Consider the following 228860-nt stretch of genomic DNA (forward strand, 5'->3'; position numbering starts at 1 on the left):
ATCTGGCAGGAGCTCTCTTCCCCCGCCCCTCCCCTCCTGCGTACGTAGTACAGGACCTTACCGGCTTACTTTCACCACTGTTAAGACTAAAATTATTCATAACTCTGATCGCTCCTCCTGCTGCTCTGTTAACATTTGCCCAGGTCCCCCTTGAAAATGAGATCCAGATCTCAACGGGGTTTACCTGGTTAAATAAAGGAAATAAAAAAAAAAAAAAAAAAAAAAACATGAACTGCAGCAGGAATTACTGATGGCCACAAGCTGTGAAAGAAGCTGAAACATCTCAGCAGAAGGCGGAGTTTTTATCGTCCGCTGCCCAGATGGGCGTTGGGATTTTTATGCGTGAAAAATGCCATATTTGCGTGTGAGCGTGTGAAGTCAGTGACGGTCAATGCGTGATAGTTGAGAGCACTGATCTCCTATCTATCTATCTCTCTCCTAAACTCTCCAAACACCAAACTAACTGTCTCAAACTAAATAACAACTATCCAAACTCTGCTATCCAAACTATCAAAACTCTATCCACTCTCTCAACTGACCGCAACTCGCCTACAACAACCCACATTTTGAATGGAGCCTGTCGGGTTTCTAAAAGCTGTCGAAGCCGCGGCAAAATCTGAGCCACTTCCCGAAGCAGTCACGTGGTACAGCCGGCCAGCGAGGCTTCAGACGTCATCGTTTTCGGCTCCTCCCCTAAATGAAGCAAGCCTCGATACGCGCTTCACGGAAACGCCCCCTCCATTACTCGACACACGCCTCGAAGCCTCGGCACATAACGTAACATCACTACTAGCCGCCCTGGAGAAGCTCAGCTCTGTGCCCTGGTGTCTCCCAAGTACTGCTAACCTGACTAGCGCGCCCTGGAGAAGCTCAGCTCTGTGCCCTGGCGTCTCCCAAGTTCTGCTAACCTGACTAGCCGCCCTGGAGAAGCTCAGCTCTGTGCCCTGCTGCCTCCAACGAACTGCTAATCTGTTGTGGCTACGGGGCCTGCTAGCAGAGCAGTACTGAGCATTCCCGGCTGCCTGGCCGTCAGCTCCTGCCATCACCTTCACTCCGGTTCTGTGCTACCTGCTCCTCTGGCCTCATCAAACCTCCATCCATTAACCTTGCAATAAAGACTCTCAATTTTAGTTCCGTGTGTGTGGTTCTGAGTTCATCCGTAGACAAATCGTGACAGAAACTATGTTGAACTTCTTAATTTAATTGCTGATTGCAACACAAACCTACATTACCACCAGTCCTCTGATAAAAGTGTTTAGAGGAATGTGGGATTCAAAACAACCTAATCACTGCTTTTGCTGAAGTGATTGGAGAAGAGATCAGAAAGGCAGTTAATAAAACATAATTTGTCTGTCATAATGGATGAGACAAACACTATGTAAGTCAGTTGTGCCTATTGCAGTGGAGACACACACTGTCCCCTTTGCAACAAACAATCCATCTCTGATCATTGTCTGTACCTGGTACTGTTTCAGATTGAACTGACATAAGTTAAAGGCCTGTATAACATAAAATGATCCATTGATGTACACTCAAGTAAACACCAAGCAGAATTGTCATATTATATCATCTTTCTGCCCAATTGATTAGCAGGGCAACTCTGGATATAATGAACAGCTGCTTTCTTTAGCTTCAAATCGACCTTTGATGAACTCTACAAGTCTCTATGTTATCTTTAGAATTATAGCAGCACAAAACTTTCAGAAATACATAATAGTAGTGCAATTAAATGATGCAGATGTTTGTTTTTTATTTAATTTATGTCGGTGGCTAGTTGACCTTTGATGACCTCTTGGAACTTTTTGGAATCTTTAAAACAAAGCAGCATAAACAAAAGAAATTTCAGCACAATCCATCACAGAAGTAAGTGACACCAGTTTTGTTTGATTTCCTTAATGTTAGGCAGCTGGTTGACGTTTGGTGTCCATTGGAAACTGTTAATATTTTTTAAAATGATGGCAGGAAAAGCACATTTCTTTCAGCACAAACTAGTGCAAATATTTCACACCAAGTTTGTTAGAAATGAAGAAGGTCAGTGGGGCCTGGTCCCCCCTGGTCCCCGACGTTTTTCCCCACCCATCAATTTATAGATTGAGGTATTGAGGTCATGTTACACAAAACAGTCCAAACATCATTACTTACCCTTGTTAACCCCCCCAAGCACCCCCATAAGTTGTAGGCCAGCCTCTGGAACTGGTAACAATCAACTGGCAGGTTTAAAGCCCTGCAGGAACAATATTGAGCACATACGGGTTAGTGGTCACATCAGGGAGGGTTTGACTCATTTGTCAGTGGCACCGCTCAAGTTGGCAATTGAGCATACTCAGTGCAACAGGTTTTGTGTTCTGTGATCTCAGAAATAAAAATATATGACTTATGGCAGTTTTCAACCACCTCACATAAGAAATTAAATAATTTATTTAATTGTAGTACAGGCATTTCTTTTTTTTTTTTTTTTTTTTTTTCTTTCCCAGTGTCCTGTCTAGCAATGTGGCAATAAGAATTGATGTCTTAATGCCAAATAGAGCTCGACAGATTTTGCTTTCACAAGTGGAGCAAACAGCTTTCGCCATAATGCTCCGCTTGATTTGTGCATGTAAATAGCTTTACTGTGATTCCTGCAGGGAGAATTTCAAATTATATGGACACTACAATGGGAAAGTAGGAGAGTAAAGGAAGAACAAGAAGAGAAAGAAAAAAGAAAGAGAAGAGGTGAAAGAAAGAAGAGATAAAATGATAAACGTCCTCTGTCTGCTCCATCACCTGGAAAGAGACGCAAAAAGAACAGCACAACCAACAGACATAAAGCAACAGATACAATCGAGTAACACCTTGATACCATTGCTAAATCATATGTATTATTATTTAAGCTGACATGTGTAATGTGATACCTGAAAAAAGAAAGTGAAAGAAAATAAATAAATAAATTATAGGCTTTCTGTATATAAGTGAACATTTAATACCTGGGACCCAGCACCTGTGGGAGTTTGTGAGAGTGCACTAGTTTAGGTGAAAGTTATCCAGAAGGAAATAGCTCGATAGTGGTTGTGGAGAACCAAAGACCCGCCTTCCCCGAGCACAGAGGCAGTGGTCAGGGGACCCATAACCCCGGACTCCCAAAGGGCCCCCCAAAGCTGTGCGCCCGAGAGGGGCCATCACAGGAAATCTGCAACCCCCCCACCGAGGAAAGAGGAGAGACGACCCCAAGGAAATCCCCCAGCCACCGCAATGCCGACGCCCCCAAGAGCCGCGGGGACGAGCCCGTGGGCTCCGCCGGCAGCCAGCCGCGCTAAAGTGGTCCTGGCCATGGGCCCTGGGGGCCAGAGGCCCCAGGGGCGCCCTGCCCTAGCAGCAGTACAGGCATTTCTAGATCCTGCATGTTTTTATCCCTCAGATTTCTGTGATTGCATGACTTCGGGGTGGGTGTGGAGGTGATATATTGCAGCTTACTAGTGTAAAAAATTTATAATATAATAAAGACAGCTTTAGGGTTAAAACTGAGTAGTTTTAACAAGTGAAATCATAAACAAAGTGAAAACCTGAAAAGCAACCAAATTAATCTTGAGACAAAAACCTAAGTCTAAGGAAGAAAAAGGTAAAGAACCAAAAGGAGTAACAACCATTAAAAGCCACCAGCTCAGCTTGCTTCCAGCAGAAAAAGTACAACCCTACTAGTCAAAAGCAAGCAATGCTAAACAAAAACCTTACAACACAACAGCCAACAGACTGCTAAGTGGCCCACTGGCAGAGAAAGAAGGTCCTTTTCCAGTGTTATGCTCTGCTCCAGTCTGACTACAGAGTGGAATCAGCTGTGCCCAATTATCTGTATTTGGCCTGGCACATATACATCAGAGAGCAGGGCCAAACTAAAAAAAAACATGCAATATTGTATGTCACAAAGTGCACAGTCCCTCTATTTTCAGGCTTTGTGTTAATTGTGGCTTTAAATAGTCTGAACCTACTGTTCTATTGATTAACTCCACTTAACTTTATGAAAAAAAAACTTTTACCAATGTCAAATATCAAATCAAGTGGTATACAGTAATATGTCAATGCCAGTTTTAGCAAGGAGGTTCTAAGGAAGCAGGTTTATGACTGAATTATGAAAATGTTGTGCAATTACATGCTTTTAAGTTATTTGATATTTAATCAAACAGCACTATGTGAATAGCAGTTCAATATAGCATTAATATTAGGACAAAAAGGTGAAAGAGGGACTTAAGCACTTGCATTCTCTAAAAACAAACTCTGCACACATAAAAATAAATGAGTGAAGTATAATTCAATTACGATGATTTACATCTTTTAACAAAAATAATTAAACTTCAAGTTATTATTTTTTTTAATTTTTCCCCCAATGTCCTGTCTAGCAATGTGGCAATAAGAATCAATGTCTTAATGCCAAATAGAGCTCAACAGATTTTGCTTTCACAAGTGGAGCAAACAGCTTTCGCCATAGTGCTCCACTTGATTTGTGCATGTAAATAGCTTTATTGTGATTCCTGCAGGGAGAATTTCAAATTATATGGACACTACAATGGGAAAGTAGGAGAGTAAAGGAAGAACAAGAAGAGAAAGAAAAAAGAAAGAGAAGAGGTGAAAGAAAGAAGAGATAAAATGATAAACGTCCTCTGTCTGCTCCATCATCTGGAAAGAGACGCAAAAAGAACAGCACAAATAACAGACATAAAGCAACAGATACAATCGAGTAACACCTTGATGCCATTACTAAATCATATGTATTATTATTTAAGCTGACAAGTGTAATGTGATACCTGAAAAAAGAAAGTGAAAGAAAATAAATGAATAAATAAATTACAGGCTTTCTGTATATAAGTGAACACTTAATAGCTGGAACCCTGCACCTGTGGGAGTTTGTGAGAGTGCACTAGTTTAGGTGAAAGTTATCCAGAAGGAAATAGCTCGATAGTGGTTGTGGAGAACCAAAGACCTGCCTTCCCCGAGCACAGAGGCAGGGGTCAGGGGACCCATAACCCCGGACTCCCAAAGGGGCCCCCAAAGCAGGGCGCCCAAGAGGGGCCATCACAGGAAATCTGCAACCCCAACCCCCCCACCGAGGAAATCACCCAGCCACCGCAATGCCGACACCCCCAGGAGCCACGGGGACGAGCCCGTGGGCTCCGCCGGCAGCCAGTCGCGCTGAAATGGTCCCGGCCACGGGCCCTGAGGGCCAGAGGCCACGGGCCCTGAAGGCCAGAGGCCACGGGCCCTGAGGGCCAGAGGCCCCAGGGGCGCCCCGCCCCCGCGGCAGGGGGCCCCGGCCGACCCCCCGGGGGGCCTGGGCCCGCAAAGCCGCCACCAGGAATGGGCTGGCACCCACCCGGGAAACCCGCCCCAAACCCGAGGACCGTCAATGTGCCAGCGGGCCAAGGCGCCTGCCAGCACAGCGGAGGAGGGCAGGACATGGGGGGATGGGCTCTGTACCTAGGGGAGACTTGAGATGTTCTTGGGAGAGGGAGCGGACCGGACCCGAACCTGGAAAAAAAAAAAAAACTCATTCACATCATCCCTTCCTAATGCCCCATTCACCACACACAGACTTACAAAAAGAGGACGCTGTACACACAATCCAACACTCATATTTAAAAATCCCAAGTGGGGGGGGGGGGGGGTCACCACAATTCAACTATACGACTGCCTGTGCCCGACCCCCGGCCCCGCCCCCGGACCAGACGCCCACCGGACCAGGCCCCCCAAAGAGGGGGGGCCAACACGACCCGTACGGGCCACCCAACCAGTACCCCCCTCAACCACTAAATACCTAATAAACCCCCTCCCTCCCCGACCTTACCCTTGCCACCCCTGCCCCCCCACCCCTTTCTGGGGAGAGCAGAGGCGTCAGCCCCAGACCCGGCAAGCCGCTGGCTACCCACATCAGCCCCCCGGCAAGACCCCAGACTCCGTGCCCGCGATCGGAGAGTGTGCAAAAGACCCCGATCCTCCCTACGCCCGCTCAGATGTTGTGTTGTTGCATGTTGTTCTCAAGTGTGTTTAAAACTGGGAGCGCCGAAGAGAGTGCACGGCACAGCCCACCCCCCTTCCGGAAGGAAGCTGGTGCCAGCGCCCCCCTCCAAGCAACTACCCAGAACCCTCAATGTCTAAATGCGAGAGGGGGTGAAGGGAGCCGTCCGAGGTGAGGCTCACACAACATAAGCCCCCCCCAGACGTCTTCACCCCCATCCCCCCCATACCATGGCCTACATGAATGTGCGTTGTGAAAATGTATAGAATGAACGTGTCTAAAATGCATGATAATATTGGGGAGAGGGACGTCGTGAGAAAGTGGCAACCTCCAGTAACGCCCCCCTCCCCAAGGACCTACATGTGTGGCGGCGTGATGGAGCAGGCAGAGGGAGGAGTCAGGGGATGGGGAGCCAACCCAGGGAGCCACCTCCCCTACTGACTCCAATAGGCACCCCCGCTCCCTGAAAGCCCCATCCGGAGAAAGGAAGAGTTTGTGGAAGAATGAGGGTTCATCAACATTTGGACCATATACACTAACAATACAAAACTTCTGGTTATGAATAGATATTTTAATTACTATGAATCTACCTTCAGGATCAATAATTCTGTCTAATATTTTAAAACTAACGTTTTTTGTGGATTAAAATTGCTACTCATCTCTGTCTAGAGTTATAGCAGGCAGCAAACACATTGGGGAACTCAGGTGAGTTAAGATCACTTACAGTTGTAGCTGATTTATGGGTTTCTTGCAATAAGACAACATCTGCCTTTAATCTTGTAAGCTGGTTGGAGATCTTTAGCTTTTTTTCCCTGGTGCCTGCTCCGTGCTCATTCCATGTCACAAACTTTACATTCATCATAGGTGAAAGTGAGAAGCTGAAAAGTGCATGTCCTCGGAAGAATAGTTATACAAAGACCCAGGTAGCATCATCTGACGTGCTTGTGATTGTCTGGTCAGCAGGAAAGGAGCAGATGAATAACATAAAGAAAGACAGAGAATTAAGATGTGCAAAGAGTGAGAAAAGATGAAAGAGAAAAAACCACCGCCCATGCCTCGTGTACCCAACCGTGACTAACAACCATACCGTGCCAACGTGCTCTTGAGCTGTGCATTTATTCCTTTTATCACCGTGTTCCGAACTATACACATTTTTTTTCTTTTTTCCAAGCATGACAAGCTTTAAATCCACCCTTTGTGCATCTAATAAAGCTAAGGAGTGATCTTCTGATCCCTGAACAACTGACCATTGATATAAAGTTTGTCAACTGCAACGTTAGCTCTGACGCCATCATTAATGTATTTTTTTCTGATTGGAAGTAACACTCGCCTACGATCTAGGATTTCCTTGGGAAACTGGTCATTAACACTGAAATCCGTTCCTCTCAATTCCCGGCCATGGCTTTTAACAAACACTTTTTGTTTATAATGCTCAAATTTGGCTACAATCGGACGAAAGGGGATTTTATCGGGTTTCTTACCTCCGAGCTGGTGAACGCGATGGAAGGTGATGTTTTTTACCTAATCCGCCGGGATTTTCAGCTTCTGCTGGAGAAACTCATGTATTGCAAACTCGGGGTCCTCTTCCTGCCGCTCCGGGATGCCTGCAAAGACGAGATTGTCTCTCATACTTTGTGACTGTATGCCCAGAATGGATTCTTTCATTCTCTTATTTTCGCCAGACAATTGCATCAACCCCTCGGTGAGCTCTGTGACTTTCCCCCTCAGCGCGTCGTTCTCCGCAGCAACAGAAGCCAGCTGGGCTTGGCTAAATTCGACTGCTTCTCTGAGAGCCTGAAACTCTTTGTGGAGCACCTCTACCAAGGCGAGGCGAGCGTCCAGGCTGGTAAGCTTCTTGTCGATGGATTCCAGGACGTCGCTGTAGCTCCTGTCGGGAGACAAAGTGGAAGTTCACGCACCGATAGAGCTAGACCGAGTTCGTTTGAGTGAAGGTGTGTTTGTGGCTGCGGGATTTTTTTTCCCCCATCACGATGTTGTCAAAACACTCGTCCAGGTAGCTCTCCAGGCTCGTCAAGGTCTCTTCTTCCAGTTTGTTCCCTTGTGAAAATGAGACAATTGTTAATGTTTAAACTTTACTTTGTTTAATTTTCAGTTATTGGTTAGTACTTACCTGAGTGGATTTAATTTTGAACTACATGTATGCTGCCATTTTACTTACGCACAGCTCACAGCTCTCGCGAAATCTCAGCCGCTCATCTCCCTCCTCCTCTGTAAACTTCAAGTTAAACATATTTCAATCAACAAATATTCTTTATAAGGCTAGTAAAATTTAAAGGTATAGCGGCCAATCTGTTTCTGGCTTTGAGTTCTGGGGGGTCATCTTACTTATTGGATGTCCTACATGCAATCGTTGTGACGTGCTCATATAAAGCCAGTGTGCGTGCAGGATCCTTGCAAGTTTTGTCTTGCTGGCTACACATGCTCACTTCTAGTGTTAAAGTATCCTTCGGTGTTAGCCGTCCATTGTAGCTCAGCTGCTCTCACCGTATGCTTTGAAGATGGCTGATAGTCCAAGAAGCAAACCACATAAAAGTTTATGAGAAGAAAAGAAAGAACTCTGTAGATATAAATAAGACCAGAGTGGATTTCGGTTTTTACTTCTTTCCCTGAGGGGACAATGTAACTCCAAGTTAATCACGCTTCTGTGATATCAAACTGTCCACTTAAGGAGTAGCACTGATTGACAATCAATTTCACATACTGTTGTGCAAATGGAATAGACAACAGGTGGAAACTATAGGCAATTAGCAAGACACCCCAATAAAGGAGTGGATCTGCAGGTGGTGACCACAGACCACTTCTCAGTTGCTATGCTTTCTGGTTGATGTTTTGGTCACTTTTGTATGCTGGCGGTGCTTTCACTCTAGTGGCAGCATAAGATGGAGTCGAGCTGTCAGTCGTTGATTTGATTGGTTAAATTGTATGATTGACACATCAAAGATAGTACCTAAAGGACGGTGGCCACTCTGAGGTAATAAATAAATAAATAAATAAGTGCTGTCAGTTAAACGCGTTGTTAAACGCGTTATTAACGGCGTTAACGCAAACCCATTTTAACGCCGACAATTTTTTTGTCGCCGTTAACGCGCGTCGCGTCAAAACACACACGCCGTTCCCTAATGTTTTTTTCCCCCACCGCGCTCTCCGGACTGCCCCGAAGGGTTTCTTTTACCCTCGGACACATGCGACTTTGGGCTTCTTTTTTCTAAAAGCGCTTCTAAATTTCATCACGGGTTGCGGGTTTTTTTGGGCACGTTTCTGAAAGTGAAATTGCTTATTTGGGCTCTAAAATAAGTGACGAAACAGCGGTTATTATGAGACCTGCCTCACTGCCCACACTCTGTATCCAGTTGAACTATCCCTCCACCATAGGAGCCGACGGTAGTAAAGGCAGACAGAGCAACTCTGCACATATTTTCTGCAGTTTACGGTGCAATAACCGGTGATAACTGCTGAAAGTAGATTACATGGTGCAGATCACCATTTTAAGCAGACATTGGTTCTGAAGATGAGCTTTTAACATGCTGATAACGTTGCAGAAACCCCAACCCATAAACCGTACTTTAATGCTTATTAGTTTGTTTTCTCTGTATTTGACAAACTAAGGCTGAATCACGTTGCCAAACGATGGACCTGGAGTTACTAAACAGTTGCTAAACAGTCTCATTCAGGGTACTAAGCTCCTGCCCAGTTGCAAGCAAAGTGTAAGACTGGAATGACCTGTATTGTTGTTGGTGTGAAAGCTCAGAATTAGATGTGTGTGAGAGAGAGAGTGAAAAAATGAACAAAACTTATGACTTTATTGAAATGTACAATTTTTATTAATTTATATGTTTATGCATAATACCATGTCTAGCTTTGTTTAAGAGGCAAAAAAAAAATAGCGGCATGAAAACAGGTATTTATTTACACATTTGTTTACACATGGTGTAAACATCAGGGCGTCATGATTAGTCATTTAGCCATTATAGTCCAGAGTTTAACATTTGGCACCAGGATGTTTTCATTCCAATTCTGAAAAGTGCTTGAAAAATAACAAAATAAAAATATTTTTTGTACAAGCATGTATTTTATTAGTGTCATTTATTGCAAAATTGCTCATTAAAATGCCCAAACAGGCTATTACACTTTCAGAAATAAAAGGATAAAATATGTGATTAATTGCGATTAATCTCAAGTTAACTATCGACATTATGCGATTAATCGCGATTAAAATTTTTAATCGTTTGACAGCACTAAAATAAATAAAGACAGCTTTCAGTCCAGGGCGGGCACAGCTGGAGCCACTTGTGTAACCCACACAAGTGGCTCTGTTCGTGCAGCTCCTCCAGGATGGCACATCAATGTGCTGTGACAAGAAGGTTTGCTGAGATTGCGGTAAGGCATATTCTTCCTGTTTTCTGTTGCTGTGGTGTGGATTATGGTTTGGTGTTCAAGACTCTGGATTTTATCTTAAATCTCTTTGCTGTGACATCTCTCTGTTTTGTTGAGGAAAATAAATATCTTAGTTGTATTCATATGGGAGAGCTAAAGGAATGTAAGATTGTTGATTGTCTTTCTCTCCTTTGAGGGTAAGAGAAAACATGCAGTTGGGTTTTATGGCAGGGGGGTAGGTCATTTGGCATGACCCTTGGCAGAGTAGAACAGCCTCTTTGTTCGAACAGATAGACCCAAATTTGACACCACCGCCTCCTGAAGAGATGGGAGGGTGTCACCCTTTTAAAGATGTTCAGAGTTGTGAAAGTCAGACAGAGCTTTTTACATCACCAGGATGTCAGCTTGTAATGAATACAACGAAATAGTAATGTAAACTTCTGTCTCTGTTGGGAATTCCTAATGAATTAAATATGCATATTACAATGTTTACCTCTGATCAATGCCTTCAGAGCTAAGCAAGATTAGGCCAGTACATTAAAATTAACGATTTGGTGTTGTGACCCGGATTTGGCTGTAAGTAGAGAACATTTTGAATTTGGGCACGAAGGAGGAGTTGTGTTGAGCACCGCGGGTCCAAGATAAGGAGATTTTCAGTCTCCATTGGCGAAATGTTAGATGTTTAGGCTAAATTTAAGTGGTGCTGTTGATAAACACACTCTCTTCTCAAAATATCAGAGGTTGAACAGATCATCTAGGATGAAAATGGAATTTATGTTCAAACCGAGAAATGACTGAATGGGATTTATTATTAAGTCTACGTCAAAAAACGTAAAATAAAATAAAAATGATAAAATAGAAATAAAATTAAAAAAAAGGCCTAAGATTTGGCCACCTTAACTCCAGGCTGACGAGTTCTGGTGATTTTTAAGCCTGAGTTGGAGCGCTATCTCTGGAGAAGGGGACATCCAAAAGAAGCGTTCAAAATACGGTCAAAATACGTAAACATCTTTAAAGGTTGAGATTAGGACAGTTAAGACCCTGAATTGGTGAAGCTGTAGGAGAAGAATAGAGATAAAATAAAAGGGATCCCAGGGGAACAATTTGGGTTGTTTCTCAGCTCCAGAACGGGGGTAGACCAGACCCGGCGGCATGGGCAGGCATTGGGGGGCCGTGCCCGCCCTGTGAGCCAGCTGTGCCTGCCCTGGACTGAAAGCTGTCTTTATTTATTTATTTATTTATTTATTACCTCAGAGTGGCCATCGTCCTTTTAGTACTATCTTTGACGTGTCAATCATACAATTTAACCAATCAAATCAACGACTGACAGCAACATGCTAGCCAATCACAGCTGGAGTGGGGCGGGACACCGAGTCATATCCTTCAGTCGTCATCCCGGTTCGGCTGTGGTCACCGTTGGTGTCGGTAGAGTGGGATGGAAATTTGGTCTGATTACCAAACAATTACAAGAAGTGACAACGAAGCAGAGAACGAGCTGGAAGGAGCGCTATTAATTTCTGTTTGAAATGTTAGCACTGAAGTCTAAACTGGAGTAAACATTCACGCTAGGAGGGTTAGCTAGGAGGGTTAGTTAGGACAGCTAGGAGCACAAGGAGCAGAACCAAGCACTAAAACTGCCAAACTGAAGAGACTTGAGTTACTTGCAGGTAGAAGGGAACTGTTGCTTTGTTTTGCTCCTTGTTCTCCTAGCTGCTGTAATTACAGAACCTCTTCTAGTCAGAATTGTTACTTCAGTCAGTGTTCAACCTGACACCAGTGCTCATGTTTATTAGCGCAGGGCAGTCAAAAGTAGCCGGTCAACGGCGGCAAATCGCCGTCTATAGCAGCTCTTGCCGCCGCCTACTTCTCCCCGATTATACATCCCAAAAATCACCTTAGCATCTGTCTCCACTGAGAGCAACATTAACGAGTGATTGGGTTCCTTGTTCCAACCGAGATGCTACTTTTCCGATAAAAACACAGACCGGTGTTATGCTGAAAAGTGCAATAAAACCGTGAGAGCCGACGTGAGTTTTGAAACTGCAAAGCTTTGTCTTAAGCGGAAGATCAAACATGCACAGCAGCACACAGCACCGCGTTCATAGACCAGTGTGATGCATTCACGAGCGTCAGAAAGCTATGGTGCATTCAGGAGCATGGGACATTTCATACTTACAAGGAAAGAGGCATAAAACGGAATAGAACTTAACTCATACATTAATGTATTTATCCAGAAACAGTGTGGACTTTCTTACAATACTGAATGCTCTATAATTGTATTTCTGATATTTTTTGATTATGCACATCTGTTAGCTTTTTATTCTGAAAAATCTGTAATATTACATATAATATAATATTACAGCAGCAAATTATCAAAGTTTTTCAGGGGATGCATTTTGTGTTCGTCTCTAGAATCCTCGCCGATGATATGATATTGTGTGTGTGATGAGTGCAAGTGAAATTAAACTGAGATAAGAGATTTCGAAAGAGCAATTTGACTGAAATAAATTCAACATGTAAATTCAATTTCAATTTCGAACCCTGTATTTTTATCATAAAAATTCAACTTGGTTCGTGAAGAAATGGTACGATCGTTTTTAGATCAGAACTGGGAATAATAATAATAATAATAAGATGAATAGACCTCACCTAATCTGATCTGTTTTATGTGGTGCTAGTAATTCAAATTAAACTAATTTTATGCAAATGGAGATTACCTTACCTTGTTAAAACATGATAACATCATGTGAAAAAATAATGTTTTAAGAATAATAATAAAAAAAACAAAGGTTGTTTTTGAAGAATTGATCATTCACTTCTTTTTTGCCTTTTATTCAATTTAAAACATGCACTCTGACTCTATTCTTTAAATAATCACCTGTCTTGAAAGCTTCCAAAATACATCAGGGAGACTCTATTTTTTAAAATTCTCCCCTCTGGGGCTCGGGCACCGGCATGAGTGCACCCTCCTACCTGATAGCGTGTGGCCTGCTGCTGTAAAAATGTTTGACTGCCCTGTTAGCGTGTAGCTTATGCAGTACTTTTGAGTTAAGACACAGCGCTACAGGTTACCCTATGTCACCCTATGTATGTTAGTTTTCAGTAACCCAAACCAGCATAAAACCTGCTCAACTTAAAAGAAAAAAACAAGCCCATATCTCAAACTCTCTCATGTTAAAAGCACAGAACTATTAAACACATAAGAAAATGCCATTAGCACACAACTGCGCTGAAGCAAAGAGAAAAACTGCGCATATGGGCTCCAAACAAAATGTACAATCAGACAACCAAATAACACACAAGATCTCTTTAACAATCAGGATATATCACTCAGAAAAAATAAATTATAAACAGCCTCCCAACATGAGTTGTAAATCTTCCTTAATATAAACTTAATTTCTCTCAGTATAGCTCAATTAAACATTTCTCTTACACACAGTCACAAAATATTTTTAAGTTGATAAGTAGAACTCAACCCCTCTTGGGCGTTTACACAGACCAAACACTTGATTAACCATTATTCTTTTCTTATTTTATTATAACAATCAATATTATTCATTATAACTATTATTAATTGATGATGTCAGATCGACAGATTCAACTTATTTAAAAAATAAATAATGACTATTTTGATATATTTTGTTAGTAATTCTTTCTAAAAGCCCAACAAATGTTATGAAAAGCTTCCGAAAATTTTTATAATCTACCCATAAGCTATTTTATTCCAGCTCAATGTGTTCAAAAGCCTGATTGGTTGGAAACATGCCTAATTTGGCAACACTGACTACACTATTGCTATTTGTTTGTTCGTTACAGTAGAGCCACTGTTCAGCCTGAAGCATATGTGTGTGTGTGTGTGTGTGTGTGTGTGTGTGTGTGTGTGTGTGTGTGTGTGTGTGTGTGTGTGTGTGTGTGTGTGTGTGTGTGTTTTGTCAAAATACCTCTAAAATCCGGTGGTGTGGTGAGCTCAACCATATTCTCTATCATTCACAAATTAAGAATTAATTTGGACATTAAATGTATTAAGTTAGGAAAGCAACATAGAGAGCTCTGTAATTGTATGTTTTAACTAATTGTGGTTTCAGTATTGAATTATATGACTGACTGATTGTTTTTCTCTTTCTAATAAATAAAGCAATAAGTGTCTTAGTGCAGACAGGATGAGTAGAAAATAGAATTATCATATTCAGCAAGAACGATGTTGTCCATCTATAGCAGAAGAGGAACCAGACCATTGATTCAGCCCACGCTGGTGAGTGTGGTAAAAGGGTCGAAGGGCCCTTGCAATGGTCAGAAAAAGGGAACTAGACCTCGAGCTCAGCCGACAAAAGAGGAACTCGCTGCCTAGGGTCACGGTCAAACGGAGATGAGAGAGGTGATGCTGTTCAATGCAGAGGGAGGGTGTGAAGCACTGCAACCTCCCAGCGGTTCTTTCACCAGATAAAGGAAGGATAATTTGTGTACTCATTGCTCAGTTTTTCATCTCAGAAGACATGCAGCGCGGAGCAGAAAAGAAGACCCAAGATGGAAGGCTTGAGCCAAAGGAAGAACACGGTGCCCCTGTCTCTGAGAACCGCAGAGACTGAGTCCGATTATCTATTTTTCGTGTTTTTCCACAATTCGGGGCCAACAATCTGCAAATCCTGTCAAGAAGAACTGCTGTGGTTTTGACCTGGTTGATGAGAAGATCCTAGATGTCCAGAAGATGTGAGTTGCACCCATGAGATGTCAGTTCTGAAGCTGAACAACACGTCAACCAGAAGAGACGGACCTCAGACACAGACATCAAGGCAAAGGGCTCCAGGCATGAGTCTTTGTGAATGGGACATTAGTGGGACATCGGGGTTGCCATCAGGAGAAAGCACGTCCTTTGGCTGAACAACTCCGTATCCAGCAATCAAAGACACTTTGGGATTCCATATGGGGTTCGGGTCAGTTTGCTCCTCCAAAGTTAAAATCCTCTCCTGAACGTATTAGTAAGCAGCCTTAGATAAGAGATAAGATGTTGATTAAATATTAATTTGTAATCTGTTAAATTGCTTAATGCTGTTCCTAATCCCCTGCTAAAGCATACTAATTAAAGAAGCATACAAAATTTTATTAGAAGTTGTGGACATTCTCTTATTGAGTCAACATTTTTCTGAGTTCTTCTATGATTGTAAAACAGTCATGGTGCATGGTTCTAGTTGGAGGTCTTAAAAGGTTACCTGTAGCCCAAACTTTAAAACAACACCCTTAGGGACTTTTAAGTCTTTAAAAAAATACTGATCGTGTAACAAGTGCCAATTTATAGACGTAGGAGCCACCGTTAACTAGGGCGGTGGTCGGGGTACAGGTGGCTTCAGGCTACTAGGTTGCCTGACCTGTCCACTGAAGAAGGGTGTGGCCCTTAGTAGATCAGTCATTAGTAGATCAGTCGTGTCCTACTTATCTAGCTGAAAAGGTCTCACAGAAATTCTAAACAGGTTAATCCTCGTTAGATTCAGAGGTCTTTAGAACCCAGGCTAGTCTGAGCTTTAACCCAAAATAGGAAGGATGTGGGAAGTGGGGTTTTAGTTCAAAACCGTAATCGACAAGTAGCGCCCAACGTGGGGCCCTGAGATAGGGGGACCCCAAAAAGTAGTGGTAGGGAGTAGAAAGGCTGCTTCATAGACCACAACCTTTAACAATCTGAAGGCGAGTAGGATTGTTGGTGGCTGGCTCCGGCCGTCATTCACAACCCTCACAGTAACTACCGTCGGCTAGGTGAGGGATGAGCTTTATTGAGGGTAACTGACCCAACCCATACAGTAAAGCTAGTAGCCAGTAGTCTGCACCCATCCCTTCTCCTAGGATCCAGGAGAGGCTTTGGGCGGCAGATGACTCGAGATGACAAAAACAAAGGATGGCTGAAGCCATTGAAGACAATGAATCCCAGTTCTCGGTTGAACTCTCTGGACGGGAAGTATCCGGGAGAGATCCAGGAAAATCCCAGGGACTGACGGTTGCAACTCCCCAGAAATTCAAAGTAAGCTATAATACTGAGTTCTTATTTCATGGAAAAGGCTATGACACTTGGACCTGGTCAATAAAGAAGTTATTCCTCGGCCGCCACATCGGCGCTGAAGAGACTGCGAGAGTAATGATGGGATTTAGTTGTAAACAGAAAGGTTACTATGAAGTGCCTCAGTAGTACCACGGGCTCAGACTGACGGTGTTGGAGGATCCAGGACCGAGCTGCAACTGTGAAGAAACACAGCGTTGGCTGAAGTGGTTCGCCGATGTCCTGGAAAAGTGGGAGGAAGTGATATCCCTTTACAGCCCATCTGTCGAATATGATCCATTGATAAAGATGGGGTAAATGGTTATTTGATTGACGAGAGCACCAGAGCAGCACCCCAGAAAGCCCAGTATAAAACAGAATTGGATAGGATGAGCCTGTTCAAAGAGATGAATGAAAAGAGGAGAAATGAGGACACCGAGTCTGAAGTCGGCGAGGCACCCCTTTCACCACAGCAAGGCTCTCTTTCACCAGAAGCACTGCATGGAGAAGAGGACGTGACCGTGATTTCTGATGAGGAAAAAGAAGCAGGGCCGGTTAATGCAAAGGTGTCCAGGAAAGACTTGATGAGACGGGCAGAAGAACAGCATGATAGCATCGACAACAGGTTAGATAACATCAACGCTCAGCTGAAAGGTAACCCAGAACACACAGAAGTTTATCTAGGGGAGGATTTGCTGAAGATCATGAGCTCAGCAAGACTATCTGTGAGCCATGACCACGGGCTTCGCTGCCCGTGAGAGGGCATGTCTTGGGGACCCGAAGTTCCAAGAAGTGAATTCCCAACCAGACACAGAGGAATAGTCAGTCTTCGGAAGAAGAAATTAGCAAGCAAGAAAGAAAGAAAAAAGCTTCAAAGAAGTCCAAGACGAAGAGAATGAAGAGGGGTTTGGACCCCATCCCGGTTTCAGCTCAACACACCCCATACCCCCATGGTGTGACCTATTACAGGCTTGTTTCGGAGCTGTGGGACCTAGAGGCAGGTGCACTGGAAGCTGTTTCAAGCGAGGGGGGCTGATGGCTCGGTTGGATTGGAAAACACGTGACATCGTTATGTTGAGGGCTGTGGCTGACGGCTGACGTTAGGGTCACCCGCGCGTGAACAGGGGCGTATTGCAGCCACTGTCTGGTGAACATTATTGCACACTGATTGCACGAAGAAAACTAAAATGATGCGGCGTGCTGCTGCTGCAGCGCATCGACTCCGCTTCTCCGGCCCGACTAGCGATCGCCACCTCCCCTCCGCCGCTATTTAAGTAGTAGAACAATGACTCGAGCAGAATTAAGTTGTATTTACCGGAGATGAAGTGTAGACTGCAAATTCTGTCATGGTATGATGGCTCCCACAGTGCGCTCTTTTCATTGAAAATATCCATTTCTTTCTTTCTCTTACGGCCATTTCTGTCCTTCGGTAAACGACAGAAACGTACACCCGACGATTTGGAATGCCTCTCTGTGCAACCGGGAGCACAAGTCATAGGCATTGTTTAGATTCCAAAAATAAACTAACTAAACAGTGCAGTCAAACTTTTTTACAGTAACAGGCCACGCACCATCAGGTAGCAGGGTGCACTTATGCCCGTGCCCAAGCCCTGGAGGGGAGAATTTTGAAAAATAGAGTCTCCCTGATGTATTTTGGAAGCTTTCAAGACAGGTGATTATTTAAAGAATAGAGTCAGAGTGCATGTTTTAAATTGAATAAAAGGCAAAAAAGAAGTGAATGATCAATTCTTATTCTTAAAACATTATTTTTTCACATGATGTTATCATGTTTTAACAAGGTAAGGTAATCCCCATTTGCATAAAATTAGTTTAATTTGAATTACTAGCACCACATAAAACAGATCAGATTAGGTGAGGTCTATTCATCTTATTATTATTATTCACAGTTCTGTTCTAAAAACGATCGTAACATTTCTTCACGAACCAAGTCGAATTTTTATGATAAAAATACAGGGTTGGAATTTTAAATTGAATTTACATGTTGAATTTATTTCAGTAATATTGCTCTTTCGAAATCTCTTATCTCAGTTTAATTTCACTTGCACTCATCACACACATGATATATCATCTACGAGGATTCTAGAGACGAACACAAAATGCATCCCCTGAAAAACTTCGATAATTTGCTGCTGTGATATTATATTATATGTAATATTATATATTTTTTAGAATAAAAAGCTAACAGATGTGCATAATCAAAAAATATCAGAAATACAATTATAGAGAATTCAGTATTGTAAGAAAGCCCACACTGTTTCTGGATAAATACATAACTGTATGAGTTAAGTTCTATTCCATTTTATGCCTCTTTTCTTGTAAGTTTGAAATGTCCCATGCTCCTGAATGCACCATAGCTTTCTGACGCTCGTGAATGCATCACACTGGTCTATGAACGCGGTGCTGTGTGCTGTGCACGTTTTGTCTTCCGCTTAAGACAAAGCTTTGCAGTTTCAAAACTCACGTCGGCTCTCACGGTTTTATTACACTTTTCGGCATAACACCGGTCTGTGTTTTGATCGGAAAAGTAGCATCTCGGTTGGAACAAGGAACCCAATCAATCGTTAATGTTGCTCTCAGTGGAGACAGATACTAAAGTGATTTTTGGGATGTATAATCGGGGAAAAGTAGGCGGCGGCAGGAGCTGCTATAGACAGCGATTTGCCGCCGTTGACCGGCTACTTTTGACTGCCCTGCTAAAGGTACGCTCTATATCACCCATTTTGTAATGTAGTAGACGACAACAGTACTGTTTTTTGCCTACCCGCGGGACCCGGATGTAGCGCTGACGTGACGTCACGCGTGAACTGGTCCATTATGTTACTCCACAGCCCCCGTAAAGCCCTTTGATATTGTATCTGTTTGAAATTATTATTGTTTATATTGTTCTTGTATGTTCTTTTTTGCAATAAAAAAAACTCCACAGCCCCCCACCAATGGGGGGCTGATGCTATGACAAGGGAGGCTGCAGCCCCCGCAGCACCCTCCTTCCCGCGTCTATGCCTAGAGGGAGATGCACTGTTGGTGATTACCTCCTATGACTACAAGCTGTATGATCGCAACTTCAGGAAGCAGCTGAAGGAGCGAGCTGGCCAGGAGTATCAACTGGTGAAAGAGAAACGCAGAGGAAGTCGACAGCCAGGGGACATCATGATCACTTACAGTGCAGAACTCCCTTACTGGTTAGTAATTCACATTCCCTTTAGAGCCATTTCTGAAGGAGAAGACATGGAACGATATCAAGAACAGCTGATGGACCTTTTAGGGGCTGGTGCTACGGCAGCAAACAATGTACGCTGTCGGAGGATTGTGGTGAGCGTGAGTGGGGTCCGAACTAAGCATATGAATTGGACAGATGCTGAAAATGTTTCTGTGGTGGGGATGACCACCACGGCTAAAGCAATTAGCCCAGATTCGCCCTTAAGAGAGGTGGTTGTCACCATCCCGCCGGCCTTGCACAGGAGTAAGAAGAAAGATGGGCTGACAATGTTGTCAAAGATGAGCGGAAACAAGCCAGTAAATGCCTTCCACACGGGAGTGACGACTATCATACCAACTTGTCTTCCCCAGTGCCAGCGGCCACAGACGCATAGTGATGAGTCAAATGAGGATGATACTCCTCTGATTACGAAGGAGGACCTGAGAGCAGAAGCAGTAAAGACGGCAGGGAGAAAAGGTGCCCAAGCCATGGCCTACAGCACATCAGCTGACAGCAAGGGTAAAGTGACAAAAATCAACCTCCAGCCGATCAAGTTACCAGAAGCAGCGCAGTACCTAACGCCAAGATGACAGCACTGAACGAGGAGGAACCTGAGGACGTCGCCCAGGAGATCGACAGCGCGCCCAGTGAGGACGACGAACCCAAGCTTCTCAGAGAATCGGAGGACAACGACCAGGACAGCGACAGCGTCACCTCGGTTCCTGCACCTCCAACGTCGGGTCACAAGACGTTGAGGATCGGTCATCGCAAGGGGCAGAAGAAAGAAGTGGAGGTTTTGACATCTACCGAGCGTCCGAGAGGATTGCAAGGGACCTAACAAGGGGTCCCGTGCAGACGAAGGATGGGAGACGGGCGTTCGTACCTGATGTCGGCCAGAGGCAGTATTCCATCCCTGTGGTGTTGCGTGACCGGCAGGACGACAAGCTTGAACTTAAGGTAAAGGCTACTGTTTGTGAGTGGGAAAACATTTTAATGATGCCTTCTTATCCCACCTTAGTTGCTTATCAAAATTTAACCCACAAGTTTCAACCTGCCTATGTGGGGATAGCTCATGATGTGATGCTATGGAGAATGAAAAAAGCAGTTTATAACTATTCCAAAGAGATAATGTATAAAGTTGAAACTGTCTCAGAAGGGGAAGATGATGTGGTTCCTAGGTTGTTATTGTCACAGAACCCTGTTCTGACTCAAAGCGATTCAGCACCTGCTGCTCCGGTGTCTAACTTCGAGAATATGGGATATCAGGAGCTGAAAAAGATAAGGATGATGGCTCCACAAAAAGACCCGGGTGAGTCCATTGATGCTTATCTTAAAAGAGCGTGGCCAATGGTCGAGTATGCCACGACAAATGAAGAAGCAAGAAAAATGTGGCTGGGACGAAGTACCGGAAATCCAGTTGTGAGAGATGAGTCGCACAGAGTTATTATGAGAGGCTTGTTGTTGACAAGTTGGACGCAGAAGACTCATGCATCGAACGAGCGAAGGATCGGCTGGACCAGGGCCAGACTCTCTCTGCGGTCTGGGCTGACCTCCGGCGTGTGGTGGCACCGGCAAGGTATTTAAAAGCCCTGCGGGAAGTGACCCACAACAGACCTGGCCACATCAACTTTAAGAAGATGCCTGTGCGTGACTCCACACTGACCCAGATCGAGTACGAAGTGAGATCTTATGACCTGGAGCATAAGTTTTTTGATGACAAGCAGCGTAAAGAGTCTGGGCTGGGAACACGGGTCCCAACTAAAGCAAGCCTGAAAGCTCTAGCTGACCCCCAGCCTCGTCCCACGTTCCAAACAGCCCAGGGGCCAAGAAACATGAATTCAGGGCGGGCCTCCACGCTCCAACAACCAGGTTATAAAACCTATTTGCCTCATGAGGAGTACCAGAAGTTGACACCAGAACAAAGGAGAGCCTTTCATGCGTCCCGGCGTGCCGGGACTAAGGAGCCAACCGAATGATGATAGACAAGTCGCGGGTCACCCTGGACAATGGCTACTGGGTAGGGGACGAAATCTACACAAGGGTGGATGGGGATCCCTACCTAGTGGACACAGGGGCGGAGGTGTTGATGACCTGCAACAACCTAGTTACGATCGGACACCTACAGGTCAAGTTGGCTAACGGGACCATTGAGAAAATGCAGAATGGGACCTGGAAAGGGATAGTTTGAGTGAAGGGTCCATACAATTTGATCACAGTAGCCGATTTAAGCAGACTTGGACAACCCGAGAAAGAACCGACGCTCAGTGGGTCGCAGGCTGAAGGAATTAAAATCCAGGTTAGTAAAAGTTGGCCCCACATCAGAAGAACCAGCTGCTGGTGAATGGTATAAAGCTGTAAATGTGCCAGAGATGACAGAACAGAGGTTAAAAGAAAGCGACTTCTCCCCGGCTGGGAAAAAGAGGTTACGGCAGATCATCATCGCAGCTAATGTAGCCAGATTCAAGAATGATTGCGGGGATTTGGGAACTAAGTTTGTTCACCTCATAGAAGGGGGGGGGGTGCACCCCCCAGTTCAGCAGTACCCCTTAAACCCGGGTGCTGTGGAGGAGATGGACAAAATTGTGAAGGAGCTGAAAGCCTTAGAAATCATCAGAGACGAGCTCAACCCCATCACCAACAGCTCCATTCGAGCAGTAAAGAAACCTGATTCAGCTGGAGGTGGTTGGCGGCCAGTGATTATTTTCAAGGCCCTTAATCGCAGGACGGTGGCAAATAGAGCCAGCTTGATTAAGCCACAAGGAGCTCTGAAGACACTGAGGGTCAAAACGTTCAAATCCTGCATTGACCTGGCAAATGGATTTCTCTCTCTCCGGCTCGCAAAACAGTCACAGGGTAAAACAGCTTTCACCCATAAAGGCAAGTGCTACGTGTGGTAAAAGCTGCCACAGGGGTATTAAAACTCATCCGACGTGTTTCAGTCAGCAGTTATGGAAGTTTTGGGTGACCTAGGAGCAACAGTGTACATCGATGATATATTTATCACGGACGACACAGAAGAAGAACATCTGGAGAGGCTGCAGAAGGTCATCGAAAAAATCTCTGCAGCGGGCCTGAAGCTGAATTTGAAGAAGTGTTAGTTCGGGCAATTCCAGGTAAACTATCTGGGGTTTCAAGTATCGACTGATCTGGGGCTTTCTGAGGGTTATCGAGAAAAGCTGGAGCGGATCAGGGCCCCGAGATCTGAAAATGACCTGCAAAAAATCCTGGGACTGTGTAATTATGTCCGTGATCACATTCCTAATTATCAAAAGTATGCCAAGCCACTGTATGCCTTTCTGAAAAAAACTAGATGGAGAGAAAGAAGAAGAGACTGAAAAACAATGGACATGGACTGCATTAAATCAACACGACCTCAATCAGCTGAAGAAAGCAATTCAACAGGCCGTGCGGCTCGAGCCGAGAAGCCTAACATCACGGCTGGTCGCAGAAATCAGCTGTGAGGATGAAGACGCCATGATCAAAGTGAGTAATGAAATGGGGGGTTACACGGTGTCATCTGTAGAAAAGAAATACCCCCAAGAAGAAAAAGAGTTGGCAGTACTGGCCAAGTACTGGAGCGCATTAAAAGACCTGGCGCAAGGACAGCCTCTCAAAGTGACCACACAAAGCCGGGTACATAAATACCTGAGGAAAGGAACGATCGAAAGTATCAAAGCTACAAACACCAGATGGGGCATGTGGGAAGACATCCTGTTCGACCCTGACCTCGAGATCGGACCAGCACAGCCAGCATGCAGGAAAAAGCCATCAACACACGATCAAGAAGAGCCTCCGGAGTGGGTGCTGTACACTGATGGTTCAAGAAAAGGGCCCGACCAAGCTACTTACCGGGGGTTCATACTGAAGCAACACGACAAGGAAAAATGTTGTCAGAAAGGTAAGACCCCAGGGAGTGCACAGGCAGGTGAAGTGACTGCAGTATTAGAGGGCCTGCTGGAGCTGATAAAGAGGAAGGTGAAAAGGGCTAAAATTATAACAGACAGTTATTACTGTGCTCAGGCCCTAAAAGAAGATTTATCCATTTGGTAAGAAAATGGTTTTAAAACTGCCAAAGGGAAACAAGTTGCACATCATGACCTGTGGAAGAAGATAGCTGAGTTGACGCTGGACCTGGACCTCCAGGTGGAGCATCAGAGAGCTCACACCAGAGATGGAGCGCATTGGTGCGGAAATGATGAAGTGGGCTGTTACGTCCAACAGAGAAGAATCGTCTTTGTCGGGATCGAGAAGTGGGACAGGACACTCAAAGGACGGGTGGTCCCAGATAAGTACGTGGATGAGGTAGTGCGGAGCGTGCATGAGGCCTTGGGGCATGCAGGCGTGCTACCTACCCGTAAAGAACTGGAAGACCAGGAACTCTGGGTCCCGCTAAAACACAACCGTCGCGTGCTGAGGGACTGTGAGGTATGTGGTCAATACAACACAGGTCGCCGAGGGCAGCGCACGGATGGCTTAACCATCAAGAGCACTGTCCCATGGGGGTCAGTTTGCATGGATGTTGCAGGCCCCATGGGAATAACGGGAAAGAGAGGTGAGAAATATCTCTTAGTGCTGGTGGATTAAATGTCTGGATATGTGACTGTGAAAGCAGCAAAAAAGGCTAACGGAAGCAGTATAGTTAGCATGCTGGAGCAGGTTTGTGGTGGTCCCTAAAGAGCTGAGAACAGATAACGGGACGCATTTTCGGAACTCGCAGGTTGACCAGTGGTGCCAGCGGTTCGGAGTAGTTCGGGTCTACTCGCCACCTTACACCCCACAGGCCAACGGGGTGGTGGAGCACACCATAGGCCTGGTGTAAAACTGGATTGCAAAGAATGCTAATTCACAGGAATGGAGCACCAGAGCTGTGGAGATAGGCCAAGCCCTCAATAATAATAATAATAATAATACATTTAATTTATACTGCACTTTCTATTAAAAGATTTCCAAGTGCTACAGGAAAAAATAATATATATATATATATATATATATATATATATATATATATATATATATATATATATAAAACATAAATTAAAAAAATAAAAGCGTTAAAAAGTATTAAAAATAAAACATCTAAAGGGGACCAAAAGCTTTGCCAAAAAGAAATGTTTTAGGGGCTTTTTTAAAACACTCAGTGGACTGAGGTGCCCTCAAGGTGTCAATGATCGTCATCGCACCGCAAGACCTTCCCCTGCGACAGAGCTCAACCAACGACCATTCACTTCGACAGAGATGGGGAGGAGCACTAAGGATAAGAGGAAACAGCCAGCTGCCGCTGCACCATTTAGGGTTGGACAGAGAGTGTGGGTGAAGGCACGTGATCAACCTGTTAGTATAGCTGTTAAACCCAAGTATGACACCGTCGACATTGTGAAGCAAGTTTTAGATCGTAACACTGTGCTGCTGCACAAGAAGGGGATCCAAGGAGTGGAGCAGCTCAAGCCAGTTCTTAGCTAAGGAAAACCAGAGACCGGAGAATGGCCAGTGAATCATGCACCTTGCCACCCTATATCAGACTGGCCACTGTAACAGGGGTGGTTGTCATCAGAAGAACCACTTCAGAGCTCTGGGTGGGAAGAGCTTTGAAGAAATTGGAATGGGCTAAAAAAGGACTCCTGCCAGAAGATGAGGAGAAACTCTCGTGGCAGGAACTCAACCACTGCTGCACCGTCCGCCAATCTCCAGTTCAGCTTGAGGTCCGCTGGCGGGGACCAGGGAAAGACAAACCCCTGAGTCACCATGCCTCGGGCAGCGAGCTCAGTCGACTGCCAAGGCCTCCAGTTAAAGTAGTTGACGCCGTAGTGTGTGGAGACTGCCGAGTACGACGCCTTCCTAGGGTGATTTTAATCACCTGCTGGGTCCTGGGTAAATTTTCCCCTACTTCGTGTTTATGTTCATGGAATGAAGGAAATCTGACTTATTGTACTGCCTGTCGGGAAGATTTTAAGAGGGGGCGACTGTTGGAAGTCAGCCGGGCCCACGGCTGGCAGGTGCGGAGGTTCTACGGGCCCCTAAGAAGCTTCGAGCCGCATGTGGACAGGGCCCAGCCTGAACCTTATGCAGGTAAAACCCTACCAGTTGTGGTTGAACTGCCCACAGATGAAGGCCCATCAGCTCCCCCACGACTAAATGAATGTACGAGAGAAGTGCTACTGGGCTCTCCACAGAACCGGGTGGATCAACTAATCGCAGCCATCTCTGTATCATGGCCTTATGACCCCGCAGACGTGCTGTTGGGGGTTATACCACCAAATACTGTGCAGTGTGCCATGGTACTACGGGTGTAGCGTGACCCAGCAGAGGCCCAACATCGTGCTGTGATGGTGGGAGATGATGACCGAGCCCTAGCCAAGGTGAGGGTATGAGAAGGCCCATGGGAGCTGACCACCTGGGGAGCGTTAATCATGGAGGTGCTAAACGATCCTGACATCCCATCGGTGGACCTCCCAGACGTACCCAGGGAGGGGGACGCCCAATCAACAAGCCTGTATTATTACACCACAGCACTGGACGCCTGGGGCAGCTGTGCAGCAAGACCCAAAAGGGAAAAGTCGAGAGTTCCTGGTAACTAAAGAGGAGTGGTTTTGTGATGGACTGATGCAAGTTCCAGGAGGAGTTGCACATTATGCCGCCATGCCCAGCAGTCCAAGCTCCACCCGTAGGGTAAGAATCTCAGTACAATTTGTTCTAGTTCCATATAGGGTAATCTATTCGGTGGGAGCAACCATTACAGAAGCAGAAGACCCAGAAGCTGAAGTCAATCCAGCACCACCAGGAAGGGCGAGATTTGGGGCGCTTTCGTCATCATGGAGATGGAGACGGAAGAACAAGTGGAAAAGCAGAGACTAACAGACCCCACGGAAAAGGGAGCCCGTGTCGCCAAACGTCGCTATCGGAAAAAGGACAGAAAAAGAAGATTTATCCCAAGTGAAGGAATGCTTAAGCGGGCAGGAATAAAAGTGGGTCCTGACGTTTGGAATGGGGAATCAGAAGGTGAGCCCTTTTTGTATTTTCTCTCTGGGTTCATCTCTCTTCGTAGTCCACAAGCAGACTTTACTCCTAGTTGTACATACACCGAAGCTTATTTCCTTGCTCACCACATGTATCACCGAAATACTGATTGGTCTGTGGTCCCAGGACATTATCTCCCCACAGACATGCTGAGTTTTTTATAAGACCAAACATATTGGCACCCGAATCGACCCAGGTCCTGGGAGGGGAGGAGGGTGAAAAGTGTAGCCCTCGAAGACGTTGCAGACACTTATGCCAGTGAAAGAAAGTTACCATGGATATTCAACCACCTCAGAAGGGCCATCACCTGCAACTAAAATTGTATGGACAGCCGCTGGTATCGTATGTTTCCTTGCCGGTAGAAATGGGTGAAGGCATTGAGGAACAATCTGCAGAATCAAGATCCCTGGGCTGGCAGGGTTAGCGTGTTTACACATGGCAATGGGTGTGGAGGGGGCTGGAACCAGACCTGCCTTACCCCTCCCCGGTTATGCAGTCCTTGTTAAAAGAACAGGTGTGCTCCAATAGAGATGTAATCTTCTACTGCCCTTGGGACACACTAGAGAAAAACCTCCGAGCAGCAATAAGAGAAAGCAACCTCAGCAGACGGCCAACATGCCTTAAGATGAATCCGTACAGCTCTGAAGGTATGATGCTCGGGTGATTTTTGACGACACCAGCACCGAAGAAGATGATGACCGCAACGACACGGATTTCCCTGACGAACCCTTGCTATGGAAAACGATCACGGATAAGCCCTTATGTATGCAAGCTTTGATCATGCTTCTTCCCCTGCTTATTGCTGCTACAGTTATATTAGTTATTCTTTACATGATAGGTGTTGGGCCATGGCACCTGACCCATGTTAGAGTGACATATGGAGCCTCGAAGTATGCCAGTATCAGTTGTTGGAACACCAGCGAAAAAACCTTTTTCATGCCCTGGGATAATAACACGACATCTAAAAATAGGTCTGCGTATGTTAAAGAATGCAGAGGTCCGAAGTGTACTAATGTGCAGAAGTTTTTTGAGAAGCGTCTGGTAAGGCTGGACGATCCTTCAGTGTATGACCTTTTCAACGTTACCTGGTTCGTCTACAACCATGACATCACGGATGAAGGAGTAATCGTTTGGGTACGGATCCTACACCTTCGTGTTCAATGCACTATTCGATGCAACTGGATTCATCCTGACCGTGGCACTCCTGAATGGCACTGTCTCTGGCTTTGCAGGCCACTCGTGCGCTTCACCGATCAGAGGTACTGGGACTCAGAGGTAACGTACCCAGCACCACATAGACCTGCCGGTTGCCGGGCTTGGCTTCCTCTTGGAGAGTTTTGGGGAAATTATGATCTTAAGTGTGTGTCTAAATCCACCTCCCTGACGTTACCGGGCCATGAAAACACAGTAACCTCGGCTTCTAACCAGGTCGACCGCACAGATGAACCTGATCACACAACACAGAATTCGCTCAACCAGGCTACAACCACCAAGGCACCTAAGGAAAAGGTAAACCACTGGGAAGAACTGGAACTGCCTGAGCAACAGAACTGCATCCGAACCAAGTTCAAGAAGTTACATTCATGTGTATGGAACATTTTTGTTAAATGTATTAACAAAGAGTATATCCCTCTATCCCTCATGTCTCAGGAACTATTGACATCAACGGTTTTTACAACCCGCCAGATTGAATATGAGGAATGGCTCAATACTTCATTCCCATGGTTGTCCGCTGCCAGCCACTTAGTCCATTTTATTGGTGATTTTCCCGAGGGTGCCACGCGCTCTGAAGATGGATTAAAGGGGCCTTATTATTACAGTTTTTATGTTCAACCTGTTCCTACCCCAGATGAACTTTTAGCAGTCCCCAAGGAAGACTTCGCTAAAATAGATAAATGTGTGGCAGGTAGGATTTTTAACAGCCTAAATTACTCAGAGTGGACTGGGGGTCAGGTATCACCTATATGTGACCTCTGGCAGATGGGAAAATCCTTATTCTCTAGCTGGAAGTATGACTGCTCAGTTCTGCAACATCTCCTCACGGCAAAACTTGTCCTAAGGGCCTGGGTGGAAGGGTCCGGGACCCAATCTCATGATCACAGCTGGTGGGGTTTGCAGGAGCCAGAGCTGAGAGCCTGGGTTTTGCCCTGCCTCCAGTTATCTGATAATTATTGGATAAAGTATCAATATTTAGCCACAGTTTATTCCAAAGAACAATCTATTTGGCCTGACTATTTCTGGAGACCTGCTCTTTATGTTCACCCCAGACCCTGGCGTATGGTGTGCAACAACCAAACCACTCGCTGCACGATCCGCCTCTCTAGACAACCCTGCCAAGATGTCACTGGGTGGGAGAATCATTGTACGGAACATTATGAGGGTGAATACGACTCGCACGCCTCTGAGGTAATCTGGGTGAAATTCAATGTGTGGAGGCGTGCTTTGGGTAAATGTTCAACCTGCACTGAGGCCATCCTGGGACATAAATTAAGATCAAGAAAGAGTGTTATGGGGAAAATAGTGCCCTTTGTTCCTGACACGCTCATCGCCATTGCTGAAGGACACGCGTTCCGTAAAAGTTTGTGTAACGGGGAAGTCGATGAGGGATTTAACTGAGTAGGAAACACTCTAATGTATTCCAACCTCACCTGTGGTCTCCCCAAAGAAGTATGGAAAACCTGTGGCAAGAAAGGTCAAGAACATGCTTGCCGCTGGTACGAAAGGCTGGGGAACACTGTGTTTGAAACCGTTGCTGAGGTGGTTGAAGAAGTTGCCGAAGTTATCAGTGAAGGGGGTTCCATCATAGAACACTGGGTTTTAAATATTTTAGCTTCTATATGGCCTTATTTACTTATAGCATTGGGCGCTGTTATTGTTGCTGTTCTGTGTAAAGTTGTCCTTGTGGAAGGGATCAGGGTGATGTTGCAGCCCAAGGGGAGGAGCTACAGGTCCCTCCCAGAGGAGGCGCCTGACTTAGTATAATAGGTGACTTCGCAGCCCAGCCAAGCCAGTAGGGGTTCCGGGTCTGAAGACGATAACATTACCAAATCGGATTGCCACCATCTTTTCAGTATGAGCTCTAACAATTCCACATCTACCCTGGAGCCAGCCCCAGTGAGTATTCTGGAGTTTTACGCCCTATTAGCCGCCTGGCTTTGCTACTGCCACACTGACTACTGGTCGGCCAGCCAGCTCCTGCAATTCCTTGTTGCCATCCAGGGATATGCCATTCATGGTTTGGCTGATGACCTATGCTGCAGTATTCGCCCATGCCACCTCAACCCCGGATCCTACCCCACCATTCCAATCCCCTTGGCTGGTCGCCCGGGCTAGAACCTCAGGGTAGAGGGCATGTTTTTAATTTTTGCTTGCCGATCCGCTGCCAAGATTTTTGCTGCCAGGATTCTTTGCTACCAAGAATTCTTCTCTTTATCTTTTAAAAATATATTTTATCATGTAACATTAACTCTGAGCTACTCTATGTCCCTCTAGGACCAAATTAGCTGTTTTGCATGTGGGGTCCCAATCTCCAGAGTTGGATTCATATGGATAACTCAAACCAGCTGCCTTTGCTACAGATGTCTGCCCGATAATGCATTTGAAGACGTGGGAGCAGCAGCTCGCCCTCCCGACTCTGACTTTCTGCCCTACATTCACATTCCCACTCATCAAAGATTTTGATGACTCAGTATAGACCGGTCTGGTCCTCAGCCTGGGATGTCGGTGAGTGGCAAGATGGTGAAAGAAAAGTCATCCTGCATCTGTTGGACGGTAGAATTATTGGAATCGGCTTACCCTCAACCCTGATTCGGTCGACTTCACCTGATCATTACATCGACAAGGGGTGTCAGACAACCCTGGTGAGGAAGGAGAATGTGGCCTGCCAAGTAGGTAACCGACAGATGGCTGAGTGCAGCTGTCAGACAGACCCTGACCTGGAGATACAGCAGATTCTGCATAAGTTCTTGGATGACCTTGCACCGGCCCTGTCACCCGTGTCTTCGCCCCCTACTCCAACAAGGATTCCAACTTTATCGCCACTGAGTCTGGAGCCAATGGACGCTGATGAGGAGTGTCCTGAAGCATCGTCCAAGGACTCAGCCTGGATGACCGAGTTTAAGGTACTCAATACCTGGTCTCGCACAACCAACCACTCTCTCCACTATCGGAGGGTTGTGATGATGTCCTGGAAATCAGCTATTACGACACAGATGGACTGTTCTAGGGTCCTGCAGGGACCATGGCTGTGGAATCTGGTTGACCTCAAGAAGGGGGTGTCAAAATACCTCTAAAATCCGGTGGTGTGGTGAGCTCAACCATATTCTCTATCATTCACAAATTAAGAATTAATTTGGACGTTAAATGTATTAAGTTAAGAAAGCAACATAGAGAGCTCTGTAATTGTATGTTTTTACTGATTGTGGTTTCAGTACTGAATTATATGATTGACTGATTGTTTTTCTCTTTCTAAAAGGATCAAGTACTTATATATTAAATAAATGAAGCAATAAGTGTCTTAGTGCAGACAGGATGAGTAGAAAATAGAATTATCATATTCAGCTAGAAGGATGTTGTCCATCTATAGCAGAAGAGGAACCAGACCTTTGATTCAACCCACACTGGTGAGTGGGGTAAAAGAGTCGAAGGGCCCTTGCAATGGTCAGAAAAAGGGAACTAGACCTCAAGCTCAACCGACAAAAGAGGAACTCGTTGCCTAGGGTCACGTTCAAACGGAGATGAGAGAGGTGATGCTGTTCGATGCAGAGGGATGGTGTGAAGCGCTGCAACCTCCCAGCGGTTCTTTCACCAGATAAAGGAAAGGTAATTTGTGTACTCGTTGCACAGTTTTTCATCTCAGAAGACACGCAGCGCGGAGCAGAAAAGAAGACCCAAGACGGAAGGACGATCGTTGAGCCAAAGGAAGAACACGATGCCCCTGTCTCTGAGAACGGCAGATTATGTGTTTTTCGTGTTTTTCCACAATTTGGGGCCAACAATCTGCAAATCCTGTCAAGAAGAACTGCTGTGGTTTTGACCTGGTTGATGAGAAGATCCTAGATGTCCAGAAGATGTGAGTTGCACCCATGAGATGTCAGTTCTGAAGCTGAACAACGCGTCGAGCAGAAGAGACGGACCTCAGACACAGACATCAAGGCAAAGGGCTCCAGGCATGAGTCTTTGTTAATGGGACATTAGTGGGACATCGGGGTTGCCACCAAGAGAAGGCACATCGTTCGGCTGAACAACTCCTTATCCAGCAATCAAAGACACTTTGGGATTCCATCTGGGGTATATATATATATATATATATATATATATATATATATATATATATACAGAGAGACAGAGAGAGAGAGAGAGAGATGTAGATATATAGATATATGTAGATATATGTAGATATGTATGTATAAATATATATATATATATATATATATATATATATATATATATATATATATATATATATATATATATGTATATGTGTGTGTGTGTATATATGTATATATGAATATAATACACCAGACTTAAATCTAGCTGATTAACAGAGAGCAAGAAAAAGCACACTGACAGTTTCTGCTCATTGCAGGTCTGGGAAAACACAAGTGAGCAGAACTAAAAGTTAAAAGTTAAAGGTCAAACGGTAAAATGGAGCTTAATTATGGCAAAAGGACAATGGCGCTGATTTAATTGATTTTGTTAACCCTGCACCAGTTTTGGAGTTATCCTCAAATGAAGCAGCTAATGTTGAGGAATCTATGACAAATATTAATAGCTTGCATCATTTTATTATAGATACTGATATTGCAGAGCAGCAGAAATTAGCAGGAACGGAAAGTATTAAGGCAAAATCACAGGACGGACCCCAAAGTATTCATTATATGCGACTACATTCTTAAAGTCCCACCAAAATGCAGATGCCCTTGTTACAAAGTAATTTAGGAGCCATGGATTTTTTTAGTTGTTCATTTGGTGATATATAACTTCTGGTGAACAAACTTCCCAGCATTGGTGCTGGTGGTAGATTGTGGCTGGCTGAGTTAAAAACAAATTTAACCAAAGGCACAAAACAGAGTTAAGAGCCATTTTATGATGAAACTTTATTGTTTTTAATAATTTCTTCCTGGGCAGATGCAGTTATACAGCATTTTCCCTTATTCACTTCAGCAGAGCTTCCTAAGTTTGACTGAGATTCACAACAGCAACCGAAAACATACATAGATCAGGCCGGAGAAGAATGGATCAAACATACAGGTGTGGATCATAAAACAAATCAGTCCAATCTGGGTGAATTATTTAGAGAAGTAGAAAAAGTAGTAGTAAAAAGCATACCCTCTTCAGTATCTCAGCTGATGAACTTAAATCCTGATACGTTCGCTGGGAAAAACACTTGATACACTATTTGCATGTGGCTCAAAGGGAGGAGAGAAAGATAAAGCCTGAGTTTGATAATTACTAAAAGTACTAAAATTACAGTTATTGGAAGCAAAACAGACAGTGAGTATGAGAAACTAAATGACTGAACACAGGTCTGTCTCAGCAGTTACTTCTCATATTGATCCAACCCTGACAGTCCCACCTCAGTCTCATTTAATTCAAGGAGGGGGGCTGCCTCCTCCTGTTTCTATCCTTCATTTAATTACAGGTCTGTTGGTCGTGGACATGGAGTCAGATGGCAGTGTGGTGGTCAGTGCCAATTCGAGTTTGGAGCAATGCACTGAGCATTTAGAGCTGATATGGTGAATCTGTTAGAGCACCCATCATCTGCCACAACTGTGGTTATCCTGAACATTGGCCGTGTGATTGTGGGCTGTTTCACACCACCAGCAGGTCAGCCTGGCATGGAGTCACCAAATCCTAACATGACCTCACCTCCAAAAGGTCAGTACCCCAGCAAGGGGATAACACTCCCAATGAACAATGTTTACACACCCTAAGAAGGATAGCCAAGGCAGGATAAACAGTGCAGATCCCAAGCTGTAGAGGGAAATGGCTGCATGAACTTTCAGCACCCATTGGAGCCACATATTTCATCAGATACTAAGTGGTGGACTGAGACTTTGTCACTGAGGTGCTTCTCAGAGACATTACAGCATCAGCCGTTGCAACACGTGGGGGAAGGGATGCTGACATCTATCCAAGCATCTGGTGTTCTGTGCACAGACTAAATTAACATGGGGTAATGCTTTGATGTTTGTTTCTTGTTGGGGTGTCAAATCAGAGTGTTCAGTTAATTTCATTAAAGGATACATTCTCTATGACTGAAAGTTTTTCGGGGTGCGACGTCAACCTCCAGGATTCACAGGTAGCACACAAAAATTTGACATATAAAGATTGTCGTGTAGTTTCAGATTGTATTGGAGACATAAACCGGGAGATTCCGAGGAATGCGAAGGAGGGTGCACGAACCCCCAGACATCGACTAAGTGTGCGCTAAGGTCATCGAAAGACAGATGTGGGGGTCATGATTTAGGGTGCTTGACCAGATTGTGGAGCCGTGTGTGCCACCCAAACACAGCTGTGTGTTAATCTTTTTATTAAAAAATAAAAAATAAAATGAGAATTCTGCTGCGGGAGAGGCAGCAGGATTCTCATTTTGGTTTTTTTTTGTTTTTTTTAATAAAAAGATTAACATACAGCAGTGTGGAGATTGCGGTTGGGACAAATGACTCTATAACCCATTATTTTTAAGGGCAAGAAGAATACATCTCTGAGACACAAGACAACATCATGACAACAATTGAATACATTGTGTAAAAAAAGAGAGACTTTTGTAATCACTGAATTTGTCTTATAAGTTCCAGATTCCTAAGATGTTTACAGTTTGTTTCAATCGCTAAGAAGCGTTACCCATACTTCAAATACTTTTTCTAAACTCTTAACACAGACTCACACCTATAAAACACAATTGGCCAAATGGATCATTTTCTTCTCAAAAACACATTGTGTTAAATATATACTAACTCTTCATTTCAAAATAGAACACACTATTCGATAGTGTGTGCTATTTCTCTGCACACACTATCTTTACCAAAACACTGGAAATCTGACTCAAAATTAAATTATTCTGTCAAAGAATGACACTTGTTTTCACTTCACAAAGTATATGCAGTCAATCAAATTACACCAGGTTTCAAAATACTGGCTATTGTTGACTTTACAAAAACTACATAGACTTTTATGTTTCAGTTTTACAGGTATTTGCATGCAAAACGTGCGTTCCACCGTTTTTCCACTAAATTTCTTGCTTGATAACTGTATGTCCACATATACAGTAATGGTCACATTCAAAAGCATTTCAGTAAAAAGCAAATCCGTTTTTCTTTTCTTTTCTTTACTGTTTCATACAGGAGGTACAGTAGAAACACGGTTTGATAGAACAGAAAACGTTTTACAGTATTTCTCATAGTGAAAAAAATATCTGTGAAACATACAAGACGATTTTTAACAAAAAATAAATAAATACAACAGCAACAAGTCCAGATAAATATTGGGGGAGCTAAAAACATTATAAAAAGCACAACATTGCTGTATCTAATCTCTGCGATCTTCAGGGTTAGGCCACATGTTTTCGTCAACATCACATCTGATATTATCCAAGGTGATGCACCTGGGATAAAACCACTTGATATGTCGGATCTACCCTTGACAATCCTGAACTGTGATGTCCCTGCAGCCAGCATCCATGGCTTCAAGGAGGGACATCTCGTCATGTGGCTGATGATCATAAACCTTCCACCTCCATGCTGAAAAGAACTCCTCTATGGGGTTGAGGAAATGTGAATAGGGTGGAAGGAAGAGACTTGTTGTTATTGCTTGTGAATGATGGAAAGCCACATTGTCCCAGGTAATTACAAAGGTCCTCATGTTTTCACCCTCCCAATCCTGCTCTGGAAACAAGCATTGGTGGAGATCATTAAGAAAGGCAAGGATGCGCTCAGTATTATAGGTCCAACCTGACATCTGTGAAGGAGTAATCCTGCATTTGCAATTGCTGCACACATGGTAATGTTTGCCCCTCTCTGTCCTGGCTCATCAACTGTGGCCCTTTTTCCAATTACATTTCGCCTACGTCAACGCCTTTTGGCCAGATTGAATACTGCCTCATCTATGTTTATGAATTCATGAGGGGCCTGGTTGGCCTCCAATTCCAAAACTCTTTGAAACAAAGTTTATGTAAATCATGTCATTACTACAATCCATACTGTACTGTAACCTATTACTGTGTAGGCTAACTACTTGCAAAGTACAAAGGTTATGGAACTGGATATTGAATTGAATATACACTATACCTGGACATATTGTCGTCGTAGCTCCTTGACTCTCACTGTTCCCCTCAAAGGGAACAGTGTAGAGCAGCTTCATCCGCACTCCGTGTTTGGACAATGTCCGCGTAATGATTGGGAGGCTGATGCTATCAATGTTATCAAATAGCTCATGGTCCTCCACAATCCAAGTTTGAATTTCACAGTTTTATTGCATTGTTTGCAACAACTATTTCCACAATGGCCAGCTCTTGACCATTATTGAGGAGATTTCCTCTTCCCTCAGAAGGTGGAAGACGTTGCATTTTTTAGAGGGACAAAAAAAAACATATGCATTACTGTATGACCTTATTGACATGGCAAGTGAGAATAGAAATAATCCATGTAAAATGCAATACTTACCTTTTGGTTTGTTGAAAGATGCGTATAATGGAGGCCACCGTTGACCGCCTCAAATATGGCTGCACTCTTTCACCAGCCTCTCTTAGTGAAAGACCATGGTTGATTACATGGTCAATGATAGTGGCACGAATTTCATCACTGACTACTGTTCTTGGAGCCCTTGGAATGCCACCACCACGCATTCTAACACCACTACCTTGCCCTCTCCTTGGGCCTGCTATTCTCCCTGGGCCCCTTGCTCTTACTCTTCCTCGTCCAGACATTACAGTGTTTGTCTTTTTGTGTGTCTTTTTCCAAAATCATCGCTCCTCAAAGTCCTCCTTTTATATATAAGTGTCAATGTAATAGAAGAAAAAACCCTGCCACTACAAGTCTAAGCCAGACTGGAATTAGCTGTGGTTGGCCCAATTTACCGGACATAAATCATCTGTGTGTCAATTATTTAAATGTTTGTTTATTATCAGGCGAAATATATTGTTTTCGAACTGATACCATTGCAGAAACAGAGGCTATTATACTGTATCTAAGGTTTGAAATATTGTTTTTACTATTATGGGATGGTGTGTGTTATAATTTGTAAATACTCCAAAAACAATCCATAATTTTGTTGGGATTGTGGAAATGTGTTCACTGACTGCATATTGTGTAAAAACGACATGAAATGTGTGAATGGTATGGCCACGAAATACCGATGCTGTGCTAACTGTGTTTAGAGTTTTGAAAATGTAACAACCGATCACTTGTTAGTGACTGAAAAAAACTGTAATACTAGTACTGTTAATATCTTGGTTGTGCAATGCATGATAATTTGGTCTTTATTCTGTAGTTTGATCGGATTGTAGTACTTTCACAGGTTATATTAATTTCTAGAAACACATCTTTGTTAATCTATTTTAAGACTCCTAGAGTAATATTCAGTTAATATAACAGTAGAGCATGCATTTAACAGGAAATCTTTCAGTGTGGGAAATAAGACCTCCTCTTCAGGTATAAGATTAACAGTTTATTGGTAGTTGCAAATATATAATGGGATAACACCTAATGGATAAAGGTGCTTACTTTTATTGGTTTTAGTTTGTTTTAGGTTTTAGATATATTTTTAGTTTATAAGTTGGGATATTTTATTTTTAAGGGAAAATTTGAACTTTATTTGGTTTCAAATGGGTATAGTATTTCATTTGGGTTGTAGGTTTTTGTATGGTTTCACTAGTCGCCTACAGAGGGGACAGTGGATTAGGAAATTCCATCTTATCTTTTACACTTTGTTTGAGGGTTCCAAGACATTAAATTAGTACTAGCTCAGTTATTGGTTTGATCTGTTGGATCAAAACTGAGGGAATTGTTGAGGAAAATAAATATCTTACTTGTATTCATATGGGAGAGCTAAAGGAATGTAACATTGTTGACTGTCTCTCCCCTTTGAGAGTAAGAGAAAACATGCAGTTGGGTTTTATGGCAGGGGAGTAGGTAATTTGGCTTGACCCTTGGCAGAGTAGAACTAACCGGACTCTAGCCAGATTGATATCGCTCCGACTAGCTCCACTTACATCCATCAGGGACCTGTCCCATAGAAAGTGATTTCTCCAACCAATTTTATTGTCTAGCCAATCAGGACGCAGGGCTGGAGTTTCATAGATGTGACGTAATGGAGAAGCGACCGTGATGACAGACTGAAATGGCGGCTCGCATCGAGGAAGCAAGCATTAACATTGATGCTGCTATTTCTTCCAAGTTGTCCAATCTACCTAATATTGTTTCATTAAAAGAACATCAGAGAACGGCTCTGAAGGCTTTTGTTGGTGGAAACAATGTTGTCGCCCTTCTCCCGACCGGATTTGGCAAGTTTTGTTTTCCGGGGCGCGCCCGTGGCGGACGCGTCTGTTAGAAGAAATGTGAATGTAATCATTTTCTTTTTATCTTTTTATTAAGGACTGTTCTACTGTTTTAACTTCACATAGGAGAAACAGATGGTTCAAGACAGAGACAGAGTCTCTTGCTATATATGTTAATCTTATACCTCTTTGTGTACCAACCCCATGTTGTAAAACTCCCCCCTTATCTTTTACACCCATGTTGTGAATTCCTGACCCCTCCTGCCCTTTCTTTGATGTCTGATAATAAAGGCAAAGAGACAGAAGGTAGCCAGCGCAGATGGAGCCGAGACTGTGATGAAAACGTCCTCACGTTTCTGGCTCTTCTGCCCTCTGTCTCTTTGAGAAGAGTCTAAAAACTTGTTTGTGTTGGCTTTCTTTCCAGAATAAAGGGGTTATTAAACTTAACTCTATCAGCGTCCGCGGCGGAGCAGTTAGCGCAAACCATATTAGGAGGCCTTTAGTCCTCGACGCGGTCGGCCCGGGATCGACTCCGACCCGCGGCGCTTTGCCGCCTGTCTTCTCCCCTCTTCCTGTCAGCTCACTGTCAATAAAACACGTGCCACTAGGGCCGAAAACGCATTTAAAAAAAATTTTGTTTTTTTCTGCGTCGCTCTCACAGCGTCACGGGTTGGCTTCGGTGTGAGTGGTTGAAATAGCACGTCGATAAATATGACAGACAAGTGGCTTATCCAATCATATGCAAGGATTTTTGATAAGGCCCAGCCTTCAAAAAAGACAATTCCTATAGAGGGGTCCCAGATGGATGTAAGTGGAGCTAGGCGGAACGAAATCCATATGGCTAGAGTCAGGTTAGAGTAGAACAGCCTCTTTGTTCGAACAAATAGACCCAAATTTGACACCACCCCCTCCTGAAGAGATGGGAGGGTGTCACCCTTTTAAAGATGTGTTCAGAGTTGTGAAAGTCAGACAGAACTTTTTACATCGCCAGAATGTCAGCTTGTGATGAATACAACGAAATGGTAATGTAAACTTCTGTCTCCGTTGGGAATTCCTAATGAATTAAATATGCGTATTACAGTGTTTACCTCTGATCAAGGTTTTTCTCAGTTACTGTCAACTCTTAAACCGGGGTAAAAATGGGCCTTCAGAACGAAGCAGGATTAGGCTAGTACATTAAAATTGACAGTTCCTAGCATATAAATACATTTAAAACACATTCTTTGTTGCTGCACTTCATGTTTCGGAACTCCTTGTGTTTCACACAGTTTGCTTTTCTCTGCATGATGAGAGGTCGCTAGCCTAGCCTAGCCTAGCTTTATCCTTACAATGGCTTCCTAGCATATCGTTCCATCAGCTTCTGGGCCTCTGTCAAAGTCTCCACCTTTCTCCTGCTCTCTGTGCCTGATGTTTAGTTATTCCTCTTCTACTTTCAGTCATAAAGGTACGTGTAAAAAATGTTTGTGTTTTTGTAGCTTTGGAGATGAGGGTGTTAGAATTGAAGGCCTGGCTCAGTACTGTTAAAAAAACAGCAAGTAGCCGATCTTAGTTAGCGTAGAGACACCGAGTTTAGCTTCACATAGCGGCCCCCCAGCAGTACCCATACAGCAGGGTAACCAGGCCGGCTGGGTGACAATACATATTTTTTAACAGATTTTCCCCAGTCTGCGACACACCTGCTGAGAAACCGACTCTGGTAATTGGCAGCTCCATAGTCAGAAACGTGGCATTAGAAACACCAGGGACCATAGTCAAACCTTACCTGAAACTGCTAAGGATAAATGGAAAAACAGTAAGATTGTTATTCACGCTGGTGGTAATGACGCCCGGTTATGCCAATCAAAAGTCATTAAAGTTAGTGTTGCTTTGGTGTGTAAGTTTGCTAAAACAATGTCGGACTCCAGAATATTCTCTGGTCCCATGCCTGATTTAACCAGTGATGATATGTTTAGCTTCATGTCGTCATTCAACTGCTGGTTGTCTACATTGATAACTGGCAAACTTTCTAGGGAAAATCTGGTCTGATCCAGAGAGACAGCATCCATCCCACTTTGGCTGGATTTATTAGTTTTCCAAAATGCTGACAACCCAGGGTCCAGACCAGGAAGCAGAGTTTAACACACCTCTCTGCATCTTCTGTACTGTTACTCACCCATTACCTCATTGAAACTGTGTCTTTTCCATACTCAAACCTAAACAGATTAAAAACTGATCTGAATGTAGCAAATCATAAAAATCTCATAAAAAATAGTACGACTCAACTTGAACCAAAAATGTGGTTTATTAAATATAAGGTCTCTCCCTCCAAAGACTTTGTTAGTTAATGACTTGATTTCTGATAATCAGATTGATTGATTTTGTCTCACAGAAACCTGGCTGTAAGGGGATTATGTTAGTATAAACGAGTCAACTCCCTCTAATTATTTCAATTTCCCCATTCCTAGAATTACAGAACGAGAAGGAGGAGACGCAACCATTTTTCAGTCTAATTTATTAATTAGTCCCAGGCCAATTAATAAATATAATTCTTTTGAAAATTTAACCCTTAGTTTTCCTCATCCAAACTGCAAAGCAATAAAACCTCTTCTTGTTGTTTTGTATCATCCACTAGGCCCTTACTTCCAGTCTTTAGATCAGTTCTCAGACTTATTCTCTGATTTAGTGTTAAACACTGACAATGTTATTATAGTGGAGGATTTTAACATTTATATTGACACTATGTGATAATCTTAATGTAGCTTTTAATACTATCCTACATTCAATTGGATTTGCTCATAATGTGCATAAACCGACGCACTCTTGCCTTCATACTTTGGACCTTGTGCGGACAAATGGCCTTGATTGTGAAGAATTAACAGTATTTCCTCGCAACCCTATCCTATCTGACCATTTTTAATAACCTTTGAATTAAATTTAACAGAATTCTCCACCCCCAAATACGGTTTCATTATAGTAGATCTTTATCAGATAATGCTGTATCAAACTTTGAAGAGTCTTTACCCCTTTTAATTTCCTCAGTATCACAGACATACCCAGCAAATGGAAACAATGTTGTTTCTTCCTATTCACAAATTGACACTTCTGTTGATGGTGTCAGTTCCTCGTTGTGTTTTGCATCATAATATGTAACCCCCTTGAAAAAGAAGGTGATTATTCACAGGAAGCTGGCTCCCTGATTTAATTTAGAGCTGCATTATTTCAAGCACAACGTTACAGTTAGAGAGTTAGAGCAACTTATATTTTATCATTAACAGAGGACAATAAAAATAAACCTAGGTTTCTTTTTAGCTCATTTGGCAAACTTACACAGAGTCAGAGCTCTGTTGATCCATCCATTCCCTTAGCTCTCAGCAGTAATAACTTCATGAGATTCTTCAGAAATAAAATTGATTCTATTAAAAGTAAAATCATTGGTATCCTCCCAAACATGATTACCTCATCCTCAGTAAGTGAGGCAGCGTTGGAGAAATCTTTAAGACCTGATTGGTGTATGAACTGTTTAGACGCAGTAGAGCTTTCTGAGTTTTGTAAAAAATTAGCTTCATCTAAACCTCAGACGTGTATGTTAGACCCAATCCCAACCAAGTTATCTAAGGAAGTATTCTGTTTGATAAATACCTCTATTTTAGACATGATTAATCTATCCTTTGTAAATGGATAGGTACCACAGGCTTTTAAAGTAGCTGTTATTAAACCTTTACTTAAGAAATTACTTAATAAATTACAGATGTATATCTAATCTTTTCCTATCTAAATTTCTTGAGAAAGTAGTTGCTAATCAAGTATGTGAACATTTACAAAGTAATGACCTATTTGAAGAGTTTCAGTCGGGATTCAGAGCTCATCATAGCACTGAAACAGCTCTGGTGAAGGTCACTAATGATATTCCCATGGCCTCAGATAATGAACTTGTCCTGTTAGATCACAGTGCTGCTTTCAATACAGCTGATCACAATATTCTCCTAGAAAGACTTGAACATACTGTAGGGATTAAGGGAAAAGCTGGTTTAAATCTTATCTGTCTGTTAGATTCCAGTTTGTTCATGTTAATAATAAATATTCTTCAAACTCTACGGTCACTTTTGGAGTACCACAGGGTTCAGTCCTTGGGCCAATTCTCTTTACTATACATATGTTTCCGATTGGTAAAATTATCAGACAGCATGGGATTAATTTCCACTGTTATGCTGAGGACACCAGCTATATTTATCCATAAATCCTGATGAATCCAATCACTTACTTTGACTACAGGCATGTCATGATGACATCAAAACCTGGATGACATAAAATTTTCTGCTATTAATGTCAGGATGCAGCTTATTGGCTGCATGCTGAGCCTCTCTCCCTCTCTCTTGTTCCTGCGCAGCCTGATCGGTTTCACCTGGCAGGCTGCAATTAACCCGCAACTGCTTCCACCTGTTTCCACCGCTTTATAAGACTCACCTCTTTCTGTTCCCGTCGCCGGTCCATAGCGTTCACTCCCGCTCAGTTCTCTGCCAGTATTCTTGTCAGCTCCGTTTTGTTACCGTCAGCCTGAAGACTCCTTTCAACTTGGTTTTTGTTACAGTCAGCCCATAGACTTTCCGTCAGTTTGTTTTCTCCAGAACACGGCTCAGACGTTCAGCTCTCCGGTGCACGGCTCAGACGTTCAGCTTTCCAGTGCACGGCTCCGATGTTCAGCTCTCCACTGCACGGCTCAGACGTTCTGCTCTCCACTGCACGGCTCAGACGTTCTGCTCTCCTCTGCACGGCTCAGACGTTCTGCTCTCCTCTGCACGGCTCAGACGTTCTGCTCTCCACTGCACGGCTCAGACGTTCTGCTCTCCACTGCACGGCTCAGACGTTCTGCTCTCCACTGCACGGCTCAGACGTTCTGCTCTCCACTGCACGGCTCAGACGTTCTGCTCTCCAGTGCACGGCTCTGATGTTCAGCTTTCCAGTGCTCGGCTCTGATGCTCTGCTCTCCAGTGTTCGGCTCAGATGTTCTGCTCTCCAGTGCTCGGCTCTGATGCTCTGCTCTCCAGTGCTCGGCTCTGATGCTCTGCTCTCCAGTGCTCGGCTCAGATGCTCTGCTCTCCAATGCTCGGCTCAGATGTTCTGCTCTCCAGTGCTCGGCTCAGATGTTCTGCTCTCCAGTGTTTGGCTCCAGAGTTCCTCCCGGTCAGTCTCTCCACACGCCTCCTGCCGGCCAGCTTCTACACCCTACACCTCCGTCTGTTGAAAGACTCTGGTCTCATCATCCATCTTCCACACCATTCAATAAAACTCACTCATAAGAACTGACTCTGTGTGTGCGTGCTGTGTCCGGGTTCATCCCAGAAAAATATCCTAACATTATGGACCGGACAAGGGATGAACCCGAGCACGCACTCGGGTGCAATTAAATTCTGACAAGAGAGAAGTTGTAAATCTTTGGACCAGAGTCCTCAAAAAATAAATTTCTTAATCAATCACTTAATCTGGATGGGATTAAATTGGCCTCTGGTAATAAAGTAAAAAACCTTGGTGTTATTTTTGACCAAGATATGTCATTTAAATCCTGTACTAAACATGTTTCCAGTGTTTCCTTTCCTTGTTTTTACCTCCAGAATATTGCCAAAATTAGAAATATTTTGTTCAGGAGTGACGCTGAAAAACTAGTCCATGCATTTGTTACTTCAAGGCTGGACTATTGTAATTCTTTTCTATCAGGGAGTCCACAAAATGCAGTTCAAAGCCTTCAGCTGATCCAAAATGCTGCAGCGGGAATTCTGATGAAACTCAACAAGAGGGATCATATTTATCCTATTTTAGCTTCCCTTCATTGGCTTCCTGTTAAATCATGAATAGAATTTAAAATTCTCCTTCTCAAGTATCAAGCTCCTATCCTGGAGAACCAACTCCCAGTGTCCCAGCAGACACCCTGTCTACTTTCAAGACTAGGCTTAGAATGTTCCTTTTTGACAAAACCTATAGTTAAAGTGGCTTGGGTTACCCTGAGCTATCTCTTTAGTTATGCTGCTATAGGGTTAGGCTCCTGGAGAACAACAGGTTTTATTTTTCTCACTCTGCTGAGTCCTCCTACTGTTCTCCAATTTGTATTGTTCCCCAGACCTGGATACAATTGAGCATGTCCAGGACATCATGTGTCGCTCCATCCAGCAACGCCATATTGCACAATAAACTGACCAGTAGTTGGTGGATGTGTTAGTCCAGGTCTGGGAGGTGATCCATCAGGAGACCATCCACCACCTCATCAGGAGCATGCCCAGACATTGTAGAGAAGTCATACAGGCCAGTGGAGGCCAACACGCTGCTGAGCCTCATTTTGACTTGTTTTAATGACATTGCATTAAAGCTGGATCTGCCCGTAGTGTGGGTCCAAATCCAGACCTCCATGGGTTAATAAGTTGGATTTCCGTTGATAATTTGTGTGTGATTGTGTTGTCAGCACATTCAACTATGTAAAGAACAAAGTATTTAATAAGAATATTTCATTTATTCAAATCTAGGATGTGTTGTTTTAGTGATTCCTTCATTTTTTGAGCAGTGTAATATTTTAAAATTCCTCAAACACCAGTTTTAACAATAGTACATAAAGTATAACGTCCTAACAGCATCTTACAGCTTTTCCTGTATTTGTCTGACTCATAGGCAAAGCACTTTAGACCAAACCCTTGCCTTCTCTTTGTCAGCTAAGAGGCTTCTGGAGGCACTTCTTCAAATGCTCTTGCAATATTATTGGAATTCTAAATTATTTTTGATTCCGTCAAAGTCAGTCCATATTCTGAGAGCTCTGCTACATGAATCTGTGGACCAGCTTAAATGGCTTGGTTAGAATGGATTTTGATAGAAATTAGTATCTTCAAAGTATTTTTTTTTCATTTCAAATGTATTAAAATATTGACTATTTTAAATTTTGACAAGCCTACTATTATTTATTATTTGTAATAGCTATGATGATGACACTGCTGTTGCTGTCGGACTCAGTATTTATGGCTGAGTGTTTTATTTAAGCCTGGAATAAATTTGACAATCTCTAGTTTAAAATATGACATTAAAACTGTCAAAACTACACAAATTCTACACTGAACTGATGTATGAACCCGATTTTTTTCATTTTGCAAACATAAAAAAGTTAATGCTTTCTTGGTACTGATTGTGACAAATGTGAATAGATCAATTCAGACTAATCAAATCTGGAATTAAGTAGTCCACTCATGTTTTAAATGTTAAATGTTGTGTTTTGATTGTTCTGTATTTAACTTCGCTCGGTGTTTCACTAGGGGAATCGCCTCGCCGTGACCAACTACGGAAGCTCCAATGACATCACGTCTGTCGGTAATAGACAGGTTGAGCCCTGTCCGTGGCTCCAACCATCAACTATTATCCAGGCCAATCTACCCCCTCAACTCATTCTCGCTTCCCGTGTGAAGATAAGCTAAGCTCCCTCTGCGCGCTCAGGCTAGCTTGGACCTGTTTAATGGTTCTTAGGTGTTCCGTTGAGGAAAACGTTGCTGAATGCAGGACCAGGACAGGCCTGTACCGTGCTGGGTAAGCACTTCAAAAGAAGCATTTTCGAGGAACACAAACGTTGGGAGCGGTGACTTCGTAAAGGCTAGCTGTTCCTATATCTACTCTGTTTTAATTAACACAATAGAGTGTTTGTGACGCCCAAGTTAACACGTAAAGGTGGGCTTGGTTTTTGGTTAGCGGTGTATCACTAGCATAAGAGTCCTGCTAAAGTGTCGTGGCGGGCGGACTTCATCTTCTCATTTAAGAGCTAACGTGTTACGACGAGCTCCATGTTAGTCCACTGTCATGGCTGCGGCTCCTACCCTTGCCAAAGGTTTGGAACTGAAAGTTAAAGAGGCTGTAGCCCGCCCGTGTCCAGCGTCATGCGGGGTATCTATCTCGGGGCGGGACCCTCCTCCAATGTGTATTGCATGCATGTACGCTAAAAACACTTAGGCTTCGCTGTCTGACCCTCAAGGATGCCAGCACTACTCGGCTATGCTGGAAAAGATCCTGGAGAGGCGGCTGAGGGTGGCTGTCACTAACAGCCAGTACCCGCACCTCTCGTCACCTTCAGCCGTTACAGCAGTGGGTGAAAGCCATCAGCCGTGAGCTTCTAAGAGCTTGGTGGACATGATGGAGGAGGAGTACCCATCCATGCCTCCCCTATTTGAGGGTCTTATGGGCAGTGGGAAATTAGATGAAGGCATCGAGGAAACAGAGGGTGACGCTAACTCTGATCTCCTATAACTAGAGGACATGGAGGAGGAGGAGGATAACTCGACCTTCCCGGGTCAACGCTCCAGGCCACCAAGCGGGACAGAAGTCACCTCCCCAGGGGACAGTGACCCATACGATGTGTGCAGATGGCCGGTTTCAAAGCTGAACATCCCCTGGCCAGCAGCTCAGCATTCAGGAGGAAGAGAATTGGACTTGTATGATGGTAAAAGGATTCCACCTGTTTTACCATCAGCAAATCAGCTTCTACCAGCCGTTCTTGCTTGCATGAGAGAAATGAGCCGTTTCTGGTTCAGCCCATTTATAAACAAACCTCCCACCAAGGGCTTCTCTAAGCTGGAGATACAGGGCATGGGTGAGTTGGGGATGGCTGAACCCCCAGCAGTGACGCATTCAGTGGCTTACCACCTCTAACCTAACCACAGACTGGTTTCAGCATCTTTGATCATCTCGCTTACAGGTAAAATGGATCACCTCACCGCCTCCATTTACCAAAGTATGTACAAATATGCTGGTCAGTCAGTGTGCTCACTCAACGCTGTTACACTGTTGTCTGCATACCAAGGCGAAATCCTGGAGGAGATGGGACTCGGGGACACCTAACCCCGGTCTATGAGATGAGATTTGTATGCCGAATGATCTCATGTTACGCTCCTCTAAAGGTGCAGTTCAAGGCTGTGGTCGTGTCACGGGTCTGGCAGTCTCAGGGGAAAGACGCCTATGGTTAAACCTGTCAGGCCTGAGTAACTCCCAGAAGGCTGAAATTATGGATGCGACTTATTACCCAACAAAAGGTCTATTTGGCCCCTTCTTGGAGAAGATGAGGGAGACAAGTACCCTCAGAAAACAGGAGGGAGAGGCTTTTAACCTCTATTTGCCTCACAAGCCCAGCCAAACTCCCCCACAGGGACCCAGACCTTGTTTTGCTGCTGCAGCAGTGAGAGTGCGGCAAAGTGGAGCCAGGACTTCAAGGAGACCTGCCATACAACCTTCCCAGCAGAGCAAAGTGGAACCCAAGACCATGGGGGAAGCACTCTTTTGCAGCGGCCACTGCAAGAAATCGCCCATCCCACTCCAGGGAGGGCAAGAAGAAGCGGGCCACCTAACCCCTCTGTCGACAACGTCCCCTCTCTTAGCCATGGCCACGGCTAAGAGAGTAAGTGAGTTGCATGCACTTTCAGTCAGTCCGGCCTGTTTACACCTCTCCGAGGTGTGCTTTTGTCCCAACCTTGCTTTTCTACCAAACGTGTTGGAGTCATCATACAGGTATTCGATGGTGGAATTGCTGGCATTCCATCCACCTCCATTGTCTTTAGCAGAAGAGCAGAGGCTTCATTGCTTATGTTCAGTGAGAGCTTCAAGAGCTTATGTGGAGAGGACAGCCTGTTTTAGAAGAGCTGACCATCTGTTTGTGTTTTGGGCTACTCCTCATAAGGGCAAACCAGTCTCCCGCCAAAGGTTAGCACACTGGATTGTGGAGGCTATATCTCTGGTATATAGGTGTGCAGGCTCAGAGCCTCCTAAAGGGGTGAGGGCCCATTCCACCAGGGGCATGGCCACCTCTTGGGCTTTGTTCCACGGTGTGTCAGTTCAGGACATCTGTGCTGCAGCCAGTTAAGCTACACTGCACACATTTATGAGGTTTTACAGGCTGGAAGCGGCCCAGCCATCGCTAGCGCACACAGTGCTTGGAGCAGGGACGTCAGCATCCACCTGAGGCCTGGATTGGGATTCCTATCATGCATGGCTTCGGGGTCAGCATGCAATCCGGGAGTGGGCCACTGAGCAAAGTTAGAAAAAGAACGTTGGGTTATGCTATCTCAGCCATTACAAGGCCTTTGTTGGGTAGTACTATACAGCTTGCAACTCCACACTACTCCAGACATTTTGAATTGAGAAAGTTTTCTGGATAGGAAGCAAAACGTCTTCAAACTTCGGAAAAAAAGTCCAGTTGTTTTTTTTGTTTTTTGTTTTTTACTTTTTTGGAACATTGGGGTACTTAACGTAATCCCTGGTTCTATGATAAGAGAATGAGGTGTTTCACCAACACATCCCTTCTTGCATGGACACGCAAAGAAACCTGCCTAGAATGAGTTGAGTGGGGTAGGTTGGCTGTAATAATGGCTGGTGGGTGGAGCCACGAGACCGCTCAACCTGTCTGTCTAGACAGACGTGATGTCATTGAAGCTACCGTAATTGGTTACACCAAGGCGATTCCCATAGCGAAATTCCTCACTCAAAGAACCAGGGATTACGTTAAGTATGTAACCCAACGTTAGGTGGCCACAGCTCACATCTCTGACAAGACAAGTGGTTGTGTTTGAGAAACAAAAGCATTTCTTATCGTTTATTTATTAATTTATTAATTTATGTCAGTCTTTGACTTTTTCCCACCAATAACCCAACTTTTTCTTTCTATTTATTTTCGATTTTCTGTTCTTCACAGCACACTTTAGTCTATCTCTCTCCTACTTATTTCCTTTCTTCCTCTTTGCCTGTCCCCGTCTCCTGTTTCCTTTGCTCTACTGTCTCTCTTCTTTATTTGTACATCTATTGTTTTGGTGCTTTATTTCCCTCCATTAGCTATCAGCTTGGCTGTGCATTATGAGTGTGAGAAGCGCTGCTCGGGCTTGTTGTGTGAAAGAAATGGAGCCGGCGTGACCTCGAACTGTGGGCGGTGCGGCGCTTCAGTCTGGCGGCTGCTCTTCAGTTAGAGCGGAGGGAAGACACAGACACACACACTCACTCACACAAGCAGCCAAATCACAACAACGAGTAGCACCGCAGTTAGAGCAGCATGGAGCTGTAAGAACCTGGGGCTGCCCGGGACCAGTTCCCCATCAAACGATCCCACTTTGTTTTCAGTTACTTCTCCAAGCTACGTGCGTTCCTCCCTCAATATGGACCTTAAAGGCTGCTGGCTGTTTCTTGCTGCGCACTTTATCCTTATCTGTCAACAAGGTAAGACATGCTGCGGGATGTCCTCACTTGGAACATTTGCGTATTATCTTGTGTTTCTTGTGTATATATATATATATATATATATATATATATATATATATATATATATATATATATATATATATATATATATACGCTAGTCAACGTTAAGGTTATTGCGCAGCGGATCCAGGTGCGCAGTTGCACCAGAAACAAAGTAAAGCGACGACGTCGCTACCTCTGAGTTTGGATTTGATGTTTTTTGTCCAGAGTTAGTTCCATTAAAAAGAGGGCTGCGCGTCTTGGTAAATGCCTCTCTCTCCTTGATTTCATATGTATGTGTGTGTGTGTGTGTGTGTGTGTGTGTGTGTGTGTGTGTGTGTGGTATCTCCTGTGTTTTCTGTTGGGAATCACCCTGTGGTTCTGTGGGATGATGGATTAAAATGTTGGGAGGAGCAGAAGGTCTCCTATCAGCTCTAAAGCAGAGCTGTCAAGCATGAAAAAGTGGTTTGGACGCGGTCTCACTTGTTCATTAAGGCTGTCAGATGCTCCTAATCGGACTGAAACAACAGCCGTACTCCTCCAGTGCTTCACAGAGACTCTCACTGCGTATGAATGATATCAAGTGATCCAGAGTTAAATAACCAATAGAAGACTTTATACCAGTAAGAAATCAGTCTTTGTTACTCTTATTCCAACTGACATGCGAGAAAGACAGAACAGCCTGGCAATATAATTTATAGACTTTACTACATTTCTTATCACAAATTTCTTAATGAAGAAGAATACCCTGGGAAATTTTTGGAGGCCCCTGGCAGTGCAACATTTTAAAAACCCAAACACCACAGAGCTGCTTTTTCCTTTCATGTTATCTTTACCTGCCAGTTGCATTGTTAAAACAAGAAAGAACAATTCTGAAGAAATTTTGAAGTGGCCCGCTGCTTGGTGCATTACTTGAATCAGAGCCAACGATTCTGTGGCTAAATTAGTCCAAATGTGCACCAGGGTTGACCTTGAAAAGTTTGAAAAGCTTAAAATAACTTGGTTTGTGTATCTCTCTCTGTCAGTTCCATGAAAATGACCCAATATGTATTGTTGTGCCATACATGCTTTTCATGAACGTTCTTTTGTGTGTTCCTCCATCCTCTTGTTAAGGGCAAGAGTAGTCTGTACATAAATATCTGAGTCAATCTGATCAGCAGTTTAGAAATACAAGACATATATTAATGCAAAGCCATCATCAACATTTGTTCCTGACAATCGCTGTTCATCTTGTCTGAACATACACTTACTTTGTGTGGCAGTAAGAGGAATTTGTTTGGCAAAGGGAATCCCATTGTTGTATTTCCTGAATGTAAGAACTATGCAGAAATTGAAAATTGAAAATTTAAATGGTAAGTATGGAAAATTGAGGCTTTTACTTTAAAAATTTTAGTAGGCCTTACTTTAAAGGTATAGTGGACAGTTTTTCCAAAAATGTAGGTAAGAAACACCCAAACCACATTTTGAATAGCAACACTATCCTAACTGCTCTTCCGCTCCTCAAGGGTATCGTGTGAAAAAAATCTCCCAAAAACACAGCAAGAGGAAACTAGCAAGGAACAAACACACACATTGGCATTAGGTGAGTGGATTACAATGATTGGCATGTGGGACAACCAATAGTTAAGCTGATCCCCTCATAACTTGAAGCCGAAATAATATCGTCCACAATAGCTTTAAAAGGCCATAGCAGTCCCATTGTTTGAATTACAGCAGTTGTGTTAAGGCCAATGCCGCAATTATCTGCAGTGTGAAATATTGAGGGTTTTAATATTTATTAAAGAGTATTTTTGATCCTATTGATTCTATTTTGAAATTTTTTTTTAGAGTTGTCTAGTGTCATTTGGTAAATTAGAAGATACTAATGCACTGTGTATATTTTTAAGGATTTTATTACTGAGAATCTAATAACTTTATTTTAAAAGTGTTGATGACTTAAACTGTGTAGCTCTGTTTAGACCTACTTGGAACTTTACACCTTATATATTCATCAGAAAAATATAAGGCCATTGCTCTGATTTTAAACAGCATGTAGTAGATTTACATTAAAAACATTAATCATAAATCCTGGTTTGAGCTCCTTGAGAGTTAGGATGCATAGGATTTATCTTTTTGCTGTAATTCCGCCTAAAACTTTAGGTATATTATTTTATAGAATGTCTGTCAGTTTTATCTTAAAGAGCCGAGTTTCGAGAACGATCGCTTGGATCATCCGGCATTAGCTATTTGACACTTTGTCTCTCTCTGAAACATTCCACACCAACAATGCAACCATTTCCCAGCGCCCGCTTCACTGCGCCATCAGATAGTATGAGTGTCTATCCACTTGCGATCCCTCCTGCCTGTTCTACTCACAGAGCAGTGGAAATGGATTTTACTGAGCGAGTCACAGTGCTGTATGTAATGCGGAAAGCCAAACAACGGCGTCAGCGCCCCTAGGTCCACCATGCCCTCCAGGGACAAACCCGGTTTGGTGAGTACTACCCCGTAGCTTTTTTGTGGATGAGGATTGCATCCAGAGCAACTTGCGTCTTTCCAGGGCTGAGTATGAGGATCTGCTGCCCCTCGGCAGACAGATCTCAATCCAGGACATCAAATGTCAACTCACAGAACAATAGATATGGAATTTACCTGCCAAACGTCCATTCCCTGGTGAACAAAATTAACAAACTGCTCCTTCTCTGCACAAAGAACCCAGATTTTCACCGATCTGCCGCCCTCTGGTTCACCAAGACATGGCTGGTCAAGCATGTCCCAGACAACTCTCCACCACTACCATGGTTCCAGCGGTTTTGTGCGGATCGCAGTGCTGAGCTTCCAGGGAAAAACAAAAGACGTGGGATTTGCTTATATTTGTCATGTTAGCCTTAAGGTGTCGGGCCCACATGCAGAAACACACTCGGTTACACAGGTAGAAGTTAAAGGGTTTATTGACTCAGACGGGTAACAAGACGGCAGAACTAATCTGCGGAAGGAGGAGACGGCTCGGACGGGCTCGGGACCAGGGAACCGGATCGATCTAGGAGCAAGGTGAGTGATTAGTGCTAGTAATGGTTCAGAGAGGAGACTACTGAGCGTAAGCTTACCACGAGGTGCGAGAGAACACGGCCGGGGAGGATGGTGTGTGTGTGGACTCAGCTCTGTTGTTGATGGCAGATGTCCGGGTTACTGGTGAGCGGGGCGAGGAGGTCCGAGCAGCACCGTGGGTACCGAGATCCAGAACAGCGAGAGGAACCGGAGGATGTTGGAGAGAGTCTTGGATCCAGAGGTGAGGTTTCGACTCGGAAGGAGGACGGAGGAACTTGGAGAGTCACGAAGGGAACCTTGGAGCTCAAGAAGGTAACCTTAGGAAACACAAAGGCAAAGTTAGCGTCGAGGGGAAAAACTGGCGAGAGGTCGTGGCTGCTAGGCATACCGCAATGAAAACACTCTGGCGTCCTCTCGCTGTTCGAGCGCTGTTCTTGTAGGCCACTCGGGTGCTGCTGGATGAGTCGCAGGTGTGCGTCTCCGCCCACCAGTCAACCATGAACACCTGTGGGGGAAAGATGGCAGGACTGGCAGAGAGCTGCACAGCCCTGCTAACTGAGTCCTGACACCACCCACCCCCCCCCCTCAAGGATCGCCAGCTGGCGATCCTGAGGATGACGTGGAAGGTCGGGAGGAGAGGAGGGAGTCAATAAGAGACTGATCAGGGATGGAGGAGCCAGCGAGCCAGGTCCGATCCTCAGGACCGCGACCAACCCAGTCAACGAGGTACTGAAAACCCCTACCACGCCGACGGGAGGCCACGATCCACTGGATGCGGCGCCCATGATGATCCTGGGCAGGTGGAGGGGGTTCGGCTGGAGGGCACAGGGAGCTGGAGATGACGGGTTTGATCTGTGAGACATGGAACGTGGGATGAACTCGGGAGTGAGACGGGAGGCGGAGACGGACAGTTGTGGGGCTGACAATGGACACGATCTCGTAGGGGCCGGTGAAACGTGGAGACAGTTTTTTGGAGGCAGCTCGGGAGGGGAGGTCACGTGTGGAGAGCCAGACTCGCTGACCGGGATGGTAACTGGGGGCAGGGACGCGCCTCCGGTCAGCGAATCGGCGGTTAGATTCGGCTGTGTTCTTGAGGGCTTGGATTGTTTTATTCCAGTATTGTTTGCAACGGGTGATGCGATCCTTTACTGAGGGGACTGTGACATGTGGGTTGTCTTCTGGGAGCAGTGGAGGCTGGTAACCTAAGGAAACCTCAAAGGGGGATAAACCTGTGGCTGTGGAGACATGACTATTGTGCGCGTATTCAACCCAAGGGAGGAACTTACTCCAGTCAGTGGGGTTCTGTGAAGTGAGGCAACGGAGGGCGGTCTCCAGCTCCTGGTTCAAACGTTCTGTCTGACCGTTGGTCTGTGGGTGGTAACCGGAGGTTAGAGTATACCGGGCCCCAAGGGCCACGGCAAACTCCTTCCACACACGAGATATGAACTGTGGACCACGGTCAGACAGAACCTTTTGCGGAATTCCATGCAAGCGGAATACGTGTTTGACCAGGAGCTGGGCCGTTTGGAGTGCTGAGGGAAGCTTACGGAGAGGGATGAGGTGGCAGGCTTTAGAAAAACGATCGATGACTGTGAGGATGGCTGTCATTCCTTGGGACGAGGGGAGACCGGTGACAAAGTCCAGGGCGACGTGGGACCAGGGGCGTTCGGGAATTGGTAAGGGCTGTAGGAGACCCGCAGGTGGTCTGTTTGACGGCTTATTCTGGGTACATACGGGGCAAGAGAGGACAATAGCCTTGACGTCACGGGATATGGTGGGCCACCAGAAACGACGGGGGTGAACGTGTGGGTATGGTGGATGCCAGGGTGCGCGGAGAACTTCTCAGAATGGGCCCACTGGAGGACGCGGGGGCGGACGGAGGTGGGGACATAGATTCGGCCGGGGGGTCCAGTACCGGGGTCAGGTTCTGTCAGCAGAGCTTGAGTTATTAAACCCTGGATCTCCCACTGGAGGGCACCAAAAACACAGGATGGAGGAAGGATGGTGGCTGGTTCCTCCTCCGAGTCGGGGATGGAGTGAAGGCGGGACAGGGTGTCTGGCTTCTGGTTCTTGGAACCGGGACGGTAAGAGATGGACAAATTAAACCGGGAAAAGAAAAGGGACCAGCGGGCCTGCCTGGGGTTTAACCTCTTCGCTGTCTGGATGTAGGCCAAGTTCTTATGGTCGGTCCAGATGAGAACGGGCTGCTCGGACCCCTCAAGCCAGTGGCGCCACTCCTCCAGGGCGAGCTTGATGGCGAGCAACTCTCTGTCTCCAACGTCATAGTTCCATTCAGCCGAGGTTAGGCGCCGGGAGAAAAAGGCACAGGGGTGTAGTTTATGGTCCGAGTCTGAGTTCTGGGAAAGGACCGCTCCAACTCCTGTATCTGAAGCGTCGATTTCAACAACAAATTGTTTTTTAGGGTCTGGATGGACGAGGATGGGTGCTTGAGAAAATCTCTTCTTGAGGTTGGTGAATGCTTTGCTATATTAACAAAGACTGATGCTCAGATGTTACACTTACAGAAATCGTGTAATCCTCTCCTACAATAACTCTGTATTAACTGTAAACCATTTTATTCACCAAGGGAGTTCTTGTTTATTCTGGTCAGAGCTTATCTACCCCATCCTGCACATCTGAGGCGGAAAGAGAGCTTGCTGACCTGAGAACAGGCATGGAGAAAAAAAACACAGTGACTCTCCCATGATCATTCGCACACTGTGCTAAAGGAGACATACAGTGCTGTCTCTCGTGCAGGGCTTGGACTCTCTGACCATTGACAGCTCCACCTCATTCCAACCCGAATGCATAAATTGAAAACTAATTTTTAAAAAATGGATTGATGACCAGTCAAAGTTGAGGCAACAGAACTGCATGGACTGCACTAATTGGAATGTTTTTGAAGCTTCAACCTCTGACCTAAACCAACTAACTGAGGTAGTGACATCATACATCTACTTATGTGAGGACAAGTCAATGCAGACTAAGATTATCTACAGTTTCAACTTTCCTCACATTTCAGGAAACTGCGTCACACCAAAGATGAAGCTTTCCACTGTGGAGTCCTGGTCTTGTATAAGCAGATTAGAAATAAGACATCAAGGACATCAAGCTAGCAAAAAAAGACATTTCAGTGAGAAAATAAAAAGTTGTTTCTCCACAAATGATAACCAGCATCCTGATCGACTACCAGTAGCAGGTGATGCTGGGGAGCATCTTCTCCCGGCCAAGAACAATCAACACCAGCGTCCCCCAGGGATATGTTCTCTCCCCTCTGCTCTTCTCTCTGTACACTAATGACCACATCTGTTGACCCATCTGTGAAACGTCTGATGTTTGCGAACAACACCACTGTCATTGCTGTGATCTAGGATGGTGATGAGTCGACATACAGACAGAAATTGGATCAGCTGGTCCACTGGTGCACCTACAACCACCTGGAGCTAAACCTGCTAAAGACAGTGGACATTTTAATGAGTTAGAACTCTTCAGAAGTGCAAACACATAATTTTATAATGGTTTTTAAGTGTTATGTGCAAGGCAGTCATATTGGATCTTTAGGTTTGAGGTTAGTAAAAAAAAAAACTCACTGTGGCACCTGTCATTCTGACCTTTGTTGACCTTTTCGTTATTTTTTCGAGTGAAGATGCTGGGATTTCAACTTGTGAGTAAAAGTAGAAGACAAATAAATGACAAGAATTCTTATTTTGAGTTTGCAATAATGAAAGAACACCACATTCTGACAGTCAAACCACTACAGTGCTGCTGTTTTATTTGTCACTTTGGTGGTACTCAGACAACTTATAATTTTTTGTGATGGTACTCGTTTTAAACATTTCGACAACCACTTTCCTAATTGCTTTTATTTAAATTAAAATGCAAAATTCAATACTATATATATATATATATATATATATATATATATATATATATATATATATATATATATATATATATATATATATATAGTGTTTCATGACAGTGAAACACAAGTAAGTGTTGGCAGTTATTCTCTCGCTTTTAAGCTAGAAGCAGCAATGATACTTTGGATTCTTTGAAACGAAAGCCCTTCCTGTTTTGATTCATGTAGAATTTTGACTTTAAAAGGTGTTAAGTTACTTGTTTATTCTAGTTTTCTTCAAGCCTAAATTCATAATCGTATATTTAGTTAAATAATTGTATATCTTTTTGACTCAGAGTAATTCTGAGCCAATTACATAATTATTGATGTTCTGATAAACATAAGTATACAGATGGTAAATGTACATGTTTTGAATCAGGCTTTTGGATCATGATTATTTTCACTACCTATATTAATTCCCTATTGTAGGCAATGCTGGATGCCATTAATATTTTCTGGTGAGACAGTAGAGACTTTACATGTTTCACCTCACTGTATATTTTACTGACAAACATCCATAAGGAAACTGTCTAAACACTAAACCAATGAAGGTGTACGTCTGAAGAAAATGAACATTTGTTGGCTTGTGAAGCATTGTAAATGTCTATTATCAACAGTTCATCCCTTTAAAATTGAAAAAGAACAGTTATTAAGTGGTGCAAGCATCTCCATCAATGAAGTTGGTACTTTCTTTTAAAACTGCTAGATGGGATAAATCTATTGCTTTTTACACACACTATAAAATGAGAAAATGCATAATAAATGGTTATATAATTCTAAAAAAGATCTCTAAGTGGGAAATCTGTTTTCTGTATATAAAATATATGCTTTTGCTTGTGATAATTACATCACCATAAAAGCCTAAAGTACCAAATATAAGACAACAAATTGGTAAAAACCAAGCAATGTTAAAATAAATGTTTCTGCTTTAAGATCATTCACACTATGTTTTTAAAAATGTTAACGTTCTGACAATTGTTTCTTGTTACAGGCCTTAAAATGGTTAATAATGTTCAATTATAGCAACAGACTAAAGCATTTATTTTAAACTGTATTTTTTTAAACCTCGACATAATTTGAAACTGGAAATATGCAATGCCTAAGAATAATTATCAATAAACTTGATAAATTGTCTCATTTTAAAATCTAGAAATGTACACTATTTTAAATATTTTAAATATTCTGCCTAATCAAACTTTCTTTGTGTTACAAAGACTGACAAACAATAATTCTCAGAGGAAAAAGTACAATCTGGGGTAAAAAATATTTTTGAAAAATTCTTTATTAGATCTTAACCTTTATTTTCCAAATTTTAAAACTGACCTTTTATCAAGTCCATGAGATGAACACAGTACCCACAAAGTGGTGTAATTCAATAACCAGCTCCTATAAAGTTAAGCTGATGTCTGGCGTGACGTATGATAACATGGCAATTTGTCTCAGTGCCAGTCTTTGTAAAAAGGACGAGACGTTGCGACAGTGTGAAGCTGGGGCAGAAGGGTGAGAGCACAGTGAGGGTGAATGGGTGGGAGAGCGGGTTGCATGAATGGGTGGGAGAGAAGGGTGGAGAATTTGGGGGGTTCTTCAAGTCAGGAGGCCTCACAGTGAGATTGGAGTGCAGGTTAAGCAGCACTCCTTCTTTCATTAGTCTTCCTCAACACCCCCAGCCTATCCCCCCCTCCCATTTCTTTGCAACTCCCATCTCTGTTCTCAGGCCTCTTTGAGTACTGTACAGCTCTCTCAGACTTTATAGTTTAGGACACAATATGTCCACAGTCGGTTCAGTTCTACTTGTACAGTGTTGTTTAGGTCTGTAGTCTTATTATAAGGCTTTGTTTTTCCTTCAGCACTGTTTTAATTCAAGAATACAGTATACCCACGATATGAAAAAGGCACAGTTTCAATGTAAAGTTAATGCTGTCTTGAAATGTATGACCTACCTTTAGTATCAGGGATTAGTTAAACAAATACTATCACCGTGTTTCTGAGGCAGACAGCTTAGTGATTTTGGTGTTCTTGAAAGCGTTTTTGAGTTGTTGTTGGATTGTGTATTTTACTAGCTTTGAGTGAAAGATCTTTAGCTGAATGCACATTATGTAATCACTCGTTCATACTTGCGATTTCTCTTGTTTCTGTGTGCACAAAATGCATTATATATATTCTTCTGTACATCAAACACTGCTTCGGAATCTTAAACACAGTCAAATCTCCCAACGTGATATATCACTTCAATGAAAAGACGACTGTCTTGTAGCGCAGTAGACACTGATTTGTCTAGGCAATTAAAGTAGCAGAAACGCAGTGATTATATCAGTTGTAAACATTATTGTTTTAGATTTCTAACCATGTTTTTGTTATTTTATTGATATAGAAATCATAAGTACGAACATGAACTAAAGGGGAGTAAGACCCTACAGAAGAGTGAAATTTCGGAATGATGCCTGTATTCTCAGAACACCTTCTTTTGACAGTTAAGGTTGACTATGACAACACATTAATGATGTTTAGTTATCTAGAAAGAGTTCAGTTATTATCATTATTTATTTTAAATGAACTTGTATTATGTTCCATGTTTATATATTGATTAAAAACAAACCTAAAACTTTTTAAAATTGTTTTTAAGTCAGACGTTTTTAAAGTAACACACTCAGAGCTGTAATCATAATACCATGATACCGTAAAACCGTAATATTTTGGCCTAAATTTATCATACCATCAGAATCTAATACTAATCCATGGCTACTTGTGATTGGTATTTTACTATAATGAAATAGGGTAGATGTTTTACTGAGTTGCCCACCCTAAAGGTAGGTGTACGAGTCTTAGTAGTGCAGCCTGAAATACTCGGCAAATTGCTTAAACATCCGGTGTACCAGCTGGCTTCCCGTGTTCCTCTAGTGTCCATGTTAGAGAAGGGTGCACAGTTTGAAGTGGTGGGAACAAGGCTTTAATACCAAACATGCTGTCATGTTCTGTGCACATAAAGTGAAGATGAGACTTTATTTACGTTAATCCGAGTTTTTACATATCTTTGCCTTAAGTGCGTTTATGAAATTAAAACAGCATAAGAATAAAGACAATACAATGTTGTTACATGTGAATATTGTTTTTAGTGGACTTAGGGGGAGAGCAGCCTTGCTTGCAGACATAACCCAGTAAATTAGGAATTTCTTCTTCCTGTTAGATTGTGTATGCTTTTTATGAATAGACTGATATTTACACCCCGAGCAGTTGTACCAAAATGATCCATTGTAAATCATGATACAGACTTCCTAAGGAACAAATAAAAGATGGGGCAAAAAGTAAGATGGTACCCACTTTTTTGTGTTCTGCAGTGTCTGATTTACTTACGAGTCCTACAATGTCCTGGAGCATACCTTATTAGTGCAGCTACAGTGGGTACGGAAAGTATTCAGACCCCTTTAAATTTTTCACTCTTTGTGTCATTGCAGCCATTTTTCAAAAATCTAAAAAGTTAATTTTATTTCTCAGTAATGTACACGCAGCACCCCATCTTAACAGAAAAAAACAGACATTTTTGCAAATTTATTAAAAAAGAAAAACTTAAATATCACATAAGTATGCAGACCCTTTGCTCAGTATTTAGTAGAAGCACCCTTTTGATGTAATACAGCCATGAGTTGTTTTGGGAAAAATGCAATTTTTCACATCTGGATTTTGGGTATCCTCTGCCATTCCTCCTTGCAGATCCTCTCCAGTTTTGTCAGGTTGGGATGGTAAACCTTGGTGAACAGGCATTTTCAGGTCTCTCCAGAGATGCTCAATTGGGTTTAAGTCAGGGCTCTGACTTAAACCCATTCAAGAACAGCCACGGAGTTGTTGTGAAGCCACTCCTTCGTTTTTTTAACGGTGTGCTTAGGGCAGTGGTCCCCAATCCTGGTCCTCGAGGGCCGGTGTCCCTGCAGGTTTTACATGTGCCCCTGATCCAACACACTTGACTTACTTCCCCAGTGTGCTGTCAAGTTCTCCAGAGTCCTCCTAATGACCTCATTATTTAACTCAGGTGTGTTGAAGCAGAGTAACAAATAAAAGTTGCAGGACACCAGCCCTCGAGGACCAGGATTGGGGACCACTGGCTTAGGGTCATTGTCTTGTTAAAAGGTAAACCTTCGGCCCAGTCTGAAGTCCAGAGCACTCTGGAAAAGGTTTTCGTCCAGGATATCCCTGCTGCATTCATCTTTCCCTCTATTGCAACCAGTCGTCCTGTCCCTGCAGCTGAAAAACACCCCCACAGCATGATGCTGCCACCACCATGCTTCACTGTTGAGACTGTATTGGACAGGTGATGAGCAGTGCCTGGTTTTCTTCACACATACAGCTTAGAATTAAGGCCAAAACGTTCTATCTTGGTCTCATCAGACCCGAGGGTCTTATTTATCACCATCTTGGAGTCCTTGAGGTGTTTTTTAGCAAACTCCATGCTTTCATGTCGGGCCACTCTGCCATAAAGCCCCGACTGGTGGATTGCTGCAGTAATGGTTGACTTACTACAACTTTCTCTCATCTCCAGACTGCATCTCTGGAGCTCAGCCACAGTGATCTTTAGGTTCTTCTTTACCTCTCTCACCAAGGCTCTTCTCCCCCGATAGCTCAGTTTGGCTGGACGGCCAGCCCTAGGAAGGGTTCTGGTTGTCCCAAACATCTTCCATTTAAGGATTATGGAGGCCACTGTGCTCTTCGGAACCTTATGTGCAGCAGAAGTTTTTTTGTAACCTTGGCCAGATCTGTGCCTTGCCACAATTCTGTCTCTGAGCTCTTCGGGCAGTTCCTTTGACCTCATGATTCTCATTTGCTCTGACATGCACTGTGAGCTGTAAGGTCTTTTATAGACAGGTGTGTGGCTTTCCTAATCAAGTCCAATCAGTATAATCAAACACAGCTGGACTCAAATGAAGGTGTAGAACCATCTCAAGGATGATCAGAAGAAATAGACAGCACCTGAGTTAAATATGAGTGCCACAGCAAAGGGTCTGCATACTTATGGCCATGTGATATTTCAGTTTTTCTTTTTTAATAAATTTGCAAAAATGTCTAGGGGTCTGAATACTTTCCGTACCCACTGTATGTGCTTTAAAAGTGTATGAAGAGACACTTCTTGGAAGGTTCTGCAATGTTCCATATTTTGTTCATTTATGGATAATGGTTCCCACTGCAGTTCTCTGAAGTCACAAAGCCTTAGAAATGTCTGTCTTGGTGGGTCTGACTCAAGGGTCTGTTGCCCCCATCTGGGAGGAGCTTGGGAGGCCTACGGGTGGCCCACAGCACCGCTTGCGGCGCTCTTGGGGAGCTACGCGGGGACGGACGTGGGTTACTGACCTGGTAGCTGTGCTGTCGCTGGGTGGGTCCTGGGTGGGTCTGGGGGCCTGGGGTCCCTGGGGCGCGCCGCCCTCGGGCGGGGGCCCCGGCGGGGCCTCGGGGGTTCCGGTTCCGGGGGGTGTGCCGCTTGGGGTCTGGGCCGGCGTGCGCCCGGGTGTCCGCCCCTGCACGGGGCCTCTGGTGCGCTGGGGGTCCTCAGGGCCTGTTGAGCAGGTAGGGGGGCATGGTCATTAACATCTCAGGGCAGATGCTCTTCCCCTTCTTTGGGTTGGCATTCTGCTAGTGGGGGGAGGGGAGGGAGGGGGAGTAGTGACTTACCCAGCCTGGATGTCTAGTGTCGAATGTATGGTGAGATGTTTGAATGTTTGTGTTGGGGAGGGTTTAAATCTACGGGTGGTGTGGGGGGGGGGGGGGTTTGGTGGACGTTCTGGTGGGCTTGTGTCCGGCCCCCTGTCCCGGTCCTGGTCCGTGTAGTCTCCCGGTGCGGGTTTCACCTGGGGGGTGGGGTTTGGGATGGCTCGTGCGGGCTGGCTGGCCAGGGTCCCCCATCTTATTAATTTATTTATTTAATTATATATTATTATTATTACTATTATTATTATTATTATTAATAATTTTTTGGGGGGGGTTAAATACAGTAGGCATGGGGGGTGGGCTGGGGGAGGTAGAGGTGTTGGTCCTGGTGGGTGGTTGGCTGGCGGGCCCTGCGGCCTCTCCCCGGCCCCCGGGCTATGGTGGTGCCGCTGGAGGGGCCCCTTTCTCCGGGTGGAGCTTTCGGGGAGCGGGGGTGCCTATTGGAGTCAGTAGGGGAGCTGGCTCCCTGGGTTGGCTCCCCAGTCCTTTGCTCCCCATCCCCGGACTCCTCCCTCTGCCTGCTCCATCACGCCGCCACATATGTAGGTCCTTGGGGAGAAGGCGTTACTGGAGGTTGCCACCTTTTGGTGACGTCCCTCTCCCCAGTTTTATCATGCATTTTAGACACTTTCACTCCAAACATTTTCACAACGCACATTCATGTAGGCCACGATATGGGGGGGTGGGGGGAAGACGTCTGGGGGGGGGGCTTATGTTGTGTGAGCCTCGCCCCGGGCGGCTCCCTTCACCCCCTCTCACATTTAGACATTGAGGGTTCTGGGTAGTTGCTTGGAGGGGGGGGGCTGGCACCAGCTCCCTTCCGGAGGGGGGGTGGGCTGTGCCGTGCACCCTCTTCGTTGCTCCCAGTTTTAAACACACCTGAGTTCAACATGCAACAACACAACATCTGAGCGGGCGTAGGGAGGATCGGGGGTCTTTTGCACACCCCCGATCTCCGATCGCGGCACGGAGTCTGGGGCCTGGAGGAGGTGCGGGCCACTGGGTACGGGTTCTTGGCGGGGGGCTGTTGCGGCTAGCCAGCGGCTTACCGGATCTGGGGCTGACGCCTCTGCTCTCCCCAGGAAGGGATGGGGGGCAGGGGTGGCTAGGGTAAGGTCGGGGTGGGAGGGGGTTTATTAGGTATATAGTGGGTGAGGGGGGGCTCTGGTCGGATGGCCCGTACGGGTCGTGTCGGCCCCCCCTCTTTGGGGGGCCTGGTCCGGGGGGCGCCTAGTCCGGGGGCGGGGCCAGGGGTCGAGCACAGGCAGTCGTATTGTTGAATTGTGGTGACCCCCCCCCACTTGGGATTTTTGGATGTGAATGCTATGTGGGAATGTGTGCACAGCGTCCTTTTTTTGAATTTATTTTTTATTTTATTTTATTTATTTATTAATTTTATTTATTTATTTTATTTTTTTTGTGTTTGTGTGTGGCGAGTGGGGCACAAGGGAGGGATGGTGTGAATGAGTTTTTTTTTTTTTTTTTTTTTTTTTTTTTTTTTTCCAGGTTTGGGTTCGGTCCGCTCCCTCTCCCAAGATCATCTCAAGTCTCCGATATAGTCTCCGCTGCGTTGACGGTCCTCGGGTTTGGGGCGGGTTCCCGGGTGGGCGCCGGCCCATTCCCGGCGGTGGCTTCGCGGGGCCTGGCCCCCCGGGGGGCGGCCGGGGCCCCAGGGCTCGTCCCCGCGGCTCTTGGGGGCGTCAGCATTGCGGTGGCTGGGGGATTTCCTCGGGGTCGTCTCTCCTCTTTCCTCGGGGGGTTGCAGATTTCCTGTGAAGGCCCCTCTCGGGCGCACTGCTTTGGGGGCCCCTTTGGGAGTCCGGGGTTATGGGTCCCCTGACCCCTGCCTCTGTGCTCGGGGAAGGTGGGTCTTCGGTTCTCCACAATCACTATCAAGCCATTTCCTTCTGGATAATTTTCACCTAAACTAGTGCACTCTCACAATCTCCCACAGGTGCTGGGTCCAAGGTATTAAATGTTCACTTATATATAGAAAGGCTATAATTTATTTACTTTCTTTTACTTTTTTTTTTAGGTATCACATTACACATGTCAGCTTAAATAATAATACATATGATTTAGCAATGGTATCAAGGTGTTACACGATTGTATCTGTTGCTTTATGTCTGTTGGTTGTGCTGTTCTTTTTGCGTCTCTTTCCAGGTGATGGAGCAGACAGAGGACGTTTTATCATTCTCTTCCTTTTATCTCTTCTTTCTTTCATCTCTTCTTGTTTTTCTTTTACTCTCCTACTTTCCCATTGTAGTGTCCATATAATTTGAAATTCTCCCTGCAGGAATCACAATAAAGCTATTCACACGCACAAATCAAGTGGAGCATTATGGCGAAAGCTGTTTGCTCCACTTGTGAAAGTAAAATCTGTCGAGCTCTATTTGGCATTAAGATATCAATTTTTATTGCCACATTGCTAGACAGGACACTGGGGGAAAAAAAAATGTCTGTATAATCCTTTTCAGCTTGACAAATGTGTTTGTTTCTCATCTGTTCTTTAATGTCTTTAGATTGTGCCATGATGTGGTGGTTTATCTGATTTTTTTTTTTTAGCCACTACAGGTACAGGTACTACAGTCAGAAATGCTCTATTTAAGTGATTTGGTTATCCTGCTGGTCTGGCAGTAATCCAGTCTGTGTTTAGTGAAACTAAACTCAGCTGTTCTGGATGACCACAATTAATTCCTATTTTGACATGGTCCCAGTTACTATATAAGGGTGGGTGGTGTATCTTTTTCCTCAACAAATTAAATAATCTCTTGCAAACTGCCTTTTGTATTTACTAATTTTATCGTTGCCTGATGCTAAAATTCATAGGATGATCAGAAACATGTAATGTGACACAAAAATAAAAACAAAAAATCTGCATTGGGGCCCAAATACTTTATCACAGCTCTGTTTGTGAGCAGAAAGCATGAAGACCTACCTTGTCTGAGCATGTCTGTCGTGGTTTATTGCAGGCCCTGAGGTTAGTAAGGGTTGGCATGTTAAAAATGTTTCTTTCTTCCATGCACTTTCAAAACACGGGGATTGTTCTCTAATTATTGGGGGTGACCTCAACTTTGGTCTAAATGAGGAAATAGACAGGTTGAATACAACAGGGACTCAGCGTAGTTGGCAGTCATTAAATATAGTCAAACAATACATGACTGATTTTGGTCTTTGTGATGCATGGCGTTCTCTTCATCCTAATAGTAAGCAATATACTTTTTTTTCAAATGTTCACCACACCATTAGTCTCGTTTGGACTTTTTTCTTAATCAGCAGCTCGCTGCTGTCGGACGTTTCAGAGGCTGTAATTCATCCTATTGCTATTAGTGATCATGCTCCTGTTACTTTAACCCTAACAAATAAAAAAATAACCCCACAAAACAAGAGCTGGAGATTTAATACATCGCTGCTTAAAGATGAAGAATTTAATACATTTTTCAAAGAAGAGTGGGCTTAGAACATAATCATCTGCCAGACACTTCAGCATCTATACTATGGGAAGCAGGGAAAGCAGTGATGAGAGGTAAAATAATTTCATTCTCATCTCACAAAAAGAAGTTGGAAAACAAGAAGATTCAGGAATTAGAAGACAAACTCAAGTTACTAGAAACTTCCCTGGAAGAGAGAAAGTTGGGTAAAATCCGTAAAATAAAACTAGAATTAAACCAGTATATTGAAAAGCAAAATAAATTTCTAATACAAAAACTTCGATTAGAAAATTTTGAACATGCCAATAAGTCAGGAAGCTTCTTAGCTAATCAGTTAAAAATAAATAAAGAGAAAACGACTATATTTGCAGTTACAGATTCCAATGGGAATACATTACATGATCCAGACTGTATAAATAACACCTTCCGTGATTTCTACAAATCCTTATACACATCACAGATAAATCCACCAGACAAGCAGTTTCTGGATAAAATTACACTTCCTAAACTATCAGATAACCAAAGAACGACACTGGACTCACCGCTGACAACAGTTGAAGTTCAGGAAGCTTTAACAAGCATGCCCAATAAAAAGGCTCCAGGCCCAGATGGATTCCCTACTGAGTTTTATAAGGAGTTCTGGAGTATTCTGGCACCAACGTTTCACAGAATGTTGCAAGAAATTCAGGAAAACGGCAGATTTCCAGCTAATATGAACTCTGCAACCATGAGTCTTCTGCTTAAGCCAGGCAAAGATCCTATGTTGCCCACCAGTTATCGTCCCATATCCTTAATCAACGTGGATATTAAAATAATATGTAAAGCTTTTGCAAAACGATTAGATAAAGTCACTCCTTTCATAATCCACCCAGACCAAACTGGTTTTATCAGAGGAAGGCAGTCATCCACAAACACACGCAGATTACTTAATTTAATAGATTATTCCTGCAGTACAAATAATAAAACTATTATAATGTCTTTAGATGCAGAAAAAGCATTTGATAGAGTAAATTGGATTTTTTTATTCGTTACTCTGCATAAATTTGGTTTTGGCAATTTTTTTATAAATTGGTTAAAAATTTTATACAGCTCTCCTACAGCCTGTGTCAGGACGAATAATCAAACATCTTCCAGCTTTTGTCTCCAGAGGGGCACTAGGCAAGGATGCCCACTTTCCCCCTCACTTTTTGCCATTTTTATTGAACCTCTAGCAGCAACAATTAAACAAACAAAGGTTATTGAAGGTATAAAATGCATGAATATAGAGCATAAGATTAGTCTTTATGCTGATGATGTATGTAAACTCTTCCCTTTCTCAAGTAATTAGATTACTAGAATCCTTCTCAAAGGTTTCTGATTACTCTATAAACTGGTCTAAATCTACGGTACTGCCAATTAATTGCTCTTTCCAAAACCCCCTAGATTTACATTTGTGCTCAGGAAATATCACATATTTGGGTATCACTGTGTCGTCTAAACTTGCGGATTTAGTAAAATCTAATCACATCCTAGCCTCGTGAGACCATCCTGATCTCGCGAGCTTTCAAGGTTTCACTCGCAGATCAGTCTGGCTACTCTCCGTTAAAGAAAATTTGGAGCCGTTCACCAAACGAACGTCCAATCAGCGTTGGCTTTGAGGCGGGTTGAGGTGTGACGCAACAGGAAGCGCGACAGTTCAGTCTAAAGAACATGGCGGCTTCAGCCGATGAAACTAGCGTTAGCGTGGCTATCGAGCAAGTTTTATCGGAATTACAGAGTATTTCTTTGCTGAGCTAACGAGCCTTTACCTGCAGCAGCAAGAGTAGCTTGGCTTGTGGTTGTGTTTTCGTCGTCGCTCTGTTACGTGCGACGACGAATCTGATTGGTTCATTTGGACCGTCTATCACCAACATAGGCCAATCAGCTAACCAGTATTTTCGCCCCTTCCCAAAATTACTTCAACGGAAGGTTTCCAGATGGATATGCGAAGCAAATCTATCTGGCGGAGTCAGGTTAATCACATCCCACTTTTAAAAAAAAAATAAGATGACCTGGATAGATGGAAATCACTTCCAATTTCACTCATGGATAGGGTAGCTTCGATTAAAATGATGGTCTTACCTAGAATTAATAACTTATTTTCAATGATCCCCAATAAACCATCATCTGACTGGTTTAAATCTCTAGACTCTTCAATCTCTAAATTTCTGTGGAAAGATAAACCACCCCGTATCACCTTAAAGACGCTACAGAAAACTAAAGACAGAGGTGGACTAGATCTGCCTAACTTCCATAAGTACTACTTGGAAAATAGACTACAATATATCACTAAATGGATAAAGCATAATCCTTTTGACGAGCCCTGAATAGATATAGAACAGAAAATATGCAATAATATCACGATTTCAGATTTGCCGTTTATTAGCTCAAATATAAAACAGCATACATGCTTTAAAAATATCAATATCAGCTCTACTCTGACAGCATGGTGGGAGTTTCTTAAAATGACAAAGTCATCACTTATCCCATGCAGTCGTACACCCATCTGGAACAACCCTGACATCCTACAAAATAATAATATGATAAACTTTATATACTGGAAGAATAAAGGTATTGCATATCTGGAACATTTACTTGATGGAAACAAGTTCATCAATTTTTCCAAACTATATATGGCATTAGTAAAAATAAATTTTTGGAATATGAACAACTTAAATCTATAATTAGAAAAAAATTTAAGCATATTAAAGGTGGTTTACAAATTCCAAGTAATATATTAGGGTTCCTAGATTTAACCCCCCTCCCCCAAACTACTGTCTAAATCATACAGGACACTGACTAAAATAGATGATTCAGTATCTCTTCCTATTATGAAATGGTCTTGGAACCGGGGGTTCCGGTCCCGGGGGGTGTGCTGCTTGGGGTCTGGGCCAGCGTGCGCCCGGGCGTTCTGCCCCTGCACGGGGCCTCTGGTGCGCTGGGGGGCCTCGGGGCCTATTGAGCTGGTAGGGGGGCATGGTCATTAACATCTCAGGGCAGATGCTCTTCCCTTTCTTTGGGTTGGCACTCTGCTAGTGGGGGGAGGGGAGGGAGGGGGAGTAGTGACTTACCCAGCCTGGATGTCTACTGTCAAATGTATGGTGAGATGTTTGAATGTTAGTGTTGGGGAGGGGTTAAGTCTACGGGTGGGGGGGTGGTTGGTGGACGTTTTGGTGGGCTTGTGTCCGGCCCCCTGTCCCGGTCCGTGTGGTCTCCCGGTGCGGGTTTCGCCTGGGGGGTGGGGTTTGGGATGGCTCGTATGGGCTGGCTGGCCAGGGCCCCCCCATCTTATTAATTTATTTGTTTATTTATTTTTATTTATTTATATATATTATTATTATTATTACTATTATTATTGTTTTGTTTTTTTTTTGGGGGGGGGGGGTTAAAGCCAGTAGGCTTGGTGGGTGGGCTGGGGGAGGTGGAGGTGTTGGTCCTGGTGGGTGGTTGGCTGGCGGGCCCTGCGGCCTCTCCCCGGCCCCCGGGCTACAGTGGTGCCGCTGGAGGGGCCCCTTTCTCCGGGTGGGGCTTTCGGGGAGCGGGGGTGCCTATTGGAGTCAGTAGGGGAGCTTGCTCCCTGGGTTGGCTCCCCAGTCATTTGCTCCCCATCCCCAGACTCCTCCCTCTGCCTGCTCCATCACACCGCCACATATGTAGGTCCTTGGGGAGGGGGCGTTACTGGAGGTTGCCACTTTCTGGTGACGTCCCTCTCCCCAATTTTATCATGCACTTTAGACACTTTCACTTCAAACATTTTCACAACGCACATTCATGTAGGCCAAGATATGGGGGGGTGGGAGGAAGACGTCGGGGGGGGGGGGGGGGGGGGGGGGGGGCTTATGTTGTGTGAGCCTCTCTTCGGACGGCTCCCTTCACCCCCTCTCGCATTTAAACATTGAGGGTTCTGGGTAGTTGCTTGGAGGGGGGGCGCTGGCACCAGCTTCCTTCCGGAGGGGGGGTGGGCGGTGCGGTGCACCCCCTTTGGCGCTCCCAGTTTTTAAACACACCTGAGTTCAACATGCAACAACACAACATCTGAGCGGGCGTAGGGAGGATCGGGGTCTTCTGCACACCCCCGTTCTCCGATGGCAGGAAGGAGTCTGGGGCCTGGAGGAGGTGCGGGCCACTGTGTCCGGGGTCTTGGCGGGGGGCTGCAACGGGTAGTCAACGGCTTGCCAAGTCTGGGGCTGACGCCTCTGCTCCCCCCAGGAGGGGCGGGGGGCAGGGGTGGCTAGGGTAAGGTGGGGGAGGGAGGGGGTTTATTAGGTATTTAGGGGGTGAGGGGGGGTTCTGGCTGGGTGGCTCGTACGGGTCATGTTGGCCCACCCTCTTTGGGGGGCCCGGTCCGGGGGGCGTCTGGTCCGGGGGCGGTGCCGGGGGTCGGGCACAAGCAGTCGTATAGTCCATTTGGGGTGATCCCCCATCTGGTCAGTGTTGGATGCGAGTGTTATGTGGGAATGTGTGTACAGCGTCTTTTTTTTTGTAAATCTGTGTGTGGTGAGTGGGGCACAAGGGAGGGATGGTGTAAATGAGTTTTTTTTTCCCAGGTATGGGTGTGGTCCTCTCCCTCTCCCAAGAACATCTCTAGTCTCCGCTAGGTGCGGAGCCCATCCCCCCACGTCCTGCCTTCCTCCGCTGCGCTGGCGGGCGCCTTGGCCCTCTGGCGCATTGAGTGTCCTTGGGTTTGGGGCGGGTTCCCGAGTGGGCGCCGGCCCATTCCCAGGGGCGGCTTCGCGGGGCCTGGCCCCCCGGGGGGCGGCCGGGGCCCCTGCCGTAGGGGCGGGGCGCCCCTGGGGCCTCTGGCCCCCAGGGCCCATGGCCAGGACCACTTCAACGCGGCTGGCTGCCGGCGGAGCCCACGGGATCGTCCCCGTGGCTCTTGGGGGCGTCGGCATTGCGGTGGCTGGGGGATTTCCTCGGGGTCGTCTCTCCTCTTTCCTTGGGGGGGGGGGGGGTTGCAGATTTCCCGTGGTGGCCGCTCTCGGGCGCACTGGTTTGGGAGCCCCTTTGGGAGTCCGGGGTTTTGGGTCCCCTGACCCCTGCCTCTGTGCTCGGGGAAGGCGGGTCTTTGGTTCTCCACAACCACTATCGAGCTATTTCCTTCTGTATAATTTTCACTTAAACTAGTGCACTCTCACAAACTCCCACAGGTGCTGGGTCCCAGGTATTAAATGTTCACTTATATACAGAAAGCCCATAATTTATTTATTTATTTTCTTTCACTTTCTTTTTTAAGGTATCACATTACACATGTCAGCTTAAATAATAATACATTTAGCAATGGTATCAAGGTGTTACTCGATTGTATCTGTTGCTTTATGTCCGTTGGTTGTGCTGTTCTTTTTGCGTCTCTTTCCAGGTGATGGAGCAGACAGAGGACGTTTTATCATTCTCTTCCTTATATCTCTTCTTTCTTTCACCTCTTCTCTTTCTTTTTTTCTCTTCTTGTTCTTCCTTTACTCTTCCACTTTCCCATTGTAGTGTCCATATAATTTGAAATTCTCCCTGCAGGAATCACAATAAAGCTATTTACATGCACAAATCAAGCGGAGCATTATGGCGAAAGCTGTTTGCTCTACTTGTGAAAGCAAAATCTGTCGTGCTCTATTTGGCATTAAGACATCAATTTTTATTGCCACATTGCTAGACAGGACACTGGGGAGAAAAAAAAATGTTTCTTTCAGTGCATTCCGTCAAGCTAAGACCTTTATTTTTACTATTTAAGTGTTTTTACTCGTTTTGCTTTGCTCGTCAGCTCTTAATCTCTCGTCTTCGTTCCTTCTTTACATCTTATCTGCTTTTGCATGTTTTGTTAACCGTGGCAGTGGCACAGCTTTATTCATCTGCTGTCTTCCCTCTTTCTTTTTCACCCCTTAAGGGTTTTGTTTAATCCTCCTCTTCATTCGGCTCTCCTCTCATTTATGAGTGTGTGAGGGATGAAGGATGGCGCTATGGGGCAGCCATATTGTCCCTGTTGATGGCTGTCTGGCATTCTGCCACCTTGGTGACCCACCCTCCCCTCTCCCTAATCATGCAGCTCCTCAAAACTATGTGATGAATGATGGCAGCTGATCCAGGTGGCTCACAATACTTTTGACAGGACCTCTCATAGCATGTTGCAGAAAAAATGTGAAGCCCCTGTAGAGAAAGTTGTGGAGAGCCAGTGGATTTGACATCCACTTATCAACTGGCTGCAAGACTGTGGGGTCTGTGTTTGATCCTAGACCTTCGATGGCCCTCATCTAAAGGGCCATAGAAAAGCTACAAAGAAAAAGCTATGCAGTAAAAGGCCATCGATAAAAGGCATTCATCGTGGACATGGGCAGGAAAAAGTCCTCATCACTCAAAGAGCCGATACACTCCTTTCCTTTTTCATTCACCTACTTGTGGTTTGGATCTAAGCAGGTGAATGGAGAACTGCTTTAGACAGATGTTGGCACACACAAAAAAGACATTGGTGGGTTTCATCAGGGTCTTTCTAGTATTTACAGAACATTTACATTTCATGAATTAGTCTGATCTTATTATCCAGATCAGCTTCCGCTGAGTGCAGACAGAATGAGCTTAAATCCTCAATCACCAACATTATAAGCTTACAGTAGCAGGGGGTCAAGCTCTACCTCACCATGTCTCCATTTAATTTAGTGGAATAAATTAAAGCAGCAGAAAAAGCAAAGTTCGGAATTAAAAAAGTGTTTAAAAATGGGTTCTAGGGTCTCCTAGGAAAATTTACAATTTTTTCTGGTCATATTAAAGAAAAGGCATATAAACCAGCTGTTATGAAAAATTACTGTAATTATAAGGTAAGGCTGGTTTCCTAATGGCAGCTTTTTAAAATGGTTATACTGAATTTTATGGAAATATTTATTGTTTTGTCAGGCTGTATTGTAATGAATTGTGTTGTTTTAAATCAAAACTCACGCTACATTTCACATCATTACAATGCAGTGAGCGTATATATATATATATATATATATATATATATATATATATATATATATATATATATATATATATATATATATATATATTGTGATGTGTTTGTCGTATTTTAATAGGCGTTCATAATTTTTACAGCTTTTCTTTTACAATTGTGTTCAAGCTCGGGGCTCACAATAGTTTTATTTCAATACATAAAAATTTAACATTATCTAAAAAGCTGTGAATGAAGGATAGAGAGCACAAAGCAGCACCAAATACGCCTGAAGGTTCCAGAAAAGTCTTGAACATTTTGTATGGAAAATGAAACAATGATCAACAAAAACAGAAATAGTGACAGCTGAGAGCCAAGCTCACATGTGAGCTCATATGGTAAAAAGGAGATAGTGATTAGTTCACTAAGCAGGAGAAAGTTAGTAGAAAGGTTTTCTGAGGCCAGTCCAGAATCCTACACAGGAATTTCAAATAACTCACATCCAGTCGAGTCTGGTCTAAAATAATTCTGACTTTAAACTAATGATGCTGGCCCCAACAGTGATGAATGACAAAAACTTAACGAAACTAAAAATCATAAAAAGTAAAAATTCTGGAAGCATTCAGGTAGAAATTATTTCTTCTCCATTTCCGACAGTTTTGACAGTTTTTTGGTTGGTTTGCTATAAGCTGTCACTTCATTCTAGTGCTGCATAATCTGGTGGTTGAAAGTAGTTAAATTATGTACAATCTGACATACGTTGCAGTCAAACACTCTCTTGTTCTTTGGGCCAGAAAGTAAGCAAAGATGGGTTGCGGCTGCAGCTAAGTCGTCAATAAGAGTAAAACCATGGGAAGGGGACTCCTTGTAGAGACTGTGTATTGATTTCATTTAATGAGGTGATTCCTGGATTGGGGTGTCAGTCTCTGCCTCAAGTGAAGGGTTTTAAGTACCATGGTATCCTGGTCACAAGTCATGGTAGGATGGAATAAGAGGTGAACAGATAGATTGAAGCTTCTTCTGCAGTACTGTAGGAACTGTTGTAATCTGTTGTGGTGAAGAACTGAGCCAAAAGGCAAAGCTCTCAATTTACCGGTCAGTCTTCATGAGGTACTTATCATGACCTAAAGAATGAGATCCCAGATAGAAGTGGCCGAAATGAGCTTCCTCTGGAGGGTGGCTTGGCTCGGCCTTTAACAATATGTTGAGGAGCTCTGTTGTCCAGGGTAGCTCAAATTAGAGCCAATGATTCTTCACATCGAAAGGAATCTATTGAGGTGGTTTGGACATCTGATCCGGATGCCCATAGATGCCTCCCTTTGGGGGGTTTCTGGGCTTGTACCACTGGAAGGAGACCCTGGCGCAGACCCAGAGCTCCCTTGAGGGACTATCCCCTCTGGCCTGAGATCACCTTAGGATGAACCCCAGAATAAGCTGAAGGAGGTCACTAGGCAGAGGGATGTCTGGGTGTCTCTCGTAGACCTGTTGCCCCCGTGGCACAATCTCGGATAACAATGGATGGTGCACTTATGGACATCAGCAGCATTTAGCTGTTGCCTCCCTTCTACAGTTATCTGTTGTAGTTGTGGCATAAACAGTGTTGTCTCCTCATCTCTCTTGAAAACAGATTTATAAATTACCTCAGCACATTTACAATAAATCAAATTTTGTATTTTAATTTAGGGTTGTACTGTGAAATGCAGAAAATGGATAAATTTTTATGCTGAAGAAAACAGCATGCTTATTTAAAACATATATTAAGATCTTAGTCCATCCTTGCATGGTCTGTAGAAACATTTGGTTTTGTAGTCCACATTGTTGAGCTGTAGCCACCCTGTATAGTTTCATTTTCCTCCAGCAATGGCAAATCTTTATCATTAAGGCACCTCAGGGCACATCTGTTCAATTCAATTCAATTCAATTTTATTTATATAGCACCAATTCATGAAAAATGTCATCTCAAGGCACTTTACAAAGTCAGATTCAATCATATTATACAGATTGGGTCAGATTATACAGATTGGACAAAATATTTCCTATATAAGGGAACCAGTTGATTGCATCAACGTCCCGACAAGCAGCATTCACTCCTGGAGAAGCGTAGAGCTACAGGGAGAGTCATCTGCATTGTACATGGCTTTGCAGCAATCCCTCATACTGAGCAAGCATGAAGCGACAGCGGAAAGAAAAACTCCCCATTAACGGGAAGGAAAACCTCCAGCAGAACCGGGCTCAGTATGAACAGTCATCTGCTTCGACCGACTGGGGGTTAGAGAAGATAGCACAGGGACACAACAAGACAGACAAAAAAAGCACAGAAGCACACATTGATCCAGTAATCTGTTCAACATTTGATGGTAATAGCGGGTGATCTGTCTTCCCTGGATGATGTCACAGTTAACAGAACGCCAGACCAGGTGTACCTACTATGAAGAAAAATGAGAGAACAAAAAGTTAGAAGCTGAAATGACAATAGTCATTTCAATGCAATGCAATGCAAAACTGGAGAACAGTACTGTAGAATGGAGAACAGTAGAAATCAGTAGAGTGAGAAAAAATAGGCCCTGACATCCAGAGCAGTCAAACGTTTTTACAGCAGCAGGCCACACACTATTAGGTAGGAGGGTGCACTTATGCCGGTGCCCGAGCCCCGGAGGGGAGAATTTTGAAAAATAGTCTCCTTGATGTATTTTGGAAGCTTTCAAGATAGGTGATTATTTAAAGAATAGAGTCGGAGTGCATGTTTTAAATTGGGTAAAAGGCAAAAAAAGAAGTGAATGATCAATTCTTCAAAAACAACCTTTTTTTATTATTATTCTTAAAAAAAATTATTTTTTTACATGATGTTATCATCATGTTTTAACAAGGTAAGGTAATCTCCATTTGCATAAAATTTGTTGAATTTGAATTACTAGCACCATACAAAACAGATCAGATTAGGTATATGACAACTTACTAACTTCAATCAGAACACCAACAATGTTTTGATCCGGTTTTTTCGTGCATGCGCGCCGGACTGGTAGGCAAAAGGCACACACAATGGCGGACGAAAACAAAGAAAAAGACGAGTTCTAGACGTATTTTTGTTCTTTAGATAATGTACCACAAGATCACAAAACTGCAAGTGACTTTCCTTTAACTTCATAATCATACACTACATTATGTGGAATGTGAAAAAGGAGAGTATGAAAAAGAGAGTATTTAAATCAGGAACTTGGCATAAAAACTAAAAGTGAATTTAAATGAGAAAAAGAATCATTGTCATTTGTTTTAGTAACATAATCCCAGTCATAATCATAGTTTAACAATACTAAATTGGACACCTTGCTCATGTGTGTCAAGGTTAGAGAAGGACAAAGAATGAAATCCATAATTTCCTCTGTGTCCCACTCCCCACAGCTTTTTTCAATTTAGTCATCCCTAAAAATAGTCATGCATCCCCACGGCACTATCACACCAGTGCCCCTGTTAATGAGTGGCACTGGTGCTGATGATGTTTGCCCTCTCACACTGAAGCAGCACGATGGTTTCATGCAAGTGAAAAGCAATTAGTTCATGGCAGCAGATGAGCAGTTCCTGCTGGGCGGCTCCTGCTGCCAACTCCTGATGATGAAGTACTGACATGGTGAAAGGGCAACAGAAGGAGGCGGCGCATCCTACAGAGGGACAAAGGACAGTTCAAGGTTAGTCTGGGCAGAGGACATATTCCCTTGGTTTCATGTATAGATTTGTAAAATTCATTTTCTCCCTAGTGGACAGGCACAGTTTGTTAGAAATTGAAATGACTCTTTCATGTCTTTGTAGAGTTTATAGCGGATAAACCAGCTCTAGATGGTCTTGCTATTTGCAGTTAAACACAAGTGTTGATAGTATTACATGCTTGTCAGTTATTTCAGCTTGTTTGTCTCTGCCATCCATTTCATGAACTGCAGTGTAGTTTGATATAGTCTTGCGTGTGACATGACTTTGTTGTAACTTTATTTACAGCGGTTTATCTATTTTCCTTTTCTCAAACCCTTCACTATAAACTTCAATGTGTACTAGGGTTGTAGGGTCTTCTCATAATTCTGAGTAGAACTTTTAATATTAAAAATGTTCTAAATCTAAACTTGTTAAGTGTAAAAAGTAAACATGTTTGCTTTATGGTATGGTTTAGATTACACTACGCTCTGCTCATGTCATAGAGAGTAAATGAAAATGAATGTTGAATTTCTGAATGACAGAACAAGAAGTGCTTTAATTTTCAAAACAGTTTAAAAATGAGACATGACGGAAGTTGGATACGTTTATTTTGTGAACATTATCATCAAGCTACAGCCATGATAATTGCGGATGTCACTGGCTGGAAAATCATGCACACCCTTTCAAAGGAAATAATAGTGCATTAGCTATCAGCTAAGAGTCCTGGCTTGGTTTCATGAAGTAACGGCTGTTGATGAGGCTTAAATGTCAGACCAAAGCCTAAGTCAGGGCAAGAATATTTAGAGATTCTTGCCCGTGTGCTGAATATGGAGTCTGTTTTGTGACTTAAGTGGAACTTGAGTTAACATCTTTGGTTTGGGGGCAGGAGGGGAAAATGCAGCAGGAATAGTTGTGTTTTTCAAAATATCCGTGTTAGTGGGGCTCTAAAATAATTAACAATATCCATCAGTTCACACATAGTCTTTTTCAATAAAGTAGAATATTATTGAAAAGTTAATTTATTTCAGTAACTCAATTCACTAAGGTAAAAGAGTGTAGCACAAGTTCCAGCATGTTTGCCCCCTCTGGCGACAAGTTGAAAGGACACCAGTGTTGTACATGTGCATGGAAGTAGAGGAAAAGTATCTGCCACTGTGACTGGACAGGTCTTTTGTTTAGAGGCGTAAAGTCTTCTGAGGTAAAAGAGTTATAAATATTGAAGTTAGCCCATGTTCTCTCGCTAATGCATTGATTACAGCAGAAACTCACAAAGTAGACCAGAGGGCACATCGCGACACACACACACGCCCAGAGGATTCGGCCTAGATCACTCTCATTTGAACTGACTAATCCAGCCTATACAGACAACTGTAAGGGACTGTATAAGGTAGAAAATACATTCTATTTAACTTCAGAACTTGCACTATGCACTTTTAAACACATTATATAAATTAATTCCACATAGAATGTTTTCAATATTTTATTTATATTATGATGATTTTTCTGCTTAGAGCAAATCAAAACATGATTTTTAAGAATAGAATATTACAATAAAGCAAAAAATACATATTTTCAATACAGAAATGTGGGCTTATGTGATGATTAGCTATGATTAGCCAGACACAGAGCTGATGCTGAAATGGTTTTTATTAACAGGATCCAAGAGGCAAGATGCGGTCTTCAGGCAAGCCAACAGAACCAGGCAGCAATTAAACAAACTCAGGAAACAGGAGGGCAGAAAACGGCTTGGGCACAGACTGGCAGACAGGCAAGATAAACAAAAAATAACTGAGGCTGCAAGGCTCTTACCAAGTGGTTGCGAGTAGGGACACAAACAGAAAACAAAGGCGGGCTTAAATAGGCAACGGAACAGGAGAGCAGGGCGGGACTAATTAGCCAAAACAGGTGGAGGTGATAAAAGGAGCATACTGACTGATAGACAATAAACCTAAGGTAGAAAACAAGACTAAACAGACACGAGCTGAAATAAAAACTACTAACAAAGGCCAGATAACTAAAACAGGCTAAACTAACAGTAAATAAAAACCCAGACAAAACAAAAACTCAAAGTAACCAGAGAACCTAAAGCAGGAGTGTAAAATAACTTAAAAATAAAACCAGAACAGAAACGAGAATATTACAGCTTAATGAAAAGTAGGTGTGATTAGGTTGGTATTTTCAAAGTTACTTTTTACTGGAAAAACAAGCCTCATCAGAACAAAGATTCTAATTTATTTGATTTGACTGCTGAGAGGGAAACAACCTGATAATTTAAGACGTGCTTCATGGGAAATATTTTCGTATTTACAAACCAAATCCAGCAGCTTTTTCATGTGTCCAATGTCAACATTCCAAAAGTTGTCTTGCCCTCTATAGTATTAACAGCATAGAAAAAAACCTCCAAACAGCAATGACGATCAACTTTAATAGGAAAGCTAAAGGTGAACCACAAAGTTGCCCTATTTTATCAATGAGCACAGCCAACATCTAACTTGGTAGCAAACGGGACGAGAAATCCTTTCTTTACCCTGATCTCTTATGGGTGAGGTGTCTTAAAACCATTGCTGGTTGTGCCAGGGTTTTCTATCCTACAGGCAGTATAAAACAGTTTGTTAGAGGCCCTGAGAAAAGCTCCCCTTACAGAGAAACAGCTTAATTAAACTCTGAGGCTGAATAGACAGAGTGCCAACACTGCACCCCAAATAGAAAGTAGAGAAGAGGGAAGAATTGTATGTAAAGCCCTCTTACGTTTACTATATCTTCCTAGTTGATGTACTTTTTGTACTTAATCACAGCCTGTGATTAAAATGAAAGGCTTCCTATCATGCCAATAAATTCAAATTCAGTTTGATTGATGATGTACTGAACGGACAGGATGATCCATGCAGCATTCGAGTCATGTACTATTTTCCGACTGCCATCTAAAAAAAGCAGGCAGTAAACACTGAGCAAATCTCCAAAAAAACCTCTGAATGTTCAAAGAGGTTAATTTTAATGACTACTCAGTCTGAAGTGATTGTAGCTCTCCTGTGAAAAGATTAATGAGGAGTTGGTCTGTTTTAAGCTTTGGAGAAGTTCCCCAGCATCTCCTTTAGACTCCAATGCTAGCCGCCTTTTGGAGAGCTCTGCTCTTTGTATCTACCTGTTTGCCCTTTTATAAATTGAAGACTTGGCCAGGTTGCACATAATGTCTCATACTATGAACCATTAACATATCCACCATCCTAAAAGTGACATTAGAATGAGATCAATTTATTAATTTTTATTTTATAGAAAATCAAGGAATGGATGCATTTATGTTACATGAAAAAAGACATCTCATTAAACATGTCCATCTGCTGCCCTGTGTTTGAGAGATTGGCATCAATCATTTGTTACGTTATTAGATACACCTTATCAATTGCTTGTTAACACAAATAGCAAATTGGGCAATCACATGGCAGCAACTCCAATGGATTTAGGCGTGTAGAATTTCCACACGTAATGTTACATATCAGACAAAACAACGAACCGGATATTCAGCCAGACACAGTTTTGTGCATTAAAAGGTTTATCAAAAATATCAGAAATGTGGTGCAGGAAGAAAATCCCACACTGCTGGAGTGTACAGAAGCCTGTCGATGCTGAGTGCAGGGTGCGCACAGCAGAAGATGACAGGCAGGTTGGCAGAGATCAGTTCCAAAGGACAAGCATGGGTCATACACGTGCAGACAGACCCGATGGGCTTGGCAAGAACAGTCTCGGTCATGTCTGGAAAAACAGAAGGCTCAGCATAGATACCTATCAAGGGATAAGCAAGGTAGGAAAATCCATGGAACGTGGTTAAGGCCAAAACAGGAGTTCAGATAGGACAAATGCTGGACTCTACTTGCTCAAGGCTTTCAGTAATCTGCTGCTGTCTGTCTGTGGAGACCCAGTATACAAAGGCAGGAAAACAGGTGAAGGGAATAAACTTGATTGAACTGCTGCAGGAGGCAGCTCACAAGTGCATCAGAGGATCTTTATTGCAGAGTTGCAGGAAGAATGTCAGATTTGCTCAAAAGAGGACACTCCAATAGGTAGCAGTTGTGTGAATGAAAATGTTTTGTTAGTGTCAAAAGTCAGAGGTGATGTGAATGAAGATACTAGTCCAAGATGTTAGAAAGCTCAAAAGCTATTGCTGGTTCGGATGGGGTGAAACAGAAGATTTAAATATGCAGCAACTTTGTGATGCTATCATGTCCACTAGTAACAAATTCTTCTCACACCTTCTTGAATCTAAGATATGAAGAATCAAGGTAACCTTTTGCTTAGTGGTAGCATTCAGTTAAATTTTATTTATATAGCACTAATTTACTACACATCTTATCTAAGGCAATTTACAAAGTCAAATTCAATCAAATCATACAAACAGGTTGGTCAGAAAGTTTTCTCTCTAAGGAAACCCAGCAAATTGCATTGAGTCTTGAAAAGCAGCATTCACTCCTCCTGAAAGAGCGTAGAGCCAAAGTTAACAGTCGTCTGCGTTGTTGATGGCTTTGCAGCAATCCCTCATACTAAACATGCATGAAGTGACAGTGGAGAGATGGATGTCAAGCTTGTTGGAAAATGAATGTGAAATCCTCAGAGATGGAAGCTAACAGCTAGTCAGACATGCTGTAGCTGAATTTCTGAAATTGAAATTAACTCAAGACCAAAATGTTCATGTAGGTGTAATATAATGTTATGTTAGTGGCTTTTGACACTATACAGTTTTACAACTGTCTGTTAATTTTGATGCAGTTTTGTTTGACCACACAATGTTGTTGGTTTTTTTTTGTTTTTGTTTTTTTACTTTGGTTAAGTCTGTTGGCTGCATCAATCCACCAGATCAGGTTTGACTTGAAAGACCACTCTTGCTCTGCCAGTATCCTTCTGGACACTGCAGCAGCACCAAATATATTATGTTCTTGTACTTTCAATGTACCCTCTTTGCTTGAAAATGACCCTGGGCAGACTCTTGATCAAATGCCAAATCATTAGTTGAGGCAGATTGATATGGTGTAGATCCGTCAAGCAATAGTTTTGAAAGGATGGTTTAGTTCTCAATCCACTTCAAATCATGGTGTTTACTTGGCTCAAGCATGAATTTAACAACTGGTCTTGATGTTAATCTGCTCAGGAAGTAATACATTTTCTGTTCAAATAAGGACTTTATATCTGTATTGATATTTAGTTTGAGACACAAGAACATAAGCAAACATAGAATGAAAACCTAGTTGATGGATTTGTTTTGTGTGCTAAAAGCATGAATTAACTGGTTTGTGGTGACAGGAGATGTTCTCTGTGGGAGATTAGTTATGACAGAAGATAAAACATCTGTATTGTTTAGCTGTTAGCAGAACCGCTTGAACAAACTTATCCCTAAATTAACCCAGTGGTTACTGGATATTTAACTGAATTCCAGAGATGAATAGGACTTACAGTCCTTGTTATTTTACATGTTTCTCTATTGTCACATCTTTATGTTAACCATTGGCTCGGTATCCAATTCTCAAATGCTGGAGTGATGATGCATCCTTTCCTAGCACTTCCTCACTGAAGCATTTTTCACTTTATCAGATGTTAGGTTTCTAATCCAGGTGTAAATAGGTTCCACATTTTCTGCATATAAAACCTATTTTTATGATATCTATAGTTCCTGACGAAAGAAGGTATCAGCTAAAATTGGTCAGCAGATCAGGGTCTTAAAAACTGTGAAATGAGAACCAGCTTTGATAACAGAAGTATGTGCTCCTCTAGATAGAAAACATAAACAAACAGTAAAACTTAGATTGACCAAAGGTTATCAGGAGGGATGTTTGATGAAAACCTGAACACAAAACACATGAACTTAGAGAAGTCACAGTGTAAGACTGATTATTGTTCTGGATACATAGGACAGTAAGGTAGGTGGTAAAGTCAAAGCAACAGAAAATCCTGTCAGAAACTAGAGAGACCCAGTATTCAAACCAAACAAGTGAGGTAAATGAAAAGGCTTTAATAAAGCTCAAAAATAGATCAAACAGGGTTAAGCAGGTTCGGTGGTCAAATAACAGTCCAGGGTCAATACGCAAAATGGCAGTCCAAAACAGGCAGGAATAAAGACAGGGATCAGGCAAACTCAGATAATCCAAAGTCAGAATCAGGTCGGCAAAACGAGTAAGCAGTCAGACAGGGCAGGATAAACCAGTTCAGGGATCAGGCTGGCGCAGAAGTCAAAAAGGCAGATTGGGTCAATATTCACAGGGCTATAAGAAAAGAACGCTGGATAAGACTCACCAAAAGGCTCAAATTGATCTGGCAGATTTCAGGGGGCAGAGGCAGGTATAAGTAGGGGAGTGAGCAGGTGAATGGAGTGAAACTAATTACTGGAATGGGTGGAGCTAATCAGGGGAAGGGAAGTGACTGGAAGAAAACTGAAGCTGATTGAATGGTGACTGGAGAAGGGCAGTGACAGGGTGGTGACTAAGAGGTGAGCTGGCAGGTGAACTGAGTTGACTGATTAAAGGCTGGATACAGGGAAGTGGTCTGAGCAGGCCAAGTGAATTGATAACATAAACAAAATCAAAACCCAAACTATGAAATAAACCAAAACTAAGACAGAAACTGAACTTAAGGCAGGAGAGTGAAGTAATTAATCAAATAACAAACATAAACCATAACCGAACTCAAATCATGACAAATCCACCATGAACACATATGAAGTTGGTGAAGATCAGAGGTCTCAAAAGCATTCACATCTATTACTTAAGTAGAATTATAGATACTAGGGTTCTAAAACACTTCTATAGAAGTATAAGTATCAACTCAAGTATAAAAGTACCAGATATAAAACTACTTAAAGTATTGAAGTAGAAGTCATTTCTGACCCATTTAGTACAATACAAATATATCAAAGGTCCATATAGGCCTCAACATGGTTTTCATGGAGTAGAAAATCTGATGTCGGGTTACGTATAAGTATTGGTGCAAAAAGTAAAACTTAAGAGACATATTATCAATAAACTTTTATATGTTATTATTGAAATGTAAATGAACATCCAAGCGGAACAGCAGGAATCGATGAGGGCAACAGATGTAAAATAACGAAAGGGGACCTTAAAATGAGTGCATTACCCTCTTATAACAATTAGCCTTGTACAGCTGCCTGTATACAGTAGACAGTGTTGTCAAAATGAATGATTAATCCTAGCCAGTTAATCAAAAAACTAACATAACAAATAATCTTGTTATTTGACATAAACATGTGCCCGAGCCGTTTTCTGCCCTCCTGTTTCCTGAGTTTGTTTAGTTGCTGCCTGGTTCTGTTGGCCTGCCTGAAGACTGCATTTTGCCTCTTGGATCCTGTTAATAAAAACCATTTCAGCATCAGCTTCGTGTCTGGCTAACATAGGATTCAACCATAGCTAATCATCACATAAGCCCACATTTCTGTATTGAAAATATGTATTTTTTGCTTTATTGTAATATTCTATTCTTAAAAAATGCTATGTTCAGTTTTGTTCTGTTGGGGCGTTGGGCAAACGACTTAGTGCAGTGCTGTCTCCAACCACAATCAAAATCATTTGGTTCGGATAGCCCTATCTTATCTGAATATATATATATATATATATATATATATATATATATATTTATTATTATTATTATTTTTTTTTTTCATTGACAAGCCAGAACGAAAACAAGCTGAAATAAAAATAGAAGTAATGAGACTATTTTCAATTGTAAGGAGTAGAAAGTACAGATACTTGCATGAAAATCTAAAGAGAAGAAGTAAAAAGTAGGCTAAAGAATAATTACTCTATTAGTTGTATAAATAACCCAAATTTCTACTTAAGTAAGGTAATGAAGTATTAGTACATAGTTACTTGACACCTCTTGTGAAGATGAATACAGGGCACACTGAAGCCTTATTTAAACTTAGAAGTACACCCAAGCCCCTGCCTGAATGTCTGATTCTGACATTAGTTTGGTCACCTGTACCTGGTCACTAAGACTGCTAGGACTCACCCTCCCAGTATGCACAGACAGTGACAATAGTACTCTTATTCAATGGGTTGCACCAAACTGATAAAAGAAGAGAGGGGTCAGATCACAGGCAGATAGAAAACAACAGTGGTGCTTCTTATGAAGAAATACAAAATGAGAAGAGATCGGTTGTTTTCCCTTTTGGACGTTCTATGTCTCAGGAACCACAGGGACACAAACCTGCAATGTCTTCCTAGAAAGTAATTGCTTGTTTTTCTTCGTTGCTTCGTCTTCTCTGAGTAGAAAGGCTTCAGCAAAAATGTACTTTTCTGACTGAAACACTGTCACTCAGTGGACCCAAATATAGTATGAATATGAGCATGTTTATGTCAGAGTTATCCAAGGAGTGAGTAGAGAGGTATTTTCAGGCCTCAATAGAAAGAATGAACAAAATGCATGACATATCATTTAGAAATATTACTGGGACTGGGACAACTACAATTTAACAAAACCAACTAGAAGCAGAAAAAGGAGACTATAACATTAAATGTTGAACACCAAATGAAACAGAAGAAGTACAGAAAAAGATACACTTCAGCATACAGCATAGCATGGGTGATTTTCTCATTCCTTTTTGATTTCACTGAAGCAGTAAGCAGTCATGGATCTGTTGTGCTTTAATTTGGACCAAAACCATCTGCTGCAGCTCTGCTTCTTTCATTTCTCCTCTTCCTTTTAGGGGGTGGGCCAAGCCTGTAGATAACCCACAGCTTATGTTCTCTGCCATTTATAGTTAAAAGAGAAAAATGAGAGGAGCTGATCGATGAGCAGAAGTTCAACCCTGGGGCCTGGACTGATGATGAGTTCAGTTCTCTTCAGAATGTGCCCCCTGTGTTTCTGAATGTTGTAGTTTTTTGTTGTTGTTTTGGAGGGGTGATGTTAAGAGGAGCAGCGTTTTCATGTGTCTGCCTGCAGCTCTGTGACAATATGCTTTGATTTATCCTAGGTGGTCCTACAATAGATGTTTGAGGAATAACTCTGTCTACACTAAAATTCTCTGGAACCGTTTGATGAATCGCTAGCTACTGTTTTGGCCTTAAAGAGGTCAGCTGTGATTCACAGCCACTGCAGCTTTAGAATTTCCATTTTATATCCACAGGAATCAAGCCTCTATTTTGCAACTACGTAAAATGCTTAAATAATTCTTCATGAAAATGGTGATTATACTGATGAGCTGTACTTGTCACAACTTTAGATTGAAGCCTTTGATTTAGTGTGTTTTAGGCCTCATTCTTCATCTTTAGACCTTTTATAAAATATTCTGGTGGTTTTATATGTTTTACTTTCCAAGACATGCTTCCACAGCTTGAGTTTACTCGAGCTGGCCTCTATGTGGTCATGCAATGTTAAAGTTATTGTTTGTTTTAGACTATGGACTGTCCTCAGTGGCAACCCACACTATTTATATGGAGGTTCAAAAGTAATATAATACTGTGCTAACAATAGCCTTAAGCTTTAAAGGTTTGGACACACCTAGCAACTGAATTTAAAAGGTTAGGTGTGCCCAAGCTTTGAAGTGGTTCTTTTCATGATCTACATAAACCAGCCAGACCACTTTTAGACCAATGAAGTGAAACCTATGATTCTGAACCTTTAGTGCTTAAAACTATTTAAAGATGGCTACCTTAGGACTTCGCTGTTGTCAATAAAAAAACATTTATTTATAGTTTCATTTGAAAATAGCAAATAAAATATTCCAAGTACAATTGTTCAACTGTTGTTTAAAATAGTTAAGCACCCAAATGTTTCCACAGAGGTAACAAGGGAAAAACTGGCAGGATGTGCCCCATATTTGGGCCATTAGCATATACTTCACAAAATACATCAGCAACAAGCTGAGTTATCAACAGATACAAGAAACCAAAGCAAATTAGGTTAAGAATTACAAAAAACAAATGGAATAAATATTGAATACATTGAGTAAATTATGAACAAAAAGGCATAGAAAGCCAAGGCACCAGCTGAAATCTGTCAGTATTCCGAAAGCAATTCTGATGCTAAATCAGTAGGAACTGGTTTCTTGTGAACCAGGCTGTGCAAATATTGAACAGTACCATGTGCCTGTGCTGTTTTAATCCTTGATGCAGCATCCTCTAAATTCTGTTCACCATTGAAGTTTACAAAGGCTAAAAACAAAAGGAAAAGTTTCTTTATCTGTCATTCACCAACACTTCCTAACTAATCTTATAGTTGGAGTGGTTTAGGTTACCCTGAGCTATCTCTGCAGTTCTGCTCCTATAGGCTTAGGCTGCTGGATAACATCAGTGTCTGTTTTTCTCACTCTGCTAAGTTCTCCTAGTGTTCCCTAATTAGCATTGTTTCTTGCTATTTCAACCTTTAACTTTTTGTTGGCTGTATTTTTTTTTTCTTCATAGTAGGTACACCTGGTCTGCCATTCTGTTAGCTGTGACATCATCTATGGAAGACAGATCATCCGCTATTACTATATAACATAGAAAGGATTCCTGGATCAATGTGTGCTTCTGTGCTTTCTGCGTCTATGCTCTGTCTTCTCTGACCTCCAGTCGGTTGAGGCATATGACCGTTCACACTGAGCCTGGTTCTGCTGGAGCTTCTCCTTCCTGTCAAAGGGGAGTTTTCCTTTCCACTGTCACTTCATGTATGCTCAGTATGAGGGATTGCTGCAAAATCATTGACAATGCACACAATGCACACTCTTTCAGTAGGAGTGAAAGCTGCTTGTCAAGACTTGATGCAACCTACTGTGTTTCCTTGGATGGGGAAACCTTTTAACCAATATGTCTGATTTGATTGAATTTGATTTTGTAAAGTGCCTTGAGATGACGTGTTGTGAATTGGCGTTATATAGATAAAACTGAATTGAATTAATCTTGTTGATCAAAATTTCAGCTTTATTGTGCTCTGCAAACTTCTGATCTTCCTTAACATTCCTGTTAAAGACAGCAATGTTCTGGCAGTTTTATTTCAGAGGATGAGTGGTTGTGCTGTTGTCTGAGGTTTCTTTAGCTCTGGATCAAACTAAGCTATCATGTAATGTGAAAGGTCTCACAAGACACTAAGGGTATGTTCACATTGCAGGAAAATGCAACCCAAGTCCAATCTTTTTGCTCATATGTGACCCATATCTGTGTTTTCGTGGCAGGGTGAACGGCCCAGTTCTGATCTTTACACCCCCAAAAAAGTCTTATTTGTGGCACTTCTATATGTGGCGCTAATTCGGATACATGTTGGAAGTGTCCGCAGTCTGAACAGTCATGTTGCCTTTAATCCGTCTTTTATGTCACTGTCCTGGATCTACACAGTAGCAGCAGTTAGCGCTCCATAAAAACCATTGTTAATAGCTGTGCTGCTTTTTTTCTTACCTTACTTCGTCTTGCTATGATGTTGTGTTGATATAGTCTGCTCCCATTGCTCAGCAGCTTTCTAATAATTACAAAGACGTGACACCAGCTGGTATCCGCAATTTTTCATTTTTTATTTACAAAATTTTATTGGACATTGTTGTGCAATTACACACTGTTTAAAGTAATTTAATGTTTATTAAATAACCCTCTGTCTGTTAAGTATTGTCTGGTGATGATCAGCTCTTAAGCTGATATCAAGACAATAGTTGAAAGGGATGAATTCGAGCACTAGCGATCTTTTAACAACAAAACCTGCACACACATTGAATAAAGGAGTGACAACTTCTTTTCAAGTCCAAGAATTTAATAACAGAAATAAAATGAACATCCAGAGAACATCACTATGTAATGCTGTTTATCTGAATTAACACAATATTCCGATTAACAAATCCTCTCTACTAGGCTAGTGAAACATAACTAAACTGCTAAGCAAAATTAAGATAAAAAGAAGCTAAGGAACTATTTACATTCTAAAACAAACGAAAGACAAAACAAAAGTGGTTGATTATAATCAGAATACTTCAGTGAATTCTGGTTCAATGCAGATTCCAAAAGCATGGAATGGAGTTAAAAACATTTGGCATGTGTTTCAATCCATTCACAATGCAAGGCCCAAGTTAAACAGAACATTATTTCGAGTAAATAACATTGTGAAGACTGATTTCCCCAGTAAAATCATTTAAACCCTTATGACCGAGTTTGTTAATGTGATTCTCCCTCCGGGTGTCTGGGGTCGCTGTAGCAAATCGGTGGCTAAAAGGTTACAGCATAAAGTTATCAAAATTGCCTTTACACCAACATTAATATTGAATATTAATGCGGGGATAAGGCTCACAGCATCATCGAAGGATGGCAGAGCCAAACGATTAAGCTTTGTGCTTTAAAACAAACTCCTTTAGAAATGTCTGGGACCGGATGTTAGCGAGGCTAATAGCATTAAGGCCAGCGTGAGCTACCTCTGTTAGCCCTTTGTTCTAAAGCACCATGTGTCCAAACGAGTTACAAACATCTCCCAATAAACCTCTTAAAGGTATACTATGCAACCGGGGTTGATTTTCCAGCGAGGCTCCCCCCAGAGGGCGAAAGTAAAAGTGCACTGTCGTAAAGATGCTCAGCTGTTCTGGTTTCTCCGTCAAGCCAGGCGCGGTTGTTTTGAGCTTAGCAGACAGGCGAACGCAATGAAAAGTCGAAAAAAACGGACGTAGCAACCAGCCATTACACATGCAACAGATACAACGATATGACCGACCTTTCAGCTGTTAAACTATCGTAAGAGAATGTCCCAGGCGCCCGGTTTACTGGTAGAACTGTGGAACAACATACCAACGTTCAGCTCAAACGATGGCTTGAGTGTCGAGAGCTTAGAAAGACTGCAAAACGGGCCGAGTTGATAGAACGGTGAGTGGTGTTTTTCTCCTGCTCTGCGTTCATGGCGTCAGTGGCCGTTTTTTTCTGTTTGTAGTCACCGTCCAGGAATCGGTATAAATTGTCCGGCCCGCCGAACAATTTAGTCCGGTCCGGTGGCCAAATGCATTATCATTATCCAACGGCTGTATCTCCTCGCTGCATCGACCGGTCTGCACCAGATTTATTGTGAGTCATGGGGGAGGGCTGCCGAACGCGTTCGTGTGAATCGCCCGGTGGACGGGTCGGGAAAATGCATGACAGCATCTGCGGTGGGGGGTGGCCGGCACCGCAGCGGTGCGCGAACCCAGCCAGCCGGCTGGCACTGCAGCAGTGGCCAATAGGCCGGAGCGGCGCTTGGCTGCTAGGGCCGATCAACGCCGCTAACGGCTTTAACATCCTTCATATGCGGCCTATCAGCGTACCTCGAGTCGCGGTTGCACGTTCCATAACAACAATGTTTAAAAACCATGGTTAGGAGACGCCTTCGACTTAGAAAAAGCGGCAGTTTTACTGAGTTAAACCAAGGGTAACGTACAGCAAAAGAGTGGAGGAAAACGCATATTTGCCCTACCTCGTACCACGTGATATGACGTCACGTTCTAAAAATAGCTCGCTCGCGGTACGCCATTGCAAGTACGGTATTTCCCCTACAGACCACCAGGGCGGCCGAGAAAACCTTTGTTCGACCTGAAATGACTCATTTAATCATCCAAAACGGTATGGAACACATTAAATAACTGAAAAATGTTGCATAGTATGCCTTTAACTTCTCCCACAGCTCTTCCTGCCTAAACCTGTGTTTTGCCTCGTGTGAGTTTTTTTCAGTTTGGCCATTCCAAGGAAGAAGCGTTGCAAGCAGGGAAGTCGTTGGTTTGTCTTGGCAGGCTAGCGTTTAGCTCTGCAGCCATGAGCTAACCCACAGCATGGTCGCGGTCGGAGACCTGGTCTCTGCCACGTTCTCTGACCCGGTTGCAGCCACGATTTTAGTCTGAGTTTTCCTCACATTCGCAGTGGGTTCTGCTGCCTGATTCTCAGTTCCATCTGGGTTCGCTTCCCGGTAAAGGCTGAGGAGAAATAGGCTGTGGGCCAGAATCTGTACGATGACTTTTCGTATGAACTGACAGGGGGCAACTTTCTTCCACCGGGATAAGTTGCTACACATAGCAGTGATCTCAAAACACCAATGTTCCCACGTTTTCACTTGCACATTAATAAGTTATAGCCGATAAAAAATCTAAACTGTGGCGCACCGGTCCAAGAGGTCACGTGATTCGATTTTTGCTGCTCAGCCAATCAGATTGCTGTATTGTCAGCTGGGCGCGTTCAACCACGTCATCATGGCTGCGCCTGTAAATGGTTGTAAACATTTGTTTCCAGACGAAAAAAGTCAAATAATAGCATTTTGTGGCGCCAGTTGGAAAAGATCTTTATGGCAAGGAGAAAGAAATAGCCCAGACCGTCCATCATTCATTTTCTAACACGCTTTATCCCTGCTGGGTTCGTGAGGGGTGCCGGTGTCTATCTCCAGCTGTCAATGGGCGAGAGGCGGGGTACACCCTGGACAGGTCGCCAGTCCATCGCAGGACAGAAATAGCCCAGACTTTTGCCCAATTTACTGTAATATCACCGAGATCTGCTGCGCTAGGATAGCACAGGCGACAGTTGTCGTTGTGCCAAACGACTTATCCACGTCAGAATTTGTATCCCAGCTGTGTCAGGGGAGTGTTTGAAATCAATAAAACTTTTAACCTCCATCTTTGTGAAGTCTAAATATTTTTAAACATCACATTCTAATAAAATTAAATTGATTTTTTGAAACTCCTAATACATTGTTCTATTTTTAAAGGCGACATATCTTGTTTTCTTAATATGGTTAATATCTCTATATGGTTCTTGGTTGAATTAAAATCTTATTAAATCTGATAATTTTGGCTGTACTTTTATTCAGTGTTCATTTGATCACACGTGAAATCCGCTTTATATGATCTATTCATGCGGGTCTAGCTACCAAAAAAGAACAAGAAAAAAGACGAACAAGTAAAGAGCTGTGATGGACTCAGGACAGACAATGCAACAATCTAATAACATAAAGCTAATATTTTCTTGACACATCTGGAAATGACCACAGAGCCGTTTTCTTTCTCATAACGTGTTATATTGAGAGATCAATCGAGTTTTAACCGACATAGCAATCCCCTATGATAGCACTAACAAGTGTTACATTTTCAGTTTTTTCACACTAACTGAACGATAATCCATTGCTATATTTCGTTAAGAAAAGTAAAACTGTCATGGTTGAGTTTTGGTTTGACTTTATTTATTGTTTTCAGTCATCAGTTATTTTCTGTCATTTCCACTGCACCTCCTCAGCAGTCAGTCACACCTGATATCATTTACCAGTCAATTAGCCAGACCCTTGTTCCACCTGTGAAGTGCTCTATTTAAACCTCCCTCTGCCTTCAGTTCAGCACTGGGCCGTCATCATTCCACACCTCTCCATGCCAGTCCCCGTTTTGCCTTGGAAGCTTTGTTTTGCTCCTGTTGTTAAGGTTAGTCCTGCCAGTCACTCTAAAGACTGTTTGTTCACTGTTTGTTCCTGGAGAGGTTCTGCTCTGTGTCCTGGTGTCTCCAGAGAACTGCTAACTGGACTAGCCATCCTGGAAAGGCTCTGCTCTGTGCCCTGGTGTCTCTCAAGTTCTGCTAACCTGACTAGCCGCCCTGGAGAAGCTCAGCTCTGTGCCCTGGTGTCTCTCAAGTTCTGCTAACCTGACTAGCCGCCCTGGTGAAGCTCAGCTCTGTGCCCTGGTGTCTCCAATGAACTGCTAACCTGAGTGCTATGAGGCCTGCAGCCGAGCAGCACCTAGCAAGTGTGGACTCTCTGTCTCTGGGCCGTCAGCTCCTGCCATCATCTACATCCCTGACTTTCTGCAGTCCTGATCCTCCGGTCTTCATCACTCATCACCCAGCATACTTCTTTCAATAAAGACTCAAACTTTTAGTTCCGTGTGTGCGTCCTGAGTTCATCGGTAAACAAAACCCTGACAAAAACATCTTCATTTCCACGCCTAATATGTTGGAGATGATGCAGGGTTGACTGGATTCATTCTTCCAGCTGAATGCACTCCCGACGCAGGGGATACAAATTCTGCCGGGGATAAGTCGTTTAGCTGTGCTATCCTAGCGTAGCAGGTCTCGGTGATATTACAGTAAATTGGGCAAAAGTCTGGGCTATTTCTGCCCTGCGATGGACTGGCGACCTGTCCAGGTTGTACTCCGCCTCTCGCCCATTGACAGCTGGAGATAGACACCGGCACCCCTCACGAACCCAGCAGGGATAAAGCGTGTTAGAAAATGAATGATGGATGGTCTGGGCAATTTATTTTTTCCTTGCCATAAAGATCTTTGCCAACTGGCGCCAGAAAATGCTATTATTGGGCTTTCTTCGTCTGGAAACAAATGTTTACCACTCTTTACAGGCGCAGCCATGATGAACTGTTGAACGCGCTCAGCTGACAATACAGCGATCTGATTGGCTGAGCAGCAAAAAAAGGAATCACGTGACCTCTTGGACCGGAGCGGCATAGTTTAGATTTTTTAACCCCCCTATAACTTATTAATGTGCAAATGAAAACGTGGGAACATTGGTGTTTTGAGATCACTGCTATATGTAGCAACTTTTCCCGGTGGAAGAAAGTTGCCCCCTGACAGTTCATACGAAACTTCTTAAGGAGACGTCCTACAGATTCTGGCCCACGGACTAAAATACAACATCTCGGACAGAGGGCTTAGTTTTAAAACTGAGCTGTCATTAGAGCAAATTCATAAACGATTGTTTTCAACAGCAGACAAACTCAACTAAACATACGCCAATGTCAAACTGAACTCACGTCAACAAGAGACGTCACCTGAGATAATAATAAAAAAGAAAACCTGAATTTAAGAGACGTCAACACGTTCCATTTTCCGATTTACTTTTTAGGCTAATTATACACAATTTAAACCTATTGCTATTTTAACAACCATTTTATTAGATCTTATCTCTTATCTGATCTATTTCTGATGTTTGGCACTTAGTTTTACCTTTTGTTAAAGTGCTCTTTAAATAATGATGACAATGATGATGATTATGATCAGAATAAACTTTTGCATCACTTCCCAAAAGCTGGAAAGAAAACAGACAAAATATTTTTCACACCACACTTAGTAACTCTTATTAACTCTAATATTTTAGTCTAAATATTTTAGGCTAAAATATGAAACTTTTGATTCAATCCATCTGAATGCAGTATTTGCAAGCCATACTCTGATTGGATGAAAGAAACCTGTCTGTGATTGGCTGGTGGAGTTTTTGAAGTCGCGAGCGCAGAAACAGAGTCCAGCGAGCGCACAGCTGGTGTTGAGCATGGAAAGAGAAGGTGCGCACGAGCAGAGATGGAACTGAGCCAATGACAGGGGTTGAGAAGAGTTTTTCAGAGAGCGCGCCAGACCGGTTTTGAGCATTGAGAGTTGTCTCACTGCGCGCTTGGATTGGTTCCTGCGTGCTCAAACAGAAGGCGCAGCGCTGTCTTCTTCTTTGTCGTCTGGCACCTCCCCTGTGACTCTTTGGCGCCCCCCAGGGGAGGCGCGCTTCACCAATTGAAAACCACTAATCTAGAGGTTTTACAGTCGGTTTGACAAGTTAAGGTGCAGCCACGGGTGTTCTCCGTGGCTTTCAGAGCTAAAATAACATGTTACATCTATATCTAGACAGCTGCCTGAGACAGCTCTATGGCATCAGATTTGTGATAGAATAATCAAATACTTTAATAGCACCTATACGGTAATTAATTGTTATGGAAACACAAAAGATATTCTGCTGTTTGTGGTTATATGCTTGCAATGGACCATAGTGTCTGCAAAACCTCTCAATTGCAAAACAGAGAATATGAGATGATCTTTACTCTGGATTTATTGTCTGAGCAGTTTATCTTGGTTCTATTTGTATTAGTTTGGGCTCTTAAAAAGTTCATAATGTTTATTCCATTGATGATAGATTTAGCCCAAATTGTTATAGTATAGTATAGTTTCTAGAGGGTTTTGGATCTTTCGCAAGGTCTCCTACCACTGGGATACTTGGGAAACCTTCATTGGGAGGCACTTTATTGGAATTCTGATCAGATGCTGAATCACCTCGACTGAGTCCTTTTGATACAGAAAAGCAGCTGCTCCACTCTGAGCACCCCCTTGATGACAGCAGGATCTCAAAGGATCAGCCTGGCTGTTTAAATCAAGAATCTTGTTCTTTTGCCTATGGTCATAAGTTATGGATCATGACAGAGGGTTGGGAACTAAACACAGTGGTAAATCAGGAGCTTTGCTTTTTTGACTCAGCTCTTTCTATACAACAACAGAACAGATCATCTACATTACGGTAGATAAGGAATCAGTCTCGCAATATCCCGCGTCATTCTACCACCCTACCTTCATGATGATGATGATACTCACCATGATACTCATACTCCTCTTCTTGAGCCAATGACTGAGAGCAACCCAGAGGGAGCAGTGCACCTTTTTCAAGTGAAGAACTATGGCCTCAGATTTACAGCACAATAAGACATCTACAGTACAAATCGATATTCCAGGACACAAAGGGAATCATGTTATCATACAAGCTAAAGCTTGAAATGCCTCTGATTTATTTGGTCACACAAAACAAAAGTGTATCATTACAGGACATTGCCCAAAACAGTAAGACTAGTACATCTTTGTGGAGTAAAGTAGAGTAGAGTAGAGTAGAGCATGATTACAGGCCTGACATTTTGGTGTTGGTAGAGAACAAAAGAGGGAACAAATGCAATCTGTGGAAAGGTCTTGCATAATTTCTCTTTGGAGAGAAAAGGCCATAATTGTGTCAGTGCACTCATTCAGCGGAGTGTGGCGTGCCCTGCCCTTTAGTTTGTGGGAGCCCCACACCCCCCAGTTGGATGATGAATAAGAGGATTAGCTCAGCCCTCGGAGAGCCCGGACATCCACAGGCTTTTGGGGTGACAACTGGTGCCCACAGCAGAATGTGTAAGAACTAGCCCCTCCTTTTTCCACCCCAGTCATCCGCCCAAATCCCTGCCCCTGTTCTCCAGATGCCAAGAAGAGAAGAGTCTGAGCTGGGTGGGGGTGGTGTGTCTAATACCAACAGCTAAGACTGGGAGAGTAAGGTAGGTTAATCTGAGCACAGTCTGGACCATTATTCCTCTAAGTTATTATGGTGAAACCATGTTGCCGTTGTCAATGTTATTTTAATATTTTACCACATGAGACAATCCTTATGTTCCAATATATGTTTCCTGTGCTAAGAATTGTTTTAATGGGAGAAAGAAAAAGTGCTGTGCTGACCCAAATTGTAGTGGAGCAATTGGCATTGCACCTGTTAGGGATGTGGGTATTCTAAAAGTTTCGCTTTTTCTACAGTTTCAAACAAGCACCTTACTATTATTGCTCACTTTCTCTATACCCACAATGTTTGCACTGAGGCTGTGAGCCTCCACTTGACTGGTCCAAAAGCGATTTGGGCCAATCATGTTGTAGTATAAATTTCAGGTTCAAACCAAAACAGTCGAACCAAAATAAACAGTACAGGAGGATGCTCACGCAGCTGCTACTATCACATCTGTTTTGGCTCCACCATCACGCGTGTTATTGTTAGCCACGTTAGCCTCCAATGCCTTTTCAATTAAATGGAAAAGTGATAGTTTCTTTTCATTCTTTAGTTGCTTCAATGTTGCATAACTCAGCACCTGGGAAGCGCATCGATATGGGAGACCAACACATCATCATTGGGCTGTCAATGTCCGTGAAGCTTATATTTATACGGATAGTGTTAGCTTATGTCTTCTGGGAGGTTTGCTACTTCACTGTTGCAGATCCAGGAGCTGCACTGACCTTTTCAGTTGCTCTCAAACATCAGTGTTGTACTGTTAGCTTGTGGCGTTAGTGTGGCTAATTTTAAAAAACATTTTCCTATCCATCATCCAAAGTTTGCTTCACAGAGTTGAAACGTAGGGGTTTAAAATGAAAACTTGTAGACGTTTGACCACAGTGAAATTATTTTTATAGGTTGGATATTTGTGCTGTGCTGATTTGGCGGAGTGTTCTATGGGTTTGAGCTTGTTGCACCATTACAGGCAGTCTGCAACAGAGCTGGCAGCTGCTCTCTGCTATCTCTCTCCTCCTGCACACAGCAGTTCAGTCAGGTTCTCTGACAAACTTTGTGGACCAAACATTCTTTAGAGATGATACTTAACAGCTTTCAGTGTGCCTTGGATCTGATTTAGGTTAATAAATACAGTGCACCCGTCTGCATATTGATTTTTCATTTTTCATTTTTCTTTTCTTTTGTTTCCTTCAGGCATGGTTCATGTTATGTAAAAATATACTTTGATTTTATTCACTGCTTTCACGATGGTCCTTAATATCAATGTCGTTGCTCTCCAGCTTAATTTTTCCCTGCACTTCTGCAGTGAAAACCTTCATGTTTCTCGTTATCCCATGGCCAATCAGTGAACAGCAGTCTGTTAACATCCCATCTAAGCACTACTCCGCTCTGACCAAACTTTGTCCTGAGCAGTGACAGAAAAAGCCACACCGGTACTGAACAAAACTGTAAGTGAAATGCTTGCAAAGCGGGTGGACCCAAGTAGAGCCTCTTTGGAGTAGAGTTCCAAATGGAGCTGGTGTAAAGGGGGCAGGTATTATGAAGCGCACCTGGAGAACTATTCTCTGTGGTGGCATTGGACATCTTCTAGGGTGTCGTCTGTTGGAATAACAGCCTATTAACAGCTCAGAGGAAAAAACTGGATAAGCTCATTAAGGAAGGTCAGCTCTTACATAGAATGCAAGAGCTCTTGTATGGAGTTAGAGACATAACATCATGTCTCCCACTCCATGCATGACACTCTAACTGCACTGGAGAGCTCCTTTGGTGACAGACTGCTGTATCCTAAATGCACAAAGGAGAGACAAACAGTATAACCATCACTTTTTCCAACAAACTCAATTTGGTCACAATCCTGTTATTCTTTGTATATGCTTTTTCTTCATGCTATATTTTTCTTACCTTGTATATTTACATTAACTGTTGCTATTCTATCTTCATTATTTCTTATTTTTTATTAAAAAATATTATTATTTATTATTATGTGTGTCTATGTGTTTTCCATTGCCACTTCAAAGCCTGGGACTTTTGAGAAGCCTGGGGCTTTGCAAATAACGGGTAGCATTTCCATATATATTTACCTGACTAATTTAATTTATCAGCGCTTTACTTTACTTTCTCTGGTTTCTCAGGGCTTGCGTGCAGTAAGAAATACTGTTCACCACAAGGGTGGAGTAAGGAGATGAGCAGTTCACAAACCTATTAATTAAAAGTTGTTTAAGATGATTTTAGGTCAAAAAGTACACCTCTAAACTTCATCTGTGCAGTCGGTTCATCAGGATTATGAGCCAATTTTATTCTGCTTGGAGTTGTCAGGAGCAGCAGAGACCCGCTGACAGGCGAGCCTGACCAGGGAGACTGCAGTGTTACAGCCACTGCGGCTGCGTTATTACTCGGCCAGACAGTCTATGATTTCCCGCTGACTGGATCATGTTCGTCGCGGCTGAAAATTCCCCCCAAAGGGTTACTAAGTTAGTGTTAAGTAAGTTATTTGCGAAAAACAGATATCAAAAGTTAAAATCTTGGCCGGACTTTGTCACCGTTTTGAATTCTTTTTAATCTCTCTCTCTCTTTCTTTCTCTCTCTCTCTCTCTCTCTCTCTCTCTCCATGATACTGTACTTAAAAACCACCCTATGAGGAAAAAATTATACTCATTAGGCTTTTAAGATTGGTGTAGTCTCCCCTCCACGTCTGTTATGCATAAAAACACACAACTGCAGCCTCTGAGCTGCTCAGACAGAAAGAAGCTGTGCTCTATTTTTATTTACAGGAATAGAATAGAGTGGAGCATGGCGGTGAGAAATAGGGTTGGGGGCGGTGTAAAAGAAGTTAAGGAGATGTAACGGCATCTGTTGCAGGGCTTCGTCCCGTTTCTCTGGAGTCCAGATGAGTGGCGTCTTGAGTGCCAGCATGAGCGTCCGCATTTGACTGTTTGACTGGTATCTTCTTGCCTACACCCGCTGGACCAGTGTAGTTTTTCATCACTACAGCCCATACGTCATTGGGTTGATTTACATAAATGACCCCTAGCTAATGGAAACAGGAGAACCAAAAAGCCCCAGGCTTTCGTATACCGAAGTATTACAAAGCCTTGGGCTTTTAATGGAAAAAGGGGCTTATGATTGCTTTCCAGTTGCAATCATGTTGCTACTTATAGAAGAGAATATCCCCACTGTAGGATAAATAAAAGATGACTCCACTTTAATATATTCTATTTTCAAAAACTGCTCAGCATTTCCAAATCCCGCTTGTTTCAGGTCAGACAAAGGTTGATGGCTCAAAAGAAAAAAATGGCATATATTTGTATTTTGTTAATTTTTTCTGTCAGACTTAAAGAACCCCAGTCATGTCTTAACATGTTGTGCAAAATACAGACTAAAAGAGCGTCTTAATCTCCCTGGTGCCCCAGTCCTCATGTTAATTACTTGACTGTTACTGAAAACAGCAATATTCAAGTCTTTTTTATGTACCAACAGATCCACATCATAGAATGTTGTTGTCAACTCAATGTTTCCACTTATATATGGTACATTGGGTTATTCAGTTGCTGATCAGACTGAAAAATGGCTGATTCTAGTCACCAGCTAATTTCATTTAAGCAATGAAAGAGATAGTGACAGTGTTCAATAACTGAATGTAACTTGCAGGCTGTTTTTAAACAGTACTTTTTACATCTCTGTTGGGAGCCTTTCATTTGCTCAATTTAATTTTAATAATACAAGGACATGAACCATAAAGATGAAAACAGATTAAAGCTTCGCCACACAAGACCTTGTTTAGTCAACAGAACAGTCGTCAGGCAGGCACACACACACAAGCATAAAGAAGGGACTGCTGCTGGTGTATTGTATGGAGGCTGGCAGGTGTTTCATGTCAGAGCAGCTGATTACATAGCCTGTTTTCCATTTCCACCCTAACTCAGGCAAAGTTGCAGACTCCTGTCTTTCCTGCCCCAGCTTACTGCTTTGAGGTCAAACAAAAGTCAGGGTTGGAGCCGGAAGTTGTCAATCACCTCAGGCCTTCAACATTGATGTTTGTTAGGGCTGTATCGTTTGCTTTGAAGTCAGAGAAATGTGAGAAGTTGAAATGAAGCTTTCCAGCTAATGATCCTACTTAAGTCTGGAGGACCTGTAAAAACATTACAAGCTATGATGATCCCAACTGGTTGCTCAACAGCTTTCTCTGCAAATTAGGAAATTTGCCACTCACACCTCACTCCAACACAAAAGGATCCCTGCACCCCAACCCATATCTGCAATAAAGCACAATCAGGAAGATGTAAATAGGCACTTTCTGTCATGATACTCGTGTTTTTTTCTTGATATATCCTGTTCATTTACCCTGCTCTCCCCACTTCCCTCTAACACTATTGGTCTCAGCTGTTGCTACACACTGATTACACGCTGCTCTCCATTCCTTTCCTCCTCACTCTCTTCTGTATATAAACTGCCTGTTTTTCTCCTCATCACTGGTTAATACTTCTCCACATCTGTGTTCTTCATGCCTCATTGTTGGTTCATGCTACCCCTGCTTGCTGTGCCTTTACACTCACTGTGTTGTTTTGGGCCTGTTTTGTATGCTTCATTTATTTTCATTAAAATAATTCAGACTGATCTCCTGTGATCATATATCCTTTAAAATACAGTTGGTGATTTGTGAAACCTTTACAGTATTTGTGACAACAAAAAGTTGGGATCCTGAAGTTCCCCTAAACATGCTAAATTCAGATCTCTTCTTGTGAACCAGATGTGGTGCATCATCTTATCTGATGAGTTGGATGTTTCACCCCCAGTGATGGGTATAGGAATGTAATTTAAGTGGTATGATTAAGTTAACAAGGAGTTTGTACATAATTTGTCCTTACTCTCATACCCATTTCAGAAAAGTTTTATTGTGGTACTAGTAGCCTTTGTTCAGTGCAATCAAACAGAAAAGAGGCCAAGACCTAAGGTTGTTCTCTACTGAATGTGTCCTTGTAAATACTGTAGTCTGCATTTCAGTCGGCAAAGCTGGAACACCAGGCTCTTGCTTGGGTCATTAAAGAACTATTTTACAATTGTGTGGAATCAAACAACCTGATTGTAATACAGGAACATACAGTAAAGGTTCACTCTATTGTCTTTTTTTTCTCCAAATTTTAGCTCCACCTTTTTTAAACTTTGAGTACTCTTTACTTGTTAGTACAGTAAAAATACGCTATGCATATGTTTTATGCATACATGTTTTAAACTTGAAGTTTGCCTGCCTGAATAATGACCAATACACAGAGCAGTCAATTAAGATGAGGTGTCATTCTGTACTGAATGTCTTCCCCTGCAGACCATAAAGCATGTAATCCTGGATTAGGCTGCTATAATTTCTAGCTCAGATACAATATATATATTGTATCTTATATGTTATTTCTTATGTATTTGCCTGCCTAGGGACTACGGATGAAAATTAGCTTTGTAGCTATAATCCGGCATATTTACATTTGTTTTTATACTGATGTTCATTAATGTGCTTTGTCCCTATTCAAATAAATAAATAAACAGTGCAGAGTAGATCTTATATTCCAATATACTGTATATTGCTCACTATCGCTGGGGATCACAGCCATGTCAGCCCATAAAATTGTGTTGCTTTACAACCTAGAGGCAAAACATTTTGGCATACTTATTAACATCAAATACTTTAGAAAGTTATGATTGAAATGACATTTGAAGCATCAGATGTAGCCAAATAGAACATTTTCTGAGAGGAAAGAAGAAAAACCATATACAAACCAACTTTTTATAGCATCCTCTTCATCAGACTGTTGTACAACAATATCTACATGTCCTTGAAGAAACCCCATGAGTTACACCAGCATTTAATTTCTTTATGAGATTAAGTGTTTTTAATTGAGTTTGAATTTTATTTTATGTTGTCTAAAACATGGTCATAGAGCTTTAATGACTAAGGACTAAGCAGACTGTTTAGCCAAGACGTCTATTGGGCCAACAGATTTACAACTTAGGACTGAATAAATGTCCAGTGGTTATGAGAAGAGGATCTTTGAGATAGTTCTAATATTTTTTTCAACATCTATGGAGTCTCATCTGTTCCTCGGGGTCATTAAAAGGTTGATCTTGTCTACTTAACCAAATGGGGGAGTTGTTTTCATTTTTGTGAACTTCAATATTTTATTCTTTCAGTTGAGAAATATTTATCTTATTGAGAGTAAGCATGAAAGCAAGATATTTCTCCGCCTGTAGTAAAAAAGCAATATGGTAGGATATCCTGCAAATCTGGAGAAATGTTTCCGTACAAGTGGCACCACCACTGATACTAACAGAAGTGGACATTAATAATCATCTGCCACTAAAAGTAAAACTAGTCCTCCCTAGGACAATTTAATAAATGTTGTCACAAGCTGCTCTTTGTTTTGAATCCACCCCACAGCCTGCTCCAGGGCAGCTGTAGCAACTAACATAGCTCACCAACGTCAGGGTGTGAATGTGTGTGTGAATGGGTGAATGACTAAACTGTAGTGTAAATCGTTTTGGATGTCGTCAAGACTGGTTAAAGCGCTATACAAGTACAAGCCATTTACCATTTATCATAAAACACCAAATACTGCGCTCTGTTTTGGGAACCCTGGTAAATCTCATATAATTGGCTGAGGAACCAGGAAGTAAACACAGGCTACACCGAACCAAAGTAGTTCCGGACCTTTTGAAAGGAGAAAAACAGGACTAAAACATTGATGGAGAGGACCAGTTGTTTATAGGGAATGTTACTTCTGTCCTGGGTGACAAATGAGTATGATTTAGGTTGATTTTACAGTAAATATCTTACTTGTAGCTCCTTTAACTGCACATGGCCTTGAGAAAACACAGTCTTTACTGTCAGTCTAGTGTGTGTGCAAAAATGTCTGAATGAGCTTTTCTCCATAGTTTTAAATTTCAAATGTGTCACCAGTTAATATACCCTTCTCGCCAATCCCTTACCACCAAACAAGAATTGGCTCTAAGTGCCAAGATTTGGATACTTTCTATTGACCGGTTTATTACGTCCACCGGCTGGCCAGAAACTCAGAAAGCAATTACAGTTTATTGAATTTGGACCATATATAAAAGGCTTAGTTCTAGTTTATAAAAACACATAAGCATTACAGTAAACTGTCCTCTGCAATTATTTGCCACATAACAAGAATAGATGGAAGCTTTCAGTTGCAGCATTAATTCTGAACTAAGTTTCATGACTGATCAGATTTTCCCATTAAGCACACAGACTCTATTAAAGCTAGATTCTGCGATTTTCGCGGAAGTTTACCCAAGTCCATTTTTGAATAATTGCGCATGCACAAGACCGTCTTACCTTGCTCTTCTGCTCTTCAGGGGGGTTGCATGAAAATATCTCCCAAATCCACTCTGGTCTTATTTGTTTCTACTGAGGCCTTCCTCTTCTCATAAACATAAATATGGTTTACTTCTTGCGACCCTCAAACATCAAAGTTCAAATTATACAGTGAGAGCAGCAGAGCTACAATAAATAGCCAACCGCTAACCTAGCCACTAAGCTAACTGGATACACAAACACTAGAAATTTGCATGTGCAGCCACCAACCGGAGACCAGGAAGGAAAGAACACAGATACTGGTGTTACGTGAGCATGTCAGAATGATTTGCATGTGGGACAACTAATAAATAAGGCAATTCCACAGAACATGAGGGACAGAGAGGGGGTGAGCAAATAACATCTATGGATGAGAGCAGGAATAAAACTTTGACAAGTCCATGCCCTTTGGACCGAATAGCAGGGATTGGTTATAGTTTTTACAGGCCTGCAGCTCCCACAGAGAATCGTTAATTTTTGACCTCCTTTTTTGAATAAATGATATATTAACCACTTTCAGGATGGTAAAACGATTTTACCCATTATAACAAAAAGCATTTCTGTACAGCATTACCACCTATAGCGTTAAGCTGTCCTTATCGACATGCTATTTGCAATGACGTTATATATACCCCGTTTACACTACCCCTTTTTAACCGTGCCGAGACCAGTCCGAGCTCGGTAACCGAGATAACTGTCAAGTGTAAATGGAACGCAAACTGAACTGAACCGAGCCAGACACAACCGGAACACGCTAAATGTTGACCAGTTATATGTGAGGGCACGGCCTGGTTTTTCAGTAGCTCGGTTCTCTAATAACGAAGAGTGCATGAGCAGACCGCGTCATCTCTTTACAGCCAGCTGACAGTTCAGACATTCATAAAAATACTAGCTTCCCTACTGTGACACAGGATTTCCAGTGATGATTCTGCTTTTGAAGTACAAGTAATAATAAAGATACAGACAAAAACAGTTAACAAGTGTGTCATGGTGCTAAGTTTCTTGACCCACATGCAGAACACACTCAGGAGACAACTGATGGCAGATTTAGAATGTTTATTGCACAACTACAGAGAGTGATGAGAGAAGGCTCCGGGAAACATTTGGGAATGTGGAAGGTGAGCTCACACTCTGCAGACAAGGAGTGAGAGGTTAATACAATGGCTAAGATCGACAGGAGTAAAATGTGAGGTGAGGCTTACCGCAAGTATGCAGTGAACCCACCAGGGGGGAAAAGTGAGTGGGTGCTGTGGACGGCCATCTATGGTAGAGCTTCTGGGCTTCCCACGGGTCAGGTGGCTGTCACGCAAGGAGGCTGAGCATTGGAGGGTGAGCAGGCTTCGGCAGGCAGGGCTCGGAGGTTGCGGCTGGAGGGCTTCCAGCTGGAGGTCACACCGGGAATATGCTGGGAGCTGACACGGAGGTTCTCTGGGGATTCAGGGAGGGCAGCAGAGCGGAGTCAGCAGCCGACCAGCTTGGAGACCCTTGGGAGTCCTGGGTGAGCTTCAGAGTGGGATCTGGAGCCGATCAGAACCTGGAGCACAAGAGACAACAATTAACGCGGGAATGTGACAAAGGCCGACTGAGTTATACCACATAAGGTTAACACTCTGGCAGTGAAGTGCTGGCAGCCATCCGCTTATATGCCACCACAGCAGGCCGCAAAATGCCGAACACCTGCGCTCTGTGCCTCCCTGCTCGTCAGCAGCCACCTGTGGGAGAGAGAGAGGAAAATGGCAGAACCTATATATAAAACACCTTATCTACAAAGTGTAGATAAGGTGTTTTATATATAGGTTGCTATTTAATTGATGTGACTTTTTAATGAGTTGGTTCCAGATGGCACAGGAAAAATGTACTCAAAATTTTGAGTACTTCCCAATCATTTCATACACTAATGTAGTGAACCACTAGCTACTGCCAGAAAATCTATTACACCATTTACACCTGTTTACACCTACACTGTATTATGAGCCTGGTAAGCCGCCAAAATCAATGTCTTGATATAATAAACACAAAAAAGGATTATTTAAAGATACAGATTTTAATAATCTATTTTCCCATTCACATCTGCCCAAACTGTCACACTTCCTCTCTGGCAACAGCACATAGAGACACTCCCCTCTCCTCCCTGCAGCAACACATGCACACCTGACCCAAATATTGAGCTGATGCTTAAAGTTTTTAAGTATGCTAACATGCAGAACAGCCAGAAGAAATCATGTGGCGCTCTTTATGGACAAGATAAACACAGAAGTGTTATTCAGAGAAACTTTCCCTGGCAAATAGACAAGAAAAACAAATGCTGAATAGTGCTACATGCTAAGCTACCACTAGCACCCTTTTTGAGCTGTGCAGCGCTGCATTAGGGCACACAACCGCTCCTTACTGAAAAAGTCAGTTTTCTGGGGGAAACCCTGATTGTCTAATCTGAAACAAACTTCTCATACATGTAATGTGTTCTGGGTTGAACACATTTGTATGTCATAATCATAGCTCTCAACTCTCAAGCAATGGCCGTGTGGCACATGCATTTCCCTGACTTCACACGCCACACATGGCATTTCTCACACATAAAAATAATGATGGGCCATATGGGCTGCAGATGATCCATTCATCGCCCTGTCCATTCAGAGCTCAGTCTAAACCGCGTCTACTGTTGAGCTGTTTCGGATTCTTTCACAGCTTGTGGCCATCAATAATTCCTGCTACATTTTGCGTTAACATAGTAGCAAGAAGAGCGATCAGAGTTATAAAAAATGTTGGTCTCAACCAGTGGTAAAAGTAAGCCGGTATGCTCCAGTACTGCGTATGCAGGAGGCAAGGGTCGAGAGCAACTGCCAGATAAATCCTTCATTCAGAACCAGTCATGGCTGCGTTTTGGATCAGAAACCCGTTCTGTTAACCAGATGCAGTCTAAAACACCACTTAGTCTGTTTATAAGTTTCTTTGTTATTCATTCCGAATTGTTTCTGAACTATATATGTTGTGTTTCTGTGGCTCAACTTTCTTACCTACTGCTCCTCTCCCCTCCCTTCCTTCGGACCCGGGGACTTTTATCAATGGCCAGCCTTCAAAACGTGAATGACTATGTTTAATGTTCGTCCGTCCGTAGCATGTCCCAATTAAATGCAATAGGAAAGTTAGTAGTTGTGTTTCGTGCTGTTTTGTTTAACGACACAGAACCAGTGGTGCTGTGGTGCTGCGTTGCTTTGCGCTTGAATTCAGGTGTGCATAATTAAGTTACATGTAATTTAGGTCCACACTTTCAAGTGGGCATTTTAAGGTACATCAGGGGCTTCAGCTCAGACCCCTCATTCCTCCTCTTCCCTCTAAAGGAGCCCTTAACAGCCTTTATTTATGCATTTTCCCCCACTGTTTATTCCTCACACGCAGCACATCAATGGGGGAAAGAATCCGCCCACCTCACCGTCTTAAACAGGTCTCATTAAGTATAAATTATGCTGGTACCAGACATTACCAAAAAAAGTTTTTGTTTTTTTTCTACAGTTCTACAGTGTGCCTATACTCATCAAATCTGGTGTTGCAATGTGTAAAAGTGCTATGTTTTCGATAGGATTCTACCTTTAAGACTATTAGTGGGCTAAAAGCGAGGCAGAATAATCATTCCGTCCACTCCGACCACAACCAAAAAGCGCTCTGAGAACAACTTCATACTCAGCCTTCATCTTGCTGTACTGAATTGTGCTATATAAATAAATTTGCCTTGCCTTGCCTTGCCTTGCCTTGCGTAATTATGCACTAGAATGCCCTCCACAATAGAGATTTGTTTGGTCAGGGCGGAGACTGAGATGAGAAACCTGTCGCTGTGAAAGGTGATGACAAAGGTTATAAACTTATAACAGTTAAGAAGTGCATGGAGCTGAAAAGAGGAAAACATAAGCAGCTCGATCATGCATAAAGATCCAGTGTGAACCCCTTTTTTTAATAAAATAAAAGTTTTCCATTCTTAAAAAAAGGAGTGTAATAATACCAATAAGAACTTGAAACTACTTTCTTACTTTATTCAGTGATTATGTTTGTACATTTGGGGTCTGTTTTATTTGATCCATTCATGCAGGTCAATCTAGAAACAAAATATATTTTCCAAGAATAAAGCAGACAGCTGAAATGGACTCACGAAGGTAGAGCTTTGGTTACAGCAGGCATAATTTCTGGATAACTTCTGTATTTTCATTAGAAATCTGGATACGACCACAGTGCCATTTACTTGTTGAGAAGGTGCAATATTGAGCGTAAATGTTGTGAATGGAGATTAAACAGAAGTCTTGGTATGTTGAAACAATCACGGGAGAACAGTTGTTGATTTTTTTCTGTTTTAACCCGCTAACTGAACAATAAAGTGCCGACACCTCTTTTTCACTTTTTTTACAGAAGTAAAACATTTCTACTTCCATATCCAGATGTCTAGTTAGTTAAAATGCGAGGGAGTTGACTTGCAAAATAAGATAATTCTGATTTTGATGTGCATTATATAGATCTTGTGAAAAAGTAATGTATTTAAGAGCTTTACAAGCCACATGCAAAACCTTTAGCTTTATCACAATTAGGTCTTAATAACATGTTTATTTAGTTGTAGAAATATATTTTAACATGTTATATATCAAAGAAGCTGTCAGGAATGTTTTGTGATCATGTTTTGTTCTGTTCTGGATGCAGCTGGAGGATATACATACAGAAATCAGCGCAAGTTCTCAGAAGACATTGACTGGTCATATGCAGGTAAGTCTTATCAAGAACAATCTAGTAAAATAAAAGTATAGCTCTCAGTCAATAATGTTTCACTGTTGATGTAAATGTATTTAGTAATGTGTTTGCAGTGGTGGACACAGTTACTAATTTGCAAACAAATAATTGCAGAGATAACTTTTCGTTCACTGCATTACAATTCTTGCTAAGTTTAGAAACTGTTTGCTTACTGGTTAGCATCCACTTTATTGGGGTTTGATACCTGTAAGTTAACATCCAACAACATTCACAATATGTTCATCCGCTGTTTACGTCACTGTCCTGGCTCTCACGACACGTCCACACAGACTGTAAAAAAGTGCACCGCTGTGTGACCCTAACCCTTTAACTAGTATTGTCACCAACCTTTCTGGGTTTGTTACCAGCACTGCATAGGATGGAAGGGAACTACACTCGGACATGGGCTTTTGGGTCGCCACGTTGCTCAACAGGACTCTTATTTTTCTAACATGAAAAAAAACTAAAACACCACATTAAACACCAGCCAGCTTACTGCCTCCCCAATGGCAATCCTCAAGGAAAATTTAACCAGCATATGTAAGATGGGGCAACATTTTCCTACACATTATTGATAAAACAGATTTTATTTCAATTTAAAAATAGTGCACATTAAATATAACAATACTGGTATTTTGATGTTGCAAGAAGAAGTAACCCAAAAAAGTCATTCAATTTTACATGTTTGTTAAAAAAAATTCTTCTTCAATGCTTCCACTACTGTGTAAAAGTTAAAATTGAAGTAATTTATCCTGAACAAAAATAGATATCTTTTCATGCAAACCTTTTCATTGAAAAAGTGCAATTTGTTATGGAAAATCTAAAATGTCTTGGTGCAGGTAATACCACTATGTAACATATTTCAAAAGAAAGCTTACCATTACTGATTCTATTGCGGCTCACTACCATATGTTCCTGAAAACTTATGCCAGTCTTCTGAGTCAAATGGTAAGCTAAAAAGAAATAAAGGGTGTCCCTCTGTCTCTCCATCTTCTCCTATGACACTCAAATATCCCGTGAGCTGATGCCGGATTATGTTGCCTTGTTATAGGGAGAAAATTATGTTGTTTTACCAAGACAAGTTACCTTTTCACCTGTCTGGCAGCAAAACGCTTTGGTACGATCCATGAAAGTCACGTGACCTCCTGCAGCCGGTAGAGGCAGCCTGTGAGCCTGCGCTCAGGGAAGCAAATCCAGATATTATGCATACAAATCCTTTTTACGCATTTGTGAATCTTGCACGACAGAAGTGTGCAATGCCTAGGGTTTAGAGCCCGAATTCAACCACACACAGAGCCGTAGTTTAATAGTCCGTGGGCCAGAATCTGTAGGACGTCTCCTCAAGAAGTTTCGTATGAACTGTCAGGGGGCAACTTTGTTCCACTTGGATAAGTTGCTACACATAGCAGTGATCTCAAAACACCAATGTTCCCACGTTTTCACTTGCACATTAATAAGTTATAGGCGATAAACAATCTAAACTGTTGCACTCCGGTCCAAGAGGTCACGTGATTCGATTTTTGCTGCTCAGCCAATCACATCACTGTATTGTCAGCTGAGCGCGTTCAACCACTTCATCATGGCTGGACCCGTAAAGGGTTGTAAAGATTTGTTTCCAGACGAAGAAAGCCCAATAATAGCATTTTCTGGCGCAAGTTGGTCTTGGTGATATCACAGTAAATTGGGCAAAAACAACCTGGGCTATTTCTGCCCTGCGATGGACTGGCGACCTGTCCAGGGTGTACTCCGCCTCTCACCCATTGACAGCTGCAGATAGACACAGGCACCTCGCGAACCCAGCGGGGATAAGCGTGTTAGAAAAGAATTTATGGATGGACTGGGCTATTTCTTTTTCCTTGCCATAAAGATCTTTGCCAACTGGCGCCAGAAAATGCTATTATTGGGCTTTCTTCGTCTGGAAACAAATGTTTACAACCCTTTACAGGCGCAGCCATGATGGACTCAGGACAGACAATGCAACAATCTAATAACATAAAGCTAATATTTTCTTGACACATCTGGAAATGACCACAGAGCCGTTTTCTTTCTCATAACGTGTTATATTGAGAGATCAATCGAGTTTTAACCGACATAGCAATCCCCTATGATAGCACTAACAAGTGTTACATTTTCAGGTTTTTCACACTAACTGAACGATAATCCATTGCTATATTTCGTTAAGAAAAGTAAAACATCTTCATTTCCACGCCTAATATGTTGGAGATGAGGCAGGGTTGACTGGATTCATTCTTCCAGCTGAATGCACTCCCGACGCAGGGGATACAAATTCTGCCGGGGATAAGTCGTTTAGCTGTGCTATCCTAGCGTAGCAGGTCTCGGTGATATTACAGTAAATTGGGCAAAAGTCTGGGCTATTTCTGCCCTGCGATGGACTGGCGACCTGTCCAAGTTGTACTCCGCCTCTCGCCCATTGACAGCTGGAGATAGACACCGGCACCCCTCACGAACCCAGCAGGGATAAAGCGTGTTAGAAAATGAATGATGGATGGTCTGGGCAATTTATTTTTTCCTTGCCATAAAGATCTTTGCCAACTGGCGCCAGAAAATGCTATTATTGGGCTTTCTTCGTCTGGAAACAAATGTTTACCACTCTTTACAGGCGCAGCCATGATGAACTGTTGAACGCGCTCAGCTAACAATACAGCGATCTGATTGGCTGAGCAGCAAACATCGAATCATGTGACCTCTTGGACCAGAGCGCCACAGTTTAGATTTTTTTTATCGGCTATAACTTATTAATGTGCAAGTGAAAACATGGGAACATTGGTGTTTTGAGATCACTGCTATGTGTAGCAACTTATCCCGGTGGAAGAAAGTGGCCCCTTGACAGTTCATACGAAACTTCTTAAGGAGACGTCCTACAGAATCTGGCCCACGGACTAAGGTTGATCTACACATTTACAAATCTTAGTACACATTTGTAGATCTGAATACAGATTTGTGGATTTTTTACTCATTTGCAAACCGGATTACACACACAAGTAGTTCTACACATTTGCAGATTGTTGTACACATTTTTAAATCCCACTCACACACACAAATTGAGATACAGACACATACCTCTCCACACACGTTTGCTAATAATATTGCAACAATATTGCCCCCATTCCCATCCCCTCTCGCTCCTTTATTTTGAAATAATACCAGATCTGCTTTATGCTTCCTGTGTATGATTTAAACAGGAATATCTGCAAAGTGTAGACATAAAATCAATATCTGGTGAGAAATAAATTAAGAGAGCCACACATTTATTCCCACTTTGCTCTCTAGTATAAATCTCAAAGGGCGGACTAACATTTGCCATGGAGAATGATACTTGGTGTGATGACCTATACCCATAAACCCCTTAAATCTCTTACAGAGAGGAGGGAATCAAACCTTTGTCAGACTGCTGTCAGAAGCTGGTTGTTTGATACAAGAGGTGTCTTACTGATGCTATTTTAACTGTTAGAGCTGTGTCAAACTGTGGAGGGTCCATCCATTTTCTAACACGTCTATCCCTTGTGGGGTCGCGAGGGGTGCTGGTGCCTATCTCCAGCTGTCAGTGGGAGAGTGGTGGGGTACACCCTGGACAGGTGGAGGGTCATTAAAATTATTATTTTTGTGAGGAAAGTGGAATCTGACAGGTAAATATGATATAAACCAACCTGTACTGCTTCTCTAATCATCAAGAACATGTTGGAGCCTTTAAGCTCTAACAGGAAACAATAGTAATATGTATCAATGTTGTCTCTGGGTTGTGGCAAACACTAAAACCTGGCTAAAACTCAAATATACTATTATATATCACATATGCTATTTTAGTATGATTGCTCTCACAGTTGATTAATTGTTTTCTGCCAGAAATTCTGATTAGATATAGCTCTGGAATTGGCCAGGAGTCCTAAATAATAAGTAGTCAACTAAATGTTCGATGACAGCAACATTAACATTAACAACATTAACATTTGAGCAGATCCAAAATGCAAGACTCAGATAGGGAATACAACCCAGGATTAGGATTGCACAGATCAGCCTCTACTGTAACTTCAGATGTTGTTTGGTTTTAACACATAAATTGCTAGGAAGAAAGTTAAAATTTTCTTTGAAATGATACTGAAAACAAATTAGAAAGAGAATCAGCACAAGCTGTCATTTCTACACTGTCTACAATATTGCCTTTATAGGATGACGTACTTTGAGATTAACTATTCCACCACAATTTTTCATCAAATCCCCATCATCGGAATGACAGCTTGTATGTGGCACATCAAAACATCAAGGGATTTTTCTTTTAAAAATAAATTAATCCTTATTTGTTGTCTGTGGACTACGAAATACTGCCGTTAGGCTGTTATCAGTTTCAGTGTTTCCACTATGTTTACTTCTTTGGGAGGGGAGTGCAAACAGATACCTAACTCCAAACAGATAACATGATCTAATTGCTTTCATTTACAACAAGAAATCAACAATTATTCCTGGCTAATGAGAGAATGTTGTGGCCATTTATGATCAATTTTGTGGATTGTAATTTCTACCAATTTAGTTTTCTTCTTTGGGTAGTTGGAATATATTTAAGTTAGTTTAGTACCAAAATTTGTAATTAATTTTTAGATTTGAAAATGTTTAGATTACGTTGTTAATTGTTAGACCCTCCCATTAATTTGAGTATTTGAGAACACACCGGGGCTTGGTGCGGAGCTATTGTTTGGTAAATGTCTGGTGTGGACATGAGGTTTTGTAAATGATTTTTGGACCACTTTTAGAGCTTCAAACAGCAAATTGAGATTATTTTTCGTTTTCAACAAGTTGCAAGACATTTTTGTGTCATTATTTTGTCTATATTTTTTTAAGAAATAAATCAAATATTTTTACAAATCAATGAAGTCGGAAGTGCGTGCAAATCAAACCACCTGTTACCACCCACGGCCTATGTTGGAATTTTGTTTTTTTGGAACATGGAAGGCCGCGACAGAGAATATTCTAATATATTGATTATTTAATTTAATGCAATGCAGAAGAAGGGGAAACATTCTCATGATAACCAGGAGTAAAGACATCATGGCTTTATGGTATTAAAACAGAAAGTTTCAGACAAAATGTACAAAATAATCTAATTTCTTTCAGAAAAATAAAAGTTATAATTTGTTAGGGCAGTGCCATTTTTCAGATGTGTACTTTTAACTGAAGACCCACTGAGAGTTTAACAAACTAATATTAGCTGGGTAAATAGCCTGAACGTGTCTGCTCAGCTGTAGCAACACTATTTATAACGTTATGGTTTTATACCCGTGGCAGACCTTGGTAACTGACCACACGTGAAAAAGTAAGATAACTGATCAAAGGACAAATGTGCTGTTCGTGCAGCTAATGGTTGAAGGCTTCTTGGATCACCTTAACTGTCTTTCAACCCTTTTAGATAGACTGTAATTTGTTACCATTAGAAAAGAAAGGGGAGCTAGAAATCTAAACCAAAAGGACTTTTAGATTGAATACAAAAATTTTCAGACAAGTTAATTATATAAAAGCTTATTTTTTCTCCTGCTCCCTTTAACTGTTGTTCTTTGTGTTGATCTTGCACCTACTATTGTAGGTCTTTGGTAACACTATCTCCTATGTCTTTGTAACAGTTCACTCATGTTTCAGGTGTTTTACGGCGGAGCCAATCTGATAAAGGATTCCATTACAGGTGGAGCACTCCTACTGGTGGAAGATCTCTTTGAAGCAGGGATGTCAAACTCTAGTCCTTGAGGGCTGGTTTCCTGCAACCTTTATATGTGTCCCTGGTCCAACGCAATAGAGTCAAATAATCAGGTCATTGACAGGACTCTGGAGAACTTAGCTGCCTAAGGAGCTAATTCAGCCATTTGGTTCAGGTGTGTTGGGCCAGGGACACATCTGAAGATTGCAGGACGCCAGTCCTGCAAAGGGACATTTGGGTTGTTGTGATCTGGTTGACTTCAGAGAGTGTTGTATGTGTAAATGTGAGGGTGATTTGACTGGTTCCTATGACCACACCAATAAGATACAGCCATTACATAAAAACACTAATCTAAAACACTCTTAGAAATCAGGTGTTTTTTTTTTTTTTTTTTTTGACAAGATCAAAGTGAAAATAAGGTACTTTTTCTTGATTACCCCATGAGTTTTTTTTTACTTAGATTTTTTAAACATAATTTTCTAAACAGCAGATGGTTGAAGTGCCTAGTTCCTGACTGTAGTTTCTGTGTTTTATCATCCTTGAGGCTTCCCACTGTATATCACTGATGGGAGGGACGTGGTTTTGTGTGAACTTAAACAAAGTTTCCTTTTATGCCTTCTAGGAACATTAAACCAAAACTACTGGGCCAAGAAGTTCCCTTTATGCAGCAGTGCCAAGCAGTCTCCCATCAACATCAACGAGAATCTGGCTCCAGTGAAACTGCAGTATCAGAAGCTTAAATTTGATGGTTGGGAGAGCCTGACAACTGACAGCACAACCATCAAGAATGACGGCAAGACTGGTATGAGCAACACAATTATACTCAATGGGATGTGTGCCGTTTGTTAAATACGCATCTACAGGTATTAGTTGGATACATAAGCCATTTATATACTGTATATTTACTATTTTATCTCATCAAATGCATAACAAACTATAACATACGCTACCACAAAGTTTGTGGTAGCGTATGTTATAGTTTAATTAAAGCAAACAAAAACCATTGGTCTAATGTCCCAAAAGGTGTGCTCATTATAAATACTACACCAAGCATCCCAGAAAGAACACAATACCCACAGTGAAACATTGTTGTGTTGGCATCATGATTTAGGATTCCTTTTCTGCAGATAGAACCGGGGTTTTCATGGGGGCCATTGGAATTATTTTCAGTTCTCAGTACCAGTCAGCTCTGACCCTAAACCTTCAGTAGTCTGCTAGAACACTGATTTCATATTTGTGCAACACACTAAGTTCAGTATGAAGCTAAACCAGTGATGTCATTGCAAACCAGTGACGGCTTGCCATTACATCGAAAAAGAGATTTTCCATTTTGAAATCGACCATTAAAAATTAAACATTGAAAAGTCAACTGTTGAAGAATCAAACTTTGAAAAATCAACCATTGAAAAGTGAAACATTGTTAGAAAGTAAAGATTTATGACGATATTGTCATTTTATGCTGCAGCTTTTATTCACTGCAGAGTTCCTTCAGCTGTGACGTCACAACAAGCTGGCACTGTTTTGCCGTTGGAGAGTGGGGATAAATTGAAGGCTCCTTCACGGGCCTTCTGATCAGAATATCATCATAAGTTTTTACTTTCTAACACTATTTGACTTGTCGATGTTTGGAAAATCAAAAAATAAAATTTTTCAAATCCAAATCTCTTTTTTAATGTCATTGAAAGCTGTCACTGGTTTAGCTCCATAGAGTCCAAGCATACAGTGCAGCAACTACACTCAAAAAATAAATACAATTTCGGAATGACCCTGCCAGCGTCCAGAACTAAATTTTAAAAAAGATGCTTGGGGACTTGAATAGAATAGAATTCAATCTTATTGTCATTGCACTGTCAAGCAACGAAATGTGGTATCTGCTTTTAACCCATCCCCTAGGGGAGCAGTGGGCTGCCACTGTGCGGCGCCCGGGGAGCAATGTGGGGTTAAGGGTCTTGCTCAGGGACCCAGAGTGCCAGCACTGGAGATCGAACCGGGTACTTGCATCCTTCTCTGAGTGCAAGGGCGCTGCTCTAACCACTAGGCCAGCACTCCCTGGGGGAGGGCTGGGGTCAATAGATTTTCTCTTAACCTGGCGCATAGAATGGGAGGCTGATGGACTGTTACCAAATAAGACAGAATCCTTTAATTTAACTAAAAGCAGCTTTGACAAAATATAAGTTTAGGTGTTTATTTTCATTTTTTTAACTTTTCGTATTTCTCAACTCACCAATTTGTTTTTCAGATAAACTGTATGTATTAAAAATAGAAATAAAATGAGGTAATGTGGAGGCATTTATGATCCATTACAAATGAAACTGTTTCCTAAATTGGTACTTAACAGTTTTTTGTCAATGATTGTTAGATATTTATGGCTCTACTTTAGAGATTCATAAGTATAATGTAATTCCAGAGAGGGATATACATTTCTGCTTTTTAAGGCAAAATATGAGAAAAAATTTATTTTTGCTACTTTGCTCAACCATTCTTTTATAACTTTTTAAAAGTCTAAATACATTTTTTTGTTTAAATTTAGAAACTTTTATTGAGCACTGGTACATCAAAGGTATCTAAATATGGATTTTGAGCACACAGTTTTCTCCCTAATGGAAAATGGACTCTAGAACATGAACTCAACTGCATCAGCCTCACACATACCACATGCAGGTGACATCTTTGTCTTTTCTGTCAGTGGCAATCAACGTGGATGGAGAGTTCTATGTCAGTGGAGGAGGTCTAAGGTCAAAGTTCAAAGTGGGTCGCATAACCTTCCACTGGGGGCGCTGCAATGCCTCTTCAGAGGGTTCAGAGCATAGTCTGGAAGGAGTCAAATATCCTTTAGAGGTAAGATGTTATTTATAAAGAGTGGCCATGTCCTGAGTTACAGATTGTACACATAGTGGCAGTGTATCATGGCCTGAATTAGCGTCACATCTACTGTTTATGGTAGTGGTCATTTATTTAAGTTTCCTGTCAATTGTGAAACAGTTTTCTATAAAAGTATGCACTAATAATAACAATTGTGGATTAGTCCATTTAACACAGGGCTGCTGGTGGGATTCTATGTGTCTGAATTTTAAAATGTATTTTCTTCTTCTCATGGACATTTTTGTCAGAACTAAATGTTTTTAAACATTTTGTGTCTGTTAAAAATTCTTAATCTTTTCACATACGGCAAGGTTCAAATAAGAAACAGAAACCATCTCTAGCAGTCTGTTAATATTCCTGCAAATAAACTGTTGATGTTGAAGAAGCATGGCTAGAATCTTTGTGTACATGTTTAATCAATATAAGGCAGCTTTACAGCCTGTTAAAATGACCTGGAGAAGAGAGTCACTCTGTCTGAGGATTTTATGCTTTAAGTAAATATTTCCGGTGTATAAAGTGTTCTTGGCTCTTCGCATACCTATCTGGTTTGAAAACCTGAACACAACAGTTGGGGTTTAAAAGAAACAATTATAATTCCAGTAATAACTCACTATTTGAACAGGATTTGCTTTTCTCCTTTAGATGCAGATCTATTGTTATGAGGCTCATCAGTTTGACTCTTTAGATGAAACCATCCAGGCCAGGGGGAGAATCACAGCATTAGCTGTATTCTTTGAGGTATGTATGGAAGTGTTGCATATAAAGATAGATGATTACACTGAAATAGTTTTTTGATGAGTCTCACTGTAAGTGTGACAGTATGGCTCCTTCCTGGACTTAGAGGGAGTCGTGGAGGAGCTGACAGCTGAGAGAGTCAATTTTTCCAGGTTTTATGATTGATGTGTAATCTTAACACTTTGATACACTTAAGGAGCACTATAAATAATATTCAGAATTGTTATCAATGTTATTCCATCCATCCATCCATTTTCTCTACCTCCTTATCCATGCACGGTCGTGGGGGGCTGGTGCCTATCTCCTGCAGTCAATGGGGGGCAGACAAGGGTAAAACCTGGACAGATCTATTTATGTTCTTTTTTTTTTAAAGTTATTATTATTATTACCTCCAATGACCGGAGGGAGGTTCTCAGGGCTGGTGAAGCTCCGCTTAGCTGTTGTATTTGACATGGCCACCGTCAATGATAAACAGGGTTATATCTGATTTGTCAGCTGTAATATTTTCTTAATAAACTCAGACACAAAATAAAAGTTTTCTCTTCTGTTGTGCAGAACTTCTGCTTTCTTTGTTTTCAATAATGATTAATGTCTCTAAGAAAAAGTTTAATTGAAGAAGTTCTCTATTCATTGAAAATTATTTTGTGCATCCTGGCAGACACATTTCTTTGTTCTCTCCTTTCCCCTTTTCCTCCTCTGTATTTGCCCTGTTACTGCTTCTATCAATCTTTTTGGAGCCTCTTTTTACATATCATCCGTATTGTAAATTATGGATCTGGTCATGTGGATTCTTAACACAGTTGATCAAATTTTATCAACAAGAAGAATTTGCGAAGGAGAGCCCTCGTAACATTTGCAGCTGGACACACAGTGGACTCCTAAGAGGATTGTGTGTCTGTCAATTTTGTCGGTTGAGGATGTTGAAAATGCATACAAAATTGGATTTATGTCAACAGTATTTCTGCTTTATGGGGTTGGCCGTTACCTGGAGTATTGAGAAATTCAGAAAACGTTGGCAACTGTTTCGGCCCATGTCAAGGCTGCTTGAACTATGTGAGTGATATGTTGTGCAATCAACACTGAGACTGAAATGCTGTGTAAGCAGAACTGCTGGCCAGCTTTGGCTCCTGAACTTGCTGATGGGATGGAATAGAACTTGGAGAAGTTGGTAGCTCGGCTTTGGCAGGACGAGCACAAATTTGGCTGTTTGGAATCACCATCTGAGAAGAACCAGTAAGACTTTAAGGCAGATTTCTTATTTTCTCTTGGATGTTATGTAAACAAGACACTGTGACATCTGTGACCCGGAACAGAGTGCTACTGAACTGCCCAATAATGTTCCATCACTATCAATATCTATGGCTGCAAGGACTATCTGTCACAGTTCACAGACTTACACTATCATGCTCACACACACACACACACACACACACACACACACACACACACACACACACACACATAAATACACTAACACACATGCACACACACTGCTTTCTATTTAAGTAGTGTTCTCTCTGCCCGCCTCTCTGCCTGCTCGGACGCTTTTTTCTCTGCTCCCTGCTTGCTTGCATTTTCCTGCCTTTTACTTTTTATCTCCTTTTTATCTCTTAACCAAAACCACAGAAAGTTGAATTTATTTATTTAATTATTTTATTTTACTTATTTTTTTATTTTGATTTTGAAAAGATGCCTACCTTCACCACAATGGACTTTCACAAGCTTTTACAGAAGATAGCTGTTATGGAACTGAAAATCTGTCGCCCCGAAGTGAATTATGATGTAAACGCCGCCCATGGAAATGAAACAACCCTGCCTGTGATTCCGAACGGTGACCACCAGCCCAGCGACTCAGCGAACAAACAGTTCCCTGAGGAAAATGAGAATCCCTGGACCACTCTGGGTGCAAGACCAAAGGATCAACGAACCCCCACACCTAGACAAAGAAAACTGGCCGAGACTACAGAGAGATGTCACAACAAATGATAGGAGTAAACCTGCTGGAAATGTTGGAATCGTGTTATTAAACAGATTTGCTCCGCTCCAAAATGTGACCCAGGAGGATCATGACATCAATCAGAGGTATGTCAACAATTTTCGCTCTAAGCTATCAGAGAAAAGACATGCCAGAGGGCCAAGGACCCTGATATTATTTAATGGATTTGTAAGTGGGATTAAACGTTTCTGTAACAAGAAAAACACAGAGGTGTTGATTTATAACGATAGAAACTGTGGCCTGGTGTCTGAGGAATCAGACATCCTTCAAAGGATCTTGAAAGAATGCCCGACCTGGTACAACCCATAATACAAGCTGAAGCCCTGGGCGACGTCAACCGGATAAGAAAATCAGAAGTATTGAAAGAGGATTACATTCGTCTGTTGAACTTAGTTGATGGCCTTAATGTCAAGGTGTTTCTCAGCAGCCCGCATGTGCCCATTAATTGTGGAGATGAGATTTTTTCCAGAGTTCTGATGCTAAACAAATGGCTGGAAAAAACATGCAAACAAACAACTGTAACCTTCATAGACAATCTAAACATCTTTTGGGAGAGGAGACATCTGTTTAGCAGAAATGGTTTCTCTCTAAATAGGTCAAGTGCAAAACGGCTGATTTCAAACATCTTCTATTCTGTGAACCATGCACCATCAACTTTGTCCCAAAACAAAGCTCAACCAGTGCCAAAACAAATGATAAGCCCAGTACAGCCCGAACAAGCCAAGATAAAGATGGCCAGAAAGATGACACAGAAAGAGGCTATGTCAGAACTACGGGAGGATTCATCCCAGATCTCAGCAGGACAAACAGAGGACCAAGAACCTCCATCGTCACGAACACCGGTCCAGACTGCACCCACCTCCCCTTCTTCTCCACGAAGCTTAGAAGTTCCTTATCTGGAATTTTCTCACAACATGAACAAAGTATTTAAGATTGGCCTACAGTTGACATCCTCTCCACATAGCCATTCTGCTGTGACTAAACCAGCACTTTGCAGTGGCCGCAGAGCCCCAGATCCTCCTCCTCTAAGTATCACAGAACATTGTGCTACTGAGGAACTCCAAATTACTTCGCTGTGATACAGATTGGGCCCTGGTCGCACGTTTATCAGACATGACAGTTTCCAGCATCAGCCTGGGCCTTTTGCTGGAGATTATGGAATATCTGTGATGGTACGTAGGAGAAATAAGAAAAACAAAAGGATAAACAGGAACAAATACTTAAGTCATAAACTGTCAGATGCAACCTGTCACAGAGACATCATCAACCACTAAGTCATATAAACTGGGTTTATTAAACATTAGATCTCTGTCGTGAAAAACCCTTTTAATTAATGACTTCGTTATTGACAATAATCTTGATGTTATGTTTTTAACAGAAACATGGTTACATGAATCTAATGAAGCAGCCATTCTGTTGGAGTCAACTCCTCCCAACTACAATTTTTTTTGTGAGAGCAGACAGCAAAGGAAAGGTGGAGGAGTGGCAACATTGTTTAATGATTCACTAAAGTGTAAAAAGGTGTTTTTGGGAAAATTCGACTCTTTTGAACATTTGGCTCCCCAGGTAAAGAGCGCGGTACAAACTATGTTTCTGAATGTTTACAGGCCTCCTAAGTCCACATCAAACTTTTTTAAAGATTTTAGTGACCTCCTGTCTGTGATATGTGTTGATTATGACTGTTTAATTATTGTGGGAGACTTCAACTTTCACGTTGACAACCCTGAAGACAGAAGTGCAAAAGAACTGTGTGACACACTTAGAAACGTTGGTTTAACTCAACATGTTAAACAGCCAACACACAAACGGGGACATATTTTAGACCTGATCATCACTATAGGTCTAAAGATTTCTAAGGTCAATGTAACTGATGTTGCCCTATCTGATAATTTTTCTGTTTCCTTTGAAAGCATAATTTCCAGTGACTCATTTAGCTAAAGGGACATCGTAAGAAAACACACCTTTAAGGACAATGCCACGGAAACTTTTATTCAAGCTTACTCTGATACTTCCACCTTGGGCTGCAACTCAGTAGATGAGCTAGTAGATAACTTTCATTCTAAAGTCTCAGACATCATTGACTGCATTGCTCCAGTTAAAGTGAAAGTTCTTTCCGGGAAGAAAAAATCTCCTTGGAGAAATGCTCCTGCAGTTAGAGGTGAAAAAAGGGAGTGTTGAAAAGCTGAACGCAGGTGGAGAAAGAACAGACTTCACCTTCACTATGACATCTATAAAGAGAGACTTTACAGATATAACTTACAATTGAAAAATGCAAGGGAATCTTTCTTTTCTGAGATCATCAAGAAAAACATTAATAATGCTCGTGTCCTATTTGCCACAGTCGACAGGTTAACAAATCCTCATGTGTCCATGACTTCCGAACTCCACTCCACCAGGGCCTGCAATGAATTTGCTAACTTCTTTACTGAGAAAATCCTAAAAATTAGTGGATCACTTTGTACTTCCATATCAACACCAGAACCAAAGCTGTATTTAGCTGGAACTTTTTCTGACAAAATGTCCCAAATAAACCAAATAAACAGCCAAATAAACCACAAAAGCTTAGAGCAGATCATTCAGCAGCTAAGTTCCTCCTCCTGCTGCCTTGATGTTCTACCCAAAGCTTTCTTTAAGAAAGTTTTGCCTGTCATAGTGTCTGAGTTGACTCAGATAATAAACACGTCCCTTCTGTCAGGTGTTTTCCCCCAGTCCTTAAAAACAGCAATTATCAAACCACTGCTGAAAAGAACAATTTAGAGAAACTTCTATTCCAGAACTACAGGCCCATCTCAAACCTCCCCTCTATCAGTAAGATTATTGAAAAGCTGTGTTTCAACAATTAAACACCTTCTTAACAACGACCAGCCGCTTTGGCATTTTCCAGTCTGGCTTCCGTGCTCACCACAGTACAGAGACCGCCCTTATCAAGGTGTTTAATGACATACATATAAATACAGACTGTGGAAGAACCACCGTGCTGGTTCTATTGGACCTCAGTGCAGCATTCGATACTGTCAATCACTCTATTCTGTTAGAACGCCTGGAGAACTGGGTCGGCCTCTCTGGTACAGCTCTCAACTAGTTTAAATCCTACTTAAAGAACAGGGAATCTTTTGTATCAGTAGGTAACTTTACATCAAAGACGACAAAAATCACATGTGGGGTTCCCCAAGGGTCCATCCTGGGTCCCCTCCTCTTCAATGTCTACATGCTCCCTCTTGCTCAGATAATAAAAAACAATAACATCAGCTACCATAACTATGCAGACGGCACACAGCTTTACATCACCATGTCACCAGGTGACTATGAACCAGTTCAGGCACTGAGTAAATGCCTAGAAGAAATCAATGCCTGGATGTGCCAAAACTTTCTTCAATTGAGTAAAAACAAAACAGAAGTAATAATCTTTGGACCAATAGAGGAGAGATCAAAAGTTAGCACACAGCTTCAGTCGCTTCAGCTAGAAACCACTGATCAGGCCCGAAACCTGGGAGTAGTGACGGACTCAGACCTGAACCTCCAAAAGCATCTAAAGACAATTACAAGGTCGGCTTTCTATCACCTGAGGAACATTTCCAGGATTCAAGGACTAATGTCTCAGAAGGATCTGGAAAAACTAATCCATGCATTCATCATTAGTCGAATTGATTACTGCAATGGTGTTTTCACAAGTCTGCCTAAAAAGTGGATCAGACAGCTGCAGCTGATCCAGAACGCTGCTGCCCGCGTCCTCACTAAGACGAAGAAAGTAGAGCACATAACCCCAGTTCTAAAGTCATTACATTGGCTCCCTGTATCTCAGAGAATAGACTTTAAAATACTTCTGTTAGTTTATAAATCCCTGAATGGCTTAGCACCAAAAAACATCACAGACTTGTTAGCAGTGTATCAATCCTCCAGACCACTAAGGTCTTCTGGCTCCAGCCTACTCTGCATACCTAGAACACCAACCAAACATGGAGAAGCAGCATTTAGTTCCTATGCTTCACTTATCTGGAACAAACTTCCAGAAAACTGTAAAAGTGCGGAAAGCCTGAGTGCTTTTAAATCAAGATTAAAAACACATTTGTTTAGGATTGCCTTTGACTGTTCTAGTTAAACTGTTTTACTGTTTTTAATATTCTTTTTTGTTTCTACATTTTATTCCTACTTGCTTTTATTCTGTTTTATTTTCCTATATTTTAATCATGTAAAGCATTTTGCATTGTCTCTGTACTGCATTGTGCTATATAAATAAATTTGCCTTGTCTTGCCTTACCTTAAGCTGTAGCTCAAAAAGGTCAGATCAGAGACTTTAGGTTGTAGCTTTAAGGATTTTGTTAATGTTTGAAAAGAAACAATTAAGCTTTCAATGTTAGTGATGAAACATGTTCCAGTGAAACAATGAAAAAAATAAGTTATCCTAGTTGTAGCTTTAGAAACGTTGGACAAATTTACTTTAGATGAGAAACCCCCAAGGATTTACCCAGTTTATTTCTTATTATGCATATAAATAATTAAGTACTGTGATTCTATGCTTTCTGTATATTTGTTAATGTATGAAAGAAGTCTATTCAAAGATTTACTTCACTTATTCCGTTGTTAATTATTATTATTTGTCTTTTCCTATGTAATATTTCCATCTGTAATGTTTTTTCTGTTCATGTACAGCACTTTGATGGTCTTGTTACTCAAAAGGCTATATAAATAAACTTGCCTTGCTTTGAAATGGGCAATACAAATTAACTACAAATTAAGCTTACTCAAGGCTTACTCATTTAAATGGGGAGGACCAAATCAGTTTTGCACGTCTTATCCACCGCAAATGCAATCTTTGTAGATCAGCCACAACACGGCCACTTATTGCTGTTTTTTTTGCCCTTATATGGAATCATTGAAAATCAGGCCCTTAGTGTAGACAACAGCAACACCCCCTATTGCAGTGATTCCTATAATTAAGAGTATTTAAAAAGCTTGGCACTGCGGGAAGTGACAAGACTACATTTCTAAAGTGAACAAAACATTATGATGTAACATAACTTGAAAGTGCAGTGTTACTAATTAAGATCGACGGCATTTTGAAGTATGTGAATAAAATAAAGAACAAGTTATGCATCACGGCTTGATTTTACTATCTACGTTTTACTTCACATAAATAGATCAATCTTCAGATGCTTATTTTCTGCTTTGTACAGACAACCACTGAGGATAACATGAACTATGCTCCCATCATAGATGGCATCAACAGCGTGAGCAGATATGGTATAATATTGTCTTTTGTTTCCTTACTTTTTTCTCAGCCCTTTACTTTGGCATTTCTTTCATGATTTTTCTCAATCACTGTTTAGGAAAGGGTGCAGAGGTATCACCATTTACCCTGCTAGGTCTCCTGCCAAACTCCACAGAGAAATACTTCATTTACAATGGATCCCTGACCACACCGCCCTGCAGCGAGACTGTCGAGTGGATTGTTTTCAAGAACAAGGTGGTCATTTCTGACGAACAGGTAAGAATTCAGCTGTCAGTAGTAGCTATTAAAATACTAACCTTTACTGTGAAAAAGTAAAATGTAGTTCTCTTTGCAGAGGGATTTTTTTTTTTTTTTACATTTTTATTTTTACTTCACATGTAGTATTCCAGTTACAGGAACAAGTGGTGTCAACACAACTGAATGGCAGCATTACAGTCAGTTGTCACAGCTCCATGCTATCAAAAAGACCATAAGACACAGGATTCCTTTTAGAAGCATGAGCAGCACTTGATGAAGTGTCATAGGCGTCTGACAGGTTGGAGTCAGTGCTATCACAATTGCCTAGGGCCCGAGCTGAAGGGCCCCCCCCCCCCCCTTGCCCAAAGATGGTACAGTTGTTCACAGTAATAGTTGTAAAAGTAGACAATGTTACAGTAAAACAAACTAATAAAGCACATATTACTCCCTTGCAATTCTACAATGGGCCCTTTTAGGGCCTCCATGTAACTATTGAAGTGGCCAAATACAACAACCATCCACTGAGTGCACCGAAGTGACCAACATAATCGCGCTACAACCTTAAGTGAGGTCTTATCACTGTGCTGTGACAGCGGTCTGGCTGTGCCAGACAGCGGCACAGCAGAAAGCGGAAAACCTGAACACAGGAGTGCACATAGCCTTCAGGGTTTTCAAAAACACAACGTAAAAAGGTTAAAAATTAAAAACATAAACAAGACAGTGCTAAATCAACTACTCTCAAATGTCTGCCTTGGCACTTGATATGTGATGTTAGCTTGTGTACTATTGCTCTTTAAACAACATAACGCTGACACCTAGTAGAAAACAGAGTAGTGCTATTAGTACAGACACTTCATTTGACCTGTTTATATAACTTTATCTCAAGATATAGGCTATTGTTAGTGTGGTGACTGACCATATTTTATAATAAATTATATAAATGTAAAAGCTGCCACGCATATATGATTAAACTAATTAGTGGTACATTTGACCTAACCAAATAAGACATGGATGAAATAAAAAAATAAAACATATGAAATACATATAAACCATAGTTTAGTACTAGCTTTTTATATTAATAATTCAAAAATATAATTTAAAAAAGTCACTTTTATCAAGTGATATGGTTTGCAGTAGGATCTATGCTCACAGGCAACATTTTCCTTTTCATTACGTATTCCACTAAAAACATCTTGTGGAAAAACATATCAAACTTATAGAGTTATATTTCAGATCATCCATGTCACTTGCCACAAAAGAGGCTCCAAGGACTGACTGTAAAATTCACAGGTCTTTAGACATGGACGATGTGGTAGCTGCTTTTGTCCCAGCTAATGTTCACAAACTTCTCTAGAACTTGATTTTGGTCTTATTTGTTTGTTTTCAACGAACTTGTTCTGGAACAGATATTGTCTGAGATAGTGAATGCTTAGAAATGTTTTATAATCACAACATATCTGTTCATATTTATCCATCAATCCATTATCTATACCCGCTTATTGGTGCAGGGTTGTGGGGGTATGAGAGGGCTTGTGTCTATCTCCAGTAATCATTGGATGAGAGTGGAGGTCAGTTACAGGGCATATTTATATTTACGTTCTCTAATTATAGTGCTGTAAATGACAAATAACGTGTATAATAATAACAATAGTTAATTGCTTTTCATATCCTGATTATTTTTGCATGACTCTGGTTGATATGTCCTTAGTTGAAACTGGGATGTAGCATAGGCCCCCACGACATCAAGAAACAGCTTTGGTTGGATCCAGGGGGTAAATATGACAAATGAAAGTAAAGTAAAACATTTTTGAATCTAAAAAAAACAAGCTGATATTCTTAGACTGACCAAATGTGGAGTTAAAGTTACTTCTCCTTTCATAATGTCCATGCTAGAGTATAAAGCTCACTGTCACAGTAAAAGCAAGCCTATCACAGAAAGAGGGGCCCAGTCATGTGAAAGAATTAGGACATCACATTAAATATTCAGTTCTCTATTAAGAAATGTCGACACATTAGATATCAGATGGAATTTTTGTTATCTCTGAAAAAGAAAGGGATTGTATTTCAGGTACATAAACACTTCTACTTGTTTTTCTCATTAAACAAAAGTAATCAACAAAAATGTGTTTGATAGCTGAGCAAAAACATCAGACACTCTGAGTAATAGCTAGTGTTATCCCTTCCAGATATGATAACTTCAGGGAGATGCTTCTTGTAACCATCTACCATCTCTGACATCGGTCTGAGGACAGTTAGCCCCACTCCTCACTTTCTGTCATGAGATGACTGGGGGTTTATTGGTCATGATGCCTCTTTCAGTTTAGCCCACAGCATCTCAATGACATTGGCTTGGTACATTCCATGAAAGTTAAACCTGTGAAGCCTATTTCAGGTTCTACAGACATGCACTTTCATATCAACGGTAGCGAGAATCCGCTGTAGGCCCCATGGTGACATTTTTGGATGTCTAGACATTTTTTTTAGCATTTTGTTGTTGTTCAGGTTGAACTTTTTTGGTCAGACCTGGACATGTTGGCCATGAATGTGCTCTACTTGTAGACCATTTTCTGTACAGTGGAATGGCTGATTTCAGATTCAGTTTTATGCAGGCTCTCGTAGGATGTTCTAATATATTTTTCATGACTTTTTATAAAATCCTTGACTCAAATAAAGTAAAATTATAAATCAGCAATTTATTGTTTCGCCGCTCATATGCAAGTGTGTGTATGTGCATTAATATCCACTAAAAGAGTGCAGTTAGATGCTGCAACGAGATGGAGAACTGCATTTTGCTTGTTGGTGCAATAAAGTGGGAGGTCCCTGGTTAAAAAGAAAAATTTGAAGCCCAATCATAGTCATGTACCCTAAACAACATTGGTTCACAGAGTTGAAAAGGGGAATTATCATACCACAATACAAGAAAAACACCTGTGCGGGTGAGGCCAAGAGAAAGCTGTGAAGACATCAGAGTGAGTGTGCGTGAAAGCTATGCCTAGGCAGACCTTACATAAACCGCACATTGTCACACAAAACTCTTTCAGGATATTTAAGCTAAGGAAACATGCTCATAGACACACAGGAAAACTCAAAACAACTAGAAGCTTAGCAACAGAATGGTATCCAGCAGGTTGTTTTTATTGTTTTGGATATGTATTCAAACAAAGATGGATTCACACAAGTACAATATGCTAGACTTTAAAATTACGGATGTAACTTTGTTTAGCTGAACTTAATTTGTCTCGTGCAACTTGTACTCTGGCTGCTTTAATGTTGCTTTGAAGTCGTGCAACGCGTTCTGACTGGTTTACATTCCAGTCAACTCAGTCTGTCAGAGCTTAATGATTTTCAGTGGAGGTTTGCTCTGTTGTTAAGAATGTGGTCTTTTGTATGACGGATGAATCCGTGACTCACCTAATGCAGGTATGGACACAGACTCATGGTTAAAAGATTATCTTCAATAATATGTGTGTCTCCCCAATGCCTGCTAGCTTTTAAAGGGGACATATCATGCTTTTTACTGTCTTCCTTTTCACACTGAAATCATTCAGTTGGGGTCTATATAAAGTGGAACTGCAATGGTTTGGTCTTAATTTGTAGTTGTTAGTGCCCTACATCCCTTGTTTTGTCCCTGTTCTGAGGTGTGTCTTAGAGCGGCTTGTTTTGTTGCGTACTCTTTAAATCTGAAGGAGGCAGCTCACTTCCTACTCTCCTCCAGGTCACAGTGCATTCCACTCCACCCCTTTTGGCCATTTTTGTAGTACACTGGAGGATGGTATAATGAATTATGTGGGTTAATACACCCAACAACTGAATATATCCACAAATCCACCTGTACCGTCAGCATCCTTCAACTTGGACCAAAGAGAAAACTGAATGGCATGACAATTATGACCCAATCAGAATCTAAAGATATCCACACACACCTGGACAGGCTACACTCAAACTTTCTGTTCTCCTACAGACTCCAACCACACAACACAATGTGGATATTGCACAATATATCCCCTTTAATGTTGGAAGAGGAAGAACTGCTGTGCCCAGTTTTTTTTTTACCTTGTAGAGTATTTATTTGAAATGGTATAATCTGGGGTAGGGAAATACCTACCTCTTTTATTTCTAACATTAGGACATAGTGAAAAGACCACCCTAATCTGTCACAGCAGATAAACAGCAACATATGACATAACACACTGGCTCCATATTTAAGTGACAACAGCAGCAAAATAAGTAAAACTCATATTTGAATGGCATTTAGAACCACCTAAATGTCATTCAACTTTGTTGTCCTGTTGGAACATGAACCACCACCTTAGTACCATATTTTTTCAGGCTAACAGGTTTTCTTCCAGATTTGACCTGGACTTGACTATAACTACCAGCCAATTAACTCCGACTACATTCATGATGCTTCCACCACCATGTTTCACAGTGCAGGCGTTGTGTTCAGGATCATTGTCGTGTTGCATGAATATCTCCAATTTGCAAGTTTGAGGATAGCTCCTGTTAGTTTTGTCTACTTGCAGATGTTTCTTGTTTGTCTTTACAGGTTTTCCCATGGTGCCCCTAAAAGAAAGTTTTTGCAGCAGCTGGTTTTTGGGTTCTGTAATTTTTGTCTTTTCTTTGTGTTTCTTTCCTTTCTCTCTTTCTCTTAATCCATATTTGTTATTCTTCATCTTCTTCTTCTTCTTCTCTTCCTCTGCAATGTTTGGCATCAGTTTGTACTTTATGATTTAACTGGAATTAAATAAATCGGGAGGAGTTGGGTGTCAAGGTAAAAAATATATATAAAGCCTCCCTTGCTAAAGCAAATGTGTTTGGTGTAACTGTGGCTGCCAGAGCAGAATTCTGCCTGCTATGACCGAGGATATGATGAGGAAAAACACTTGGCCAGATTGAGTCACAATTAAGGTCATGGTAAGGCTGGTTTGTAATTTATCACATTATTCTTTTAACACCTCTGTGGGAGCAACCATTCAGATTGACCTACAGGAGCAGGGGGGGCTTGGCTTCACTTGAAGTCAACAAAGGAAGGACTGGTCTAGATGTTCCTGAGAACGTTTAGTGGCATCAGACGTTTTTACTTTCCTGAGAAATGACTCTAGGTTGAAAATGGCCTAATCACCCTTTCCAGATTGACAGTCTGATGCCTTTCCATACTTGATATGGAGTAAACACACTTCTGAGTAGCCTACACCAAACTCCCTTGATGGATGTCACCTAATCATTGTATCACTTTGATTAGAAGTATCTCACATATCCAATGAAAACAGGAAAGCTGTGCTTTTACACATTGCTTCTACATTAGGGATGAATTTTTCTTATACTTATTTAACTAGTACCTTATACTAAATTCAAATCTATCACAAGTGACTGAGACACCATGTGGACTATGGTTAAGCATTGTTTTGCTCTAATGTTGCGGTTCCTCCTGTTTGCAGCTGGAGATGTTCTGTGAGGTGATGACAATGCAACAGGCTGGATATGTTATGCTCATGGACTACCTGCAGAACAATTACAGGGATCAGCAGGACCAGTTCATGGGTCAGGTGTTCTCCTCCTACACCGGCATTGAAGAGGTCCACACACCAGGTATGTCCAATTCCAATCTGAAAACAGTTATTGCTAAGGCTATTTCAAACAATCGGACTGTTCCTTGGATTTTGATCAGAAGAGTGTTAAGTACGGTGGCCCTGAGGTGCAAAGCGCTACAACTTTAAGGAAAGCACCCCAACATTAATGAAAGCGCTACAACAATAATGAAAGCGCTACAACATTTAGGAAAGCGCTACAACAATAAGAAAAGCACTCCAACATTAACAAAAATATTACAACATTAACAAAAGCACTTCAACATTAACGAAAGCACTCCAACAATAACGAAAGCGCTGCAACATTTAGGAAAGCGCTGCAACATTAACAAACCGGAAGAGGTACGTCCCAGTGGGAGACCTAAGAAATCGCTGATTGGACTACAGCTCGTTTTTACTTTTGAACCGAAAGTTATTCTGGCTTTACTGTGTTTTTTAAAAACATGAATGTTCTCGGTGATCCAAACCGTAAGATGCAGTCTAAAACGCCACTTAGTCTGTTTATAAGTTTCGCTTTTATTAATTATGCCTTTTTTTTTTACTACGTGTGCTGTGTTTCTGTACCTCAACGCTCTGGTCTGCTCCTCTCCCCTCCCTCACCTCGGACCCAGGGGCTTTTATCAGCGGCAGCCTTATCACTACGTTTAATGTCTTTCCACTCCTACCAAAATGTCCTAATTAAAATCAATAGGAGAGTCCGTAGCTGTGTTTCATGCTATTTTCTTTTTAACGACACAGAACCAGTGGCGCTTCGGTGGGCGTGCTGCCTTGGCTTGAATTCAGGTGCGCAAAATTACGTTACATATAATTTAGGTGTGCACTTTTAAGGGTCATTTCAACAAGCTTGTAACATCAGGAGCTTCAGTTCAGACCCAATATTCATTCTCTTCCCTCTAAAGGAGCCCTATACAGGAGCCCTATACCCTGGTGCGCTGCGCGCACCAGGGTAAAATAGAGCAGCTGCGGATCATGCGTAAAGACGCAGCGTGAACGACGCAGCCCTGTATGCTTTAAGGGTTACAGCTGAAAATGTTGGACCTTTTAGGCTTGATCAAACTCCGCCTCATTCACAAATGTGACCAACATGGATAGATTAATGATAAGCTGTAGTTTCATTATCAACTACGATAACATACAATCTGCTTCTGGGGGGGTGGGCGTCTTTACGCATGATCCGCAGCTACTCTATTTTACCCTGGTGCGCTGCGCGCGAGGGATAACAGTGGGGGAAAAGCATAAATAAAGACTGTATAGGGCTCCTTTAGAGGGAAGAGAATGAATATTGGGTCTGAACTGAAGCTCCTGATGTTACAAGCTTGTTGAAATGACCCTTAAAAGTGCACACCTAAATTATATGTAACGTAATTTTGCGCACCTGAATTCAAGCCAAGGCAGCACCTCCACCGAAGCGCCACTGGTTCTGTGTCGTTAAAAAGAAAATAGCATGAAACACAGCTACGGACTCTCCTATTGATTTTAATTAGGACATTTTGGTAGGAGTGGAAAGACATTAAACGTAGTGATAAGGCTGCCGCTGATAAAAGCCCCTGGGTCCGAGGTGAGGGAGGGGAGAGGAGCAGACCAGAGCGTTGAGGTACAGAAACACAGCACACGTAGTTAAAAAAAAAGCATAATTAATAAAAGCGAAACTTATAAACAGACTAAGTGGCGTTTTAGACTGCCTCTTACGGTTTGGATCACCGAGAACATTCATGTTTTTAAAAAACACAGTAAAGCCAGAATAACTTTCGGTTCAAAAGTAAAAACGAGCTGTAGTCCAATCAGCGATTTCTTAGGTCTCCCACTGGGACGTACCTCTTCCGGTTTGTTAATGTTGCAGCGCTTTCCTAAATGTTGCAGCGCTTTCCTAAATGTTGTAGCGCTTTCGTTATTGTTGGAGTGCTTTCGTTAATGTTGAAGTGCTTTTGTTAATGTTGAAGTGATTTTGTTAATGTTGAAGTGCTTTCGTTAATGTTGAAGTGATTTTGTTAATGTTGTAATATTTTTGTTAATGTTGGAGTGCTTTCCTTAAAGTTGGAGTGCTTTTCTTATTGTTGTAGCGCTTTCATTAATGTTGGAGTGCTTTCCTTAAAGTTGTAGCGCTTTGCACCTCAGGGCCACCGTAGTTAAGCTATCTGAATAGTTAAGTCTGCATTCAAGAAGACAACTCTTAGTGAGGACAGAACAATTATTACTACTAATATAATTATTGAATTTCTGTTAGATCAGATCATCATCAAAAGCCATGGATTTCGCACAAACTTTTGTTAAATTTTCTCCTAATGCAGATTATACTATATTTGTAAGGCACAATTTATTCCTTCTTGTAAACGAGAATCAACTTGTTTTGTAAGCACTAGAACAAGGCAACACAAAGTTGAAAAAAATACGTGGATTCCATTCAGTCAGATCAAGTGGTTTTATTGAAATGTGCAGAACCTGCCTTCTAGTGGTCAAACTTGGGCAGTCACCTAAATCAGCTGACCACACTTCATTAGAATACTCTTTGTTACTGACTGTTCTTTTAGTGAGAGAGCTAATAAAGGACATGCATCTCTTGACTATGACATATATGGATACACAGAACAACAAGACAGAAGCTATCGGTAGTGAAAGCAGAGATTTTAGTTCAACTCTGTTGGTCTGTGTTTGCACTGTTTGGGCCTCCCCTTGTGTATTGTAACTGACCCCCTCACCCCTTTTAATCAGTGATAATCCCAGATCTGATTTATCTATGCTGTGCATCAGTGCTAATCTCATCTTTGACCCAGAATCATTCTTAAAAATATAGAGGCTATGTTAACACTTTCCACTCATGATAAAACTGTACCTGGTTGTATAAAATGTACCCACTGGCTGCTGGAAAGTAAATCTGAGCTGTATATAAGTGGAGATCAAGTGTGGAGTAGCCATAAAAGACTTCCTGTGATCAAAGGCTTTAGCAGAAGGGCCCAGTGGAGGATAAAAAAGCTTTAAGTGAGAGAAGCTAATCTACCATTAGCTTAAACAAACTACATACTATTTTGTACTTAGATGAAAGCCAGTCATTCTTTAGGTCACATCTGAACTGATAGCTAATAGCAAATTTTTAGTGCATCTAATAAATATACACTGTTTATTTCCATACTGCCAATTCACCACCAATGTTAAATCAAAGCCCTTTACAAGAAATAAATCATCAAATAATCCAATCACAGACACTTCAGGCTTGTCATCATACTAAAATATCAACCTCAGTAACACTATGAAAACTACTCGAAATGGCTGCTGCAGAAATGTTTAGGAGGTGCTGTGTTCTTTCTAAAAAGAAAAAGAAAGTAAATTAACAGGATAACAGGATTTTATAAAATAGGATTTTATTTTCCTAATTGAATCCAATACATAGTATGTAATTTAGCAGCCATTTAGTAAAACAGTTGAAAATATAGCATTTCCTGCTACTGCTGATATCCTTGATGGTGGTATGTTACTTTCATTTAATAAAACCATTTAGTTTGAGATACAAAAAATAAACATTTTAACAGACAAAACTCAATTAGCTGATTTCTTTACTATAAAACAGACTCATAATGGGACAGTATTCTGGTTATTTCATCTTTCTGTGCCTTTGGAGTTCCGGTTGTTTCGTACACAATAAAGTTGCCTGTTGCTGGATGTTTCCCTGGATCAAAGTGGGGCAGAACCATTGTGGGGCTTTCAATAAGTTTCTTGTATTTAATTGAATTGAATTGCTTTATTGTCCCCCATGGGGGTGTCATGATTTGTCTTTGGATGAACCCGGACACCTCACGCACACACAGAGCTAGTTCTTGATATGAGTTTATTGAACAGAATGAAGGGTTTTGACGAGAGGAACCAGAGTCTTCTATGAACGGAGATGAAGGGTGCAGAAGCTGGCTGACAGGAGGAGTAATGGATGACTGACCGGGAGGAAACTCTGGAGCGGAGGACCTGAAACCGTGAAACCGCTGCGGAACCGGAGACTGTGGAACTGAGTTGCAGAACTTGAGACTGTGGAACTGAGTTGCAGAACTTGAGAGCGTGGAACTGAGTTGCAGAACTTGAGAGCGTGGAAACGAGTTGCAGAACTTGAGAGCGTGGAAACTGAGTTGCAGAACTTGAGAGCGTGGAAACTGAGTCGCAGAACTTGAGAGCGTGGAAACGAGTTGCAGAACTTGAGAGCGTGGAAACGAGTTGCAGAACTTGAGAGCGTGGAAACGAGTTGCAGAACTTGAGACAAGGAACTGAGTTGCAGAACTTGAGAGCTTCCGATGGAGCAGAGCTGAGCAGAGTCTGAGAGAAGTGACTTGAACAGAAACCAAGTAGAAGCAACGTCTTCAGGCTGACTGTAACAAAAACTGAGCTGACACAGAATACAGGCAGAGACTGAGCAGGAGTGAACACTACGGACCAGCGACGAGAGCAGAAAGAGGTGAGTTTAAATAAGGGTGGAACCAGATGGAAGCAGTTGGAGGTTAATTGCAGCCTGTCAGGTGAAACCAATCAGGCTGCGCAGGAAAGAGAGAGAGGGAGAGAGGCTCAGCATGCAGCCTACAAGCTTTTCAGTACAACCTTTTCAGTACAACCTATCAAGAGAACGACAAACATGGGTAGACAGGTTCACTGAGGTCTTGCTGCCCTTTTCAAGGTGCTGTCTTTTTGCAGAATATAGAAAAGAATATATTGGGATGGTTGACAGGGGAAAAGTGCATTTCTCCTACTGTCTCTTATCACTAAGCAGTAGGAGAATGCAGACAAAAACTCTTAGCATAAGAAACCCAACATACACACAACATTATAAGCATAACGTGCACAGCAAGGCAGTGAGTCATGGAGGGGGTGTATTTATTGCTATGTTCATGTAGATGTGTGCGTCAGTGTAGGCCCATAATTGGCTTGTGGCCCCTCCAGCCATAGTCTCGGATGGTATGTTATCAGCAGTTCAGTAGAGCACATGCTGCAGCTCACAGGTGTCATGAACGGGTCCGGGCAGGAGGTAGAGCATCTTCTTTGCATAACATCCAGGAGAGTTTGAGATAAAACCAGCCTCCAAGCCCAGCATCAGGTGCCGAATTCAATAACAACCTCCACCTTGAAGATTATTTTTTCTCAGGCTGTGAATTTTCCATCAGCCTTCAAAGTCATTGCGGGTGCATTTCAGTGGCGAGTCCCAAACAGCCAAATCTGTTGGTCTTTCAGCTGTAAATCGTGCTAGAAACTTCCCCAAGGTCTTTTCCATTTCACCATTGAGTTTACACCACTGCCGGCATCCAATGCTGGGCAAGGATTGTATCTAGCTTGCGGTTTTGCTCGCAAAGCATAACAGTCTGGGTGTGCAATGCTCATTTAAACATCATACATTCCTGGCAGCCTCACCAATACCAGAACTGCTGCCGAGATGTTCCGAATTTGCCGATATAGCAGGTAACTGCCAGCTCCACATCCTCGATGGACAAAATAGACAGACACACCATCCTCCAACTTCCCCAGGAATCTAGGGAGTATCCCGCTGCGTACCTCCCCTCAGTACAGCTTGGTTCCCCTGCCCCTGGTCTTCTCATTGAGAAAATTTGATTGATTATGTTGAGCCACCAGCTGACCAGATCTATGATTTTCAATTCGGATGATTTGCAGAAAAAGGCTCTGCAAGAGTTAAGCAGTAAACAACAAGAGAGCACAAGCAGGATAGTTTCGGAGGAGGAGAAGAGGAGAGGATCAGAGAAGCGTCCACATTCGCTGAAAGCCGGAACCAGATAATGTCAGCTTACGTTGTCTGGCATGTTTCAGATCGCTGTACCTTACTGACATTTTTAAAGGTATACTATGCAACCGGGGTTGATTTTCCAGCGAGGCTCCCTCCAGAGGGCGAAAGTAAAAGTGATAAGTCATAAAGATGCTCAGCTGTTCTGGTTTCTCCGTCAAGCCAGGCGTGGTTGTTTTGAGCTTAGCAGACAGGCGAACGCAATGAAAAGTGGAAAAAACGGCAGTACAAAAAATGACTATCACAGTGAAAGTATGAACATCAGGGTTTCCCGCAGCGCTATCTTGGCGAGGCGGCCGTCTCGCCAAACTCACGCTACCTGTATGATAGATTGACTGTATGTGGATTTTAGGTGGCTGCAATCACTTCAGGGTGTTGGGTCAGAACACTGTAGGGATGTTCAGGTGCTCGCAGAAATAAGAGGTGGAATCCTTTAATGCAGTTCAGTTAGTTTATCTGCATTTAAGTATCTGAAGATACAAGAGGTTCATGGGTGTAACTGAGTGTGTGTGGTTTGGTTCTGTGGACGCACACACCGCAGATCCCCGAGCAATTTCCGCTCCGTATTGAATGCTGCGCATGTGGTGCGTTCAATGACCGTGGTCAGCGTAGGCATTTGCAGTTGCGGGGATTATCTTTTGTACAGCCGCCCCCAAATTTGTCATGCAAATTTGACAGATAGAATGCTTCTCTAAACGTCTTCAGGCAGAGCAGGTAGCTTGATGAGCCATGCCACTGGACGAGTATAGGTCCGATCCTTTACTTGGACAACTGCAGTCCTAATACGACCATCAGCACCAGGTATGACGGTTTTCACTGTTCCTACTTGCCAGAGAGCTCTTGGAGTTTGTTGGTCAACAATGAGAACCACAGTTCCAATTGTAATGTCCTCCTTCTCGGTCTGCCATTTCTGGCGAGCTTGTAAAGTGGGCAGGAAGTGCCTTATGAAGTGTCTCCAGAAATGGTCTGCTAGAACTTGCGTGTGTCTCCATCTCTTGCGACTGAGTAGCTCTGATTCTGGGTAGACCACTTGCGGAAGAGAGCAGTCTGGCCGCCCTATCAACAATGAGTTGGGGGTGACAGGATCCGGGTCCGCAATGTCCGTAGAGACGTAACCCAAAGGTCTGGAATTTAGAATGCTCTCTACCTCAATCAGGACAGTCGTCAGCACCTCTTTTGACACGGTTTGAGCTCCCAGTGTGGTGCGCAGGGCTGCTTTCACAGATCGCACCTCTCTTTCCCCTGAACCACCAAAGTGGGGAGCATTAGGAGGATTGAAGCAGAATCGGATTTTTTCTGCCGCCAGTTGTTTTCTGAGAGCGGGTTCCATAGCTTTGAACGCTTCATGCAGCTCTTTACTTCCACCCTTAAAATTACTGCCTTGATCTGAAAGTAGCTCAAAGGGCTTCCCTCGACGAGCTATAAACCGTCGGAGCGTCATCAGGAAGGAATCGACATTCATGTTTGGCACGAGATCTAGGTGGACTGCTCGAGTTGTGAGACACTTGAAAAGGACAGCCTGTCTCTTCTCACTAAGTCGTCCTACTTTGATGAGCATAGGTCCGAAACAGTCCACACCAGTGGAGTAGAAAGCAGGTCGGAAAATCCTCAAACTTGACGGAGGCAAACCTTCCATTTTCGGTATGTCGGGTTGACCTCTCCATTTCTTACACTCCGGACAATTGTGCTGATGTCTTCTCACTGCTTCTCTACCCCTCAGTATCCAGTACTTCCTGCAAAGTTCTGCAAAGACACGTTCGGTGCCAGGATGATGCAGCTGTGCATCACAGTGCTGAATTAGGAGCTTTGTGACTGGGTGAGAGGGGTCTAAAAGTATCGGATGTAGAACTTCAGAGCTCAGGCCCTCACACCTGCGAAGTCTACCTCCCACTCTGATCATGTCACAAGACTTGTCGTACTCAGGAGCGAGGGTAAGTAGTCGGCTACTGGATGGGATAGCCTTTCCTGCCTTCAGTAGTGTGAACTCACATGGAAAGCTCTCTGCCTGGGCATGTCTCAACATGGCCAGTTCTGCCCTTTGGAAATCATCAGCAGTAGGATGGTCATTGATAGAGGCCGCCCCATGCAGGGACCGCGTGGTGTCTTTCAGGAAGTCCTGATAAGTGCTGAACTGTTGGATGTCAGGTATTGGTGGACTGATTAACCCAATCGACAGCCCGCAGAACACTGTCTTCCTCAGCTCCTCTAATTCCTCGGTAAGTTCTTTCACTGGTGCCTTCAGCCAGTGAGTGGCTGGCAGTTGAAGGAACGGTGGCCCTTGGCTCCAGCCATTTCCTCCTGCAAGGTAAACCAGTGGTTTCCCTCTCGTAATGTCGTCTGCAGGATTAGTCTCTGAGTCAATGTAGTGCCAGGAGACTGGGTCAGAGAGCTCTTGAATTTCCGCATCTCTGGTTCCTACGAACACTTTATATCGACATGATTCTCACTGAAGCCAGTTGAGTACTGTTGTTGAGTCTGTCCAATACACCACCTCTTGGATATCAAGCGTGAGCTCTTTCTTCAAGACTGAAGCCAGCTGTGCTCCTGTCAAAGCTCCACATAGTTCCAGCCTCGGAATTGAGAGCTGCTTCTTTGGCGCTACTCTTGACCTTGCCGCCAAGAATGCCACATGGACGTGTCCTTCGCCTCTGTCTGTGCGTAGATAAGCTACAGACCCATATGCACGCTCGGAAGCATCACAAAACACATGAATACTTCGAATGCTGTTACTCCAGTCATACTTGGGGTCAATATAGCATCTTGGCAGGGTTATCTGCGACAGCTGAGTCAGTTCACTTTCCCAAAGACGCCAAGCTTGGAGCAGGTCTTCTGGTAGGTGGGGATCATCCCAGCCTCGTTTCTTGCTCCAGAGGCATTGCACAATGACCTTGGCTCTGGTTGTGTAGGGAACAAGGAATCCGAGAGGGTCATACTGCTTGGCAAGTAGTCGGTAAATGTTCCGCATAGTCGGCTCTGGACTTTCACTCTGGGTTTGCTTGTACCGAAGTGTGTCAGACTTGCACTGCCATATGAGCCCTAGAGTGCGCTCTTGAGGATCTGCTGCCTCCTGGGAGAAACAGAGCACGCTGCTTTCCGATTGGGACAGCTCAAATCCACCCTCTATGAGAAGAGACTGAAGGTGGTCCAACAACTTCTTAGCTTGTGGGGGTGAAGGGAAACTCTGCAGCCAGTTATCAACGTAGAAGTTACGTTCCACAGACAGACGGGCCTCATCCTCTAGCTTGGTGTGCTGATGGACATGTGACTGAAGCGCAAAGATGGCACAGCACGGGCTACATGTAGTCCCAAAGGGGGGCACCTGCCATTGATAGACAGTAGGTTTCTTATCCATTTTCAGGTCTCGCCACAGGAAGCAGAGGTACGGTATTCAAAAGCATTGCGGCTGTACGGCCGAAGTCAACGTTTCGTACGATTTTCCCTTGACATCACTACTGATGGCGACTGAGTGTTCCCTGAACCTCAGGAGGACGCCTAACAGGCTGGCTCCCAGATTAGGTCCTGGCAGAAGATGGTCATTAAGACTCTGACCTTCAAAGCTGAAGGAGCAATTGAAAACTATCCTGTCCTTTCCATTGTGATGCACCATGTGATGTGGGATGAACCATGAATTGTTGGGTTTTGCAGACTCTGCGGATGACACGGGTTTGACGTAGCCAGCATCGATGAGTTTATGAATCTCTTTGGAGTAAGTCGCCGCTCTTTCAGGGTCTCTGGTTAGCCGTTTCTCTGTCCCACGTAGCTGAGCCAATACGGCTTCCTGTGTAGCGCAGAGTGGAGGAAGATTCTCCTTCCACAATAACGGGGTGGCGTAACGCCTCACTCCTTCCACTGTGACCCTGATTGTCTTCTCCTCCAGCCTCCGGATAGTTTGAGCATCCTGTCTGGACCTGGTAATGAGTCGCTCACTCCGATATGGCAAGGTATCCATTTGCCACAATTTCTCGACATGATGAAAGAGCTCAGCTTCTGGTGAGGCACAGGCACCTTGTAGAGTCCAGCCGAGCCTGGTGTGTACAGCAGCAGGTCCACCAGGGGGACCCAGTCGTACTGGCTCCACCGGAGTGATAAGGTGTGGATTATCCGAACCGATGAGCAACAGTGGCTGCACCTCCCCTGTGTCCAGCAGTGGCAGGTTCTTGAGATGACGGTACCTCTCCTGCAGTGCCTTTACCGGATAATTTTGCCGGGCAAGGCCGAGTTCCTGGGCTGTGAAGGCTCTGTGTATCTGGAAGGTCTTACCAGGCTGTAATGCAGGAGCTACAGAGAATGACACCGTGGCACCACGAATGGTGCAGACTTCTTGTCGGACAGTGCGGAGTGCGAGGTCCTCAGGTTCTCCTTGGAGCCCTAAGCATTTGGCTGCCTCACTTAGAAGTATGGTACACTCCGAACCATCATCTAGTATGGCGTAGGTTTCGATCGCCTTCGTGCCACTCTTCAGGATGACGCGACTTAACTTGAGAAGAACTTGGCTGCTGCTGGTTGGTCGGTCCATGTAAAGCGTCACAGAGATGGAGCTCACCAAGCAGGTGCTTTCTCGAGTCGTGCTGGACTTACCAGATACTGGTGTACTTTGGTATTAACTTCATGCAGAACCTCAAGGTGTCGTCGTTCACACTGTTTGCACTTAGCCTTGAGGTTACACTTAGCTGCCTGATGCTCACGTCCACACCTCCAACACCTTTTGTTTACTTTGATCCACTCTGTCATCTGTTCCCTTGACAAGAGCTTGAAGTTGCTGCACTGATTCAGATAGTGGTGCACTGTATCACAAAATGGGCAATATTTCTTTGGTTTTTCCTGTGTGGCGGTTGTGTCCTTCTCCGACTGTCCCTTCTGCCCACTTCCATGAAGGATGGTCGTGGTCTTGTAGAACTTGAGCTCAGGGCGCCTCTCTCTCCGAGGAGATGGTTTATCTCTGTCTAAATAGTCACTGTACTGGTCTCCAATCACCTGGACACGCACCTCATACTCAAGCCACTCAGCTAGGTCCAGCAGGGTTGGAACAGGAGTGTAGATGGGGTTCACAAATCTCTGGAAGTTGGCTCTTAGGTCGTATGGCAACTTAGCTAAGAGGCGAGATACATGTTAGCCGCACCTCAATTCCATTCGACCCTGTTCTCCCAGTTGGTGTAACATGCCGACTAGTGCACGGACTTGGAGGGCGAACGACTTGAAGGATCTGATGTCTCCACTTCTGATGGTAGGTCCATCCATAAGTTTGGTGATCCTCTTCAAGGCCAGATGTTGAGGTTGACCGTACATTTCAGTGAGTGCTCTCATGGTGTCGCTAAATGGGAATGGACTGTTGCTATACGAATCGGCAATGAGCAGTGCTTCTTCACATTTCAGATGATCCATCAAGATCTCAAACTTAAAGTGTTCTGGAGCATCATATGGAAGTACGTTGTCCAAAGCTAACTTCAATCTCACAAACTCACGTGGGTCTTCGCGCACAAAATTAGGGATGGTTGTTTGAGGTCCACGATAAGTCTCTATCGATGGGGGTCTGCGAATGGAGGCTGGAATCTGAGGCCCCTCATCTGGTCGCAGACGATCAGGATTACTGGAATAGCTGTTATCCCGGTTCCTGTCCTGTTCCATGTGATCGTAGCCATATTCATGAGTAGACCGGTAACGACTATCCGGACAGCTTCTACAATCAGAAATATAGTTCCGGTCCGGTCTGTAGTAGTTCTCATCAGAGCGGGCTCCCGGACTAGGCGATCTATGATATTTGGCAGGCTGCTGGGAAACAGCACCAGGTGTAGAGCACAGGGTGCGTTGGTTTGGATAGAATTGCTGCGCCTGTCCCCCAACAGCAGGATGCTTCTCGCCCTTTACTGTGGGAAGAGTAAAGTCCTGAGATTGAGGGGATGACTCACCAGAGGATGATGTTGGCTGTGCTGCACTCTTATGGTCCAACCCTGCTCCCTTTAGACTGTGAATTAGCTCCTCCATCATATCCTGACGACTGTCCCGTTGGGGTGGAGATTTATCACTAGCTGGCACCTGTGTGACGCTGTCATGCTGATGTGGGTCCTCCTGACCTCTGATTGCCATCAGCTTACTGGCGTGCACAGGTGTGGATGACGTCTCACCCCCGCACAGTTTGGTCTGTGACGTGTGATGCTGTGGAGCTAATACAGGAAGGCTTGCGATGACTTCAGTCAGGCATTGCACATCTCGTCTCAGTTGATCATGTCCCTCTCTCATATTATAAATATGCTGCAGAACCTCTGGAGAAGTAGTCTGTCTAACCTGCTCATCATGTGGGTGGCGTTGCTTAACTGGGTAGCTCACCTCATAGTCATGGAGATATGATGGCAGTTGACTGGGTCGGCGGGGGCGACCAGACTCTCTGTGCTGGTATCTCTCATCCATGCTAAACATCTAGGCTGAAGTGGTTGCTTTCATCCGGCTCGAAAGACCAAAAAATTGTATGATAGATTGACTGTATGTGGATTTTAGGTGGCTGCAATCACTTCAGGGTGTCGGGTCAGAACACTGTAGGGATGTTCAGGTGCTCGCAGAAATAAGAGGCGGAATCCTTTAATGCAGTTCAGTTAGTTTATCTGCATTTAAGTATCTGAAGATACAAGAGGTTCATGGGTGTAACTGAGTGTGTGTGGTTTGGTTCTGTGGACGCAAACACAGCAGATCCCCGAGCAATGTCCGCTCCGTATTGAATGCTGCGCATGTGGTGCGTTCAAGGACCGCGGTCAGCGTAGGCATTTGCAGTTGCGGGGATTATCTTTTGTACACTACCGCCTCGCCAACATAAAAATATATATATATATATATATATATATATATATATATATATATATATATATATATATATATATATATATATATATGATAATAAAATTAAAAAAAAAACTTGATATGCTTTCATGTTTATTTGACGTTAACACGCGGTTCTTTGTTGTTGCTTTCGCGCGTGCATATAGTGAATGGCAGGGCAAAAACACATGGAGTTCTCGCCGTAAAGCAAGACCGACTCTCAATTCAATTAAATTAAATTTTATTTATATAGCGCCAAATCATGAAACATGTCATCTCAAGGCACTTTACAAAATCAAGTTCAATCATATTATACAGATTGGGTCAGATTATACAGATTGGTCAAAAATGTCCTATATAAGGAAACCAGTTGATTGCATCAAAGTCCCGACAAGCAGCATTCACTCCTGGGGAACCGTAGAGCCACAGGGAGAGTCGTCTGCATTGTACATGGCTTTGCTGCAATCCCTCATACTGAGCAAGCATGAAGCAACAGTGGGAAGAAAAACTCCCCATTAACGGGAAGGAAAACCTCTGGCAGAACCGGGATCAATATGAACGGTCATCTGCCTCGACCGACTGGGGGTTACAGAAGACAGAGCAGAGACACAACAAGACAGACAAAAAAGCACAGAAGCACACATTGATCTAGTAATCTGTTCTACATTTAATGGTAGTAGCGTGTGAGCCGTCTTCTCTGGATGATGTCACAGTTAACAGAACGCCAGACCAGGTGTACCTACTATGAAGAAAAAGAGAGAGAGCAAAAAGTTAAAAGCTGAAATGACGACAGTCATTTCAATGTAATACAATGCAAAACTGGAGAACAGTAGACTGAAGAACAGTAGAAATCAGTAGAGTGAGAAAATTAGACCCTGATGTCCTCCAGTAGCCTATGCCTATCACAGCACAACTATAGAGATAGCTCAGGGTAACATGAGCCACTCTAACTATAAGCTTTGTCAAAAAGGAAAGTTTTAAGATTAGTCTTAAAAATAGATAGGGTGTCTGCCTCACGGACCAAAACTGGGAGTTGGTTCCACAGGAGAGGAGCCTGATAGCTGAAGGATCTGCCTCCCATTCTACTTTTAGAGACTCTAGGAACCACCAGCAGACCTGCAGTCTGAGAGCGAAGTGCTCTGTTAGGAATATACGGGGTAATCAGAGCTCTGATATATGATGGAGCTTGATTATTAAGGGCTTTATACGTTAGAAGGAGAATTTTAAATTCTATTCTTGATTTAACAGGAAGCCAATGAAGGGAAGCTAAAATTGGAGAAATATGATCCCTCTTGTTGATTTTCATCAGAACTCTTGCCGCAGCATTTTGGATCAGCTGAAGACTTCGAACTGCATTTTGTGGACTTCCTGATAGTAAAGAATTACAATAGTCCAGCCTTGAAGTAACAAATGCATGGACTAGTTTTTCACCCCTGGACAGAATGTTTCTAATTTTGGCGATATTCCTGAGGTGAAAAAAGGAAACTCTGGAAACCTGTTTAATATGGGATTTAAATGACATGTCTTGGTCGAAAACAACACCAAGATTTTTATATTTATTACCAGAAGCCAAGTTAATGCCATCCAGATTAAGTGATTGATTAAGAACTTTAGTTTTTTGAAGACTCAGGCCCAAAGATTATAACTTCGGTCTTGTCAGAATTTAAATGCAGGAAATTTAAAGTCATCCAGCTTTTGATGTCATCAAGACATGACTGCAGTCGAAGTAACGGATTGGATTCATCAGGATTTATGGATAAATATAGCTGAGTGTCATCAGCATAACAGTGGAAATTAATCCCATGCTGTCCTATAATTTTGCCAATTGGAAGCATATATATAGTAAATAGAATTGGTCCAAGGACTGAACCCTGTGGTACTCCACAAGTGACCCTAGAGTTTGAAGAAGATTTATTATTAACATGAACAAACTGGAATCTGTCCAACAGATAAGATTTAAACCAGCCTAATGCTTTTCCCTTAATCCCTACAGTATGCTCAAGTCTTTGTAGGAGAATATTGTGATCAATTGTATCAAATGCAGCACTGAGATCTAACAGGACAAGTATAGACACAAGTCCATTATCTGAGGCCATGAGAATGTCATTAGTGACCTTCACCAGAGCTGTTTCAGTGCTATGATGAGCTCTAAAGCCTGACTGAAACTCCTCAAGTAGGTCATTACTTTGTAAATGTTCACATAGTTGATTAGCAACTACTTTCTCAAGAATTTTAGATAAGAAAAGAAGATTAGATATAGGTCTGTAATTTACTAACTCATCTTGATCAAGAGATGGTTTCTTAAGTAAAGGTTTAATAACAGCTACTTTAAAAGCCTGTGGTACATATCCATTTACCAAGGATAGATTAATCATGTCTAAAATAGGACCACTGATCAGAGGGAATACCTCCTTAAACAACTTGGTTGGGATTGGGTCTAACATACAGGTAGAGGGTTTAGATGAAGCTAAAATTTTAGATAGCTCAGAAAGCTCTACTGCTTTTAAACAGTTCAGACACTGCGCAGGTTCTAAGGATTCCTCCAATGCTGCCTGACTTACTGAGGACGAGGTAATCATGTTTGGGAGGATGCCAATTATTGTATTTTTAATGGAATCAATTTTATTTATGAAGAATCCCATAAAATCATTACTGCTAAGAGCTAAGGGAATGGATGGATCGACAGAGCTGTGGCTCTGGGTAAGTTTGGCAACTGTACTGAAGAGAAATCTAGGATTATTCTTATTCTCCTCAATTAATGATGAAAAATATGCTGCTAACTCTGCGAAGGGTCTTGTTATACAATAATAGACTGTCCCTCCAGATTAGGTAGGATTCCTCTTGGTGTGTAGAGCGCCATTTTCACTCCAATTTCCTAACATTGTGCTTCAAGGAACGCAGCTCTGAATTAAACCAAGGAGCCAGCTTCCTGTGAATAATCACCTTCTTTTTCAAGGGAGCTACATTGTCTAATGCAGAACGCAATGACGAAGTCATACAGTTTACAAAGGCATCTATTTGTGAATTGGAAGAAACAACATTGCTGCCATCTACAGGGCATTTCTGCAATACGGAGGATATTAAAAAGGGGACAGACTCTTTAAGTTTTGATACAGCATTATCCGATAAAGATCTACTATAATGGAATCCTCTTTTGGGGGTGGAGAACTCAGTTAGATTAAACTCAAATGTTATTTAAAAATGATCAGATAGGACAGGGATGTGAGGAAATACTGTTAATTCTTCACAATAAATGCCATATGTCAGCACAAGGTCTAAAGTATGGAGCCAAGAGTGCGTCGGTTTATGCACATTTTGATCAAAACCAATTGAAACTAGGATAGTTTTAAAGGCTACACTAAGGTTAGCACATTCTGTGTCAACATGGATGTTAAAATCACCCACTATAATAACCTTATCAGTATTTAACACCAAATCAGATAAGAAATCTGACAACTCATCCAAAAACTGAGTGTAAGGGCCTGGTGGACGATACAAAACAACAAACAGAAGAGGTTTTATTACTTTGCAGTTTGGATGAGGGAAACTGAGGGTTAAATGTTCAAAAGAACTGTAGTTATTAATTGGCCTGGGACTAATTAATAAATCAGACTGAAAGATGGTTGCCACTCCTCCTCCTCTTCCCACAGATCTGGGAATGTGGAAATTTGAATAACTGGAGGGAGTTGACTCATTTATACTAAAGTAGTCCTCTTGTAGCCAGGTTACTGTGAGACAAAATAAATCAATCTGTTTATCTGAAATCAATTCGTTAACTAACAAAGTCTTTGGAGGGAGAGACCTTATATTTAATAGACCACATTTAATTGTTTTATTTTTAGGTTCAAGGTGAACCGTATTGATTTTTATTAGGTTTTTATGATTTATTCCTTTTAGATAAGTTTTTGATCTGTTAAGTTTTGGCCGTGGGAAAGACACCGTCTCAATAGGATAATGGGTGGGTAACAGTACAGAAGCTGCAGAGAGGTGTGTTAAACTACGGCTCTGCTTCCTGGTCTGGACCCTGGGTTGTCAGTATTTAGGAGAACTAATAAATCCGGCCAGATTTCTAGAAAGAAGAGCTGCACCATCCAAAGTAGGATGGATGCCATCTCTCCGGATCAGACCAGGTTTTCCCCAGAAAGTTCTCCAGTTATCAATGTAGCCCACGTCGTTTTTAGGACACCACCTAGACAACCAGCGGTTGAATGATGACATGCGGTTAAACATGTCATCACTGGTCAGATCAGGCAGGGGACCAGAGAAAATTACGGAGCCCGACATTGCTTTAGCAAACTCACACACCGAAGCAACACCAACTTTAGTGACCTCCGATCGGCGTGACCGGGTGTCATTACCGCCAGCATGAATAACAATCTTACTGTATTTACGCTTATCCTTAGCCAGCAGTTTTAGGTAAGATTCATTTAACTATGGTCCCTGGTGTCTCTAGTGCCACGTTTCTGACTATTGAGCTCCCAATCACCAGGATCGGCTTCTCAGCGGGTGTGTCGCTGAGTGGGGAAAATTTGTTAGAAACGCAGACGGGTTGGTGGTGAACTGGGGGCTGAAATATAGAGCTATGCTTCCTATAAACCGTCACCCAGCCGGCCTGCTTACCCGGCTGCTCGGGTGCTTCTAGAGGACCACTAAGCGAAGTAACGCTAGGTCTATGTGGCTCCCCGCTAGCAGAGGGGCGGCTATCAGCTGGTTTTTCCATAGCACGGAGCCGGGTCTCTAATTCTGACACCCTCGCCTCCAAAGCTACAAAAACACTACATTTATTACAAGTACCATTATCACTAAAGGAGGCAGAAGAATTGCTAAACATCTGACACAGAGAGCAGGAGATAAGGGGAGACTTAGTCAGAGACGGAGAAGCTGAAGTAATAGTAGGAGAGGAAGCCATTGTGGAGCTAAAGCTAGGCTAGGCTAAAGCTAGGCTAGCGCCCTTCTACCACGCCAAGAGAGCAAACCGTGAAACACAAGGAGTTCCCAAACGTGATGTGCAGCAACAGAGAATGTTTTAAAAGTGCTTATGTGTTAGAAACAGATGTTACAGCAAAGAAATTAAAGATAAAAGCGAGAGAATCTGGAGCAACAAACCGTTGCTCACGCAGTGAAAACAGGAAGAGACACAATACGCCTTACCGCAAACAGGAAGTGACATCAGCCAAGGGTCCATCATCTGAACATGGAGAGAGCAAACCTACCAAGATTTGGACGTTCACCTAAACTGACAACCTTGGCAGGGAGATTATTAATCAGAGAAGAAGCCAACATCATGGTAACACCGGAGGATCTACAGAGATCCATAGCTTATGTTAACCGGACAATTGTTAGTAGTGCACTTTATAAATTTGGCCTTCATGGAGGAGATTTGGCCTTCATTCAAGAATGAGAAAAAAAAAAAAACATTTTGCCACAAGCTACGTCAGAAACACAGCAACCATGTAGAAGAGCGTTCTATGGTCAGTTTAGACCAAAAACCAACTTTTTTGTCTACATGAAAATTTCTATATTTGGTTGAACACTACCACCATACAATCACCCATAACATATCACCCCAATGGTGAAACATGGTGGTGGCAGCATTTTGCTGAACAGGTGCCTTTCTTCAGAAGAGACAGGGAAGCTGGATGGGAATAATTGAAGGGAAGATGGATGGAGCTAAATATTAGAGGCTGCAGAAGGTTCATCGTCCAGTAGGATGACCACCCTAAACATACAGCCAGAGCTACAATGAAATGGTTTAGATGGAGGCATATTCATATGCTAGAATGACCTAGTCAAGACCTACATATAATGGAAACTTAGTTGTAGATGAAGATTTGAAAACTAGCAGCCAATACTGCTCTATGGTTCTAATTTGTATTGACTCGGGGTGGGGTCGGGGTTAGGGCTGAATCCAAAATGCCTCTTTCTAAACATTTGAAAATTATATATCATATACATATACACATCTTTCATACACTTCTACTGTAGAAAAATCCACAACTTAGTATTTATCTGACACATAAAGTCTTAATAAAATATGCTTTGTTGTGATAAAAATGCTAAAGTTTACAGAAAAGATCAAGTTATAAATCCTTTGCAAAGGATTCCATGTGTGCCATTAGAACCCTGCTAGACGATCAATGACATAGAGTAATTTCTAATAATATAATATTAGAAATATTACCACCCAGTTTTGGACATTTGACCGCCCATCATGAATCTAAAACATTGATAATTATACATGGTTTAAGAACAGGAAATGTTGTTTGCTTATAAAACAACGTTTTTTGTGAGATACTATGATTTTGGTAGAAACAACTAAGCTCTCATATCGATATTAAGGTCAATAAAAACAAACTCATTGGAATTTTCTTTTTATAAAGTTATGTCACATCCTGTAGAAGATAGCTTTGCTTGCTTAAGACTTTATTTAGATTTTGTGTTGTGTTTTTCTGTCAGTGTGCAGTTCAGAGCCCGAGAGCATCCAGGCAGCTCCCCAAAACCTGAGCAGTCTGCTGGTGATATGGGAGCGGCCACGGGCAGTGTATGACGCCAACATTGAGAAGTACTCCATCACTTATCGACTGGCCAATACAGAAGACTCTACCTTGTCTGAATACCTGACTGATGGATATCAGGATACAGTGAGTAATCATCCAAAACGTAACAATACAGATAACATGCAATTAGAGATAAGGACCCGCTATTCAAAGACTAGAGGAATCACTATGAACTACCAACTGAATCAGAGTATAACATTTATTATTAAGCAAACTGATATACATTTCCTTCCATTTACTGATTAGAAATATAATTAATGAATTAAGACACATATAGAGGCAAACATCAAAGAACAAAGAATCATTTCCTAGAAACAATTCTTTCAGCCCTGGCTTACACGATCTCAGGCTCACAGCCAGCAGGTAGGTGAGTCTGAAGGCACCCGGGATCAAACAAGTGTCCTTCTAGTTGATGCATGACCACACCAGACCTGTTTAAGTGGCATGACTGTGGGAAATGGCATAAATTTAGACTGATTTATTTGTAGCGAAAGTTGTAGAGCTGATCCACTCTGTCACCCCTAGGGGGCAATACTTGATGACCTGTTGGCCAATTCCACCTACAAGATCTGGGTGGTGTCCATCTGCTCTAATGGTTTGCGTGGACGCGTGAGTGACTTGCTGACAGTTGTCATGCCCGTCGATGACCCTGGTAAGAGCGACCGTGCCCGACACCAAGCATAGAGGCTCGGAAATGTTTTGTTTAGTTTCAAGGAAAGAGGAAACATGTAAAGCTGGTCTTTCTGCTTCTTAGACTGAAAACTGGAAGACTTTCAGAGGTTTTATTCTTTGACAGGAAAACCATTAGCATTTTTAAAAATGTATGCTTGACTTGCTATACCTCATAAAATCTAATGTATGATCTACTTCACAATCAGCAAAGTTGATCTATTCTAAAATGTTGGTCTAAAATCTTGAAATAAAAGACAACTGGTACTCTGGTTTCTTACAAAACCATGAGATGAGGTGTCCTTAAGCCTTCTAGCTTTGGGAATTTAGAATCGAAGGAGAAAAGATTTTAATTTTTGAGTTTAAAGGTGACCTATTAGGTTTCCATTTAAACATTTAGGATAGGTCTATATGGGCTATACAAAATATGTTCATTATATGTTTGCAAAATCCTTTACAGATTATGAAATTTCACCTTCTCAGCTTGACCCATTCTAAGCTACTTTCAGAAAGAACTGTTTTTACTTTATGCAAACAAGCTATAGCTGGCCACGCCCCCACTCAAAGTTTACACTCGCATTTTATACATGTGAGACTTGGCTGCCAGCAGATGCACAGTGGTACAGTTGTACAGCTTTGACCCTGAGTCAGACCCAAAAGCAGAATGGGAGCTTCCTGCACAACCAGTAAAGATTGGCCCAGTCAAAAAAAATTATGCAAAAAGGCCATAATATCACAGTTCCCCGTCAGTGGTGACAAGCTTGCACTTTGCTCTTTTATTGCTTGTTTTTTTTTAAGGTGGCTACCTCTTGGTTAAAATTGAGGAAATGTCTGGGGACAGCTATTGCAGTGGACAAGTCGTTCAGAATGGAGACTTTACCCGGAAATCGGAGATGTCTGCCAGTCACCCTGGGCCAGATGCCTTCAACCTGAGTCCTCAGGATTCACTGTCCTGCATGTTTTAGGCATTTCCTGTCTCTACACACCTAACTTAGATAAATGGGGGATTAAAAGGCCTCTGCAGCCTTTTATTGTTCATGGGGAGATCCTGTAGTCATTTGATTCAGGTGTGCTGGAGCAGAGACACCTCTAAAACCTGCATAACAGTGGTTCCTGAGGACCAGGGTTGAAGACCTCTGCCCTAGGTTATCAGTACCGTTAGTGTTAGCTTGTGCTAAATGACAGATCATGGTCTTGCCGAATAGCAATGCAATACACACAAGACAAATCATTAAGTACTTACACTACCAGTCAAAAGTTTGGACTCACATTCTCATTCAGTGGACTTTCTTTACTTTTATTACTACCTCTGGTAACTCTTTCAAGACTGTTGGACTATTTCAGGTGACTGACCTTATGAAGCTCATTGAGAGATGGCCAAGAGTGACCAAAGCAGAGATCAAAACAAGGGGAAGGTATTTAGAAAAATATCAAATATATAAGATGTTTTTCACAAGTTTGTGTTCCATACATAATTAGAAAGTAAAAAAAATAAATAAATAAGGAAAAGGTATTGGGTGACAAAGGTGTGTCAAAACTTTTGACTGGTAGTGTACATCTGTACTGTCAATGGTTTTCAAAATAGTTCTTCATGAAGTGATTCACACAAACCACAATTTTCTTTGGCAATCTGGATGGACATTTCCATCCAAAATAAAATGAAGCCACACATTTATGTTCTCTGTAACTGGGGGAATTTCCCCAGACACATTTGTCCTTTCCTGCAGCCATTGTAGAGCAGATTCACCAGGAAGATCAGGTGACCAAAAATAAAGTGGGAGGAACGCTGCTTTGGTTGCTAGGTGAGGGGAAGTTCCCGGGCCGATTGTGACACAATAATTGAGAGGTTTTTGAAACAGCTCATTCTCCAGACACCAACAAAACGTTTAGTTATTGCCAAAAGCTGGATGGAGTTTTAGTGTTTGGATTGTTTCTAGAAGCAGTACAGACCCAAATGGAAGTATAACAACTAGCAAAAACTGTTTTTTTTAAGGTCACCTTAAGGAATATTAAACTAATTTGGCTGCACTGATAGTGTATATGTATGACGGGCAAATTCCCTTTTCCTGGTTGTTTCTTTTTTGTTATTGTTTTGATTTAGATTTTTATGGTCCTGCTGAACCTTATAATCTTATGTTTTTTCATCTTGTTTGTCTTCACCTTTATCTCTTTCCCAATCCTCCATTCCATTTACTCTGGGCTGTAACTATATTTTCAAGGCTAAAAAATATGATTGTCTTTAAACTACATTTTTTCTGTTAACTGATTATATTCTTACTTTGTACGCCTCTAATGTGCTCTCTCTATATTTCTGGTTTTCTAAAATAACTTTAATTCTCCTTTAGTATCTGTTCCTGCTGAATCTTTCAGTGAGATAACTGGCTGTATGTTTCCAGGTGTATTACATGTAACCATAGAAAGCAAAGTGATTGTGATTTTTAATATCTTTGATGAAATTTATGCTAAATAAATCGTCTATCTTTGTGCAAAGTGAAACCACTGCATCCTATTTCAATGTCAGTTGCAGCTAGACCTGGATAAACTATTTGCTCAACTTATAATGTATGAGATCAGGATGCAACAATGACATCAAAACAAAGTGCTGCTTTTTAAAGAGAGAGTTCAGTTTTTAAGTGGGGTTATGTGGGAAAGTTATTAACAGTTAGTAGACAACTCTAACTTATATTGTTTAAAACAACATCAGATCTTGCAATTTTGTCTTAAAACTGTCTTAGCGCTGCCCTCTTAGGGTTGGTGGCATTGTAGTTGAATTTTTCTACTGGTTCAACATAGCCCTGCCTTTGGGTTTAAAAGCCTCTTAGTCAGAAACACGCCCTGGTCAAGACTCAGGAGTTGGAGTCACGGGCATTGGGAGTATTGATCAATAGTGTTTAGTGTTTGTTACTACTTTGAATGTTATCATCTGTCAGCAATGATGCTACTAACATCACTTTATCACTCAAAAACTGGACCTATTCTATCCTCCTCTGTGATGGCAGTGCTGCTTCGAGCATTGGTGAGTCAGCGCCTTGATCCAGCGGCTCAAACTGATAAGGCTTAGCCGCACAGGGCTCCACAGTTTCCATCAACCCCCAGTGACGAGGGGTGTGAAAACTCCTCCTCCTCAAAAAACAAAACCACCAGATGTCGGTCTTGGCACTCCATATTTTAATATGCCACTTTCTCTCAATATCTTACCCCGGTAAAGTCTATTACAGGGTTCTGGAAAGGAGGGTCCTTCGGATAGTCGAATCTCAGATTCAGGAAGAGCAGTGTGGTTTTCGTCCTGGCCATGGAACACTGGATCACCTCTACACCCTCAGCAGGATCCTGGAGGGGGCATGGGAGTTAGCCCAACCAGTCTACATGTGCTTTGTGGATCTGGAGAAGGCATTCGACCGTGTCCCTCGAGGGATCCTGTGGGGGGTACTCCGGGAGTATGGAATACCGGGCCCTTTGATAAGGACTGTCAGGTCTCTGTATGACCTGTGTCAGAGTCTGGTCCGCATTGTCGGCAGTAATTCGGACTCGTTTCCGGTGAGAGTTGGACTCCGCCAAGGTTGCCCTTTCTCACAGATTCTGTTCATAACTTTTATGGACAGAATTTCTAGGCGCAGCCAAGGTGTTGAGGGGATCCGTTTTGTTGGCCTTAGGATTGCTTCTCTGCTATTCGTGGATGACGTGGTCCTATTGGCTTCATTAGGGCGTTATCTACAGCTCTCACTAGAGCGGTTCGCAGCCGAGTGCGAAGCGGCTGGGATCAGAATCAGTGCCTCCAAATCCAAGACCATGGTCTTGAACCGGAAAAGGGTAGAGTGCCTCCTCCGAGTTGGGGAGGATGTGCTGCCCTTAGTGGAGGAGTTCAAGTATCTTGGGGTCTTGTTCAAGAATGAGGGCAAGATGGAGTGGGAGGTCGACAGGCGGATTGGTGCGGCGTCTGCTGTGAAGCGGGCGCTGTACCGATCCGTTGTGGTGAAGAGAGAGCTGAGCCAAAAGGCGAAGCTCTCGGTTTACCGGTCAATCTACATTCCTACCCTCATCTATGATCATGAGCTTTGGGTCATGACCGAGAGAACAAGATCCCGGATACAAGCAGCCAAAATGAGTTTTCTCCGTGGTGTGTCTGGGCTCAGTCATCCGGGGAAGACTCAGAGTAGAGCCGCTGCTCCTCCACGTCAAGAGGAGCCAGTTGAGGTGGCTCGGGCATCTGGTTAGGATGCCTTCTGGACGCCTCCCTGGTGAGGTGTTCCGGGCATGTCCCACCAGGAGGAGGCCCAGGAGAAGACCCAGGACACGCTGGAGGGACTATGTTTCTCGGCTGGCCTGGGAACGCCTTGGGATACCCCTGGAGGAGCTGGCCCAAGTGGCTGGGCAGAGGGACGTCTGGGCCTCCCTACAGAAGCTGCTACCCCCACAACCCGACCCCGGATAAGCGGAAGACAACGGACGGACGGACAGACTTTCTCTCGTCTAGTAGGCTCGGGGCTACGTAGCTCACCGATCATTCTGTCCTGCGATTTCATTTGCGATGGCCCAAAGTCACACAGTGTAAACTGACCATTATTTTTCCTGTAATTACCTAAATCAGATTACTCATCAAAGTACCATCAATCATTAATTGAGTGATTGACTGATTTATTGATTGTAAGTCTGGACATTGAGAATTTGTGAAAAGGAAGTTGGATTGTGTGCAAAAACGTCAGTACATCTGATTACATACATCTGATATCGGGATTGATACCATTTCTTTTCACCTTCTTTGTATATTGTACTTAAACTGTGTTAATTGAGAGAAAAGTGGAACCAAAGTCAAATTCCGTGTTGTACTAAGCAACCTGGTGAATATATATACTGATTCCTATTCTGATTCTAACTGTTGATAACCTCCCCATAGAACCCCACTCAAACGAAATTATGTTATAATTGATTACTTTGGTTGCCTGCACTAAACAATACTCATATACCTGGTTAGCTAGTCTACTCTTAAAGAATGTTAGGGTTAACACTCCATTTTGTTAAAGAGATCACATTTATAAGAATAGTTAAATCTGTCCTGAGAATGACATGTCCATATTAGCTTACTTGGGTTAAAACAAAACAAGCTCAATTGATTTGTTTTATAATAATTTGCAAACATTTTGTTGGTTTTAGATTCAGAAATTTAGACTCTCCTTTAATAAATACAGTTTATTACAATCTAAACCAATAAAGGTTTATTTATACAGCACTTTAAAATCCCCCTACAAGATACAAGGTCTATACATACTCTATATTGCCAAAAGTATTGGCTCATCTGCCTTGACTTGCTCATTGACTTAAGTCACATCCCGTACAATATGTAGGGTTCAGTATGACATTGGTCCACAATTTGCAGCTATATACAGCTTCAACTCTTTTGGGAAGGCTGTCCACAGGATTCTGGATTTTTTTAACCACTCTTCAAGAAGGACATTTGAGAGGTCAGACACTGATGTTGGGCGAGAAGGCCTGGCTCCCAGTCTCTGCTCTAACTCATCCCAAAGGTGTTCTGTTGGGTTGAGGTCAGGACATTGTGCAGGCTACTCTAGGTCATCCAAACCAAACTCTCTCATCCAAGCCTTTTTGGACCTTGCTTTGTACTCTGGTGCAGTCATGTTGGAAGAGAAAGGGTCCATCTCAAAACTGTTCTCACAAGGTTGCGATCATGGAGCTGTCCAAATTCCCACGGTGTGCTGAAGCTTTCAGAGTTATTTTCACTGGAACTAAGTGGCCAAGCCCAGCTTCTGAAAGACAATCACCCACCAGAATCCCCCCTCTACCAAACTTTACTCTTCGCACAATAGAGTCAGAAAAGTATAGTTCTCTTAGTAACCGTCCAACCTAGACTATTTCATTGGATTGCCAGACAATCCCAGCAAACACCTCTCAACCGCTCTACAGTCCATTCATCCATTTTCTAAAACCCACAAGGGCCTTTTACCTATCTCCAGCAGTCAATGGGCAAGAGGCGGGGTACACACTGGACCGGTTGCCTGTCCACCACAGGGCTCTACAATCCAGTGGTGGTGAATTGAACACTTTGCATTGTACTTGGTGATGTATGGTTTTGCTCAGCATTAGAAGACCTTACAGTGGAGCACTCTTTCCACTGTTCTTGAGCTAATCTGAGGGCCAGATTTGAAAGTCTGTAGCTACTGGCAGAGAGTTGGTGACTTGCGCATACTGTGCACCTAAACGTGTGCTGTCCATCCCACTAAATGGTTGAGTTTTTGTCATTCCCAATCACTTCTACTTTGTTGTCATCACAGTAACAGCTGACTGTGGAATATTTAGTATTGAGGAAATTTCACAACAGACATATTGCACAGGTTGCATGGGCTGCATGACTAGGTGTTGGATTTTATACACCTGTGGTCATGGAGGTGGCAGGGACACTTGAACTCAGTGTTTTGGAGAGGTGACCCAATGCTTTTGGCGATATAGTATAGCTCTTCCTTTTAATAGAGTAAAGTTTTTATTCAACCACAGCATCCTTTGTTGCCTTTTTGTCAAAGCCCTAAGTTATTTCCATCAAAACCCTGTTTAACAAACCTTCACCTTCACCCTTCACCTCATGCTTCACAGACCAGTCTCTTCTGGTCTCCATGATGTGTAACTTAGCATTAGACAGGTAAGGGCATTTAAAACCCCATCAAAATTCTACCCCTCTACCTGAAAAGTCCCTATCGTGTGCTGTGAGTCTGAGCTCAGTTAACCTATGTGCAATGTGCTCCTAGATTGTTACGTGATTGTTTTTCAGTCTTAATGTGCCAGACAGAAGGAGTGGGATAAAGATGTTTGACACAGTTCACTTTATCCTTCTTTTAGTGGTTTGTCTATTTTTACAAGCAGGATTATTCTGAAATGGTTGAAGGTAGTTGTGTCTGTGTCCTTTGGGGTAATAAATGCATGGACATGCCTGTTTTCCTGCATGTGTCTGTCTATGTGCGGTGCATTTTTTTTAGAACAAACTAAAATGAACAAAAACGGTGAAGAGTAAATATAGGCCCTTTGAGATCTCTTGAAAGAAGTAGTGATTGAGTATCAGAACATAAAGAAATAAAATATCGATTATTGTTGCTTCTGTGACACGATCTTAGAGAAGCAGAAGAAATACAAGGCTGAAAAATCAGAATCAGACAGAATCAGACATACTTTAATAATTCCAGAGGGAAATTACTTAAAAGTAGTAATAATACAATTTATTTATAATGGACTTTATGTCAGTTTACCGATCGAATAGTGTTGTAATTGAAAAATTGTTAAAAACAAACTAGAAGTGAATGAGATAATAAAATAAAGTTAGTTTACCAATCTCTTGAACAGCAGGGTTTTTAGTCCTTTGTTGAAGGACTCTACAGTCTGTGAAGAGTTCTGGGACAGCATTCCACTGGCGAGGTGCAACTTTACAGAAGTCTTGATCTCCCATTAGTTTGGGTTTTTGGATTTGGAGTTGTGATGAATTATTGAACGTAAACAATGTACTGTGGTGTCAAAGCCCCAAGTCATTTCTTGGTGAGCAGTTCAGATGGTAATGGGGCATTTTTGTGGACACACTAATAGGTGAGGAGGTAGATCTTGTATTGGATGAGAACAGACAGGGAGCTAATGGAGGAATGGCATAATGGGGTCATGTTTTTGTCTAAATTCTGGTTGCACTCTTTTGAATATACTGAAGATTCTGGAGATCTCCGAACTGTGAGCATGTAATTGACGTGACGCCGACTGTAAGAGCGCTCCGCCTACGTGGAAGTGTACCCCAGGCCGCTCTTTACCCCAACTACAAATAAGTTGTAATGGAGGCTTTAACAGAGGCTTTTGGTGAGGCTTTTTTTGTCTTATACAGCAACATTAAGGGAAAGAAGACAGGGGGAAAATGTTCAATTGAGTCATACATCAAGTTAGTGAAGGTATATCAAGGCAATCGCAGACAAATCTATCTTAAAGCCCAAGTTTAAATACCCAACTTAAAATATTTATTAATAACTTATTTATTAATAAATTACTTATGACAGCAGTAGATGTTTTCATACTGCCATCAAGCTATCCATGTGTATGACGAGTACAAAGTTTACATTACTCTACTTATTAAATGCTTTGTACATAATCTGAATTCTGTTAACTGAGCATAGCTGACAAAGACTCAACTTATGCAGCTAGAAGTTCCACCATAAACAATACCCAAAACACATAAAACACAGCAGAACTAGCTTCAAGCATTGCCCTTTAATTTAACACCCAAGCATACAGTGTAATTATGAACAAAAATGTAGTTACCTTTGTACAGACAGACATGAGGTAGTTCCCGTCAATCACCGTGGCATTCAATTGTTCATGAGGTTGGCGTTCATGCCTTTATCGATCTTCACATTTTTCTAGACTCCCTTTAGGTTCTGGGAATGGAAGAAATTATATTTCACCCTTTAAATATTCGGGATAACGCGTGTCTGAACTGCACTTCCCCGACTGACAATGTTTCACCATTTCTACCGATGTTTTTAATGAAATCCGTTTGACCGCAATGTGTTCGTAAAAGAAAATCCCGGTCATGTTGTCGGGGGCTCCTGCGATTAAGGGGAGTTTAACTTTGGGACAGGTTAGCATTGCTGATTGGTCAGTTACTGAAGAGCCTCCGTGATTGATTGACAGGCGGCGTCACGTCAGTTCCATTTACACCGACTGTGAGATGGTGCTGACCTTGCCTTTCTCCTCAGTTTTTGTCTCATTTTGATTTCCTCTTTCTTAATTTACTTTCATTTTGATTTAATTCTTGATTGTGGATGTTTATAATGATAAACCTAATGTTCATCTTTGATGTTTTCCTATTTATATACACCTTTGACTCTTCTCCACCTTAATCCTTTCATCTGGTATTTAAAATTGTTTCATTGTCTGAAATATTTCTGCTTTTCGTTCTTATTTTTCCATGCCAAGGACAAAAGTGTTCATGTTTATAATAGTTCAGATGGTTAAATTAATAGGCTGGTTGACAATGAACCTTTGCATTTCATAATTTTTCTAAAACTCTGTTCCCTTCATGAACGATTTGATCTTACTAATTCTATAACCTGTTCCTCTTTTCAGAAAAAGCTCTGGATCTGGGTTCAGATGAAACTGAGTTTGAGGTAAGTAAACTGCTTTTCGTTTTTCTATTTGTCTCCTTTTAGCTGTTGCGATTGCCTACAACTCCTAACAATCTCCATTTTCCCAAATAGGGCAAATATGAATCAGACTTGTCCTGGAATGAGGTGCACCAAACTGAGAACAATTTGGATTGGAGTTCTGAAAATTCACCAAAGACTACAACCTCTGCACCCCCTTTGTTCCCCCTGCCTGGTATTAGAACACCTACAGAAAAGTCCAGTGAGAGAAAAACCACCACTGAACGTGCTCCAGCTCTAATATCCAGCCAGTCTGGTCAAGTTGTAAGACCTTCTGAGGAGACAGAAGACAGTACTCCTTTGCAACCACCGGAGGACACTAAGTTGACAGAAAGCAGAGGGAGTGCAGGCATTGGTAGCAACACTCTTCTCTATTTCACAACAGAAGAACCCCTCATTTCCAGTTTCACCACTTCTTTCCTCACAGAGGCAGATGGTGTAAACAAAGGCGTAGTTCCTGAAAGCTCATCTGAAAAAGAAAAAGGTGGCTCAAGTACTATTTATCCTGAAGCTTTTGACACAAAAACAGAAGGTACAAAAGTTATTTTTCAGTATCCAGCTATCATGACCACAGTATCATCTCTTGCTACAGACCAGAGCAGGACATCCTCATCATCCTCTATCCAAGCCGAAACTGATCAGGGTTTTGCACGAGCCATAAATGAAGATGAAAATGTTTCCACTTATCCCAGAGGTTTTCCTGAGGTTCAGACATCAGCCTCCACTGCCCAGACTTTATCCTCCACAGAAGCCGTTCAGGATAGTGCCACAAGTTCCAGCATGCCTCATTTCTCATCCACAACACCCTCTGTCATGAAGAGGGGCAATGTCGTGCAGGTCACACAGTCGCTGTCAAACGGTGAGCGCAGCTCTGTCTTCTCCTCTTCTTCCTTTGCCTCCTCCCCCCTGTGTGACACCTTGGACCCAAGTGCCGCTCCCTCCACTCGCTTGCATGACCCTTCCTCCCTGTGGCCTGTGTCGTCTACCCGTGCTCCAGCCTCCCAGCATGCTACTACTGGACTGCGGTTCAGCAAAGACCTGGCTTCTACTTCAGTCCCTTTCCTCCCTGCTTCCACCCTGCCTCAGCTCCCTCACCCTTCACACTCCCTGTCTGGTCTGACAACTGACTCTGTGTACTCTGACATCCGTTTGGGGGATAGCGATAATGATGTTTTGTTGTCTGGGTCTTCAGGTGATCTCTCTGTACTTAGTAGTACCCCTCCACTTGAAACTGTGCTAGACTTGGCACACACCAGTGTCACAGTTGAACTGTCCAATTCTCCCTGGGATTTCTCCTCCTCAACATTCTCTCTTTCTTTTAGCCCTACCCTGCAGCCTTCAGTTGTTTTCTCTAGTGATTTCACTTTTTCTGATGCCACTCTGGACTTCTCCAAATCTGCAACAACTGGGTTTGAGGACTCAAGGTATGCAACTGGGAGCACAACTGAGTCTTTAGTTCCTGAGATCGGTGGTGACGGGTTACTCCTAGCAAGTGATGTGGACATCATGTGTGGCTGTTCTCTCGAGGCATCTTCATTGGGGTTGCATGCCTCTCCTAATGTACCACTGGCATCAGCAGCCAAGAGCTCTAGAAGTTTAGAACTTTACTCCAGCATGAATCTTCTTTCAGCTTCTGGTGTTGATGTAGAAAACCGCCCAACATCCCTAGAAGGTTTGGCCTCTCCTGGCCTGTATTTTGACCACTCTCTGCAATCACACAGTGCTAGCTCACATTCAATTTCCTCCCCACAGTTTCTCCAAGCCACCCATAGTGACCTGCATCTTTCTGTTACAGCCACGTTGTCTGTTGCTACGAATCCTGGGTTGTCAGCATCAGAGAGAACAACCACCTCCCACACCTCTTCCCTCACTTTCCCACCCACCACTTCCCCATTTACCCCCACTCCAGAGGAGCAGGTGTTAGACTTTAGCAGCAGCACCTCAGGATCAGCCTTCTTCCCAGACTCTCAGGAAGGAGTAGACCAGGAGTGGGATAAGAGTCAGTCCTCAGCCTCTGGAGTAGGCCCTGTTCCTCATCCAACCAAAGTTGTGAGCACAATTCCTCCTGTCCTTACCTTGGAATCTGGTCAGAGCCCAGATGATGTGGAAGAACACTCTTCAGCTTTCTATTTTGAAAGTGGCAGCGGCAGTGCCATCGACCTAGAAGCAGGAGGCAAAGCCACTTCGGCTGTTTCAGAGGTGACCTCGGGTTCTCCCTGGTCTCTGGGAGGGACAGAGTATAGCGGCTCAGGTCAAGGAGAAGGCCTCAGTGACAATGAGACATCTTCTGACTTCAGTATTTCAGAACGCACAGAAACAGAGTCTGAGGAAGAGGAGCCTGTTTCAGGTAAAAACAAAAAAAGCCAATGCAGAAGAATAGCAAACCCATCCGAACAAGCAAAAGCCCAACAAGCGCCAAGAGTTGTGGATCTTCCACAATTTTTTTTTACTTATTTTCAATAAAAATTATATTTCATTGTCACATTTAAAATTATACCCAACAACAATGAACATCATTATCTATATGTTTTTATTTTGATCTATATTTATTTTAGTTAAAGTTCCAAGAATACCAATTTATTCAGGGGTTGGTACGAAAAGTTATATTTAACAAATATTTTTAAAGGATTAAAGTTTGAATTTGTATTATATGACTTTTAAATGTCCAGTTGCTTTGGTGCTGGTTTTAAAGGCCAAAAAGAACTCCCAAATGCCCAACTGAGATCTAGCCCTACCCAACATGGCCACCGGAGTGCAGCAGAGTTCTTCACTGCTTTAGATGATTGTTGTGTTTGAAATACAATCCACTGTATTTATTGAGGCCGATAATATATATCTTCATCCTTTCGCTATTTAGATTTGTCAGATTTTCAAGCGGTCTACCTAAGATAGCAGATAATAGTACATTGTGTATATTCTTGCATGTAGAAGTCTTTAATATGTGCATTTTGGGCCTCATTGACAAATCTCCCATTTTGATACTAATGGTGCGTTCCTTTTGCCTCAGAGATCGAAATTCACAAGTCACTGATTACATCATCTCCAACTTTTTGCGTTCCATTTTCCCTCTGTTCGACAGTAGGAAAAAACATGGAAGCTTGCAATGTTGTTAAAACAATAACACTCTTATAGGCGGTATTTTGTGCAAAAAAACAGCTGAAACATCCCGTCTGATGAACACTGAAAGGTATGACCGTTTAAATGTTACATAAATAATAGAGAGATGCTATAAACGGATAAAGTATGACGTTTTACTCAATGTTGCTGCGTGTTAACCTGACTCTCGCCATATGGATTTCGCTCCGCCTATCTCCACTCACATCCATCTGGGACATCTCCCATAGAGAGTGATTTCTCCAACCAATTTTATTGTCTAGCCAATCAGGAAGCAGGGCTGGAGTTTCATAGATGTGACGTAGTGGAGAAGCGACCGTGACGTGAGACTGTTTTAATTCAGACAGCAATGGCGGCTCACATCGAAGAAGCAAGCGTTAACATTGATGCTGCTATTTCTTCCGTGTTGTCCAATCTAACTAATATTGTTTCATTAAAAGAACATCAGAGAACGGCTCTGAAGGCTTTTGTTGGTGGAAACGATGTTTTCGCCCTTCTCCCGACCGGATTTGGCAAGTTTTGTTTTCCGCGGCGGACGCGCTCCGAAGCGGTTAGTGCGAAGCATATTAGGAGGCCTGTAGTCCTCAACGCGGTCGGCCCGGGATCGACTCCGACCCACGGCGCTTTGCCGCCTGTCTTCCCCCCTCTTCCTGTCAGATCACTGTCAATAAAACGCGTGCCATTAGAGCCGCAAAAGCAGTTTTGTTTTTTTCCTGCGTCACTCTCACAGCGTCACGGGTTAGCTTCGGTGTGAGTGGTTGAAATAGCACGTCGATAAAGATGACAGACAAGTGGCTTATCCAATCATATGCAAGGATTTTTGATAAGGCTCAGCCTTCAAAAAAGGCAATTCCTATGGAGTGGTCCCAGATGGATGTGAGTGGAGCTAGGCGGAGCGAAATCCATATGGCGAGAGTTAGGTTAGCTGCGTGTAGCAGCCACCAAGAATGCCAATGTTGGTACCGTCCTGTTGCACCGACTTTTTGACTCGTAATACCAACTTTAAGTTTTCCGACCCGGAGGTCGAGAATTCCAACTACCAAGGACAAATGTAATGCACTATGAGGCAGGGTTTCACTAGGCAATGACATCATTAAAGATATTCTGGTATCATGTCTCAATTCAATTTATTTATTTATATAGCACCAATTCACAACATATGTTGAGATGGTTGGCGCTCAAGGCACTTTGCAAAGTGCCTTGAGATGACATTTTGTAACACTTTGCACTTCTAGACAAACTGACCTATTCATTATGGGTCAGTTTGTCTAGAAGTAGTAGGTTTACCCTCTCTCCAAGAGCTGCCACTCATTTGTTAATTACTGGAACACTGCATGGAGAGATTCAGCCATGCCTTGTTTTGGACAGAAGACCCATCATAGTGAGCAACAATCCAGTGGGATCTATGTCAAGTGTAGTCAAAGAACCTGTTTTCTCCTTAAGTTGGAAGTCTTCTCAGAGGGATCTTTGTGAGTCCGTTTGCGTCATTGGGCCTCTGGACCAAAACAACTGACCTGTTTTCTATCTTCTGTCAAATGCTTTTCATTTTCATGCATAAATATCCAAATCTACAGGGATTATGATAGGTATAGGAAAATTGAGGTAGTGGCTGATTTGAAGGACTTTGAACGGCTGTTAGAAATTGTGCCATCGCTTCTCTATGAACAGATCAAAATGTTTAACAGCTATAAATGATTGAGCTGGGTTAGTTTGTCTTGAAGAGGTATGTTCACTCAATCTGCCCCTCCCTCAATCAGAATAAGCAGGGGTTCCCTTTCAGGCTATGATCTCATAAAGGAAGTATTTTACAACAGCAGAGTGTGGGTATGCCATAAACCTGAGGTTTCCTGCACAAATGATGCAGCTGATTTGGTCAGATCACCAGTGTGAACTATTTTGATCTGTGAAACAGTTCAGATTAGGTGCCTTGGTTTAGATGTAATGGAGAGACAAGGCATGCTTTCGGGGAAGAGCAAAAGAGTGTAACACACCCAGAGATTTTTGTGTTCCTAACACCTTGGCTGATTTCTGTTGATTTCTCCTTGATGTCACACAAGCAAGTGACATGTTTGAGGTGTTATTTTAGAATTCTTCCACAGGCTTACCTCCTACTAGCTTAATGTATCAGAGGCTAAAAAAGCCATAACATCATTTGCATTTTTGCAAATTGCTTAAATGCCAGGGTAATCTTAGTGTAAATGCATGTTTGACTTTGATGAAAGTGATAATTCATGCATGCTCAGTATGAGGGCTTGCTGCAAAGTCAACAACACAATGCAGACAACTTGTCCTCTGAGGCTGCAGGCTCATCCAGGGGGAATGGAAAGTCATTGACTCGATACAATCTGCTGGGTTTCTTTAGATAGAAAACGTTTTAAATTATTAGAATAATAAACTGAATTTAACTGAACGTGTCTCGGAATATGTCCACAATTCTGTTAAATTGACTTTTTTTGGTAAAGTTTCCTGACGGACCATGTGTTGTGAACTGTTGTTACAGAAAATAAATTAATTGCATTGAATTAAAAATGATCAAATCTGATTTATTATTGTAGTATTTAGAAAATACTAATACTTTTGGTAATCTTAACTACCCCCAAACAGGAAAATTTAGTCTAATTTCATGTCAGACCGTAATGAAAAAAACTTGTCTTTTTATACAGTTGTTGTAAAAAATCTTGTTTCAGTTGTATTTGTGAGTATTTCAAGATACTAAGAGATAGTTTTACCATGTGTTGTGTTTGATGACCTTAGGAAGGAATCTAAAGAATGCTGATAACTGACTTTAAAATCAGGACTAACAAATGGTCCAGGTAGAGTCAGAAGACCATCTGAGCCATAAAAGATGCATTATTTTTCTTTGAAGATAATAGAATGTGTAGTTTTGATTAAAACTGGATTAGAGTCTCTCCAGTTCAGCTGCCAGTGCTTATAAAGATACAAAATGTACAGATAATATAGAATTTTATATTTCTTTGAGAAAGGGGAGTATAATGAATGATTTTGGTAATTTAACGTTTTTTTTATGGCTAAATGTGTCTTCACTGATTTTAGTCGATAACACATCTACAGATAAAATTTTCAAGAGAACCGACTGTGGGATCAAAGAGTTAGGGATCGAAATCCATATTTATACATTTAAAGCTTCTCTTAGTGTCTTAAGTGAAGGCTTTTGCATACATTTTGGTTCTGTTAGTTGGATAATCGTATTTTTACAAGAAAACAGATCTCGCTTCTGTCACTGTCAACAGGAGGTGGGTGGTTTACAAGCAGGCAGTGAGGAGATGGTGACGGTCATGTAGGTTAAGGAGAACAGAATAATGAATGTCAAAGCTGATATCTAAATTATTTTAAACATATAATTATTTTTAGTCCACAAAAATAAATGAACTCATTTTGTACACGAGAATTTCCAGCTTCCCTTCTCCCAGAGACTGGTTTTCCCATCCTTTGTTCACTGTCTCCAGATGCCAGTAACAGCAGCCATGAGTCGAGGGTTGGCTCTATGAGCGAGAAAGAGAAGAAGGCTGTGATTCCCCTGGCCATCATTTCCACTCTCACTCTGCTGGGGCTGGTTGTTCTCGTTGGCATCTTCATCTACTGGAGGTCAGTACCACTGTCGCATCGCCCCTGCATGCTGTTTAGCAAACACTGTAAAGTTATTTTCTCACACGTGCAGCAGCCAACTCAGATAAAATATCCTATTATGGTTGTCACATTATGTTGTACCTTCATAACCACTGGTGTGGTCTAAATCTGAGAGATACATAGTAGTTTAGTGCTCCGCATTAATCTGTTCAAGGAGTCTAATTTCTGCTTTATCTTTAAAATAGTTTCAAACATTGTGAATCTTAAAGAGATCCACGATTAGATGTAACAATAGATTTTATTTGAAAAATATCTGTTTTAGATGTAAAAACAATACAGTAGAAATACCATTTCTACTGTAATTTATATAAATCAAAGTATAATATATAATAAAATCATAAATAAATAAATAAATAAAATAAATAAAAATATAAATAAATAATATAAATAATAAAATATAAATAATAATAATAAAATAATAAAAATATTTTGTCACGTTTACGCTGTTGTTTACTGCAATGCATTCTGGGTAAATGTGTACCAGGTCCTTTAGTGAAAGCTCTGTCCAGCCAAAAACAGCAATGAGTAACGTTAAACCTTTTCAGTTTGAACTGGAGTGCGTTGAAATTGATGACAATGTAATAATAATAATGATACTTCTAATAATAATTAATAATAATTAATGATGAATGACACGTACCGCTCATAAGACCTTGTGATCCTGGCAAGTAGTGCTCTGTGTCTGGCAGAGGTGTCAAGTAATTAAGTAAAAATACTTTACCTTAAGTAGGAATTTTGATTATTTATACTTTAGGCACGTAAATATTTTTTAGCTTACTTTTTACTTCTACTCCTTAGATTTTCAAGCTATTATCTGTACTTTGCTGGTGAAGATTCTCAATCATCCAGGTCGTGCTCATTCCAAAAAAGTAAAAAACAAAGCAACTGGACTTATTTTCCGTAGTTTGAAGACGTTTCACTTCCTATTCAGGAAGCTTTCTCAATTCAAAAAGTCTGGAGTAATGTGGAGTATCAAGCTTTATACTACTGCCAAACAAAAGCCTTGTAATGGCTTAGATTACATGTAAATTCAACAGAAACAGGTCCACCCCCTTAGTAATGGGCCATCGTTAAAGCCATTAAGCCAGCAGATTGGACCGAAACTGGTCCACTCTGTTAGGTACATCTAGAGCAGGGGTGTCTAATTATTTTTTCTATACTGGGACACTTTTGCATCATGAAGTCATTAAATGGGCCGGTAGCACGTGTATAGATAATACTTTTGATTTCATAATTTCAGTTCAGTTCACATAGAAGTATAAAAAATGCATAGTAACATAAAAGTAGCACCTTAGGCCCAATTTACAAAGTTTATATGCAAAAGAAATTGATACTGGGGTGTGTTACACTTTAAACTCTCATCATTCTGCATTACTTTTTCATTTTTTGGACATTTCTGGGTTGTTTCAATGTGTTGTGGGAAAACTGACATCTAGTGGCAGTATGATGTTACTACACAGTTAAAAAAATCTACATTTGCTGCAGGATGCACAGTTTCAGCCACTTTATACAATTCAAAAGTATATATGCCTCTATGACATGATGTGCCTTTTTTGACTTTTGAGGGCCAGATAAATTGTCTTAATGGGCCAGATTTGGCCCGCGGGCCTTGAGTTTGCCACATGATCTAGACTAGGGTAAAGGTTTAAAACAATGCTCTTGGCAACATAGCTCAAAATCAGTCAGACTAGATCAAAAGCATCTGTGAATATTCATTCTGAATCATGCAACAGACTATTTGATTTGGATCTGTACTTTAAATGAACCATTCTAACATATTAATGTGTTTTGATCTAAACCAGAGGTTTTCAACGTGGGGGTCTCAATCCCTAGAGGGGTCTCAGAGGTATTGCAGGGGGATCGGAAACCCCTGCGCCCTGCCCTTCAAACTTCCATGCTTATACCCAGTGGTAACAGCATAGGTGCTTTGGTTACAAGGGGGGACTTGCACAGTCTCTCCGTTAATCAAGGGGGGTCCGGGACTGAAAAAAGTTAAAGGCCACTGATCTAAACCATTCCACTGTAGCTCTAGTTGTATGTTTAATGGTACTTTACTGTTTGAAGGTGAACTATCATCCTCAAGCCTTCTGTATACTCCAACAGGTTTTATCTAGCTTTTTTTCTCCTGTTGAAGAACAGCAAATACTGCCCTGTGCACAACTCTGTGTTGGTCAGTCAAATGAAATCCATGTAATAACAGATTGAAGTTTGCGTTTGTACTGTGACAAAATGTGAAAATACTTTTGGAAGAGGGTGGGGAAATGTGTTTTTCATGAATTTAAAGAACGTTTACTTGTTTTCAATTGGATCTTCTTTATCGGCCGCACACTTGAAAGAGCTCTGATTACCTGTAAATATGCTCTTCAAATCTCACGCTCGCTCTCTGGTTTCTTCCAATGCTTAGTTAATTTCTGCACATGCTTCTGAGCTGTGATTACCCAACCCTGTTCCAGCAAATAAACAATTTCTGTTTATAATAAAACATACTTTAGTAAACTATTTTAGGGTAACCCAAGAGCTTCAATCCTGGTATCCATGTTTAACCTCCAGTAGAGGGCAGCATTGGTTGTATTTGACCCTGACTGATATGGATGAAAACAATTGAATGAAAGACGTTCGTGCCTAGTCCTACACGGCACAGCTTGTCTTTTAATGCAGTGAATTTTCTCCTAAGTGTTTGAGGGGCAAGTCCAAGTCAAGTCTGCAGTCTTTTGCCCTCAATCAGAGTCTAGTGTCAAGTGACTAACCACTGAAATAAACATTTTCCATCTAGTGTCCAACACCATGCTATTCTTCAAAGCCTTTGTTTCACAAACCTAAAATTCTTAATATTTATATTAATGCTTATCAAACATGTATTTTTATTGATAATGTTTTTAAACAGGAAAGAATCCTGGCAAAACTATTTTAAAACAAAGTCAAGTGTCCAGAATTACTCAACCAGGTGAGATCTAGAACTACAGCCAACTGATACCTCACCTCCAGGGTCAGTACAGGGGTGCCAAATTATGCAATACATACTTCTATATAGAAAAACAAAATGGTGGAACTAATCTATGTGTCTTAGAAATAAATTAACTTTTTCAATACTACTCTAGTTTATTGAATATATGCATTTATGTGCTAATAATAGAAATTGATTAAAACCTCTTAATACTGAATTTCTGAATAATTCAAAGTGCTATTTAACGATTGTTGATCCCCGTCCTCATGTTTTCCACTTCTTCATTAAATGTTGCACTATATATGATTTGGAGGTTTATCTTCACCTCACTATAAGTTTCTAATAATATTGTGAAATCAGTTTCTAAATCCACATCCACCTTTGTTCTGAATTCTTTCAAATTTAAGGTATAAATAACATAAAGAATGAGTCAAAGTCAAGTGAGGACTTATAAAAGCATCTTAAATTTCTGAATTAAAAAAACAGGATTTCAATATTTCCAGCCATAAACGTAAGTGTGATGTTGCAGCTAGCATAGAATATCAGGGGTAAGTTATGTTCATTTTGTTCTGAAATGATTCAAAGTTATTTGAGCGAGTGTTAAGTTAGAGAGCCATTCATTTTGTCTTTATAATGCTGCTGCAGCTAACATGCACAGATTCTCTTTGAATCATAACATCCCATAGAAATCCACCGTCATTACTGGCTTATAATCAAGTTCATCCTTTCACAGTAAATCATACGCAGCAGCTACAATCTGTAGCTCATACACTGGCTTCCTTTCTTCATTACAGGAGATCAAAACTGCTACTAAGACTCGAGTCTCAGACCACGAGTCCAAGTCAAGTCTCTGGTCTTTAGGACACAAGTCTGGAGGGATTTATTATAGTGACTTAAGTGCGACTCGAGTCTCAAGTGGCCATCTCTGATTATATAATTATGAAAAGGATAGTGTGGTGAAATATTAACCAAACAAGAAATTATAAAGACCTGTGGAACACCTTCCAGTTTGGAGAGTTGTGATTGTGGGGGATAATAGAACTGTTTATTTTTGCCCCAAAGCAATTTAACCGTGGCACATCTCTAAACAGCACCAGCGCCTGAAGTTCTGGAAGCGCTTGAATCACTGTCTTCTGGCTCATTCCATATAGTTGCCTCTGTCAGTCCTTCAAATGTCTTCAGAAAATAGCTGACCAGGCTCCTCATGTCTTCTTTTTGCCATTTTAATTGTACACACTTTCCCTAGCATGACTTCCCTGCAGCCTTAAAAAACTTGTATAAATTGGCAGTCGATGCAAAATAATTTAATAATTTAACCTTCACCCCATTTGTGTGCCCGTTTACTGCCAAATGTTGAAGCAGAAAAGGCCACTCAGAAGATGACATGCTGTATGTAGCAGCAACCTGTGGAGCATAATGATAAAACAAATCAGAGGTGGACATGGGCACACAGCAGGCAGGTTCATGTAATTACCAAAATCCTCCTGTGGTGGAAAATTCTTATGCAGTGTTTTTCTATTTGTGAGTTCTTCTCTTTGTCGTGATGAAGTTTCCATTTGTGGGTTTGGGTTCTCAGCTGATTCTTATGGTCCACTATTGTCTTCCCTGTTGACACATTACCTTATCTGAAGGACATGTTTTATTCGAGAGTGGCATAATATGTAAGGGTGTAAACAAGAAATTCCTGTCCTCTGTAAAAAATGTGTGCAATTGATTTGACAGGGAAATTCCTCCATAAATCCAAGATTTTCCTTTCTCTTTGGAATTCTTAATCTCTTTCTCAATATGTCTCCTGAATTATGCTCAGTGTTTCTATTCCGGTGTGTCACCGCTGTGACTAGCGGTACATTTAGTCTGTGGCCATCTCATTTCTCATTTTAGAGCTGTCAGTGAATGTGCAGGTCTCACCACTCATTCTCTTTTTCATGTTTTGATTTGTTGGCAAATGATGGCTTTTATAATTTCCCCGACATGCAAAAGAGGAATTTGAAAACAAAATCTTATTTTTGACCCACTCAGACTGTGAAATAACCATCTTCATAAATCTGATCAAATATACTGTCGGGCAGGGTTTTAACACTTTTAGCCAGATTTTCACTGACTGTACTTTTTAAAGTAATTTTCCAGTTCCGCATCAGAGACTTGTTGTTCTTGTTTTGCACTCTGCTTGTTGTTGTATATCAAAGATTGAGCAGTGCTAAGCCAGTGATAATCTGAGGAGCAAGGGGATTAGTCCTCGCTGAAGGATGTTTTTCAGCTGCAGCAATTTGAGCATCCACTCAACTGATATGTCTAGAGAGGCTTGCTGAATAGAAAATGACATCCGCCTGATTATGTTGGGTCCAGGGAGTCCTGTTAGTGTCTCAGTGGGGTGACGACAAGAAGCCAAACCTGCACTAATCCTGCTGCATTCGGCTCCTTATTGCTCCTTTGTGACAAGACCGAGCTCATTTGGAGGCACGCTGTTTTGTATGGGTCAGTGGAATTCTCATATCCACCTTCATTGTACCTCTTGGTGTTTTACTCTTTCTTTTTTTCTTTCAAATTGATAGGAATGCTTCTTCATAATATTATGCTTGCTAGAAGCAAAGTATTGTGATGCCTTGACTTACAAGTTTAAAGAAGTAATAAGTAAGAAATTTACTGCAAAATTTATCAAAATCATTCTCACTTGTCACCCGGTATGGAAGTAACATTCCCTATTAACAATCATCCTCTCCATCAACAATGTCTTAGTCAAGTTTTTCTCTTTCAAACCTAGAGGTACGGTCCGGAACTACTTTGGTGCAGCGTGTAGCCTGTGTCCACTTCCTTGTTCCTGAGCCAATCATATGAGAGTTCCCAGGGCTCCCAAAACAGAGCGCAGCAATTTGTATTTTATCTTAGCAAAAGAGCAGCAGCCTCCTAACATGGAAGCCAGTACGAGAAGCTGACGGGAAATAGAACAGAATACAGCAGCATCTACGTATCCTGTGTAAGAAAAAATTCAGCTGTGTTTCACACCAGCAATGGACCATTGTGTATGTGTTGTTTCCGATTTACAACCCTAGGTGTTAGTGCTTATTGTAGTGCTAGTAGTGCTTATTGCTCCTTTAATTTGTTCTGTGACAGAGCACATGCTGTAATTCAAATGTTAAACCCATCTTTCCCACTGAAATATATTGAACAGCCCTTAATCTGTTCCAGTACCTTCAAAAAATTCAACTCAAACTGCAATTTTGTATATTGCTTTGATTAAGAAAAATGCCTGTGAAAACTCTCAGTTATCCGGGTCAATGCAACAGCAAACTGGCTTAAATCGGAGGCAACCAGATGTTAAATAATTGACCTTCTGCGACCACCCCAGGTTCTTTTTCTGAATAATTAGGCCGTGGGCCAGAATCTGTAGGGTGACTTTTCGTATGAACTGTCAGGGGGCAACTTTCTTCCACTGGGATAAGTTGCTACACATAGCAGTGATCTCAAAACACCAATGTTCCCATGTTTTCACTTGCACATTAATAAGTTATAGACGATAAAAAAATCGAAACTGTGGCGCTCCGGTCCAAGAGGTCACGTGATTCGATTTTTGCTGCTCAGCCAATCAGATTGCTGTATTGTCAGCTTGGCGCGTTCAACCACGTCATCATGGCTGCGCCTGTAAAGGGTTGTAAACATTTGTTTACAGATGAAGAAAGCCCAATAATAGCATTTTCTGGCGCCAGTTGGCAAAGATCTTGATGGCAATGAAAAATTCAATTTCAATTCAATTCAATTTTATTTATATAGCGCCAAATCATGAAACATGTCATCTCAAGGCACTTTACAAAGTCAAGTTCAATCATATTATACAGATTGGGTCAGATTATACAGATTGGTCAAAAATGTCCTATATAAGGAAACCAGTTGATTGCATCAAAATCCCGACAAGCAGCATTCACTCCTGGGGAAGCGTAGAGCCACAGGAAGAGTCATCTGCATTGTACATGGCTTTGCTGCAATCCCTCATACTGAGCAAGCATGAAGCGACAGTGGGAAGAAAAACCACCCATTAACGGGAAGGAAAAACCTCCGGCAGAACCGGGCTCAGTATGAACGGTCATCTGCCTCGACCGACTGGGGTTACAGAAGACAGAACAGAGACACAACAAGAGAAACAAAAAAACACAGAAGCACACATTGATCTAATAATCTGTTCTACATTAGATGGTAGTAGCGGGTGAGCCGTCTTCTCTGGATGATGTCACAGTTAACAGAACGCCAGACCAGGTGTACCTAGTATGAAGAGAAAAGAGAGAGAACAGAAAGTTAAAGCAGAAATGACAACACATAATGCATAATTGAAGAACAGTAGAACTCAATAGAGTGAGAAAATTAGATCCTGATATACTCCAGTAGCCTAAGCCTATAGCAGTAAAACTATAAAGGTAGCTGAGAGTAACATGAGCCACTAGTTATAATTTTTGTCAAAAAGAAAAGTTTTAAGCCTAGTCTTAAAAGTAGACAGAAAAAGAAATAGCCCAGACCATCCATTGATCCATTTTCTAACACGCTTATTCCTGCTGGGTTCGCGAGGTGCAGGTGCCGATCTCCAGCTGTCAATGGGCGAGAGGCGGGGTACAACCTGAACAGGTCGGCAGTCCATCACAGGGCAGAAATAGCCCAGACTTTTGCCCAATTTATTGTGAAATCACCAAGACCTGCTGCGCTAGGATAGCACAGGCAACAGGTGTCGTTGTGCCAAACGACTTATCCACGCCAGAATTTGTATCCCCTGTGTCGGGAGTGTGTTTGAAATCAATAAAACTTTTAACCTTCAGCTTTGTGAAGTCTAAATATTTTTAAACATCACATTCTAATAAAATGAAATTGATTTTTTTAAACTCCTAATACATTGTTCTATTATTAAAAGCGACACATTTCCTTTTCTTAATATGGTTAATATCTCTATATGGTTCTTGGTTAAATTAAAATCTTATAAAATCTGATAATTTTGGTTGTACCTTTTATTCAGTGTTCATTTGATCACACGTGAAATCCGCTTTATATGATCTATTGATGCAGGTCAAAAAAAGAAAAAGAAAAAAGAGAACCAGCAGACAGCTGTGATGGACTCAGGAAGGTGGATTTTTGGTTTCAGCAGACAGACATGCGACAATCTAATAACATAAAGCTAATATTTTCGTGACACATCTGGAAATGACCACAGAGCCGTTTTCATTCTCATAACGTGTTATATTGAGTGATCAATCGAGTTTTAACCGACATAGCAATCACTTGTGATAGCACTAACAAGTGTTACAATATCAGTTTTTTCACACTAACTGAACGATAATGTAACGACACCATTGCTATATTTCATTAAGAAAAGTAAAACATCTTCATTTCAATGCCTAATAGGTTGGAAATGAGGCGGAGTTCACTGGATTCATTCTTTCAGCTGAATGTGCTCCAGGTGCAGGGGATACAAATTCTGGCGGGGATGAGTCGTTTGGCACAACGACACCTGTCGCCTGTGCTATCCTAGCGCAGCAGGTCTTGGTGATAACACAGTAAATTGGGCAAAAGCCTGGGCTATTTCTGCCCAGGGATGGACTGGCAACCTGTCCAAGTTGTACCCCGCCTCTCGCCCATTGACAGCTGGAGATAGACACCTGCACCTCGCGAACCCAGCAGGGATAAGCGTGCTAGAAAATGGATGGATGGATGGTCTGGGCTATTTCTTTTTCATTGCCATCAAGATCTTTGCCAACTGGCGCCAGAAAATGCTATTATTGGGCTTTCTTCATCTGGAAATTTTTTTTACAACCCTTTACAGGCGCAGCAATGATGACGTGGTTGAATGCGCCCAGCTGACAATACAGCGATCTGAATGGCTAAGCAGCAAAAATCGAATCACGTGACCTCTTGGACCGGAGTAGCACAGTTTAGATTTTTTTTATCGGCTATAACTTATTAATGTGCAAGTGAAAACGTGAGAACATTGGTGTTTTGAGATCACTGCTATGTGTAACAACTTATCCCAGTGAAAGAAAGTTGCCCCCTGACAGTTCATACAAAACTTCTTAAGGAGATGTCCTACAGAATCTGGCCCACGGACTAAATGTGGTGTTTCTCTTGTAGACTTCTGTAGTAATAAAAAGACTCTTAAAACTGAAACTATATTTTACCATATTTAATCTAAAAGGTAGAGGAATGTTTACAGATTTAGTGCTGGACTCTCATACACAACAATGCAATGGGCAGATTTCCGGGTGCCAGAGAGCCCCGTTCATTCCTCACACAGATATTAAGTAGGATCCATTATGTACACCCATTCAGGGCGTGCCTAATCAGTCATTCTATCCAATCTAAGTATGTCAGACACTGTGCCTCCAGAGTTCGTCTATCTGTAATTTCCATAGTAACCGATTTTGCAGTCCAGTCTCTGTAATCTCATAATCTCTAACACATACTTTTGTTCAGTTCTTTTTGAAAACGTTTTGATACCTATCCAAGAGTCTTTATCAATTCTGGTGGCTCACACTTAAGCAACCTGCAGTTGATGCACTGCTGTTTTTAAAGGACATGGAGGCCCATCCACCTAAGCGCATTCTTGGTTAGATGCAAATCAGTGACCCACCCGTCACTGTCCTGAGTCGTTAGAAGCTACAGGGTACTTCATTGTTATTGTTTTGATGCGGGTTTTTCGCACATGCGCGCCGGACTGGTAGGCAAAAGGCGAACACAATGGCGGACGCAAACAGAGAAACTGACAAGTTCTCCACGTATTTTTCTTCTTTAGATAACGTACTACAAGATCGTTTTAAGAGTAAGTTGATGGTTGATGGTATCAGATTGCCAGATCCACACAGCAAAAGCCTGAAGGGACGGAGCGAGTCTGTGAAATGCTGGCCAAGGGTTCCGTACCACGACACATACAGCTGCCTTATAAACACGCAGGCCAGCGCACACGAGAGAGCACGAAAGCCATGAAACCACTGGACGGCTACAAATATTTTATATCAGGAAAAAGGTTCCAGCAACGCCCGCGACGCCATGAGGGATTAAGCAGGTCAAAAAATGGATGGATGGATGGATGGATGTTGTTCACACATGATTGTGCAACAGCACAAAGCGGCGTCGGACACAGGCCGCGTCTCAGCAGATGGGTGGCGGTGTCGGCGACATTGCAGCGTAAACACAGAAGTACTAGCGCCCGTGAACGGGGGCGTAATAGCAGCAGCAGCTGCTGTAGCTGCAGCAGCGGCTTCTCCGGCCCGTGTAGTGTTTACGCAGCAGCCGCTGGCTTCTGCTGCCGCAGCCCGTGAACGGGCGAAGCAGCCGCTGCTGCTGCGTCTCCGGCCCGTGTAGCGATCGCCACCTCCCCTCCGGCGCTATTTAAGTAGAACAATGACTAGAGCAGAATTAAGTTGTATTTACCGGAGATGAAGTGTAGACTGCAAATTCTCTCGTAGAATGATCGCTCCCCCAGTCCATTGGGAGTGTCTGCCTGCGCTCTTTTCATTGAAAATATCCATTTCTTTCTTCGTCCTTCCTCCTTCGGTAAACGACAAAAACGTACATCCAACGATTTGGAATGCCTCTCTGTGCAACCGGGAGCACAACAAGTCGTAGGCATTGTTTAGATTCCAAAAATAAGCAAAGTAAAAGTACGCTCTAAATCACCCGTTTTGTCATGTAGTAGACGAGAACAGTACTGTTTTTGCCTACCCGCGGGACTCGGATGTAGCGCTGACGTCACGCGGGAACTACTCTACTGCTTGGTGTGAGTGGAGTACTTGGTCACCTGAATCATGAGAGTGCTCATGTGATCTCTTTGGAAAGTGTTGGAGGACTGAGCTGTAAACACTGAGGATCCTTTAAGTAATGGCTTTTCTCTTTTAACCAAGATGGCTTCTTTCACACTCTTTCAAACCATCTGTTCTTCCTGTGGAACTCTCATCATGTTCTCTAGAGAGTCTGTCTCCCTCTTGTTTGTCTGGGAGTCTCACCAGCATTGGTCCATGATTGCTGTCAATCATTAACAGCTCATTAAGTCAAGGTTGTGTCCCATCTTGTTTTAAGCACACAGAAGTTACTCCGTTATCGAAGAAACCCAATCTCGATGTTAGCATTGTTGGTAACTATCGGCCAATTTCAAAGCTGCCTTTTCAATAACTTGCTGGAGAAAACTGGAGAAAGTCAATGCAGATCCCTACTACAGTTTCAGTCTGGTTTTAGAAAACGGCAGTTTAGTGAGACAGTTATTTAAAAGGTTTATATTGATCTTTTAATGGCTTCTGATTCAGGGAAATGTTCTGTATGTCATGATTTGGGTTTTGTTTTGGTTTACGTTTATCATTTGATCAGCTAGTCTTGTCTTCCACCTCAGGTTTTGTTTCTGTTCTGTCTGGTTTTAGATTCTTCAGCTTCTGTACTGTTTTAATTTACCCGGTCTTTGTATTTAGTTCTGATCTCCCTTCGGTGCTCTGTGTAGTCTTAGTTTATCTTCTATCTTAGGTTCGTTCTTCGTGGTTATTTATGTTCTAGGGTTGGTCTAGTGTCTGTTCCTTTCCATGTGTTTTCTGTCAGCTTGGTTCCTCCTGCAGCCTCTTTCCCCCCTCTGATTACATCCACCTGTTTATGGTTAATTGGCTCACTCTCTCTCCTTTGTTCTCCTGCCTTTTTAAGCCTCCCTCCTCTGCCACTTCCCGGCCAGTTCATCGTCAGTTCTTGTCATGTCTATAGTGTCTTTCCATGTCAAGCCTCTGGTGAGTTTAAGTTCCACGTTTTTCCTTTTGCCTGTTATATCTACCTCTGGATCATTTAAGTTTGCCTTCTCCTGGTATGAGTTTTTGGACTGCCATTTTTGTATAATTTTTGGATTATGATTTTGACCACTGTTTTGCCGATAACTAATAATTAAATCCTGCTTTATCTGAAACCTCTTTGTCTGGTTGAATTCTGGGTCTTCCTGTCTCTGAGCTTCATGACACTGTAATTATCTTACTTGACCTCTTCCCTGCCTTTGATATCATTGACCATAACATTTTACTAAATAGGTTGAGGGTTTTAGATGGTATTTCTAGGTCTGCTCTTGATTGGTCTTATCTTCTGTTTTGGCAAACAAGTACACCTCCACAACTGCCTCTCTAACCTGTGTGGTTCCACAAGAGTTGGTTCTGGGGCCTTTGTTGTTTGCTTTTATGTGTTTCTTTTAGCTGGTGCCAATAAATCTTTAAATTGATATTTCATATCACTTTTATGCAGATGACATTCAACTTTATATGTCTTTTGAACCTCATCATCTGGACAGGCTGTCCAACCTTGTCCACTGTTTATCCAAGATCAGTGATTGGCTTTCCAGCAATTACCTCATTTTAAAGCCCAAACAAACTGAGACAATGATTATAGCGCCTCCTGCACTTCATTCTAAAATCAGTCAGGCTCCAACTACAATGTCCAGCATCCGAAATCTTGGTGTAATTTTCAATTCTACTGGACATTGACTCGCATGTGAAATCTCTTTCTTGCTCCTGTTTCTTTAATTTATAGAAAATTTCCTAAACTTTGACATGGGGTCTTAAAATTAATACACGCATTTGTGCCATAGCGCTTAAATTATTGTCTGTCTGTTTGCTGTCTGTTTACTGAGCTGAATAAATCTTCACTCTCACGCCTCAAAACCATACAAATTGCTGCGACTAGACTTTTGAACCGTTCCAGAAATCGAGATCATATAACCTCCATCTTATATTCCTTACACTGGCTACCAATTGAATTCAGGGTCTGTTTTAAAATTATTTCACTAACACAGAGCACTAAACAACCAGGTCTCAGATTACTTATGTAATCTTCTTACAAAATATACCACTGCTCGTTCCCTTCATTCGGAAGCTCAGGTTCTGTTAGTCTTTCCACTTACCAGATTAAAAACAAAGAGGGACCAAGCCTTTCAATTTGTGGCACCAAGGCTGTGGAACAGTCTACCTCCGCAGCTACGTTTAGTTGAATCTGTGGTCCCTATTAAGAAGTAGTCAAAAGCTGTTCTTTTTTTAACAGGTCTTGTGTTGAATGTTTATATTTTTATTGTGGTTTTATCTAGTTTTATTATTTTATTTTAAGTGTTGTTTTATTGGTTTTCTGTACAGTGCTTTGTGATTGCTCTGTCTGTGAAAGCCACTTAATAAATAAACTTTACTTACTTGAACCTGTGGATCCAGCAGCATGTTTTTAAACATGGAACAGATTATGGGAATAATAGCTCTTACAGCTTTGGGAAAGAAGCTGATTTTAAGTCTTTTAGTTTTTGATTTAATAAAGAAAAACTTAGTAATTCCTTTAGATGGATTCTTTTTTTATTGCTTCGTCTTTTTAAGAGACCTCTTCAGTCTGAGGAGTTACATATAAAATCAGCCTTATAAGCAGTACCTTTCGCATAGTGGATCAACAAGGTTAACGGTGACCATCAAAACTGGTTTCTCAAATGCAAGAGAGGACCATCAGCTTAACGGCCGATTGTTAGTACTGATGGCATACTTACAATACCAGCATTGTAAGAAGACGACAATTGGACCTGGATGCCAAGCATTGTGATGAAGGACCAAAGCGGCAGCAAGACATCCGCAGGCGCATATTGTAGAGAATAATATTTAATGGAACTGAAGCACACTAAACTCAGGAACAGGGATGGAAAACAAATGATGCAACAAGGAAGGAACAGAAACCTGGAACTTAAATACAACTGGTGAGTGGGATTAACTAGTTAAAGGTATACTGTGCAACCGGGGTTGATTTTCCAGCGAGGCTCCCCCCAGAGGGCGAAAGTAAAAGTGCACTGTCGTAAAGATGCTCAGCTGTTCTGGTTTCTCCGTCAAGCCAGGCGTGGTTGTTTTGAACTTAGCAGACAGGCGAACGCAACGAAAAGTGGAAAAAACGGCAGTACAAACAATGACTAACACAGTGAAAGTATGAACATCAAGCTTCCTGCAGCGCTATCTTGGCGAGGCGGCGTGCCTTTAACACGCTACCGCCGCCGCCTCGCCAAGCCGCGGCCGTCGCCTCGCCAAGCCGCAGCCGCCGCGGTACCGTCTCGCCAACATAAAAAAAAAAAAAAAAAAAATAATAATAATAATAAAACTCGATATGCTTGCATATTTATTTGACGTTAACACGCGGTTCTTTGTTGTTGCTTTCGCGAGTGCATATAGTGAATGGCAGGGCAAAAACACATGTAGTTCTAGCCGTAAAGCAAGACCGACTCTCGCGGTCTTGCAGGAGACTTCTGAGCCTGTGTGTGCGGGCCGAGGGCTCTTGCAATTGCAAGTGCGATATTTCCCCCACAGACCACCAGGGCGGCCGAGAAAACCTTTGTTCGACCTGAAATGACTCATTTAATCATCCAAAACGGTATGGAACACATTAATTAACTGAAAAATGTTGCATAGTATGCCTTTAACACAAACACCAGAGGCCTCCACCCTGTTAAATGATGAGCAATTTCTCTTCACAAAAATAGCTTATTTTACTGCTCTTTTAATCCAACGTTCCTCCCTATCCAGGATGAGAATATCTTCGTCCCTGAAAGAGTCACTTAAGTGTAAACCGCAGAATCTTGGCCTGATGATGTTGCTTTTCTGTGCTGGGCCATCCTTTTGGCCAGTGGCTGCCTTGTTTCCTTCATGTATAACCGATCACAGTCCTCCTGGCAATTAACAGCACGCACAATATTGCTCATGACAGGTTGGTCTGATCATATCCGGGTTTGTGGAGTGGGCTCTGGTTTGCTGGCTCGTTTGAATTGTGTCACTAGATGGATGTGTTCCGGGTTGTTGGGGTTGGTTTGGTTTCGGGGTATGGACCGTGTTTGCCCAGGTTAGGCAGGAGCCTGGCCCTGGTGTCAGCTTGTGGCTCAGGTGGTCTGCTTTTCTCTATCCTGGTGATAGAGATCACCTCCCGGGTTTGGGGTCTGGATGCCCATCTGGGACATTGGTACCTGGACCTGGGAGTATAGGATGTGTGTGGTGAGTACAAGTGTATGTACAGTGTCAATGTGTGGCTATGAGGGTTTGCATGTGTAAATTAGGAATGTGTGAATGTGACTGCAAGCCTGTGTTTATGCGTTTGTCTTTTTGTCAGGTTGAGTTTGGTCTGCCACTTCTCATGGGACATCTCAGGTCTCCACTGAGTGTGGAGCCTATCCCCCCATCAGGCTCCCTGCCGATGGTGGGCTCCTTGGTGCATTGGTTGGTGCATTGGTGGTTCTCGGTGTCTGGAGCTGTGTGCTGGCTCACCCAGGAGGACAGGAGGACTGTGATCGGTTATACCCTGGTTAGGATCCTGCTGGGGGTGGTGTGCCCTTGAGCCTCGGGTCTCTAAGCAGACAAGCAACTGTCAGGACCCCCAGCAGTTTGCTTATCGCCGTGGAGTTGGAGTTGAAGATGCCATTATACACCTGCTTCAACCAACCCATTGTCATTTAGACAAGGCAGACAGCACTGTAAGGATCATGTTCTTTGATTTCTCCAGTGCATTTATCACAACAGAGTCTGATTTATTTGTCAAAAGCTCCAGAAGACTGAGGCAGTGGCCTCAACAATCTCCTAGACAAGAGACTAAAAGACAAACAGACCACAGTTTATGAGATTGAAGGGTTGTGTATCTAACCAGGTAGTCAGCAGCACAGGAGCACCACAGGGGACTGTAATCGCAGGCCTCTAGTACAAGACGGACTCTTGTCATCTGAAGAAATACCCTGATGACTCTGCAGTCGTTGTATGTATCAGAGATGGACAGGTACCTGAGTACAGGGAGCTGGTGGACCACTTTGTGGCATGGTGTGGAAGCAATCATCTCATTCTGAATGTGGATAAAACTAAGGACATGATTATTGATTTCAGGAGAAACAGGAATAGAACCAACAGGATTACCATCCACCTGTGGAGGTGGTAGAGTAGTATAAATACCTCGGTATTCATCTGGATAACAAACTGGACCAGAGACGAAACTGTGAAGCTGTCTACAAGTAGGGGTTCAACAGATTGTACTTACTGAGGAAGCGGAGGTCCTTCAGAGTTTTCATCAAGATGCTGCAGATCTTCTATAGGTCTGTTGTGGAGAGTGTCATCTCTTCTGCTATCATCTATTGGGGAAGCAGCATCAGAGCAACTGACTTAAAGAAACTCAACAAGCTTAAAAAGAAGCCCAGCTCTGTTCTGCGTACTCTTCTAGAACCTCTGGAGATGATATTAATTTTATGAAGAATCCTTCATAATATGAAAAACATTATGGTCAACCCTGAGCATCCTCTTTATCAGACTGTTGTACAACAGCAACTGTCTTCAGTCTTAGACTTCTCCAGATCCACTTTAAGACAGACCGCTTCAGGAGATCCTTCCTGCTGCAACCATTAACATCTACAACAACTCGTCGAAGACACTCCTGTAACAGTTACACCAGCATTTAATTTACCTTTGGGATTAATAAAGTATTTTTGAATTATGTAGATAAGATAAACACTTATAATAAATATGTATATCCATCCATCCATCCATTTTCCAAACCGCTTAATCCCTCATGGGGTCGCGAGGGGTGCTGGTGCCTATAATAAATATGTACAAATTAATTATTTTCAGCAGCCAAACAGGTTAGATGTGCGGCTCTAGCAACCTAATTTTTATTGAGTATAACTAAATAATAGGAAAAATATTGAGTAATCATGAAAAAATATTGAAGAAATGTACAAAGAATATAGCACAAATAACTTGTAATATTATTGACAGGAATGCTCTCAATAATAATTTTAAAAAGCCGGAGAAAAATATATACATAAATATATACTCTAGACAAGGTAAGAGGTGAGAAAGTATTTTCTGTTTTGTATATGATAATGTCAGTAGCCTAAACGGTCATCTAGAAGATTCCTTTTGTGGTGCCATTTCCTTTCTGGCTTTTGATTGCAGCACGGAGCGCTTCTCACTTTCCAGGCTGGTGCATAAAAGCGCCCAGACTTGCAGAAAAGATATTGCATTGAACTGTGGCAATGTGCTTCAGAGTTGGCCTATTTGCACCGTGATCCAGGGACCCATTACCTTTCAACAGTCTTCTATTCTCCTCTCAAAGCTGTCTAGACAGAGGTGCTGCTCCTCAGTTTTTTTCCACCTTTTTTTCACCATTTTATGTCGGTTGAGTTGCCAAATCCAACCGCCTTATACAAGCAGGTAATCCCAGTAAAATGACATCTGAGTGCACATTAATGTCAAATAGATGTAGTAAAATGACCAGTTTGGCGATTAAACATAACAAGCAAATTAAAATGATGATGAGGACGTAAATGAGGTGTGTTCAAACATTTTGATGCAATTATTTGATTTTGCTAAGTTTCATCAACATGTTAAACATTTCTTAATCCAGTCTAATTGGTTAATTTCTCTACTTTGATGACTAGGAACCCATTTGTTGGCGTGGTTTTTTTTTTGTGCTATCAACCAATCACAGCTCTTAAAAGACAGCATCACACCTGGCAACAGGATTAACCTCACCTCCTCACTAAAATAAAAATTTCTGTGATGTCCTTACTCAGAGTCGCTCTCAGCAGCATCTGAATCACTCTTAAGCTCAGACTTCTAGGTAAGAATTTTCAGGCTAATATAGAACCTCTCTAAAAGAGACTCTGAGAATCTTTGTGAATACAGGCACACATATTTACTTGTTGAAAACATATAAATGGGGATTCTATGGGGACGACCGGTGTTGTTCTTAGGCACCCGGTAATGTTAATTTTCTTGTCTAATTTGCTGAATGGTTTGTTGCACTCCTAATATTTTGTTAATTGTTGTATCTCTAAGTGCAGTAACTACTAGAAAATAGTCTGATTAGTTTCATATAATGCAGAAGAAAATTGTGTTTTGAAAAACATGAAAACATTATTTCTGCTATTTTGTTATCAGAAAATATCTGCATATCTTTAGTCAATGTCTAACTTTGCCCGGTGAGCGTTGTTCTTGTCCCTTTGGGTGGGAGAACTGACCAAAAAGTAATTTTGCCTAAATAAAACTGACCAGAGACAGATCAGTTTTAGATGTGCTGGTGGATTTAAAGCAAGGAATGAGCCCAGTGAATTAAAAGCTCTCTATCGCCGGCGGTCATCGGAAGCTGTGAGCCTTCGTTCTTCTAAGCATTCGTCTGTTAATCTCTGGACTCAGCCGCCTTTCCATGCGATGTCCATTTCTAGCTAAGATCTCACATGTTCATTACAGGCAGCCTCATCCATTTAAAAACATGTTGAGGATTAGCAGAACATCTTTTTTCCTGTGTTTATGTGAAGATTACCATGTTGTGACAAAATCTGGGCTAACGCAGAATCACATGAAGACAAAAGCATCTTAGGCCTTTTTGGATTCACTGCACTTTTGTTGCTTTGGTGTTGGTGTTGTTTTTTTTTTCTTTCTGTATTTAAGTTGATTGTAAAAGCAGTTTTTTCTGAGTTCAAACATGCCTGGAGCCAAAGCATCTCTACCTTTACTTTCTATGGATCATGTGTTCAACAAAATAAAGCAAACCATTCATCCCAATTCCTTCTATTCAACAGAATGTGTTTCCAGACAGCTCACTTTTACATTAACAGCATATCATCACCTCGAGTCATCGCGCAGTCTACAGCTGGATTAACATCTGGTAACACACATACACACACACAAGTGTATATGTATGAAAATGTTTTGGAATTTCATCATCAGACAAAAACTCAAACTTAAATCTAATTTCTGTTGTTGCAAAAATATTATTTGTAGATTTAAATGCTTTTAAATACTATATATTGCATTTATCAACTTACATGTCACCACATTTTCTGAACCATAGAATGTCTGTGTTGCATTATAGACGTTTCTCCACTAAGCCCACCATAACAGCTGTTTTAATAAAACCAAAAGTTTCCACATATAAAAAGACTTCTTTTAGCTCTGTTTAAACAAAAGATGAAATCTAATCTAGCCAATCATTTTGGTGTCTTCTCCAATCTGTCTTCTTTGTCTTAAAGGCTCCTAAACATTTTGTTATATAGGGCTGGAGGGTTCTTGCCAAAATTAAAACAATGAAAAAAATATTAATGTTGGGAAGGAATTTACTAACATGCATTTTCCCAAAAATGTTTTATATGTCAAACAGATATAGTTTTTTTGTTTTTTTTCCCAAAAATATTTGAATGCTACTTTTGGTTTTCCTGTCTTCCAGATGAGGACACCGCTTTTCCGGTGAAGGACTTTGTCGAACATGTTGCTGAACTTCACAGCACTCAGGGCTTCCATTCAGAGTTTGAGGTATGACACAAAAACATTTCTCTTTGTCTGATTCCAGTTGATATGTTAAGGCATGGTGTTACTGGTAGCGTTGTGATGTAATCACAAAACCATGATGTATGACTGCAACCTTACTTGACCAATAGTAATGTTGTGATCATAACTGATCTATATACAAATGGCATGAAATGAAATGCTATATTTTTATAAGCGATTTGATCCCCAAAATGACCATAGAGCACTCTCACCTTAAAAGGGTCAAAATGCCTGTATTTACAGTGATTGATGCAGTCCTGCACATGTGCTTGTGAGGAGCCTACCTTCATTCTTGTGAACAGGATGTCACTTGTCTCTCTTCTGTTCACTGATGCAAAAATGAATCTAGGGTCCAGTGTTGCTCTCAAACTGCCACCGAAGACAATATTGACCCAAAGACTTCAGAGTTTACATTTTGAGGATGATGATGGGAATTTATTGTGAAATCAAAGTTATCTTTCATTACTGTTAAACCTAAGCTTGTTGTGATACATTTACCAATCTGAACACTTTTTTCCCAGATTTCAAGTCAGTTGTACATGAAGTAATTGGCTGTATAGCTTCAAGTTTTACCAGTGTAGTAAAGCTAGTAGCTGATATCGTGAGTTAGAAAAATAGCAGTTTGATACTGGCTATAACACTTTCCATAATAAAATATCTTCTAGCAGTGAGTCATTAGCTACCAATAGGAAGCACATAGTGTCCAATAAAGTTTGGCTGCAGGCTCCCAGCAATGCTCTGAGTCATGATAACCTTACGCTCCCTTCTAGTTATCCTGGACAAAAAGTTAGCTTTTTATTTTTTTTTTTACTTTTGGATTCAATTAGTAGAATGTATCATGCTTTTCAATAGTTAATTTTTACATTTAAATCATTCATTTGTGATCTATATAAAGTGGTACTGCAATGCATTGCTCTGTCTCCATCATGGCTGTAGCTCTCAGAATGAGAATCAGACATAGTTTAATAATCCCAGAGGGAAATTACTTTTGTTACATGCTCCAGATATACAAAATTTTTTATATATATGTTTACAACAACCCCTTTTTCTACTCCTGTTTTGAGGTGTGTCAACTTTTGGTGCTCATCTAAATCTAAATGAGGCACTTCACACCCACACCCCTCCAGGTTGCAGAGCTTTCTACTCCATCCCATTCAGCCATTCTTGTAGCATACTGGGGGACAGTGTAATAAATTGATGCAACGCTACTTGTCAATCAGTCCTGGAGGCTCACCACCAACTGACCAATCAGCGATCGTAATTTGTCCCAAAGTGCAACGACTTTTACCTGCTGGAGCTGCAGGCCATTTCCCGGCAACAAAATTGTCAGGATTTTACATATGAATGCAATGTAGTCACAGGGATTTCGTTAAAAAAACATTGGAAAAAAGTATTAAACATTCTCAGTGGGGAAAATGCAATTATGACATGTGTTACCCAAATATTTAGAGGGTGTCTATTCCTTTCCCAAAACCTAAAAGAAGTCTAGAAAAATGTTGTCACAGTGCCAAGCCCAGGACCTGGTTCACATGGATGCTCAGCACTTGCCCAAATCCTAGACAGTAAATCTGCCCAGCATCAAGCAGGAGAGATCCCCTCAGAACCTCTAACAGATCAAGAGTGGGGGATGCCCACTGGAGTCCAGCTGGGCCCACACATGCCACACCCAGACCGACTCATCCACAGGAATATTGTTTTTGGTAGCCATCTTAGTTTTAAGAATCTTTTATTGTCACTGCATGTTACCGTGGTGAATTTATTTTTCAGACATATACCGGCTCAGGATCCACACAAACAATATAAAATATATAGAAACAAACTCAGTAAGCTACATTAACCAAACCCACTTCCTCTAAAGCACAAGTGTGCAAAATAGTGTTTAGGGTCTGCTAAGACTCGTATCGAGTCGTTTTTAAATAATATGAATTGCTGTGTTGTTGCATGAATTAATTTAATTTAATTCAATTCAGTTTTATTTATATAGCGTTAAATCATGAAACATGTCATCTCAAGGCACTTTACAAAGTCAAGTTCAATCATATTATACAGATTGGGTCAGATTATACAGATTGGTCAAACATTTCCTATATAAGGAAACCAGTTGATTGCATCAAAGTCCCGACAAGCAGCATTCACTCCTGGGGAAGCGTAGAGCCACAGGGAGAGTCGTCTGCATTGTACATGGCTTTGCTGCAATCCCTCATACTGAGCAAGCATGAAGCGACAGTGGGAAGAAAAACTCCCCATTAACGAGAAGGAAAACCTCCGGCAGAACCGGGCTCAGTATGAACTAATCACTCATTGCTTCTTTGATTAGACCAGGGGTGTCAAAGATACGGCCCGCGGGCCGGTTCCGGCCCGCCGAACAATTTAGTCCGGCCCGGTGGCTAAACGCATTACCATTATTCAAAAAAAATTAAAAAAAAATTCAGTGTCCTGTCTGGCAATGTGGCAATATAAATTGTTGTCTTAATGCCAAAAAGAGCTCATCAGATTTGACTTTCACAAGTGGAGCAGTACTGCTTTTACCATGGTGTTCCTCTTGATTCATGAATGTGAATAGTTTTATAATGATTCATGCAGGGAGTATCTCAAATGATATGGACACTACAATGGGAAAGTAGGAGAGGAAAGGAAGAACAAGAAGAAAAAAAGAAAATGTGAAAGAGAAGATAAAAGGAAGAGAATGATAAAACAATTATTGAAAAAAAAAACATGTACTTAATTTAATTGAAAATCTGCAGTTCCTATATTGTCCACGAGGGGCGCTGTGTTTTAATCCGTAGATGGTAGCACTGAGCTTTAGATGCGGAAAATTGATTTTAAATAATTTCTTAATTTTTATCTGTTTGATGTATTTTGTCATGCAGGACAGTGTTTTTAAGTTCCAAAAAATGTGAATAAATGTTTTTCAACATTGTACAATCACTGTGATCAGTTCTTATGCATAATGCACAAGTAAATGTTTAACTGATTAAAAGTATTGTTGAAATTGCACATACTTTTCTTTAAAACGCTGAGGTTATTCATAACATATTGTGTAAAAGTGAAATTCATTTAATATAAAATTCAACAAGTCCACTTTTATTAGTTCAATTTAATCTTTCAATGAGTTTACTCGTGTGGCCCTCTTCAGATCAGATTAAACTGAATTTGGCCCCTAAACCAAAATGAGTTTGACACCCCGGGATTAGACATTCATGCCTGCAGTACATTCAGTGCAATATTCCTAAACCTTTATATAGAGAACTGAGTAATAAAACATTCCTGATAAGTTAGAGTGTGCTAATATGCTTTCACTGTACTGTGGTGTGTAACAGACTCAGTGGTCTCAGAAGGGGGTGATAGCTCTCACAGCTTTTGTGAAGAAGCTGTTTGGATTTAATGTTCCTGAAACGTTTGCCTGATGGGAGAGGGGCAAATAGGGCATTGCCCAAGTAGGTTGGATCCCAACCCACCTCGACACCTACCCCCAGGATTACCCCATTTTTAGGGGGAAATCCTGTGCTAAGACATAAAGCATTTTATATTGTTGTCATGTAAAAGTTTTTTAGCAGTTTAGTGGAAAGTCCAGTCCGTCTCCGTTTTCTGAGGAAGAATAGCCGTTGTTGGGCCTTCTTCAGGACAGCATCAGCGCAGATGTGAATATAACACAGATGATGTGTACCTTCCTAAATTAGCGTCCTCTTTAAACTTTAAAGCTGAGCAGGTCTCTTCAGTCCAAACCTGAATGGTTTTGATAACAGGTCTGGTTCTTCAGATGGTTTGTGGGCAGGGATCAGGTCCACAGAGATGTGGTCTGATGATCTAAAGTGAGGAGCAGCAGCAGCAGCAGCTTTATATGCTCCTGGGATGTTGCAGTAAATTTGATCTATTATACTATTGCCTCTGGTCGGGAATTTATGGAACTTGGGGAGTACAGCTTTAAATTCAACATGCTCACTAAAGTCTCCAGTGTTGTGCAACGTAACCTTATTGATTATGAATATTAATAATAATAATTGGACATTATAATTGATAATACGTTATTCTAATCAAAGGAAAGCAACAATGAAAAATGTTTCAAATGATTGTGATTATGGGCTGCCAGCATTTAATGATTATAACTAGCAATTGGGTTTATTACAATTGGGCTTACAACCCTCAGCAGTGAGGGTTTGCTGGGAACGTCTGGCAGAGTCCCCTGTGAGACGGAGCTTTAACTCCCACCTCCAGGAGAGCTTTGAACACGTCCCGAGGGAGGCGGGGGACATTGAGTCTGAATGGACCATGTTCCGTGCCTCTATTGTTGAGGCGGCTAGTCGGAGCTGTGGCCGCAAGGTTGTCGGTGCATGTCGCGGCGGCAACCCTCGAACACGCTGGTGGACACCAGCGGTGAGGGAAGCCGTCAAGCTGAAGGAGGAGTCCTACCGGGCAACTGATGTGTACCGGCAGTCGAAGCGTCAGGCAGCTCGGCTGGTCGCCGAGGCAAAAACTCGGGCATGGGAAGAGTTCGGAGAGGCCATGGAGAAAGACTTCCGTACAGCTTCGAAGCGATTCTGGTCCACTATCCGGCATCTCAGGAGGGGGAAGCAGTGCGGTACCAACATTGTTTATAGTGGGGGTAGTGTGCTTCTGACCTCGACTCGGGACGTCGTGCGTCAGTGGGCCGAATACTTCGAAGACCTCCTTAATCCCACCAACACGTCTTCCATTGCGGAAGCAGAGCCTAAGGACTCTGGGTCGGGTTCTCCCATCTCTGGTCCTGAGGTAGCCGAGGTTGTTAAAAAGCTCCTTGGTGGCAAGGCCCCAGGGGTGGATGAGATTTGCTCTGTGTACCTTAAGGCTCTGGATGTTGTGGGGCTGTGTTGGTTAACGTGGCTCTGCAGCATTGCGTGGACATCGGGGGCAGTTCCCCTGGATTGGCAGACTGGTTGCCCTTTGTCACCAAGGTTGCCCTTTGTCACCGATTCTGTTCATAACTTTTACGGACAGAATTTCTAGGCGCAGCTAAGGTGTTGAGGGAATCCATATTGTTGGCCTTAGGATTGCGTCTCTGCTATTTGCGGATGATGTGGTCCTATTGGCTTTATTAGGGCGTGATCTACAGCTCTCACTAGAGCGGTTCGCAGCCGAGTGCGAAGCAGCCGGGATGAAAATCAGTGCCTCCAAATCCGAGACCATGGTCTTGAACCGGAATAGGGTAGAGTGCTTCCTCCGGGTTGGGGAGGATGTGCTGCCCCTAGTGGAGGAGTTAAAGTATCTTGGGGTCTTGTTCATGAATGAGGGGAAGATGGAGCGGGAGATCAACAGGCCGATTGGTGTGGCGTCTGCTGTGAAGCGGGCACTGTACCGATCCGTTGTGGTGAAGAGAGAGCTGAGCCAAAAGGCGAAGGTCTCGATTTACCGGTCAATCTACGTTCCTACCCTCATCTTTGGTCAGAAGCTTTGGGTCGTGACCGAAACAACGAGATCCCGGATACAAGCGGCCAAAATTAGTTTTTTCCGTAGTGTGTCTGGGCTATCCTTTAGATATAGGGTTAGGAGCTCAGTCATCCGGGGAGGACTCGGAGTAGAGCCGCAGCTCCTCCACGTCGAGAGGAGCCAGTTAAGGTGGCTCGGGCATCTGGTAAGGATGCCTCCTGGTGTTCTGGGCACGTCCCACCGGGAGGAGGCCCAGGGGAAGACCCACAACATGCTGGAGGGACTATGTCTCTCGGCTGGCTTGGGAACGCCTTGGGATTCCCCCGGAGGAGCTGGCCCAAGTGGCCAGGGAGAGGGACGTCTGGGCTTCCTGAGTAAATCAGGTGGAATAAAGTCCAGTTTCGTCGGTCGGTACAATCTGTAGACGAGTGCGCCGCCATCTTGCTTTTTTATAGTCGTACACATTGTGCGAACTTTGGCTGTCGCAAACAAAAGACGAGGACTGTGGAAAAATTATGTTGAAATCTTTGGTCAGGGTTCTAAATCTGCGGTCTTACATCACACAATGAAACGTGTTCAAGGACAGCCATTTTTAGCATCTTGCGACCAAACATAACCTGCAAACAATATCTGCCAGATGTTTAGGAAGAATATCTCACAGTGTGTCAGCTGCCACGACCTGTGTTTAATCAAAGCTGTTACAATATGAGAGGCTCCACAGGTTGTTACCGGGGCTGCACCAGATGGTTTCTGAATCAATTCCTGTCAGGGATAATCTGTCCTGTTTGCTCCAATCAGACAACATGTTTAACCGGAGCAAACAACCGGCAACATGGAGCATCGAGGGCAGTGAACAGGTGCATCTTCATCAGCTGTGTACAGGTCGGATTGCATGCCAGACACAACCTGATGACAGCTTTTATTATCCATCTATCCATCCATCCTCTTCCACTTATCTGGGGTCGGGTCGCAGGGATAGCAGCAGCAGTAAGGAGGCCCAGACTTCCCTTTCCCCAGCCACTTGGGTCAGCTCCTCCGAGGAAACCCCATGGCCCTCCTTGCGTGTCCCTCCAGCGTAGTCCTGGGTCTTCCCCTCGGTGTCCTCATGGTGGGACGTGCCTGGAACAACTCACCAAGGAGGCGTCCAGGAGGCATCCTAACCAGATGCTCGAGCCACCTCAACTGGCTCCTCTCGACGTGGAGGAGTAGCATAGCAGCTCTACTCTGAGTCCTCCCCGGATGGCTGAGCTTCTCACCCTATCTCTAAGGGAGAGCCCAGACACACTACGGAGAAAACTCATTTCGGACGCTTTTTCAATTTAATTCAATTCGATATTATTTATATAGCACCAATTCATGAAACATGTCATCTCAAAGAACTTTCCAAAGTCAATGTCAGGATGCAGCTTGTAGGCTGCAGTCTGAACTTCGCTGCCTCTCTCCCTTCGCTGCTCAGAATAATTAATTCCACCTGTCAGGCTGCAATTAACCTTCAACTGCTTTCACCTGGTTCCACCCTTATTTATACTCACCTCAGTCTGTTCTTGCTTGCCGGTCCGTAGTGTTCACTCCTGCTCAGTTCCTGCCAGTATCCAGTGTCAGCTCAGTTTTTTGTTACAGTCAACCAAAAGACGTTTCTTCAACTTGGTTTTTGTTCAAGTCATTCCCTAAGACTCTGCTCAGCTCTGTTCCACTCAAGTTCTCAACTCTGTTCTCAAGTTCCTGCAACTGCTCCACGTTCTGAAGTTCCAACAAGTTCAGTTCCACGGTCTCACGTTCTCCAACAGTTCCATGGTCTCAAGTTCACTTCCACGGTCTCACGTTCTGCAGCAGTTCCACGGTCTCAAGTTCTGTTCCACGGTCTCAAGTTCCCGCAGCTGTTCCACGTTCTGTTCCATGTTCTCAAGTTTCCCCAGCTGCTCCACGTTCTCAAGTTCCAACGAGTTGATTCCACCTTCTCTAGTTCCAGCAGCTGTCCCACAGTCTCAAGCTCCCGGTTCTGATATTCTGGTCTCAAGTGTTCCACCCTGGTCTCAAGTCTTCAGCTCCAGTGTTCCTCCCTGGTCAGTCTCCCCGCACTCCTCCTGTCAGCCAGCTTCTGCACCCTTCATCTCCGTCCATAAAGACTCTGGTTCCTCTTGCCATTCACCTTCCAACCTGTTCAATAAACTCACTTTAAGGACTAGCTCTGTGTGTGTGTGCTGTGTCCGGGTTCATCCAAAGACAAATCATGACATTACGGACCGGCCAAAAGGATGAACCCGAGCACACACAGAGCTTGGTGCAGAAGCTGGCAGGATCAGCTCCGTCTCTGCTCGGGGACTTCATGGATACCCCGCTTCCGGTTCGTCCTGCCCAGATCGCTGTGTGGCGACGCCCTGCCTCTCCTCGTGTTTTCCGGGATCGCTCTCTGCGAGGCCCGCCCTCGACGCTGCCCAGCAATTAAAGCCGGCGCTTCAAGTCGCCGCTGCCAGCGTAACTGTTGCCGCTGCCCAGCATGTCTAGACTATGCTGCCCAGCGTTTTTCTAGTTTCTGTTGTTTTGAGTTAATTTGGCCGTGGGGTTTTCAGTCACTTAACATTCTTTGGTTTTAGAGTTTTTCAGTGTTCCTTAGATTTCTTAGAGTTCTTTAGTTTCGGTTTGTTGTTCTGCTTAGATTACTTGAGTTTCTGTTTTGCTTTGGGTTTTATTTCTTTTCAGCTCAGTTCTATTGTTCTAGGTTTGCCTTTAGTCTTTCGCGTTTTGCTTCTGAATTCTAGCTTTTACCTTAGATTTTCTGTTGTTTGTGTTCTATTTTCTAGCTTTAGTTATGTAGTTTTTCATCAGTTTAGCTGCACCTGCCCTCGTCTCCCTGTTTTGCTTTGTTTTATATTTTGTCTTTAGGTTTTGGTCCCCTTCCTAGTGTTCTGGTGCAGCTTTAGCCCCTGCAGTTCCTGTTTGGCCCAGTAGTTTTCTGTTTAGCCCTGTGGATCCCTGTCAAGTTTGTTAATTCAGGTCTTAGTTCCGTATTTGTTTTTCTAGTTTTGTTGTTTTATCCCCTTAATGTCTGTGTCTTAGTTCCTGCGCTGTTTGGGTTCCTGCACTGTCTGGGTTCCTGCGCTGTCTGGGTTCCTGCGCTCTCTGGGTTCCTGCGCTCTCTGGGTTCCTGCGCTGGATAGGTTCCAGCGCTTTTAAAGGTTCCTGCGCTCTAAAAAGGTCCCTGCGCTCCTAAAAGGTCCCTGCGCTCCTAAAAGGTCCCTGCGCTCTTAAAAGGTCCCTGTGTTTTGAAAGGTCCCCGCGCTCTTTTAGGTCCCTGCGCTTTCCAAGGTCCCTACGCTTCACTTCTCCTGTTTCCTTGTCTTAGTTTTGCCCAGTTAGGTTAGTCTAGTCCTCTCTAGCCCTCCGTGGTTTTTATTTCGCGTATTTTCCCCAGGTGTCGCTGTTCTGTTCCCCTGTCTCCTAGTGTTCAGTTTTCGTGTCTCCCGGCGTGTTAGGACGCCGTCTGACCCCTGTAGATTTCGTGTTCCCGGCGTGTTAGGACGCCCTCTGACCCCTGTAGATTTCGTGTTTCCGGCGTGTTAGGACGCCCTCTGATTCCTAGTATTTAAATTTCGTGTTCCTGGCGTGTTAAGACGCCCTCTGACTCCTAGTGCTTAGATTTCGTGTTCCCGGCGTATTAGGACGCCCTCTGGTCCCTGGTATTTTAGAAATTCCCCTCAAGCCCCAGCAATTTCTTCCCTTGTGCCCGGCGTTTCCCTCACGCCCTGGCGATCTTTTCTCTAACGCCCTGGCGTTTTCCTCATGCCCCGGCGATCCTTCTTCCCTAGCGCCCCGGCGTTTCCCTCACGCCCTGGCGATCTTTTCCCTAGCGCCCTGGCGTTTCCCTCACGCCCTGGCGAGTTTCTCCCTTGCGCCCCGGCGTTCCCCTGGCGTTCCCGCACGCCCGTTCTTTCCCTCTGGCGCTGTTGCTCGCCCGTTCCTTCCCTTTGGCACTGTCGTGCGCCCGTTCCTTCCCTTTGCCGCTGTCGTGCGCCCGTCCTTTTCCTTTTGGCGCTGTCGTGCGCCCGTTCCTTCCCTTTGGCGCTGTCGTGCACCCGTTCTTTCCCTTTTGGCGTTGTTCTGCGCCCGTTCCTTTCCTTTGGCGCTGTTGTGCGCCTGTTCCTTCCCTTTGGCGCTGTCGAGCGTCTGTTTCCTTTTCTAGTGTGTGCCTCATTTGGTTCCTCCGTGTCCCCTAGCTTCTGGGTTCCCCAGTGTTCTCTAGGCCTTGGTTCCTCGTGTTCTCTAGCCCTTGGTCCTCCGTGTTCTCTAGCCCTTTCGGTCCTCCATGTTCTCTAGCCCTTTTGGTTCCCCGAGTTTTCAGCTTTAGATTCCCCATGTTCTCTAGCCTTCGGTTCCCCGTGTTCGCTGGCTCTTTGGTCCCCAGTGTTCAGCCTGATTCTTGCCCACCTTCCTGGGCCCCCTCCGCCCACCCAGTGTGGGAGGTTCTGGGCCGTCCGGTGTCCGGCCTTGTGGGGGGGGGGGGGGGGGGGGGACACTCCTGCTCAGTTCCTGCCAGTATCCAGTGTCAGCTCAGTTTTTTGTTACAGTCAACCAAAAGACGTTTCTTCAACTTGGTTTTTGTTCAAGTCATTCCCTAAGACTCTGCTCAGCTCTGTTCCACTCAAGTTCTCAACTCCGTTCTCAAGTTCCTGCAATTGCTCCACGTTCTCAAGTTCCAACAAGTTCAGTTCCACGGTCTCACGTTCTCCAGCAGTTCCACGGTATCAAGTTCAGCTCCACAGTCTCACGCTCTGCAGCAGTTCCTTGGTCTCAAGTTTAGTTCCACAGTCTCACGTTCTCCAGCAGTTCCACCGTCTCAAGTTCACTTCCACGGTCTCACGTTCTGCAGCAGTTCCACTGTCTCAAGTTCTGTTCCACGGTCTCAAGTTCCCGCAGCTGTTCCACGTCCTCAAGTTTCCCCAGCTGCTCCACGTTCTCAAGTTCCAACGAATTGATTCCACCTTCTCTAGTTCCAGCAGCTGTTCCACAGTCTCAAGCTCCCGGTTCTGATATTCTGGTCTCAAGTGTTCCACCCTGGTCTCAAGTCTTTAGCTCCGGTGTTCCTCCCTGGTCAGTCTCCCCGCACTCCTCCTGTCAGCCAGCTTCTGCACCCTTCATCTCCGTCCATAAAGACTCTGGTTCCTCTTGCCATTCACCTTCCAACCTGTTCAATAAACTCACTTTAAGGACTAGCTCTGTGTGTGTGTGCTGTGTCCGGGTTCATCCAAAGACAAATCATGACAGTCAAATTCAATCAGATTATACTGATTGGTCAAAATAATTCCTATCTAAGGCAACCCAGTAGATTTTATTATTGTTCCGTTATCGTGGTAGCCTAGACAGCAATAATGCACCTCTTGTTGAACTGGAACATTTTGTTGAATATATTTTTCATTACCATAAAAATAGTGATAGTTGTAATTGATGAAAACTAAAAAAGGTTTTAGTTTAGTTTTAGTAATTTTTAGTTAAGAAAATATTTGCTATTTACTAAATTATGTAATGGAAATTGGAATCCAGGTTGACAGGCTGTACAAGCGCTACAATTTATAAAACAAGTAACCTTAATCGGTTATTTTGCATAATAACCAGATTGATACACCACATTGCCAAAGTATTGGCTCACACCATGAAATCAATGAATCCCGGTGTTCCCTTATTTCCATGACTGCAGGTGTATAGACTTTGGTGTAGAGAAACTTGATTAGTTCAACACATCACAACACATTATGAGCTTATAGATCGGCCATTTTCATCCAATAATTACAATACAGGAATGGTTTTAAACATACAAGGTTTCTACTGAAGAGCAAATACTTTCTGATTGATTCTTTTTGACTCTATGGATTATTTGTTAAACATATGTAAAATGGTAACAGTGGAATCAGTGCTTATTATTAAAAAAAGCCCAAAACATTCTTACTTTGGCTTTAATACTGATAATTTGCTAATGCATTAAACATACATGAAGCCCAAAACATGAGCTATGCACGAGGTACACATGTTCAACTTGACCTTTTCTGCCAGTGCAAATACGATGGATATTATTGTAAAAATAGTTTTACAACCCCAGTCTATCTTTAATTTGTCCAAACATATTAAAACAAATACGTTAATAAAAACTTCTAAGATAAAATGAGGTTGGTTGAAAATTGTGCATGATTAGGTGTTTAAAGCAAACACGACACTTGAAATTTTGGAACATAAATCAATAAGACAACCCTGAATTACCGTAAACACTGTAATGGGTCTTTAAAGCAAATCAATTAAAACAGACAGTAACAATGTTCATGACCCCTTAGTGCAATCTCACAAGTGAGATTTATAATAACATATCTGTATTATGTACTAATCATAGTAACTTGATTCAGTTTGAGGAAAGCGCTTCTCTCTAAAATGAATATTACTGTATTTTGATGGCCATGACTGAGGTCACCTGTGACACTAAAGACTACCCCAGAAGACTACCCCATGGTCAGAAGATCTAAGGCAATAGGGTTACGCTCAGAAAAACAGAATCTTTTTAGTAGCCCAAAATTCAAGGGCAGTCTCTTGGTTTGCAGACTTTGACAACCACTGCTTGAGAGCATTTTGTGCCAATTGCAGTTAGTGAGTTAAACAGAAGGTACAAGTAGCAGAATTTGATGATTTTCAGTATAAAAAAAAGAATGACCAACTTTGTTTCTCTGCAAAAGATCACATGGGCTGTTGTGTGTTAATCTTGTGTTTTTTCAGATTTTTTTAATAAAATGATTATGTCTCTACAGGGTGAAAGTAAAATGATGTAATTAGGCTATTAGAGCTGGTATATGTGCACATGCATGAACATGACCACAGACAGGCAGGACCTGTAAGAGCAGCCAAATATTTCAGGGTTGATAAAACATACTCAGGCAAGTGAGCACACATAAATTTATTCATGCATGGTAGAAGAAGAACATGCTCTTTATTTTTTCATGTTTATGTCTTGGGTTGATTTTCCCTTCGGTTGGCAGTAACTTTGTTTGTAACCCTGACATCAAATTGTGTTGTTTTAGTTTTCTTTTTGTGTTGTCTTGTAATTGCATATTTTGCACCTTTCTGGTTGCCTGTGTTGTCATGGAAATGTCCGGGGTGCCTGCTGCTTCCTCACACTCCTCATTAGACAATGAAAGACAGTTATGAGGTAAGATGCTCTGCTCCAGACTATATGTGTGTTTACTGACAAATTCTGCTTCAGACCTTGGATGTGACTTTGTCTTGTCTCAGAAAACAAAATGCCTTTAATAAGAACATTTCTGTGTTGTAAGAGATATGAGATGGGCTCTTTACTCCGAAATAGTGCTCATTTGTTTAATGAGTATTGTTCATATCTTTGCTATAACGCAACAGCATATGTGTATGGATATCGTTTTCAAGCATATGAATATTAAAAACATTCAAATGTTGTAATTTAATATATTTCTTACCTAAAGATTAAAATAAGTTGGCAATCCTGTTCATAAACACTTATTATTATGCTGGGTGAAATCGTCCTTCCATCCTGAAAGTAGTCAATACATTATTTATTCAGAAAAAGGAGGTTAAAAATGATCTCTGTGGGAGTTGCAGACCTGTAAAAACTCTAACTAATCACTGCTCTTCACACCAAGGAGCAGGAATTTGTCAGAGTTTTGTTCCTGCACTCACACTCCTCTGTTCCTTTAAGTTCTGGGGGTATCACCTTATCTATTGGTTGTCCCACATGCCAATCATTCTGACACACTCACGTAATGCCAGTGTGCGTCAACGTTCCTTGTGAGTTTTCGATTGCTGGCTGCACATGGACACTTCTAGTGTTTATGTATCCCGTTAGCTTAGCTGTTAGCTTCTGTGTTAGCCATTCTTTGTAGCTCCGCTGCTCTCGCTGTATACTTTGAACATGGCTGACAGTCGCAAAAAGCAATCCACGTTCATGTTTATGACAAGAAGATGAAAGCCTCAGTAAAAATAAATAAGAGTGGATTTGGGAAATTTTTTCCGGGCAATCCCCCTAAAGAGCGGAAGAGCAAGGTAAAACGGTCTGGCACGTGCTCATTGAAACAAGTTATTCAAACAGGACTTGGGGAGACTTCCGGAAAAATCACAAGTACATTTTTCTTTAAATTAGTGTATTTTTCTTTGATTTGCGCAGGTAAGTAAAACTATTTGCCAATGGAGTTAGTATTTTTACGCCTAAAATAAGATGATTATATTTACTGCAATTGAAAGAAGATGATGGAGTTGTTCCTATTTTAAGTGCAAAAATCTTATTCCATTGACAAATAGTTTTATTTACCTGCTCCAATCAAGGAAAAAATACACATTTAAAGAAAATTTTACTTACTTTTAAATCCCTTTTTGCAGAGTAGGGATGCTGTTTTCAGGTTTGCAACATTTCTCACTAAATGTACCAATGGTCATTATAGCAAAACACCTCAAACCACATGAGACACGTTAAAAAATATGGTATTTTTCCCAAGTACATTTGCAAGCTGTAGAGCCACAGGGACAGTTGTCTGCATTGTCCATTGCTTTGCAGCAATCCCTCATACTAAGCAAGCATGAAGCGACAGGGGAAAGGAAAACTCCCCTTTAACGGGAAGGAAAAACCTCCAGCAGAACCAGGCTCAGTATGAACGGTCATCTATCTCGACCGGCTGGGGGTTACAGAAGACAGAGCAGAGACACAATAAGAGAGACAAAAAAGCACAGAAGCACACATTGATCCAGGAAGCTTTTCTACGTTAGATGGTAATAGCGGGTGATCTGTCTTCCCTGGATGATGTCACAGCTAACAGAAAGCCAGACCATGTGTACCTACTATGAAGGAAAAAAATGACAGAGGACAAAAAGGTAAAAGATGAAATAACAACAAGCAATGCAAATTGGAGTACAGTAGGAGAACCTGGCAGAGTGAGAAAAATAGACCCTGATGTCCTCCAGCAGCCTAAGCCTATAGCAGCATAACTATAGAGATAGCTCAGGGTAACATAAACCACTCTAACTATAAGCTTTGTCAAAAAGGAAAGTTTTAAGCCTAGTCCTAAAAGTAGGGTGTCTGCCTCACGGACCAAAACTGGGAGTTGGTTCCACAGGAGAGCAGCCTGATAACTAAAGGACCTGCCTCCCATTCTACTTTCATAGACTTCAGGAACCACCAGTAGACCTTCAGTCTGAGAGCTAAGTGGTCTGTTAGGAACATACGGGGTAATCAGAGCTCTGATATATGATGGAGCTTGATTATTAAGGGCTTTATACGTGAGAAGGATCATTTTAAATTATATTTTCTATTTAACAGGAAGCCAATGAAGGGAAGTTGAAATTGGAGAAATATGATCCCTCCTGTTGATTTTCATCAGAACTCTTGCTGCAGCATTTTGGATCAGTCTGTTGTCTACTCTGTCTGTGTGATGCATGGTGAAGACCCACCCACCTTAAGCCTCCTCAGTCAATTGGCATCACATATGCCATTACCTCTTTGTAATGTACAAACACCATTATTTTCTCATGCTGTTACTTCCAACACTGCTGAACAGTATGATGGCTAGACATTCCCACACTGTACATACTTAGGTATAACCGTTCTATATGTTGAGTCTGTAATTAACTCAAATTAACTTATCAGTAACTTGCAAAGCTATGGTGTCATTATCTGGGCTTTCTAAAATTGCATAGTAATCTAGCCGTATGTAAACTTATGACGTCAAGGAAATTTTTTTTTAATTTTCTAAAAAATTTGCAAATATAAAAAATATGGTAACCCTAACTGATCAAAAGCAAGGGGGGAGGGAAGGTGAAGTGATTTGTTACTTTGTATGTAAAAAACCGGTATCAGCTATAAATAGACTTGTATTGAAAACTGAGAACTCAATGTGCAGAGGACAGCTAAAGCAGCAGAGATCAGCCAACATGAAAAAATTATTTACTGGTTGGGTTTTAAAGAGACAGTGAAAAAAAAACAATGAAGGGATAGTTTTCACTCATGCCAAACAACATATTTGTTTAAAGAAAATGAAGATCTTAAATTTATCTTAAAACAAATTGGTCATATAATATGTTTGTAATCAAACTCACATGACGAACAATCAGCTTATTACTTATGACCATTTGGACATCTTGGTTGATTTTCAACTTTCACCATGTAGCAAAAAACCTTGTGAAGTTCAGTATTGATCTCACTGCCAAAGGCTTTGAATATTTTCCAAACAAAATTAGCACAAAAGTCTTTAAAAAGCCACAATCACCTATGAAACGGTTGAGAAATCAACAGGGCACAATCTCGGCAACTGTGTTGTATGTTATTTTGCAATTAATGCATGATACCCAAAAGTAATAATGTGCTTCCTTTACATGGAATGGAAGTAAGGAAGTATGCCTGACAAATACAGCATGTGACAGCAGACTTATCTTTCAATTTGATTGTACTTTTGTATTTTTGTAGGAGGTGCAGGCATGCACAGTCAACATGTGGATGACCACAGACAGCTCCACCCATCCTGATAACAGGAATAAGAACAGATACAACAACATATTGGCCTGTGAGTAAATATCAGAGCAGTGGAAACTTGTGCTACAGACCCGATGTAGAAAAAATGTGGAACAAATGATCTCATATGTGGGAAAAACACATGTAAAACTTAGGTGTGTGTGTGTGTACTTGCACTTTTCTGCTAATTTACTAGAACTCTTTTCTGCTCATTTACTAAACTCATTGTTTTGGTCCTCACTTTTTTCACATCTAGAAGTTATGTTTAGGACTATGCTGTCAGTTAGGTTTGGGGGAGGGTAAGGAGTGTAAATTAGGTTTAGGATTAGTGTCAGGGTTATACAATAGAAATGCTTGAAAATGAATAGAAGTCTATGGAAGTCAAGGCACGGTCCCCAGTAAGCATTTAAAGTGTAAGTGTGTGTGTATATGTGTGTGTGTGTGTATGTGTGTGTGCGTGCGTGCGTGCGTGTGTGTGTATTTTAGATTTGTTTCAGCTGCTTGGGGAGATTCCTTGTGCTGCAGCCAGAGCAGTGGCAGCAAGTCACGTTTTACATTTTTTCATTGTCTCCCTTACCATAGACCACACTAAGGTGTTGTAGGTGAGACAGGGGGCTATGGAGAAGCTGGCCACCAGCAGGGAATTGAAGATGTTGCCTTGACACCCATCCTCTGCTACCTAGCAGTAGGGTATCGGGATGAGGATGATGTCCTTGTTGGCATGGGGGGTTAGCAGACACTCTTGAGCAGTCTGGGCAGGGTCTGTGGCTTGCTAGCTGACAGAACCGAAGGGCTAAGCTAAGGTCATGGTTGGAAAAAAAGTCCAGGTCAATGTCCAGAATATAGAAAGCCAATGAGGTGTCTGGCAAAAATCCAGGTAAAAAACTTGGTAACGCAGACAAGGAATGCTTGACATTTACTAACCATAGACTTTCAATTGTCTGGAACTGCTGATTTTGGAAGCCCTTTATAGGAAGGCAGAGGAACAGGTGAACTGAATGAGGCTGATTGGGATGTGGCAGAAGAGCAGCTACTAATCCTTTACTGGGTGCAGAAGCAGATACTCTAATTGTACTCAAAATGCAAAGCTGAGACCTTTGGGTGCCCAGATCAGACACTCTAATCTCCACTTCTACACCTTGAGATCCTGGGTATGAACAACAGGATCAGAAACAATTCAATTCAATTCAATTCAATTTTATTTATATAGCGCCAAATCATGAAACATGTCATCTCAAGGCACTTTACAAAGTCAAGTTCAATCATATTATACAGATTGGGTCAGATTATACAGATTGGTCAAAAATGTCCTATATAAGGAAACCAGTTGATTGCATCAAAGTCCCAACAAGCAGCATTCACTCCTGGGGAAGCGTAGAGCCACAGGAAGAGTCATCTGCATTGTACATGGCTTTGCTGCAATCCCTCATACTGAGCAAGCATGAAGCGACAGTGGGAAGAAAAACCACCCATTAACGGGAAGGAAAAACCTCCGGCAGAACCGGGCTCAGTATGAACGGTCATCTGCCTCGACCGACTGGGGTTACAGAAGACAGAACAGAGACACAACAAGAGAAACAAAAAAGCACAGAAGCACACATTGATCTAGTAATCTGTTCTACATTAGATGGTAGTAGCGGGTGAGCTGTCTTCTCTGGATGATGTCACAGTTAACAGAACGCCAGACCAGGTGTACCTACTATGAAGAAAAAGAGAGAGAGCAAAAAGTTAAAAGCTGAAATGACGACAGTCATTTCAATGTAATACAATGCAAAACTGGAGAACAGTAGACTGAAGAACAGTAGAGATCAGTAGAGTGAGAAAATTAGACCCTAATGTCCTCCAGCAGCCTAGGCCTATCACAGCACAACTATAGAGATAGCTCAGGGTATGAGCCACTAACTATAAGCTTTGTCAAAAAGGAAAGTTTTAACATTAGTCTTAAAAATAGATAGGGTGTCTGCCTCACGGACCAAAACTGGGAGTTGGTTCCACAGGAGAGGAGCCTGATAGCTAAAGGATCTGCCTCCCGTTCTACTTTTAGAGACTCTAGGAACCACCAGCAGACCTGCAGTCTGAGAGCGAAGTGCTCTGTTAGGAACATACGGGGTAATCAGAGCTCTGATATATGATGGAGCTTGATTATTAAGGGCTTTATACGTTAGAAGGAGAATTTTAAATTCTATTCTTGATTTAACAGGAAGCCAATGAAGGGAAGCTAAAATTGGAGAAATATGATCCCTCTTGTTGATTTTCATCAGAACTCTTGCCGCAGCATTTTGGATCAGCTGAAGACTTCGAACTGCATTTTGTGGACTTCCTAATAGTAAAGAATTACAATAGTCCAGCCTTGAAGTAACAAATGCATGGACTAGTTTTTCACCCCTGGACAGAATGTTTCTAATTTTGGCGATATTCCTGAGGTGAAAAAAGGAAACTCTGGAAACCTGTTTAATATGGGATTTAAATGACATGTCTTGGTCGAAAACAACACCAAGATTTTTAACTTTATTACCAGAGGCCAAGTTAATGCCATCCAGATTAAGGGATTGATTAAGAACTTTATTTTTTGAAGACTCTGGCCCAAAGATTACAACTTCTGTCTTGTCAGAATTTAAATGCAGGAAATTTAAAGTCATCCAGCTTTTGATGTCATCAAGACATGACTGCAGTCGAAGTAACTGATTGGATTCATCAGGATTTATGGATAAATATAGCTGAGTGTCATCAGCATAACAGTGGAAATTAATCCCATGCTGTCTGATAATTTTGCCAATCGGAAGCATATATATAGTAAATAGAATTGGTCTGACTGAACCCTGTGGTACTCCACAAGTGACCCTAGAGTTTGAGGAAGATTTATTATTAACATGAACAAACTGGAATCTGTCCAACAGATAAGATTTAAACCAGCCTAATGCTTTTCCCTTAATCCCTACAGTATGCTCAAGTCTTTGTAGGAGAATATTGTGATCAACTGTATCAAATGCAGCACTGAGATCTAACAGGACAAGTATAGACACAAGTCCATTATCTGAGGCCATGAGAATATCATTGGTGACCTTCACCAGAGCTGTTTCAGTGCTATGATGAGCTCTGAAGCCTGACTGAAACTCCTCAAGTAGGTCATTACTTTGTAAATGTTCACATAGTTGATTAGCAACTACTTTCTCAAGAATTTTAGAAAAGAAAAGAAGATTAGATATAGGTCTGTAATTTACTAACTCATCTTGATCAAGAGATGGTTTCTTAAGTAAAGGTTTAATAACAGCTACTTTAAAAGCCTGTGGTTCATATCCATTTACCAAGGATAGATTAATCATGTCTAAAATAGGACCACTGATCAGAGGGAATACCTCCTTATAGTCGGCCCTGATAGTGTTAAACCTGCCTTGGAGACAAGCTTGACTTTGACAGGAGAATGCAAATACAGCTGTCGCTTTGGGCATACAAAGATCAAATAGCCCTTCAAAAACAGTATCCTACGTATGTTTCTAGGCCACTTTATTCAAAGTTCTTTGAATAAACAAGAACTTTATTCAAAGTTCTTTGAATAAAGTGGATTTGATGATCAAATTCCTATGAGCCCATCAATAATTCTGGCCCACTTGTTCATGGCCAAGAAAAAATGGGTCTCCTGAATTAGGGGTGGACGATATATCGAATATACTCAATGCATCTCGAGTTTTCCTCGGCGCGATGGTTAAAATGACTTTATCGCGATCATTGAGTGTACATTTTCATGGCAATATTGAGCCGCTGTATTTAATTCACTGTGAGTTTAGATTTTCCCACATGCTGTGAACGCATCACTCGCTCCTCCTCCAAACCAGAAAGAGTTCTGCCGCACACACACAACAACGAACCCGTGCACTTACTAACGTTGACTAGACAGAGAGAGCTATGGCGACAGCGAGAGTTTCAGGTAAACAAGAAAACGAGTGTGAAGAGAAACAGCACTGGGTCAATAATCTGGCAGTGGTTTGATTTCACAAGAAGGAGGTCGAACAAAATGCGGTAATTTGCTATACATGCCGTAACACCATTGCCACAAAAGGTAGCAGTAGCACAAATTTGTTCCACCTAAAAAGTCACCCAGTGCAAAATGAAGACTTTTGTAAACTCTGCGTGTCGACCCCCCCCCCCCCACACACACACACACACACACCGAAGGAAACTAATCAAACCAGCTGTAAAACTGTTGAAACTGGCATCTTCTTTTGCTAAATCCCATATGACAGAAAAAACGTTTGTTTAAAATTTCCCAGCACCTAAAGAGCAACGGAAATATTTTTGAGATGGTCTAAATATGTAGCTGCGACTGGTCAGTTGATTTTATAGTCACAATACAAGCTTTTGATTTTGGGATTGGCACATTTTTATTATACAAATTTTTATGTCTCAAGCACAAAAGAGCACATTTTAATTCAGGTTTATTTTGTGTCAGTTTTTCCTTGGTGTTCCTTTTGGCCGCTGGGATGTTCTGTTTTTTAAGGTCCAGTGTTGACCATGAAAGAGCTTTAATGTGACAATATTGTAATTTGTGAAAAGCCTCTATGTGCAGCTGTGGTTAAAAAAATGGCTATAAAATATTTAAATTCATTTTTATTTAGCAATACATTTTTCAGACAAAACAAATTGACACGTTAATATGAGATATACCAATGCAACTTTAGGCACTATGTAGCTTAAAAACATGTTTTTCAAGGTCATTTGAACATATCGTGATATATATCATGTATCGCGATATAGCCCAAAGATATCGTGATATTAGATTTTCTTCATATCTACCACCCCTATCCTGAATCAGAGGTTCAACAGTTGGTTGAAGGCTCCCTTTCAACACCTTACTGTGAGCTTTTACACTGGGAATTAGGATCACCAAATTATTGGAAGACACTTTCCTGGCCACTTTCTTAAAATCAGGAACTCCTCACCCCTGTTTGCCTCTTTATATGTCTGGATCCAGTCCTCCATATGAGATTAGTCACAGGCTACAGGCTCCTAGAGCAAATCTAGCCCATCCCTGGCACCATGCAGAGGTAAAGCTTTTTAACTAGTTTAACAACCTCTGCTATGACGATGGACTCCCCACCCGATGTAGTCCTTAGACTCTCCTTTGTCCATTGTGACACGATGAAGGAGATCCTGAAAGTGCTCCATCCCTCTCTAGACAGTATCCTCTCTCCAGGTCTCCAGATGTTCAAAAACAGAATGTTTTGAATTATGTATTTTTTTTCTTCTGATCCAGTATTTGTTCTTCTTTAATCTCAGATGACCACAGTCGGGTCCAACTTTCCCCAGCAGCAAAAAAAGATGTGAAAACTACAGATTATATCAACGCCAACTATGTGGATGTAAGAGGCTGCCTTGATTTCCTATATAACTTACCTACAAGCTAGGAAATGCACCTTTACTTTGGGCCCTAATTATCTTTATATCTCACTTAATCTCATACAGAGAACCCTTTTTTGTGTATCAAACACATCATATTTAAATAATGCAAGTTCTTTTGTTCTGGAACACTGTCATTTACACATTGTGACCTTGTTTTCTGTCATAATCACATGAATAAGACAAGAAACTGCGTTTTACCAGTCAATTTTATGTCACATTTCATTATCCTGTACTGGGCCAGGTATTCCATCAAGTTATAAATTTGGCCACAATTTGCAAATATTACAACCAGATAATACCAAAGAACATTTCAATACAGATTATCCCAAAGTAGAGTGGGTGCTCAATCTTGTGACCTTCACTACATGTTTTCTTCCCTTCTCTCTCTGCCCATTTCCTGTCTGATTACTCACAATAAAAGGAAACTAGTATCACAAAAAAAATCTTTAATAATAAAAGAACCAGGATGGCATATTGTTTGTTACATTGCTCAAAAAACATGCTGCCAGGAACCAAGGAGACCAAAAAAAGGATGCCGCTCAATTCAAAAGGAATCCTCCACACCTTTGTATAAAACCTGAAATACTTCATGGCTTGGTCTCCTCCAAAATATTATGAAAAGAAATCATAAAGTGGTAAAAGCTTTACTGTCCAAACTTCTTCCAGAATGTGTTGTAGGAATATGAATGGAATTATTTTGATGATAAAAAAGAAGAACTATTTGGTTGGCACTGCCTGCATTGCAAGACATTTCAAATCTTTAAATTACTGAGAATCTGGATGAATATTTTTTCCACACACTCCGTTGTTTCCTGGTTTATTAGTCTGAATGACAGAATTCACACACCCTGACAGACTGAAAAGAAGCTGCCAGCAAGGTGTGTGTTAAACAAAGGAATAAATGTATGTTTTTAAGTTTTTTTTTCAATGCTGAAGCAAGTGATTTTCCTTTCTGAGGGTTATAAGAGGCCACGGTCATACATAGCTGCTCAGGGCCCTCTGAGGGCCAGCACTGAAGATTTCTGGAGGATGATTTGGGAGCAGAATGTCCACATCATTGTCATGATCACCAACCTGGTGGAAAACGGACGGGTGAGTCATCAGTAGATGGATTTTGTCCAACTGGAGTACAAATACTTAATCGGATCTGAGACACATGGTAAAAAGACAAAAATCAGTGTTAAGCAGCTTCTCTATATGTGTGTGCTCCTCAGAGGAAGTGTGATCAGTACTGGCCAGCGGAGGTGCAAGAAGAATATGGGCAGTTTCTTGTGACCGTAAAAAGTACCAAAGTCCTGGCTTGCTACACAGAGAGGACATTCAGTGTGATGAACACACTCACCAAAAAGGTCAGCTGGTGGCACTAACTTTCAGTTATTGGATTTCAGCAAAAACTGACTAAATATATTTAGGTGACCAAACTAAACATCTTTTTGAAATGTTAGTTTTAAATCTCAGGCTCCGTTAAGGTTTAGCTTCACACTGCCAATGCATTTGTTTGATTATTCCCCCCCAAAGACCACTAACACACTATTGATGTATGTTTTTTTTTTATTGTGTTCTGAATGTTGAAATAATGCGGAATTTTAATATTTAGTATATGACGTGCATTCAGGTTAGAGTTTAAGGGGCCAAGCGTGAAGCCATAAAGGACACAGGACAGATGTCCTCAAAGTGGGTCTTTATTCCACCCAAAAACAATGTCCAACAAATAACACATCGAAATATGAGTAATAGGTCATAAAAGAGGTCAATTAATTATTACTGTACTCAAATATGGCTAACAGAATGTTAACTGAGCAAAGTATACATAACTTAACTTAAGAAAGGGAAAGGTTACTAATATAATGATTTGGCAAAACATAGAGGAAATGGGGTTAAACATCAAGGACCCAAATCTTACTAAATCCAAAACACCCCCTGGCTGACAAGTCAATGGTTAGACCCTGCTGAGCTGGCATAGCTTTCAAAGGCTCCATCCAAATACCCTTCCTCTCCTAGCTCCTAGCTCCTGTTACTTGACATGGGGTCAACAGTAAGAACTCTGTTATGTGAAGCAAAGGAGCTGGTGTGCAGAATTCAGACAGCCTTTAACTCCGACATCAATGCACATGGATGATGCAAGTCAAATCCAGATCACACACCTTCCCCGCCCCGTCGGCATTGTAGTTTAGACAAAAAAACCCAGGCAGAGGTTCTGCGTTTAACAAAATTTAGAGATGTCCCCAGTTTTCATTAGAGAAATCAAATCTGGTCACTTCACATCACTCTCTGAGAGAGAGAGCTATCTGTCTCTGTCGAGAGGACAGAGTAGTTGGACGACTCTGCCCTGTCTCTAACAGAATGCCAAAATAAATGTAACTTTTATATTGAAATAACCTTCTTTTATTGTTGCTAGCGCATACTCCGGGCATGGGCATGAATGCACTTCTAGTTTCGACATTACAGTCAGGCAGTCTTGTAGACAGCTCACGGGTCTGATCAGGTAGACACAGTGTACCGTAATGCTTCATTTAGTGGAGCGCCGTGGTTGCTTACCAAAGTCGTAATTACACATTTTAACAGATTTTTTAGCGTATTGTACCACATAAAATCAGCCAGTAGGCACAACAGTAATCATATATAAGGTGCATCGGATTATAAGGCACACCATCCATTTTTGAGAAAATTTAAGGATTTTAAGTGTGCTTTATACTCCAAAACATACGATAGGCTGGACTGATGTTTGTCAGAAAGAATGTAGACAAGAACAAGACGTTCTGGACTAATGTTCTATGGACAGATGAGAACTGAATTATTCAAACACCAGAACAGATGACGTCATAAAACTAATGTTGCATTATATCATACAATAAACCCTTAATTCAACCATGTGTCAGAGTGATTGAGGAAAATGAATCTTAAAAATAAAGCTGAAACCTGGAATATGACAAAACCCCAACACATACCAGTAAGTCTCCCAAGGACTCACTGAAAATCAAGAAATTGAAAGTCCTAGGTCACGTCAATCCCCAGATTGTGGTCTCTGAGATTGGGGGTGAGCTGAAACACGCTGAACATGCACAAAATCCGTCAAACTTTCCTCAGTCTGATGTCAGAGAGAAAGATGGTAGATGGCTACAAGGAGCACCTCAAAAGTTATTTCAGCCAAGGAGGGAAACACTTTCTATTAGCGAGTACAAGAAAGTGAGTCTTAACTGCCTTCTTAGCTTTTTATTGTAAAATTATTTTGTTCCACTGCCATTAACTAACTTTCCTTGCCAAAGAAAAATAACCAAGATTAGACAGTGAATCAATATGGGAACATTTAATGAATAATTAATCAGTGCCCTAATTTTTTTTATGGCTTAAGGTAAAGTTTCATTACTACAAGAGAATATATTTTTTTCAATTAATGGGTTCCTCTTGTATCTTCCATCTATAGAGCTCAAAGAAGGGGTGCAGCAATGAGCGAACAGTGACACAGTACCAGTACACCCAGTGGCCTGATATGGGTGTCCCAGAGTTGGCTCTGCCTCTTCTCAGCTTTGTTCGCAAGTCATCCAGAGCCAAGACAGACAACATGGGCCCAGTAGTGGTGCACTGCAGGTGACATCAAGTTTCATTTGCACCCACACTTGAGTTGATGCTGGAAACATCTGTATTTGTTTTGCTCTGCAGTGCTGGGGTTGGTCGGACAGGCACATACATCGTCCTGGACAGCATGCTCGAACAGATTAAGGATGAAGCAGCAGTCAACATTACAGGCTTCTTGAAGCACATCCGCACACAAAGAAACTACCTGGTTCAGACCGAGGTCAGAGTTCAACTCTATACTCAAACACGTCTAATTTCATACCTGATGATCCAACATTAACATTTAGTAACATTAACAGTATAAGTGGATGTCATCTGCACTGAGTAATTGCATTTTTAAATGAAACAGTTGTGGACCTTTTCTATAAAGCTCTAGAATGTGGTGGACTTGTGGTTAGAGCAGGGCAGCTTGTGTCCTGGAAAGGGCTCAAGTTCCCCAGTTCAAATCCCACAGACTGCCACTCAAGGTCCCTGAGCAACACCCTTAGCTCCCTGATAGGGATGGATTTTATTTTTTAACCTTTTTTGGATGGATAAATCTTCAGCATTTTGTTACATCACTGACATTCAAATCACACTTTAAAGTTGTTTTTGGAGGAAAAGACAGTCTAAGAGTTTGGTGGTGATACTGATCATAGTGGCTAGATGGACTGTCAAAGGTTACTTAAAAGGTCACACAGTTGGATATAATAAGTAGTTTTGGGCTGGGCCAATTATGACTATTTCATTTATAATACTGTCAAACACTGTTGCTGACAAATTCATGTTTGATATAGAAATGACACAGTCACTGCTCTGTTCTAAATTAGAGAGATCAAAGCATTGGGGATCTATCTTTTATTTTCAAAACTGATTCCTAGACCTGTTACTTTATATTCTGCTGTTTGGATCTCTTGAAAAGCTATTTTGGTGTATTCTGAGATTTTTTTGTGACTTTCCTAACAAAGTCAAGGCTGTTGATGGCATCCGATTGTGGACATTCAAAAAAATTCTAACTGCAAAATAAGTAGGTCACTGAAAGAAAGTCAAACAGATTTTTTTGTACACGTCTCTATTCAATGAAATGTAAAGCATCATCAATTGATGAAGTATTTGTCCTCTCTCTGCAGGAACAGTATGTTTTTATCCATGATGCTTTGGTGGAAGCCATCTTGTGTGGAGAGACTGAGGTAGTGGCAGCCAATTTGCACAGTTATGTGGATGAGCTGCTGACTCCAGGGTCTTCTGGGAGGACACGCCTAGACAAACAGTTTCAGGTGAGCTGACGCATGTAGAAATAAATGGAGATTAGGGTGATGGCAAGGAGGCTTTTGCAACCACAATGTGATGAATGTGATGATGATGTGATCCGGGAACCTGATATTCAAGCCAATACTTGAATACGTTTAAAGGTTTATTGTGGTGAATGGAGTAAATGACAGGCAGGTGATGACAACAACGACACAAGATGGTGGATGACATGCAGAGAAAGGTTAACCAGGTGATGATGGAAGGAACTGACTAACCATGATGAAAGACGAGACAGGAAGATGACCAGATGCAGACGATGCATTGCAGACACTGTGATCGCACACTGTCTCTTTCTCCTGCATTGTTTACATTTCAATTGTTGTACTGTTAAATCACTGCTGCACTTTATCCTGTAATTTACTTTACCCTGTAATCTACTGCAATTCATTGTGATTTTCAAGCTGTATGCAAACGAAATTTCGTTCTGTACGCACTCTGTGCATACAAAATGACAAATAAAGCTGTCTAAGTCTAAGACAGAAACAGACTTGACCGGGTGTAGCAGACTTGAGCAGAAGTTGCAGATTAGCTCCCAGTGATGTAGAGCGAAGCATGAAGAATCCAGGAGAAACCTTTTCCAGGCAGTACACACAAGAACTAGTTACACAAACTAAAGAGGGCGACAGAAGACACTGTGGAACAAACACATGCAGGCAGCAGGACAAGATGAGACTTTCTGGCAAGGAGTGGATGAGTGAGGCAGGTATCTGTAGGCAGAGGATCAGGTGGAATGACTTGAGGGTAATTAATGCCAGCAGGTGGATCTGATAATGGTGTTGAACGGTGGCTGGGAGGTGATTGAGCAGAGTGGAAAATGAATAAAAGGTCCAAAAACAAAACCCAAATCATGACACACAAAGAGCTTATTATAAAAGAAAAATCAACAAAATAGCAGAGAAACACTGCTTAGCAATCGTAAGAAGGGTTTGATTGATTTCATGCCAGTAAAGATTTTCCCATTGATTATTGAGGATATGCCATTTTAAATAAAATGTAAATAAAAGCATAAGTAGTGTTTTTAAAATTGGTGCTTTCTTAGCATAAACCTAAATTTGCCCGTGAATACATTTGGCCTTAATTGTAAATGGGGACATGTCAAAGGAGGTGTAAGTTATGAACATTGTTCCTATATTGGAATATACATACAAAAGGCTTTTGAATCCATGTTTACTCGCATTTCCATATGTTTACATCTTTTGTGAAAATGCAGTTTTTTGGGATTAAATGTTTCATTGGTGCTTTTACATAAAGTCGCTAAGTTGCTAATAACAGAAAAAGTCAATAGATTTGTTGCAAGTCGCTTCTTTGAAAACAGGTCACTAGAGGAATGTGAAAAGTCACTAAATGCCAACACTGTCAACAAAGATACATATGCACCAAGTAAACACTAAAAGCCACCTTAAATATATAAAAGGCCCAAGTCAAATGAAAGATTCAAGAGGAACGACTTGTTTCGTCTCATCCTGTAATGAAATGTCTTGAGGGTGGAACACTCACAAAACATCTTTTCAAGCATTGGTAATGTAAAAATAAAAAAAGAGTGTTAGGATGCACTGAAGAATAAATCTGAAATCTCTGGGAAGTTTAAAACTGATTTCAAGAACAAAGAACATGGTGAAGAAAAAGGCTGAACTTGTGTTTCGTGGCCAAAGTTAACACATTGTTCAACGAATAAAGTGCCGGTTTTAGAGAAAAGGGAGACGCTGAACTTGTCCTGTTTCAAGGCATGTTTGATATGCCTCAGGACCTGACTGTATTTCAACATGATCACTGTTACAAGAGGGAGAATGTCTGCATTATGAAGTTATTTGGTCATGTTCTGAAGAAAAGGCTGCAGCAGTTCCCACTGTTAAAAATAAAGGAATCCTAATGTATTGATTTGAAATAACATTGCACACGTTGCAGTCTGTTATACTCACGTCGGGTTGTCGGTTGGGCTGTGCGGACACCGTGCAAGCCGCTCTGTATACATTTATACTTGACATGGACGTGGTAGTATTCACCAAAAACACAGGGGGACAGTACTAAACATAAACAGTGGAAATGCAGTAAACAAGAGAAGAAACAATAAAGTCACCCCAGAAAGCATGCCAATAATATGTGTATGCTGTTTTCAGTTACAGAATAAACAGTAACAATATAACATTTAACAACGTTGTGGCACTTGTACCTCTGGTCCATTTGATGTCAGTACAGGCAAACGTTCTCGGCAAGGCCTCCTTTGAATTCGGCAATTTGGAAACTTGCACGCTGGGTCTGGGCCAAGTTACAAAAACTCAGAGGGACACGACCTCGCACCGTGACAGTGCGTGGGGTCACTTTTGGACCACACACCCTCGCGCCCTGTTCACTGGGTCGAGTATAAACATAGCTTTACAGTCCAAAATAGCATATGCTGTGCAGGTGGGTCACAAGTAAATTAGGCTGGACTCTGTACCATTAGCCACAATTGATCACAGCTTCCTTTTGATGTGTATTTTGGCAAACGTCAGATTAAAGTTATGCAAGTCATATATGGCATATAAAGTAAAAAACATTATTGCTACATGTTAAATTGGAAACATTGTATAAACCACATTTTTTTGTTAGCAAGGCCTCCATCAGGCAACAACTCAGCCACCTAACCTGCACAAACATCTGCGTTGTGGACCCTCTATGGTACAATCACCGACAAGTTAATCTGGGTTTGAGCTCAGACTGTTCACTTATCTTATAAAATAACATATTCCATGTATGTAAGATATGCTATACAATCTAAATAGATCAAGAGTTTGGATTGTATTAGAGGAGGCTCTGGCCTGCTGTCAAAGCTCTTTATGTCTCAATCATTGCAGATCTTGTGGTGCTGCCCCTACACTTATCAAATCAATTATGGTATTGAAATGCTGGTACTGCTTTGGATAATAGCCCAACCAAACATCTTTCTGATGCAGCTAACTGCAAATGAAGGTGCAGATGGATATAAAGGATATAAAGGACACAGACAATACTCTTGTAGAATAGATAATCATTTATTGTCCCACAATTATTTCTTCCTTAGTTTACATGATGACCGTTGATCAGCAACTTTGTGATCTGGATTTAATTTGACATGTTCTTCAATACACAAAAAACACATATTATGTTCACATTGTAAATACAGAGTCCGCTGTGGCTCTACGCTCTTTCAGGAGGACCGAATGCTGCTTGTCAAGACTCCTTAGATAGGAAACTTTTTAACCAATCTGTCTGGATGATTTGATTTAATTTGACTTTGTAAAGTGCCTTGAGATAGCGTGTGTTGTGAATTTTACTCAAGAAAAAGTAATAAGGATTTACATTTGGTTTTGTGGTCACATGCTTTTGCTTTACATTCAACCAACACAATTCATTCATGCATTAATTTATAAATAAACCCCTGGAGGAATAGTTGGGGATTGATAGTTATTATATTTCTTCTTCTTTCTTTCTTAACAGCGTATGCTCAGTGAGCAAAAATATAGTGGATTAGAATGTTATAATAACATTACAAAACAGAGACTTTAACATTGCTGCTCTTCCCAGTTTGAATCAGTTATGGTAAATGTCTTATGAAGTTTAGACAAAAGTTCAAGCTGGAAGACTCACCCTCAGCATGCCAGTTTCCATCCTTGTCATGTGGCCGCATGCCAGCCAGTTTGTGTCAAGTCCTCATCCTTTCACCCCACAAGACTTTGCTTATAAGGCTCTCCACACAGCTTTGACCCTCGACCCTCCTCCTGCTTCATGCTCACAAGTTTTACCCCTACGGTATCCACCACCAATGTCTGGACCCCAGGGGAAGACTTCACTAATCCTAATATGAACATCCAACGTCATAGAGGTTCAAAGCTTCACATCTTCTGCCGGGGTCCAAGCGGCAAAGAACTTTTGTCAGTAGATCTCTAATGGCCTCTTTTTGTCTGTGAGTCTGTCCAGATTGAAGTACTTGTATAGTGCTTTATCAAGTCCTATGACCCTAAAGCGCTTTATACTACAGTCAGTCATTCACTCATTCACAAACACTCAAGCAGACTGACAGAAGCAAGCCTGCTGCCGGGCGCCGCAATGCGAGTGAAGTCAGAGCCGGGGGATCAAACCAGCATCCTACCGGTTACAAACTCCCTAACTGTTGCGCCACCATCGTGGATTCTGGTATGCCATGCGAGCGTGATATACCGTGTCAGACGGTGATCTGGTCTGGTCAAGAGAGCTGCTCCTGGAACAAGATACTTTTCACAGACTGCTTTGCTGTAAACATCGATCCATTGAAACATCACTATTGCCTGTGACACAACAGAAATGTGTTTGTCAAGTGTGGTCTAAGAAAACATTCTTCAGTTTCACAACATTGGCAGTATTGTGATGAGACATTGGCGCAGCCAACTTCCCTTAAGAACACATCCGCGTCTTCCAGCTGCCACCACCAGTGGATCTATCAGCAGAAATCCGCAGTGAAGCATGTCCATGCAGACAGAAATGAATTGGTGTTGTGGAAGTAACAAATAAGATCATGAAAGTAAAATGTATACATCTGTTTCATATAGGAATTTCTATGATTTTGTTTTTCTTTGGACAGTTTTGTGACCTTACATTTTTGTTGATTGAACCATTAAGAAATAGGTCACATGTGCAACCAAATTGGATTCACTCTGGAGCTCTGAATATTTCTGTATGCAAAGCTGTTGTTTAAAAGAAACTAAAGAGTGAGTGTTTTTGGTTTTACACAGCTGGTGTGTCACACTGAAGGAAAAACGGGGAATTTCTCTGCAGCTTTGCAGGACAACAACTTCGAGAAGAACAGAGACTGCTCTGTGATACCTGGTGAGACTTGAATAATCATACGTCTACGAGATGCTGAAAGACGACATCTGTCTGAATCAGAAGTTTAAATGCTTCCACTTCAGTTCCTGTTTTCTGGACTTGATCCACCAGTGAAATTAACCTCATCTGTCCTCTGTTATTGCAGCTGAGAGGTCACGAGTGCGTCTGTCTACGACAGCTGGAGAAATGTCAGACTACATCAATGCCTCATACATCACTGTAAGACCGGCAAAGATGGGCTTTATGAGCAATTTAATCTCTTTTCATTAACACATAGCCAATGGGGCCTGTTAAACATCGTTTCTTTTATACAAAAGCCAACCTTCAGTTTTTCTGCATTACTGTCAACACATAATGGCCTGAACTGATTGCTGTTAGATTAACAGAAATGCTTCAAGGGACCAAGGTGAATTCCACTTAAAGAAGAAGTAATGCTTTATCCATACGCTGATGTTAAACCTGTTCCTGAGTAATCACACTGAAAAAAGTTTACCTTCCATTGACAGAATATGAAGATGAAACCATTAATTTGATTGTTTTTATCCCCCAAGAAGTATGAACCCATTATTGTTCATAGGTTTATTTGTTCTGTGATGTCATTGAGAGATCAAATTATATCTAAGTATTTACCTGAGCTATCAGCAGTTTAAATCCCCTGCATTAAGATATGGTTTTGTTTTGCAGGGCTACAGACTAAATAGAGAGTTCATTATTACCCAGAATCCTTTGCCTGGCACCATAAAGGACTTTTGGAGAATGATATGGGATCACAATACCCAGGTCATCGTCTCATTGCCTGGGGTAAGCAAATGTGTTTTATTTAGAATATTTTATTTCATAAGAAGAACAAGTGCAGTTTAGTCTCAAACCCCTTTAACACAGGCTCTCTCATCTCTCTCAGCCATTAAAGGTATAGTGCACAATCTTTTTCGGCTTTGAGTTCCAGTGCATCTTCTTATTCATTGGTTGTCCCACATGCCAATCACTGTGACGTGATCACCTAACGCCAATGTGTGCTCATTCCTTGCTAGTTTCTCTTGCTGGTTGCGCACTTGTGGTGTTTATGTATCCAATTGTTGCTCCGGTGCCCTCAGAGTAAATAAATGACACCAGAGTGTATTTGGAGATTCTTTCATGTGGTCCCCCTGAGGAGCAGAAGAGCCAGTAGGATGGTCTTGTGCATGCACAGCTATTCAAAAATTGACTTGGGTGTTTCATACCTATGTTTCCAGAAAAATCGTTTACCATACCTTACAAACATGCTAATGGTCAGTGGCGGCTGGTGCTAAAAAAAACTGAGGGGGGCGCACACAAACAAACAAATGAAAAACAAACAAAACAAATCTTAAAAAATAGCACTATTTGAACATTAATTTTGCCCTCCTTTCCTTCTGCCCAGCAAATTTCTCAATTATATTCTTGTTAAAGTCAGTCATCTCTGTGACTAGTCTTTTCTCCATTGACAACATGGCCAATGCATTCAGCCTGTCCTGAGTCATTGAGTTTCTCAGAAAAGTCTTGATTCTTTTCAGAGTTGAAAAGCACCTTTCAGCTTTCTGCTGTGGTCATGGGTGTGGTGATGATGATCTTCAAGAGCGTGACAGTTTCTGAAAAGACTTCTAGATTGTTTTCCTGATTTTAATAACATTTGCTGCCATTTTTTAAGGCTGTGTTATGAAATGTGTTACAGCATTTTTGTGGGACAAGATTATACAAAATTCAGTAACCAAATGTTTTATTCCCCATTACCCATAAACTTCAGTACAACTTAAATAATAGAATATCTTGCTGACAAACATTATATCAACATACCTACACAGCATAGACACAACTAAAGGTATTTCTAACTACAACGCACATCTTCCAAATATATTAAATAACATTACTATAAACCAGTGTAACAGTGATTTTCCACAACAACTCACCTCTGCAGCAATCCTTTCATGGTCTTCTACACTGACGCCCGACGCCTCTTCACTGGCTGACTACTACCTACACTGCTTTGTCCAACCATGGAGTGGAGAGATCACTTGCCTGCTGCTGAATTTGTAAATTAAGACGATCCGGTCCAAGCTCCTTTATCCTGTTTTTTTTCTTCAAGTGAACGCTTTGTAAAAGCATGTTTTGTAAAGACAAAACAGAATTTTCTCTCATTTTGAAACGACTCCACTTTGCAAACGTTAACGTGAATCAACCTAACGAACTGCAGCTGCGCTAATGAGTCGAATCGGGGATTGTCCAATCACACAATGTTTTTAAAAAAATTAGCCAGTACTGACACTCTACCAGTAATGACACAACAGAATGGGTGTGTCCGGGACGCAGAGCAATGCGCCCTGTGGAAAACCCTAAATAACCAATTAAAAGTCAGCCTCAGATCACGTGCTTGCCCAAGTTGATGCGCCTACATTCACTCTCATTAGACCGGCGCCCTGCACATAGGAAAGGAAGTGTGCACAATGTGAGCATTTACATAGAATTATGTATTTACTATTTTAATAAATTCTAACATGTCTATTGGACACACAGTATGAATAAATACATTTCTAAGTACTTTGCAGTTCAGAAATCATTTATTATCTAAACGATTTAAAGGGGACGGCGCCCGAGCGCCCCCTACTGGCCAGCCGCCACTGTTAATGGTTACATGGGATCTGATCTGCTCATGAGTCTCTCAGATGCTAATGTTCATTTGCACATGCTTTAGCTACTCTGAGGTGTTAGCCGGTTCAATCATGCCTACTGCATATTTCTCATATAGCCATGGCTGTATGTAAAATAAATAAATTCCTTATCTTGTAACCAGCTAAGATAAAACTAATATAAACTGATGCCAATAGATAAAATCTGTAAGGCACACTTTTTTTATTCATTTTTAAGTTATTTCCAATTTTTTAAATATTTTTAAAGACAAAAATTGGGACTTTTCTTCAATAGCTTCCAGGTCATGTGACCCACTCACTCAAATTCTTTGTGAAATTTTTCTACTACATTAGCCTGATGAGGCACACTCGTTTTTATTCCATTTTAAGCCTTTGTTTATTTTTAAAGATATTTTATTATAAAAATAACTGATATTTCTTCAATAGCTTCCAGGTCATGTTCAGGTCAGGTCATGTTTGAGTGAGTGTTCCACTCACTCAAATTCTTTGTGAAATTGTTCTACTACTTTAGCCAACTTTTGTCTTTGAAAAAATCTTAAAAATTGAAAATAGCTTAAAATGGAATAAAAACAAGTGTGCCTTACAGATGTTATTTAGTGGCATGAGTTTATATTAGTTTTGTCATAGGTGGTCACAAGATACGGAATTTATTGATTTTTGTTTATCAAGAGTGCTTGGTTCAAAAGTTTTTTGACGGTCCCTAACTGCACCACCGCATGTGGGAGGAGGGAGCAGCTGAGAGACGCTGGCCGAAATTGGAGTCCCTCAACCGGATCAATCGTGAGCTAGATCCCGTTGACTCCGTGGAGCTTGAATGTCCAATATCCAACTTCAAACCAACTTCACCGCGGTCACAAAGATTTGTTCGCCATGTGGCAGCTAGCCCTCTGAAATCCACTCGCCAAACGGGAAATTTACTCGCATTTGCTGTCTGGCGAGTGTTAATTTCGGACCCTGCGTACAGCGTTCTAATTCTTCCAGTATATTAGCAGCTTCCCTTAAGAGGTCGGCCACTGAACGTCTGCCTGCTGAGTTTGACATTACCAATGCTCTCAACTCTCACGCATTGACCGTGTGACACACGCATTTCACTAACTTCACACGCTCACACGCAACACATGGCATTTCACACGCAAACATGGCATTTCTCCCGCATAAAAATCACAAAGCCCGTCTGGGCTGCGGACGACAAAACTCTGCCTTCTGCTGAGCTGTTTCGGCTTCTTTCACAGCTTGTGGCCATCAGTAATTCCTGCTGCAGTTCATGTTAACAGAGCAGCAGGAAGAGTGATCAGAGTTATGAATAATTTTAGTCTTAACAGTGGTGAAAGTAAGCCGGTATGGTCCTGTACCGCGTACACAGGAGGGGAGGGGGCGGGGGGAGCTGCTGCCAGATGACCGGTTCATTCAGAACCAGTCATGGCTGCACACTGGATCATAAAACAGTTCTGCTAACCAGATGCAGTTTAAAACCCACTTAGTCTGTTTATAAGTTTCGTTTTTATTAATTCTGCATTTTTTAACTACATGCACCGTATTTCTGTGCCTCCGCCTCCGCGCTTGCTCCTCTCCCCCCTCCTTTCCCTCGGAGCAGGTGCTTTTATCACCGTTCACCATTCAAAACGTGAATCACTACGTTTAATTCCCTCACATCGGTAGCAACGTCTGCCAGTTAAAGTCAATAGGAGAGCTGTAGCTGTGTTTCATGCTCTTTTGTTTTTAACAACATAGAATCAGTGGCGCTTCAGTGGGCTGCTGCCTTGCGCTTTAATTCAGATGCGCACTTTTAAGGGTCATTTTAAAGAACTTGTAACATCAGGGGCTTCTTCTCAGATCTGTCAGTACCCCTGTTCCCTTTATAGGAGCCCTTTACAGCCTTTAGTTATGCATTTTCCCCGCTGTTTATCCGTGGCACGCAGCGCAACAACGGGGGTAAAATCCGCCCACCTCACCGCCCAGAGCGCACTGACGACAGCAATAGAGATTTGTCTGATCAGCGCGGCGACTGAGATGAGAAACCTGTTGCTGTGAAAGGTGATGAGAATGTTATAAACTATAACAGTCTAGAAGTGCATTGAGCTGAAAAGAGGGAGACATCAGCAGGTGGATCGTGCGTAAAGACGCAGCGGGAACCTCTGTGTGCTTCAGTGTTGCTGCTGAGGGGAAATTGTTGACCATAAAGACTTGATGAAACTCAGCCTGATTCACCAATCAGGTTATAGATTTACAATGATAAAGAACCCGTAGATGAATGTGTAACAGTGTAATAATTCGGTCAATAACTTAAAACTACTTAATTTTATTCAGTATTATTTGAACAATTGTGTATTTTTTTATGTTTTAATCCATTAACTGAACAATAAAGTATTAATACGTCTCTTTCTCTTTTTAACAAACGTAATACATGTCTACTTCATTGTCTGGTGGGATAAAAATGAGATGGAGTTGACTCCACCGGCTCTTCCAGGGTCCGGTTAGCCCCGCCCCCAAACAAGCCCCGCCCCGCCCCCCAAATTAGCATAATCTCACTCTTAAGTTTTGATAAAAGTTGAGAGGTCTGGACATTACTAAACAATGCTTCATGTCGGGGAAAAGCCATGTAGATTTGACCGACGCAGTAAAATGCTAACCAACCAATGGGAAGAAGTTGAGCCCTTAAGACACAGCCCCTCCTCATTTGCATAATGAGGCAGAAATGCATACAGAATGTAAAAAAGACAGGCAGAAATGTAAAAACGACAGGCAGAAATAAATAGCATCACAGAAATATAAAGGGTAAAAAAATACAAAGGAAGAATAAAACAGACAAAAATATTATAACATACACATAAATAAATACTTAAAAAAAATAAGTAATTAATAAATAAAGTTAAAGATTATAATGGACAATAAATAAATAAGGTAATTATTACAAAGGCGAATAAATAAAGAAGCTACTTAAAAGAGATATATACATTTATGTCTCACTGTATAATTTAATTTCTACCTACATTTATTAATTTGGTGGCAATTAATTGTATGCTTATTTATTTATTGAGCATTTATTTATTTCTGTATTTATTTTTAGATATGGAAGACTTGGTCCTCCATATGGCTGAAGCACAAACTTCCTCATAAAAAACCATCCATCCAACATGAAGGTGTTAGAACAGTTAAGCATTGGGAAATGGGCAAAACACCACAGACCTGGTGTGGTTAGCTCATAGAGCCTGATTCAACCCATTTGCAGCTGGAAATGCCGCAAAAGGTGGCTCTACATAGTACTGACTTTAGAGGGGCAAACAGTTATGGACACTGGCATTTTCTTCCAATTTCCTGTTTGCTTCACAGTAAATAAATAATCCATCTTCAAAATTGTCAACATGTTCTGTAAATGAAATGATGCAAAGTCTCAAACAATCCATTTTAATTGTGTGGCAACAAAACAGAATAAATAGATACTTTTGCATGCGTGTAAATCCTATTGTTTCCTTGTTCTGATGCTGACTTTGAAATTAATTAAGCAAGTGCTCTTCACCTCGTCTAGTTGCCTAAAAGTATTGATCTGCTGCCATGTGATTGGTTGCCTCACTAGTTATGTTAACTAACTGATCAGCAGTTCCTAATAAAGTTTACATGAAATGACTTGTTACCTTTTGTCACCTGATATTGTACACTCATTTTCATACAATGAAATTTAAAAAATTATTCCCATATTAAGGATAGCTCTGCCTTTCCGCTCTGCTCTTATGAACTTCTTAAAGCTGAGCTCAGCTGTCATTTAGCCTTTCCTTGTCTCTCTATGTCAGCAGACAATGGAGGAGGCAGAGCTTTGTGCCTTCTGGCCTGGCAATGAGCAATCCATCAGCTTCAAGATGTTCACTGTCACCCAGAGGAGCGAGGCCAACATCTGTCTGTCCAATGAAGACATGCTGGTGGTCCGGGAATACACACTGACTGCTGCAAAGGTTAGCCTAGCTTCATTTACACAATAATGTTTTTAAAAGTTCTTGATAGTCCCAGTTGTAAACAGGTGTTATTTAAGCAACTAAAGCATCCGGGACTTCATAATTTCCCATGAACACGTAAATAATATGTAGTGATGTTGTTCTGCAGGAAAATAACACAAAGTAAGAGTATATGTGCACTGTAGCTGCTCTTGAAACCCACAGTGACTTTATGTGAAAGTCAACCTGACGCATCTCATTGTCATCCCTGTCGCCTCTTCTCATTTGGACAGGATGACTTTGTACTGGAGGTAAAACATTTCCTCGCCCCTTGCTGGCCAAACCCTGACAGTCCCATTAGTAACATCTTCGAGCTCATCTGCTTGGTGAATGAAGAGAGGCTGGACAAGGACTCCCCAACTGTGGTCCATGATGAGTAAGACCCAGGCTCACCCATTAGCGTACTAATTTGAAAAATGCTTTGGGTCCTACTGTTTCTGAAATGTTTTACTAAAAAATCCCAACGTTTTTTTTGATCTTTTCAGTGTGGGCGGAGTCACAGCAGGAATGTTCTGTGCTCTGTCCTCCCTGAAGCAGCAGCTGGATGCTGAAAGCTCAGCTGACGTATTCCAAGCAGCCAGATTGACAAACCTTTTGAGACCAGGAGTCTTCAGTGATGTTGTAAGTGTCACAGATTCAGTCTCACCACGAGTTGTTTAAAGTGCAGTTTGTTGCTCACCTTGGCCAACATTTGGAGTTATGGATGAAAGGATAAATGTAAGTAAACTAATTTACAGACACAGTTTAATACGTTTGAACGTCATTGAAATATGTGATCAAATATTCTGGTTTAATGCGAATCAAAATCAAAAATTCAGTTTCTTAAAATAATTACAATATTACATCAGACCAATAAGAATTTTCTTACAGAAATGTTGGCCTATTGAACAGTATGTAGTTGCACTGTACAGTGTCTGCACTCTGTACTCGGTCAGGGCTCCTCGTGCATGGATTACTGTGTACTATGGAGGTAGTGGTTCTGATGAACTACTCAGGAAGCCCAGGTTGCTTTCATAGCAAACTTCAGAACTTCTCCATGTTTGGTTCTGGTGTCTTTCATCCTTCTCTTGACAATACTCAATGGATTTTTGATGTGGTTTAAGTCAGGCCACTTTTCCAAACGTAACTCCTCAATTACCAGTTTCTCCAGTGCCTTTACCATGTTCTAGGTCAAAGAACTGAGGTGTGCTCACCGGGGTGAGCACACAAAGTCTGTAGGTAGAAGCAGTGGAAAGGAAAGCTCCTCTTTACCAGGACAAAACATCCAGCAGAACCAGGCTAAGTGTGAACCGCCATCTGTCAGTAATGACAGTATGTGGTGAAATTTTCAGATGATATCATAATACTTGATATACTAGCCTGTTAAACATGGATTCCAACAGAGCAGCATTGGATGAATGTGTGAACTGGTGTGATGCTCTTAAATTACACCTTAATATGGAAAAGACAATAGACTTGCTAGTGGACCCCAGGGCAGTTAGAGACCACAGGGGCTCTGGTTGGTTAGCCCATTTGGTTCATGTTCGGTTCATGTTGGCACCATCTCCGGTGGGTCAGTGAGTCGTCTGGTCTGGGACCGGGATGGGTTAGGACCAGAGCGTGGACCGGGTAGGTCAGGTTGTGGTGGCACAACCTGGCATGTGGGGTTCTGGTTCCCCTGGCGTCTGCCTCGGTGCGCTGGGGGGCGGGTCTTTGGCTCCTCACAACCACTATTGAGCATTTTTCTCATGGATAAACCTGACATACACAAGTGTACTCTCACAAACAGGTGCTTGGATCCAGGTACAGATTCACTTTTATACAGAAAACCTCTATTATTATCTTTAGTTTTCACTTTATACATTTCGTATTAAATAATACTGTATATTCTTCAGTGATGGTATCAAGGCGTTGGTTGTTTGTACCTGTAATACTTTATCGGCTGGTTTTGCTGTTCTTTTTCTATCTCTCTTTGCAGGTGAAAAAGCAGACTCCCTTTTCTCTCTCCTCTTTCTCTTTTCACCTTTTCTCCCTTTTAGAAAAAAAAGGAATGTATGTACTTGCAATCTGTCTGTAGGTTTGAATTGAATTAAGTGTTTATGTCAAGTGCCTAGATGTAACATTGTGTTAATTGGTGGTACACAAATAAACTGTACTGAACTGAAAAAAAGGAAATGTAAATCAAAATATGAAAAACTTTCCAAAACATGGATTGAGTCTGTTATTGAGAAGGATTAGCTTGAGTTGATCTGACATGATGTACCAGTGAATCTGTGTTAAGCTCAGTAATTCCATGAGACTGATTAAAGTGTTTTTTTGTTTTTGCAGGAGCACTACCAATTCCTGTACAAAGCCATGCTGAGTGTCATTGGGACCCAAGATGTTGAGAAAACGTTTGTGTTCTCTGACAACGGAACCACCACTGACAGCCTTGAATCTCTTGTTTAAAAAAGTCTTTCAAAGAATAAGTTGTTGCTCTTTATGTTCATTAAGCACCAATAGAATCTCTGCTCACAGGCTTTTGTGATCCTTCTCTAGTTTAAGACAGATTCTTAACAGGTTTGTTGACTTTGGACTCTTTTATATTCTGTGCCTTTTGTATTCTTCCTCTTGTAGTTGAAATTTTGTTACATTTTGTACATTAACTGTCCAATATTTTAATGTACTGGCCTGAGAATTTGTACTAAACTCTTTCTAAACATTGTATTTATTGGCACTGAGCCTAAAGAGGGAAGCTGCACCTTTTCAGATTGGATGTTCTGTTAGCTGTTCTTTTCCACAGCTCTGCCACTGGAATCTATTCTGTGAATACCACAGCAACAGTAGCTACAGTGTGCTAAACATGAGAAGGACATGGAGTAATAAAACAATCTAATGTAAATAATAATAATGTGGTAATCACCTTGATGGACCAAATTTCTATTTATACTTGTAGATTTTATATTTTTAGTGCCTATAAATGGTTTGATTATGACTGTTTAGCTGAAGATGATTAATGTTTTTATACTCGGTTTTGTAACAGACTAAATGTGCTGCATGGGGTTACTGACATGGTAGGTTTTTAGTTGGATGTGAAACACAGCTGGATTTTTAGTAAGGGGATTAAATTGATTAAGTAAAAGAACTACAAACAAAAAACCTGTTTATTCATTCATGTATTCCTACAAATGCAAGCCTGAGAGGTACAATTACTGAAGGTGATTGTTCAGAAATGTTAAAATCGGGATGTGAAGCAATTTTGCTCCAGTGACGCGAGATTCTGCGAGTGTTTGGCAAAATTTCAAAACATGCCACACATCTGCATCAGCAACCATTTCAGCAAGACTTCACCAGCTTTAATTTAGACTAAGACTAAGTAGTAAAGGTGAATGCATTTTAAGAAAAAGTGCTTTATATTAAGCACTCTAGAGCACAGCCAGGAAAATATTGAAAGTAACAAGCACTTTGAAAGGATTATGGGGAAACCCAATCAAACTCCTACCTCCAGTGAAATATCCTCAAGCTCCAAAAGAAGCCACAGTGAAGATTCATCTGGAGCGACTTAACAGGAAAGGATTTGACAGACATCCTGATGTCTATTGATCAAAAATGTTCCTATTTCAATCCCCGTTTGTTCCTGTGAGAGATTCTACACAGGAAGTTCAGCTAGCAGCAGGCGCAATCGCTGGCTGTGGATAACATGACCCTCAGAAAGTCAGTGAAATCCCTCACTTGGATTTCTACCTTAGTTGGATGACTGGGAGCTCCTTTACTATTTACAAACCATGAACCATGAATCAGAGAGGTTGACTGTTTTAGCTCCTTTTTAGAAAGAGCCTGCATCAGAGAAAGCAGTAAGGCTCCACCTGTGAAAGTAAACCTGTCCGGCTCGCTTTGGCACTAAGAAAGCAAATCTTAGTGCGTCGTTGCCAGACAGGACCAGTTAAAAAAAAATTAAAAATGTAAGAACAAGCCCATGAGTTGTCCATGTTACAAACTCCATAAGGAAAAAGGGCATGTCAGTATTGTTTTTTCTGGAAGGCCTTTACTGGTGCAGCAGAGCAGTTTAATGCATTCAATGGGTTGACTGTCCTGCAAAAAAAATCATTGTCTTCTTAACAGATGTAGAACTTTGTCCTCCACCATTTCTTGAAAGTGCCTTCTAAAAACTGTCTGTAGGTTTTTATGAGTCATCCGGCCATGAGCCCAGCCATCCATCTGCTCCATCAAGAGCCACTCATCTAACCAGTCCACGAAACCTTTTTAAAAAAATCAGTTTTAGATTTCTTTTTTTAGATTTTCTTGGCACCATCTGAATGTTTCAACTTTTGTTGTGTGCTTAGTAGAAATAAAATATTCTAGATTAAATCTGATCTGTTGAAAACAATGTCAGGTCCAACCTGTCAATTATACGTTTTTCCTTTATGCAGTCCTGCATTATCTTCCATACACTGTACTTGTTATTCCAACTGATTTCTTACATGTTAATCCAGGCTAAGACTCTGCAAGAAATGCGTCTTTTCAGGTCAGAAAATAGGTCAAGTGCCCAGACATCATCTTGACCTGCTGCCAGATCTGCAACTTCATTTACATTTTTGACTTTTAATAACTGCATCCCCAATTATCCCCTGCATAGTGGCCTAGTTTGCTTGGCTGCCTTCAAATTAAGCAGAAGCAAAAACACCAGTCATCCATTTTCTTCTTTTTTTTGCTGAATGAGAGCTCAGCTGGAAGTCCAGGAGCTGCCGGAATGTTGCACTGGTTCCATTTACTGGTTCTGTTCTCAAACAGATTATCTTCCAAAGAACATATTCTGGTCAGTCTTCACGGTCACAGTACCCAATGTTCATGTGTTTCTGATAAATGTATGTTGATGCCTTAAATCGACCATTTATTAGATAGTCCAGGCATGTCAAACATGCTTTTTAATTCTGAAATTAAACTTCTCAAAATGGTCCAATGTTAGTTTGTCAGAAAACTATGATTTAGCAGGAAAAAGAAAATCAAGGTTAATTGTCCTGATCAAATAAAGGAGTGTGGCCTGTCAGGGGTATTAAAAGTCTAGATGTGAGATTGTATGAATTGAACCAAAAGCTAAGAGTTCCTACTGACAGTAACTTAGGAAACTGCTGACAACAGGAAATCCTAGCAATGCAGAAAAAACACAAGGCACACTGTCTAGGTTGCTGGCAGGGGTTACACACTGAGCTGGGGTAATGTCCACGACCATCTGTGCCTAGTCGGGGCAAGAATCGACCAGACGCAGTACCGGAGAGCTGAAAGCTTAGCTGCATCATGAATTGAAGGACAGTGTTACATGCAACGGTTAATGAAAAAAAAAAAATTAAGTTAAAAAAAACTGAGCTGGAGTAATAAGAGTGGTACCTGAACGATGCATGAAGTCTGGATCAGACTTAGTTACATGTTAAATGGTTCAAGTCAACCTGGAAGACGGTATTAACAACCATTGAGGAAAAACTCTCCAAAAGCAGAATTTGGTGTTTCCAAAGGTTACAACAGTGAGGTTCTAAAATGTGATTGTTTATTTAATGAGTATCTGATAACGTTTCATCAGAAACGGCACGCATAGTGGGTGTCGCCAAATAAGAACTTGGAGAGCTTGAACTACTACATCCATGAGAATAAGATGAATGGACTGCATTCAGGCAGGCAATAAGACCTTTGGTACAATGACAATCTAGAGATGAGTTCGGAGATTATTTGATTTCCAAAGAGAATTCTTGTTCAGAACTGGCACCAGAGGACAAGAGAGGTGGCCTCACGGCTGGAGTAACGGCTCTATAGGAAGTTCTGAAAGCATCTAATAGTCAGCACCACACTGCAGCTCGTCAAAGTGTACTCCCATGATGCACCAACTCAAGTCCTAATGCAACTCTTATGTTCTTGTAATGAGGTGTGATGGAAGGCAGTCAGCTGTCCTCCACTAGTGAGCCCAGGCTTTACTAGTGGCACACTTGTGTACCAGTCATGTCCATCTCAGACCATTGCTTCTGTACGGGTAACTGTTTTCTGTTAGTGTTGGAAAAGTTGCTATGAACAGTTTTCTGTAAAAAAAAAAAAAAAGAAATTACAAGCCATCTCTTGATGTCATGCAGTGCTCCTGCCCACCCACTTGCAGAATGAGGGCAGAGCTGCAGCCCTTAGGGCAAATGCTTCAGATGTCAACAATAACTAAACGGTGTCCTTCATTCTGATTAGGATTAAATACAGCGGACTCTTTCACAAAAACAAATCACTTCCTTGAAGAAACTGTTACCAACAATAAAAAACACATTAAGTTTGACCCTTCTGGAACTGGAGCAAATTTTAGTTTTTTTGGATCGATGCCAAACTCAACGACTCAGTGTAGCGTTCCATAGATTTCGTTTTCCTTTCCGATGTCGCTTCATGCATGCTCAGAAAAAGACATTGCTGCAAATACAGTGACTCAGATAGAAAAACATTTTAACCAGTTGGAAAGGCAAACTGAACTTTACTGCATTGATAACTAGGATAAATTTAGAAGGTATGTACTTGATTTGGAATCTGTGAGATTGGATTGAATTTTCTTTTGAAAGTCATTTGAGACAACAGATTTGTGAATTGGCACTATTGAATTGAATTCATGCTTTTAAAATGTTTCACATTATGCTTTAATTTGCAAAGAAAATCCAGCCAATAATTCAAATCAATCACTTTTCTCAAAGTACCAGTCAAATCAGGTTTACTTGGCACAGAAATTAGTGCCAGAAATTTTCAGTCAGTAGCAAAATCTGTCAATCTTAATCAGGGATCTGATTTCA

At 42.0% G+C, this 228860-nt stretch overlaps 1 protein-coding gene across 7 annotated transcripts; it reads left to right on the top strand.

Moving 5' to 3' along the window:
* The first annotated feature begins 49041 nt into the window (after positions 1-49041).
* ptprz1a (protein tyrosine phosphatase receptor type Z1a) lies at positions 49042-225216 on the top strand. Of its 7 annotated transcripts, none has more exons than XM_021322754.2 (31): positions 49043-49321; positions 107050-107112; positions 113460-113639; positions 115524-115675; positions 116342-116437; positions 123605-123671; positions 123758-123915; positions 129336-129486; positions 148510-148694; positions 149136-149262; positions 158382-158422; positions 158513-158942; positions 159051-160805; positions 165040-165178; positions 183715-183800; positions 184359-184444; positions 197025-197045; positions 200322-200418; positions 205641-205723; positions 206721-206855; positions 206978-207112; positions 209188-209351; positions 209424-209559; positions 210449-210595; positions 215357-215450; positions 215596-215669; positions 216135-216251; positions 221902-222060; positions 222333-222475; positions 222585-222720; positions 224407-225216. In XM_021322754.2, exons 1-31 carry the CDS (start codon positions 49261-49263, stop codon positions 224524-224526), a joined length of 5538 nt encoding a protein of 1845 aa, XP_021178429.2. In that variant the 5' UTR covers positions 49043-49260; the 3' UTR covers positions 224527-225216. The 7 variants fall into 7 exon arrangements, with proteins under 7 accessions (XP_021178428.2, XP_021178429.2, XP_021178427.2 ...); XM_021322755.2 differs by having other exon boundaries at positions 49047-49321; positions 158513-159317; positions 160254-160805; XM_021322752.2 differs by having other exon boundaries at positions 158513-160805.
* The last annotated feature ends 3644 nt before the right edge of the window (positions 225217-228860 follow it).

This window comes from Fundulus heteroclitus, chromosome 2 (genome assembly GCF_011125445.2).
Source record: "Fundulus heteroclitus isolate FHET01 chromosome 2, MU-UCD_Fhet_4.1, whole genome shotgun sequence".
Taxonomy (NCBI): Eukaryota; Metazoa; Chordata; class Actinopteri; order Cyprinodontiformes; family Fundulidae; genus Fundulus; species Fundulus heteroclitus.

Excerpts from the sequence above, each read along its gene's own strand:
- ptprz1a (XM_021322752.2), top strand. The coding sequence starts at position 49,261 with ATGGACCTTAAAGGCTGCTGGCTGTTTCTTGCTGCGCACTTTATCCTT. Across the intron at positions 107,113-113,459 it reads CATTGACTGGTCATATGCAG|GAACATTAAACCAAAACTAC; the intron begins GTAAGTCTTATC and ends TATGCCTTCTAG. Across the intron at positions 215,451-215,595 it reads AGACTGCTCTGTGATACCTG|CTGAGAGGTCACGAGTGCGT; the intron begins GTGAGACTTGAA and ends CTGTTATTGCAG.